At 45.1% G+C, this 288,358-nt stretch overlaps 2 protein-coding genes and 1 long non-coding RNA gene across 8 annotated transcripts; 1 reads left to right on the top strand and 2 right to left on the bottom strand.

The window, feature by feature from the left end:
- Positions 1-23,733: 23,733 nt before the first annotated feature.
- LOC147107440 (uncharacterized) lies at positions 23,734-102,835 on the top strand. 6 transcript variants are annotated; one of them, XR_015080801.1, is made up of 5 exons: positions 23,734-23,954; positions 26,071-26,148; positions 96,704-96,756; positions 97,311-97,398; positions 102,445-102,835. It is a non-coding gene; the product is annotated as an uncharacterized LOC147107440 (long non-coding RNA). The 6 variants fall into 6 exon arrangements; XR_015080802.1 differs by lacking the exon at positions 97,311-97,398; XR_015080805.1 differs by lacking the exons at positions 23,734-23,954; positions 26,071-26,148 and adding an exon at positions 92,058-96,274.
- Positions 38,023-68,880, bottom strand: LOC147107441 (E3 ubiquitin-protein ligase SIAH2-like). Its single transcript, XM_086006490.1, has 2 exons — positions 68,378-68,880; positions 38,023-40,829 (listed from the first exon to the last, which is right to left on the bottom strand). The coding sequence occupies exons 1-2, from the start codon at positions 68,510-68,512 to the stop codon at positions 40,281-40,283; spliced, it is 684 nt and encodes a 227-aa protein (XP_085862616.1). The 5' UTR covers positions 68,513-68,880; the 3' UTR covers positions 38,023-40,280.
- Positions 102,836-123,109: 20,274 nt separating the features above from the next.
- On the bottom strand, positions 123,110-286,570 carry zc3h13 (zinc finger CCCH-type containing 13). The gene is made up of 20 exons (XM_086006488.1): positions 286,416-286,570; positions 258,594-258,726; positions 252,968-253,077; positions 241,137-241,248; positions 240,413-240,521; positions 235,289-235,428; positions 234,091-234,242; positions 226,102-226,302; positions 224,495-224,680; positions 218,432-218,739; positions 199,775-200,587; positions 197,398-197,589; positions 195,454-195,949; positions 192,717-192,814; positions 187,363-188,367; positions 183,105-183,566; positions 176,046-176,195; positions 164,680-164,880; positions 139,964-140,127; positions 123,110-123,744 (listed from the first exon to the last, which is right to left on the bottom strand). The coding sequence occupies exons 2-20, from the start codon at positions 258,708-258,710 to the stop codon at positions 123,574-123,576; spliced, it is 5,187 nt and encodes a 1,728-aa protein (XP_085862614.1). The 5' UTR covers positions 258,711-258,726; positions 286,416-286,570; the 3' UTR covers positions 123,110-123,573.
- Between the last annotated feature and the right edge of the window lie 1,788 nt (positions 286,571-288,358).

Below are 288,358 nucleotides of genomic sequence, written 5' to 3'. Positions count from 1 at the left end.
CACTCTATTAGATTCACATCCAGAAGCTCTAGGACGCTCTCCTCATAAGGTGTCAAGGTTCACGTTTAGGCAGCTTAGGTGACCCTCTATCTCCATGCCTTGGCACCCATTATGTACGGCATTCCCTGTGAGCAGATAGAAAAAGGACATATGTTGGACTAAGGAATATGAAAGATGTGTTTCACCCAAAGGCCAAGACCAAGGGCTGAATTTTGCTGGCACTCAGAGTGCAGGTTTGGAGGCGGGTCCGCTGTCAAAATCAAAATGATTGACAGTGGGTTGGGAACCCACTGCGAACCCGCCTCCATGTAAGTTTCCAAAGTGCCGGGTCTGCGATTTCAGAACAGACCCGACACCAAGCAGCGGGGGAGGCATTTAAGATACTTAACTGCTTGTTAAGTGTTTGTTTACTACTATTTTGCCAGCCTATTTCTATTTTACCACATTTTTAACGGGGTTCATGTCATTCGGAGATCACGTCAGGTAAGTAGGTCGGATTCTCTATGTCTCTCCATTGCTGTGAATAGGTGACAGCTGCAAAAGTGGTATGAGAGCTATCATTTCACACTTTCCAATGCCAGAAGCTTGAGCCTTCAGGACTTAGAAGATTTTTGAGCTGTATGCAGTTTGGAAGGGTTTGGAGTAAACTCTCCATCCACTGTCACCTCCTTGGAGCAAGCTCTCTCACCACTGACAGATTGCTTCTGTCATCTCAACTTCAGCTGCCATGTATTCCAGCCCTTGAAAAACTCTCACCTTGGTCCTCTGAATCCCGCCACGATCAGCCCCAACACCAACATCACCAGGCACACCAACATCACCAACAATATCACCAACCTTCTCCGCAATCACCTGATGCTGCACAGGACACAGGACATCAGCACCCAACAATATTTCTGCCTGGGAGGCCAGCGATGGCATCACCATGGCCAGATTTACTTCACTTGACACTGTACACCCTTACTGCCACATGATGCGCCAGGTTAACACTACCCCACACCAACACCATAAAGCATTCCTACAATGCCCAAGCCATTCCTTTAACACTCATCACCATTGCAGGGGTACCGTTATGTCTCAGCATTCACTGCAACTCACTAAGACACTTCCAAAGGTGAGCACAGATCTGTACAAAAAGGCTAAGTGTTGAAAATAAAGATTTAAATGTTTGACAACACATTAACAGGAAATTTACATGAACATTGCATAAAACACCCAAGTCCCTACCCTTGTGTTGTTAGTTGATATGATTGCACTAGGATGAGGGTTAGTGTGAGGGGTGGCTAGTGAGATGAGGAAGTGATAATGTAGATAGAGAGGGATGGCTGGAGGTGCAAGGTAAGTTGGTGTAAGGATGTGCAGGAGTAGGGTAGGGAAGGCAGAATTATGGGGGTGTGATGAGTGGCACAGCAGGATGAGGTTGAGTGTGGCTTGGCAGTAACATTTCATGATCTACTGAGATCATTGAAAGGTTTGCGCCACTGCGGCCTGGTCCTCCTGACGACATCCCTGCTTGTGCCCTCCAGTGCAATGTGCAACCAGGCTGCGTTGGTCTCCTGGGGAGGTCTCTTCCGCCCTTGGAAGGGAAAAGAACCTCCCTGCGTGCTGTGACTCCCTCCATAAGCATATGGAGGGAGTCATGCGAGAGCCTGGGTGCAGCTGTGCACCTTAGTGCAGTGCTTGTCAGTGTTTGCAGCACCTCAATGCTGCAGAACACGGACAGCACAACTGTCAAAATGAATGCGGCCATGGTCCCTTTAAGGAAACTGGCTGATGACGTATCATCAAATTACATCCTCAGACCCGCTTCCTTTTAATTGGCCGGGAACCCCGTAGGGCGGGCCTAACAAGCCCTATTAACAGAAAATCCTTTTTACAGAGCGGCTGCAGCCGGGTGCGGGGCCGGAACCCGCCAACCCCCTCTCCCGCCGCGATCCCGCCTCCGCTGGCGAAATCGTGGCCCAAGAGACAGTTTATGTGAGCCCATTAATGTGCAGCATGCAGTACCTTGTGTGAGCAGCGTGCTTGGTGTTTGTAACATTTCATGGACCAGAGGGCAAATGTATTGTGATGCAGTATGCACCGGTAAAACATGAGCATGCCTGTACTTCATGGAAGTGGATGAACAGTTATCAGAGTGCTGGGAATTGTCCCTCTGTATGCTGCACCCAACTTACAGTGAATTGTGATTAAGGTGTCTGTCAGGCAGCATTGATAAAAAATGCAATGTGTGAGCACACTTACCTTGGCAAGCTCCCTTCATTTAGCAAATTTCTTCAGCCATGTCATCTGTGGCTCAGTGGGTAGCACTCTCACCTCTGAGTCAGAAGGTCATGGGCAATGTTCCTTCTTACTTTTTTTGGTGTGCGGCTCCTTTAAGGGGCTGCTTGGCCCATTCACAGTTTCGCGCACCTTAAAAAAGCCGATCCCAGGCTGCGTGGGACCGACAGTTATGTGCACGGCCGCACACCTTTTAGTGAACTTTGATTATGGGTTGAAGGCCCACTCTAGAGACTTGAGCACAAAATCTAGGCTGGCACTCAAGTGCAGTACTGAAGGAATGTTGCACAGTCCAGAGGTGCCGTCTTTTAGATGAGATGTTAAACCGTGGCCCTGTCTGCCCTCTCAGGTGGACAACTATCCACCCTTCTTTGTAGTGCTTCAAGCAGTAGCGCCTCCAAAGTAGCATGTTGGAAGTGTACTGATCTGCCTCCTCCCCTTGTGTGATGAAATATTCCATTCATCACTCATCAGTATTTCTCTGCCTGTGACTGTGGTTGGTTTCAGTTTCATTTCCATTGTATTGTACTGTGTGTAGGGCTCCGCCCATACCTGGCTCCTATGTAAGCTGGCCCAGCCTGCAGCACATCCAGTACGGCAGACCTCTGGATGGAAGATACATTCTCCTCTGTGTGTTACCTTCTAAGTCAATAAAAGCCTTGTTTTGTTTCGCTAACATCGAGTCTCGGATTTATTGAGGCACATCACCTTGCTTCTGCTGTTATTATACAGTTGCATCCAGCAGCCCTTTAAGAGCTGCTGGTGCAGGATATTCCACCCTGTGTCTATATGCTTACGCCACGTCACACGCTGTGAGCCAGGAGTGCCAAAAATGTATTTAAATAAGCTAACTTCAAGTCATCTCATTGCACTATTGGTGTGTGAGCGTTGAAGGATCACATTATTGGGACCAAAGCATGTAGGCCTAGAAATTCAGTTTGCACAGTTTTGGGGCGCTAAAGTCGGGCGTTCGGTAAATTTAGCGCCCGCCGGAAACTGCAGGCAACCGCGTCGAAATTCAGTGGATTTGGCCAAGAGTTTTGGCGAGCGCTGAAACCGGCGTTGCAATGCTCGGTTCCGGCGCTAAACCGGCGCTGCGGCCTGATAACGCCGATGCCGGGCGCAGCGCAGGTGCGGTCATGTGTTGCTTGACAGCAGACACCCTGACGCCGGCCTGCTCTTAAAGGGGGAAGGGTCAACTTTGACTGCTGCCACGCCCTGCACACTGGAGCCCTGCTGCTAGGCCTCAACAGTGCTGGTGGGACAAAATAGCGCCAGAACAGATGGAGATGGCCCGTGAAAGAGCCCAGCGCTTCTCAGACCATGCACTGAGGGTGCTGATTGATGCTGTCCAGGAGAGAAGACCCATCTTGTGCCCGGACAATGGCAGAAAGGCTCCCAGGAGAGAGTTCAGGAAAGCCTGGAGGAGCATCGCACGCAGGGTCTCCTCAAACTCAGATGTGCCCAGGACTGCGGACCAGTGCCGCAAAAAGTTCAATGACCTCTGTCGGCTGGTGAAGGTGAGTACCCTTTCCACTGTCCTCCTCATCCTTGCATGTGAGCCTCACACTATGGGCAAAGGGACCTCAAAGGCATAATGGGCAGCCCTCCTCACGCAGCAATGCCACTGGCATGATCATCAGCAGCACTTTCTGCACTGACCACACTGGCCAGGCTATTCCACCATGGGAGGCAGTACACACAGCAACAGGGCACCACACTGTACTTAGAGTCCGTCCTTTCTCTTGCAGGCCAAGCTGGCAAGAAATGCGCGCAGCCGGCTGGAGACCGGTGGTGGACGGCCCCACTACCAGGCTCTAAGTGCTCTGGAGGAGAGCGTCGCTGGACTCCTGCGTCCCCGGGTGACTGGCCCTGTAGCCATCGGGGATGCGGACCCTGTGCTGGAAGCCACTGGTAAGGAGATGACCGCTTGCAGCTCTCTCGTTGCCCTAGTGCTTCCGATCTAAATCCTTTCCCACTGACGGACAAATGCGCATAATGCCACCGCTCAGGCGTCCCTCGCTGACGCCCTGTCCTCACTTTAAAGCTACTCTTGTGCCTTCCTCCTTTCAGCTGCTGAGGAGGAGGTGGTCCCTGAGGCGCTGGGTGCCAGGCCCTTGGAGGAGGAGGACGTCCAGGACGAGGAGGAAGCCGGGCCATCGGGCGAGCCCTCAGCCGTGCCAGGGGATGGCAATGAAGGGGGGACGTCTGGCATGCAGGAGAGCCAGGGGGAGGTGTTGCAGGGGAGGGCAGATCCTGCTTGCAGTGGGGTCCAGGCAGGCAGCAGGGGTTGGCCAGCTCGGCCGGCTTCTCCCCAGCTGCAGAGTCCTCTCTCCAGTCCGGAGAGTGGCCTCGGCCAGGAGGTGCGCCTCCTGCAAGAGATCTCGGTGGCGTCTGACCGGCGCCACCATGAGTTCATGGGGGTTGTGCAGCAGATGCCGCACGCCATCGAGTCCCTGGCTCAGAGTGTGGCAGCATTCGGCCAATCACAGGCCAGGGGGGTGGAGCAACTGGCCGCAGTGCACGCCAGGGGGGTCGAACTACTCGCGGCACTGCAGGAGGAGAGTCGCCAGAGAGGTGGTTCCTTCGACACACTGTCACAGCAGCTGGAGGCACATACCCGGGCAGTGCGGTCACTGACTTCTGCCACACTCGCTTTGACGCAGAGGCGTCGCACCCGCACCCGCCGCCCTGCTGCAACACAGCGGGCTGGCCTCCAGCACATAGCTGCGCCAGCTGAACTGCCAGGCCGGACGACTGTCACTGTGTCTGCTGAGCCTCGCGCGCCTGGCAGCAGCCAGCTTGCCCCCCTTGGAGCATCCGACACTGCCACTCCCCCAGCCAGGGTGCGAGGAGCTGCTGCTGCCACTGATGCTGGCCAGCCACAGCCGAAGCAGTCAGCAGCCGGCCCCTCCCGGGAACTGCGTCGTGTTGGCCGACCCCCAAGGGCATCTGTCGCGACGCATGGGGGCCCTCATGAGCCTTCCCCCAGCCTTGAGGCCGCCACAGGGCCCACGTTGAGGCGGAGCAGCAGGCCGGGCAGGGGCCGGGGAAGGCTCTCTAAAGACTCGCCCTCTCGGCACAGCCGCTAGAGTGTGGTCTCTGCGGCATTGTATATATGGGGGGGATTGTGTTTTGGGGGCTGATTTTTGTGGATGGCCGAAATTGAAGGCATTTTTTGTTTTTATGGGGGTCTTTCTGTTGGCGAGGGGGGCCCTTTTTGTCACGGCCAATGTTGAAGGCCATGTGGATGGCCAACTTTTGTTAGTCCTCCCCAGGTTGGGGGAGTGACATATGTTTGTGACTGTTTTTTGGGTGTGTTCTGTGTTTTTGAGTTTCATGTGGGAAGGGGCCTCAGTTTGTTAAATAAAGGTTTTTATTTATTCAGCTTGTCCAGGTGTCATGTTTCAAGTGTTTGCTGCGTTAACCGGCTGACGGCTTCCGGAGCGGCTGCCTTCAGGTGCGCTCATTCCCACAGGCCATTCCCTCACAGCGGGCCTAGAAGTGTTGAGCAATAAGCCCCCGGCGTACGGCGGGCCTTCTGGCCCCCTCCTGGCCTGCTCCTCCTCCTCCTCCCCCTCCTCCTCCTGATGGTCCTCCTGCTCGTCCTCCTCAGGTGGTGGTGCAATGTCAGGTGGCAGTGCCTGCGTCCGGCGGATAGCCAGGTTGTGCAGCATGCAGCACACGACGACGAACTGGGACACTCTATCCGGCGAATACTGTAGAGAGCCGCCGGAGCGATCCAGGCAGCGGAAGCGTTGCTTGAGGACGCCTATGGTTTGCTCTATGACGTTCCTTGTTGCTTGATGGCTTTCGTTGTATGAGTCCTCCGCTGGGGTCCTGGGCGCGCGGAGCGGGGTCATGAGCCATGTGCACAAAGGGTAGCCCTTGTCCCCGATAAGCCATCCCCTTGGTGGAGGCTGTGCCTGGAACATGTCAGCCACAGTAGTCTGGCGCAGGATAAAAGCATCGTGGCTGCTTCCTGGGAAGCGGGCATTTACAGCTAGGATGCGCTGCCTGTGGTCACACACCAGCTGCACATTGAGGGAATGGTAGCCCTTGCGGTTGCGGTAAACCTCGGGATTGTCTATAGGTGCCCGCATAGCCACATGCGTGCAGTCAATGGCGCCCTGCACCATGGGGAAGCCCGCGATCCTGCCAAATCCCACTGCACGCTGCTGCTGCCTCTGTTGGGTCATGGGGAAGGAGATGAACTGGTGTCTCCTCGCGAACAGTGCATCGGTGACCTGCCGGATGCAGTGATGTACGGCGAACTGGGAGATGTTCGCGATGTCCCCAGCAGCGGCTTGGAACGAGCCGCTTGCATAAAAGCTGAGAGCCACCGTGACCTTCACTTCCACTGAGAGAGACGTCCTGGACATGAGCTGTGGCTGCAAATCTGCGTGAAGCAGCTGGCAGATCTCTCCAACCACCTCCCTTCTGAAGCGCAGCCTCTTTACACAAAGTGCCGCAGACATGGTGACATAGGACACCTGCTGCCGGTATTGCCTGGGTGCGTAAGGCCTACGTTGGCGACGCCTGATGGCCCTTCTGTGTCTACGCATGGCTGCCCGTCTCTCACAGCGTCTGCGAGCCCTCCGCACATAATGCTGCAACTCAATGTTGGCCCCCCATGCAGCCCCCATAATCAAGGTCGCAACAGTGAAATCAGCAAGAGTCAAATGTCAAAGCACTGGCCAGAAGCCAGAAAGACCTCTCCTATCTTGTCCCAAATCTGGAATCTCTGTCCCTTGGTCTCTGTGTAGAAATCCAAAGCAGTGAAGTCATTGCAGCAAAATGGCTGGGCTTTATAGGTCAGTGGAGGTGCCCTTTAATTTGCGCTCCCCGAGGCCCACAGGGCCTCTGCAACGTTCCATTTTACAATTCCTAATAGCGCCACGCCCACATTGGGCGGGCGCCACTCAATTTCCGGGTTGGGGCGCTAAAACAGCGTTGCGCAAGGATATGACGTCATAAGCTGCGCGCGCACCCGAGCGGGCGCTAACACTTTGCGCCGGCGCTAAATCTCAAATGAATTTGGGCGTCGGCGCAGATCGGTCTGCATTCCGGCGCTAAGGCTTTATCGACGGAAATATAGCCCTTTTTTGGCGTTAGCGCCTGGCGCAGCCAACTGAATTTCTAGGCCGTAGTCTTAGTGATACATTGTCCTCAGTGAAATTTTATCAGGAAAACAATAAGACACATTGCAAACACTTGAGACCTTCAAGTGAGAAGAATATTGTTTTACAGCATGACATCCCTGAAATTGTTTGTTCTGTGACGGAGAGAAGATACTGAACCGTGGTAGGATTACGGCGATAGTGCCTGCTATTGTGACCAAGCTATTACACCACAGCCCTTAGTATCCTCCAATCACTAACAACGTCTTATATTAACTTTAATTGCTTGTTTAAATGTACATCTGGAAAGCAGAAAAATATTTTGTCTCAACTTTCTCATCAGAGATGCGAGTGCAGTTGTTTCTGTGCTGTTGCTAATTGCTGTTTATTTAAGAAATAAAAATGTTCCTGTGCTGCAGATTGTATAAATTGAATGGCTGAACCAGCATTTGAAATTGAACAATTAACATTTAATTAGACAAACAGAACTGTTGGTTTAAAGCAGTCCCATGAGAGCTATCTTATTAGTTAATTCTAGTACTTTAAATTTTGTCACATATTTAGTAAAATTGCTTTTTGGATGCTAATGAAGTGCTAATCTAAAATGAATCTCCTGGGTTTACAAAAAAAGACAGCCTATACATAATGGGTGTGGGGAATAGTAAAACCACATCTCTGACAGACTATTTAAGAATAAAATGACTCCGCTCTGTATACATGCAGTGATCATTGTCATTATTCCCTTCCCCTCTATCCTCATCGTCATAAACCCTAAAGGATGGCACTTTATTTCAGATTAGCCTCTGGTCATACTCCAATTATTGCACTATTATTTTCAGATTAGGTTAATTTTCCTGATCTGGTTCAAGTAATATTCCATCCTTGTGTATCCCTACAGGAAACCTTATCTGTCCCATTCCCAGCTTCCTAAGTGCTGAGCTTTGGCAGCTTGTTATAATAAATTACCATAACTTCACTGGGGCCCCACTGCCCCTAGATTGTTCACATCAATGTTAGTGGGTATGATAATCGATCATTTCTGTACAATGTCCGACTTCCCTCTCATAATCCTTGAATATGTCAATATTCCTGTGTGCAGTTTTGACAGGCATGCCTTATTTCTGTGACCAGTTATCAAGGTACCATTTATTCAGCAGGAATACAAAGGTGTGATGTATCATAATCATTGAGACTGAAGATGTCTCAAATGCCAACAGGAACAAAGCATTCAGAAAGCCTCACATGTCACTGTGCCAATGTGATGTTCTGGTGAGACAGAACATATTCTAACCCCTGTGATTATCTCTACAGTAAGCTCCTGGTTTCAGCTGGGTCATTAAGGCAGACTCTGAGTGCGTTTCCATAGAGAGGGCTGTTATTGTGAGCCTCCAGCAGCCAGCGACAGATTGACATTGAGAGAGACCTGGGAGCCAGCTGGCCCCGGCCACAGAGGGAAGCGAATGACTAAACAATTGACGGAAACAATTGGACATCGACAGCTTACTGAACTTGGGGAGAGTCCCAATAGAAAAGGGGAGGGAGATTGCCCCCAGCATTAGCCTTAGGTGATAGGATGGAAGTTTTTAAGATTGCAAAGAGCATTGACCAAGTTGACCCAAGAAATTTGTTCATTGTGGCGAAGGCTTCAAACATCAGGGGTTGAATGTTAAAAAATAAGATATCAGAAGTAAACAGGGAAACACAGGAAGAACAAATTACATAGAATTACATAGAATGTACAGCACAGAAACAGGCCCAATAGGTCCATGCCGGTGTTTGTGCTCCACTCGAGCCTCCTCACACCCCTCTTCATCTGATCCTATCAGCATATCCTTATGATATTGACATAAAGGGTGATAGGCTCCTGTTATGTTCAGCGGTCCTCTGCATGAAATAATGAGATGAGAGAAGATGAGCTGTGCCCAGGACAACAGCCTCCTCATGTGGGTGTGAGTTAAGTAGGGAGTTCCAGGACTTTGACCCAGCGACGATGAAGGAACGGCGATATATTTCCGAGTCAGGATGGTGTGTGACTTGGAGGGGAACTTGGAGGTGGTGGTTTTCCCGTGCATCTGCTGCCCTCGTCCTTCTATGGAGTGTTTGAGACCTCCATTACAAAGTTAAGTGACTTTGATATTCTGGACCTCTTGCCTATATAAAATCCATTTTTTTATGGCCTTATCCATTTGAGATGCTGCTTTTAACTTCTTGTGAATTCAAACCCTCAAATCCCTCTGTTCTTCCACATCACCCAGCTATACCAACACCACCTCCACCCCCTCAAAGTACCACTTCACATTGACTAGCATTACAGCAATGGATAGCTACAGTCTGAGCTTATCGACAGAGGTCGTGTTTAACAAGTTAGTATCGTATATAGACTGTGAAGATCATTTATCATGCCAGGCTCTTTATATTGTATCTAGCTAGCTTTAAATTGCCTTGAGTACCGTCATTTTAATTGGAGTGTGGATCTTCATATGGTCCAGTCCATGTAGCCTCCTCAGTACCGCCTCCTGTACCAGTTCCAGGATGCAGGGCTGCCCCCTCAGTACCTTTTATACAACACACCTTTGTACAGCAGATATTGCACCTGCGGAGAGGTATTGCATCGCCTCCTTGTTTAAAACTACTTTTAAGGAAAAAAGGTAATGGCAGAAAAATCAAAATAGATATCGTGTTCTAAGTATTGTTAGAAATGCATTTATTATACAGATGTTCCTTTAATTTTAATAAAATCCATTCGGAACCCATCCTTAAGGTTAAGTGAAATAACAACAGAAGATGCTGGAAAAACTCAGCAGGCCAGGCAACATCCGTGGAGAGAAATTAGAGTCGACGTTTTGGGTCGAACCCTTTTTCAACTCTAATTTCTCTCCATGGATGTTGCCTGGCCTGCTGAGTTTTTCCAGCATTTTCTGTTGTTATTTCGGATTTCCAGCATCTGCAGTATTTTGCTATCGCTGAAAGTTAAGTGATTCGCTGCCGTCACCTCACTGCTTGACGCACTGGACTTTAATAAACATACACGAGCTTCCTAATGTCCCCGAGGATTCTCAAAACAATCCTTTGTGTTGGCCACTCAATAGCAATTGAATTATTCAACGTTTTTCCCTGTATTTTTATTCCACAAGTGAGGGTTGATTCATGAGCGGGATGTGAAATCATGCTCCAGAGTTGAGCATGTTTCACACAGCACGTTAAAGCGCGAGTGTTCACCGGCGGTGAGGGAGCACCGCAGATTCCCGGTATACGCTGAGGCTTCTCGTCACCAGCACCAGCTCAGAACCCCACCTCCCACCTTAACGTCATCTTGGAAATGTTTTTGTGCGTTTTACTAAAAAATAATTATACTGTAATGGGTATTATTACGAGCGTAGTCAATCATTTCAGATTCATAGGAATATAGGAACAGGAGTAGGTCATTCAGTCCTCCAGCCTGTTCCACCATTCAATTAGATCATGGCTTATCTGTATCTTAACTCCATTTATCCGCCTTGGTTCAGTAACCCTTACCTAACAAAAATTTTCAATTGACCTAGCCTCAATAGCTTTTTGGTGAGAGAGTTCCAGATTTCCAGTACCCTTTATGTGAAGAAGTACTCCCTGACATCTCCCCTGAACAGCGTAGCTCAAATTTTAAGGTCATGACACCTTGTTCTCGATTAAGATTAAAATTAAGATTCCCTTAAATCTCATTCCGGATGCCTCTCCCCTCCCTACAAGGAGGTGACTTGCAGCCCCCTTAGCACAGATTCCTGGGCAGCCCCCTTAGCACAGATTCCTGGGCAGCCCCCTTAGCACAGATTCCTGGGCAGCCCCCTTAGCACAGATTCCTGGGCAGCCCCCTCAGCACAGATTCCTGGGCAGCCCCCTTAGCACAGATTCCTGGGCAGCCCCCTTAGAACAGATTCCTGGGCAGCCCCCTTAGAACAGATTCCTGGGCAGCCCCCTTAGCACAGATTCCTGGGCAGCCCCCTTAGCACAGATTCCTGGGCAGCCCCCTTAGAACAGATTCCTGGGCAGCCCCCTTAGCACAGATTCCTGGGCAGCCCCCTTAGCACAGATTCCTGGGCAGCCCCCTTAGAACAGATTCCTGGGCAGCCCCCTTAGCACAGATTCCTGGGCAGCCCCCTTAGAACAGATTCCTGGGCAGCCCCCTTAGAACAGATTCCTGGGCAGCCCCCTTAGAACAGATTCCTGGGCAGCCCCCTTAGAACAGATTCCTGGGCAGCCCCCTTAGAACAGATTCCTGGGCAGCCCCCTTAGCACAGATTCCTGGGCAGCCCCCTTAGAACAGATTCCTGGGCAGCCCCCTTAGAACAGATTCCTGGGCAGCCCCCTTAGCACAGATTCCTGGGCAGCCCCCTTAGAACAGATTCCTGGGCAGCCCCCTTAGAACAGATTCCTGGGCAGCCCCCTTAGAACAGATTCCTGGGCAGCCCCCTTAGAACAGATTCCTGGGCAGCCCCCTTAGCACAGATTCCTGGGCAGCCCCCTTAGCACAGATTCCTGGGCAGCCCCCTTAGCACAGATTCCTGGGCAGCCCCCTTAGCACAGATTCCTGGGCAGCCCCCTTAGAACAGATTCCTGGGCAGCCCCCTTAGAACAGATTCCTGGGCAGCCCCCTTAGCACAGATTCCTGGGCAGCCCCCTTAGCACAGATTCCTGGGCAGCCCCCTTAGCACAGATTCCTGGGCAGCCCCCTTAGAACAGATTCCTGGGCAGCCCCCTTAGCACAGATTCCTGGGCAGCCCCCTTAGCACAGATTCCTGGGCAGCCCCCTCAGCACAGATTCCTGGGCAGCCCCCTTAGCACAGATTCCTGGGCAGCCCCCTTAGAACAGATTCCTGGGCAGCCCCCTTAGAACAGATTCCTGGGCAGCCCCCTTAGCACAGATTCCTGGGCAGCCCCCTTAGCACAGATTCCTGGGCAGCCCCCTTAGAACAGATTCCTGGGCAGCCCCCTTAGCACAGATTCCTGGGCAGCCCCCTTAGCACAGATTCCTGGGCAGCCCCCTTAGAACAGATTCCTGGGCAGCCCCCTTAGCACAGATTCCTGGGCAGCCCCCTTAGAACAGATTCCTGGGCAGCCCCCTTAGAACAGATTCCTGGGCAGCCCCCTTAGAACAGATTCCTGGGCAGCCCCCTTAGAACAGATTCCTGGGCAGCCCCCTTAGAACAGATTCCTGGGCAGCCCCCTTAGCACAGATTCCTGGGCAGCCCCCTTAGAACAGATTCCTGGGCAGCCCCCTTAGCACAGATTCCTGGGCAGCCCCCTTAGAACAGATTCCTGGGCAGCCCCCTTAGAACAGATTCCTGGGCAGCCCCCTTAGCACAGATTCCTGGGCAGCCCCCTTAGAACAGATTCCTGGGCAGCCCCCTTAGAACAGATTCCTGGGCAGCCCCCTTAGAACAGATTCCTGGGCAGCCCCCTTAGAACAGATTCCTGGGCAGCCCCCTTAGCACAGATTCCTGGGCAGCCCCCTTAGCACAGATTCCTGGGCAGCCCCCTTAGCACAGATTCCTGGGCAGCCCCCTTAGAACAGATTCCTGGGCAGCCCCCTTAGAACAGATTCCTGGGCAGCCCCCTTAGCACAGATTCCTGGGCAGCCCCCTTAGCACAGATTCCTGGGCAGCCCCCTTAGCACAGATTCCTGGGCAGCCCCCTTAGCACAGATTCCTGGGCAGCCCCCTTAGCACAGATTCCTGGGCAGCCCCCTTAGCACAGATTCCTGGGCAGCCCCCTTAGCACAGATTCCTGGGCAGCCCCCTTAGCACAGATTCCTGGGCAGCCCCCTTAGCACAGATTCCTGGGCAGCCCCCTTAGCACAGATTTCTGGGCAGCCCCCTTAGAACAGATTTCTGGGCAGCCCCCTTAGCACAGATTCCTGGGCAGCCCCCTTAGCACAGATTCCTGGGCAGCCCGGCCCCAACATACCACGACAGTGTTACACAGCCAGGTGTTGTGCAGTAGCAGGGCAGCTTATATACTGCAGTTCATCCAAAGGCTGATTTACTTATGGATCAAGTGTAGGATTTCCTACCTTTTTGGTTAGCACTTATAACAAGGGCAAGTCTATCGAAAATGAAGTACTTTTGGAGTAGTGTTCTATTCTGTCAATCATGGCTCAGTGGTAGCACTCTCACATTGGTAGCAATGTGATAATGACCAGCTAATCTGTTTTAGTGATGTTGGTTGAGGGATAAATATTGGCCAGGACACCAGACAGAACTCCCCTGCTCTTCTTCGAATAGTGCTATGGAATCTTTTACATGCACCTGAGAGGGAAGACGGGACCTCGGTTTAGCGTCTCATCCAAAAGACGGCACCGCCAACAGTGCAGCACTCCCTCAGTACTGCACTGGAGTGTCAGCATAGATTTTGTACTCGAGGCGATGGAGTGAGACTTGAACCCACGACCTTCTGACTCTGAGGGGCGTAGGGTTCCCAAACCTCATGGCATGACTGGGAGTTTCCTGGATTTGGGGTTCCTATCACGATCACTGCCTCCAGCAGCCCGGGAGATTAGCAATTTAAATTTCCCGCTGCAGTGCGGCCACATGAACAACAGACACTGATATGAGGCACTGCAATAATAATGACTAACTGTTAGCCTGGTGTCGGGAGTCAGAACCAACAACAACAACTTGTATTTATATAGCGCCTTTAACGTAATAAAATGTCCCAAGGCGCTTCACAAGGGTATTATAAGACAAAAAATTTGACACCAAGCCACATAAGGAGAAATTAGGGCCGGTGACCAAAAGCTTGGTCAAGGAGGTAGGTTTTAAGGAGCGACTTAAAGGAGGAAAGAGAGGTAACGAGGCAGAGAGGTTTAGGGAGGGAATTCAAGAGCTTAGGGCCTAGGCAACAGAAGGCATAGCCACCAATGGTTGAGCGATTATAATCAGGGATGCTCAAGAAGGCAGAATTAGAGGAGCGCAGATATCTCGAGGGGTTGTGGGGCTGAAAGAGATTACAGAGATAGGGAGGGGCGAGGCCATGGAGGAATTTGAAAACAAGGATCACCTCAAGTTTACGTAGGGTAGAATGTGGGAGGCCAGCCAGGAGTGTGTTGGAATAGTCACGTCTAGAGGTAACAAAGGCATGGATGAGGGTTTCAGCAGCGGATGAGGAGAGGCAAGGGTGGAGACGGGTGATGTTATGAAGGTGGAAATAGGCGTTCTTAGTTATGCTGTGGATATGTGGTCGGAAGCTCATTTCACGGTCAAATATGGCACCAAGGTTGCGAACAGTGTGGTTCAGCCTCAGACAGATGTTAGGAAGAGGGATAGAGTCATTGGCTAGGAAACTGAGTTTGTGGTGGGCACCGAAAACAATGGCTTCGGTCTTCCTAATATTTAATTGGAGAAAATTTCTGCTCATCCAGAACTGTATGGATACAAGCAGTCTGACAATTTAGAGACCGTGGAGGGGTTGAGAGAAGTGGTAGTGAGGTAGAGCTGGGTGTCATCAGCGTACATGTGGAAACTGGCGCTGTGTATTTGGATGATGTCGCCAAGGGGCAACATGTAGATGGGAAATAGGAGGGGGCCAAGGATAGATCCCTGGGGGACACCAGAGGTAACGATGCGGGAGCAGGAAGAGAAGCCGTTGCAGGTGGTTCTCTGGCTACGACTAGATAGATAAGAATGGAACCAGGCGAGTGCAGTTCCACCCAGCTGAACGACGATGGAGAGGCGTTGGTGAAGGATGGAGTGGTCAACTGTGTCAAAAGCTGCAGACAAGTCAAGAAAGACGAGGAGTGAGAGCTTACCTTGGTCACAGTCACAAAGGTTGTCAGGTTAAACCGCATTCATTTTAAACAGAATCCTTTTCCATGGAGTTCGGCAGCGGCTGCTGCTCAGTGCCAGCACTCGCAGAGAGCCGGGTGAGAGGGTCTGAAATTGGAGGAGGATCTGAAATCAGGGGGGCCCAAGATTGGGGTGTGGGAAGAAAGGGAGACTGGGAAATGAGGGCTCGGGGGAGAGGGAGAGTGGGGAATGGGATGGCCGTGGAGCCGAGCATTTCCCGCAGTGCCGGGAGCAGCAGCAAGGTGGTGAGTGAGAGCGGCCCTGAGAAAGGAGCAGCCAGTAAAGGGGAGAGTGAAACCCGGGGACAATACTGTGGGCAACCAGTGAAAGGCTGTTTCCACTGGTGGGCGACTGGGGAACAAGGAAATGGAGACTGAAAATTCTCATTGGAAGAAGGGGGCAAGGAAGATTCCTGAACTGTGGGGTTGGGGGTACAACTTGGGATGGAGTGTGGGGTGGGACTGGGGGTGGAGGCTGGGGATGGGGCTGGAACTGGGAGAGGGGGTGGGGGCTTGGGCTGGGGGTGGGGTTGGAGGGGGCTCGGCTGGAGCTGGGGCTGGGGGTACAGGTGGGGGAGGGGATTGGAGTGGGGGCATCCTATGCTGGGAGATCAGGCGGGCACTCAGGGTGCACCTGCACTGCATGGGAACCCACTGGCCCCTTGCTATTGAGGTGGCCTTCCCACTAACCTCGCATACTGCAGTGGGGTCAGCGCTAGAGGGCAGCAGTGAGCACAATCCCAGTGAAATGGCCGGGAACATGTCTCAGTGTCGGACATTTACCCCCAGTCGCCATTTTGTAAATGTAAAACTACGAGAACGAGTTAATCTTCCGTTAGCCAATGGGTAGTTATTGTTTTGTAGTGAAAGAGGCAAAGGATTCAGTCAATATTGTCAACATTTTCAGCAATGAGCGTGAGTAAAGAAAGGTGAATACCATACTCCAGCTAATAACAACAGAAAATGCTGGAAAAACTCAGCAGGCCAGGCAACATCCGTGGAGAGAAAATAGAGTCAACGTTTCGGGTGAAAACCCTTTGTCAAGACTAAAGAAGCACAGGAAATGAAATAGATTAAGAGGCCAGGCTGGGAGAGAACAAAAGAAAAGAGACATTAAGAGGTATTCAAAATGAGACGAGATGGTGATAGGACTAATGGAGACAAAAGACGGCTCTAGATTAGGTGTGAAATGCGCTGGCAGAATGGGAGACAGCTGCCATGTGGGAGAGAAAAAAAAAGGGGGGGGGGAAGGCCAAAACAAAGGTGTGGATCCTTTTGGTTTAACGTCTCATCCGAAAGTCAGCACTTCTGACAATGCAGCGCTCCCTCAATACTGCACTGCAATGTCAGCCTAGATTTTGTACTCAGGTCTACTGGAGTGGGACTTGAACCCTTGACCTTCATGACTCAGGCAAGAGTGGAACCAACTGAGCTGTGCAATAAGTAGTGCAGATTCAGAAATAGCAGCAGCACAGGCTCCTAACCAAAGTTAAGTGCAGTTCATTTGACTCATTGTGACAATCCTTGACTTTTCAAAGCCAGGGCAGATGTGAAATGGAGGGGAAAAAGCATTGGTTTGGTTCCTGGTCCTGAGAGGGTTTCAGGAAGGGGGTGGGCAGAATTTGGGGCGGGACTCCGTTCCGCTGGGAACTCTGCCGCTTTATTTTAGCCGTTGGAAAATTCCGCTTGGAGTAGGCAGGGTGCTTCTTTGTGTCCGCCTCCTTCCCTTTTGTGCTGATGTCAGAAGAGACGGGAATATTGGTAGGATAACTTCACCTGCCAGAACTGTTGCCAGCTCCATCTCCCTCACCACTCGCACCCACATGAGCTAGCTGCACCTGTGGCCTAGATTTTCAGTGTGCCGTGAGGCGGGCTTTTAGGCGGGGGGCAAAAATCCCGAATTCGGGGGTCCCGACACCATCCCGCCCAAAACCCGCCTCCACGTAAGTTTCAGAGGAGGCCGGTACCCGCCCCGCACTGGGACCCGCCAACCCGAGGCGGGAAGGGATTAGTGCCAATTAACTGCCTGTTAACAGGTAGTTAACAGGCAGTTTTTAGCCTAATCTCTATTTTGAGGGGTGTCGTGTGGGATTCCCGATGGCTCCAAACCACGCCAGGTTAGAGCAGGTGGGCCGTCGGGTTGAAGGACTTGCAGGGGTCGCGATGTCGGTGTTCAGGTGAGTGATGGGTGCATGAGTGCAAAGGTAAGTGTGTTTGGTGTGTCTAAAGTGTGTAAAGAAGTTTAAATTACCTGTACTTACCTTTACAGCCTTCCTTCCTCTAGGCTTCGGGAGTCCATCACTCAGCCGGCACTGAAAGCTGAATGGCTGCGATCTGTCAAAAGTGACAGCCTTCAGCTTTTAGTGCCGGTGAGAGTTCTAACTGAGTCTGTGTAGAAGGACTCAGGTTAGAAGTCAGACTGTCAGTGTTTGACAGCTTCAAACAGCTGTGAAACACTGATATTTCATCTGTCAATTTCAGTCTGTCACGTCACCTGTTGCCGGGTGGCCCTTAATTGGCCTGCTGAGCCTGCTAGGCAGGCTCAACAAGGTCAATCAAGGGAAAATCGCGTGGATTGGCCGGACGTCGATGTAGGCGGGACTAAAACCTGAAAGTTGCAGTCCCGCCTCTTTCCCGACAGCTTAATGAAAATCGACCCCTGTGTGTCAGTACAATATTCCTGGTGGAAGCGGGGGCCACTGACGATTGCCATTTGTAAAGCAGCAATTTGAGAGCAGAGCTTGTCTCCCACCTCTCCCCACCCCCACCCAGTGGTCTTCAGCCCTTCCCGATGGAAAGCTAAAGTTCTTCCCCGTCCGCCCCACCGTGCAGGGCAGATGCACGATGTGTAATATTTGCATATTGAATTATCATTGGCCCGCAGGCATCTGTAAGGAATACCTATTATATTCACATGTAATCACATGCTGAGTTTTCATTGGCCTGCAGGCATCTGTAAGGACTGCTATTGTTTTGGAAGACCCAGGCTGAGGGGTCCTAACTCCATCTTGCCCCCACTGTGCTGTATGATTGAGATCACAGACCTGATGCTTCATAAAAGAGTTTAAACTGTAATACTCCGTTGTCCTGCAATTTATTAGTTTTGTACAAGGTGTGCAAAACAAGACATGGTGTCAGAACAGCGATTTGAAATGGACATCGTTGGAGCTCCCTTACCTCGAATGAATTGGAAATCTTTGAACTTACATAGAGAATGGCGGAAGTTCAAGCAACACGTGCAGTTGATGTTTCGGGTCCACTGAAAAGCAAAGGGGAGGAAGAAAGATGCAGCTACCTACTCCTGTGGATCGGAGAAAAAGGGAGAGACATTTTTAACACATGGTCTCTCACCGCAGATGAAGCAAAGGTACTGAAAAGTAATTTTGACCGATTTGAAGCATATGTGATGCCCAAGACAAATACGATATTTGCTAGGTACAAGTTTCAGGAGAAAGTACAAGGAGCTAGTGAGTTGTTTGAACAGTTCGTGACTGAGTTAAAACTGCTGGTTAAAGACTGAATATGCAGAAGACAAAGATGAGATGGTCAGAGACCGCATCGTGTTTGGAATACATTCAGCTAAAGTGAGAGAGAAACTTTTGAATGTTGGGTCCGGGCTAAAGCTGGACAAAGATATGGACATAGCTAGATCGCACGAGATAGCCCAAGCACAGTTGAAAACCATAACCGGCGCCACGAGCAGCTCGTGTGAACAGACAGTGCACGCAGTTAATAGACACACACCAAAGAACACCACCCAGAGAGCGTGTTTCAGAACAGAAAGAACAGAGAGAGTTCTAAAAATGGGCGACACAGACACAAAATGCTTCAAAAACTGTGGATATTGTGGAAACCAGATGCATGGAGAAAAGGAGTACTGCCCTGCCAAAGGAAGGCAATGTGCTAAGTGTGGTAAACAGAACCACTTTGCTAAAGTTTGCAGGACTGCTTTTGGAACACCAGTACACACAGTGACAGCCAAATGCCAGATAGAGAGCCAAATGCAGAGGAACTGTTTATTGATTCTGTGTCACAGAAAAAACAGATTTCAGAGACTGAGCAAGCCTTTGCCGATATTCAGATAGGAAAACAGGGCACAGAGCTTAGGTTTAAATTAGACACTGGAGCTCAGGTTAATGTAATTCCTCTGAGTGAGTATCACAGCTTGAAGGATGAGTGTGAGCTGCAGCCCACCTCATGCAGACTGACCAGCTATGGGGGTGAGCAGCTCATTGTAAAAGGCACATGTGTGATGAAATGCAAGTATAAAGAAAGCGACATGATGTTGGACTTTTACATTGTTGACACTCAAGCACCTCCACTGCTAGGTCTAAAGGCATGTTTAGACATGGACCTCGTCAAGCTAGTGCTATCATTGACAGCACCAGTTGAGAAGCAGACAGTCATGGAGGAGTTTGCTGACGTTTTCAAAGGAATCGGACTATTCCCAGGTGAATGCACTATTCACCTTGACCCAGCAGCAACCCCTGTGGTTTGCCCACCGAGAAGGATACCCCTTGCTATATGTAGTTGACTGAAGGAGGAGCTGCAGAGCATGGAGAATACAGAAATCATCGTCCAGGAAACAGAACCGACAGAGTGGGTCAACGCGTTAGTAGTGGTTGAGAAACCACGTACAGGCAAGCTCAGAGTCTGTCTCGACCCCAGAGATTTGAACAAGGCTATCAAATGCCCTCACTACCCTCTACCAACGCTAGATGACATCATACCCAAGCTAGTGGGAGCACGTTACTTCAGTGTAATGGACGCACGATCAGGATACTGGACTATCAAGCTCACGGAAGAGTCATCTAAGCTAACAACGTTCAACACACCATTTGGACGCTACCAATTTCTGCATTTACCATTTGGTCTTATCTCAGCTCAGGATGAATTCCAGCGGAAGATTGACAAAACCTATGAAGGCCTCGATGGAGTAGTCGCAATCGTAGATGACATCCTCATCTATGGCAGGAATAGAGAGGAACATGACAGGAACCTCCGTGCGACGCTACAAAGATCATGGGAGAAAGGTATCTGGCTCAACCCCAAGAAAAGCATAATCGGATCCACCGAGATCAGTTATTTTGGGCATCGCCTCTCAACTGATGGCATTAAGCCGGATCCAGAGAAAATCTCCGCCATCAAGAAGATGGAGCCGCCAAAGAGCCGCGCAGAACTAGAGACAGCACTAGACATGGTTAACTACTTAGCCAAGTTTGCCCTGAGCCTCTCCGAAATCAACGCACCCATGCATCAGTTGCTCAAACAATCTAATGGGTTCCTGTGGGACAAACAACATGACACAGCATTTCAGAAAATGAAAGACCTAATCACCAGAGAACCAGGACCAGTTCTTGCCTACTTCGACCCCAACAAAGACCTCAGACTACAAGTGGACGCGTCAAAGTACGGACTAGGCGCAGTATTACTGCAAGAAGGAAAGCCCATCGGCTACGCTTCCAGATCTCTCTCAGTGAAATCAACTATGCTCAAATCGAGAAAGAGCTATATGCAATTCTGTTTGGATGTAAGCGTTTCCACCAGTACATCTATGGCCGACAAGTCATTGTGGAATCCGACCACAAGCCCCTTGAGTCAATCATGAGGAAACCACTAGCCGCAGCCCCACCAAGGCTACAGAGAATGATCCTTCAGCTACAGAAGTACGACTTCACAATCATTCACCGTTCAGGCAAAGACATTCCTGTCGCAGACACACTCTCCAGAAAGTCTCTTAGCTACCAGGACAGCAGCCTCAGTGAAGGCATGGATGTGCAGGTGCACATGGTGTACAACAGCTTACCTGTGAGTGACTCAAAACTGAAGGAGATCCGAGCAGGAACAAAGAAAGATGCACAACTCACACTGCTGAGCAAAGTCATACATGAAGGATGGCCTGAGGAAAGGAGGAAATGCCCTCAGAGCATATCTGAATTCTGGAACCACAGAGACGAACTGTCACAAATCAATGGAATCGTCTTCAAAGGGGAGAAAATCATCATTCCTACCAGTCTCAGAGAAGAGATGTTGACAAAAATTCATGCTGGCCTTATGGGCATGGAAAAGTGCAAACAAAGAGCACATGACATTATGTTTTGGCCCGGAATGTGTAAACACATTGAGGACATTGTCGGAAAATGTTCCATTTGTCTAGAACGCCGCCCATCAAATGTCAAAGAGCCCATGATACCTCACCGTATCCCAGACAGGCCCTGGCAGGTCGCGGCAACTGAGCTGTTCACATGGAACAACGAGGACTACATCGTGACTGTTGATTACTACAGCAGATTTTTTTGAATTGGACAAGCTTCACAGCACCACATCTGCAGCTGTGATCCACAAGCTAAAGGCAGCCTTTGCCAGGCATGGCATTGTAGAGACTTTAGTCTCAGACCATGGCCCCCAATACAAATCAAAAGAGTTCAAGTCGTTTGCCAAGGCATGGGATTTCACACATGTCACATCAAGCCCACATTATCCTCAATGTAACGGCCTTGCTGAAAAAACTGTCCAGATTGCAAAAACACTCATGGACAAAGCCAAAGCGGACAAAAGAGACCCCTACATCAGTCTCCTTGAGTACCGCAACACTCTGGTTGACAACTTCAAGTCACCAGCACAGCTGTTGATGAGCCGCAGACTTTGCTCAATCCTTCCAAGCACCAACCAGCAGCTGCAACCAGAGGTCGTGAGCATGCAAAACGTGTACAGAGACAGCAACACCAAAAGAGATACTACGACAGGTCAGCTAGACTACTGCCGCCGCTGCACAATGGAGAATACGTCAGAATCCAGGAGCATGACTACTGGAAGCCAGCAGTCGTCATCCAGCCAGCTGACACTGAGCGATCATATCACGTCCGCACCCCAGAAGGACAGGTGTACCGCCGCAATCGCAGGCACCTCCTGTACACCAAGGAACAACACTGTCATTCCGATGAGAGGATCAGTTCAACAGCGTGTGATGAACAGAGCAATACACAAAACACATCATACTTACCTGAACCTAAACCTGAACCTGATTTGTTGACCGATTCAGGAGCATGCTTAGTTCCATACCACACAAGGTCGGGACAAGAGGTCAAGCCTAGAGTTATCCTTGACTTGTGAACTGTCAAAGGGTGCAGGCGGATCACTGCCCTAAAAAAAAACTGTACATCGTTATTGAAACGTTGAGATGTTTTCAGCGCTAGTTAAATGCTGAGTTTACTTATATGTTTATGCTACCGAGAACATTATGTAGAAGAAAGGTTTAAAAGTAATGCATAACATTTTTCTTTTAAAAGGGGATGTAACATTTGCATATTGAATTATCATTGGCCCGCAGGCATCTGTAAGGAATACCTATTATATTCACATGTGATCACATGCTGAGTTGTCATTGGCCTGCAGGCATCTGTAAGGACTGCTATTGTTTTGGAAGACCCAGGCTGAGGGGTCCTAACTCCATCTTGTCCCCACTGTGCTGTATGATTGAGATCACAGACCTGATGCTTCAGAAAAGAGTTTAAACTGTAATACCCCGTTGTCCTGCATTTTATTATTTTTGTACAAGGTGTGCAAAACAAGACACGATGGGCACTCGAAATGCCGTCCGAACCCCTCTCTTATGCAGACCAGCCATCCCTGGGATTCGGGAGGTATGCGGGGCCGGAAAACCTCCGGGATTCCTGCCCTGCCGGGTGTCCGGTGCCGAAATGGGAATTCTGGGGCCCTATTGTAAAAACTGAACTGGGGGTTGGGAGGGGGGAAGAATACGTTTAGCTGCAAAATCAATGGGGGTAACTTTGACTTTGGGCGATAGTGTAAAACGGACGATATTAGATCGATGAAAATGGGGAGAGATGTATAACGGGCGGCTGATCCGATATCACCCATTTTACACTATCGGGCAACGTCAACATTACCCCCGCTGACTTCTTAATTCTCCTCTTGTGTTAAACCAATAAAACAAAAACATTAAACAAATACACCCAATCCAATAAACCCCGAAACAAAACTTAACCCCTTAAATTAAAGTCTGGTTGTTTAAACCAATTATGCACTCCAGTCCCCGCGGCGCCCACCGGTCACGAAAGAGCTCGAGCTCGCCGGCGGACACCGCGTGCTCCATCTCCAGGGCCACCCGGCCGCGAACGTGGCCGCGGAAGAGAGGGAGGCAATCCGGCCGGACGACCCCCTCGACCGCCCGCTGCCTGGACCAATTAATGGCTTTCTTGGCCAGGCCCAGGAGCAGGCCCACGAGGAGGTCCTCCGACCTGCCCGCTCCCCTCCGCACGGGGTGGACTTCTTAATTCTGATCCACAGTTCTTAACAAGTTACAATTAACTTGCAATCAGCAGTGTACTGTCATTGTGCTCTGTCTAGTTGGAAGTCTGTCGGTTTGGGCAATCGGGGCTGACCTTGACAATGGAACGCATTTCACATTCACACGGAGTAGAAGGGCTAAAGGCAGAAAACGTTTATCAAAACAGCTGGTTAACAGCGAGCAATAAGACTTGCCTGAGTGACTGCAATAATCTAAAAAGGGCTGCGCTGTTGTTCCCAGCAGGCATTGCCCTTCAGAGTCCTGTGCAGCAAAATAAAAAGGCTCCTCGTCAAGTGGCAAATGTAATTTTTCACGGGAGTATTGACCTTGTTCAGTTCCGTTTTATTCAGAAAACCTGATCAATGTCACCAAGAGGAACAAAATCTTCAGATGCGACACGGGCTCCTTCGAATGATTTACACCATAGGTAAATGTCAGAATCCATGGAAAATTAAAGCAGAAGCTGGTGTGGTTTTTAGGGCTAACTTAAAGTTAAGAAATGTAACATAACATCTAACTAATGTAATTGCATTATAAGACGCCTTGTGCTATGTATAATTGGTTATTATAATCGTTGTAAATATCAATAAGTGTTCTTGTGGTTACAAATCAGTTGCATCCCCGATTGTAATCGTTCCACCATTTGTTGCCTGGGCCCTAAGCTCTAAAATTCCCTCCCTATACCTCTCCTCCTCTCTTTCCTCCTTTAAGATGCTCCTTAAGACCTACCTCTTTGACCAAGCATTTGGTCACCTGTCCTAATACTGTATCTCTATGTTGCTCGGTGTCAAAAAGGTGCTATATAAATGCAAGTTGTTGTTGTTGTTTCCAATAGCTGTGGGATCTTATGGCCTTGTGTTCTGATAGTCTGGGAGTAATATTCCCTCTAATTTTTTATGGCGCAGCGCGGACCCTTTAAGGGCTGCACCGGCCATTCAAAATACCGTGCATACGCAGTTGTTGCATTGAAAAGCCGGCTGCACGGGTTCCCTGGAGTGGCCGCGCAGCTTAAAGGGAATATTGTCTGCGAGTGAGTTCAATTCATTGCATAACTCATGTTTATACACCTGACTAGTGCTGGAAACTCCGACCTAAGACTATATAAAACCGAAGTGTAGTCAGCCAAGGCTGAATTCAAACATTTGAGAAATCTTGAGGGTGTAAGCACCTTGCGGTTAAAATCCCACTGAGGCTATTTTCAGTGACCTGGTCCTCTATCCATTGCTTTAACTTGTTTGGACAGCAAGTTAACAACTTCTTGAACGCACATCACAATCTTACACAAGCAAATTGGCCAGTGCACAGAAAGCACTCAACGGAGTGTCATCCCCATGGCAAATATCCAACAAAACCTTGTTATCTAAGCTCTGTAGTTCAGTGTAGAAGTTACTCTTTCTCTGTGTGTCTCTCAAATAGAACCCAGAGTATTAAAATATTCAATCACAGTCTCTAGACAGAGAGAGTACATTCATTCTCAATAGGAGTCTTGCTTCCAGCTACGATTGAGGAAGCAAAACTAATATTGAAATGCTAATCTTCTTCACAAGTGATATTTCTCTTTGTAGATAACGATCTTGATTTCGGAATTGGACAAAAGCCTTGGTAAAGTACTTTCTTTGCAAGATCAGAATGATCTAGGCCAGGAAGGTTTACTGAAAAGGACGTTATTCCCACAAGCCAATTCTCCAGGAGATAAGACTTATCTCTTAAACGATAGAGGCTGTGGGCCTTACAATAGTTATTGGCTCTGGAAAGACAGACACGCCGGGGGTAGAAACTGCTGCGAGTGTGTTTCAGTGCGCAGAATGGGCGCCCAGCTCGGTGCCCGATCACTTGGCTGCGAAGATTCGCGCCCCTCCTTAGGTGCGCTGCCAGCGCCACTTGCGCTCTTTGTTGGCAGCTCGCTTAATAGGGCGATGTAAATTATGCACGTGGCTGATGCCATTTACAGGCAGCCTGCACCTCTTAAAGGGGAGGTGCGCTTTGGCTGCGGGCAACTGTCGCTGTAGATTCTGCACAATGGCCGCTGCAGCAGAAGATCTAAGGGACCCCCCCCATTTCCGGATGCTGCGCTGGGGGTTTAGGTGGAGGAGGTCAGCAGGAGGAGGAAGATATTCTAGCCACCAGCCGTATGGAAGAATTCCAGGCGAGCTTCACTGCACGAGTGGGCAGAGATAGCAGTGTGTGTGAATGCCAGAGGTATTGCCCCCTCGCAGGACATGGCTACAATGCCGATAAAAGTTTAATGACCTCACAAGGCTGGCTTAGGTAAGCCTCCTAACTCGTATCACTCATTACTCTCTGCTTAGCCTCCCATAACTGGTTGCCCCAGCACTCACAACCCTCCCCGATTACCAGCATTCTCCTTCATTCAGTGCAGTGCACATCACTCCGCCTCCTTCAGCTCTGACTGCAGCATTCTGCACCTCCTACTCCCCTCCCTATTACTTCCTTCACCCTTTAACACACTATTCTACCATGACTTGAACAGCATCAAAAGTCTCACTATTCTTAACATTGCCACATGTCCTTCTTTCTTGCAGGCCAAGTTCTCACACAGTAACAGGGAGCAAGCAGCCACAGGAGGAGGGCCACGCTTCATCCATGTGCTGTCCCAGCAGGTGACGTACATCATGGGCAGGGGGGTGAGGCTGGAGGACAAGTTCTGCAGGGTTTAAATCATCTCTTCCCTCCTTCCCTTCTCACTTAAATGTCATAATGCATCAGAAACTGCTGCTCATGGATTCAGCCATGGCTCTGTGGTAACACTCTGGCCTCGGAGTTAGGTCATGGGGTCAAGTCCCACTCCAGAGACTTGAGCACATAATCTTGGCTGACACTTCAGTGCAGTACTGAGGGAGTGCTGCATTGTCAAAGGTGCTGTTTTTCAGATGAGATGTTAAACCGAGGCCCCGTCTGCTCTCTCAGGTGGACGTAAAAGATTCCATGACACTATTTTGAGGAAGATCGGGGAGTTCTCTCCAGTGTCCTGGCCAATATTTATCCTTCAACCAAGATCACTAATACAGATTATTTGGTCATTACTACATTGCTGTTTGTGGGAGCTTGCTGTGTGCAAATTGGCTTCCACATTATAACAGTGACTACACTTCAAAAGTACTTCATTGGCTGTAAAATGCTTTGGGACATCCTGAAGTTGTGAAAGGTGTTATATAACGGGGGGGTGGCTTACCAGGGGAAGGCAGCAGCAGCCAACTTCCTGGCACCAGGGGTGGTTCTGCTGCACAGGACGGGAGGGAAAAGAGTGGGAGAGCTATAGTGATAGGGGATTCTATTGTAAGGGGAATAGATAGGTGTTTCTGTGGCCACAAACGAGACTCCAGGATGGTGTGTTGCCTCCCTGGTGCAAGGGTCAAGGATGTCTGAGCGCCTGCAGAACATTTTGGAAGGGGAGGGTGAACAGCCAGTTGTCTTGGTGCATATAGGTACCAACGATATAGGTAAAAACCGGGATGAGGTCCTAAAAGCTGAATACAGGGAGTTAGGAGGTAAATTTAAAAAATAGGACCTCAAAGGTAGTAATCTCAGGATTGCTACCAGTGCCACGTGCTAGTCAGAGTAGAAATAGAAGGATATTTCAGATGAATACATGGTAGAGGAATGGTGCAAGGGGGGAGGGATTCAAATTACTGGGACATTGGAACTGGTTCCGGGGGAGGTGGGACCAGTACAAAACAGATGGTTTCCACCTGGGCAGGGCCTGGACCGATGTTCTAGGGGGAGTGTTTGCTAGTGCTCTGGGGGAGGGTTTAAACAAAATGGCAGAGGGTTGGGAACCTGAGCGGGGAGACAGAGGAAAGGGAAACAAGGATAAAAGCAAAAGACAGGAAGGAGAAAAACAAAATGGCAGAGAAATCAAGGGTTTAAATCAAACATGGCCACAGTAAATAATAATTCTAAAAGCGTTAAAAAAAACAAGCCTGAAGGCTTTGTGTCTTAATGCGAAGAGCATTCGTAATAAGGTGGATGAATTAGCTGCGCAAATAGAGGTAAACGAATATATGATTGAGATTACGGAAACATGGCTCCAGGGTGGCCAAGGCTGGGAACTCAAAATCCAGGGGTATTCAATATTCAGGAAAGATAGGGAAAAAGGAAAAGGAGGTGGGGTAGCATTGCTGGTTAAAGAGGGGATTAACACAATTGTAAAGAAGGATATTAGCTCTGATGATGTGGAATCTGTATGGGTAGAACTGAGAAATACCAAGGGGCAAAAAACGTTAGTGGAAGTGGTATATAGACCTCCAAACAGTAATGCGGAGGTCGGGGATGGCATTAAAAGGGAAATTAGAGAAGCGTGCAATAAGGGCACAGCAGTTATCATGGGTGACTTTAATCTACATATAGATTGGGCTAACCAAATTAGCAACAATACTGTGGAGGAGGAATTCCTGGAGTGTATACGGGATGGTTTCCTGGACCAATATGTCGAGGAACCAAATAGAGATCAGGCCATCTTAGACTGGGTATTATGTAATGAGAAAGGATTAATTAGCAATCTTGTTGTGCGAGGCCCCCTGGGTCGGAGTGATCATAATATGATAGACTTCTTCATTAAGATGGAGAGTGAAGTAGTTGACTCAGAGACTAGGGTCCTGAATTTAAATAAAGGAAACTACGATGGTATGAGGCGCGAGTTGGGTAGGATTGATTGGGGAATGTCACTCAAAGTGTTGACAGTGGATAGGCAATGGCAAACATTCAAAGATCGTATGGATGAACTACAGAATTTATTCATCCCAGTTTAGCATAAAAATAAAACAAAAAAGGTGACTCAACCATGGCTAACAAGGGAAATTAGAGATAGCATAAGCTCCAAGGAGAGGACATATAAATTGGCCAGAAAAAGCAGTAAACCTGAGGATTGGGAGCAGTTTAGGATTCAACAAAGGAGGACAAAGGGATTAATTAAGAGGGGGGAAATAGAATATGAGAGTAAGCATGCAGGGAACATAAAAACTGTAAAAGCTTTTCTAGATATGTGAAGAGAAAAAGATTGGTGAAGTCAAGCGTAGGTCACTTGCAGTCAGAATCAGGGGAATTTATAATGGGGAACAAAGAAATGGCAGAACAATTAAATACATACTTTGGTTCTGTCTTCACAAAGGAGGACACAAATAACCTCGCAGAGATGTCGGGGAACATAGGGTCTAATGAAAGCGAGGAACTGATAGAAAGCAGTATTTGTAGGGAAATGGTGTTAGAGAAATTGACTGGATTGAAGGCCGATAAATCCCCAGGGCCTGATAATCTACATCCTAGGGTACTTACGGAATTGGCCCTAGAAATAGTAGATGCGTTGCTGGTCATCTTCCAAAATTCGATAGACTCTGGAACAGTACCCATAGATTGGCGGTAGCTAGTGTTACCCCACTGTTCAAAAAAGGTGGTAGAGAGAAAACGGGGAATTACAGAACGGTAAGCCTGACATCGGTATTGGGGAAAATGCTAGAGTCCATTATAAAAGATGTAATAGCAGAGCACTTGGAAAACAGTGACCGGATCGGACAAAGTCAACATGGATTTACAAAAGGTAAATCGTACTTGACTAATCTACTGGAATTTTGAGAGGATGTAACTGGTAAAATAGATAAGAGAACCAGTGGATGTGGTGTATTTGGACTTTCAGAAGGCTTTCAATAAGGTCCCGCATAAGAGATTAGCGTGTAAAGTTAAGGCACATGGGATTGGGAGCAAGGTATTGACTTGGATAGAGAACTGGTTGGCAGACAGAAAGCAAAGAGTTGGAATAAACTGCTCTTTTTCCAAGTGGCAGGCAGTGACTAGTGGGGTACCGCAGGGATCGGTCCTTGGACCCCAGCTATTCACAATATATATTAATGATCTGGATGAGGGAACTAGATGTAATATCTCCAAGTTTGCAGACAACACAAAGCTGGGTGGGCGCGTGTGCTGTGAGGAGGATGCCGAGAAACTCCAGTATGATTTGGACAGGTTGGGTGATTGGGCAGAAGCATAGCAGATGCAATATAATGTGGATAAATGCGAGGTTATCCACTTTGGTGCCAAAAACAAGGCGGCAGATTATTATCTGAATGGCAATAGATTGGGAGAAGGGGAAGTGCAACGAGACCTGGGCGTCCTTGTGCACCAGTCGCTGAAGGTAAGCATGCAGGTGCAGCAGGCAGTTAAGAAGGCAAATGGTATGTTGGCCTTTGTAGCGAGAGGGTTTGAGTACAGGAGCAAGGATGTCTTGCTGCAGTTGTACAGGGCCTTGGTGAGACCACACCTTGAGTATTGTGTGCAGTTTTGGTCGCCTTATCTGAGGAAGAATGTTCTTGCCATGGAAGGAGTGCAGCAAAGATTCACCAGGCTGATACCTGTGATGGCAGGAATGGCATATGAGGAGAGATTGGGTCGATTGGGCTTATACTCGCCAGAGTTTAGAAGAATGAGAGGGGATCTCATTGAAACTTATAAAATTCTAACAGGACTAGACAAACTAGATGCAGGAAGGATGTTCCCGATGGTCGGGGAGTCCAGAACCAGGGGTCACAGTCTAAGGATAAGGGGTAAGCCATTTAGGACAGAGATGAGGAGGAATTTCTTCACCCAGAGAGTGGTGAACCTGTGGAATTCTGTACCACAGAAGGCAGTTGAGGCCAATTCATTAAATATATTCAAGAAGGAATTAGATATATTTCTTGAGGCTAAAGGGATCAAGGGATATGGGGAGAAAGCAGGGACAGGGTACTGAATTTGGATGATCAGCCATGATCGCATTGAATGGCGGAGCAGACTCGAGTGGCCGAATGGCCTACTCCTATCTTCTTTGTTTCTATGTTTAAGTCTTTCTTTCTTTTGCTGCTGCTTGCAGAAGCCACCATCTCTCTCTCTGCTTTCCCATACCACTAAATGCTGACACTTGTCCCTTTCGTCCATTTCAGCTCCAGGCACTCCACTCAGCCATCAAGAGGTAGAAGACGACGAAGCAGGCAACACTGCACAGTACACTTTCAGACACCAGCTCAGAGACTAGTACCGCGTGTAGTTCAGGGGCAGGATAGAGGGGTCTGCACATCATAATTCACCCAGCACAAGTGCGCAGGTGCAAAGGCAGGGGGATAGGTCGGCCGAGGAAGCAGCTTACCGGAGGGAAAGCTCACATCCTAGCCCTGCTACACAGGGTACAGAGGAAGGCATCATACATAAGAAGACTGATGGCAATCCACACAGACATTGTAAGAGCAGTGAGCTGTCTGCCAGCGAGCTGGCGCGCAATGTCTGAGAACATGGAGGATTTCAACTCCAACTTGTGTGTTGTATTTGTGCATGGCATCAAGACCATGTTGTCAGCTCTATGAGCACTGCAGGAAGCCCCACAGCGATGGGGCCTCTAGTGATGGCTCCAACAGCTTCATCTTGGCTCTAGGGCCCAGCATCTCCTCAGGCTTCGAGCCTATAGGATAGCCTGGATAGGGACTTCGAGAGCCTCCCAGCATGCATGCACTCCGTTCTTTCACAGAGCAGTGGGAGTGCCGAGGCTCAGCCCCAAGAGTGGCATTAGCTCCATGTGGGAGGTACCTGCTGTCCTCTATCAGAATGACAGCCGCTTGCTCCCCCTCTAGCCTCTCAACCAGTGCTCGTGTTGGTGCCAGTTGGGCCAGATTGCCCCAGCCGAAACCAATTTGCAGCAATCTGCAGTCAGGTCCTCAATGGCCAGAGCTCCTGGAGGTCAGCCACCATGGCCATCTCAAGTGCCCTTACCAGAGGATTGGCAGCCAACCACCTCCCAAGCTATAGCCACTGGAGAACCACTTCATAGAAGCACTAGAAAAAGCAAACGGACACACAAGATGGGCACTTGGGCTTGGCACAGGGGTGATTCGTAGATACGTAGCAGTCATGTAACTATTTGTGAAATCAAGAATGGAGTCTGTTGGAAGTAAAATGGGGTCTATTGGAAGCATAATCTTAGTGCAGTAACAGGAACACACAAGTTGTACTGTTTGAGAGCATTGGCTATCAGGACTGGGTCAGATGGAAGGAGGGAGCGTTGGTGCTCTGGGAAGGGGAGATATTGTTCAGGAGAATTGTTTCTCTTTTTTTAACTATTCATCATATTTAAATGAGGCCTGGGCTTGTTGCAGGTGGCTGCCGTGGATGTCTATCGTGCGCCTGGACCAATATGGCGTCACGTGCACTTCCGCTGCTGTATTCGACACTGTCGCGCCTGTTTAGGACCCCAAAAACGCCAGAGGTGCATTGTGATTTCTCCCCCATTGAATTAGGTAGCCAAAAAATTTTTAAACAGTAAAACTCTCCTCGCAGCCTGTCGGGCTCTATGAAATAAGATAGCCTACATCAAAAAAAACAGAACCAGCTTCAGGGAAAAAAGGGCCATTTACTTAAGAAATGTAAAGTTGCATGTTAGCTTTGTAAAGAAATGTTGATTAAACCATTTTCTTTAATTAATTAGAGGCCAGAAATAAAAAGTAATAATCCTATAAAGGCCTTTCTATATTTCCAAATAAAGATAGCTACACGTCCTTTGTATACTGCACCCTCCTGGGTTTCATATGGTAAGTTTCCCAACATCTATGTGCAGGCATTTTTCACCTGTAGTCCTTTCTCTTAACTCTGAGTGCTGTACTGAGGATGGCACCTCTACAAACAGGACACATTGATGAAACACAACAGATAGTGTAGCAACCCTTTTATTCACTCGCGAATGAAAGACACTAGCTAGTTACAAAGAAATCCCTCTCAACTGGAATAAACCGACGATTCAGCTTTTCTCCAGCAACCATTCTGTTAACGCTCCAAATAAAAACATTTAGACGCACAAACTAGTTCATAAATCAAATGTCACAATGAATAGACATGTATTAATTGTGTTGAGTGTATCAAAAGATCCATAGATTTCAACTTCAACTCCATTATTAAATTATAATTCCAGCACTATGTGCCATAAGATTAAAAAATAGGGAACACTGGCATTTTAATATATTTTATTCAAGCAGAGTGAATAGAAAAAAGATTATCAGAAAAGATTAATCAGGAACAATAAAAGAACAATTTCTCGAACAGTACACGCCATGAATATTTTGAGATTTAGAAAATATTTCTAATTATCAGAAGTTTTTGCTTTCATGAGGCCAGCATAACCTAAAGAAAGAACTTGCGTTTATAAAGCACCTTTCACAACTTCAGGACATCTTAAAGCACTTTACAACAGTGACTACACTTCAAAAGTACTTCATTGGCTGTAATGTAGGAAACGCAGCAGCCAATTTGCACACAGCAAGCTCCCACAAACAGCAACGTCATAATGACCAGATCATGTTTTTAGTTATTAGTTGAGGGATATATATTGGCCAGGACACCAGGGAGAACTTCCCTGGACTTCTCTGAAATAGTGCCCTCACCCGGGAGGACAGACAATTTAACGTCTTGTCCAAAAGACAGTATCTCTGATAGTGCAGCACTCCCTCAGTACTGCACTGGAGTTTTAACCTAGATTATGTGCTCAAGTCTTTGGAGTGGCTCTTGAACCTACATACTTCTGAATCAGAGGCGCAAGTACTACCACTGAGCCATGGCCGACACCTAAATGATAGGACCTAGTGTAACACAGAACTAAAGGATGAACTGTAAGGGTAAATTAACTGTAGGACCAATACAAAACATAGAATTGAAAGTTATGGCAAATAAGGTCAATGAAGGACAGAACTATTGGACCTATAGGAGCCCAAGTAATATACAGCAGTGTAACAAAGAACACTGTGGTGAATGAACATGATATTCAGCCATTGTCAACTGAAACCATCATCCATTCCTTTGTCGTCTCCAGACTCGATTACTCCATTGCCCACTAGGACAGCCACTCCATAAGCTTCACCTTCCATAAGCTTGACCTCATCCAAAACTCTCCCATCTGTATCCTATCCGGCACCAAGTTCTGCTCGCCCATCACCTCCCATCCTCACTGACCTACATTGGTTCCTGATTCCCCCATCACCTAAATTTAAAATTCTTGTCCCTCTGTTTAAATCTCCGTTGTCCCATCCCTCCCTATCTCTGTAATCTTCTCCAGCCCTACAACCCCCTGAACTCTCCAGCCTCTTTTGCAGCACCTTCCCTTCACCCTGCCATTGGTGGCCATGCCTTCAGCAGTCTCCGTCCCAGTCTCTGAAATTCCCTCCCTCAGCCTCTCCACCTCTCACTTGCTCTTTAAGACCCTCCTTTAAATCCATCTCTTTGATCAAACCTTTGGTCGCCCCTCCTAATCTCTCCTTCTTTGGCTCAGTGTCTGTTTTCTTTGCAAAGCACCTTGGCATATTTTTCTATGTTAAAGCTGTTACATCAATACATCTTATCGATGATGATGGCATCACAGGGCCAATGTGGTGTACAACCACAAGGTTCAAAGCAGCGCTAATATATATAACCATGGAGCCATTTGTAACATAAAACCCTAGGTTAACTTAACACAGAGTAGGGAGGTCACTATTATGCAAGGGTAGACCAATAAAAGCTCGAGTCCTTCAAGGTAACTTGACAGAGTCAGAGGCACAGAAGGAGGCCATTCAGCCCATCGAGTTCCTGCCAGCTCTCCGTAGAGCAATCCAGTCAGTCCCATTCCCCCACTCTATCCCCGTAGCCCTGCAAGTTTATTTCCCTCAAGTGCCTATGCAGTCTCCCCTTGAAAACACTGATTGTCTCTGCTTCCACCACTTCCGTCAGCAGCGAGTTCCAGGTCCTCACCATTCGCTGCGTAAAAAAGTTTTTCCTCACGCCCCCCTGTATCTCTTGCCCAAAACCTTAAATCTGTGTCCCCTAGTTCTTGTACTATCAACTAGTGGGAACAGCCTTTCCCCGTCTAGCCTATCCAAACCCGTCATAATCTTGTACACCTCTATCAAATCACCCCTCAACCTCCTTTGCTCTAATGAAAACAAATCCAGCTTCTCCAACCTAAGATCCCCCATCCCCAGAACCATTCTAGTAAATCTCCTCTGCACCCTCTCAAGGGCCTTCACATCCTTCCTAAAGTGTGGTGACCAGAACTGGACGCAATACTCCAGTTGTGGCCTAACCAGCGCTTTATAAAGATTCAGCATAACTTCTCTACTTTTGTACTCAATACCTCTATCTATGAAACCCAAGATCCCATATGCTTTGCTAACCACTCTCTCAATATGTCCTGCCACCTTCAGGGACCTGTGCACATTAACTCCCAGGTCCCTCTGTCCATGCACACTCTTTAAAACTGTCTCTCCCTGTTCCTTCTGCCAAAATGCATCACCTCACACTTCTCTGTATTAAATTCCATCTGCCACTTGTCTGCCCATTCTGCTAGCCTTTCTATGTCCTGTTGCAGTCGATTGGTATCATCCTCACTGTTTGCCACATCCCCAAGTTTGGTGTCACTGGCAAATTTAGAAATTCTACTCTGTATTCCAATATCCAGGTCATGTATATATATCAAAAAAGCAGTGGCCCCAGCACTGACCCTTGGGGAACACCACTGTCTACAATCCTCCAGTCTGAAAAACAGCCATTTACCACAACTTGCTGTTTTCTATCCTTAAGCCAATTCCTTATCCAAGCTGCCACCGACCCACCCATTCCATGAGCCTCAATTTTGTTAACCAGCCTTCTATGTGGTACTTTGTCAAACACCTTCCTAAAATCCATGTAGACAACATCCACTGCATTCCCTTCATCAATCTTCCCTGTTACTTCATCAAAAAATTTAATTAGATTAGTCAAATATGATCTGCCTTTTACAAATCTGTGTTGGCTCTCCTTAATTAGCTTAAACCTCTCCAAGTGCCCGTTAATTTTTTCCTTCATTATTGTTTCTAAAACTTTACCCACCACTGATGTTAAACTGACCGGCCTGTAGTTACTAGGATTGTCCTTATGCCCTTTCTTGAACAACGGTGTCACATTTGCCACTTTCCAATCCTCGGGCACCTCCCCCGCATCTAGGGAAGATTGGAAAATTATGGCAAGCCCTTCCACTATCTCCTCCCCCAATTTCCTTAGAAACCTGGGATGCAAGCCATCTGGACTAGGCAATGTATCCACTCTAAGCATACCCAGCCTTTCTAGTACATCCTGTCTTATCAATTTTCACCCCTTCCATTGCTTCTACCTTTTCCACTTCTACCAATATACATAGGATCCCTTAACTAAAGCAACATAAAATTATGAGGCACATGAACTGCAAAGTTAATGTGACTTACAGCAATGGGACCAACATAACACAGAACCATGGCCTCACCTCCCACAAAGCCTCAGAGCCTATACAGGGAATCAGACCTGTGGGGCCAGTGTGAGACTGAATTTTCAAACCAATGCAGAGCCAATGGAAAGCAAAGAGCCAACACAGGAAAAGCAGAGTCAATGGGAGTCATTGCAACTTTGGGTGATGGTGTAAAATGGGCGATATTGAAATAGCCACTCGTTATACACCCCGTTCGATTGAAAGCCATAGAAGGGAGATTCGAGCTGGGTGTAAATTAAGCAGACAATTCAATATCACCCATTCTGCACCCGCGCCCATAGTTAAAATCACCACAAATATGACAAACTCTCGGGTCAGGTTAACATAGAACTAGACTGCCAACAGAGTTGAGGGTGGTGCAGAACAGCATAGCCTTGTGGCACAGAACTGCGAGCTCCATGGAGACAAGATGGCAATGAACTGGTGACCGCACACAGTCACAGAAACGGTGTACCATAGGAAGATGGAGTCATTGTTGCCCTGTACCACAGAGCCAATGCGATGGAAAATGGTGGGACTGACCTGACCTAGAACTAGAGACCGAACACAGATTGGGTGACCGCTTTGCGGAACACCTCCGTTCAGTCCGTAAGGGTGATCCCGAGCTTCCAGTCACCTGTCATTTTAATTCACCGCTCCATTCCCACTCGGACCTCACCATCCTTGGCCTCTTGTATTGTTCCACGGAAGCTCAACGTAAACTCAAGGAACAGCACCTCATCTTCCGATTAGGCACTCTGCAGCCTTCAATATCGAGTTCAACAATTTCAGATCATAACCTCGGCCCCTATTACACATTTTTTCTTGTAATTTTTCCACTCCTTTCCCCCCCCCCCCCCCCCTCTTTCCGTTTGTTTCTCTCTCACACCTGGCAGCTATCTCTTGCCCTGCCAGTACACTTTACACCTAATCTCAGCCTATTACCATCTCATCTAGCTCTTTTGTTTCTTTCACTTCTTTTGTCCGATCGCAGCCCTGCCTTCGATCTAATTTCTTTTCTTTCCAGTTTTGAAGAAGGGTTCGACCCGAAACGTCAACTCAAATTTCTCTTCACGGATGTTGCCTGACCTGCTGAGTTTTTCCAGCATTTTCTGTTGTTATTTTAGAACTAGAGGAACAAGGTAACATAGGACCATCAGATCCATTGATCAACATGATAGAACCAGCAAATCATTATAGATTTACGTCAATGTGGGGCACAGCAGTATAGCTAATGGAGCAGAGAATCTCTGTACTTCACGCCTTACATTCCGATTATAATAGTCTTATACTTAAGCCAATACAATAAGCTTGTGCAGAGCACCAGTTCTCAATATTCTGGGTTTTATTTTAACGACCACTTTTACTTGTGTTGAAAGTTTAAAACCTTAAGGTATTCAGCTGCTTTGTGATATCATAGGGAAACTGGCTGACATCATGAAAGAGTTGAGTTTCCTGCAGAATATACATTACAGCATTCAAAGAATGAAATGCAGGATTAGAGCTACAGTAATATGACTGTTGTTCCTTGCAATCCTACAAGTTGGTGTATGGAGATTGTACAGATACCTTTTCTGTTAAACAAGACTGAACAATTTCAGAAGGGGTGAGTTGGCATATGTTACATGCTGTGGAGGTACTGAATGTATTAAATATCCAACAAATGGTTGGCACAAGTAGTCCGGCAAAACCCAGCTCTACCTCTCCACCACTGCTCACCAACCATAATCACCTCCTTGCTGTCAGATTGCTTGTCTAACATCAAGTCTTAGATGACTCATTACTTCCTCCAACCGAACACTGGGAAGACTGAAGCCATTGTTTTCAGTCCTTGCTATAAATTCTTCCCCCTCGCCACCAATTCCATGCCCCCTCGCTGGCCACATTCTCATGCTGTACTTTAAACTTTAAACCTCACATCCTATCATCACCAAGACCACCTGTTTAGATGTGAGATTTGCCCCCATCAATGTTCCCTCTAAGCTATGCGGCCCCGCAGCAATACGGAACGTCTCGCACAGGCCGCTCACTGGCTTTTCCATTGTAAGAACCACGCACGTGCAGAAATTTAAAGGGACCATGCAGTAAAAGAAACAGGCCACGCACTACAAAGCGCAGTTTACAGGGAACATTGTCCCTCACATTGCCCCTCCATTACTTAAACCCTTATCCATGCATATGTTACCTCTAGAATTAACTACTCCAATAGCCTCCATCCTGGCCTCCAATGCTTTACCCTCCAACTTGTCCAAAGTACAGCTGACCATATCCAGTTCTGCTCTATATCCTGCTCACCCATCACCCCCACCTTTGCTGCCCTACACTTGCTTCCTGTCCCTCAGCACATTTAATTTAAACTCTTTGACCTCTTCTCCAAGTCCCTCTGTGGCCTTGCCCCACCCCTATGTCTGCAACCTCCTCCAGCTGTGTATTATTTCCCCACCTTTCAGTCCTCTGACTCTACCTTTTGTGTATCCATTCTTCCCTTTGGCCCATCAATGGTGGCAGAACCTTCAGCCCCCTTGGCTCCATTCTCCAGAACTCTTCCCCCCCCCCCAACCTAAACCACAGCTGCCTCTTCGCTTCTTGCTCTTCTGTTGAAAACCTTCCCAAAACCCATTCTCCTGTAGCCCCTCCTAAAGTCTCCCTCCCCGACTTGTCCACCTTCCCATTCTATCTCCGTTTATCAAGGGCCCTTCAACGGTTTCTTATATGAAGGGCATTTGATGATTGCTCCACTATGAAGGAAGATTTCTCCTAAGCACTAAACATAACAAAATTGTAAAGGCAATTCTAAAGAATTGTTTATGAAATCTTTACCCTATATTTATAATGTTGCTCAGTCACACGCTGAATATTCAATGGCCCAGATTTTGTAATGATGGTGAAACTCATTTATTCTGTGAAACTATCAGCAACTTCTGGCATCCGCACATGCGCAGTTTAACGTGGAAATCCAAAAGTTGTTGTCAGTGATTCCCTGCCGCTCCACAGGGTGCACTGTTGAAGACCTCGCAGACAGCAATCTTTAGAAATTACTGAACTGATGAGAACTTCCCCTTTTATGCTGTAATATCAGTTAAAACCCCCCAAAAAGTTAAGCCCTTTGAACGAGGTGTAACTGGGTTTTTAACGGCGTACCAAGTCATAATTACTGCTGAACAACCTCTGGTTTTGAAAAACTAATTTTATATTTGTAGAATGTCACATTTTTCCATTATGAAAAAAATTCCACAGGTTTTTAGATAATTTTTTTTTTATGTGTTTGCTATTTCAGCTTCTACCTTAATCCCATGTGTATGTTCCAATCTTTATTTCACTCTCTGTAAAAATTATAAAAAGTGAAGGATAATCAGTGCATTTTACTTCCTGGTTTGCTGTCTGAGAGAATTCTTCAATGTGATTGGCAGCTTAGCCTACTTGACGACATCACTGTTGCTGGACGCTGGAGATCCCCTAGACCTGGCACCAGAATCAAACTAATGTTGCTGAAAGGTGAAATCGATGCCACGGAGATTGCTTGATCTTTGTGGGCAACTTTCTTAGCGGTCAGCAGCGAGCATCATCACTTTGCCGCTGAGCGCAAAATCTATGTCATCGACTCATCATTCTTTATTTAGTTTATAATAAGCACCACCTGGGGTAGACCTTGACTTTGTGTGATAGTGTGAAACAGGTGATAGCGAATAAGCAATAACAGAAAATGCTGGAAACACTCAGCAGGCCTGGCAGCATCCGTGGAGAGAGAAACAGAGTCAACGTTTCAGGAACGGTTCAGGTCTGTGATCCTTCGTCAGAACCTGCTGAGTGTTTCCAGCAGTTTCTGTTGTTATTTCAGATTTCCAGCACCCCTAGTATTTTGCTATTGTGATAGCGAATCAGCAGCCCGCTTTACATCGCTCCTGACTTTAATAGAAATAAAAATCGGGAGAGATGTAAAATAGGCTGCCGACTCGCTATTACCTGTCATACATTATCGCACAAAGTCAAGGTCGACCACACAGTCACTCCCAGCGATCCAGTTGTACTGAAGCAGTTACTATGGTGCAATCTAGCTTTCCAAATTCCTTCCAGGCCATTTAACAAATCTTGAACCACTCTGATGGAGTGATTTGCTTTCCACACTTATTTAGTAAAAGTGGTATCTGAGGGAATAACGTTTAGCAGTTGGTATTTACAGTAAGTTTTATAAAGCAATTACTTTTTGAAATCATTACATTTTTCAAGAGACTTACAGAACGTGATTTCCAAACCTGGAACGTACAATCAGTGCCTGAAACTGTGGACTTACACAAAGAGTTGATAAATGTCAACAGTGTTGATGGGGTGACCCGGACAATCTAAACCATGCTTGCCTCGGTGGTATCGGGCAAACGATGCAAGATCAATCAGTCGTCCATAAAAAGGAGAGTTACTTCACGGGTGTTGCATAAAATGTCTCTGCTTGGAAAAAAACTGCTGGGAGAAGAACGACGAGACAGTCATTGCTGCCTGTTGTCAGCAGGTAGATATTGTGACATTAATGGCAAGGCTTCCGTTATCTGCAAACAGCCGGGCCATCATAGTGTCAAAGACCAGGCTGTCGGTGCTTGCGCCGGCCGAGCCCATCTCAGCAACGCCCCGCGGGGTTGCCTCCCAGGTCAGCCGCCGGCGGTGGCCGTTCAGCACCAGCCGGTAGGAGAAACCCTCCGCTTGCCGGGAGGTCCCGAGCAGCAGCACGAAGAGCAGGAATCGCTGGCGCCCCTCGCGTCGCTCCTGCTTCTCCAGCACCAGCACAAAGTGGTGGCCGAGGCAGGACTGCAGCGTCAGCCAGCCCGCCGCGCCCGGCAGGTGGATGTCGGTGACCAGGAACACGATGCTCTCCCCCCGGAGCGTGGCGATGCTGCGGTGACTGCCGGCCAGGTGCGGCAGGATGGCCTTCAGCGGCCCCTCCCACTTGCAGGAAGCTCCGGGACACGGGCAGGGCAGCAAGCCCCGCTCACCGACATCCTCACGATTGACCACCAGCCTTCGGTGCAGTGAGAGTGGGCATCTGGTCGGCAGGTGCTGAAGTTGGATTGGGAGGAGAAAGGGAAAGAAAACATGTAACACAGCTCGTTAATGTTTATCCATAATCATTGCTAGAAGCGCTCAACAACACCAGCTTACCAGCAACACTGGGTCATTTGGGGGTAAAATCCGACTTTGGCGGGGGTAAAAAAACAGGTGCTAGTGAATCGGCCGCCCATTATCCCATTTTCCTTTTTGCCAACTTCAATAGAAATGTAAACTGGGCACGTGTATGACAGGCAGACGATTCCAAACTGCTGGTTGAATTTTACCCCCAATATTTCTATTACGATAACGTTACGTGACACAAACATTCAAATTCACCATCGATGGGACTGGAAATTGTGGTCTTTTCAGTGAAGCGATGATTAAAATGAGAACATAACTGAGTTCAATCTATTAAACTTTGGGGTCGGTGCCAGTAAAGCTGTCATCCAAACCCAACTGGTTCGCCAATATCCATCAGGGAAAGGAGCCTGCCACCCTCGAGAAAGGAAAACCAAGAAACCTAAACTCCACTTAAGGGAAAATGGGAGATTAGCAGTGGACAGGTTGCGGAGGAATGCCCGGGACCTTGTTCTTGGAGATAGCCGCACTCTGTGCCACAGATTGGCAGGATGGAGGCTTGTGCTCACCAGCACCCACAGTGTCCAGCTCACCTGGGCACCAAAGGGCACAGCAAGGGGGCAGACCAGAGTTGGCACCTGTCAACAGCCAGTCACAGTGCTGCATTGGGCAGAGGTCTGGCAGTTGATTGTTCCTTCCTTACCCACCCACTCAATTGGGCATGGAGGGAATTAAACAAGGAACAGGCGTCATTCAAAAAAAGGGAGAATGGGAAGTACCTTTGTAACAAATGCACAGTAATACCTTTGAATAATGACAGTGTATAGGTTCAGGGCACGCAGCCTGAGATTATAAGGCTGTAAGAGCGGGAGAGCACCTTATCTGTCGTAAAATGATATGTAATAAGAGGATTCACATTTATCAGTGCTGTTCCTTTGAAATCCTAGTGCATGTTTGAAAATTTCAGGTTCATTACTATCAGGGACTGCAATTTACAATGAATATCAATTTCCACAGTTGGGAACTGATTTTATTCATGTTCCCATTATAGCTTTCACCGTTGAATTACAATGTAACCTGTCAGGCCTAAAGAGTAGCAGATGGATAACCACTAGCACAGGGCATCACTCATCTTCCTAAACCATTCACACACATCGTTACAAAGCCCTGGGATGTCGTCTCTACTTTCAAGCTGCAAAGATAATTTTAAATTTGGTAATTTTCTTTTCTTTTTGCACTTAATTTTGGAAAGCAAATATAAAGACCGAAAGTGCTAGCGATGTACACAGCAGGACAACTGAAAAGAGGGAAAAAAGGAAACAGGAGAATGATTAAAGGAGGTGAAGGGAGTTCCTTTGTAGGACTGAACAAAACAAAGTGGAGAGAGAGAAACAACATGAATAAAGGACAAGTGCTGAAGTGCCAGCTGCTATTTACAAAGAGGCAGCTCCCAGGATTCACAGCTGGTCAACTGGCTTAAAAGAGAAATATCAAAGAGATGGAAAATGCTGGCTTATGTTTGTATAAAAATATCAAAATGCTTGTATTCTCTTGAGTATAGAAGATTAAGGGGTGATCTAATTTAGGTGTTTAAGATGATTAAAGGATTTGATAGGATAGACAGAGAGAAATTATTTCCTCTGGTGGGGAAGTCCAGAACAAGGGGGTGTAACCTTAAAATTAGAGCTAGGCCGTTCAGGGGTAATGTCAGGAAGCAATTGACAACTCTCTCCCCCAAAAAGCTGTTGAGGCTGGGGGTCAATTGAAAATTTCAAAACTCAGATTGATAGATTTTTGTTAGGCAAGGGTATTAAGGGATATGGAACCAAGATGGGTAGAAGGGGTTAAGATACAGATTAGCTATAATCTAATTCAATGGTGGAACAGGCTCAAGGGGCTGAATGGCCCACTCCTGTTCCTATATTATACATCTCAGTCAGGCTGTGAAAAGGCATTAGAAAGACAATAGGGGAGTAAATCAGCCCCAAAATAAAAGGGGAGATCAAAGACAATTTTTTCCAGAGATGCTTATGCCCTGGAGATTAGTGTTTCATTCCTGGAGTGTTAGTAACCCTACCCTCATCCTTGGTATCATTCTAGTAAATCTCCTCTGCACCCTCACCTGGAGGAACACTAGGAAGAATAGCGGTTAAGTCTGCTTTTGATGGAGTTGAGAGAGGGAGAATGTTGGCCAGAACACACTGCTCTTCTTTGAATAGTGCCGTGGGATCTTTGACATCCTCCTGAACAGGCAGACAGGACCTCGGTTTAACGTCTCAGACCCACAGTGTATTCCCATCATTTTAGATTTCTAGTTTCACAGGTGTTTTCATTGCTATCTGTACTGGCAAAATGTAAAACTGTTTCAGGGGAAAAAAAACACAGCAAAATTAATTCAAATGTCCACTTTCTGTGAATTGATTAAAATCCGGAGAGGCAATTACAGTCAGTCACATTTTCCTTGATAATTAAGCTTGTATGCTGGATTTTACACGGATTTTCAGCTGAAATTGGACAGGGTTGAGGTGGAAAAGGGGGGGGGGGGGGGGAAGAAGCAGGTGGTAAGGCCTAGTGTTGCATTTCTGCACCGAGCTAAATTTCCCCCTCATGCATGTGCTTACTGTTGGAAAGTGTGAGGTTGTGCATTTTGGCAGAAAAAATCAAAGAGCAAGTTATTATCTAAATGGAGAGAAACTGCAAAGTGCTACAGTACAAAGGGATCTGGGGGTCCTGGTGCATGAAACACAAAAAGTTAGTATGCAGGTGCAGCAGGTGATCAGGAAGGCCAATGGAATCTTGGCTTTTATTGCAAGGGGGATGGAGTATAAAAACAGGGAAGTCTTGCTGCAGTTATACAAGGTATTGGTGAGGCCACACCTGGAATACTGCGTGCAGTTTTGGTTTCCATATTTAAGAAAAGATATACTTGCTCTCGAGGCGGTTCAGAGAAGGTTCACTCGGTTGATTCCGGAGATGAGGGGGTTGGCGTATGAGGAAAGGTTGAGTAGGTTGGGCCTCTACTCATTGGAGTTCAGAAGAATGAGAGGTGATCTTATCGAAACATATAAGATTGTGAGGGGGCTTGATCGGGTGGATGCGGTGAGGATGTTTCCACTGATGGGCGAGACTAGAACTAAGGGGCATAATCTTAGAATAAGGGGCTGCCCTTTCAAAACTGAGATGAGGAGACACTTCTTCACTCAGAGGGTAGTAAATCTATGGAATTTGCTACCCCAAAGAGCTGTGGAAGCTGCAACATTAAATAAATTTAAAATGGAGATAGACAGTTTCCTAGCAGATAAGGGAATTAGGGGTTACGGGGAGAGGGCAGGGAAGTGGACGTGAGTCTAGATTCGGATCAGCCATGATCCTATTGAATGGTGGAGCAGGCCCGAGGGGCCGTATGGCCTACTCCTGCTCCTACTTCTTATGTTCTTATACTCCGCCTGACGTATGCAAATTCTGGTGTGAGGGTGCGGGGCCCGGGTTCCCATCTCATTTTACTTTCTGTATGCCCTTCTTACCACCCCTCCCTGGGACTACCTAGTGGAAGGTCCAGGGTAGCGGCCCTGATATCTGCAACTGTAGGGAAAGGGGCTGGAAGCAGCCCCCCCTGTCTCAGACGTGGTGGTGGTGGTTAGGGCAGGTGTCCAAAAGAGTTCGATTTTAAGGAGCGTCTTGAAGAGAGAGAGAGCTAGAAAGGTGGAGAGGTTTAGGGAGGGAATTCCAGAACTTAGGGCCTAGGCAGCTGAAGGCACGGCCACCAATGGTGGGGCGAAGGAATTCAGAGAGGGCACATGAGGCCAGTGCAGAGGTTACAGAGATAGGGAGGGATTTGAACACAAGGATAAGAATACAGTTTATATTTGAAGCACAGATAGATTAGAAAAAAGAAATCAACAAAAAAAAGAGGCATTGGTAGAAGGAATAAATTGACAATCAAGGTCCTGCACACACACATCTCTACTGGTTGGGAGCAGGTCTCCAGACGATTTCCTTTGGTGAGGGAGAAAATAGTTTTATTCCAGGGCGTGCCAGGGGGCCTAAAGGCAGGAAAACTAAACAATGGACAGGAAATAAATATTAGCATTTTAAATATTTTTTTTGAAAAAGCCAACCTGTCCTCTTCTTCATTATCATGGAAGCCGAGTGTTTTATTAGAGTAATTTGCTGTCAGGTATTTCATTTCAGTCCAAAACACAAAGTAATACTTATGGGAACATTTGCCCATCCGCTTATCACTCAAGGACTGGCTGAACCTTTACCTTTACCAATTCCCATCGGTGAAGTAATGCTCGAAGGAAAGTCTGGCCTCGCAGTCTCTTACACACGACTCCTAGGGTTGCCAACTCTGGTTGTACATATTCCAGGAACTTTCATCACATGATGTCACCGGCTCAAACCGCCCCACCCAGTCAAACAGCCTCTTTCCTCCATCTCCAATATTTTAAAAACTAATAAACAAAGGTGTTCAAAGGAAATGAAAAACAAACTTTTTTTTTTAAATGCCCCAATGATTTTCCTCCTGGATTGCTCGTAGCAGTGTCCTGGAGATCAATCTTTAGTCCTGGAGACCTGAACTACTCCCTAGGGCCCTGTTTTACTGACGTGTACATCCAGCTGGGAAACCAGCACAATCGGGAGTTCACCAGCCCCCCACGCATTGGGCAAAGTGTGGCGGGAAGTGGGCCCACGGGTGGGTCTCCACCACGAGACAGGCACATTGATGGTATCAGCCCTCCTGGAGCGGAGCCCATGTAAGCCTCAGCAGTAAGTTCTCAAGCAGTCCTAGACTGCTCCATCAATATGAAGGTAGTGTTTCTCCTCACCTATTTTCTCCCCCTTCTCTCCTGGAAAAAAACTTTCATTTCTATAGCAACTTTCACAACCTCAGGATGTTCCAAAGCACTTTGCAGGCAATGAAGTACTTTTGAAGTGTAGTCACCGTTGTAATGTAGGAAATGCAGCAGCCAATTTGGACACAGCAAGCACCCAAAAACAACAATGAGATAAACGACCAGATAATCTGTTTTTTTTAGTGATGTTGGTTGAGGGATAAATATTGCCCCAGGACACCGGGGAGAACTCCCCTGCTCTTCAAGTTATTGCCATGGGATCTTTTATGTACAACTGAGAGGGCTGGTGGGACCCCGGTTTAACATCTGATCCGAAAGACAGTGCCACACTTACATATCAGCCTAGATTTTGTGCTCAAGTCTCTGGAGTGGGGCTTGAACTCCTGACCTTCTGTCTCAGAGGCCACTGAGCCACGGCTATAATTTTAATGGCGTTGGTTTGGAGCAGGGGCACAGCTGCCGGGCACCCTCAAGTGCCTTGCCCAAATAGCCAACATTCACATGTGTGAGCGTTTACAGTGATCTATTGAACTACACGGTGCATTGCATCCAAGTCCAATCATGTCCTGGAACAATACCAGCCGACGTGCGTTTCTAGCAGTTTTCAGGGAATCCTGCCTGATTTCCCCCCCTCCAGCTCCCCCATCACCACTTTGCCTGAGGTCTGCACAAACTGGGGAATCTAAAATTCGGACTCTCTTGGTTTGTGCTGTGCATTGGATAAACTTGCCAAGGGGGGGAAAGAGGGGGATATATTAAATTAGATTCACACTGCAATGTGCTCACATCTTAGTTGACTGTTGCCGATAAGTATCTTTTCACACAGGAGATGAGAGCACCGACTAATTCAGGAGTTCTACACAGGCTGACTTCAGGAAGGTACTGATCAAATAGTATCTCTTTCTGTACAGGACTTAACTAGCAGCTGACAAAACTGTTCTCGCTGTATGTAAAACCACTTCAGAAGCCTTTTGAAGTGAATGTTTCCACTTATTACTTCATCTCCTGAGACATTCTCTTACACCCTGGCTTTTCCGTGACTTTGATTGATGCCCTAATGTTTCGGTAAACGAATTATCTGTTTTGATTAGGATGGGGCACTGCTCTCAGTTTACCGAGCTGTGTAATCCCACCTTTGCTGCGTGACTGTCTCCGGGTGAGACATTCAGCCACTTATCTCACTTCACTGCAGCCACATGAGACGCGATAAATCACCAAAGTTAATCACAGAGACTACACGCAGGGCTAACAACACTTCAATTATATTGCTGATCAAAATAGATACCAATCCAAATTGTTTCCACACTAATAATGGAGCCATCTTTCGAATGAGGCGTTCACCCGAGGCCCTACGCCCAATTCCACTCACCCATCACTCCTGTCCTTACTGACCTGCATTGGTTCCCGGTCCCACAACGCCTCAAATTTTAAATTCTCATCCTTGTATTTAAATCCATCCACAGCCTCGCACCTCCCCATCTCTGCAACCTCCTCCAGCCTAGCAACCCCTCCCCCAAACGCTCTGCTCTACTGACTCTTGTGGATTGCCTCCCCCTCCACCTTTGCCAAATCTTTGGTGGCTGTGACCTTAAGTCACCTAGGCCCCACTCTCTGGAACTCCCTCCATAAAGCTCTCTGCCTCTCCCTCTTTGACACTCCTTAAAACCCACCTATTTACACAGAATTACATTGAATTTACAGCACAGAAACTGGCCATTTGGCCCAACAGATCCATGCTCCACACGAGCCTCTCCCACCCTACTTCATCTCACCCTATCAGCATATCCTTCTATTCCTTTCTCCCTCATGTACTTGTCTAGCTTCGCATTAAATGCATCTATGCTATTTGCCTCAACCACTTCTTGTGGTAGCAAGTTCCACATTCTCACCATTCTCTAAGTAAAGAAGTTTCTCGAGAATTCCCTATTGGATTTATTAGTGACTGTCTTATATTTATGGGCCCTGGTTTTGGTCTGCCCCACAAATGGAAACCTCTCCTATCAAGCCCACTTCATAATTTTAAAGACCTCTATTAGGTCACCCCTCAGTCTTCTCTTTTCCAGAGAAAAGAGCCCCAACCTGTTCAGAGTTTAGCCCAGGATGGATTGGTGTCTGTGTTTTTTCCCCTTCTGGGTAAAGTACTGAACCTGTTCTTGGCATCTTCCCCAAACGCTACTGCAGATATTGGACACAGAGACCATGCTGAGAATCGCAGGCGTGAACATTAGTTACCACTGCGTGGCACAGAGTATGAACACACCAACAAACCTGGGTTAATAACAACAGAAAATGCTGGAAAAACTCAGGTCAGGCAACATCCGTGGAGAGAAATTGAGTTGACGTTTCGGGTTGAACCCTTCTTCAAAACTGGAAAAGAAAAGAAAATAGATCGAAGGCAGGGCTGCGATTGGACAAAAGAAGTGAAAGGAGACAAAAGTAGTAGAAGAGACAATAAAAGGTGTTCGAAGCCAGACGAGATGGTAATAGGCTGAGATTAGGTGTGAAGTGTAACTGGCAGGGCAAGAGATAGCTGCCAGGTGGTGAGAGTGAAACAAAAGGAAAGGGGGGTGGGGGAAGGAGTGGAAAAATTACAGGTAAAAAAATTAATGGGGGGCCGAGGTTATGATCTGAAATTGTTGAACTCGATATTGAGTCCGGAAGGCTGCAAAGTGCCTAATCGGAAGATGAGGTGCTGTTCCTCGAGTTTACGTTGAGCTTCCATGGAACAATACAAGAGGTCAAGGACGGTGAGGTCCGAGTGGGAATGGGGCGGTGAATTAAAATGACAGGCGACCGGAAGCTCGGGGTCACTCTTACAGACTGAACGGAGGTGTTCCGCAAAGCGGTCACCCAATCTGCGTTTGGTCTCCCCAGTGTAGAGGAGACCGCATCGTGAGCAGCGAATACAGTATACTAGATTGCGAGAAGTACAAGTAAATCGCTGTTTCACCTGGAAGGGGTGTTTGGGACCCTGGACAGTGGGAAGGGGGGAGGTATAGGGGCAGGTGTTACATCTCCTCTGCTTGCACGGGAAGGTGCCAGGCGAAGGGAAAGGGCTGTTTGGGGTGATAGAGGAGTGGACTAGGGTGTCTCGGAGGGAGCGGTCCCTACGGAATGCTGAAAGGGGAGGGGAGGGGAAGATACGTTTGGTGGTGGGATCACTTTGGAGGTAGCGGAAATGCTGAAGGATGATCCATTGAATGTGGAGGCTGGTGGGGTGAAAGGTGAGGACAAGGGGAACCCTATCGTGGTTCCGGGAGGGAGGGGCAAGGGGGTGAGGGCAGAAGTGCGGGAGATAGAACTGACATGGTCGAGGGCAGTGTCAACCCACGGTAGAGGGGAATCCTCAGTTGTGGAAAAAGGAGGACATGTCTGAAGCACTGGTGTGGAAGGTGGCATCGTCGGAGCAGATGCGGCGGAGACGGAGAAACTGGAGAATGGAATAGAGTCCTTACAGGAGGCGGTGTGGGAGGAAGTGCAGTCCAGGTAGCTGTGGGAGTCAGTGGGCTTGTAGTGAATATTGGTCGATAACCTATCCCCAGAGATGAAGACGGAGAAGTCGAGGAAGGGAAGGGAAGAGTCAGAGATGGACCTTGTGAAGGTGAGAGAAGGGTGGAAATTGGAGGCAAAGTGAATGAAATTGTCTAGTTCGGGGCGAGAGCAGGAAACGGGCACCGATACAGTCATCAATGTATTGGAAAAAGAGGTGAGGGAGGGGACCCGAGTAGGACTGGAACAAAGATTGTTCCACATAGCCCACGAAAAGGCAGGCATAGCTAGGACCCATGCGGGTACCCATGGCAACACCTTTGATTTGGAGGAAATGAGTGGAGTTAAAGGAGAAGTTGTTCAATGTGAGAACAAGTTCAGCCAGGCGGAGGAGGGTGGTGGTGGTGGATGGGGACTGGTCGGGCCTCTGTTCAAGGAAGAAGTGGAGCACCCCTCAGGCCAATCCTGGTGGGGGATGGAGGTGTAGAGGGATTGTACGTCCATGGTGAAAAGGAAGCGGTTGGGGCCAGGAAACTGGAAACTGTTAAAGTGGCGGAGGGCGTCTGAAGAGTCGCAGATGTAGGTGGGAAGAGACTGGACAAGGGGAGAAAAGATAGAGTCAAGATAGGAAGAGATAAGTTCCATGGGGCAAGAACAGGCTGAAACGATGGGTCTACCAGGGCAGTCCCTGTTTGTGAATCTTGGGAAGGAAGGTAGAAGCAGGCTGTGCGGGGTTGGGGAACTATGAGGTTGGTGGCAGCGGGGGGAAGATCTCCAGAGGAGATGAGGTCAGTGACAGTCTTGGAAACGATGGTTTGATGTTCGGTTGGTGGGGTCATGGTCCAGGTGGCGGTAGGAGGTGTCGTCGGAGAGTTGGCGTTCAGCTTCCGCTAGGTAGAGGTCAGTTCGCCAAACAACAGCACCACCCTTGTCCTACTCGGGTCCCCTCCCTCACCTCTTTTTCCGATACATTGATGACTGTATCAGTGCCGTTTCCTGCTCTCGCCCCGAACTAGACAATTTCATTCACTTTGCCTCCAATTTCCACCCTTCCCTCACCTTCACATGGTCCATCTCTGACTCTTCCCTTCCTCGACTTCTCCGTCTCCATCTCTGGGGATAGGTTATCGACCAATATTCACTACAAGCCCACTGACTCCCACAGCTACCTGGACTGCACTTCCTCCCACACCGCCTCCTGTAAGGACTCTATTCCATTCTCCCAGTTTCTCCGTCTCCGCCGTATCTGCTCCGACGATGCCACCTTCCACACCAGTGCTTCAGACATGTCCTCCTTTTTCCACAACTGAGGATTCCCCTCTACCGTGGTTGACACTGCCCTCGACCATGTCAGTTCTATCTCCCGCACTTCTGCCCTCACCCCTGCCCCTCCCTCCCGGAACCACGATAGGGTTCCCCTTGTCCTCACCTTTCACCCCACCAGCCTCCACATTCAACGGATCATCCTCCGGCATTTCCGCTACCTCCAAAGTGATCCCACCACCAAATGTATCTTCCCCTCCCCTCCCCTTTCAGCATTCCGTAGGGACCGCTCCCTCTGAGACACCCTAGTCCACTCCTCTATCACCCCAAACAGCCCTTCCCCTTCGCCTGGCACCTTCCCGTGCAAGCGGAGGAGATGTAACACCTGCCCCTATATCTCCCCCCTTCCCACTGTCCAGGGCCCCAAACACCCCTTCCAGGTGAAACAGCGATTTACTTGTACTTCTCGCAATCTAGTATACTGTATTCGCTGCTCACGATGTGGTCTCCTCTACATTGGGGAGACCAAACGCAGATTGGGTGACCGCTTTGCGGAACACCTCCGTTCAGTCCGTAAGAGTGACCCCGAGCTTCCGGTCGCCTGTCATTTTAATTCACCGCCCCATTCCCACTCAGACCTCACCGTCCTTGGCCTCTTGTATTGTTCCATGGAAGCTCAACGTAAACTCGAGGGACAGCACCTCATCTTCCGATTAGGCACTTTGCAGCCTTCCGGACTCAATATCGAGTTCAACAATTTCAGATCATAACCTCGGCCCCCATTAATTTTTTACCTGTAATTTTCCCACTACTTCCCCCACCCCCCCTTTCCTTTTGTTTCACTCTCCCACCTGGCAGCTATCTCTTGCCCTGCCAGTACACTTCACACCTAATCTCAGCCTATTACCATCTCGTCTGGCTTCGAACACCTTTTATTGTCTCTTCTACTACTTTTGTCTCTTTCACTTCTTTTGTCCGATCGCAGCCCTGCCTTCGATCTATTTTCATTTCTTTCCAGTTTTGAAGAAGGGTTCGACCCGAAACGTCTACTCAAATTTCTCTCCACGGATGTTGCCTGACCTGCTGAGTTTTTCCAGCATTTTCTGTTGTTATTTCGGATTTCCAACATCTGCAGTATTTTGCTATCGAACAAACCTGGGTTGCTTCCCTTGTTTCATCTAGAATGCACTGCCTGAAAGGGTGGTGGAAACAGATTCAACAGTAACTTTCAAAAGGGAATTGGATAAATACTTGAAAAGGAAAAATTTGCAGGGCTATGGGGAAACAGCAGGGGAGTGGGACCAATTGGATGGCTCTTTCAGAAAACCAGCACAGGCACGAGGGGCTGAATTGCCTCCCTCTGTGCTATAAGATTCTATGATCTGTTGTTAGTCATAAATTTTGAATTGCTTGTTCAAATTTAATTCAAGAAGCTGAACGTTTGTCCATTGCAAATTTCTTGTTGCAATAGCTGCCAAACTCATTTGAAGGGAAACAAATGAACTGAGTGGAGCATCCCAGAGTAAAATGTATCTACCATGTGTATGTGAGGAACCGTGTCCTTCTCCACACTTGTATAACATACCATTGCATTCATTTTTATTACCAATTGCACAGATAAATGTGGTGCTAAGTTCTTCTGAAAAAAAAAACACTATTTCAAAAGAATAAAGAGGTTAAAAGCTCAATCCAACAGTTCAGAAGCTCCTCTGAAATTCTAGTGATTGAATCAGCGGAGGACACACTTTGAACTCTCTGCTGGAATGAAACGGCATGATTCAGTATTCTGGGAGCGAGAGCTTTGCCAGCAGTGGAACTGACTGAATTCACCGCATCGATGACCAGGGCTTTTTATATTCCAACCCATTACAGACTCATCCATATGCAGGCTTTATACTGTACTTCAGTATTTGATGAACACCTGTACTTTATTGGGAATGTTCAATGATCCGAGCTAAAGAGACTGGGACCACTGTATGAGCCTGAAATCCAACAGATTGATGAGCTGGCCTTACCGGATGCAGTAAGGTCAGCTCATGAATATAATTTCAATATGTTTCCTGCACAGTTTGTGTAGCAAAGGGGCCCACAGAATAATGCCGTTTTAAAGGACTGCTGCTCAAAATTAACAGCATGTGGCTACTTAAAGATAGGTGGTTGCATATAAGATTAACAAAATTGTTGGAACTTTTCTAAAGGCTCAAAAATGCTTCCAACAAGTTCTGTGTGTCAAGTTGATGGCCAATGATGGCATGACAATGTATTGCCTATTGAGCAGTTCTACATTTACTGCTAATTTATGCCAACATCTCACCTTATAGCTCTATCATTGCATCTTGCGCACAACCATACCTCAGCAGGACACTTGACTTGTATTCCCCTGACCAGCGTCAGTCATGGCTCAGTTGGTAGCACTCTCGCCTCCAAGTCAGAAGGTTGTGGGATCTTGGGCCATAATCTAGGCTGACACTCCAATGCAGTGCTGAGGGAGTGCTGCACTGTTGGAGGTGCCGTCTTTCAGATAAGACGTTAAACCAAGGCCCCGTCTGCTCTCAGGTGGATGTAAAAGATCCCATGGCACTATTTTGAAGAGGAGCAGGGGAGTTATCCCTGGTGTCCTGGACAATATTTATCCCTCAATCAACATAACAAAAAATAGATTATCTGGTCATTATCACATTGCTGTTTGTGGGAGCTTGCTGTGAGCAAATTGGCTGCCATGTTTCCCACATTACAACAGTGACTACAATCCAAAAGTACTTCGTTGGCTGTAAAGCGCTTTGAGATGTCCAGTGGTTGTGAAAGGCGCTATAGAAATTCAAGTCTTTCTTTAAAGATTGAGTGATCTAACAGAGGTGTTTCAAATTATAGATGGATTCAAAAAGGTAGGTACAGATAAAGTATTTCCTCTAGTGGGGGAATCCAGAACAAGAAGTCAATCTTAAAACTAGAGCTAGGAATGAAATCAAGAAACACTTCTTCACAAAGGGTAGTGGAAATCTGGAACTTTCTCTCCCAAAAGGCTGTGGATGCTGGGTCAATTGAAATTTACAAGACTGAGGTCTTAAGTGGTATGGAGCAAAGACGGGTAAATAGAATGGAGGTACCGAACAGCCATGATGTGATAGAATGGCGGAGTGGGCTTGAAGGGCTGAATGGCCTCCTCCTGTTCCTATGTAGGACATGGTGAAGGTGAAGCATATAGTGGAAAGCCTTGTCACACGTACATCTTCTATAGCCTTCAATTATCAAAGCATTGAAAGCTGGTTGCTTAGAGTGTCAGCTGTGGCTCAGTTGGTAGCACTCTTGCCTCAGGGTCAGAAGGTTGTGGGTTCAAGTCCCACTCCAGAGACTTGAGCACAAAAATCTAGGCTGACACTCCAATGCAGTACTGAGGAAGTGCTGCACTGTCAAAGATGTTGTCTTTCAGATGAGACATTACACTAAGGCCCTGACTGCTCTCTCAGGTAGAGACAAAAGGTCCCCATGGCATTATTTCAAAGAAAAGCATTAACATCACAAACAGATTGTCTGGTCATTATCACATTGCTGTTTGTGGGAGCTTGCTGTGTGCAAATTAGCTGCTGTGTTTCCTACATTACAACAGTGACTACACTTCAAAGGTAGAGTCATAGAGTTTTACAGCACAGAAAGAGGCCCTTCGGCCCATCGTGTCTGCGCCGTCCATCAATCCCTGTCCAGTCTAATCCCATTTTCCAGCATTTGGTCCATAGCCTTGTATGCAATGGCATTTCAAGTGCTCATCCAAATGCTTCTTGAATGTTGTGAGGGTTCCTGCCTCTACCACCCTTTCAGGCAGTGAGTTCCAGATTCCAACCACCCTCTGGGTGAAAAAGTTCCTCCTCAAGTCCCCTCTAAATCTCCTGCCCCTTACCCTGAATCTATGCCCCCTTGTTATTGACCCCCCTACTAAGGGGAAAAGTTCCTCTTTATCTACCCTATCTATGCCCCTCATCATTTTGTACACCTCAATCAGGTCCCCCCTCAGCCTTCTTTGCTCCAAGGAAAACAACCCCAGCCTGTCCAGCCTCTCTTCATAGCTGAGGCGCTCCATCCCAGGTAACATCCTGGTGAATCTTCTCTGCACCCTCTCCAAAGCAATCACATCCTTCCTATAGTGAGGCAACCAGAACTGCACACAGTACTCCAGCTGTGGCCTCACCAGCGTTTTGTACAGCTCCATCATAACCTCCCTGCTCTTATATTCTATGTCTCGGCTAATGAAGGCAAGTATCCCATATGCCTTTTTAACCACCTTATCTACCTGTTCCGCTGCCTTCAGGGATCTATGTACATGTACACCAAGGTCCCTCTGTACTTCCTAGGGTCCTACCACTCATTGTGTATTCCCTTGCCTTATTTGTCCGTCCAAAATGCATCACCTCGCACTTTTCAGGGTTAAATTCCATTTGCCACTTTTCCGCCCATCTGACCAACCCGTTTATATCGTCCTGTAGCCGGAGGCTTTCCTCCTCGCAATTTACCACCCCACCAATTTTCGTGTCATCTGCGAACTTACTGATCATACCTTTTACATTCTCATCCAAATCATTTATGTAGATCACAAACAAGGGACCCAGCACCGATCCCTGAGGTACCCCACTGGACACAGGCTTCCAGTCACAAAAGCAACCTTCGACCATCACCCTCTGCCTCCTGCCACTCAGCCAGTTTAGGATCCAACGCGCCAAGGCACCCTGGATCCCATGGGCTCTTACCTTCTTGACCAGTCTCCTATGCGGGACTTTGTCAAAAGCTTTACTGAAGTCCATGTAAACCACATCCACAGCATTTCCCTCATCCACCCCCCTAGTCACCCCCTCGAAAAATTCAATCAGATTTGTCAGACATGATTTACCCTTGACAAAGCCATGCTGACTATCCCCGATTAATCCTTGCCTCTCCAAGTGGAGACTAATTTTGTCCCTCAGAATTTTTTCCAATAATTTCCCTACCACAGATGTTAGGCTCACTGGCCTGTAATTCCCTGGTTTATCCCTGCTACCCTTCTTGAATAATGGTACTACGTTAGCTGTTCTCCAGTCCTCTGGTACATCCCCTGTGGCCAGAGAGGTTCTGAAAATTTGTGTCAGAGCCCCTGCAATCTCCTCCTTTGCCTCCCACAGCAGCCTGGGATACATCTCGTCCGGGCCTGGGGATTTATCCACTTTTTGGCCTGCTAAAACCGCTAGCACCTCCTCCCTCTCGATGCTAATATGTTCAAGTATGTCACAGTCCCCTTGCCCGATTTCTATGTCTGCATCGTCTTTCTCCATAGTGAACACAGATGCAAAAAATTCATTTAAAACCCCGCCTACCTCATCTGGCTCTACACACAGATTGCCACTTTGGTCCCTAATGGGCCCTACCCTTTCCCTGGTTATCCTCTTGCCCTTAATATACTTATAAAACATCTTAGGATTTTCCTTTATTTTGCTCGCCAGTGTTATTTCATGGCTCCTCCTCGCCCTCCTAATTTCTTTTTTAAGTACGCCCCTGCACTTTTTATACTCCTCTAGGGCTTCTTCCGTCTTTAGTCTTTTGTAACTGCCGAAAGGTACTTCATTGGCTGTAAAAGGTGCTATATAAATGCAAGTTTTTTTTTCTTTATTGATGCTCAGGATGGACCTCAGGTTGGGCACATGACAGTATTCAGTAACATCTCACCTGTACTTTCAGAATTGAAGCAGTATAATATTTGAGGGGCTTTAAAAATAAACTTAACTTAAGGTAGTAGCAAAAATAAGACCCTGACAATTCTTTGCAGAAAAATCTATATTAAAAATTTCAGAACTCTGGAAAAACTGTCTAAAAGAAACATAAGGTACTAAAAAGGTATTACAAAAAAAAAGTACAAGGGTGACTTAAGAACTCTTTTGCGCAATGGAGCTTCCCTCATTCCCATTCCAAATGGGCACACAAGAAAAAAGCTCAGCACCAACACAACAGAATTGCATCAGGTGAGCACTTTTGTATCAAGCCTGGGGTCTTAATGAGGCCAGTGCACAAAACAGGCCCAAGCTCTCCAGCTCCCTTTGGCAAAACAACATTAAATTGCAGCACAGAAAGAAATTGGCAGAGGCCCTTTTCTCCCAACTCACGCTCCCTCTGCACCAGTTACACACAACTCTTCCGGAAACAGGACTGCTGATTCATACCCTTATATCGCTGCTTAATTGTGAATAAACACATTCACAGTGAAACCTGGTCTAAGCTTAAATATTCCATCCTGAACTGAGTTTGGTAGCTTAGTATCAAACCAAGGTAAGTGCCGATTACCACAAGGTATGGGTATGGATCTCTAGAAACATAGAAGATAGGAGCAGAAGTAGGCCATTCGGCCCCTCGAGCCTGCTCCGACATTTAATGTGATCATGGCTGATCATCCAAATTCAGTACCCTGTCCCTGCTTTCTCCCTATACCCCTTGATCCCTTTAGCCATAAGAAATATATCTAACTCCTTCTTGAATATATTTAATGAATTGGCCTCTACTGCCTTCTGTGGTAGAGAATTCCACAGGTTCACCACTCTCTGGGTGAAAAAATTCTTCCTCATCTCTGTCCTAAATGGTTTACCCCTTATCCTTAGACTGTGACCCCTGGTTCTGGACTCCCCGGCCATCGGAAACATCCTTCCTGCATCTAGTCTGTCTAGTCCTGTCAGAATTTTATAAGTTTCAATGAGATCCCCTCTCATTCTTCTAAACTCCAGTGAGTATAAGCCCAATCGACCCAATCTCTCCTCATACGTCATTCCTGCCATACCAGGTATTAGCCTGGTGAATCATCGCTGCACTCCCTCCATGGCAAGAACATCCTTCCTTAGATAAGGCGACCAAAACTGCACACAATACTCAAGGTGTGGTCTCACCAAGGCCCTGTACAACTGCAGCAAGACATCCTTGTTCCTGTACTCGAACCCTCTCGCTACGAAGGCCAACATACCATTTGCCTTCTTAACCACCTGCTGCACTTGCATGCTTACCTTCAGCGACTGGTGCACAAGGACACCCGGGTCTCGTTGCACTTCCCCTTCTCCCAATCTATTGCCATTCAGATAATAATCTGCCTTCCTGTTTTTGCCACCAAAGTGGATAACCTCGCATTTATCCACATTATATTGCATCTGCCATGCTTCTGCCCAATCACCCAACCTGTCCAAATCATACTGCAGTTTCTCGGCATCCTCCTCACAGCACACACGCCCACCCAGCTTTGTGTCGTCTGCAAACTTTGAGATATTACATCTAGTTCCCTCGTCTAGATTAATATATATTGTGAATAGCTGGGGTCCTAGGACCGATCCCAGCGGTACGCCACTAGTCACTGCCTGCCACTCGGAGAAAGACACGTTTATTCCAACTCTTTGCTTTCTGTCTGCCAACCAGTTCTCTATCCAAGTTAATGCCTTGCGCCCAATCCCATGTGCCTTAACTTTACACGCTAATCTCTTACGCAGGACCTTATCGAAAGCCTTCTGAAAATCCAAATACACCACATCCACTGGTTCTCCCTCATCCATTTTACCAGTTACATCCTCAAAAAATTCCAGTAGATTGGTCAAGCATGATTTACCTTTTGTAAATCCATGTTGACTTTGTCCGATCCTGTCACTGTTTTCCAAGTGCTCTGCTATTACATCTTTTATAATGGACTCTAGCATTTTCCCCACTACCGATGTCAGGCTTACCGGTCTATAATTCCCCGTTTTCTCTCTACCACCTTTTTTGAATAGTGGGGTAACATTAGCTACCCTCCAATCCATGGGTACTGTTCCAGAGTCTATCAAATTCTGGAAGATGACCAGCAATACATCTACTATTTCTAGGGCCACTTCCTTAATACCCTAGGATGTAGATTATCAGGCCCTGGGGATTTATCGACCTTCAATCCCGTCAATTTCCCTAACACCATTTCCTTACAAATACTGATTTCTTTAGTTCCTCCCTCTCATTACACCCTATGTTCCCCGACATCTCTGGGAGGTTATTTGTGTCCTCCTTTGTGAAGACCGAACCAAAGTATGTATTTAATTGGTCTGCCATTTCTTCATCCCATTATAAATTCCCCTGATTCTGTCTGCAAGGGACCTACGCTTGACTTCACCAATCTTTTTCTCTTCACATATCTATAAAAGCTTTTACAGTCAGTTTCTATGTTCCCTGCAAGCTTACTCTGATACTCTATTTTCCCCCTCTTAATTAATCCCTTTGTCCTCCTTTGTTGAATCCTAAACTGCTCCCAATCCTCAGGTTTACTGCTTTTGCTGGCCAATTTATATGTCCTCTCCTTGGATCTTATGCTATCCCTAATTTCCCTGGTCAGCCACGGTTGAGTCACCTTTTTTGTTTTATTTTTATGCCAAACTGGGATGAACAAATTCTGTAGTTCATCCATGCGATCTTTGAATGTTTGCCATTGCCTATCCACCATCAACCCTTTGAGCGACATTCCCCAATCAATCCTACCCAACTCACGCCTCAAACCATCATAGTTTCCTTTATTTAAATTCAGGACCCTAGTCTCCGAGTCAATTTCTTCACTCTCCATCTTAATGAAGAATTCTATCGCATTATGATCGCTCCGACCCAAGGGGCCTCTCACAACAAGATTGCTAATTAATCCTTTTTCATTACATAATACCCAGTCTAAGATGGCCTGATCTCTAGTTGGTTCCTCGACATATTGGTCCAGGAAACCATCCCATATACACTCCAGGAATTCCTCCTCCACAGTATTGTTACTAATACAAGGATAGATTACAGAGCTGGCATGACTCCCTGCTTGCAGGCGACAACGTCCGATTACAGGAACTGCAGCAGACTCTTCAGTTTTATAAAAACCTGACAATATAACGGTTGGGGGGGGGGGGGGGGGGGGGGAGGGTCTTCTAAGTAATCATGCTAAATATTAGGTTGCATCACCAGGTGCCCGAGGATATTGCTTGTTCATTAATTCTCTGACCCAGTTCCAAGGTCTCGAATTAATTTGATTTTATTTTATTTTCATTTATCAACATGCTGAGAGGTAGCAGCAGCAGATTAGTGTTAGGTCAGCAAGCCGAGTTACATTTACAAGTTCCTGCTGTAACAGGCTTGAGCGGAAATAAACCTGTCTGTCAGTGAGAGCAGAGATAATTACACTGACCGCTCCTGAATACTACTGGAGGACACTTTGGTCTCCAACATCTTCTGCTCTTAGCTCTAACTCTCTTTTTATATATTTTTTCTTTCTCCTTCTGAAGGTGATGCCCCATCCTGTACTACAAATTGAACGGCAGCAGAAGCACTCCCCTACCTTCTCTGATAGGCCGTTCGACCGGTATAGTAGTGTAGTGGTTATGTTACTGGACTAGTAATCCAGCAAACTTGAGTTCAAATCCTATTATGACAGTTTGAGAATTGGAATTTCATTTAAACAAAAATCTGGAAATAAAGATAGTACCAGTAAAAGTGATCATGAAGCTGTCGCATTGTTGTAAAAACCCAACTGGTTCACTAATGTCCTTTAGAGAAGGAAACCTGCCATTCTTAATGTGACTCCAGTCCCACACCAAGATGTTTGATTCTAAACTGTCCTGTGAAGTGGCCGAGCAAGCTACTCAGTTATAGAAGGCCTACCACCACCTTCTCAGGGCAACTAGGGATGGGCAATAAATGGCGGCCTTGCCAGCGATGCCCACATCCTCAGAATGATTTTTTTTTAATATTGCTTTTGTTTATTCTGTTTCTGGGCTCCTGGCATATACCAGGTGAAGTTACACAGTACGAGCTCGTGACATTCTGTCAATGGGTGGGCAGTCGCGGGGTGCAAGTTCACCATTTTGCGATATGCGCTCTTGGCACGTGCCAGGAGCCCAGACATGGATGGCACTTTTACCCCGAGACCTGTTATTACAACCCTTCACCTGCTGTTAACTTTCTCCTCTCAGCCAGTGCCATGGTCATGCAAGTGCTTTATCCAAGCTCCTTCTTCCACTCTCAAAGGCCATCATCTATTTTAAATGGGTTAACACCTCCGTTACAATAGCAGGCAGAGGAACTTGATGAGAGTGTTTTAAGCATTTGCACAATCAGCTCACTAATGGTCGTTCCCACACTATTGTTACCATTTCAATCCCAGGGATAGGCGCGAACTAAACTCGTGCTGAACTGTACAACACCTGACCTACTTCATATTCTCACCCTGCGTCTGACCAACACCTAACAGGCTTGTGCTGGCTTTGAAAAGTTTTTGAAATCATTGCGAAATGCCAGCGCTGATTAGCATTCAGTAATATGGTGCTGAGAGAGACAATAACAGCATGTGAGCCATTTTATAGTTCATTTAAAAGTAAAATATTATATGAATTTCTGCAAAGGCCACTTCACTCAGATGTCCCTGTACTCAAGCACCATGGCATTTGCTACTGAAAGGGCTTTTTATTCAAGTGCACTTTCATTTGCAATTTGAATTAAATATCTGTCCCATATTAACCTCAAAGCAACAGATGAAAATTGAAACAGCTGTGGGGGGAATGCTGGTTGTTCAGGTTAGTTGGAATTAGGATTACCAACCCTCCAGGATTGGCCTGGAGTCTCCAGGAATTAAAGATTAATCTCCAGGAAACTGCTGCAGCAACCCTGGAGAAAAATGTGGGTTTTTTTCATTTTCTTTGAACACTTCTGTTTATTAGTTATAAAAATATTGGAGATGGGAAAAAAGGCTGTTTGACTGACAGTCAAGAATCATCTGATTGGGTAATGAAGAATCTGTTGACTTTCCAATTGGCGTGGGAAGGCGGTGCGCCATGATGATGGGCGTGTTGGGCGACCAATGGGAGGAGTGCGGGGCAGTTGGCGGCAGGAGATCATGTGATGAAACCGCCACGAATACGTCCAACCAGAGTTGGCAACCCTAGCTGGAACGCAGCACTGTTATGAAGAAGCCAGATGAGCAATGTGCACTCGCAACTCCCCCGCTACTTCATTTGCCTGCTGGGTAGGAAGGCTGGACCACTCTAGTTAGGTTTTCCTTCCTCACTGCCAGGAAACAACAGCAACAACTTGTATTTAATGCAGTAAAAGGTCCCACGGCGCTTCACTGGAGTGTAATCGGACAAAATTCGATACCGAGCCACATAAGGAGATATTAGGACATGTGATCAGAAACTTGGTCAAAGAGTTAGGTTTTAAGGAGGAAAGAGAGGTAGTGAGGCAGAGAGGCTTGGTTTGGGGGTGAGGGGGAGGGTGTGGAATTCCAGAGCTTAGGGCATTGGCAGCTGAAGGCACGACCGCCAAGGGTGGAGTAATTAAAATCGGGGATGCGCAAGTGGCCAGAATTGGAGGAGCACAGCGATCTTGGAGGGTTGTGGGGCTGGAGGAGGTTAGAGATAGGGGGGGGCGAGGCCATGGAGGGATTTGAAAACAAGGATGAATTTTAAAAATCAAGGTGATGGAGCCAATGTAGGTCAGCGAGGGGAAAATGTCCACACAGTGCAGCACAGATTGGGAGACAAGAGAGAGGATTGAAATTGCATCTTCCCACTCCAAAGCCTCAAGTGTTAATTCGCCAACACCCATATGCTCCAGTTCTTATTGCATTTTGCGTACTGTTATCCACAGACTGGCCAGTATTCAGAAGGGTGAAAAGGATATTCCACATGGTCCGCTTTGAAAGTTTGCTTCAACGTTCCACGAGCGTTGGTTGTAGCTCCGATTGAGGAGCATCAGAACCTTCCAATCCAAAAAGTTTTAAACTTTTACTAGGCCTTGCTACTAGCGTTCAAGAGCCTCATTATTACCCCCCATTATACTAATCTGTGTAAATTGTCCCATACCGAAGCCTGGGAATTTACTCAGGATACTCCTCCATTAGCACTGCTTGTCTATATATAATGGGCACGAGGAGTTTGATGGTCTGGTCTTTGAGAATTGGCTTCAGGCGCACTGGACTCATTACTATTGCCTGCAAACTTTTTGCTTATTTTATACCTTAAAATGCATTTGGAACATTGCAATATTTGCAGCAGTTGATCAGCCCTGATTTTTTGGATTGCATTTTCTTTTACCCATAACAGTCTGTCAGTCAGCTTCATATTTCACTTATGGAAAGCAAATTGGTAAGTGTAGGAATTCCTTTCGGGAGTCCAATGAGCCAATGGCCCTCCTACAACTAGACAAGAGATAGAAGTTTCTGTGGGGGCAAGAAAGACACTTGACACCCACTTCACCTCGTCCTGGGAGCCCCATGTACAGACCTAGCTTGGCACATCTACCTGGCTATGCCAGAAGAGACCTGGCTTTGCCACTGCCGCTTCACCGGGGGAATATGACGGTCACCAAGTTGTGGTGTCTCCTCAGTCTGGCCTTGAGACAACTTCTTCCACAGAGATTGTGGTTGTGTAGGTGACCATAGAATTACATTGCTTTGCCACCAGCTCCTTCCACGCCACCGCTGCAGACATTTCACAAGTCTTCCAGGAATTAAGGCATCAACCATGTAAAAGAACCCTTGTTTGCTAGGGGAAACCTTTTCCTTTCTTTCATCATGGAAAGAGCACAGCAATTTACCAGGTGGACAAGCTCCCAAAAGTCCAAGGCCTCACACGGCCAGTTGGGCAACATAACACCAACCCAGGGCCTCATTGAATAGAAAAGGCATCCAATCCATTAATATCTACATTATCTCACAACGCAGGGACCGAATCATAAAGTGAATGCCCAATACTGTGGCAGTGCCCACAGTGCCTTCATTTTGCGGCAGTCCACCATTATTTAAAGAGGGAGGGTGGAGAGTGGCCAGGTGGCTCCTCAGAAACAAAGGGTATTCTCCAGAGCCCTGGCTGTTAAACCCATGATCAGTGGTGGAGCAGAGAATTCCTCTGTCTAAACAGATTTTGGGGGAGGGTGTTGTATATAGCCCTGGCAAAGTCTCTGAGCTCATATCCGCCCACTGAACACTGCACAGTTTTGCCCTCCAAAGAGGAGTTGGAGTACAAGTAGAAGATAGAAGGAGGCTCAGCCCCAATGTGTGGCAGGGGAGATCGATGAGGAAGAGCAGGAAGAGATGGAAATGGTGACTTGAGGCCAGGAAGAAGTGCTCCAAGCACTGATTGACACTAAGTGACTAATCCAACCCTACTAGTCCTGTCCTATTGTTCACAACCTGTGATCCATTCAACACTACACCCTCCATTAGCATCCACAGCATGTCAATGGTCATCAACCCACCTACTGCTATCTTAATACAGCCCTTTTCAAATTAATTCTTGTGGCTATATTTAAACAAAGTGCTACCATTTAATTTCCACACCAGTGAACTGCTTGGCACTAAGGTGTGTCCCCTCGGTAATATGATGTGCATCTACTCAAACCTACTCTACTGCTCCTCCTGTGGAAGGAGGAAGTGTGATGCCAGGCTGCTGATCCACACCGAGAGTCCCAAGGGATGCAATTGACCTTGGACCTCTGAACTCTGAGTCTTACGGTGGCCATGCAACTACGGTCAGCAGTGCCCATGTTGTGCTGGCTGCTTGCTCCCACCTGCTAACTGTTACTTATTAATTCTTTTGAGAGGGCTAGCTAGGGTAGTGGGTTACATCATTGTCCGGAGAGGCAACTGCCTCATCTGTGCCATCTCCTGCTAGGCAGAGTGCACTGTCAGCCTTTGCAGAGGGTGCCCTGGAATGCCAAGCAGGGTAACCCACCATCAAAAGAGTTCATGTGCAGCAAACCCAATTCAATACCTCCACATTAGGGTTTTCATCCTCTGTTTTTGGCCCACACTACTACTTCCCTCCCCCCATACAGCTTTTGTTCTGGCTGACAAATACTTAAAATCAATTTGGAGCCATTATAAAAGCTGAAAAATGATTTACTCCCTGTATGCAGCCACTTACCATAAAATGTGAGCTGCAGTTCTTTAAGGGCATGCACCCACCAGCACCAACCCAGGAAAAATGGGTCAGATATGGAGCAGTGGGCGGATATGATGTGGTGGGCGGATACGGAGGGCTGGGCAGACATCCCTCCCTGCTAGAACTACACCCTGAAGAAAATTGCTGCCACCACCACAATCAAATTAGCTGCGACATATGAAATCCTCATCAGAGGGGCATCTCTGGAACATGCTCTGACTGCAATTGTAATCAAATACAGGATCATTTACTCCGAGCAGCTCTGCACATAGGGTTGGCAAATACTACACTCAACTTTCAGTCAGTGAGTTGAGTAGGAATCTGAAGACATAGGTGTGTTATCGTACTGGGGTTAGGAAGCTGGGTGACTGCGCGAGCAATCCAGATACTGCACAAGAATGAAACTCTGGACATTCTTACCGATCGTGCCATGAAATTTGGAATGGTTTGTTGTAGTTTTAATTAAAGAGGGCACTGTTAAATAGAATGGACCTATTTCCTGGATATAATCAACAGCAAGGGCCGAAGCCAGACTGGAGGGATTCGAACAGGGAGCTTCAGGAGAGATGGGCACAGAGCTGGATGGCAACAACACAATCAATGGCTTTAGAGAGGAAAGGGAGATTGATTGAGCATTTGTTTTGTAAGGGTGGGAGGTGGATGATGACGACGATGGTTTTGAAGGAGGGAGGGACGGTGCCAGAAAAGGGAGTTGAGTGGAGAGGCAATCGAGAGAGCAGGAGTTGGGTCTCATCAATGGCATGAGGTTTGAGATGGCAGGTGGAAGAGCTAGCTGAGAAAGTGCAGAAGGATGACAGTCCTGGACTAGGGTGGTTGGGAGACTGGGTGGGGGGGATATAGGGGATGATGGGTGGGAAGAAGGGGAGGAGGCAGCTGCACAGTTGGTCTCAATCTTGGCATAACGTAGAAATAAATTTGAAGAGAAAATAAATGGATACTTCATAATGTTAGCCATTTTCAGTTGCACAGAGAATCTGTTCATAACTAAACATTCACTCCCTCCACCATTGCGTACCGTGGCTGCAGTGTGTACCATCTACAAGATGCACTGCAGTAACTCGCCAAGGCTTCTTCGGCAGCACCTCCCAAACCCACGACCTCTACCACCTAGAAGGACAAGGGCAGTAGGCGCATGGGAACACCACCACCTCCAAGTCACACACCATCCTGACTTGGAAGTATATCGCCGATCCTTGAATCGCTGGTCAAAATCCTGGCACTCCCTCCCTAACAGCACTGTGGGAGTACCTTCACCACAAGGACTGCGGTTCAAGAAGGCGGCTCACCACCACCTTCTCAAGGGCAACTAGGGATGGGCAATAAATGATGGCCTTGCAAGCAATGCCCATATCCCATGAATGAATTTTTTAAAAATAACTGAAGTCTATAACAGCACCAATCTGTGAAGCTTATTGAAATAAATGTTCTTTAAAAAAAAACCTCAGTCTAAGTGCCATTAGTAACATCACTAGATCAATTAAGAAACGTAATTACTTTTCTGCCCAGACCAGCACTGTAATAGGAAAAGGGGCTGAAGTTAAACACTAATAAACCCCAAGGCTACAAATGATTGCTATATTTTCAAAGCTAAGTGCTGTCCTTTAAAAGTGCAGTTATTTTCCAAATAATATCACTTCATTTTAAGAGACAGTTCTGTTTAAATGTTGAATAAAATTAGAGTCTTTAAAAAAAAAAATCTATATTCCCTAAAGGAATGTACTTGTTAGCACCGTGTCAGATGAAAGGGGGAAGGGATGGAGCAGAGTAAAATAATCGTCATCATCAATACCAGGGCTTTTAAACCATGCAAGACTGTTAGTGTCACAATTCATTTATTGATTCATTTGTCATGTTTGTGCAGGATAAAATCGCCACACGTTATGTAACTTTCCTTTTGTTCAAGTTAATGGGGTGCTTCACGTCTGAACAAACCCAAATCGTACTTTATCAAAATGTTAATTCACCATTTTTCAAAATGGTTAAAAAAAACCTCTCTCGATACGGCGGGGAATGGGTGGGGGCGAGGAAAAGCGATTGGAATGTTAAATAATCCTGGCTGGCAACCCTGGGAATTCTCTGCCACTTTCATCTAATATTCACAAAACCGAGGCTGCGAGGAGGAAGATGGAAGAATGTTGACGTCACCCATAAGGGAACTAATAGTGAAGATCAGATTAGCTTCATTTCATTATATCATTGTGATGTGCAGACTCAGCATAAGAAGAACGAGTCTGTACTTAGAGCCAACGCAGTAGATTTTCAATTTACCACTCGGGCTTATAACTTGTGATACAGATCAGCTGCCCAGTAAAGTAACCGCACCATTTTCAGTTTCATTGATTTGAATGGAAATGAAACTCGGGCGGTTTCTGTAATGGGCAACTGATCCGTACGCCCGGGCAGAAAATCTACCTCAAGACGCTCACTTGTATTTATGTATCCTCCACTTTAAGTTGCCACTGATATAAACTATGCCCCAGTGAGGTGGAAGCCTGGAACTGTATTTGCTGATATTGCTTGTAGATGGTCACTACGATGGATGTGAATGCAGCCCTGGTTGCCTTACTCCACCTTTATTTTAGTATTTTAGCTCGCTGCCTGTTGAGAATCTGGCATTTTGCCAGCCTGACTGAGATAGGGAACTCACCATCTTTCAGATGAGACGTTAAATCAAGGCCCAAGTCTGCCCTCTCAGGTGGACATAAAAGATCCAATGGCACTATTTCGAAGAAGAGCAGGAGGTTTCTCCACGGTGTCCTGACCAATATTTAACCCTCAACTAACATCACTAACACTGATTATCTCGTCATTACTACATTGCTGTTTGTAGGATCTTGCTGTGCGCAAGTTATCTGCCGGGTTTCCTACATTACAACAGTGACTACACTTCAAAAATACTTAATTGACTGTGAAGCGCTTTGGGACGTCCCGAGGTTGTGAAAGGCGCTATAGAAATGCAAGTCTTTCTTTCATATGTCCAAACCGGTGTCTTAGCACACTGTGGCACTGTGTGAGTCTGCTAATGCACCCTATCCCCAGACACCCTGCAAATAACATTTAAAGTAAATACTGTATGTATAGCAGTTGAAAAGACCAGAGTCTTGACTCTCTAATATTCATAGATAAATTTCTAGGCATAGCACAGGTATACTTCCAAACCAATGTTGCTGCTTATCAACAAAATCACATTGTGCAAGCAAAATAAGAGGGGACAATCAGATTGTTCTGGAAGTAATGGAGTCCAAAAATCACAAATGTAATCACAATTTCTAGCAGTACATTTAGACAGAATATCATTTTCCTTTGGCTTCTCTGCCTGACAGCTCAGTATTAAAACTTGCACCTGGTACTGAATAGCAATTGTCGATTTAAATTCAAAAAGGGTTTCACTGTTTGTGGCCACTTTGAAAAACAGCTTAATCTGTCTGAATCCTTAAATAACCACCAAAGTAAAGATTATTGCATCCAATCGCTGCATTACTGAGCCTTTTTGTACTTTCTTCACTTTCATTTTACGTGGTGCCGTTTTTGCGTTTAAACCCGACAGTTATATACTGTAAAAGTAATATTTCAATGTGAAAGACAAAGTGGTTCCAGTATTAATGAACTCAGTTTGATTTTGTCAAACATAAAGCGATTGGATTTCCCGGTCTGTCAGACTGTGGTGAACTGGCTGCTGTTATAGCAGCAGCTTTCACTGTGCTCGTATATAGCCTCGTCAGTGTGACCTCTGTGTGCCCCTGTGCTACTCGAGGTTCCGGGGTCAGGCAGCAATGACAATTTTCCACAATTCCGAATAATCACGGATCGTGTGTCGAGATTAAAGTGTGCCCGTGGACACATCTCCCAGCAGAGCTGTTTCTACGATTGAACAGGAATGATCCCAAACAGTTTACAGAGCTTTCAGTGGTAACCCTTTGCTGGGACTTACCGTCAGGCTGCGTGTAGGTCGTACGACACACACCAGTTGGACAGCGGCCGAGAAAGCTGTTCTTGCCTTGCAGTACTGGTACCTGAAGTGAACAAAATCTAACACAAAGCCAAAGCAGTGCGTGAAGAAAAGCATTGCTACTTTTTGCTGGGTGCAAATATTAAAAGGAATGAACTCTCCAATCCACCAGACGCAGGCTGAGGAAAATCTCGAACGGGAGCAGAGTTTGTTGGAGCTTTGCAAGTTCTGATATTCCCTCTCAATATAAAATGCTTAGAGTTCGTGCAGCAATGCATCAGCCAATCAGAGGGACGGCAATGTTATCCTCAAGGGCCAGATATATCCAGTAACAAATAGCTCCTCTCCCTCTACCATCACACACACTAAGCCCCTCGTGGATAGTCCAGTGAAAAATACACTAATAAATATTCCTCAACACCAACATTCTGCTTGTAACTTGTAATCACAGTCAAACTGGAACATTGTGCTAAGGACCATGAACAGTGACGGTGCCGCTCAGTGACATGGATTTATTTCACCGGGAAAGTTTTTATTAGAAATTGAAGAAAAATAACAGCACGTCGATGATTTTCACCTGGCAGCAGTGCTTTGGCACAGTAATGTGTGTCTCGTAACCTTTGCTTAAACGTTTGAGAGGGTTAAACAGGAATTCAATACTTACGTGGCTGCTGCTGATCGACGCACGATGCAGAAATGTGACTGGCTGCTCCTGCTGAAGATTGAAGGGGTAACTGCATTAGAGTTAGAGTTAGGGTTCAGGTGAGAGTTCGGGATAGGGTTAGGGTTAGCGCCAGGTACAAATGTGGATTGGAGCTATAACAGTGGGGCTCTGATTCGCTGACCTACATTCACTATTAGTCAGGAGCAGAGACCTACAAGATTACCCATTAGAAAGTAATGAATTGCATATTCTAGCATTCACTAGATATGTCCCGTGGCATTGCTCATGGATAAAAGTAAAAAATTTAATAGTCAGAGTTGATGCACCTCTTCTATGTTTTTGGCTTACTGAGAACCAAATCTTGGTGTCTCTATTTGGCTCAGGGGGCTGCAGCCTTCACCCAGACCTGCAGCTCCCACATCCAACCCCGTCTCTAACCTGGTCATGCACAGTGACCACCACCCCCCCCCCCCCACCCCACACACACACTTGCTGACCATGCATGGTGGCTCTGTGAATATTTTTTTTAAAGATATAAATACATTCCCTCACCAACCCTCAAAAAGGGTCTCTCCCTCTCAACAAACTCTTTCTGTTTCTATATCTCTCTGTTCCCCCTTAACATGGTCCCTGATCTCCTCTGAACAAGCTGTCTGTTTATCCCTCTATGGGTTCTCTCTCTCTCTCTCACACAACAGGATCTCTCCCTCTCCATTTCATTCTCCCCATCTAGTAAACCCCTCACCTGCACTTTTTCCCCCCAAACAATGTCCCTCTCTCGCTCCCTCCAAAACAGGTCTCTCTCCCCCCTCCATGACAGATCTATCTCCTCTTCATGACAAGTCTCTTGCTCTCTCTCTCCCCTCCTTAATATGTGTGCCTCTTTCTCTCGCTCCTGGCTCTCTGGTAATTGTAGTGAAATGGGAGTGGGACAATCAGGAGAAATTTTCAGGAATGTGTTTACATAGTAGCTACATGGTGACCAAAGCAGTTTGTACCCCGCCACTGGTAGGCTGAGATACGGCTTCATCGCATGCTGCACGTGGACCAATCAGATTGGCAGAAGCTGACACCACTTAGTCGGCTGTACATTGGCCAAACAATTCAAACCACACATTTGTATCGCTTTGGGTTTGCAGCTGTTGCAGACATGCTCTTCAGTGCCCCATGGCTGCCTATTCAGAATCAATGAATGTAGCTTTAATTATGTAGGTCAAAATAGCACTGAAATTGTGAGGACAAAACCTTCTTCCCATTGCCTACATCATTTTCACACATGAACAGATCATTAGCTGAAACGCAGCTCACTGTCAAAGCTTTAACAACACAAAGGCTGTAATGTCCTAATGGAAACTAAATCACTGGAGCCCTGCTGTCTAGGACTGTCTACTTACAAGGAGCCAACCTTTCCAGTGAAACCGTTGATTTAGTTGAAAAGGAACACAACCAAAAAAATGCCATGTATTTAACATGAGTTACAAAATGTTTATGCACCAGGATGCGTGTCACTGACTCATCAAACAGAATGTAAAACTCATGGGCTTTTCTCAGCCACACAAGTTTCCTGTCATTGTACAACAGTGTAAATTAATCATTTCTTCTGCTAACAACTTTCTTTTCAGTAGCCAACAATGGGACAGTGATCAACAAAATTCAACAAGGTTTTATCTTGGGGGAAAAGATCTCGCTGAACCTTCCAGCTCTTGGTTAATGACTGGTTGATGAGGGGGAATCAGGATAAACAGCTACTGAGTTCGGTTAGCCGAGGCACTTTTGTCACTGAACCATGATAGGCAGTTCATCTCATTAATGGGCAAAATGTTGATGATTAACGTCACCATCAAGTAATAAGAGGTATCTCACCACAGGACACCCTGTTACTCAGCTTTACCAGTAGTGAGATGGGTAGAGTTGGAACCTATCACACTGTTGGAAATTAATGAGTAGGGAGGATGAAGAATAGTGTATCTGTTAAACAGAAATGATGGGCAGATCCTTACAACATTTCTACAGTAATGGAGAGCTGATTACTTATGCTCTTTCAGTGTTATAGAGCACGCTTGTGAACTCAAGGCTGCAAGGGCTTAGATCTCACCAGGGAGAGGAGCGATTAACAGTCCATCATGTAAGCTGCTTCCCGGCATGGATAGTGACCCTATGGAACACTGTCCCACTTGAAAAATGATCATAATAAACAGCAATTGGGCTCAATACCAGTTGAGAGTCAGAACTGCTCCTTGGTTTTGAGTTACTGCACACAGAAATCAGGTGGTAATGTTGAGTAATTTTTCAGATAACCTATTGTTGCTGTGCTGTCTGGCTTTCCTGCAAATAGCCTTGTTTAAAGGCAGTTAAGGTTACCTTGTGCTGATCGAAGCAACCACTCACTTCAACAGGAGCAGGAGAGCAGCAGCTAGGGAGATCGGGGTGCTACTTGCAGGAGCTGCCCTCTGCCCCAAGCACCAGTTGTACTATAGGAGACTGAGCTAGCTGAGAGTTACAGGGGAGCTCTATCCAAGGAGGCCGTCTCCCCCTAGGGAACTATCACACACATGTGGTCTCACTGCGCCAGACCTGGAAGTACAGCCCTCCATCAGCATTTAATTAATGGTGGCAGTGAAAGTCACCATGGCCCGGAATGTTTCACCGCACACTCATTCTACACCACTGCAGCAGACCAATCAATGAGAAGCCAGCTTGCCACTCCCCACTCCATCACACAGGTGACAGATGTCCTACTTCACAACATTGATGCACCCATCAACTGTAGCATGGAGCAGCAATGCTAGATGGAAAGACAGATACATTTCATTAGAAAACAGGCTAGTCCTTTAGTGTTCCATCAATGTACAAGTCATCTGCTATCACAGCAAGATGATTGTGCAGCTGAATGCACTCCCCAGGCAGCCTACTTGCCTCCTTCATCCTTCGTAATGCAAGAGGAACACAGGTAGTATGGTAGTTGTCTTGGAAACATTGGGTAAAAGGAGCAACTATGGCTCATGACACCTTTACTGCAACCCTTGGCAGAGCTACTGTGAGGCACATGGGAGTACCAGAGGGCGCAAGAAACAAACTGATTACAAATGTATAACTATTTAGAGGGAGACCTCTGGTAAGCTCCTGCCATTGTGATGTGCTACATGCTGGTAATGGACAGAAGGGAAATAGGTGGAGAGCCGCAGGGACCTGAGATTGAAGAGGAGCTCCCATCAGGAGGACAGCTGATGCTTGTTCACACATTGAACTGACTTTTCATTTATAGCTTCAAGGCCAGCCAACAGGGTCTACCTCACTCGGAGCCAACTGAGGGTCTACCTCACTCGGAGCCAACTGAGGGTCTACCTCACTCGGAGCCAACTGAGGGTCTACCTCACTCGGAGCCAACTGAGGGTCTACCTCACTCGGAGCCAACTGAGGGTCTACCTCACTCGGAGCCAACTGAGGGTCTACCTCACTCGGAGCCAACTGAGGGTCTACCTCACTCGGAGCCAACTGAGGGTCTACCTCACTCGGAGCCAACTGAGGGTCTACCTCACTCGGAGCCAACTGAGGGTCTACCTCACTCGGAGCCAACTGAGGGTCTACCTCACTCGGAGCCAACTGAGGGTCTACCTCACTCGGAGCCAACTGAGGGTCTACCTCACTCGGAGCCAACTGAGGGTCTACCTCACTCGGAGCCAACTGTGGGTCTACTTCACTCGGAGCCAACTGTGGGTCTACTTCACTCGGAGCCAACTGAGGGTCTACCTCACTCGGAGCCAACTGTGGGTCTACTTCACTCGGAGCCAACTGAGGGTCTACCTCACTCGGAGCCAACTGTGGGTCTACTTCACTCGGAGCCAACTGAGGGTCTACTTCACTCGGAGCCAACTGAGGGTCTACCTCACTCGGAGCCAACTGTGGGTCTACTTCACTCGGAGCCAACTGAGGGTCTACTTCACTCGGAGCCAACTGAAATTCTATTTCTCAGCTACAAATGCTGCATTTTCTCTCAATTTAAAGTCCACACTAGAAGTGGAGTGACCTTCACCTGTGATGTAGGGCCAGGCTTTCAGGGGTGTTGCCAGTGCAGAAGCACGAGACTGGCACTGATATGAAATCCTGTTCCTGTGCTGCCACATTCATGCCCCTGTTAGAAGCCGAATCCTCATGTAGACCACTAATGTGGTCAAAAACAGACTGTTGTGCTGCCATATGGTGTCTGAATCCTCAGCCATGGTTGTCTGTATTCTACCTTCAAGTGTATTGAAATCTGCCATTGCCAGGTCTTGGATTTTAGTCCCCGACCCCTCAGTAGGACTAATGGAAACATTTTTGGGGGGGAAAGAGAGAAAGTAAGAGAAAGAAAGAGGAAAAAAGAGAGAGCAAGAGAAAGAAAGAAAGGAGGAAACAAAAAAAGAGAAAGGGAGCGAGAGAGAGAAAGAGAGAAAGAGAGAGAGAGAGAGAGAGAGGAAGAAAGGCAGAGAGAGAGAGAGAGAGAGAGAAAGGCAGAGAGAGAGAAAGGCAGAGAGAGAGAGAGAGAAAGGAAGAAAGGCAGAGAGATTGAGAAAGGCAGAGAGAGAGAGAAAGACAGAGAGAGAGAAAGACAGAGAGAGAGAAAGACAGAGAGAGAGAAAGACAGAGAGAGAGAGAAAGACAGAGAGAGAGAGAGAGAGAGAGAGAGAGAGAGAGAGAGATAAAGAGCAAGAGAAAGGGGATAGAGAGATAGAAAGAGATAAAGAAAGAAAAAAGGAAAGAGAAAGAAAGAAAGTGAGAGAAAGAAAGTGAGAGAAAGAAAGATAGAGTGAAAGAAAGACTTGCATTTATATAGCGCAATTCATGGCCTCAGGCCAATGAAGTACTTTTGAAGTGTAGTCACTGTTGTAATGTAGGAAATACGGCAGCCAATTTGCACACAGCAAGCTGCCACAAACAGCACCTCTGACAATGCAGCACTCCTTCAATATTGCGCTGGATTGTCAGCTTAGATTTTGTGCTCAGGTCTCTGGAGTGGAACTTGAACCCACAACTTTCTGACTCAAACGCGAGAGTACTACCACTGAGCCACAGCTGACACTGAAAGTCCCATCGTTCCTTCTCTCTGAAGCAGTGAGGTGTATGTAGCAGTTGGCAAGCAGTCAATGGCAGAGTGCTGTGAAGACTACAATGTCATGGTATTAGCCATGCTCATGGTAGTTGCTAAAATGGATTCCCTCAGTGGGGTCAGACCACCTCACAACATGTTGCACACAGATCCACATGGTTAGCAAATGCTTTCACGTCGATGCACCATCCTTTTAAAAACTAGCCCTGTGAGGTATGATTCCTGACGGAAAGCAGAGCCTTTGAATTACCAACAGAGCTAAATTGACCAGACAGTCTGTCTTTGGTGGTGTTGGCTGAGGGAGGAATATTGACCAGGACACTGAAAACCCCTCTTCGAATAATGCCTGGGGATCTTTTACACCCACCTGAGGGGGCAGACAGGACCTCAGTTTAACATCTCATCCGAAAGACGGCACCTCTGACAGTGCAGTGCTCCCTCAGTACTGCACTGAATTATCAGCCTAGATTGTGTGCTCAAGTCCACAATCACCTGACTCAGTTGAGCATTTTGCCAACCAAGTCGAGCTGATATCTCTTCTGTAAAGATAACAGATTGTTAGTATTTGTTGACTGCTTCAGCTCTGCCTAAACAGGACGTAGCAGGCATAGCTGCTGTAACACTCTGTGGCTTCAGATGAACTACAAAATAATGTACTATGCTAACATAATGATACTAACCAGCAGCTTGGCACCAGCCTGCACTTGGACCTTCCCCACGCCCTGTATAGTTTTCCAGTGGAGGCAAATCCAATATTGCATCCTAGTGCAGACTAAGGTGACATTATTGATGGGGACCACCTCTGGTGCATATCATCTCTTGGTTATTAAAGGCCAGCTTCTCCTGCCTGGACAAAAAAAGTAAGTATTAGCGGTGACTGACCCATGATAGATGCTGCAGTATAATTCCCATATTTCAACTAGTGCCACAGCAATGCCTCTCTTCTTGGTGTGTTGTCAGCTCCTTATACATGTCTGTACCTTGTGCACTTTGCGGGTACTTCGATATATGGACAATGTAGCTAATGTTCATTGATCTTCATTGTGTGCCTGTTCACAATGTTCCATAAAGGCATCGCCACTGGTCCGAGTAACGCTAATTTGATACTTAATAATTCCTCACATAATAAAACATCTGAGAGGACTTATAAAAAATGGTAGAAAATGTGCATATTGAGCAGAAAAGGGGTGGGAAAAAAATGAGGGGCAGGAGATTGAAGGCACGGTCAAAGAAGGATGTTTGAAGATAAGGAGTGAAGTAACAAAGCACTGTGAGTGAAGGCAAGAGCTCCCTCTGATGGTGGCATGGAACAGTAGTCTGGCTTCAGCAGAGAAGGGTGTAGGTGGGGACAGACGGTTGGAGAAGATCACTCAGATGGAGTGAGGCTGTGGAGGGATTTGAAGACAAGGATGAGGATTGTGAAATCAATTCACTGGGGGACAGGGAGCCAGTAGGGCGTGACAAGGATCGGGCTGATGGGAGTTTGCGGGCTGCAGAATTCTGAATACATTGAAGTTTGTGAAGGATGGAGGCGGGGACCCCAGTGAGGAGGTTGGTGGAGAAGTCCATTCTCAGGGTGAAGAAATTGTGGTTAGGGGTTTCAGCAGTAAGAGCTTAAGCAGGCTGTGAACTACAGGTGAAAGAAGGTGGCTTGGCAGTGGACCAGATGTGAGGCAGGAAGGTCAGCTCCAGGTCAAACAGATGCAGAACTCCTGAGGGGCCAACCAGGGAAATTGATGGAGTCAAAATCACAGGCACGTAGCTACTGGCAGTAGACAAAGAGGTTGGCTTTGGTTTTACAGATGCTAAACTGAAGAAAATTTTAATTCATCCAGGACTGCATATAGGACAGGCAAATGGACAGAATGACAGCATCCTTCAGGCAGTGGTGAAGGTGAAAAGGTAAAATAGATTATTGTTGGTGTATGTGTGGCAACATACCCAATGATTGTGACCATATCCGGTCCACTGCCAGAATAAGGACCATGTATAACTAGTTCATCTTTCTCCAACTTCTCTGTTGAATCAGGGATTCACTCCAGTCCCCCTTTTTAGTACCTCAGCTAAATGTGTCAAATCTCTAATAAATACAGGAAATGTTGGAAACACTCAGCAGGTCAGGCAGCATCTGTGAAGAGAGAAACAGAAACCATTTTGGCGCTATGCTGCCTAATTTGGGGCAAACTGGGGGAGGAAAATCCACATGCCTGATGCAATATACAGCTAGGATGTTACACCGACTCTGCTTAGTACTGTATCCAGAACATCACACCTCTGCTGTAATGTGCTGCGGTGATGTCTTATGGGAAGAGTGACATTGGACATGAGAGAGGTAACCCATATTCAATATCATTTTTTTTTTTTTTTTTTTTTTTTTTTTTTTTTTTTAAAAGAGGTCTAGAAACTGATTGGAGACAGAAGTCGGTTTCACAGAATCACAGAAACCCCACAGGGCAGATAGAGGCCATTTCAGCCCATCGAGCCTGCACCGACACATATCCCACCCGATCCCCGTAACCCCTGCACGAACACATATCCAACCCTATCCCCGTAACCCCACGTATTTAATCCCCCTAACACTAAGGGTCAATTTATCATAGCCAATCAACCTAACCTGCACATCTTTGGACTGTGGGAGGAAACCGGAGCACCCGGAGGAAACCCACGCAAACACGGAGAGAATGTGCAAACTCCACACAGACAGTCACCCGAGGCCGGATTCGAACCCGGGTCCCTGGCGCTGTGAGGCAACAGTGCTAACCACTATGCCACCGTGCCGCCATAGTGTTTAGACAGAGAAAATCTGATTATTACAATGAAGTTCTAATGATTTGATTGCATTTACATGTTTCTTTACAAACTAATGCTAGCTGAAAACCTCCCTCCAGGAAAATTAATAAAACCAGTCCTGTCTCATGGCTTGATCATTATTTAGCTCATATCTCACGGATCAGTGATTCAATGACACTCAAGGCACTCATTAGTTTTAATGACACATAGCTAAATCTTGAATAAGAGAGGCTTCTTAGGTCAGATCTCTCTGGGACTCCCTTGATCACTGACTACCATTGGCAAATACTCAGCCAGTTGACAATCTGCTTTTCAGCTTCTTCTTGGGTCCTATGAGCTTTCAGCTTAGCCATGAATCTGGTAAGAGGGACCTCGTTAAGTTAATACTGGAGTTCAAGCTGGAGCATATCCATCACGTTATTCTCTCATCTACTTGAATAATTCCAATAAATAGATAAAGAATGACCTGACTTTGATAAATCCACCTCATCTTAAATTGATTGCCTTTATCCTTGCTGGATGCTCTTGAATTGCTTCCAGTATGTTTCTATGAAGTGAACAGGCCTGTTATTCCCAAGATCATGCTCCTGACCTTTTCCAAGGATTAGAATTATGTCAGCTATTTTCTAGTCCCCTGTGTACAATAAGGCTGCACCACCATTCCCTTTACTTCTAGACTCATTTATTTTAGTATTCTTGGATGCATTCCGTGAGATGACTGTCTTTTTCACCTTCAGAGACTCCCATTTTTGAATCACAGTTCCACACTTGGAGTACTGTGCACAGTTCTGGTCTCCATATTACAAAAGGATATAGAAGCACTGGAGAAAGTGCAAATTCTTTTACAAGAATGATACCAGAATTGAGAGGGTTCAACTGTCAGAAAGACTGAACAGGCTGGGGCTCTTTTCTCTGGAAAAGAGAAGACAGAGGGGTGACCTGATAGAGGCCTTTAAAATTATGAAGTGGTTTAATAGGGTAGACAGAGAGAGAACGTTTCCACTAGGGGCCAAAAATATAAGATAGTTATGAATAAATCCAATAAGGAATTCAGGAGAAACCTCTACTCAGAGTGGTGAGAATGTGGAACTTGCTACCACAGGGAGTGGTTGAGGCGAATAGTACAGATGCATTTAAGGGGAAACTAGACAAGCATATGAGGGAGAAAAGAATAGAAGGTTGTAGCGATAGGGTGAAATGAAGCAAGGTGAGAAGAGGCTCGTGTGGAGCATAAACACCGACATAGACTTGTTGGGCCGAATGGCCTGTTTCTATGTACTTCTATGATATTTTCTCTGTAAACAAGATCCACTTGCCTGGGAAGTGTAGTGAAAGCTGTTGTGTAAAAGTCATTTATCTTTATTTTTCTCTGTCCTTAAAAAACATTATCTGGTCATTATCACATTGCTGTTTGTGGGAGCTTGCTGTGCACAAATTTGCTGCTGCGTTTCCTACATTACAAGTGACTACACTTCAAAAAGTACTCCATTGCTGTAAAGCACGTTGGGACGTCCTGAGAAACATAGAAACATAGAAGATAGGAGCAGGAGTGGGCCATTCGGCCCCTTGAGCTTGCTCCGCCATTCAATGCGATCATGGCTGATCATCCAAATTCAGTACCCTGTCCCTGCTTTCTCCCCATATCCCTTGATCCCTTTAGCCTTAAGAAATATATATAACTCCTTCTTGAATATATATAATGAATTGGCCTCAACTGTCTTCTGTGGTAGAGAATTCCACAGGTTCACCACTCTCTGGGTGAAGAAATTCCTCATCTCAGTCCTAAATGGCTTACCCCTTATCCTTAGACTGTGACCCCTGGTTCTGGACTCCCCTGCCATCGGGAACAGCCTTCCTGCATCTAGTCTGTCTAGTCCTGTTAGAATTTTCTACATTTCAATGAGATCCCCTCTCATTCTTCTAAACTCTAACGAATATAAGCCTAATCGACCCAATCTCTCTTCATACGTCATTCCTGCCATCCCAGGTATCAGTCTGGTGAATCTTCGCTGCACTCCCTCCATGGCAAGAACATCCTTCCTCAGATAAGGCGACCAAAACTGCACACAATACTCAAGGTGTGGTCTCACCAAGGCCCTGTACAATGACAGCAAGACATCCTTGCTCCTGTACTCGAATCCTCTCGCTATGAAGGCCAGCATACCATTTGCCTTCTTAACCACCTGCTGCACCTGCATGCTTACCTTCAGCGACTGGTGCACAAGGTCACCCAGGTCTCGTTTCACTTCCCCTTTTCCCAATCTATTGCCGTTCAGATAATAATCTGCCTTCCTGTTTTTGCCACCAAAGTGGATAACCTCGCATTTATCCACATTATACTGCATCTGCCATGCATCTGCCCAATCGCCCAACCTGTCCAAATCATACTGGAGTTTCTCTGCATCCTCCTCACAGCACACATGCCCACCCAGCTTTGTGTCATCTGCAAACTTGGAGATATTACATCTAGTTCCCTTGTCTAGATCATTAATATATATTGTGAATAACTGGGGTCCTAGCACCGATCCCTGCGGTACCCCACTAGTCACTGCCTTCCACTTGAAAAAAGACCCATTTATTCCAACTCTTTGCTTCCTGTCTGCCAACCAGTTTTCTATCCAAGTCAGTACCTTACCCCCAATCCCATGTGCTTTAACTTTGCTCGCTAGTCTCTTATGCGGGACCTTATCGAAAGCCTTCTGAAAGTCCAAATACACCACATCCACTGGTTCTCCCTTATCTATTCTACCAGTTACATCCACAAAAAATTCCAGTAGATTAGTCAAGCATGATTTACCTTTTGTAAATCTATGTTGACTTTATCCGATTCTGTCACTGTTTTCCAACTGCTCTGCTAGTACATCTTTTATAATGGTCTCCAGCATTTTCCCCACTACCGATGTCAGGCTTACCGGTCTATAATTCCCCGTTTTCTCTCTACCACCTTTCTTAAATAGTGGGGTTACATTAGCTACCCTCCAATCCATGGGAACTGTTCCAGAGTCTACAGAATTTTGGAAGATGACCAGCAATGCATCTACTATTTCTAGGGCCACTTCCTTAAGTACCCTAGGATGTAGATTATCAGGCCCTGGGGATTTATCGGCCTTCAATCCAGTCAATTTCTCGAACACCATTTCCCTACAAATACTGATTTCATTCAGTTCCTCCCTATTATTAGACACTATGTTCCCCGACTTCTCTGGGAGTTTATTTGTGTCCTCCTTTGTGAAGACGCAGCACGGTGGCATAGTGGTTAGCACTGTTGCCTCACAGCGCCAGGGACCCGGGTTCGAATCCGGCCTCGGGCGACTGTCTGTGTGGAGTTTGCACATTCTCCCCGTGTTTGCGTGGGTTTCCTCCGGGTGCTCCGGTTTCCTCCCACAGTCCAAAGATGTGCGGGTTAGGTTGATTGGCTATAATAAAATTGACCCTTAGTGTTAGTTGGATTAAATACGTGGGGTTACGGGGATAGGGTGGGATATGTGTCGGTGCAGGCTCGATGGGCCGAAATGGCCTCTATCTGCACTGTGGGGTTCCTGTCCTGTGGAAAAAAAAGACAGAACCAAAGTATGTATTTAATTGGCCTGCCATGTCTTTGTTCCCCATATAAATTCCCCTGATTCTGACTGCAAGGGACCTACACTTGACTTTACCAATCTTTTTCTCTTCACATATCTATAGAAGCTTTTACAGTCAGGTTTTTATGTTCCCTGCAAGCTTACTCTCATACTCTATTTTCCTCCTCTTAATTAATCTCTTTGTCCTCAATTGCCGAATCCTAAACTGCTCCCAATCCTCAGGGTTGCTGCTTTTTCTGGCCAATTTATATGTCCTCTCCTTGGATCTTATGCTATCCCTAATTTCCCTTGTTAGCCAAGGTTGAGTCACATTTTTTGTTTTATTTTTATGCCAAACAGGGATGAACAAATTCTGTAGTTCATCCATGCGATCTTTAAATGTTTGCCATTGCCTATTCACCGTCAACCCTTTAAGTAACATTCCCCAATCCATCCTACCCAACTCGCGCCTCATACCATCGTAGTTTCCTTTATTTAAATTCAGTACCCAAGTCTCTGAATCAACTACTTCACTCTCCATCTTAATGAAGAATTCTATCATATTATGATCGCTCCTCTCCAAGGGGCCTCACACAACAAGATTGCTAATTAATCCTTTCTCATTACATAATACCCAGTCTAAGATGGCCTGATCTCTAGTTGGTTCCTCGACATATTGGTCCAAGAAACCATCCCGTATACACTCTAGGAATTCCACTTCCACAGTATTGTTACTAATTTGGTTAGACCAATCTATATGTAGATTAAAGTCACCTATGATAACTGCTGTGTCCTTATTGCACGCATCTCTAATTTCCCATTTAATGCCATCCCCAACCTCAGCATTACTGTTTGGGGGTCTGTATACAACTCCCACTAACGTTTTCTGCCCCTTGGTATTTCTCAGCTCTACCCACACAGAATCCACATCATCAGAGCTAATATCCTTCCTTAGTATTGTGTTAATCGCCTCTTTAACCAGCAATGCTACCCCACCATCTTTTCCTTTTTGCCTGTCCTTCCTGAATATTGAATACCCCTGGACGTTGAATTCCCAGCCTTGGTCACCCTGGAGCCATGTCTCCGTAATCCCAATTATATCATATCCGTTTACATCTATTTGCACAGCTAATTCATCCACCTTATTATGAATGCTCCTTGCATTAAGACACAAAGCCTTCAGGCTTGTTTTTTTAACACTCTTAGACCTTTTAGAATTATTGTTTACTGCGGCCATGTTTGATTTACACCCTTGATTTCTCTGACTTCCACTTTTGCTTTTCTTCTTCCTGTCTTTTGCTTCTATCCTTGCTTCCCTTTCCTCTGTCTCCCTGCACAGGTTTCCAACCCCCTGCCATTTTAGTTTAAACCCTCCCCAACAGCACTAGCAAACACTCCCCCTAGGACATCGGTCCCGGTCCTGCCCAGGTGCAAACCATCCAGTTTGTACTGGTCCCACCTCCCCCAGAACCGGTACCAATGTCCCAGGAATTTGAATCCCTCCCCCTTTCACCATTCTTCTAGTCACGTATTTTTTAATTTACCTCCTAACTCCCTATATTCAGCTTTTAGGACCTCATCCCGGTTTTTTACCTATATCGTTGGTACCTATATTCACCACGACAACTGGCTGTTCACCCTCCTGCTCCAGAATGCCCTGCAGCCACTCCGAGACATCCTTGACCCTTGCACCTGGGAGGCAACATACCATCCTGGAGTCTCATGTGCGGCTGCAGAAACGCCTATCTATTCCTCTTACAATAGAATCCCCTATCACTATAGCTCTCTCGCTCTTTTTCCTCCCGTCCCGTGCAGCAGAACCACCCATGGTGCCAGGAAGTTGGTTGCTGCTGCCTTCCCCAATAAGCCATCCTCCCCAACAATATCCAAAGCGATATATCTGTTTGAGAGGAGGATGGCCACGGCGACCCCTGCACTACCTGCCTGTGCCTACTGCTCTGCCTGGCGGTCACCCATTTGCTTCCTGGCTGTGCAGCCTTTACCTGCGGTGTGACCAACTGATTAAATGTGATATCCACGATGTCCTCAGCATCGCGAATGCTCCAGTATGTATCCATTCGCAACTCCAGCGCCACAAAGCGGTCTGCCAGTAGCTGCAGCTGGATACACTTCCTGCACACATGGTCGTCAGGGACACAGGAAGTGTCCCTGATTTCCCACATAGTGCAGGAGGAGCATGTCACAGGGCCGAGCTTTGCTGCCATGACTTACCATTTAATTAATTTAAATTAAGTCAATACTACCAATTATACAACAATTAAATGATATACTGAGGTCATAAAAGGCGCTATATAAATGCAAGTTCTCTCATTTTTCTTTTAAAGAGGAAGTCTCACCATCTGGGCTCCTTGAAAAAATCCACCAGATCCAGAGTTCTCACTAACTTTCATTTATTCTTACTTGTTTTCGGATTTTATTTATTATATACATGCACTTTTATTTTAGCCAGAACTTGTTTACAGTTTGAAACAGTTAATGAGTCTGTCAGCACAAACGGCTGAGTTATCAGTAGTCAGTCATTAGCATAATCCCCTTTTTTCCCCTCACAAAAACGGGTGAAATCCCATTTCCCTTGTTATTTATTACTCGCTAATGTATTTGTGGGAACACACAGTTTGAAAATGTGTTCTTCTTGTGAAATTAGTTACTGCTACACACAACTAACATCTTTTTTACATTCCCCGAATATCCATAGTGATTTGCCATTCCAATTTTTCTCCTTTTGCCCTGATCATAATTTTAGCATCTTTCAATTTGCTAAAATGTTTTATGAATACAACAACTTGCAATTATACAGCACCTTTAACATTAACATCCCAAGGCACTTCTCAGATAGGCGCAAGAAGAGGTGCTGAGGCAGCAAGGGAGAGGTTAGGAGGGGGGTAACCAAAAGCTTGGTTACAAAGGTGGGTTTTGAGAGGAGAGGGGTGTGGAGAGGTAGAATGGTTTAGGAAGGAAATTCCAGTGAGTAGAACCCAAGCATTTGAAGGATTTATGGGTGATGAAGTAGAAAGATGCAACAAACTGGAGTCAGAGGAGCAGAGTGTTTGAGAGGAAGATATAGAACTGGAGGAAGTTGCAGAGTTAAATTGAGGCAAGGCCACAGAGGGATTTAAAGATGTGGATCATGATTTTGCATTGATTGTGCTGGGGACAGCGGGCAAGTGTAGGTCGTCAAGGATGGACGAGCAGGCCTTCGTGCAGACAGGATAAGTATGGCAGAGTTTGCACAAGTTGAAATTTAGGGAGGATGGGAGGCCAGCAAGGAGAACATTGGAGCAGTCAGGTGACAAAGGAACATAGGAACAGGAGGAGGCCATTTAGCCCCTCGAGCCCGTTCCACCATTCAATGAGATCACGGCTGATCTGCAGCCTAACTCCAAATACCCACCTTTGCCCCATATCCCTTCATACCTTTGCTTAACAAAAAGATATCAATCTCCGATTTAAAATTAACAATTGATCTACCATCAATTGCCGTAGCGGAAGAGAGTTCCAAACTTCTACCACCCTTTGTGTGTAGAAGTGTTTTTTAATTTCAGTCCTGAAAGGTCTGGCTCTAATTTTTTGACCATGCCCCCTAGTCCTAGAATCCCCAACCAGCAAAAATAGTTTCTCTCTATCTACCCTATCTGTTTCCCCTAATATCTTGAAAACTTCGATCAGGATCACCCCTTAACCTTCTAAATTCTAGGGAATACAGCCCTAATTTGTGTAATCTCTCCTTGTAATTTAACTCTTGAAGTCCGGGTATCATTCTGGTAAACCTACACTGCATTCCCTCCAAGGTCAATATATTCTTCCTAAGTTGTGGTGCCCAGAACTGCTCACAGTACTCTAGGTGTGGTCTTATGCATTTCTCCACCTCACCTGACGAAGGAGCAGCGCTCCGAAAGCTTGTGATTTCAAACAAAGCTGTTGGACTATAACCTGGTGTTGTGTGACTTCTTACATTTGTCCACCCCAGTCCAACTCCGGCATCTCCACACCTAACCAGGGTATAACTTCTACCCCCTTGTATTCTAGTCCTCTAGATATAAAGGCTAGCATTCCATTAGCCTTTTTGATTATTTTCTGTACCTGTTCATGACATTTTAATGATCCATGTACCTGGACGACCACCCCCCCCCCCGCCGCCCAAGTTTCTTTGGACCGCCACTGGTTTTAGTTTTTCACCATTTAGAAAGTAATCTGTTTTATCCTTTTTAGGTCCAAGTGGATGACTTCACATTTGTCTATATTGAAATCCATTTGCCACAGTTTTGGCCATTCACTTATTCTATCAATATCCCTTTATAATTTTATGCTTTCATCTACAATGCCGCCTATCTTTGTCTCATTGGCAAATTTGGATATGTGGCTTTCTATCCCATCATCCAAGTCATTAATAAATATGGTGAATAGTCGAGGCCCCAACACAGATCCATGTGGGACACCACTGATCACATCCTGCCAATTTGAGTACCTGTCCATTATCCCTACTCTCTATCCTGCCACTCAGCCAATTTCCTAACCAGGTCAATAATTTGCCTTCAATTCCATGGGCTTCAACTTTAGCTTACAGATCCTATGAGGGATTTTATCAAATGCATTCTGGAAGTCCATATAAATAACATCCATAGGCATTCTCCTGTCCACTACTTTAGTCACCTCTTCAAAAAAATTCAATCAGGTTTGTCAGGCAGGACCTACCTTTTACAAATCCATGCTGGCTCTCTCTGATCAAAGTGTTCAGTCACCTTATCCTTAATTATAGATTCTAGTCATTTCCCCACAACAGATGTTAGGATCACTGGTCTATAATTCCATGGTTTCCCTCTCTCACCATTCTTAAATAGTGGAGAGACATGCGCAATTTTCCAATCTAAAGGAACGGTTTTAAGATTATAGTTAGGGCATTTGTAATGTGCTCACCTACTTCCTTTAAACCCTGGGATGGAAACCATCTGGTCCAGGTGATTTATCACCCTTTAGTACCATTATTTTGTTCATTACTGTTATTTTGCTTACGTTAGTTTTGTTGAGTCCCTGGTCCCTGATTTAATATTAGTTTCCTTGGGATTTCTGGCATGTTGTCCTCCTCTTCTACTGTAAACACTGATGCAAAGTAATTATTCAACATGTTCGCCATTTCCTTAATATTGACATCACCGTTAACAGTTTTCAAGAGGCCACATTGCTCCTGACCACCCTCTTTTTCCTAATATAATTGTAAAAAATGTTTGTGTTGTTTTTGATATCCCTTGCAAGTTTCTTTTCATACTCCCTTTTTGTAGCTCTTACTATCTGTTTTGTCACCCTTTGCTGTTCTTTGTATCTTTCCCATTTGCCAGGTTCTGTGCTATTTTTTTACATTTTTAAATGTTTTTCCTTTTAGTTTTATGCTGTCTCTTACCTCTTTAGTCGTCTATGGCTGTTTTTTTGGGCGAGTAGAGCGCTTGCCTCTTAGGGGTATAAACTGGCTCTGTATCACCTTAAATTATTTTTTTGAAGACCTCCCACTGATCTTCTGTCATTTTATTCATTAACAGACTTGCCCAGTTTACTGTGGACAGTCTCTGTCTCATCCCGTTGAAGTCAGCCTTACCTAAATCTAGAATCTTATTAGCTGTTTCACGATTCTCCCTTTCAAACAATACGTTGAACTCGATCAGGTTATGATCACCATTAGATAAATGTTCACGCATCGTTAGGCTGTTAACTAAATCTGGCTCATTACTCATTACTCAATCTAATATGGTATGGCCCCTTGTTGGTTCTTGGATATATTGTTGCAGAAAACTGTCCCAAACACACTCTAGAAATTCACTACCTTTCTGACATGTGCTAATCTGCTTATCCCAATCTAATTGAAAGTTAAAATCCCCCATTAAAACCACTCTGCCTTTGCTACAGGTTTGTCTAATCTCTGCAGTTATACAATCTAGCACTTCACAGCTGCTAGCAGGGGACTATACACAACTCCCACTACAGTCCTTTCCTATTTCTTAATTCTACCCATAAAGTCTCCACTGCCTGCTTACCTCTCGCTATATCCTCTCTTATCATTGAAGTGATTTCATCCATAATCACTAAGGCTACTCCTCCCCCTCTACCATGTTCCCCATCTTTCCTCTGGAGAGCCCTAAAGGGGCAGAATTTGAGATGGAGGTGGGCAGTGTTGCGTAGATGGAAGTATGCAGTCTTTGTGATGGAGAGGATATGGGGTTGGAAACTAAGGTTAGCATCAAGCAGGAAGCTGGGGAAGGGAAGGAATCAGTGGCTAAGGAGGATAGTTGTTGGTAGGGACTGCTCTATTGCTATAACTTTGGTGAATGTTTGGCAGAACCCCAGGTCACCTGCATAAATGGGGTTTATACCAAAGTTACGGCAGTGGATCAAGAGAAGCTCCAAGGAAAGTCCCCCCCAATGGCTTCAGCCTTTGCGATGTTGAGCTGGAGAAAGTTGTGACTCATCCAAGACTGGATGCCAGACAGTCAATCTCACAGCAGAGATAGTGAAGGGGTCAAGGGAGGTGGTAGACAGGTAGAGCTGGGCGTCATCAACATACGTGAAGGTTGATGCCATGCCTGCAATCGTGTAACTGATGGGTAGAATATAAATGAGGACAGGGAAGGGGGCCAAGGATAGATCTTTGGGGAATTCCTGAAATAACGGTGTAGAGGAGGGAAGACAAGCCAAGCTGTTGCTGGAGAGGCCTTCATTTGAATATAGAACTGACACAAAGCTGCATAACAGAGGAGAAGCATTAAAGGAGGCTGGCACAGCCAAATGTGTCAAACACTGCAGGAGTGCTTGGGGAAGACAAAAAGGGTAAAGCATCATCGTCACAGTCACATAGGATGCCATTCATGACTTTGGTTAGTGCTGTTTCAGTTCTTTAAGAAGGGAAGTAGCCAGATTGGTAGGATTAAAACAGTGATTTGTGGGAGAGATGACAACACCTGGAAGGTGACGACACCTTCAAAAGGTGTTGGAGAGGAAAGGGATGTTGGAGATGGGAATCATTGACAATGTCAGCTAGTATTGGGGCCAGGAAGGGGAACTCAGGTGGTCAGGAGGTGTGTGAGAAGAGGATTGAGGGAGCAGGCTCATAGACAAGTGAGGTTGCACAAGAGGGGAGATGGAGTTGAAGCTAGAGAGAAATGGAGGTTCAGAGCTAGACGATGCTAAATAGGGGAGGAAAGCTAAGGCCTGGGGGCAAGGGGAAGGGGAGAACACAGCAGAGGCAGCTGTATGGATAGTCTTGATCTTTTTGACAAAGAAATCCATGAGCTCCTCACACCATGGCCCTGATTTTCTGGCAGCCGTCAGGCGGCTTTTCATGCGGCCGGGGTCCGAAAATCGTGGAAAAAGCGGGTCGGGACCCCCCCCCACCTGATTCCCCGCCCCGTCCGACTTTCGGACCGCCGTTTCTCCGTCACCCGCTTCAGTCCCGGCCACCGCTGGCGGGACTGCTCGTCGGAGCACTAATCACCAATGATCACCTTGTTAAGGAAGATTTTCCGGGGCCGTTGCGACTTTGGGGCTTTCCCCACATGAAACGCGCCTGCAGAGAACCCCGCCGATGAGAGCTGGCGTGAAAACAGCTGGCTTGCTTGCTTGCAGCAGCAGGTCACTGAGGGCTGAAGAGATTTAAATAGGCAGCATTTGCAGGCTGCAGGATCTTGTTGATCAAGGCTAAGGGAACTTTTTGAAGCCTTAGGAGCAGCTGTAGAAAGTTGGAGCCTCATACACTTCTCCAGTGTGAGCTCCTGGGAAGCCCTTTTCACCACTCTAACTCAGCACCTCCTCAACGGAGGCATCTGCCAGAAGCATGGGAGGCCTTTGGTACCTTCCCTTCCTGGCATTAGAGGATCTTCAACAGCAGAGGCGGCAGCAGCAGAACCAGGAACAGCAGGATGAGCACCAGGCTGCTGCTCACTCACCTGAAGCTGCACAGGCCAGAAGGGACCAGCGCTTGGAAGTGGCTTGAGAGCACCTTGCTGCGCTTTAGGGGGCCAGTGGGACCCGTTTATGCACTGGCAGCCCTACTCAGAAGGACTTCCATGAAGATCTGGTTTCCCTGTTCAACAGATGGCCAATGCTCCTCAAGAGATGTCATTCTCTTATGAGCACTCACCATGTTTTCCGTACCCTGGTGAGTTATCTCCTGCATGGAGGTTGCCAACCTTTCCATGGTGATGCGTTCATGTGCCAATGACTCCACAAAGGCTCTGCTCATGGTCGCTATGGACTCTTCCATTCGCTCCACACTCGCAGCGACCCTGGAGCCAAAACCTGCCAGAGACTCCTGCATCTGTGCATGGAGATCCATCACCTCTTCTCTTGCGGATGGACCCAGAGGCAGAGGGTCGACATGCAGCGCAGCTGAGCTGAGCTGGCAGAGTCCTGCGCCCTCCGACGAGGACTCTCCACTGCTGGCCCTGTCTCCAGAATCTGCTGAGGCTCACTTGTGAGCTGTGAAACACCAGGTGACAACACTACTCTATGTCCCGAAGGTCCCCCCGAGGTGCGAGAATCTGCGCTGGTGCTGGGTGCGCTTACTTCTGCTGATGCTGCGCCCTCAGAGGTTGGAGCTTCCTCTGAGGAGTCTGGCTGCACAGCCTCTTCCTCCTCCACAGTGAGGACGGGGGCTCTGGATGGTACTGTGGGGGAGTAAAGGAAGGAGATAGAGATGTAATGCCAAGGTTCTTCTGGTGACTCCCAGCGAGTTGGCATCTGCTGACACCTGCATCCATGCAGTATTGGTCTCAGTGGGAGGCCTCTTCCTCCCTGACCTAGGGAAGAGGATCTCCCTGTGGGCCCTAACCCCATCCAATAATGCCTGCAGTGAAGCCTCGTCGAATTTGGAGGCAGCTCGGCGTCTGGCACTGGCCACAGCTGTTGCAGGCTCCTCTGCCATCCTGTGTGGTTCGTTTGGAAGCCTTCAGAGGATGCAGTGCTTGCTATGGACCTTGAAAGCACCACGAATGATGACATCATACTGTGGGGATTTCTGACTCGAATTGGACAATTTGCCAGGCTTCCCACACGCTGGGAATTAATTGGCCACTTGAGGGAAAATTGCGTGGAGCTGGCTGACACTTTTTTATGTGCGTCAGAAACCCCACATTCGGGGAAATCCGACCATTCCCCACACAAGCCGAAAATCGGGGCCCATGTGTTTGAGGTGATGGTGGAAGGACAGGAGTCATTAAGGACCATCAGACATCAGAAGTCATTAAGGACCATCAGCAACCTGGAGTCATTAAGGTTGGCAGGCATCAGGAGTCATTAAGGACCATCAGGCATTAGTTGGCAATTTTTGGCACAGCTCAACTGTGCAGAACATGATTCGAGATTTCCCCTTTCGCCCATTGGGTCTCTGTTTCCCATGGGTCATAGTAGCCAAAACAGAAGTTAGGCAGGCAACCTACTGCTAGACCTCTCTAAAGAGTTCTAAATTGTCATTGGCCATGAGAATGCTCCAGGACGTGTTTCATTCACTATGGTGACAGGCTTGGCCTCCACTTGAAGCTTACTCCAGTGACACAGCTGAGTTTGGCAACATGATGGAATTATTCAAGAAGGGTAGTAGGGATAAACCAGGAAATTACAAACCAGTGAGCCTAACATCAGTGGTAGGGAAATTATTGGAAAAAATTCTGAGGGACAGAATTAGTCTGCACTTGGAGAGGCAAGGATTAATCAAGGATAGTCAGCATGGCTTCGTCAGGGGGAGATCATGTCTAACCAATTTGATTGAATTTTGAGAGGGGGTGACTAGGTGTGTGGGTGAGGGTAGTGTAGTTGATGTAGTCTACATGGACTTCAGTAAGGCTTTTGACAAAGTCCCACATGGGAGACTGGTCAAGAAGGTAAGAGCCCATGGGATCCAGGGCAATTTGGCACATTGGATCCAAAATTGGCTTAGTGGCAGGAGGCAGAGGGTGATGGTCGAAGGTTGTTTTTGTAATTGGAAGCCTGTGTCCAGTGGTGTACCGCAGGGATCGGTGCTAGGTCCCTTGCTGTTTGTAGTATACATTAATGATTTAGATATGAATGTAGGAGGTATGATCAGTAAGTTCGCAGATGACACGAAAATTGGTGGAGTGGTAAATAGCGAGGAGGGAAGCTCAGGCTACAGGATGATATAGACGGGTTAGTCAGATGGGCAGAACAGTGGCAAATGGAATTCAACCCTGAAAAGTGCAAGGTGATGCATTTTGGGAGGACTAACAAGGCAAGGGAATACACAATGAATGGTAGGACCCTTGGAAGGACAGAGGATCAGAGGGACCTTGGTGTGCATGTACATAGATCCCTGAAGGCCGCAGGACAGGTAGATAAGGTGGTTAAGAAGGCATATGGGATACTTATATTCTATGCTTCAGCTAATGAAGGCAAGTGCAGGGAGGTTATGATGGAGCTGTACAAAACGCTAGTTAGGCCACAGCTGGAATACTGTGTGCAGTTCTGATCACATTGGAGAGGGTGCAGAGGAGATTCACCAGGATGTTACCTGGGCTGGAGCGTTTCAGCTATGAAGAGAGACTGGACAGGCTGGGGTTGTTTTCCTTAGAGCAGAGAAGGCCGAGGGGGGACCTGATTGAGGTGTACAGAATTGAGGGGCATAGATAGAAAGGAACTTTTCCCCTTAGTAGAGGGGTCAATAACCAGGGGGCATAGATTCAAGGTAAGGGGCAGGAGGTTTAGAGGGGATTTGAGGAAAAACTTTTTCACCCAGAGGGTGGTTGAAATCTGGAACTCACTGCCTGAAAGGGTGGTAGAGGCAGGAACCCTCACAACATTCAAGAAGCATTTAGATGAGCACTTGAAACGCCATAGCATACAAGGCTACGGACCAAGTGCTGGAAAATGGGATTAGAATAGATAGGGCTTGATGGCCGGCACAGACACGATGGGCCGAAGGTCCTCTTTCTGTGCTGTATAACTCTATGACTCTATGAAGTGTGACGGAAACACATGGACAAACTTGTTCAATGGCACTGAATCAGCACATTGCCTCTCATTAATCTTATTACGCCCTGCTCCAGGCCATACAACAAGGTTAAATCCAATAACGTTATGATTAAAGGCATTCAAACACTCCACAACCTCCAAATTCTCCTGCTTACTACTAAATACCAGACAGTGCAGCCGCAACCCCGGCACCCTTTCCAATGGACTGTATCCACAGCAGCTCTACATGTCCTCAAAGTTATAGGGATTGACTTTGGATTTTGGGCAGCCAACCAGCAGAGCGGGGAGCTGGCTGATCGTTCCTGTGGCAAAGAGGCCACTGCAATTTTGAGGCCAGCTGGATCGCAAGTCCTGGGAGAGGAATGGGATGAGGCTGAGTGGGTTCAAGCCCCAGGATGGTTAAAGCCTGCACAATGTTTGAGAGGCCCGGAGAAGCACTCCTGCTCCACAAAAATAAACATGGCCTTACCTGTGGAATCCTCTTCAGATGGACCTGTGTGCAAATTGGTTGCCGCGTTGCCAACATTACAATGTGACTACACTTCAAAAAAGTACTTCATTGGTTGTAAAGCGTTTTGGGACGTCCCGAGTTTGCGAAAGGCGCTATATAAATGAAAGTCCTTTCCTTTCCTATTTGACCACCAGCTGGAAGGATCATGCGCAGTACACACACTCCACCTAGTACTGTCCTAAAATAACCATCGGGGTCCAATGTATGTCATAGGACCTTGATTTACACTTTAAACGGGCCTATCACTTGACTCGGGAGAGCTCCGGCCGCCCAGTGGTAGGACTGGGTGAGGATTGCTGCGGCCATAGTAACAACGGAAATGGAGAGTGGTCATTCCCCAACATTTTCCGGGCGCTACTACCCAGTTTCCGACAGGTGGGAGGCCTCAACATCTACCCAATAGTCTCCTTTTAAGCCTCATCATTCCATTTAATTTCTAGGGAATTAAAATCATCTCTAATTAATTCTCAATTTTTTCCAACACTGACTGGCCTGTGATGGTACAGGTATCTTTTACAACTCGTTGCTCACCAATGTGATGTAGTTTCAGGATGTGTTAAGGCACTGTTCTCTCTCACTACAGTCTCAATGCGCTTCCTATGAGCGAGCCTTGCCATCTACAATAAACTAGAAGCTGCAGTTCTGTGCTTCCTGCCCATGCACAGATCTCGTGCACTTAAGCATTCACACAATCCTAGATTGGTTGTGCCCACTGCACCTTATTTCTCCCCAAGAGACTCTGGAAGATGGTTTTGGCAACACTCCCACTCGAGGTGGGCTCAGATTGCGAATGAAAAATAAAAAGAACTTGCATTTGTATAGCACCTTTCATGACCTCAGGACGTCTCAAAGCGCTTTACAGACAATGAAGTACGTTTTTGAATTATGATCACTGTTGTAATGTAGGAAACACGGCAGCCATTTGCACACAGCAAGACCCCACAAACAGCAATGTGATAATGACCAGATAATCTGTTTTAGCGATGTTGGTTGAGGGATAAATATTGGCCAGGACACCGGGGATAATAACATCCCTGCTCTTCTTCGAAATAGTGCCATGGGATCTTTTACACCCATCTGTGAGGGCAGACAGGCCTCGGTTTAACGTCTCATCCAAAAGACGTCACCTCCCACAGTGCAGCACTCCCTCACTACTGCACTGGAGTGTCAGCCTGGATTATGTGCTCAAGTCTCAAGAGTGGAGCTTGAACCCTCAACCTAGTGACCCAGATGCAAGAGTGCTACCACTGAGCCAAGGCTGACACCACTAGATTTATTTATAGGAATCAAACGAGTAGAATACACAGGACAACACGAGCTAATGTGCAATGACAGCAGTAAAACTGCACTCTGCTCCTGATAGCAGTGAATATAGCCAATCACTTTACCAACAGTTTGCAACAAACTCTGGGACTCTCTTTTGGCCCCCTTTCACCAAGGCCCATACCGGTTCCCAGTCTTTCCCTTTCTCTCAGGGCAAGGCCTTAAATGTTCCATTAGCCTTCGGAATACATGAGGGATGTTTTTAAACCCATCCTGCCCGGTGGAAACCAGAGCAGGCAGTCAAAGTCGCCTGTGGGGCTCACCCACCGAGGTCCCCTACCGATTCCGCAGGCTATGATTTTAAGCTGCTCCGCTGAGCAGGCGGGAGGGAGACCTGGCGGGTGCCTTCTTTGAATATGCAAATCAGGCTCTGAGATTAATCATGGGCCTAAGCGAGGAGCTTTTGATCTTCTCCCCCTTTATACAACACACAATCTCAGTTAGGGCAAATAAAAATACTCACACATAGCCAGCTTTGTATGTGCAGTACATGATTGGCTGCATGGATATTTAGATTGCTATTCAATAGTACAATTAGGAATTTACAAGTATCTGAAATAGACAGCATACACAGTAAAATCTATCTATAGTATATGCGTAGATTTTACTTAAAAAACATGTTTGCACTGTATATATTACATTATATATACCGTGTAGGTTTCATTGCATATACTTTATGCAGAGTTCACAATATATTGTTTTATAGTTTTCACTGTAAATTCTGTGTGCCATTTCATTGTATAAGAACATAAGAAATAGGAGCAGGAATAGGCCACTTGGCCCCTCGAGTCTGCTCCGCCATCTTGGGCTCAAAGCCACTTCCCCGCCCACTCCCCATAACCCTTCACTCCCTTATCTTGCAAAAATCTGTCTATCGTATTTAATGACCCAGCCTCCACAGCTCTCTGGGGCAGAGAATTCCACAGATTTACGACCCTCAGCGAAGAAATTCCTCCTCATCTCAGTTCTAAAAGGGCGACCTTTTATTCTAAAACTGTGCTCCAGCATTCTAGATTTTCCCACAAGGGGAAACAGCCTCTTTGCATCTACCTTGTCGAGCCCCCTCAGTATCTTATATGTTTCAATAAGATCACCTCTCATTCTTCTAAATTCCAATGAGTATAGGCCCAGCCTACTCAACCTTTCTTCATAAGTCAACCCCCTCATCTCTGGAATTAACCTAGTGAATCGTCTTTGAACTGCCTCTAATGCAAGTATATCTTATGTATACACAAAATTCTCATCTTGGTTTTCAAATCCCTCCATGGCCTCGCCCCTTCCTATCTCTAATCTCCTTCAGCACCAACCCCCCCCCACCCTCGAGATATCTGCGCTCCTCTAATTCTGCCCTCTTGAGCATCCCTGATTTTAATCGCTCAACCATTGGTGGCCGTGCCTTCTGTTGCCTAGGCCCTAAGCTCTGGAATTCCCTGCCTAAACCTGTCCGCCTCGCTACCTCTCTTTTCTCCTTTAAGACGCTCCTTAAAACCTACCTCTTTGACCAAACTTTTGGTCACCTGCCCTAATTTATCCTTATGTGGCTCGGTGTCAAATTTTATGTCTTAAAATACTCCTGTGAAGTGCCTTGGGATGTTTTACTATGTTAAAGGCGCTATATAAATACAAGTTGTTGTATTATTGAACATACCATGTGTAGATTTCACTGCATATAGATTTCACATTATATAGGATGATACAGCTCAACAGGAGGCCATTTGACCAATTGCGCCTGTGCCAGCTCGATGATATGGCTTGCGAATATTGATGTATATGAACTCCATGATGTTGCCCTGCTGCATTGTGTGTACTTGATATACTTGTGGTCGATGGTGATGATCAGTCTATTTGATGCACTGTCTATATGAATATCCTTCTAATTTGAGTCGTCCTTTGCCTTGTTCACTTTACTGCTAGGATCCAATCGTCTGTGATCATCACATTGTGATTGCCTGCAGCTTCGCCTGCCCTGAACAGGTCACTATCCAACTATTCACCTTGAGATGATATTCACAGCAACAAGATATGGGAATCAATTTGGGAAAAAACACAGGCTAATTTAAAAGAGGTTTCTAGAATGATTCGGATGAACAATCAATTTTTTAAATGAATATTTGACTATCATTGTGTTTTGAACATTCCTAATTTTTAGGATTGTTATATTAGAAATCTCTGCTTTAAAAACCAATGAGTGGGAGTGAATTTTCAAATCACCCAACTGTAGTATAAATGGAATATCAAAACAAAAACTAATATACTGGGACCTGGAGCAATTTCTATCTGGGCAATGCAGTCCCTAGTATAAACAGGAACAGTGTGGTGTGTTTATCTAGATTTGAGCTCATGTTTCATTTTGCTAGGAATAAGCATGTATCCAATAGCATTTACATTTAAAAAAATCACTAACTTACATTCACTCAGGAAAATAGCTGAGGAATTGCTTAAACTTGCAAAGTAACCTAGTTGCAAAGCAGTTGTTTTTTACCCAACCGATGCCAGACTAGTGTCGAACTTCTGATTCATTACTTCACTGAAATCTGATTGGTGAAGGAGGTTGCATTGAGGATAGCCGATAGTCATTCTATTACGATGTCACTGCAGATACAAGCACAGATGGCAGGGGTGACACTGGGCACAGACCAGATGTTGTACTATACAGAATAAGTACAGCCAGCCTTTCCAATACCTCCTCTTTATCAATTTTTATCCCATCCAGTATCTCAACTACCTGCTCTTTCTCTGTTACTTTGGCAGCATCATCTTCCTTGGTAAAGACAAATGCAAGGTACTCATTTAGTACCTCAGCCATACCCTCTGCCTGCATGCGTAGGTGTCCTTTTTGGTCCCTAATCGGCTCCACCCTTCCTCTTACTACCTGTTTACTATTTATATGCCGATAGAAGACTTTTGGATTTCCCAGTCGAGTGGGGATTGCTGGCTGACCAGGACGCTGCAGCAACAGGTAAGTGCTGGGTCCAAGTTTGGGGGTGGGGGGGGGGGTTCCACAGACCAGTTGTACTATACAGGGTTCAACTGTTTTTCTTAATTACTGGTTGATATCCTGGCCAGAGGCCATGTACAGGACTGGAATAGGATGTTTAGGCAGTGAGGTTGGGTGTAACAGGTGCAGGAAAAGGGTAAAGACTGGGCCCAAGGTTGCTTCTTGGTTGAAGGTCAGGGTTAGGAAATGGTACAGCAGGAACCCATGAAATGAGGCACCAGGACCAATGGCAGAGGGGATCTGGCAGTCATGCGATTCCCAGAGACCAATCAAATAACCAGAAACAGGTGGATAGACACAGATGGATCAACATTCTGCGTGTTTCTTAAGGATAGATTCACAAATTGATTGTGTTTATGATGATAGCTTGCAATATGCTTTATGTTGCAGCCTTCACTTGGACTGTTTGCTGCTGTCGTGCCCAAGTTGCAAATAAAACTCAGGTCAGTGGTTGTGCAGCAATTTTTTTTTTTTTTTTTTTTTTTTTTTTTTTTTTAAATGGTGGCTTATTCATTTGAAGCACAAAACAGCAAATGTAATCAGAAGTTAAAGCACACAAATCTACAAACAGTGCAGCACTTCATACACAAAATAAGAAAATAGCAGTAAATCTGAAACTGAAGTGTAACAATGTTTAAGGCGATTGAATATAATGAACTGCAACTTGAGAACAGGATGGAGAACTAATGAGTTCAGCCTCCTTCTCTGACAACTCAACCTCATCACAGGTTTTGCCAAATAGATTTAAGCAACAGTTACCTAGCAACTGCTCTCCAGGGTGACGTGCTTTCAGTGTGAATGGTAGAATTGGTGTAAAAATTACCGTTGGCTTTTGAGTCCAGACCAATATAGAGTTTTACTTGTTCTGTCAAAAAAGCTTTGATGGTATTCAGAGGCCAATCTTATTTTATTTAAGGGCCATATTCTACTTTGAAGAATGAGACCAGAGACATTTCTGGGAAATAAACTTTGATATTCTATTTCATTTCTCGAACAGTAGATTATTTTGGTCTCAAAAGCGAAGTATGGATGAAGTCAAATGCTGATAATTACAAGATGACATACTAGTCTCCCTGGAGGAAATGGTGAGGGGTTGAAAGTGCTCTTTTAACTTAAAAACAAAAGAATGTTTGCGTTTTCTCTGAAATTGTTGGTCGTTTAATGTAATCATATTCTCAGGAATTGTACACTTCAAAGCCAACACTGATCTGGTTTTCAGAGAAAAACTGGCACATTCCTATATTTTTGCTTCCACCACCCCCACAATCACCATTTGACTGCAACATAGGAACAGGATTAGGCCCTTCAGTCCCTTGAGCCTGTCTGCACCTCTACTCTATTTACCCCACATCCCTTAATACCCTTACCTAACAAAAATCTATCAATCGCAGTAACGAATTTCAATTGACCCAGCATCCAAATTTTGGGCGAGAGAATTCCAGATTTCCACTTTCCTGTGTGTTTTTGTTTCCTGATTTCACTCCGAAATGGCCCAAATCTAATTTTAAGATTATGCCACCCCTACTCTGGATTCCCCACCAGAGGAAATAGCTTCTCTGTATCTACCCTATCAAACATTGTCATTTTCAACACATCAATTAAATTACCTCTAAACCTTCTAAACTCAAGGGAATACACCAAGTTTATGCAACCTGTCCTCATACTTTAACCCTTTAATCCCCTGCATCATTCTGGTGAATCTGTGCTGTACTTCCTCCAAGCCCAATATATCTTGTCTGGGATTTGGTGTCCAAAACTGAGCACAGACTTTTGCAACCCTTGCGGGGATACCCAAGCGGTAATAACAAGCCAAGGTGGTTGCAATACTCAAACCACAAAGACTCCAACTCTGTAGAGTTATCACCCAATATCCTTACTTGGCTCAACCTACAAGCCACGAGTGGATGATAATGGGTAGAATAGCAGCAATAGTGGAAGGGCAGTGAGCTGATGACCAAACCGGTTTTTGCCCAGGGCATTTATGCTATGGGCGTTGTGAATCTAACTCAATACATCGAAGATGGCTTTGAAACCTGCAGAATTACAGAAGCTGTGTTTGCAGATCGATCCACTGCTTGTGACACAGTGAGCCATCGTGCACCTTTATTAAAACAGGCAAGAACTATGAGAAATAGAAAAATGGTCCTGGTCATCTCCTCCCTGCTCCAGAATCGACGTTTCTTTGTCAAGGTGGATGGTCAGACAAGTCACTGGCATACTCAGTGGAATGGATTGCTCCAAGGCTCAATGCTGGCACCCCTGCAGTTCAATGTCTACACAAATATCTAACCAGACATCCCCAACATTAACGATTCAGCTATGCAGATGATCACTGCACCCAATCAGAAAGATTTGAGGACATTCAATGCATCCTAATTGACTCCCTGGGTGTACTTGGAGAATACTATGGCGCGTATTACCTGAATATCAACCCTTGCAAAACACAAGTATGTGCCTTCCACTTGAAACACTGTCAAGCCACACAAGAACTCCTGATAACATGTGATGGTACAACCCTCGAGCACTAGGAGTATCCGATTTACCTAGGACACATTAGATTGAACGCTGACATTCAAAGAGCACATCAAGAAGCTGAAAAAAGAAAGTGAACGGTGCACTCCAGAAACTGGCCAACAGAAAATGAGCAACTGACCTGAAAACTCTTCCAGCAACCAGTCTCACCCTGACTCAGTTGTGGAGGACTATGCCCCAGTGTAGTCTCACTCGAGCCATGTACACAACATCGATACTGAACTCTATCAATCCTGTAGGATCATCACTGGAACTTTAAAACCAACTCCCACACTGTTGCTAAACCATCTCATAGGGGATTGCACATAATCAGTGAGATGAGATGCCCTCAGGAAAAAGGATACACAAAAACATGTGTATGATCCTTGACACCCACTGTATGTATACAATCCACCACCCAAGAGGCTGAACTACAGAAAGAGTTCTGGGTCTGAAAATTCCTTACCCCAAAAATCCCACTGTGGGAGGCTACCGAGCAACAAAATGATGGGAAATGCAGATGATCTTGGAGAACTTGATTCCTTCAGAATATCTCCCTCCAGGCACTGACCTCAAACAGAAACACTGGTGTACCCTCAATTGAGCAAGGACTGGGGTGGCAAAAACTGGTGACAATATGATCAAATGGAAGCTCAGAAACAGATGTAAATGTGGAGCGACGAGGCAAGCACTGAACACTGCTTGATGCAGCCCCCCTGCCAACATCCCAACTCCTGAGGAACTATTCGACATAAATGACACCAGATCCTGGCTGCAGTTTTAGAGCAACAAGGCCTGATTCTTAAATATTTATTGGAAAAATCACAACATGGTTTAAAAATGGTTATTTGAGTGATTTCAAAATTATTTCCAAGCATGTTTTTGAAACCTATGAAAACCAAGGAATGTCATCTTCACTGTTTTTGAAGTAGGATGTTTTGCTACTTAGCTTTGGCTTGCAGCGCCTCCTATCCCAACAGGCACTTTAAGATAGGCCACTGGAGTGAATTAACCTGGAATCAACCGCGACAACACTTCAAAAGTATTTCATTAGCTGTGACTTGCTTTGTGATGTTGAGAATGTTAAAAGCACTATATATTATATCTATGCAATTCCTTTCCTTTTAGTATAATATACATTTCGTCCAGTATAACATTTCTGAGGTAAAAGCTAAAAGCACATTCCCCATACCATCTCATTGTTTATAAGCATGTTCTAAGTTCAAATGGAAAAAAAGTACTTAAAGAAATTCAAGTTTAGCTTTCATAAGTGCAACAACTATCTGAAACTGAAAGGCGGAAACATAAAAATCTGGCAGTTTAAAAAAAAGTGTCTTTCAAGAAACAAAATGTTAAAGTAATCAATTTATCGTCTGCTGTACTGATTTGCAAGTAAATAGAAAAGAGACTGCAAGAAAATAATTGCTGAATCTTATCCAGGAAAAATATAGACTGGTACTTAAACTGACAGGATGATACTGGACTGGGAAAACCATTGAAATTTGGCATGGACTAGACAGCAAAGCTTTTGTGGGATATGATGGAGATTGACATCAGTTCCTCTGCACATTGCTGGTGCAGCAACAGCACTGACTGAATATCTGGGGAATGTGATGGGACTGACCTCTCATTGAAGGCGTTTAGCTTGGTGCAGAGGCTCTATGGGGGGAATTTTAACCTTAAAAAACAGGTGGGTTTGGAGTGTGGTGGTAGTTAAATTGTTAAAAATCGGATTTCTGACCTGAACCCGCCTCCAACCTGCCCACTTCTGGTTTTAACGGAGGTGGGATGGGAAGCAGGACGGGGGCGGGCAGCCCACCTGCTCCCTGGAGGCGGACGTCAATTTAAATATTATGAGGCTGGAGGCCTCTTTTTTTAACCTCCATTTTGTTTTTAACTGCATGTGGACGAATTTTACATAATTCGTAAAACCCGGCAGTTACAGCAAGGCGGGGACTGTTGGATCCAAGAGCCTTTATACCTACCTCCGGGATCCACGGTCCCTACCTAACCCACCCCCCGCAATTGGAGACCCCTCACGAGGCCTCCGATCACCTCCCCATGCCTCCCCCCCTCGGTGATATTGAGGCTAGCCATGTTCCTCTGGTGGCCAGCCATGATCTTCCCTTCACCCACCCACCTCCCCATCATCCGGAGGCCGGCCCCGATCTTCTTTCCCCCCCCTCCACCAAACCAATCCTCCGGTGGCCGGCCCCAATCCTCTCTCCGCAGCACCCCCACCCCCGGATCCTTTTAATGGCCCGGCCTGTGTCTCTATCGTCTGCCTGACCCTCCCCCATGGGCCAATCCTCTAAATGGCCCGGCCCCCACGTGAACCCTCTCTCCCCCCTCTGTGCGGCCTAGTGCTGCATGCCTACCCACCTGCAGGCAGCCAGCCTCTCAATCTGGGTGGCTGTGGGCGGGAAACTGAAGCCTCGCATGCAAATCAGGCCCTGCCGTTAAAGTCGGCGGGGCCTGCGGGGAACCCACCCTCCTCATTAAAATCCAGCCCTATGTTTCAGGTGCAATTAATAGACTATTTATAGTAGCAACACATCATTCAGCCCCTGCATGCTAAAAAAAATGGTGAAATTCTAAAAAACTCTTTGGAAGCCAGTGAGAAGGCCAGAACTTCACTCTCCACTACCATAAAACCACAGCCCTGTCCAGAATCTTCACCTTTTAATTCAAAACAGGCTACCTACTGAGATATTTTTCACTTGTAACAGTAAACAGAGCTCCAGCTGTTTAAATGGGTTTGCAGTGTATCTCAGTCATGTTGGTCATAAATCTCACTGCAAGCATGCTCCTGTTGCTGGCAGCTCTGACAAACATGGATGGCAAGTGAACAAGGCTGGTGCCAACCTGACTGGCTGAAGATATCCATCTCCCTGTGCACCCCCGCAACCATGAGTACTGTGGTAGACTTAGTCACATTGACCATTATGGGACCTCCCTAACTCTAGAATATGTTTTGATGATGGCGGGTGGTGGGGGAGTTTTAAGAGTTAAAGCTATGCAAGCTGCTCTGAACATATTGCCATATTTGTGCACGAGCCTCTTCTCTCTCAAAACATCTTTAATTTCACCAATTTTTTGATCAAAAAACAACTGCCTTCCTCCATTAGCCAAGATGACACCAGCTGCCCTCTTGAAGCCTTGAGAAGGTATGGCTTCCATTTTGTAAAAACAGAGTTACTTTTACTTTTAAACCCAAGGGTAAAAACCAAAGACATTAATTTTTGTCATCAGAAAGCAAAAGGGGACTATTCTTGGTGATCTCCTGGCAGCAAAGTCAACAGCAATGCTCAGTTGAGGACTGCCAGGGTATTAAAAAAAAAACATGAATTTCACCATCCAACAAAAATTGTTTAGGAATAAAACGTCCAGTTATTAAGAACTGATGTTTTTCTGGTGGCTTGAGCTACCAAGCAGCCATGATAGAGTGGTAGAGTTGACGTTAGTGGCCAAACAGAGAGATGAAGTTACATAAATGCTTAGACTTGCAGTAACCTATACTTAGTAGATAATTCTACCCTGTAAACTGTGTGCTTGTAATCAGTTTCTTCTATAGTCTGTTATATCCCTCAATTTCTACCATTTTCAATTGTCAATTTCAGGTGTTGGGAGATCTTCACGCTCTTGCTCGTATTGAGGACAAACGTGTCTGCAAGAACTAGATGGTACAGCACAACATTTCCCAAAAACATGCCAACTGCTGAAGAACTCGCTGAAGAAGCAAAATATCTGCGATCTTAAAGGGCTCACACGGTACAGAATTCAGATTTAAACCCAACAGAATTGTGGCTCGAGCTGACTGTCGATGCATGAAGCCAGCATCACTTCAGCATCTGGGACATGTGACGAGTGAAGGATAGTAACACCAAATATTGACTATCCAAATACCACAGTGAATGGTTGAACTTAAAAAAAACACAAATTTGCATCTCTAGTTAGTCACAACAGAAGTTTATTATCGATTTCCTAAGAATAAATGATGATGTACACAAAGGAGATTACAAGACTATAATTCTAGTATTAATATCCAATTACTTTTGGGACTTACTATGGTGCTGAAATTCTGCGATGGTTGTGCACGGAGGTGCAACTTCCTGGGTAGGAGCATAAATGTGTAGCATCCTGACTTGGACATATATCATTGCTCCTTTTTAGTTACTAAGTCAATATTCTGGCACAACTTGGGCACAGCATCACCACACAGACTGCAGCAGTCCAAAGAGAAGGCCCACCACTACCTTCTGAAGGCAACTAGGGATGGGCAATAAATGCCAGCCTTGCCAGTGCCACTCACATCCTGAGAAGAAATAAATAACCGCACAACTACTTAAAGCTGCACCAGCACTTCCTGTTGTGACAAAGTTTTAAATGAGCCATATTACACTATGTATTGTTGAGATGAGGCAGGAGTCTGCTGACATCTGTAGGGGGCAAGGAGAAGAGGCTAGATTAGGCAAAGTAGCTTGAATAGTAATGGGGTACTGGTAGAGTTGAAGCCAAACAAAAGGGAACAAATTGATCCAACCCAAAAAAACAAGCAAGTGTGTAATGCAAAGACACCAAATACTAAAAACAAGGACCAATCGACCCCCTGCCCCCAAAAAGGTCAGGATGGACAGTTTTAAATCTGCTTCTGGCATCTAAAGTAGTGGACAGAGAAATGTCTATGGATGTTATTTATATTGATTTCCAGAAGGCATTGGATAAAGTCCCTCATGAGACTTTTAGCTAAACTTGAAGCTCATGGAATTGAAGGCAAATTATTGACCTGGTTAGGAAATTGGAAGAACTTTCAGGAGTGAAGTTAGCAAACACTTCTACATGCAAAGGGTGGTAGAAATTTGGAACTCTTTTCTGCAAACGGCAATTGATGCTGGGTCAATTGTGTCTTGTTTTGCACACTTTGTACAAAAATAATAAATTGCAGGACAATGGAGTATTACAGTTTAAACTCTTTTATGAAGTATCAGGTCTGTGATCTCAATCATACAGCAGTGGGAACAAGATGGAGTTATGGCCCCTCACAGATGCCTGCAGGCCAATGACAACTCAGCATGTGATCACGTGAATATAATAGGTATTCCTTACAGATGCCTGCGGGCCAATGATAATTCAATATGCAAATGTTACATCCCCTTTCTTTTAAAAGAAAAATGTTATGCATTACTTTTAAACCTTTCTTCTACATAATGTTCTCGGTAGCATAAACATAAGTAAACTCAGCATTTAACTAGCGCTGAAAACATCTCAACGTTTCAATAACGATGTACAGTTTTTTTTAGGGCAGCGATCCGCCTACACCCTTTGACAGTTCACAAGTCAAGGATAACTCTAGGCTTGACCTCTTGTCCCGAACTTGTGGGGTATGGAACTAAGCATGCTCCCGAATCGGTCAACAATTCAGGTTCAGGTAAGTATGATGTGTTTTGTATATTGCTCTGTTCATCACACTCTGTTGAACTGATCCTCTCGTCGGAATGACGGTGTTGTTCCTTGGTGTTCAGGAGGTGCCTGCGATTGCGGCGGTACACCTGTCCTTCTGGGGTGTGGACGTGATATGATCGCGCAGTGCCAGCTGACTGGATGACGACTGCTGGCTTCCAGTAGTCATGCTCCTGGATTCTGACGGATTCTCCATTGTGCAGCGGCGGCAGTAGTCCAGCTGACCTGTCATAGTATCTCTTTTGGTGTTGCTGTCTCTGTACACATTTTGCATGCACTTGCTTGCAGCGGACGACCTCTGGCTGCAGCTGCTGGTTGGTGCTAGGAAAGATTGAGCGAAGTCTGCGACTCATGAACAGCTGTGCTGGTGACTTGAAGTTGTCAACCGGAGTGTTGCGGTACTAAAGGAGACTGATGTAGGGGTCTCTTTTGTCTGCTTTGGCTTTGTCCACGAGTGTTTTTGCAACCTGGACAGTTTTTTCAGCAAGGCCATTACTTTGAGGGTAATGTGGGCTTGATGTGACATGTGTGAAATCCCATGCCTTGGCAAACGACTTGAACTCTTTTGATTTGTATTGGGGGCCAATTGTCTGAGTCTAAAGTCTCTACAATGCCATGCCTGGCAAAGGCTGCCTTTAGCTTGTGGATCACAGCTGCAGATGTGGTGCTGTGAAGCTTGTCCAATTCAAAAAATCTGTAGTAATCAACAGTCACGATGTAGTCCTCATTGTTCCATGTGAACAGCTCAGTTGCCGCGACCTACCAGGGCCTGTCTGGGGTACGGTGAGGTATCATGGGCTCTTTGACATTTGATGGGCGGCGTTCTAGACAAATGGAACATTTTCCGACAATGTCCTCAATGTGTTTACACATTCCGGGCCAAAACATAATGTCACGTGCTCTTTGTTTGCATTTTTCCATGCCCATATGTCCAGCATGAATTTGTGTCAACATCTCTTCTCTGAGAATGGTAGGAATGATGATTTTCTCCCCTTTGAAGACGATTCCATTGATTTGTGACAGTTCGTCTCTGTGGTTCCAGAATTCAGATATGCTCTGAGGGCATTTCCTCCTTTCCTCAGGCCATCCTTCATGTATGACTTTGCTCAGCAGTGTGAGTTGTGCATCTTTCTCTGTTCCTGCTCGGATCTCCTTCAGTTTTGAGTCACTCACAGGTAAGCTGTTGTACACCATGTGCACCTGCACATCCATGCCTTCACTCAGGCTGCTGTCCTGGTAGCCAAGAGACTTTCTGGAGAGCGTGTCTGCGACAGGAATGTCTTTGCCTGGACGGTGAATGATTGTGAAGTCATACTTCTGTAGCTGAAGGATCATTCTCTGTAGCCTTGGTGGGGCTGCGGCTAGTGGTTTCCTCATGATTGACTCGAGGGGCTTGTGGTCGGATTCCACAATGACTTGTCGGCCATAGACGTACTGGTGGAAACGCTTACATCCAAACAGAATTGCATATAGCTTTCTCGATTTGAGCATAGTTGATTTCACTGTCAGAGAGATCTGGAAGCGTAGCCGATGGGCTGTCCTTCTTGCAGTAATACTGCGCCTAGTCCGTACTTTGACGCGTCCACTTGTTGTCTGAGCTCTTTGTTGGGGTCGAAGTAGGCAAGAACTGGTCCTGGTTCTCTGGTGATTAGGTCTTTCATTTTTTGAAATGCTGTGTCATGTTGTTTGTCCCACAGGAACTCATTGGATTGTTTGAGCAACTGACGCATGGGTGCGTTGATTTCGGAGAGGCTCGGGGCAAACTTGGCTAAGTAGTTAACCATGCCTAGTACTGTCTCTAGTTCTGCGCGGTTCTTCGGCGGCTCCATCTTCTTGATGGCGGAGATTTTCTCTGGATCCGGCTTAATGCCATCAGTTGAGAGGCGATGCCCGGAATAACTGATCTCGGTGGATCCGATTATGCTTTTCTCAGGGTTGAGCCGGATACCTTTCTCCAGTGATCTTTGTAGCATCACACGGAGGTTCCTGTCATGTTCCTCTCTATTCCTGCCATAGATGAGGATGTCGTCTACGATTAAGACTACTCCATCGAGGCCTTCATAGATTTTGTCGATCTTCCGCTGGAAATCATCCTGAGCTAAGACCAAATGGTCAACGCAGAAATCGGTAGCTTCCAAAATGGTGTGTTGAACGTTGTTAGCTTAGAAGACTCTTCCGTGAGCTTGAAAGTCCAGTATCCTGATCGTGCGTCCATTACACTGAAGTAACGTGCTCCCACTAGCTTGGGTGTGATGTCATCTAGCGTTGGTAGAGGGTAGTGAGGGCGTTTGATAGCCTTGTTCAAATCTCTGGGGTCGAGACAGACTCTGAGCTTGCCTGTACGTGGTTTCTTAAACACTACTAACGCGTTGACCCACTCTGTCGGTTCTGTTTCCCGGACGATGATTTCTGTATTCTCCATGCTCTGCAGCTCCTCCTTCAGACAACTACATAGAGCAAGGGGTATCCTTCTCGGTGGGCAAACCACAGGGGTTGCTGCTGGGCCAAGGTGAATAGTCCGATTCCTTTGAAAACGTCAGCAAACTCCTCCATGACTGTCTGCTTATCAACTGGTGCTGTCAATGATAGCACTAGCTTGACGAGGTCCATGTCTAAATATGCCTTTAGACCTAGCACTGGAGGTGCTCGAGTGTCAATAATGTAAAAATCCAACATCATGTCGCTTTCTTTGTACTTGCATTTCATCACGCATGTGCCTTTTACAATGAACTGCTCACCCCCATAGCTGGTCAGTCTGCGTGAGGTGGGCTGTAGCTCACACTCATCCTTCAAGCTGTGATACTCACTCAGAGGAATTACATTAACCTGAGCGCCAGTGTCTAGTTTAAACTTAAGCTCTTTGCCGTGTTTTCCTATCTCAATATCGGCAAAAGCTTGCTCAGTCTCTGAAATCTGTTTTTTCTGTGACACAGAATCAATAAACAGTTCCTCTGCATTTGGCTCTCTATCTGGCATTTGGCTGTCACTCACTGTGTGTACTGCTCTTCCTAAAACAGTCCTGCAAACTTTAGCAAAGTGGTTCAGTTTACCACATTTAGTACATTGCCTTCCTTTGGCAGGGCAATGCTCCTTTTCTCCATGCATCTGGTTTCCACAATATCCACAGGTTTTGAAGCATTTTATGTCTGTGTCACTCATTTTTAGAACTCTCTCTGTTCTGAAACATGCTCTCTGGGCGGTGTTCTTTGGTGTGTGTCTATTAACTGCGTGCACTGTCTGTTCACACCAGCTGCTCGTGGCGCCGGTTATGGTTTTCAACTGTGCTTGGGCTATCTCGTGCGATCTAGCTATGTCCATAGCTTTGTCCAGCGTTAGCCCAGACCCAACATACAAAAGTTTCTCTCTCACTTTAGCTGAGTGTATTCCAAACATGATGCGGTCTCTGACCATCTCATCCTCATCGGCATATTCACAGTCTTTTACCAGTAGTTTTAACTCAGTCATGAACTGTTCAAACGACTCACTAGCTCCTTGTACTTTCTCCTGAAACTTGTACCTAGCGAATATCGTATTTGTCTTGGGCATCACATATGCTTCAAAACGGTCAAAATAACTTTTCAGTACTTTTGCTTCATCCGCGGAGAGAGACCATGTGTTAAAAATGTCTCCCCCTTTTTCTCCGATCCACAGGAGTAGGTAGCTGCATCTTTCTTCCTCCCCTTTGCTTTTCAATGGACCCAAGAACATCAACTGCGTGTGTTGCTTGAACTTGCACAATTCTCTATGTAAGTTCAAAGATTTCCAATTCATTCGAGGTAAGCGAACTCCAACGATGTCCATTTCAAATCCCTGTTCTGACACCATGTCTTGTTTTGCACACTTTGTACCAAAATAATAAATTGCAGGACAACGGAGTATTACAGTTTAAATTCTTTTATGAAGCATCAGGTCTGTGATCTCAATCATACAGCACAGTGGGAACAAGATGGAGTTATGACCCCTTACAGATACCTGCAGGCCAATGACAACTCAGCATGTGATCACGTGAATATAATAGGTATTCCTTACAGATGCCTGCGGGCCAATGATAATTCAATATGCAATTGTTACAAATTGTGAATTTTAAATCTGAGATTGATAGATTTTTGTTCACCAAAGGTATTAAGGGATATGGGACAAAGGTGGGTATGTGGAGTTAGGTCATAGATCAGCCATGATCTCATTGAATGGCAGAAGAGTCTCAAGGGGCTAAATGGCCTACTCCTGTTCCTATGCTGTGAGCTTTGTTCTTGCATTTAAGGGTGCCCAACAGTGGTCCCGTGCCAATGGTGCAATCCATTGGAATTCCCAGTGTTGCAAGGACACCCCTCCCCGAATTAATGTGCTAACTGGCCTGATGTCACGGAGCAGCGCAAGCTTCCTGCTCAAGAGAGGAAAGATATCATTTTTTTTTTTTTTAAACAAAAGATGAGCCTTTTCTCCACTGTTAAGTTTTAAAAATAGTTGGCCATGGACCTAAAGGCCAAACTTCTTCAAACTGGCTGTTACTTTTTAGGAACAGAAACAGAAAAGGCTGGAAACACACAGGTCAATTAGAATCCATGGCAAGAACAGTCAATCTTAGCTGGATGATGGCTCGGCATCTGACTGCATGATCAGGAAAAGGTGTGTTTGTGGGGGGTGGGGCAATATATATATAAAATATATATATGAAGTTACTTTAAGACTTGGGTGCAAAAAGTGCCATTCACACAATTGAGAATGGAGAGTACTAGCTTTCACTTGAATAACTCCTTTCTGTACACACACGGGTGAATTCAGCGATTCTAAACTCCCAGCTGAAGGCTGTGCTCAAAGGGAGCATAGGTTAGAAAATTAAGGAGGTTAATGGTAAAAGTATGTGTGTGTTTGGTTAGGTCACAGTTAGAATATCGTGTCCAGTTGAGTGTCTTATTTTAGAAAGGATGTCAAGGTCAGGAAGAGATTCACTATATGATGTGAGAGATAAGAAACTTTAGTTACGAGGAGACATTAGAGAAACTGAGGCTCTTTTCATTAAAGCAGTGTAAGTTAAGAGACTTGATAGAGGTGTTCAAAATTATGAAGGGTTTTTAAGAAGGTAAAATATTTTAATTAGTTGGTAACTAGAGGGTATATCACCAAAAGAACAGAGGGGATATTTTTTCTATTTAGGCAGGGGGTTGCTAGGACAGGGAATGCCCTACCAGAAACAATGGCGGAAGCAGAATGAAAAATAGCTTTTAAAAGGGAAGTGGATAAATATTTGGAAGATATATTTTTATTGTTATGGGGAAAGCACAGAGGATTGGGACCAAGTGTATAGATCTTTTAGAGAAGCCCACACAGATGGGCTGAATGGCCTCCTTCTGTGCTATAAAATTTTATGATTAATACTGCCATGTTGCAAGCCCAATTTCCCTTCAAGCACGACGCCATGTCAGGACAGATTGATTCCTGGAATAAGAGGGCTATCCTCGAGAGATGAAGTAGAATGGGCCTATACTCTCTGGAGTTTAGAAGATTGAGAAGTGATCTCATTGAAACAAAATTCTTAAAGAGGGCTTGACAGGGTAGATGCTGAGTTGTTGTTTCCCCTGGCTGGAGAGTTTAGAACTGGAGGTCATAGTCTCAGGATAAGGGGTCAGCCATTTAAGACTGAGATGAGGAGGAATTTCTTCACTGAGAGGGTTGTGAATCTTTGGAATTCTCTGCCCCAGAGGGCAGTGGATGCTTAGTCGTCGAGTATATTCAAGGCTGAGATCGAGTGTGTTTTGGGCATTAAGGGAATCGAGGGATATGGAGATTGTATGGGAAAGTGGAGTTGATGTAGAAGTTCAGTCACGATCTTATTGAATGGCGGAGCAGGCTTGATGGACGGTATGGCCTACTCCTGCTATTTCTTATGTTCTTACGGCAGCGCAGGCACTGACTTTACCCTGAATTATATACTTCAGCAAATGGGCACAGCTAAATTATATGAGGAGTACAGTTATTTTTTATTTAAGAGTGCACAACTCATTTTTTATTCAAGAATCCAAAAGAATTGAGAGAAAACAAAGAGTGTCAGCTGTTGCTGAGGGGGCAGTTGGGTATCCTGCTTCCAGGCTACTGCCACTGTTGCTTTCACTTGGCTGTGAGGAAGTGCTCACGAGCTTCAATAACAAAATGGGGAAGTGTGAGGTCATCCGCTTTGGAGCTAAGAAAAATAGATCAGAGTATTTTCTAAATGGTATGAAGCTAGGAACTGTGGAGCAGCTGAGGTTTAGGGGTCCGAGTACAGAAATCACTAAAACCTAGTGTACAGGTACAAAAAATAATTAAAAAGGCTAATGGAATGTTGGCTTTTATCTCAAGAGGGCCGAGATACAAAGGGGTGGAAGTGATGTTACAGTTATATAAAGCTAGGGTTAGACCCCTGCGTTCAGTTCTGGGCACTGCACCTCAAAGGATATATTGACCTTGGAGGGGGTGCAGTGCATTTTCACCAGAATGATACCAGGGTTAAAAGGGTTAAACTATGCGGATAGATTGCATAAACTAGGCTTGCATTCCCTTGAAGATAGATGATTACGGGGTGATCTAATTGATGTGTTTATGATGATTAAAGGAGTTGATATGGGTAGATAAACTATTTCCTCTGGTGGGGGAAGTCAGGAAGCACTTCTTCACATAAAGGGTAGTGGAAATCTCTCCCAAAAAGATGTTGAGGTTAGGTCAATTGAAAATTTCGAAACTGAGATTAATAGATTTTTGTACGGCAAAGGTATTAAGGGTTAAGGAGCCAAGGCGGTTAGATGGCGTTAAGATACAGATCAGTCATGATCTAATTGAATGGTGGAACAGGCTTGAGGGGCTGAATGGCCTGCTACTGTTCCTAAATGGATGCTTTCAGTAGGTCATCAAGGACCACAATAGGAGAGCCCCATCTGAGAGTTCACCAGGGCATTTCCTGGCGAACGGAGCAGGAAGGTGTCTGACTCAAAGATATGCCAACAAAAACTAGAGGCGCATGATAAAATCTCCACTTCTACCTATATCTTTATTGGACGGCTCCAGGGAAACTAGTGAGGATGACAGACCTCCAAAGCTGGAAAATTTAGAGACATTTGCCTTCCCCTCAGTAAAGTGAAAAGAAAAAACAGGCTCTTGACCTACCTGTCGCATTAAAATTTATTTTCAAACTCAGAGAAACCAGTAATTCTGAACGAATGAACTTTCACTTATATAGCATCTTATTACATCACTCAGGGTGTCCCAATGTACTTCAGATCCAATGAACTACTTTTTGAAATGTATGCACTGTGGTTACGTAGGCAACCGTGGCAGCCATTTTGTGCACAGTAAGGTCTCAAATAGAAATGAGATGAATAAACAGTTAATATTTTTCTTTTGTGCCAATACTGGAGAAAGGAGGATAGTTGGCCCAGAGATCAGGAGCACTGCCTTCTCCTCTCCAAATAGTGCCACGGGATCTTTTACATTCCCTTGAACAGGTAGACTGGGCCTTGGGTTTAATATCTCGTCTAAATGACAACACTCCAGACAATGTCGTGCTTGCTCAGTACTGCAATAAAGTGTTAACCTAGATTGTAGGTTCAAGCCCCACTCCAGAACTTGAACACAATCCAGGCTGATACTTCAGTGCAATAATGAGGGAGTGTTGCACTGTTGGAGGTGCCATTTTCCAGATGAGACACTAAATCATCTGCATACTCAGGTGCCTACAAAACTGTGATTTACACTTTGAAAGTAATTCATTGGCTGTGAAGCACTTTGGGAAGATGTTACATAAATGTAAGACTTTCTATTCAGCATAAATAACATAAGAAATAGGAGCAGGAATAGGCCACTTGGCCCTTTGAGCCTGCTCCACCATTCAATAAGATAATGGCTGGGCTCAAAGCCACTTCCCAGCCCGCTCTCCATAACCCTTCACTCCCTTATCTTGCAAAAATTTGTCTATCTCCACTTTAAATGTATTTAATGACCCAGCCTCCACAGCTCTCTGGGGCAGAGAATTCCACAAATTTACGACCCTGAGAAGTTGTTCCTCCTCATCTCAGTTCTAAAAGGGCGACCCTTTATTCTGAGACTGTGCCCCCTAGTTCTAGATTTCCCCATGAGGGGAAACATCCTCTCTGCATCTACCCCATCGAGCCCCCTCAGTATCATATGTTTCGATAAAATCACCTCTCATTCTTCTAAATTCCAATGAGTATAGGCCCAGCCTCCTCAACCTTTCCTCATAAGTCAAACCCCTCATCTCTGAATTGCCTCCAATGCAAGTATATCCTTCCTTAAATAAGGAGACCAAAACTGTACGTAGTACTCAAGGTGTGGTCTCACCAATACCTTGTACAGTTGTAGCAGGACTTCCCTGCTTTTATACTCCAACCCCCTTGAAATAAAGGCCAACATTCCATTTGCCTTTTTGATTACTTGCTGTACCTGCATGCTAACTTTTTGTGTTTCATCCACAAGAACCTCCAGGTCCCTCTGAACTGTAGCATTTTGTAATCTCTCTCCATTTGAATAATAGTTTGCTTTTTTATTTTTCCTGCCAAAGTGGATAACCTCGCACTTTCCCACATTATACGCCATCTGCCAAATGTTTGTCCACCCACCTAGCCTGTCTATATCCCTTTGCAGATTCTTTGAGTCCTCTGCACAACTTGCTTTCCCACCCATCTTTGTATCATCTGCAAACTTGGCTACATTACCTTTTATGTGGCACCATATCAAATGCCTTCTGGAAATCCAAATACACATCCACTGGCTCACCCTTGTCCACCCTGCTTGTTACATTCTCAAAGAACTCCAGCAAATTTGTTAAACATGATTTCCCTTTCCTAAAACCATGCTGACTCTGTTTGACTGCAGTATGTTTTTCTAAATGCCCTGCTACTGCTTCCTTAATGAAGGACTCCAGCATTTTCCCAACGACAGATGTTAGACTAACTGGTCTATAGTTTCCTGCTTTCTGTCTCCCTCCTTTCTTAAATAGGGGTGTTACATTAACGGTTTTCCAATCTGCTGGGACCTCTCCAGAGTCCAGGGAATTTTGGTATTTGCAACCAATGCATCCACTGTCTCTACAGCCACTTCTTTTAAGACCCTGGGATGCAGGCCATCTGGTCCAGGGGACTTGTCTTTTAGTCCCATTATTTTACCGAGTACTATTTCCTTAGTGATAGTGATTATCTTTAGTTCCTCACTCCCTGTGGCCCCTTGACTATCCATTATTGGGATGTTGTTAGTGTCTTCTACAGTGAAGACAGATGCAAAATATTTGTTCAGAGTCTCTGCCATTTCCCCATTCTTCCAATGTTTACTTTAGCTACCTTCTTCCTTTTTATATACCTGTAGAAGCTCTTACTGTCTGTTTTAATGTTTCTTGCCAGCTTACTCTCATAATTCATCTCTCTCTCTCTATTATTTTTTTGGTCATCTTTTGCTGGTTTTTAAAAATTTCCCAATCCTCTGGTCTCTCACCAATCTTGGCAACATTGTATGCCTTCATTTTCAATTTGATACCATCCTTTACTTCCTTAGTTAGCCAATTCCTTAATAGCAGAGAAATATTTTAGCAGATGGCAGAATAGAAAATACTTGTAATTTGAAAACTGCAATGAACTATCAGTATTTAAAGGCCAAGAAAGAAAATAATTTTATAAATTGCTTTTTACTAGCTGAACCAATTGGAACTGTAAAGTCTAGCCATCAGATTTCACATTCCTTTGTGGAAATTACACGGCCAGCTACATGCAAAAGATCTTCTTCAAACAGGAGGATTCAGAATCTATAAGTAATGTACTACAGGCAAGCTGAACCAGAAACACAGCAAAACAGAATAGTCCAGAGTAATTCCGGAATAATGCTGTCAAGTAAGTGTGTAACTAGACATCATACCTGGCTGAAGAAATTATATCTTGATTTCTGTGTACTGTTTGAATTCAATCTCACCAAATGTTAAAAAGAGCAGACAGTGATGAAGGTGTGAGTGGGAATAAATTGAATCCAAAGTCAAGTTCACTGTTTTTCTGCTAACTCAAGTACAGAAGAGTTATTCAAATGCAGAATTTTGCACGTTCTCCAGCCTAGAGACACAGGTTATTATAATTATTCTGAATTTTGAAATATTTGTCAGCATCTGGGTAAGTTGATAACTGGCTGAAGCACAGGGATAGAATATAGTTTATTTCTTGGCTCCCTCACTCCTTAATCCTGTAGTCAGGGGTGTCTCTTGGGCCGATTTCAGCCCTCGAGCCCTGACAATCTGACCCACGAAGACTAGTCCTATTTGTGCTTCTATTTCACACACACTAGTTTGTCCTGTTTGAATTTTATGAGCCTGGAGGTTTGGAAAGGGCAGTTCTTAATGCTGTTGCCACGGTGGTGGATAAATCCATCATCAGAATACAAATATCTATTACGATCAGCAACTTGAGATATATGGGAATTAATGGAAACATCTTTATATGTGGTTCTCAAATCTCCATGATAATTAATTGAGAGATCCACAAGAACAAAATACTTGGAAACTCCTGCTGTAGACACCTCTCACAATGCTCGATACCGCCAGGAGCCTAGATTAGCATCACCTTTATTATCCTTTCACTTGCTTCATGTTGCCTCTACAACACCTATTAGGAAAAACTAAAAAGAAACGTTATTTATTAAAAAAAAAAAAAAATTCCTACTGCGGATGCTGGAAATCTGAGATAAAAACAGAAAATGCTGGAAATACTCAGCAGGTCAGACAGCATCTGTGGAGTGAGAAACAGTTAACGTTTCAGGTTGATTACCTTTCATTAGAACTTGGAAAAGTTAGAGATGTAACAGCAATAAACTAAAGAATAATTAGTCGCTGTTGAGTTTAAGGGATTAATTCAATCTTGGGATTTTTGCTGCTATTCAAAAGTCACTCAAGTTTCACCCTCACAGTTTATAGCACCATTAGAAGTGCGGGATTTCTGAACGCATCTTGTACCGAATGCTCTAAATCCTAGTGAACGAGTGTTCAATATAACAAATCAGCTTTGTTGATAACAAGGCTGATAACAACTCCTTCACAAACACCAAATTTGTATTTAGGTTTGAACAAACTACACTAAGATTGTTATTAACCACTTCACAGCTCCCACTGCGGCTCAGTGTTTAGCTGCACCGCAGGATAGCCATATTGACCAGGAAGGTCCCAGGTTTTGCGTCGATTGTGCTGAGTCAGCAGATCCGAGCCATGACGACGGTGGGATGCTATAATTACATAGAATGTACAGTACAAAATATGTTTGGTCCAATTGGTCTATGCCAGTGTTTATGCTCCACACAAGCCTCCTCCCACCCCTCTTCATCTAACCCCATCAGCATAAAACAGTTCTCCAGTTCTGCCCATGTCTGTACAACTGAAGCATCACTTTCTCACTTTTGAATTCCAAATCCCTTGAGATAAAGGGAGATAAAGCATAGCTTGATGAAACTTACTGTCTAGGCTTGTAGTGGAAGAATGGCCATTTTGGCAAGTTAACAAGAGAGCCACCAAAGACCATGGAATCATACCCCAGCAAAACCCACCAACTTCGAGAGAAGATGGGACAATAAAATAGAAAAAAAAGGTTTCACAGATAACTGGTTAGCCAAGTGTCCTTTCACCTAAAGGACCAGCTTTGAAATCAGTTTCAACTGACTGGGTGAACATTTGCTTTCTAAGAAGACTGTAGGGGGTCTAACATGGCAGTTTCAACCCATTTCCTTGTACAAAACTTCAAATTTGGCGCAAATTGGAAATTGCACCTAGAGGCACCTTAAAAAAGGGGGCAAAAGTTGGATGGAAGTTAACATTATACTTTTTAAATAGAAGTAAATGATAAATTTACCTTACATTTACTTGACCGTATTTTGAAAACTTCAACTTTCCTGATGGCATGGAAACCCTTGAGGATTAGTTCCTTCCCTGGGAGGCCGTCCACATTTTGGGATGCTGGTTACTGTCTTTACCGAAGCAGCCCGACAGGGGGAAGGAAAACTTCTTGAAGGATCTCCATGCCAGCAGGAAAATTTATGCTTTGGAAATTACATTAATTGAATTAAAGGTGAGGCCATTATCTTTCCTTTTAAAAAGAGGGAGCACTTTGAATAAGAAGTACCCCTGAATTTTCCTTCTCCTTTAAGAATGATCTCGTTTGAAAGGGTACTCCTTTCGGTTTGGGGTAAATGTGCATTATCAGGGACAACCTTTTAGCATTTTGCAAACTAAATGGATGGAATTTAATATCAATTTTAGAATTAAAAAAAAATCCAAATAATAAAACACATTTTTGAGGTAACATCCAGAACAGCTGGTGAAAAGGTCAACACATTCTCTGAACTTTAAGTAACTAAAAACTGAATTTTCCACAGAACACACACCAACATTTATTTCAAATAAACAGCAATATATTAAGGTGTCTTCTAATTTCAGGGCTTGTGGTTACAAACTCCTGCAATTTATATAATTTGAACCATCTATACACTTAGATGTCCAGGAATGCACTATCACCCGGTCTGTAATTCCCAAGCTTTTTTTCTTACTATGCATTCCATGTATAAAACATCTTAGGAAATTCACTATGGTTATCAAGTGAAAAACATGTGAATGAAAATAAGCTCTATTGCTGAAACGTTAACAATTTTATAAAAGAATGCTCCTTCAATCACAAGGTAGAGTTCGGTGTGCCAAAGGTTAATATGTTCTTGGCCATTGTACTTGTACGGGATACAACCAGTAAATAGTACATTGATTAAATGCCAGAGCACTTCATAATTTAAATAATATGCTGTAATGTAGGCCATTGATCGGTGTAGGGATTTTTATAGCTGTGGTTTCACTACATGGAAAACTGAGCATCAGCGAGGCTGTCTAACAAGACCACCAAGGCCATAATTATTACAGATCAATAATCTGTCCACAACACCAATGATGGGTCGGTTTGTTTATTCATTAATTCATTTTACATTTTACTTTACTGAGGATAATTCATCATACTGGTACCGCCCCCCCGCCACCCGAGAGCACATTTTGTCCAGCATCGGTATCAAGTCATTTAATTTCCTTTGTTCCTTGGTATCTCCCAGAGTATCACAAAGCAGAGCAGCATTTCAGGTATGAAGTGATGAATCACTAAACACACACACTGACCGAGAGAGGAATGTGCTGCATGGGGCTGGTTAGTGGCACTTGTGTACTGTCGTGATAGTTCTAGGGGGAAAAAATTCAGTTGGTAGCGCCACCCGTTAGCGCCTTAAGGCGGCGCAAACCAACTAGCGCCCTGGCGTGGCGATATCTGCGCCTCTCGCGAAATTGACCGGACATTTTGTGGCGGCGCTAAACAATACCGCCCGATCTCCTGCGCACGCAGATCTTGACGTCATTTGAGAGTGCAAAGCCCTTGGGGCGCCCCGGACCGGAAATTCAGTGGCGCCCCCCTCCTTTCCACCTGGCGCTACCAACGGCAGGTTAACTGGAACGCTTCCCAGTCGCTGTGGGGCTGGGGGGTCGCTATTTAAAGGGGGCCTCTTCCTGGCTTCTGTGTGGTAGCCATTTTTGCATCACTCGTTCTGAGAGAGAGAGAGAGACAAAGAGAGACTTCTGCACTGAGTCAACGCTGTCGGAGGTAGTTTTGGCTTCTGACCATAACTTTGCAGGTACTTTGCTTTTTGACCGTCATAACTTTGATTGGCCAGATACTATGGGGGCTGCAATGAATGGGAATGTCATCCTTCTCCATCACATTCGGAGGGCACAGAGACGCAGAGTGAGAGTGGCAATCATGGCCAGACGGAGGAGGGTTAACAGGCCTCGGTACAGGAGGCCTTACCCTCCCAGGGTTTTTCGCCAACAGTTCTCCTACATTAATATGTCTGAGGAGCAGTGTTTGCGAAGGCTGCAATTCAGCAAGGAGGTGGTCACTGAGCTGTGCCACCTGCTTCAGCCAGATCTGCAGCCTCAACTGAGGAGCAGGATGTCTCTGTCGGTGGCAGTGAAGATAACAGTGGCTCTCAACTTTTATGCCACTGGCTCATTTCAATCAGCTACTGGGGACATCGTCAATATCTCCCAGTTCGCGGTGCATTGCTGCATCAGTCAGGTAACAAATGCCCTCTTTAAAAGGAGACAAGAGTACATCTCTTTCCCCATGACCCCGGACAAGCAGCAAGAACGCGCAATGGGCTTTGCTAGGATAGCGGGCTTCCCCATGGGTCAGGGCGCCACTGACTGCACGCATGTGGCTTTGCGGGCGCCGCAAGAGAATGCCGAGGAGTTCCGCAACCGGAAGGGCTTCCATTCCTTAAACGTCCAGTTGGTCTGTGACCACAGACAGCTGATACTCGCGGTCAATGCCCACTTTCCAGGCAGCAGCCACGATGCCTTCATCCTGCGCCAGACTTCTGTGGCAGACCTTTTCCAGGCGCCGCATCACCCAGGAGGTTGGCTTCTCAGGGACAAGGGATATCCTCTGTGCACCTGGCTGATGACACCGCTCTGTTCACCCAGCACCCCTGCTGAGCTACGATAACGATGAGAGCCATCAAGCTACCAGGAACATCGTTGAGCACACAATCGGCGTGCTCGAGCAATGGTTCCGCTGTCTGGACCATTCTGGAGGAGCCCTGCAGTACTCACCTGAGCGAGTCTCCCACTTCGTTGTTGTGTGCTGCATGCTGCATAACCTGGCAATCCTCAGGACCCAGCCAATGCCAGCAGACATTGGAGCACCAGCAGAGGAGGAGGATGATCATCAGCAGCACCAAGGCAGGAGGGAGGCACAAAGTGGAAGGGCCGTCTGTCAAAGGCTCATAGCAAGTCACTTCTAGGCCCCCTCTGAGGGAATGGCTTCTGCCATTCAAACAACCTGAATGAAACCATCCCGCAGCCCCCAAGGCAACAATGAGTGCAAAGACCAAACATGCACATTTTGAATACAGACACTTCTTTATTTCACAAACTGTGTCTCATTTCCACATGACAAAGTAATAGAATGATACACAAAAAAAAGTCATTCACATAACTGGCTCTCACAACCTGGAGACAATGTCCAAAACAGTAACAAAAATTTGACCACGAACCTCAACCTTCAATAAAACAATGAAAGACATTTTGCCACACCTCCTACTTTTTGCCCTTCGAGGGTGATCTGCTTCCCTTGCGAAATTGCCCCCTTCCCACCCTGCAGCTCCTCCGTAATGGGACCCCAGTGGCTGGAGCAAGGCTGGGGGAAGGCTGCTGAGTGTCAGAAATTGAGACTGCAGATGCCCTTGAGGGACAGCCTGGACCAGCTCTGGGCCTGGACAGCCGAGCTGCTGACTGCTCCAACTCTGCATGGGCGGCAGCAGTCTGTCCTACAGGTGGTGGCAACTGCAGTGGAGAAGTGCCAGTGGTGGCAGCAGGAATGCTGTCATCTTGAGAGAGGACAGCAACTCCCTGCTCGACCGACACACTGGCACTCCCACGGGGCAGCACTTCAACATCCGGAGCAATCTGATGGAGCACAGATTGCTGGCCTGCTGCGGCGCGGTGAGAGCCCCGGGGAAATCTGCCCGATCCAGCAAGGGTGGCAGCAGTCAGTGCTCACGTGGCCTCAATCTGCATCTGCAGGAGACCAGTCAATGTCTGCATTGCAGCACTTAGCATTTGCGTGGCGCAGCCGCCTGTGATACAGCGAAGTGCTCCCCACTCCTTGCCAGTGATTCAATGGATTCGGGCATCCTTGCCACTGCAGCCATGAGCTCAGTGTGCCTTTGCTCCGCCTGGGCGCTCATTTCAGCGAGGACCCGCTCCTCGTCTGCGTCCAGTGCAGCAGGACTCGAGGCCATACTCTCCATCCGGAGAGAAGGCCCCCGAGCTTCCCTAACCTGGTGAATCACCATCTGAAAGCAGGGAGGTACAAGAGTGGCTTTAGCGTGAGGACAGGGTGGCAGCAAGGGAGGCATGAATGCAGCGATTTAGTGATTTGGATTGAAAGTGTCAAAGGCTGCTGTTGTGAGGAACAAGTGGAAGGAGAGAGGACAAGGTGGTGATGACCTTACCATTGCTGTCCAGAACGGGGTCGGCGTCTCCAGGACCAATCACCCGGCTTGCCACAATCCTGTGGACACGCTGCTCAAGATCGCTGAGGGCTTGAAGGTGAGGCCGCCCTCCACCGGTGGGGTTGCTGCTGTCTCCTATTATGAGGCAGCTTGGCCTGCAAGAAAAAGGACAGCATCTGAGTAAATATGCAGCCATGATCTTGCCTGAAATGCCTCCCATGGTTGAATAGCCCTTACTGTATGCAGCCATGATCTTGCCTGAAATGCCTCCCATGGTTGAATAGCCCTTACTGTATGCAAAGTGTGGAATGTGTGCGTGTGTTTCATGAAAGGGCCATAGGTGTTGGATGAGTGTTGGGCATTGGGGCTTTCAAGACACTCTGGCCATAAAGTGAGGTGGAGATGGAGTGATGAAGAGGTTTTGAAAAAAAGGCACTCACCCTGACGACACGAGGTCATTGAACTTTTTCCTACATTGCACATGGGTCCTAGGCACCATGCTGCTTGAGGACACTCGGCCACCTCCCTCCACACTTTCCTGTACTCGCTTGGCAAAGGCCTCCTGCCACTCTCTGGGTACAGAATGGATCTTCTGCGCGCCATCCCGCGAACCAGAGCCTCCAAAGCCCGCTCGCAGAAGCGCTGCGCTCGTTCCCTGGCCCTTTCCATAGTGTCTGGCGCGATACCGAATTTCTCCTTTAGTCGCTACGAGTGAAAGAACACCTGTCTGTGACTGGGTTTGCCCAAAAACAGTGGCTAAAACATATAACCCTGCAATCTGTTGTTTCTGTGTAGTTGACAGTTATTAAGCTAAATCAATTGGCTCCAGAGATGTTCTTTAATCATCTACTAAAATCAATTCCAACTCATCCCGCCCCCCACCCCTACGAGAACAATAGACACAAGGTCACTAGCTGAGGTAAGGACTTAACATGTAAATATGCTAAATCTGATGTTTACATCGCACATCAGTAACTCAACCACATAATTCACATCATTACATTTGTCCATCACAAGGATCGTCCCTGTGTGCCTGCAATTTGCACATCACCTCTGTAGAGCTATAGGTTAATATACAAGCACTTTATTACAGTTGTACCAGAATTTCCTGAGTATGTGATCAAGTTGTGCCTTCGCCTGAGCACAATACTTTCACATCATTTTAATTCCCATAAGGCTATTGTCCTGACAAAGCCTCTTTGATCAATGACTACTAGGCTGGCCATTGCCTGTACTCAAAGGGTAGATATGAAGAAACTATCTCCTTTGGCAGGGAATCAAGAGCAAGGGGACAATCTTAAAATGACAACTAGGGCATTCAGGAGTGAAGTCAGGCAGCACTTTTTCCACACACAGTAGTGGAAATCTGGAGATCTCCCTCAAAAGGCTGTGGTTGCTGGGACAATTTGAACTTTCCAGACTGAGATAGATAGATTTTTGTTAGGCAAGAATATCAGGGGATATGGAGCAAAGGTGGGAAGAGAGTGGAGATGCAGATCTGCCATGATCTAATTGAGTAACCCTTACCCTGAATAAACAGTTCTGTATAGTTACACAGCAAGTAACCCAGAGGGGCTGAATGGCCTACTCCTGTTCCTAATGTGCTATTAGTATTGCCTTTTCCTTAGGTTTATCTAATTTCATCTTTAAACAATCTCTGATCAGCAAGCAATACATCCCAGCACTGCCACCAATCACCACAATTCAGGTGTTTTCCAGAACTATTTTTTCTTTCAATAGCAGTGCCCATAAATGGATCTACACATCTACAATTGAGAAGTTGTAAGCTTATTAAGTCCTTATTTAATTGCATCACCTGAAGATGACCATACACAAAAAAACCTGCTTACTAAAGTTAAACGTAGGTCATGGTAGTCTACCACATCTACTTCAGAATGGCGAATATCAAACCGAGACCAGTTTTACAGGCTAAAACAACTAAAATATTTATTTACAATTAATAGTGATGTAAAGCATAAAAGTTCATTAAAAAATACGAACAGTGCAATATATAAACAGTAGGTGTGAAAAATGTCTGCTATGGGTCAATTACCCGTTGTACGTATTTCTGAAATGTAATAGTCTTATAAGTTTGGTAAGATAAAATCTTTGTTACCAGAGACGTGAATTCAACAGGTTTTGTCTTCTTGTGCCACATCTGTATTGATGTAACATGTGGTATCAAATCGATTCTTCCAATGAGTGAGTCTCCTGTGCAATCGGATACCAGAAAATGCAAGTGTGCCGTACGGTTTCACAGATCTGCATTAACATCTTAACTTATTTGAAGTCAGGTTTTCAGATGGCGATGGCCTCCTTCTGTGCTGCATCATAAGATGATTTTATGGTCTTGACAATATTAATAACATGTATGAAAATATTTAAATAAATACATTTATGCAAGTGCAGATCTCAACAAAATTCACACCCTGACAACAGGAACATCAAGTTTTGCCTGTGAAAATTCACCAGTTCACAACTTCCAATTCAAAGAGGTCCTTTAGCTGAAGTGTATCCAGACATTCACAATGGCAACACAATTGGTTCGTTTAGATTAAAGGAAATCCCTGTTATTTACATCAATAGGTCTGTTAGCAATTTAAAATTGGTGGACCAACCTGCCCTATGATCAAAGACAGCGTCTGGTTCTTTAATGAAAAATTAAATGGAATGATTTAAAATCTATTGTACATTTACTTATTAGTTGATGAGATTTCCTTCTTTCAAGGTTGCAAGTGGTTCTGGATGAAAAGAAGCATTCGACTGTGGCACTGAATATTTAGTATAAAGATTTAATACGCAAAACACTCACCTTTCTAAAAGTTACCAATGCTGTGATGCTGAAAAGCAATGGTCATTACACGCAATGGAAAGATATTAAATTGCAATTGCCTACAATTCCAATGGATCAGCTCCTTTTGCATACAGTTCTAAACAAGATAAAAACACTTAAACAAAAAAAAGCACAAAGCTGACAAGGTTTTATTAGACTTCAAATCTGTACTGCAAAAATGAAACATTCACTTGTCCAGTACATAGAACAGTATCTGACAAGGTAATCTGAACTCCTTAAACAAATACTCTTGAAAGCTGGAACATTATGTTTGACCATCACAGGCCCAGAGTCGGGTTTGTAAATAAGCAAGTGGTATCCTTCCAATTGTTCAGGTGTAGGGTCCAATTCTTTATATACAGATTCACCAATATCAAAGTCAAAATCAATCCGTGATGCTGCCAAAAGTTTATGTAACACAAACTTCCTGTTTAACTTTTGGTCGAGAAATCTTGGTGTCATCACTTTTTTCCTGTACAGGACCATGACATAGAGCCTTGCGTTTGAACAACCGAAGGCTTGATCTTAGAAGATCGTTGTCCACTACTGGTTGATTTGTATACATCTGTTTGGTTGTACCCTGATAAATACAAAACAAACAAAATGAATGTCTCAACATCAATACTTTAAATTTTCTCACTAAGTACAGATGTCAAAAAAGGTCTGATAAACCTCTCAAGTGATCAATTCAATTGTGAGAAGTCACACAACACCAGGTTATAGTCCAATAGCTTTATTTGAAATCACAAACTTTCGGAGCGCTGCTCCTTCGTCAGGTGAAGTGAAGAGATGCATATAGGCACAGCATATATAGTCAGAGAACACTGCCAGATGATTACAGGTAATCTTTCTAACTGCCCTTTATCACACCTCGGCAGAGAGATAATCACAGCAATCAGAGGTGTGAATGGTGTCCAAACAGGTCAGTCAGGAAAACATTACATCAAAGAGCAATGAGGTGGGGTCATAAGGAGTCAAATGTTACATATGCTGGGGTCTGTATGAAAAACAAAAAACAATAAAAAGCACTCTACACCAGTATCCCCCACGATGACGGCATCGCTGCGACAGCCTCAGTACTCAACACCAACAACAGCCAATCTCCAGACGCCATCCTACAACTCATCCGCTTCATCCTTGACCACAATGTCTTCACCTTCGACAACCAGTTCTTTACCCAAACACACAGAACAGCCATGGGGACCAAATTCGCACCCCAATATGCCAACATCTTCATGCACAAGTTCGAGCAAGACTTCTTCGCTGCACAGGACCTCCAACCAACGTTATACACCAGATACATCGACGACATTTTCTTCCTATGGACCCACGGCGAAGAATCACTGAAGACTACACGATAACATCAACAAGTTCCATCCCACCATCAAACTCACCATGGACTACTCCTCAGAATCGGTTTCATTCTTGGACACACGAATTTCCATCAAAGACGGACACCTCAGCACTTCACTCTACCGCAAGCCCACGGACAACCTCACGATGCTCCACTTCTCCAGCTTCCACCCTAACCACGTTAAAGAAGCCATCCCCTATGGACAAGCCCTGCGAATACACAGGATCTGCTCAGACGAGGAGGAACGCGATGGACACCTACAGACGCTGAAAGACGCACTCGTAAGAACGGGATATGACGCTCGACTCGTCGATCGACAGTTCCGACGGGCCACAGCGAAAAATCGCATAGACCTCCTCAGAAGACAAACACGGGACACAACCAACAGAGTACCCTTTGTCGTCCAGTACTTCCCCGGAGCGGAGAAACTACGCCATGTTCTTCGCAGCCTTCAACATGTCATCGATGACGACGAACACCTCGCTAAGGCCATCCCCACGCCTCCACTACTCGCCTTCAAACAGCTGCCTAACCTCAAACAGACCATCGTTCGCAGCAAATTACCCAGCTTCCAGGAGAACAGCGACCACGACACCACACAACCCTGCCACGGCAACCTCTGCAAGACATGCCAGATCAACACAGACACCATCATCACACGTGAGGACACCACCCACCAGGTACATACTCATGTGACTCTGCCAACATTGTCTACCTCATATGTTGCAGGAAAGGATGCCCCGGAGCATGGTACATCGGCGAGACCATACAGACACTGCGACAACGGATGAACGGACACCGCACAACAATCGCCAGGCAGGAGTGTTCCCTCCCAGTCGGGGAACACTTCAGCAGTCAAGGACATTCAGCCTCCAATCTTCGGGTAAGCATTCTCCAAGGCGGCCTTCGAGACACACGACAACGCAAAATCGTCGAGCAGAAACTGCTAGCCAAGTTCCGCACTCATGAGGACGGCCTCAACCGGGATCTTGGGTTCATGTCACGCTACATGTAACCCCTCCTGACGTAGAGTCATCCAGACTCGAGTCGTGGTTGGCTTGTTCGCTCTACACAGATGCGGACGGACCTGCTGTGATTGCCAGCAAAAATTTTTTTTCCCCCCTTTTTCATACAGACCCCAGCATATGTAACATTTGACCCCTTATGACCCCACCTCATTGTTCTTTGATGTAATGTTTTCCTGACTGACCTGTTTGGACAGCATTCACACCTCTGATTGCTGTGATTATCTCTCTGCCGAGGTGTGATAAAGGGCAGTTAGAAAGATTACCTGTAATCATCTGGCAGTGTTCTCTGACTATATATGCTGTGCCTATATGCATCTCTTCACTTCACCTGACGAAGGAGCAGCGCTCCGAAAGCTTGTGATTTCAAATAAAGCTGTTGGACTATAACCTGGTGTTGTGTGACTTCTCACATTTGTCCACCCCAGTCCAACACCGGCATCTCCACATCACGATCAATTCAATGTCAGAGACTTAGGACAAATTATCTGTCTGGCTTCTAGGTTGGGCGATGGTGTATAGAATTGCTTGGAAGGTACAGTGAGAATGAGGGGCGTACAGAGACACTGTGCAATGAAATACTAAATATAAACTAAAGTGGCACAAAAGTGCTTCACAGAGGCAGGAATCAAGCCAAAGGAAATTAGATGGAGGTGGTGGTGGGGGGGGGAGCAGTGGAGATGGGGGTAACCAAAAGCCTGACTAAAGAGAGGAGGATGGAAGTGAAGAGGCAGAGTGAATCCCATCCAGACAGTGGGAACTAGGCAACTGAAGTCTTCTGCAATGATGGCACGGTGTCTTTTGGAATTTAGGACATGGTGCTCTCAGGAATGTTAATATTTGTAGGGACCAAACAAGTCCCCGGCATCAGGTGATACTGCGCTGAAGCAGACCAGGGAGGAAATTTGTTGAACAATGCAGTCAACAAAAACTTGCATTTATATAGTGCCTTCAACATACAAAATATCCAAAAAACATTTTACAGAGAGGAACAGAACACTGAACAGAGAGTTTAGGAGGGGCGAGCGAAGGCTTGGGTATAAAGCTGGATTGATTTTTTTTTTATAAAAAGAGTTAGAGAACGAGGAGAGAGAATGAGGTCAGAAAAGCAGAAGCAAAGAGGGAGATGGGTTTAGGGAGGGAGTTCCAGAAAGCAGAGCCCAACTATTTGAAAGCTCTGCCACCAATTGTGGGCTGAAGGGAGATTCACAGGAGGCCAGAGTTGGAAGGTGTGTGTGTGTGTGTGTGTGTGTGTGTGTGTGTGTGTGTGTGTGTGTGTGAGAGAGAGAGAGAGAGAGAGAGAGAGTGAGGAGAGGAAGGAAGACTGAAGGAGATTGCAGAGGTACGGTAGAGCAAGGACATACAAGGATTTGAAGACAAAGACAAGAACTTTAGATTTATTGCATCAGGGGCAGGGAGCCACAGGTCTGTGAGAAAAGGGTGTGATGAATGAGCAGGACTTACTGTGGGATAGGACACAGACAGGTGTATTTTGAACAAGTTGGAGTTTATGGAGGGTGGATGAAGGAAGGCCTGCAAGAAGTGTTGGAACAAACTGAATTTGGAGGGGACAAAATCATGGATAAGAAACAGAGGGATTGATGAATAGATGGAGGCAGGCAAAGTTAGAGAGTTGGAGATAAGCAATGTTGGTGATGGAGAGGATGTTCGATGCTCAGAGTTGAAAAGGACAGCAAGGTTTTGCATGGTCCTGTTGAGCCTGAGCAAGTGGCTAGGGAGAGGGATGAAGACAGCATTAAAAGAAAAATATTTGAGGTGGACACATAAATGATAGCTTTGGTCTTTCTAATGTTGAGCTGAAGGAAGTTGTGGCTCAATCATAACAGTGGGCAGCCATGGGGTCAAGAGAAGAGGCAGAGCACTAGATTTGGGTGTCATCAGCATACCTATTGGGGGTGATGCCATTCAGGGGCGACATGCAGATGTGGAAAAGGAGGGGGCAAGGATATATCCATGGAGAACGCCGAAGCAGAGAAGGTTAATGATGGAATTGTTCAGAATTATCAAAGGGTTTGAGAAAGTAAATAACGAACCATTATTTTTTACTGGTCCATAAATTGAGCTTAAATTCAAGATTGGTACTAGATACATAAAAAGTGAGGTTAGGATTTTTTTTGCAAGCAATAGGTTATTAGGACATAGAATGCTTTACCACAAGTGCCTATTGAAACAGAATCAAGCACACTTCTAAGAAAATTAAACAGGAAAGAAAAAAAGATCAGGGAAAGTGGGATTTCAGAAGATAGCTCCAGTAAGGGAGCTTGCAGCAGCACAAGGATGGGCCAAATGGTTTCCTGTTGTACAGAAATTTCTAATGATTTTTTGAATCTATAAATGGAAATTAGTGAAAAGTAAATCTGAAATGACCACCAGGAAGAACATCTTTACTCACAGAATGATAAATGTTTGCAATACTCTGTCAGGCAAAGTACTGGTAGCAAAATGATGGCCGTGTTCAAGATACTCTTGGATGCTGTTATGGGAGTTATGGTGATGAACTTTGACTGGGTGAGCAGCCTTTTCTCATGCCTAGCTTTTCTTATCTTCTCACCAGATATTTACATAAATGCACTTTTCAACAGGGTCACTGCATGGTAATCAGGAGTCTGCATCTGGGGGTGATTTTTTTCCTTTTAGACCACAAGCGCTGCATCAAATTGCGGCTGCTTGCAACTACCAATGTTGATCCAGCTAACTCAGCGCAGGAATCAAGAACCTTGGATGCTTTTCAAACCTTTTAGACTGGGGGCTATGCCTGGTTGCAGCTCTCTGCTGCTACCCAAGTCAACGTCAACTAATTGAGCAGAGGATCAAACCTGGGACTTGTCTTTATGACTCAGTACAACACTAGGCCACCAGGGGATGCTTTGATGACTGCATTCCTTATCATTCATTCCCAGATTCTGTATTATGATGGTGAATGTCGGACATCGTGAAAGTTAAAAGTTCAACAGTCGACCTTCTTTGCACCTTACAACAACAGGTTTTCCAGGAAGTGTCGTAAAAGGAATGCAGTCAGGCTTTCTGATATAAACAAGATGACTTTGAAGTGTCGTGAGGAGAAGACATTGCTTGTTTTTTGATATTTAAAGTGCTTGTGTAAGGGAATAAGTGTTAGTAATGACATCACCCATGAATGGTTTAATTTTTAGGGTAATAAAACAGCGGTAGCGAGCCCTTTTGCTAAAGATAACAGTAGGTAAAGGAAGCCTTGTTTAAGGAAAATGGTTCCGAGGTAAACAATTGCAAACTGTTTATAGAGATATAATCTGTTTTCAGAGGATTTGGGAAATAGTAGCATCATTTTGGCATTTTCCTTTGATGTAGTCAAAATATGGTGTATAAAGGATCATGGTTTTCAATAGTATCGCAGAGTACTCGAAAGATACAGAAACTGGTAAAGTTACTCTCTGAATGCAGTTAAAGACTGATCACCTTTACTGTGCAACAATAAAGTTTGTTCCGTATACTCCACTACGAAGTCTCGTGCTTACTCGAAACGTGTTACACAACATAAGAAATAGGAGCAGGAGTAGGCCATTTGGCCCTTCGAGCCTGCTCCGCCATTCAATAAGATCATGGCTGATCTTGTACCACATTTCACTTTCCTGCACTATCCCCATATCCCTTGATTCCCTTAATATTCAAAAATCTATCAATCTCTGTCTTGAACATACTCAACGACTGAGCATCCACAGCCCTCTGCGGTAGAGAATTCCAAAGATTCACCACCCTCTGAGTGAAGAAATTTCTCATCTCAGTCCTACATGGCTGACCCCTTATTCTGAGACTGTAACCCCTGGTTCTAGACTTCCCAGCCAAGGGAAACATCGTTGCTGCATCTACCCCGTCAAGCCCTGTAAGAATCCTGTATGGTTCAATGAGATCACCTCTCATTCTTCTAAACTCTAGAGAATATAGGTCTAGTCTACTCAATCTCTCCTCATAGGACAATCCCCCCCATCCCAGGAAAGAGTCTGGTGAATCGTCATTGCACTCCCTCTATGGCAAATATATCCTTCCTTAGTTAAGGAGACCAAAACTGTACACAATACTCCAGGTGTGGTCTCACCAGGGCCCTATATAATACATCTTTAATCTTATACTCAAATCCTCTTGTAATAAAGCCAACATACCATTTGCTTTCCTAATTGCTTGCTGTACCTGCATGTTAACTTTCAGTGATTTGTGTACAAGGACTCCCAGGACCCTCTGAACACCAACATTTCCTAATTTCTCACCATTTAAAAAATACTCTGCTTTTCTATTTTTCCTACCAAACTGGCTAACTTCACATTTCTCCACATTATATTCCATTTGCCATGTTCTTGCCCACTCACTTAGCTTGTCTATACCCCCTTGAAGCCTCCTTGCACCCTCCTCGCAACTTACATTCCCACCCAGCTTTGTATCATCAGCAAACTTGGATATTACATTTGGTTCCCTCATCCAAGTCATTGATGTAGATTGTGAATAGCTGAGACCCAAGCACTGACTCCACTAGTTACAGCCTGCCAACCTGAAAATGACCCGTTTATTCCTACTCTGTTTTCTGTCTGTTAACCAATCCTCAATCCATGCTAGTATATTACCCCCAATCCCATGAGCCCTAATTTTGTTTAATAACCTCTTGTTTAATAACCTCACCTTATCAAATGCCTTCTGAAAATCCAAATACATAACATCCACTGGTTCCCCCTGATCTATTCTGCTAGTTACAACCTCAAAAAATTCAAACAAATTTGTCAAACACAATATCCCTTTCATAAATCAGTGTTGACTCTGCCCAATCCTATTATTATTTTCTAAGTGCTCTGTTACCACGTCCTTTATAATAGATTCTAGCATTTTCCCTACTACTGATGTCAGGCTAACTGGTCTGTAGTTCCCAGTTTTCTCTTTCCCTCCTTTCTTAAATAGTGGGGTTACATTTGCTACTTTCCAATCCACAGGAACTGTTCCAAAATCTATAGAATTTTGGAAAATGGCAACCAATGCAACCACTCTCTCTATAGCCATCTCTTTCAAAACCCTAGGATGCAGGTTATCAGGTCCAGGGGATTTATCAGCTTTCAGTCCCATTAATTTCTGCAGTACTATTTTTTTTACTAATACTAATTTCTTTCACTTCCTCATTCTCGCTAGACCCTTGGTTGTCCACTATTTCCGGGAACTTTTTTGTGTCTTCTTCTGTGAAGACAGATAGAATGTATTTGTTTCATTTCTCTGCCATTCCCTTATTCCCCACAGCGGCAGCGGACCTACGTGGAGCGAGGCAGCGGCGGAGTGACTACAAGAGGCGGCGGCGGCAGCAGGTAGGCCTCACAGTGGCAGACCTAAGTGGAGCGAGGCAGCAGCGGAGCGACTACAAGAGGCGGCGGCGGCACCAGGTAGGCCTCACAGCAGCAGCGGACCTAAGTGGAGCGAGGCAGCGGCGGAGCGACTACAAGAGGCGGCGGCAAGTAGGTTTACCAATCTCCGAGGGAGAGAGAGAAGTAAAAAGTCATCGAAGTGTGACGTCACCAGAAAGCAGGTAAGTTATTGGTTGCTCAGTATTTCTCTCTTTTTCCAAACATAAACTCTGTGGTCTATAGTTTAGAGGGTGTCTGTGGTGTAGCGGAGACTGTTGGTAAACCGGGGCCCTTAAGTATATCATTTAACTGTAGTGCAATTGGTGGGATTGATTTGATTTAATTTAATTTGAATTAATTAAAGGGTAAGTCATGGCAGGAGAGCTCGGCCCCGTGGTATGCTCCTCCTGCGCTACGTGGGAACTCAGGGACACTTCCTGTGTCCCTGACGACCATGTGTGCAGGAAGTGTATCCAGCTGCAGCTACTGGCAGACTGCATTGCAGCGCTGGAGCTGCGATTGGATACATACTGGACCATTTGCGATGGCGAGGACGTCGTGGATATCACGTTTAATCAGTTGGTCACGCCGCAGGTAAAGGTTGCACAGGCAGAAAGGGAATGGGTGACCACCAGGCAGAGTAGTAGGCGCAGGCAGGTAGTGTAGGGGTCCCCCGTGACCATCCCCCTCTCAAACAGATATACCACTTTGGATACTGTTGGGGGGGATGGCTTATCAGGGGAAAGCAGCAGCAGCCAACTTCCTGGGGTGGTTCTGCTGCACAGGACGGGAGGAAAAAGAGGGGCAGAGCTAGAGTAACAGGGGATTCTATTGTAAGGGGAATAGATAGGCGTTTCTGCGGCTGCAAACGAGACTCCAGGATGGTGTGTTGCCTCCCTGGTGCAAGGGTCAAGGATGTCGCAGAGCGGCTGCAGAACATTTTGGAAGGGGAGGGTGAACAGCCAGTTGTCGTGGTGCATATAGGTACCAACGATATAGGTAAAAATGGGATGAGGTCCTAAAAGCTGAATATAGGGAGTGAGGAGGTAAATTAAAAAATAGGACCTCAAAAGGTAGCAATCTCAGGATTGCTACCAGTGCCATCTCAGGATTGCTACCAGTGCCACATGCTAGTCAGAGTAGAAATCGAAGGATATTTCAGATGCATACGTGGCTAAAGGAATGATGCAAGGGGGAGGGAATCAAATTCCTGGGACATTGGAACCGGTTCTGGGGGAGGTGGGACCAGTACAAACCGATGGTTTCCACCTGGGCTGGGACCGATGTCCGAGGGGGAGTGTTTGCTAGTGCTCTGGGGGAGGGTTTAAACTAAAATGGCAGGGGGTTGGGAACCTGAGCAGGGAGACGGGAACCTGAGCAGGGAGACAGAGGAAAGGGAAACAAGGATAAAAGCAAAAGACAGGAAGGAGAAAAACAAAAGTGGCAGGCAGAGAAATCAACCGTTTAAATCAAACATGGCCAAGTAAATAATAATTCTAAAAGGTCTAAGTGCATTAAAAAAACAAGCCTGAAGGCTTTGTGTCTTAATGCGAGGAGCATTCGTAATAAGGTGGATGAATTAGCTGCGCAAATAGAGGTAAACGAATACGATATGATTGGGATTGCGGAAACATGGCTCCAGGGTGGCCAAGGCTGGGAATTCAACATCCAGGGGTATTCAATATTCAGGAAAGATAGGGAAAAAGGAAAAGGAGGTGGGGTAGCATTGCTGGTTAAAGAGGGGATTAACACAATTGTAAGGGAGGATATTAGCTCTGATGATGTGGAATCTGTATGGGTAGAACTGAGAAATACCAAGGGGCAGAAAACGTTAGTGGGAGTGGTATATAGACCTCCAAACAGTAATGCGGAGGTTGGGGATGGCATTAAAAGGGAAATTAGAGAAGCGTGCAATAAGGGCACAGCAGTTATCATGGGTGACTTTAATCTACATAAAGATTGGGCTAACTAAATTAGTAACAATACTGCGGAGGAGGAATTCCTGGAGTGTATACGGGATGGTTTCCTGGACCAATATGTCAAGCAATCAACTAGAGATCAGGCCATCTTAGACTAGGTATTATGTAATGAGAAAGGATTAATTAGCAATCTTGTTGTATGAGGCCCCTTGGGTCGGAGCGATCATAATATGATCGAATTCTTCATTAAGATGGAGAGTGAAGTAGTTGACTCAGAGACTAGGGTCCTGAATTTAAATAAAGGAAACTACGATGGTATGAGGCGCGAGTTGGGTAGGATTGATTGGGGAATGTCACTCAAAGGGTTGACGGTGGATAGGCAATGGCAAACATTCAAAGACCGCATGGATGAACTACAGAATTTGTTCATCCCACTTTAGCATAAAAATAAAACAAAAAAGGTGACTCAACCGTGGCTATCAAGGGAAATTAGGGATAGCATAAGATCCAAGGAGAGGACATATAAATTGGCCAGAAAACAGTAAACCTGAGGATTGGGAGCAGTTTAGGATTCCACAAAGGACGACAAAGGGATTAATTAAGAGGGGGAAAATAAAGTATGAGAGTAAGCTTGCAGAGAACATAAAAACTGACTGCAAGAGCTTTTATAGATATGTGAAGAGAAAAAGATTGGTGAAGTCAAGCGTAGGTCCCTTGCAGTCAGAATCAGAGGAATTTATAATGGGGAACAAAAAAATGGTCGACCAATTAAATACATATTTTGGTTCTGTCATCACAAAGGAGGGCACAAATAACCTCCCAGAGATGTCGGGGAACATAGGGTCTGATTAAAGGGAGGAACTGAAAGAAATCAGTATTTGTAGGGAAATAGTGTTAGGGAAATTGACGGGATTGAAAGCCGATAAATCCCCAGGGCCTGATAATCTACATCCTAGGGTACTTAAGGAAGTGGCCCTAGAAATAGTAGATGCATTGCTGGTCATCTTCCAACATTCGATAGACTCGAACAGTACCCATGCATTGGAGGGTAGCTAATGTTACCCCACTATTCAAAAAAGGTGGTAGAGAGAAAACAGGGAATTACAGATTGGTAAGCCTGACATCGGTAGTGGGGAAAATGCTAGAGTCCATTATAAAAGATGTAATAGCAGAGCACTTGGAAAACAGAGACAGGATCGGACAAAGTCAACATGGATTTACAAAAGGTAAATCATGCTTGACTAATCTACTGGAATTTTTTGAGGATGTAACTGGTAAAATAGATAAGGGAGAACCAGTGGATGTGTTGTATTTGGACTTTCAAAAGGCTTTCGATAAGGTCCCGTGTAAGAGATTAGCGTGTAAAGCAGCAGGCGGTTAAGGCGGCAAATGGCATGTTGGCCGTCGTAGCGAGAGGGTTTGAGTACAGGAACAAGGATGTCTTGCTGCAGTTGTACAGGGCCTTGCTGAGACCACACCTTGAGTATTGTGTGCCGTTTTGGTCGCCTTATCTGAGGAAGGATGTTCTTGCCATGGAGGGAGTGCAGTGAAGATTCACCAGGCTGATACCTGGGATGGCAGGAATGACGTATGAGGAGAGATTGGGTCGATTGGGCTTATACTCGCTGGAGTTCAGATGAGAGGGGGTCTCATTGAAACATATAAAATTCTAACAGGACTAGACAGACTAGATGCAGGAAGGATGTTCCCGATGGTCGGGGAGTCCAGAACCAGGGATCACAATCTAAGGATAAGGGGTAAGCCATTTAGGACAGAGATGAGGAGGAATTGCTTTACCCAGAGAGTGGTGAACCTGTGGAATTCTCTACCACAGAAGGCAGTAGAGGCCAATGCATTAAATATATTCAAGAAGGAGTTGGATATATGTCTTAAGGCTAAAGGGATATGGAGAGAAGGCAGGAACAGGGTACTGAATTTGGATGATCAGCCATGATCGCATTGAATGGTGGAGCAGGCTCGAGGGGCCGAATGGCCTACTTCTGCTCCTATCTTCTATGTTTCTGTAATTTCTCCTGTCTCAGCCTGCAAGGGACCCACATTTACTTTCGCTAATCTTTTCCTTTTTACATACCTATAGAAGCTTTTATAGTCTGTTTTTATGTCTCTTGCTAGTTTACTCTCATATTCTATTTTCCCTTTATCAGTTTCTTGGTCCTCCTTTGCTGAATTGTAAAATCCTCAGGCTTACTGCTCTTTTTGGCAACATTATAAGCCTCTTCCTTTGATCTAGTACTATGTTTAATTTCGCGTTAGCCGCGGTTGGACCACTTTTCTTGTGGGGTTTTCGTGTCTTAAAGGAATGTATATTTGTTGTAAATTATGTATTAATTCTTTAAATGCTAGCCATTGCTTGTCTACCGTCATACCTTTTAATATGGTTTCCCAATCTGCCGTAGCCAACTCGCCCCCCATACCTATGTAGTTTGCTTTGTTTAGGTTTAAGACCCTAGTTTTAGATTTAACTAAATCACTTTCAAACAATATAAAATTCTATTATATTATGGTCACTCTTCTCTAAAGGCCCCTTTACTACAAGGTTATTAATTAACCCTTTCTCGTTGCACAATACTAGATCTAAAATAGCCTGTTTCCTAGTTGATTCTGCAACATACTGATCTAGAAAACTATCTTGCATACATTCCATGAATTCGTCCGCCACACTATTACTGCAAATTTGGTTTGCACAGTCTATATACAGTAAACTCTTTCTTATCCGGCACCTACGGGACCTTTCTCCTCTTTCTTCGGCAGTCCCTCAGAACCGAAGATGATTGGTTCCACATTAAAAATGAGTTCTCAGGTGACTGATGAGTCCAATGCAGGACCTACAGTCTCCGTCACAGGTGGGGCAGACGGTGGTCGAAGGGGTGGGTGGGTGGGGTGCTTGGGTTGACGTGCGCTCCCCTTGCTCCCGGCGAAGAGACTCTAGGTATTCGGCGCCTTCCCGGATGCTTCTCCTCCACTTTGTACGGTCTTGGGCCAGGGATTCCCAGGTGTCGGTGGGGATGTTGCACCTTTTCAAGGAGGCTTTGAGAGTGTCCTTGAAGCGTTTCCTCTGCCCACCTGGGGCTCTCTTGCCGTGTCAGAGCTCCGAGTAGAGCGCTTGTTTTGGGAGTCTCGTATCGGGCATGCGGACGATGTGACCCGTCCAATGGAACTGATCGAGCGTGGTCAAAGCTTCGATGCTGGGGATGTTGGCCTGAGCGAGAACACTGATGTTGGTGCGCCTATCCTGCCAATGGATTTGCAGGATCTTGCGGAGGCAGCGTTGGTGGTACCTCTCCAGTGCTTTGAGGTGCCTGCTATACATGGTCCATGTCTCTGAGGCATACAGGAGGACAGGTATTACTACTGCTCTGCAGACCATGAGCTCCGTGCCAGGTTTGAGGTCCTGGTCTTCAAACACTCTCTTCCTCAGGCGACCGAAGGCTGCACTGGCACACTGAAGGCGGTGTTGGACTTAGTCATCGACAGCTGCCCTTGTTGACAGTAGGTGCCCGAGGTATGGAAAGTGGTCTACGTTGTCCAAGGCCTTGTCATGGATTTTGATAATCGGGGGCAGTACTGTGTGATGGGGGCAGGTTGGTAGAGGACCTTTGTCTTACGGATGTTTAGTGTAAGGCCCATGCTCTCGTACGCTTCGGTGAAGGTGTTAACGATGGTTTGGAGTTCGACCTCTGAGTGTGCGCAGACGCAAGCGTCGTCTGCATACTGTAATTCGACGACAGAGGAAGGGACGACCTTGGATCTGGACTGGAGGCGACGGAGGTTGAACAGTTTCCCGTTTGTTCTGTAAATTAGCTCCACTCCAGCGGGGAGCTTACTGAGGGCGAGATGGAGCATTGCCGCAAGGAAGATCGAGAAGAGCGTTGGTGTGATGACAGAGCCTTGCTTGACCCCGGTCTGTACATGAATCGGGTCTGTGGTGGAACCATTGGTCAGGATCACAGCATGCATGTCGTCATGAAGCAGGCGGAGAATGGTGACAAACTTTTGAGGGCAGCCGAATTTGAGGAGGACACTCCATAATCCCTCACGGTTGACAGTGTCGAAGGCCTTTGTGAGGTCAAAGAAGGCCATGTACAGCGGTTGGTGCTGTTCCCTGCATTTCTCTTGTAATTGACGTGCAGTGACCATCATGTCCATTGTGCCCTTTAGTGGGCAGAATCCGCATTGCGACTCTGGGAGGAGCTCTTCGGCCACTGGGAGAAGGCGATTGAGGATTCTTGTGATGACTTTCCTTGTGGCAGACAGCAGGGAAACTCCTCTGTAATTACCGCAATCAGACTAGTCACCTTTCTTGAAGATGGTCACAATTACGGCATCTCTGAGATCCCCTGGCATGCTCTCCTCCTTCCAGATAAGAGAAATGAGTTCATGAATTTGCACCAGTAGTGCTTCTCCGCCATGCTTCAGTGCCTTGGCGGGGATTCCATCTGTTCCTGAGGCCTTGTTCTTCAGTTGTCGGATAGCCTTTTCAACCTCATGCCGGGCTGGGGTTGTGCGGAGATGGTGGCAGGTAGCATGCTGTGGGATGGCGCCGGTTGATGAAAAATTCTGGATAACAGAGAGGTATACCTACCAAGGCAATTTTTAACATAAACAAAAATAAAAACCACTGACTAACTCGGCCACCGCGGGAGACTCGGACTCGGCAAAACGAGTGCTGGATGGATTCGGCAAGATTACCGGTTATCTATTTTGCCAGTTATTAAAGTATTCCAGATGATTAAGTGCCATTTAAACAAGAGTTTACTGTATTGATTAAAGTCCCCCATGATTACTGTATTACACTTGTTACATGCACCTCCAATTTCATGATTTATACTCTGCCCTACATTACAACTAGTGCTTTGGGGCCTATAAACAACTACCACCAATGTTTGCTGCCCCTTGCTGTTTTCTTAGCTCTACCCAAACGTATTCTACTTCTTGATTTTTGGGGCGAAGATCCTTTCTCTCTATTGTCTTTATCCCATCCTTTATTATCAGGGCCACCCCTCCACCTTTTCCATTTTGCCTATCCCTTCTAAAAGTTAAGTATCCTGGAATATTTAGTTCCCAACCTTGGCTACTGTTTCGGCTATTGATCAAACGTCTCTGTTACGGCTATTAGATCAAACCTGTTCATTTCTATCTGCGCTATTAATTCCTCTATTTTGTTGTGAATGCGTCGCACATTCAGATATAGTCTTGACTTATTTCTATTTTCCCTGATGTCACCGTAGTCACTGATGCCTTATTACCTTTGTTACTCTCTGTCACTTCCTGACCCACTCTGCTTAATTTTACCCAAAACTCTACTCTGCTCTAGAGCCTTGACATTTCGCTCGTTTCTTTTAAATTTCTTCTTTCCTGAATCCACCCACCCCCTCCTTCATTAGTTTAAAGCCCTGCCTACAGCCCTAGTTATTCGGTTTAACAGGACACTGATCCTAGCCCGGTTTAAGTGTAGCCCATCCCAACGGAACAGCTCCCTCTTTCCCCAGTACTGGTGCCCGTGCCCCATGAACTGAAACCCCTTCCTCCCACACCACTCTTTGAGCCACGCATTTAAACCTCTAATCGGTTTGTCCCTATGCCAACTTGCGCGTGGCTCAGTTAACAATCCCGAGATTATTACCTTTGAGGTTCTGCTTTTTAATTTGGATCCTAGCTCCTCAAACTTCCTCAGCAGAATCTCATTCCTAGTTCTAACTATGTCATTGGTTCCTACGTGAACGACAACTGGATCCTCCCCCTCCCACTCCAAGTTCTTCTCCAGCCGTGAGGAGATGTCTTTAACCCTGGCACTGGGAAGGCAATACAACCTCCGGAACTCTCGGTCGCGGTTGCAGAGAACAGTATCTATCCCCGACTATACTGTCCCCTACCACAACTACATTCCCTTTCACTCCGCCCACTTGAATGGCCTCCTGCATCATGGTGCCATGGTCAGCCTGCTCATCCTTCCTGCAGGCTTTTCCCTTATCCACACAGGCAGCAAGAACCTCATACCTGTTGGACAAGGGCAAAGGTTGAGGCTCCTCCAGCACTGCCCCTGGGGTCCCCTTACCTGCCTGAGTTGCAGTCACACCCTCCTGTCCCTGACCACGAACCAGACCTGTACCACTACCTAACCTAAGGGGTGTGACTGCCTCCTGGATCAAAGTGTCCAGGTAACTCTCCCACTCCCTGATGCCCCACAATGTGTTGTTGTGAACCAGAGGAGAAAGGAAGTTGCTTAACAGTGAACTGAATAGGAAGAGTTTACCAGATTCTGAAGCATTTGGACTCCAGCTATTTGAAAGCCATCTCTTACTGAGTAACACAGACCTAATCAGAGTCAGATTTTAATTTATTCTACATACATAAAATTCTCGCTTCGAATACAGACACAGTTAGTGAGATACAGGTTGAGCGCCCAAAATCCGGAGTTCCGGAATCCGGGACGATTGGTGGCAGAGTCGGCCGTAATCCGTAAAAGCTTCATGAATCCGGACACCCTGTTTCTGCTGCCAGCTGGGCCCAGGCATTTCCGGACTCGGAGCGTGTTTCTGATGTCCGAAGTCTGGAAATGCCAGAGCCCAGGTTGCGATATTTCTGGACTTCGAACATCAGAAACACGTTCCAAAGTCTGGAAAAACACAAAAACCGGCTCGGCCTCGGTCCCGAGGTTGCCGGATTCAGGACGCTCAACCTGTATAATAGAAAAGTAGATACTTACTTTTTCATTTCTTACTAACTGTTTGCGAATGGCAAGATCCCTCCGAGAGCAAAGTGCTTTACAGCAGGGTCCCAAGTTACTCAGCTACAGGTTGAGCGCCCAAAATCCGGAGTTCCGGAATCCGGGACGATTGGTGGCAGAGTCGGCCGTAATCCGTAAAAGCTTCATGAATCCGGACACCCTGTTTCTGCTGCCAGCTGGGCCCAGGCATTTCCGGACTCGGAGCGTGTTTCTGATGTCCGAAGTCTGGAAATGCCAGAGCCCAGGTTGCGATATTTCTGGACTTCGAACATCAGAAACACGTTCCAAAGTCTGGAAAAACACAAAAACCGGCTCGGCCTCGGTCCCGAGGTTGCCGGATTCAGGACGCTCAACCTGTATAATAGAAAAGTAGATACTTACTTTTTCATTTCTTACTAACTGTTTGCGAATGGCAAGATCCCTCCGAGAGCAAAGTGCTTTACAGCAGGGTCCCAAGTTACTCAGCAGACTCGCTCTTTCTTCCTTTCTCTGCATAGCAGCCATGTTGAGGGCTCCAAGCTCATGTTCAAAAAGGTTTTCTGCATCTTCAAGAAAAATAAATACAAGTAGAGTGAATAAAGATAGCATTTACATTAAGAATGTAAGAAACAGAAATATATTCATACTTGGGCAAGAAGACGACGAACAAGCTGAAACTATAGACTATTATTTATTATTAATATAAGTCTTTAAAATTATGACAGGTTTTGATAGAGGAGACACAGAGAAAGTGTTTCCACTTCTGGGGAACAGCAGAACTAGAACATCATAGAAACATAGAGATAGGAACAGGAGTAGGCCATTCGGCCCTTCGAGCCTGCTCCGCCATTCAATGAGATCATGGCTGATCTTCGTCTGAGATCATAGCTGATCTTACCAGTTCAGTACCCCGTCCCCGCCTTTTCTCCGTAACCCTTAATCCCCTTAGCCTTCAGAAATATATCCAATTCTCTCTTGAAAATATTTATTGAATTAGCCTTCACAGCCCTCTGTGGCAGGGAATTCCACAGGCTCACCACTCTTTGAGTGAAGAAATTCTTCCTCATCTCTGTTTTAAATGATTTGCCCGCTATTTTTAGACTGTGGCCCCTGGTTCTGTGCTCCCCGGCCATTGGAAACATTCTCTCTGAATTCAGCCTGTCCAGGCCTGCCATAATTCTATATGTTTCGATGAGATCCCCTCTCAATCTTCTAAACTCCAGTGAGTACAAGCCCAAACTATTTAATCTCTCTTCGTAGGTCATTCCCGCCATTCCAGGTATCAGCCTAGTGAATCGCCGTTGCACTCCTTCCATGGCAAGAACATCCTTCCGCAGATGGGGCGACCAAAACTGTACACAATACTCCAGATGCGGTCTCACCAGCACCTTGTACAGCTGTAGTAAGGTATCCCTATTCCTATACTCGAACCCCCTTGATATGAAGGCCAACATACCATTTGCCTTCTTAATCGCCTGTTGCACCTGCATGCTCTCCTTCAGTGACTGGTGCACAAGAACACCCAGGTCCCTCTGCACTTCCCCATCTCCCAATCTATTGCCATTTAGATAATAATCTACCCTCCTGTTTTTACCCCCAAAGTGGATAACCTCGCATTTATCCACATTATAGTGCATCTGCCACGTATCCGCCCATTCCCCCAACCTGTCCAAATCGCACTGTAGCCTCCTGACATCCTCATCAGAGCCCACCCCTCCTCCCAGTTTAGTGTCGTCAGCGAATTTGGAAATATTGCATCCAATTCCCTGAGTATAAGATAGTCACTAAGAAATCAAATAGGGAATTCAGAAGAAACTTCTTTACTCAGAGAGTGGCAAGAATGTGGAACTTGCTACCACAGGGAGTAGTTGAGGCGAATAGTATAGATGTATTTACGGGGAAGCTAGATAAGCATATGATGGAGTAGGGAAGAGGGTTATGCTGATAGAGTTCGATGAGGTAGGGTGGGAGGAGGCTCGGGTGGAGCATAAACACTGGCACGGACTGGTTGGACCGAATGGCCTGTTTCTGTGCTGAATATTCTGTGTAATTATCTGTGATCCTGTACGTCAACATTAGATTGCCTATCTTATAACCTTTCCTATTCTTTGAATGTACTTCACCCATCACAAATCAATAAATTGACTCAGCATCTAACCAAAAATCACAAGGGCTATACACCCAAATTCACTGGATCCCTTGCTTGAATGGCGAGCTGCACTCAAGTGAGCGCAGACCAGAGACAGGGCTTTAAACTGTAGCACCGATTTTCCAATAGGTGCTCCTGTTGAACATGGCTCCATGCTGGGTGAATAATTTGTCGCAAGATTCCTTTAGGAAGCAGCACAGTGGTAGCATCATATGACTAACAAACACCTAATATTCATTTTATATATACAGGCAGATAGCTCTAGCATTCCAAAACTGGGAAGGGCAGAGGGTAAAGGCAGCAACACTTGATAGAAGGAGAATAATTGCATTTAAAGATTGAAATATGCAAGTTATGTAATCTGATATTCTTCGTCCTTTGTTCAATCTCCATGTAGAAATGAATAATGTGGATAGCACAGAAAACTGATACGGGAGCTCCATGACTTGGTATCAAGACCAGCTGGCAGGTCTACCGGCACCTACATGCCTTTGACCTTGACTCCATTAACCTCCCCAGCTGTGGAACCTTGAGCGTGTTGCTCGACCCAAAGCTCAGCTTGCTTTCTCCACATCTGTTCTGATACCAAGATCACTTTCTTCCACCTCCATAATGATGCTCATCTCCACCCTACCTATTGTTGCAGAATCCTAGTCCTTACCTTCATCATCTAGTGGTTAGAATCGTACAGCACAGGAGGTCGTCATTTGGACCATCGTGCCTGTGCCAGCTCTTTGAAAGAACTTTCCAATTAGTCCCAATCCCCCTGCTCTTTCCCCATAACCCTTTCTCCTTTTCAAGTATTTATCCAATTCCTGTTTGAAAGTTACTATTACATCTGATTCCACCACCCTTTCAGGCAGTGCATTCCAGATCATAATTAATTGGCTGTGAAGTGGAGATGTCCCGAGCACATGAAAGGTGGTATATAAATCAAGTTCTTTCTTTACCAAAACACATTCAAATGGCACCAATTCTTAAAATGAGTGTTCAAAAACACTTTTTGTACTGGTGCTTGGGCTGTAGGAGAGCAGTGCTTAAGTGGAGACTTATACCTATTGAAGTATTGTAATCAATACTGCACACAAGTCCATTTATCTTTGCAACACTCTCCCTGTTTGTAGGCCTGATAGAAAGAGGTCTACATTTTCACTAACCCCATCTCCTCTCCCTGTTTGTAGGCCTGATAGAAAGAGGTCTACATTTTCAATACCCCCATCTCCTCCCCCTGTTTGTAGGCCTGATAGAAAGAGGTCTACATTTTCAATACCCCCATCTCCTGCTCTGTTGTCACAGGCAGAGTTATAATGTGTCCAGTGGTTCCTTGTAATTTGGATATTCTACTCATTTGTGGAGGTTGAATGAATGAAACATGCAAAGTATGCTCCGATATTCTTCTACAGGGTTGATCTTATGCACACTCTATAGGTTTCAAAATTATACTCGACCCACAAAACACTAGTTTCTGAAACTATCATATTGTAGGAACCTCTGTTCCTTACCAAAAGATGGAGTTCGACTCACGAAGTCAAAACAATAAACTTTAATGAGCAAACGAAGCAAGTTAACAACTACAGGATGAACTGGAAACGTGTCTGGTCTGCTTGGAAACTGTGGTAAACCACTGTTTGTATTCCACTGTGTACATGCCTGTACATGTCTCGGCTGGCTCCTCCCACGAGTCCAGGTATAAAGGTGACTGCTCCACAGTCCCTCTGTATTCTGGACCGGTCGACCACTCGAGGCACACCTTCATTCTCTTGTTAATAAAAGCCTGTTAATTACTCGCTTAATCTCAGTCTTTTGAGTTATTGATAGCGCATCAGAAACCTTTCACCAACTGCCAGGAACTGCTAGAAGGTTCCGAGCTATGACCCTCTCTCCAACTGTCTGGAACTGCTAGAGGGTTCCGAGCTCTGATGTCATGACGCAGAGTACAGGAATGAAGCCTGAGTGCAGTAGCAGATACATTTAAAAGGTACATCGTCAGACTATAACACAGCTGTAAAAAGGAATTATATACAATGTCCATAGCCCAATGGTAGCTCCGCCACATGCGCTCCCCCAGAATTGCTTTTAACGGCGAAGGTAAGGCGAGAAGGAGGTCTGACAAGCCTGTCCGAACGACTACGGTACTCTGGCGGCTGGAACGAAGAGGTAGAAGACGAAACAGCCGTAGTTTGAGGCTGGAATGACGTTGCCGAAGCAGAAGAAGAAGGTCGCAGGCGACTCGGTGCAATGGACCCTGGTGTCTTGGTGGTCAACTGTGGCTGTGGGGCACCGGCAGTCGAAGGAGGACGACCGCGACGAGGCGGCTGGGCAGTGACAACTGGTGCGCTGAGGTCAAGATGAGGTTTCAGCCGGTCCACAGCGATGTGGTCACTTTTACCGCCGATGTCGACTATGAAGGTCTTATCGCCCGAGGAGATGACACGAAAAGGACCGGTGTACGGTGGCTTGAGGGGGTCTTTGTGTGCATCCTGCCGGATGAACACGTACCCCACATTCTTGAGGTCCCCTGGAACGTAGGAACGTTGCCAGTCATGATGTGAAGTAGGAACCGGGATGAAGTTCTTGGCCGCTTCCTGATGGCTGATGAGTTGCTGAGCTGGAGACCAAGGTTCAGTGTGAGGAGGAAGAAAATCACCTGGAACCCTGAGCGGTTGCCCAAAGACTAGCTCCGCCGAGGAAGATTGCAGGTCATCCTTTGGCGCTGTGCAAAGACCTAGTAGCACCCAAGGAAGCTTGTCTATCCACCCCGGCCCGGTAAGACTGGCACGTAGTGCTGCTTTAAGAGACCTGTGAAACCTTTCACAGAGGCCGTTTGCCTGTGGATGGTAGGCGGTGGTACGATGAAGTTTGGCACTGAAACTTTGAGCAACGGCGTTCCAAAGCTCAGAGGTGACTGGAGGTCCTCGGTCCGAAGAGATGTCAGCCGGTACCCCAAAACGTGCCACCCATGACGAGATGAAAGCCCTGGAGATGTCCGCTGCCGTGGTTGCGACCAAAGGAATTGCCTCTGGCCATCTAGTAGTGCGGTCAATTATGGTGAGAAGATGAGTGTGCCTGCGAAAAGGAGGAAGAGGGCCAACAAGGTCCACGTGTACATGGTCGAAGCGGCGCTCCGGGACCGGAAAAGTGGAGAGCGGGGCTTTAACGTGGCGTTGTATTTTGGCTTTCTGGCAGGTCACGCAGGAATTTGTCCAGTCACGGACGTCGAGATGCATGCCCTTCCAAATGAATTTCTTCGCCATTAACCGCTGAGACGCTCTCATGCCGGGATGTGACAACCCGTGGATAGTATCGAAGATTATTTTGCGCCATTCAGCCAGGACAATTGGGCGTGGAACACCAATAGAAACGTCACACAGGAGTGTGGTCCCTGCAGACTGGAAAGGCACGTCAGCCACTTGCAAACTGGAAAGTGTGGTGCGGTACGCCTGCACGTCGGGATCCGCCCTCTGGTCTTCCGCCAATCTGACATAGTCGACACCAAGATGTACTGCGTGGAGCTTAGCGCGGGAGAGGCAATCCGCCACCATGTTATCCTTCCCGGAGACATGCTGGATGTCGGTGGTGAACTCAGAGATATATGTGAGATGGCGTTGCTGGCGCGCCAACCATGGTTCTGTTGTCTTAGCCATCGCGAAGGTCAGCGGCTTGTGATCAACAAAAGCCGTAAATGGCCGTCCTTCCAGGAGGAAGCGGAAATGGCGGATGGCCAGGAAGAGTGCCAACAGTTCTCTGTCGAAGGTGCTATACTTCTGTTCATTCTTCCTCAGCTGTCGGCTGAAGAAAGCCAGCGGTTGCCAAGCCCCATTGACCCACTGTTCTTGAACCGCCCCGATGGCGTAGTCGGAGGCGTCTGTAGTGAGGGCGATGGTTGCGCCTGGGAGGGGGTGAGCCAACATGGTTGCTGCAGCCAGGGCATTTTTGGTATCAACAAAGGCTTGGTTCATGTGAGGTGTCCACTCTATCTGATCTTTGCCTGCTCTGCCTCTGATGACCTCGTACAATGGTTGCATCAACAAGGCTGCCTTGGGAACAAATCTGTGATAAAAGTTGACCATTCCCAAGAATTCCTGGAGGGACTACACGGTCTTCGGCAGGGGAAAAGATGTGACGGCCTCCACCTTGGAGGCTAGAGGGACTGCACCATCTGCGGTGATTCTGTGGCCCAGGAAGTCAATAGTGCGCAGACCAAACTGGCACTTGGCCGGGTTGATGATTAGGCTATGCTGACTAAGGCGAGAGAACAGGGCACGCAGGTGCGTGATGTGCTCAGTGTGGCTGCTACTGGCGATGAGTATGTCGTCTAAGTAGACGAAGACGAATGTTAGGTCTCGAAAGACGGAATCCATAAGCCGTTGGAAAGCCTGTGCTGCATTTTTTAGCCCAAACGGCATACGGAGAAACTCAAAAAGCCCGAAGGGTGTGATGACGGCGGTTTTGGGGACGTCTTGAGGATTAACCGGCACTTGATGATAGCCGCATACGAGGTCTACTTTAGAGAAAATGCAATTCCCCACCAGGTGGGCCGAAAAGTCCTGTATATGAGGGATTGGATATCTGTCCGGGATAGTAGCCTCGTTCAGGTGCCTGTAGTCACCACATGGTCGCCATCTACCGCCTGGCTTAGGAACTATGTGCAGGGGCGAGGACCAAGGACTATTGGACCGTCGGATGATGCCTAGGCATTCCATTGTGTGAAACTCTGCCTTGGCCGCCGCAAGTTTGATGGGTTCCAACCTACGTGCTCTTGCGTAAATGGGGGGCCCTGTTGTAGTAATATGGTGCGTCACACCATGTCTTGCTACTGATGCAGAGAAGGTAGGCCTGGTGAGCTCGGGGAAATCTTTGAGAAGAGAGAAATCATTGGCGGCGGGGACTGCAAAAACCACAGACCAATGCGCTGCAGTGCTTCGGTGGCAGGGTACCGAACGAAAAGGCGAGGCGTTGATGAGCCGGCAGTGTCGAACGTCGACTAAGAAACCATTAGCGCAGAGGAAATCCGCCCCCAGGATGGCCTGCGAAACCCTTGCAGTGATGATCTCCCATCTAAAACGCTGGCCGCCGAAACTTAATTGGACCCAACGCTTTCCGAACGTGCGGATGGCTGCGCCGTTAGCTGCCTCGAGGGAGGGACCCTGGCCGCCGGACTGCAGGTCGAGCTTCGACGCCGGCAGGATACTGCACTGGGAGCCAGTGTCGCAGAGGAAGCAGCATCCTGAAAGGGAGTCAGTGATGTACAGGAATTTTCCTGCAGATCCCACAGCCATCGTGATCCCCGCGTGTGCAGCAGGATTAGAATGGTGTCTCGAACCCCGGTGACTTGAAAAAGGATTTTTTCTTTCCTGGAAGAAACTGCAGGGTGGACGGCAATTCCTGGCTTTCGCGCCAAAACGAGAATGGTAAATGCACCAACCCGTAGGAAGAGGAGACTGGTTTGCCCTCATGGGGGATGGGCGACTCGTGGTGGCGCAACATGGCTGCAGCTCGGGGTAAATTGGGTCAGTGTCGGCGGGGGGCTCCGGACTGCCTCGGCGTTTTGTGGCTGCGCAGGACTGTTGGGCAACCGAAAAGATGTTATCCGCCTCCGCGGCGAGTTCGGCACAATCCGTGATTGCGGAGTTGGCCAAGGCGGTCTGCACGGGCTCCGGTAGCTGGCAGAGGAAGAGCTCACGGAATAAAAAACACTGGGATTCCGAGCCGAGCAACATGAGCATCTGGCTCATGAGCTCTGAGGGTTTCGAGACCCCAAGACCGGGCATGGCGATTAGGCGTCGGGCACGTTCAGATTTGGACAGACCGAAAATTTGGAGAAGGCGTGTTTTTAATGCTTCATACTTGCCGTCGGTAGGCGGACTTTCGAGGAGGCTGACGACTCGCGAGGCCGTGGCACTGTTGAGGGCGGAAACCACGTAGTAATAACGGGTCGAATCCACTGTAATTCTCCGGATTTGGAATTGAGCTTCTGCCTGGCAAAACCACGCGGCTGGCTGCTGCTCCCAAAAGTGTGGTAGTTTGATCGTGACTGCGTTCGTGTCCATGTTGTTTTTTCAACGAATTCGTTCGAAGAAAAACGGGGTCACCAATGTAGGGACCTCTGTTCCTTACCAAAAGATGGAGTTCGACTCACGAAGTCAAAACAATAAACTTTAATGAGCAAACGAAGCAAGTTAACAACTACAGGATGAACTGGAAATGTGTCTGGTCTACTTGGAAACCTTTCACCAACTGCCAGGAACTGCTGGAAGGTTCCGAGCTATGGCCCTCTCTCCAACTGTCTGGAACTGCTAGAGGGTTCCGAGCTCTGACGTCATCACGCAGAGTACAGGAATGAAGCCTGAGTGCAGATACATTTAAAGGTACATCGTCAGACTATATAACAGAGCTGTAAAAAGGAATTATATACAATGTCCATAGCCCAATGGTGGCTCCGCCACAATATGGTATAAAATACTACCAATGTTAGAGACAAGTACGTAACCAGCTATTTCGCCAGTGGTTTGTTACTTAGCCCCGTTAATAAATCCCATAGTTTCAGAAGTCATCACACACACACAGCAGTTGGAGAGAAATAAAATATATAAGCAAAGTGGTACAATTTTTGTTCAGAGTACATTCAGACCTCCTCTTCAGGTCTACTAGAGCAAAAGAAAGGTTATTCGATTTGAAAGAAGATTACAGACTTGTGCAGAGACCGATCCATACTCTCCTAGCTATGGAAGTATTGAAATCAAGTCCATTTATCAAGACAGCATACAAGTCACATTGATTTTTTGATACAGCAATCAGCAGAAATTAGATGGCTGTTGCATCAGAGAATGCAGCAGCCATCTGTCATCTCTGCCGGTGAGATGCCGGAGTCTCTAGTTCCCCAGCTGTTGAAGCCTGCAGGAAGAAATAAAGGTAAGTAAACATTTTCTATGACTTTACACTCATCACATACTTACCTCTCCACACTTGCACCCATCTCTCACCTCCACAGCGCACTTTTCGACCCCTCCGACCCCCTGCTTGCCTTGCTAACCCTGGCGGGGTTTCCCGATGTCAGGAAGCCCGCACTTGCAGGGGTAAAATGGGGATAATCCTCTTAGCTGCCTGTTAACTAGCAGTTAAGTGGCTGTAATCCCCTTCCCACCTCAGGGAGGCAGCTCCCAGCGCGGGTCGGGTACCCGCCTCCTGGGATGATGGCACAGGGGTGGGATGGGCACCCACCCCCAGATTCTGTCAATTTCCCGGCAGACCCGACTCCCCAGGGCTGGCAAAATTCCCCCCTATGATTCTGGATTCCTTATATACTGTAGTAAATACTGCAGGCAAACAAAACCCTAACTATATTACGTACCATCTTTTTCTTATTTACTGGTACAACTTACAAAAGTTTTTGGTCAGGGAATTTCTTTTTACCCGTCTGAAATTTACTTCAGAAAGATGGAATACCAGCTTGGTAGGGTCTTTGCTTTATTTTAAGCAACGTGCATCCTCCACTCACCATGGGAATATAGCCTAGTTTGAGGGGTTCTGGGAAAACCCTGTGCTGAGAATGCACATGAAATCATCATAATGACATTGCCGATCAACAGTGCTGCATGGGGTCCCATATCATATACAGCTCCAAGACCTGAGCCATTATGCCAGCTCGTTTTGACCCGAAGCCAAACTGAAACTAAATAACTACTTAACCCCCAACCCACAAAAATATATCCTTTCAGGATCCGAGGACTGATGGGTGAAGTCTTGGCTTGAGGAGGATGCATACGATTCAAAGAATGAAAGAAAACCTACTGGTTAGGTAATCCATCTTTCTTCATCCGTCCCACATCGTAGGAGCACAGCAAAGTAGCTCAAATTCAGGATGGCAAGGCTTCTGTGTAGGAGCCATAATACCAGTTGTCAGGATCGATCTACCAGAGATGAGTATGTGTGCTGCAATTAAGTCTAGACAGTAATGATCAGTAAATGTGAGGATTGCTCCATATAGGTGCCATTAGAAGTTGATTCAGAGATGCCTAAAGAGAGCAGCCATGCAACAGTGGAAAGACCCTAGACTTACCCTGAGCTTCTTCCCTGTAAGATGGTAGCAGCATCCATTGTACTCAACCATCCATTTAAGTCCATCACCGTTTGCCTTCAGCCCTTACACCATGGAAAGCAAATAAATGTTTAGACTGCCTAAATTTCTCCGTTGCGAGAGACACAACCACCACCATCCTCCTCAAAAAAAAAATCACCCTGAACCGCTCTGTCCGTGCAAATTTCCACCCCACTTCCAAGTCCTTGTCGCCTCCCAAATTTGTGCCCACCTTTCCTGCAACTCCATTTGAATATTTTCAATCCGGCTTCTGCCCCTGTCACAGCAGTGAAATTGCCCTATTCAAAGTCACAAATGATATCTTCTGTGACCATGATCATGCTGCACTATCCCTGCTCAAACTCTGCAGCCTTTGACATGGTCGACAATACCATCCTTCTCCAACACCATTGCACTGTTAAGAACATAAGAAATAGGAGCAGGAGTAGGCCATTCGGCCCTTTGAGCCTGCTCTGCCATTCAATGAGATCATGGCTGATCTTCTGCCTCAACTCCATTCACCGGCCCTGTCGCCATATCCCTTGATGCCCTTACTAGTCAGAAATCTATCGACTTCTGTTTTGAATATACCCAATGACTGAGCCTCCACAGTCCTCTGGGGTAGAGAATTCCAAAGATTCACCACCCTCTGTGCAAAGAAATTTCTTCTCATCTCAGTCCTGAATAGCCTACCCTTTATCTTGAGGCTGTGGCCCCTGGTTCTGGACTCCCCAGCTAAGGGAAACATTCTCCCAGCATCTATCCCATCAAGCCCTGTAATAATTTTGTACGTTTCAATGAGATGCCCTTTCATTCTTCTGAAGTCAAGAGAATACAGGCCTAGTTTACTCAATTTCTTCTCATACGACAGTCCCACCATTCTAGGAGTCAATCTCCTGAACCTTCGTTGCACTCCCTCTATGGCAAGTATATCCTTCCTTAGGTAAGGAGACCAAAATTGTACACACTACTCCAGGTGTGGTCTCACCAAAGCCCTATATAATTGGAAGTAAGACTTCTTCACTCATGTACTCAAATCCTCTTGTAATGAAGGCCAGCATATCATTTGCCTTCCCAATGGCTTGTTGCACCTGCACATTCACTTTCAGTGACTCATGTACAAGGACACCCAGGTGCCTTTGAGCATCTGCATTCCCCAATCGTTCACCATTTAGGAAATATTCTGCCTTTCTGTTTTTTCTACCAAAGTGGATAACTTCACATTTATCCACATTATATTCCATCTGCCATGTTCTCGCCCACTCACTGAGCCTGTCGAGATCCCCTTGAAGTCTCTTCACATCTGACGCTACCACCTAGCTTTGTATCATCAGCAAATTTGGAAATGTTACATTTAGTCCCCTCATCCAAATCATTGATATAGATTGTGAATAGCTGGGGCCCAAGCACCGATCCTTGCGGTACCCCACTAGTCACAGCCTGCCATCCTGAAAAAGACCCGTTTATCCCTACTCTTTGTTTTCTGTCTGTTAACCAATTCTCAATCCATGCTAGTATATTACCCCCAGCTCACGAGGGCTGCCCTCGCTTGGCTCCACTCTTGCCTATCTAATTGCAACCAGAACATCTTGAGCAATGGCTGCTCTCAGCACCACCGCATTGTTACCTTCAGAGTCCCTTAAAGATCTGTCCTTGTCCCCCTCCTCATCGACATTATCCGCAGACAGGGAATCAGCTTCCACATATACACTGTCGACATCCAGCTCTATCGCTCCACCAGTGCCTCTGTGATATCACAAGAATTTCTTCTAGTTAAATATTGGGAAGTCAGAAGCATTACCTTCGGCTCCCACCACAAACTCCATTCTCTTGCCACCAATTCCATCTCCTGCCCTAACCACCTTCTCAGCCTGAACCAGATTGCTCACAACCTTGCTGTTCTATTTAAACTCAAGCTGTGTTTCCGACCCCATATCATCTCCATCACAATGGTTGCCTACTTCCACCTCTGTAACACTACCTGCCTTCACCTCAGCCAATCTGCTACTGAAACCCTCATCCATGCTCGTCACCTCCAGACTCGACTGTCCCAATGCTTTTCGGGCCAGCATCCCATCCTTAATAACCTTCAGCTGATGCCAAGTCCTGCTCACCCATCACCCCAGTCCTCGCTGACCTGCATTGGCTCCTGGTCCACAAAAGCCTCACTTTCAACATTCTCATCAGTGTTTAAATCGCTTCATGGTCTTGCCCCATCTCATCTCTGCAACATCCTCCAGACCTAAAATCACCCCACCCCCCCTTGAACTCTGTTTCTCTGATGCTGAGCTCTTTGTAGCCATGCACCATTGGAATTTTGAGGATGTAACTGGTAAAATAGATAAGGGAGAACCAGTAAATGTGGTGTATTTGGACTTTCAGAGGCTTTCGATAAGGTCCCGCATAAGAGATTAGCGTGTAAAGTTAAAGCACATGGGACTAGGGTCAAGGTACTGACTTGGATAGAGAACTGGCTGGTAGACAGAAAGCAAAGAGTTGGAATAAAAAGGTCTTTTTCTGAGTGGCAGGCAGTGACTAGTGGGGTACCGCAGGGATCGGTGCTAGGACCCCAGCTATTCACAATATATATTAATGATCTAGACAAGGGAACTAGATGCAATATCTCCAAGTTTGCAGATGACACAAAGCTGGGTGGGCGTGTGTGCTGTGAGGAGGATGCCGAGAAACTCCAGTATGATTTGGACAGGTTGGGTGATTGGGCAGATGCACTATAATGTGGATAAATACGAGGTTATCCACTTTGGTGGCAAAAACAGGAAGGCAGATTATTATCTGAATGGCAATAGATTGGGAGAAGGGGAAGTGCAACGAGACCTGGGTGTCCTTGTGCACCAGTCGCTGAAGGTAAGCATGCAGCTGCAGCAGGCGGTTAAGAAGGCAAATGGTATGTTGGCCTTCGTAGCGAGAGGATTCAAGTACAGGAACAAGGATGTCTTGCTGCAGTTGTACAGGGCCTTGGTGAGACCACACCTTGAGTATTGTGTGCAGTTTTGGTTGCCTTATCTGAGGAAAGATGTTCTTGCCATGGAGGGAGTGCAGCGAAGATTCACCAGACTGATTCCTGGGATGGCTGGAATGACGTATGAGGAGAGATTGGGTCGATTGGGCTTATACTCACTGGAGTTTAGAAGAGAGGGGATCTCATTGAAACTTATAAAATTCTAACAGGACTAGACAGACTAGAGGCAGGAAGTATATTCCCGATGGCGGGGGAGTCCAGAACTAGGGGTCACAGTCTAAGGGGTAAGCCATTTAGGACAGAGATGAGGAGGAATTTCTTCACCCAGAGAGTGGTGAACCTGTGGAATTCTCTACCAAAGAAGGCAGTTGAGGCCAATTCATTAAATATATTCAAGAAGGAGTTAGATATATTTCTTAAGGCTAAAGGGATCAAGGGATATGGGGAGAAGGCAGGGACAGGGTACTGAGTTTGGATGATCAGCCGTGATCTCATTGAATGGCGGAGCAGGCTCAAGGGGCCGAATGGCTTACTCCTGCTCCTATCGTCTGTTTCTATGTTTCATGCATTCAGCTGCCTGTGTACAATGTTCTGGAATCCCCTGCCTAAACCGCTCCCACCTCGCCACCTCCCTCCCCTCTAAGATGTTCCTTAAAATCCACCTCTATGTTCAAGGTTTTCTTCACCCATCACCCTAGTCCTCGCTGACCTACATATTCCCCATAAGCATCAAATTTAGTATCTTTGTCTTTGGCTTGGTGTCCATTTTTTTACACCTCTGAAGTGCCTTGGGACATTTTTCTATGCTAAAGATGTTATATAAAAGGCAATTAGTCATTATTGTGGTCGTTATTACTCCTTTAGAGTAAAGATGAGGAACAAAGGAAAAAGGGCAACATGCATTTTCTCCCCTCTACTGCACTGTGACCATCAGGAATGCTGGATGCATGTAAAATAAAAAGAAACTGCCTCAGCACTCTCATGCAACAAATGAACAATACCAACTTATTTCTTAGTTTCCTTTTAAAACACATCAAAGTCATTCAGAAACTCCCCCAAAGGCTCAGTGAATGGCTGAGCCATATTGCCCAGGAAGACCCCAGGTTCATTCCTCAGTCTCTGCTGTCAGGTGATCTCGGCCAAGATGGCAGTAGCACCTAGTGCATCTAGGTTAAGGAAGAGGAAATGATGTAGGGTTCTGGCTGCTGTCAAGAACGCTGCTAGAAATGAACTTTTGCACTTCTTGGGGGAGGAAAGGACTGTTTTTTGATTGTAAAGCCCCAGAGTTGAATAGTCTGCTAACACTCGCTGTCAGGGCTCACTCACAAATAATGGCCACCCGGAGGAGGCACCCCTGTAACCATTCCACAGTAAGGAGACATCAGCACCTTCAGGGAAATAGAGAAAAGTGCCATACTGGTGAGGGGGAAAGAAGTTATTTAGACCTTCCAAAAACTAGATGATGGATGAATACAAGAAATCAATGTTTTGCTTAATCCTTTTACTCCTAGAAATTGCATTGCTTTTGAAGGAAAATGATTTATCCATTTTAATCCAACTGTACCGTTCTGCCATTGGTAATATTGGTAATACGCTGAAGTGCACAAATCAGCAAAACCAAAATAATTAAGGCCAAGTAAGAATTTCAACCAATGCACAATAATCAAGCCTTGGGATAAATGACCAACTGTATAGGTGTAACCATCATGAATTTTTATAAGGAACTAAACAGTACAGTAATACGCACAGCGCATACAAAGGCTGATCCAAAATATATGCAGTGCAAATTGATTCAAAACTGATTATTTTAATGCTCCAATCTTTCTCCTCACAGTTATACTAACATTTACTCCTACTATGAGACATGTAAAGCATTTAGGCAAGTCATGCTGGTGTCCCACCCCGGTTCTGTTTTAGAATGAGATGCAAATCTTTCCTTGAAATGGGCATACATGCTCATATGTAACCTACAGCAAGAAAAAAATATGCAGATGCAACAGAGCATACACATCGGAAACCAGAGGCTTGGAAAAAACAGCACCGCTTGCTGCATGACACAAGATTTCATTTTACCATGCCACTTATTCTGCTTTATAAAGTTATACTTTGTATATTTTGTATGTTCAATTAATGTGGCTTGGTGGAATTTCATGGTCAATTTGTGAATGAGGTGCTTGATGACTTCTGGATAGTTATCCATAATTTATCATCACAGTTTACTGATGTTGTTCAATCTCAATGTTTATATATTCACAATGCAGGTTAAATACAGAAAGAAAGAAAAGGCTTGCATTTATATAGCGCTTTCACGACCACCGGACGTCTCAAAGCACTTTACAGCCAATGAAGTACTTTTGAAGTATAGTCAGTGTTGTAATGTAGGAAACGCGGCAGCCAATTTGCACACAGCAAGGTCCCACAAAGTGATAATAACCAGATAATCTGTTTTTGTTATGTTGGTTGAGGGATAAATATTGGCCAGGACACCGGGGATAACTCCCCTGCTCTTCTTCGAAATAGTGCCATGGGATCTTTTACGTCCACCTGAGAGAGCAGACAGGGCCTCGGTTTAGCGTGTCATCCGAAAGACAGCACCTCCGACAGAGCAGCACTGCCTCAACACTGCACTGGAGTGTCAGCCTAGCTTTATGTGCTCAAGTTCCTGGAGCGGGACTTGAACCCACAACCTTCTGACTCAAGAGACAAGTGTGCTACCAACTGAGTCACAGCTGACACTGTGGTCGTGAAAGGACGATTTCACAGATGGGCACTAATAAGCGGGCAGCTGTGCCTGCTGGCCATGCACATCAGGAAATTGTGGGTAGTGTCAATTCTCCAAACCCTGCTCTCACCCCCGTCAAGCACAGTTCCCTGCTGGGCTTGCGGGAACACTGATTTTAACCTGGTACTTTGAGAGAGTTCAGATATGACCAGTATAGCCACATTACATTAATTAGTACAAAAGCAAAATACTGCGGATGCTGCAAATCTGAAATAAAAACAGAAAATGCTGGAAATACTCGGCAGGTCAGGCAGCATCTGTGGAGAGAGAAACAGAGTTAACGTTTCAGGTCGATGACCCTTCGTCAGAAACGTTAACTCTTTCTCTCTCTGCAGATGCTGCCTGACCGGTTGAGTATTTCCAGCATTTTGTGTTTTTATTTTACATTAATTAGTGCTAGTGGATTAGGACTCTGCATTCTCCCATTACATAAAGTTTGTCCATTAAATCATCTGCAATACCTTCAGTAGTGTTATGCTGTGGCCTTTCTTTACCTATTGTTTGAATTTACATTCAAAGAAAGTCTTATCACCAGGGCCCCTTTTCATTGATACTCTAGTCACTGCAGCAACTTTTGTTCCACTGCAACTCTTTTTTAAACTTTAACTCCGTGGTTTATAGTTACTAAGGTCTCTCGGGTGTAGCGGGGACTGTTGGTAAACCATTTAACTGTAGTGTAATTAGTGGGATTGATTGATTTAATTTAAATTCAATTAATTAAAGGGTAAATCATGGCAGGACAGCCCGGCCACATGGTATGCTCCTCCTGCGCTATGTGGGAACTCAGGGACACTTCCTATGTCCCTGACAACTACATGTGCAGGAAGTGAATCCAGCTGCAGCTACTGACAGACCGCATTGCAGCACTGGAGCTGCGATTGGATGCATACTGGAGCGTTCGCGATGCTCAGGACATCGTGAATAGCACGTTTACGGAGTTGGACACACCGCAGGTAGAGGTTGGACAGGAAGAAAGGGAATGGGTGACCAACAGGCGGAGTACTAGGCGCAGGCAGGTAGTGCAGGGGTCCCCTGTGGACATCCCCCTCTCAAACAGATACACTACTTTGAGTGCTGTTGGGGGGGATGGCTTATCAGAGGAAAGCAGCAGCAGCCAACTTCCTGGCACCAGGGGTGGCTCTGCTGCACAGCATGGGAGGAAAAAGAGTGGGAGAGCTATAGTAATAGGGGATTCTATTGTAAGGGGAATAGATGGGCGTTTCTGCATCCGCAAACGAGACTCCAGGATGGTGTGTTGCCTCCCTGGTGCGTTGCCTCCCTGGTGCAAGGGTCAAGGATGTCTCAGAGCGGCTGCAGAACATCTTGAAAGGGGAGGGTGAACAGCCAGTTGTCGTGGTGCATATAGGCACCAACAATATAGGTAAAAAGCGGGATGAGGTCCTAAAAGCGGAATATAGGGAGTTAGGAGGTAAGTTAAAAAAATAGGACCTCAAAGGTAGTAATCTCAGGATTACTACCAGTGCCACGTGCTAGTCAGAGTAGAAATAGAAGGGTATTTCAGATGAATACGTGGCTAGAGGAATGGTGCAAGGGGGAGGGATTCAAGTTCCTGGGACATTGGAACCGGTTCTGGGGGAGGTGGGACCAGTTCAAACCTGACGGTCTGCACCTGGGCAGGGCTGGAACCGATGTCCTAGGGGAAGCGTGTGCTAGTGCTCTGGGGGAGGGTTTAAACTAAAATGGCAGGGGGTTGGGAACCTGAGCAGGGAGACAGAGGAAATGGAAACAAGGATAAAAGCAAAAGATAGGAAGGAGAAAAACAAAAGTGGCAGTCAGAGAAATCAACGGTTTAAATCAAACGTGGCAACAGTAAATAATAATTCTAATAGGTCTAAGAGCGTTAAAAAAACAAGCCTGAAGGCTTTGTGTCTTAATGCGAGAAGCATTCGTAATAAGGTGGATGAATTGGCTGCGCAAATAGAGGTAAACGAATATGATTTGGTTGGGATTATGGAAACGTGGCTCAAGGATGGCCAAGGCTGGGAACTCAACATCCAGGGGTATTCGATATTCAGGAAAGATAGGCAAAAAGGAAAGGGAGGTGGGGTAGCATTACTGGTTAAAGAAGGGATTAACACAATTGTAATGAAGGATATTAGCTCTGATGATGTGGAATCTGTATGGGTAGAATTGAGAAATACTAAGGGGAAGAAAACGTTAGTGGGAGTGGTATATAGACCTCCAAACAGTAAGGCGGAGGTTGGGGATGGCATTAAAAAGGGAAATTAAAGAAGCGTGCAATAAGGGCACAGCAGTCATCATGGGTGACTTTAATCTACATATAGATTGGGCTAACCAAATTAGTAACAATACTGTGGAGGAGGAATTCCTGGAGTGTTTACGGGATGGTTTCCTGGACCAATATGTCGAGGAACCAACCAGAGACCAGGCCATCTTAGACTGGGTATTATGTAACGAGAAAGGGTTAATTAGCAATCTTGTTGTACGAGGCCCCTTGGGTCGGAGCGATCATAATATGATCGAATTCTTCATTAAGATGGAGAATGAAGTAGTTGACTCAGACTAGGGTCCTCAATTTAAATAAAGGAAACTACGATGGTCTGAGGAGCGAGTTGGGTAGGATTGATTGGGGAATGTCACAAAGGGTTGACGGTGGATAGGCAATGGCAAACATTCAAAGACCGAATGGATGAAATACAGAATTTGTTCATCACAGTTCGGAATAAAAATAAAACAAAAAACGTGACTCAACCGTGGCTAACAAGGGAAATTAGGGATAGCATAAGATCCAAGGAGAGGACATATAAATTGGCCAGAAAAAGCAATAATCCTGAGGATTGGGAGCAGTTTAGGATTCAACAAAGGAGGACAAAGGGATTAATTAAGAAAGGGAAAATAGATTGAGAGTAAGCTTGCAGGGAACATAAAAACTGACTGTAAAAGCTTTTATAGATATGTGAAGAGAAAAAAATTAGTGAAGTCAAGCGTAGGTCCCTTGCAGTCAGAATCAGGGGAATTTATAATGGGGAACAAAGAAATGGCAGACCAACTAAATACATATTTTGGTTCTGTCTTCACAAAGGAGGACACAAATAACCTCACAGAGATGCCAGGGAACATAGGGTCTAATGAAAGGGTGGAACTGAAAGAAATCAGTATTTGTAGGGAAATGGTGTTAGGAAAATTGATGGGACTGAAGGCCGATAAATCCCCAGGGCCTGATAATCTACATCCTAGGGTATTAAGGAAGTGGCCCTAGAAATAGTAGATGCATTGCTGGTCATCTTCCAGAACTCGATAGACTCTGGAACAGTACCCATGGATTGGAGGGTAGCTAATGTAACCCCACTATTCAAAAAAGGTGGTAGAGAAAAAGCAGGGAATTATAGACTGGTAAACCTAACATCGTTAGTGGGGAAAATGCTAGAGTCCATCATAAAGGATGTAATAGCAGAGCACTTGGAAAACAGTGACAGGATCGGACAAAGTCAACATGGATTTACAAAAGGTAAATCATGCTCAACTAATCTACTGGAATTTTTTGGGGATGTAACTGGTAAAATAGATAAGGGAGAACCAGTGGATGTGTTGTATTTGGACTTTCAGAAGGCTTTCGATAAGGTCCCGCATAAGAGACTAGCGTGCAAAGTTAAAACACATGGGATTGGGGGGAAGGTACTGACTTGGATAGAAAACTGGTTGCCAGACAGGAAGCAAAGTTGGAATATACGGGTCTTTTTCCGAGTGGCAGGCAGTGACTAGTGGAGTACGGCAGGGATTGGTGCTTGGACCCCAGTTATTCACAATATATATTAATGATCTAGACGAGGGAACTAGATGTAATATCTCCAAGTTTGCAGATGACACAAAGCTGGGTGGGTATGTGTGCTGTGAGGAGGATGCAGAGAAACCCCAGTATGATTTGGACAGGTTGGGCGATTGGGCAGATGCATGGCAGATGCAGTATAATGTGGATAAATGCGAGGTTATCCACTTTGGTGGCAAAAACAGGAAGGCAGATTATCTGAACGGCAATAGATTGGGAAAAGGGGAAGTGCAACGAGACCTGGGTGTCCTTGTGCACCAGTCGCTGAAGGTAAACATGCAGGTGCAGCAGGCGGTTAAGGCAGCAAATGGTATGCTGGCCTTCATAGCGAGAGGATTAGAGTACAGGAGCAAGGATGTCTTGCTGCAGTTGTACAGGGCCTTGGTGAGACCACACCTTCAGTATTGTGTGCAGTTTTGGTCACCTTATCTGAGGAAGGATGTTCTTGCCATGGAGGGAGTGCAGCGAAGATTCACCAGACTGATACCTGGGATGGCAGGAATGACGTATGGAGAGAGATTGGGTCGATTAGGCTTATATTCGCGAGAGTTTAGAAGAATGAGGGGATCTCATTGAAACTTAGAAAATTCTAACAGGACTAGACAGACTAGATGCAGGAAAGCTGTTCCCGATGACGGGGGAGTCCAGAACCAGGGGTCACAGTCTAAGGATAAGGGGTAAGCCATTTAGGACTGAGATGAGGAGGAATTTCTTCACCGAGAGAGTGGTGAACCTGTGGAATTCTCTACCACAGAAGACAGTTGAGGCCAATTCATTAAATATATTCAAGAAGAAGTTAGATATATTCAAGAAGAAGTTAGATATATTTGTTAAGGCTAAAGGGATCAAGGGATATGGGGAGAAAGCAGGGACAGGGTACTGAATTTGGATGATTAGCCATGATCGCATTGAATGGTGGAGCAGGCTCGAGGGGCCGAATGGTCTACTCCTGTCCTATCTTCTATGTTTCTAAGTATCCCCTCGAAGGCCAATATATCTTTCCTGCGGTGCAATGCCCAAAAGTGAATGCAATATTACAGATGGGATCAGACCATGGCTCTGTACAACAGAAGCATAACTTTCTCACTTTTGTATTCCAACCCCTTGAGATAAAGGCCAACGTTCCATTATAGAGGGAAGGAGCGGGGGAAGGAGAGAGAGCGAGCGGGGGAAGGAGAGAGGGCGAGCGGGGGAAGGAGAGAGAGCGCGAGCGGGGGAAGGAGAGAGAGCGCGAGCGGGGGAAGGAGAGAGAGCGCGAGCGGGGGAAGGAGAGAGAGCGCGAGCGGGGGAAGGAGAGAGAGCGCGAGCGGGGGAAGGAGAGAGAGCGCGAGCGGGGGAAGGAGAGAGAGCGCGAGCGGGGGAAGGAGAGAGAGCGCGAGCGGGGGAAGGAGAGAGAGCGCGAGCGGGGGAAGGAGAGAGAGCGCGAGCGGGGGAAGGAGAGAGCGCGAGCGGGGGAAGGAGAGAGCGCGAGCGGGGGAAGGAGAGAGCGCGAGCGGGGGAAGGAGAGAGCGCGAGCGGGGGAAGGAGAGAGCGCGAGCGGGGGAAGGAGAGCGCGCGAGCGGGGGAAGGAGAGAGCGCGAGCGGGGGAAGGAGAGAGCGCGAGCGGGGGAAGGAGAGAGCGCGAGCGGGGGAAGGAGAGAGCGCGAGCGGGGGAAGGAGAGAGCGCGAGCGGGGGAAGGAGAGAGCGCGAGCGGGGGAAGGAGAGAGCGCGAGCGGGGGAAGGAGAGAGCGCGAGCGGGGGAAGGAGAGAGCGCGAGCGGGGGAAGGAGAGCGCGCGAGCGGGGGAAGGAGAGCGCGCGAGCGGGGGAAGGAGAGCGCGCGAGCGGGGGAAGGAGAGAGCGCGAGCGGGGGAAGGAGAGAGCGCGAGCGGGGGAAGGAGAGAGCGCGAGCGGGGGAAGGAGAGAGCGCGAGCGGGGGAAGGAGAGAGCGCGAGCGGGGGAAGGAGAGAGCGCGAGCGGGGGAAGGAGAGCGCGCGAGCGGGGGAAGGAGAGCGCGCGAGCGGGGGAAGGAGAGAGAGCGAGCGGGGGAAGGAGAGAGAGCGAGCGGGGGAAGGAGAGCGCGCGAGCGGGGGAAGGAGAGCGCGCGAGCGGGGGAAGGAGAGAGCGCGAGCGGGGGAAGGAGAGAGAGCGAGCGGGGGAAGGAGAGAGAGCGAGCGGGGGAAGGAGAGAGAGCGAGCGGGGGAAGGAGAGAGAGCGAGCGGGGGAAGGAGAGAGAGCGAGCGGGGGAAGGAGAGAGAGCGAGCGGGGGAAGGAGAGAGCGCGAGCGGGGGAAGGAGAGCGCGCGAGCGGGGGAAGGAGAGAGCGCGAGCGGGGGAAGGAGAGAGCGCGAGCGGGGGAAGGAGAGAGCGCGAGCGGGGGAAGGAGAGAGCGCGAGCGGGGGAAGGAGAGAGCGCGAGCGGGGGAAGGAGAGAGCGCGAGCGGGGGAAGGAGAGAGAGCGAGCGGGGGAAGGAGAGCGAGCGAGCGGGGGAAGGAGAGCGAGCGAGCGGGGGAAGGAGAGCGAGCGAGCGGGGGAAGGAGAGCGAGCGAGCGGGGGAAGGAGAGCGAGCGAGCGGGGGAAGGAGAGCGAGCGAGCGGGGGAAGGAGAGCGAGCGAGCGGGGGAAGGAGAGCGAGCGAGCGGGGGAAGGAGAGCGAGCGAGCGGGGGAAGGAGAGCGAGCGAGCGGGGGAAGGAGAGCGAGCGAGCGGGGGAAGGAGAGCGAGCGAGCGGGGGAAGGAGAGCGGGGGAAGGAGAGCGAGCGAGCGGGGGAAGGAGAGCGGGGGAAGGAGAGCGAGCGAGCGGGGGAAGGAGAGAGAGAGAGAGAGAGAGAGAGGGGGAAGGAGAGAGGGAGAGAGAGAGGGAAGGAGAGAGAGAGAGAGAGCGGGAAGGGAGAGAGAGAGAGGGAAGGGGAGAGAGAGAGAGAGAGAGAGCGGGAAGGGAGAGAGAGAGAGGGAAGGGGAGAGAGAGAGAGAGGGGGAAGGGGAGAGAGAGAGAGAGGGAAGGGGAGAGAGAGAGAGAGAGGGAAGGGGGAGAGAGAGGGGGAAGGGGAGAGAGAGAGAGGGGGAAGGGGAGAGAGAGAGAGAGAGGGAAGGGGAGAGAGAGGGGGAAGGGGAGAGAGAGGGGGAAGGGGAGAGAGAAGGGGAAGGGGAGAGAGAGGGGGAAGGGGAGAGAGAGGGGGGAAGGGGAGAGAGGGGGGGAAGGGGGAAGGGGAGAGAGGGGGGGAAGGGGAGAGAGGGGGAAGGGGGAGAGAGAGGGAAGGGGAGAGAGAGAGGGAAGGGGAGAGAGAGAGGGAAGGGGAGGAGAGAGAGAGAGAGAGAGGGAAGGGGAGGAGAGAGAGGGAGAGAGAGAGAGAGAGAGAGAGGGAAGGGGAGAGAGGGAGGGAAGGGGAGAGAGGGAGGGAAGGGGAGAGAGAGAGGGAAGGGGAGGAGAGAGAGAGAGGGAAGGAGAGAGAGAGAGAGAGAGGGAAGGAGAGAAAGGGGTGGGGGAAAGTCACAAGTCATCCAACCTTCTCCCCTCCCCCCATTCGGATCACTCCTGGGAGAGAAAGAGGGAGTTTTTTAATGTAAACGATTAGAATGAGACACAAGTGGAGAGGCAATTACAGGGAGAGTGAGAGACACACACACACACACACACACACACACACACACAAATTTGCTGTTTTTTCCCCCCTTGAGCAATGTCTTGAGAGATTAACTAATATTGTAAGAAAAGTTCTGTAAACTACTGGGCTGTACTGTGCATCTTCTGCCTCCTTTCAGTACTCATTCCTAATTGAAGTTATCCGATTTATATATGTATCCATTTTGTATCAAAGACAAAAGTCATATCTCACTCTAAGAACATAACTGGGGAATCCATCAGGTCAGTATGACTTGCATTTCTATTTATTTTTTCCCTTGCGCAGAGAAAATACATTACCAATTGAGGTACTTTTTAATTACCAATTACAAAGAAACAATAGTTGTAACTTTTGTTTTGCTTTGTTCATTTTGGTCATGTTTTGAAGTTGATTCTCATTGCTTTAGATGAATGAAATGGACACATTGATCATAATTTACTTTCACTGTGAAAGAGTCTAATTGTGCACTGCGTTCAATTATTTTTTGCTGATGGAGGATGAATCAGCAGTGTTTGAGAAACGTTTTGCCTTTTTTTTTTATAAACACACACGATCTGTCCAGACAGAACTGTCAAAAGTATGAATGGGGGTCACATTTAAAAACACATTAAAACATTAAATATTTGTTTTTAAACACATCATAAAAATTCTATTTCATTAAATATTTTTTTTAATTTTTTGAAAAAAAATAAAAAATTTTATGGGGCTAAAAATAAACTTACCTTTTTGAAGAGTATTTTTCATTTATAAATGTGTTATCAAATTACATTTTTCTATTTTTCAACACTCTTAATTAAGCTGGTAAAAGCAGGCCATACGCCTGCTTTTTACCAGGCGTAAGAATTCTACGGCCTTTCAGCAGGTGGAAGTTGTGCAAAAAGTGCAACTCTCCACCCGCAGAGGCACTTTTCCCGGGCAGGCAGATGATCTGTCAAGAGAAAGTGCCGGTTTTCAGCGCATGCGCTTCGCATGCCTCATACACACCTTGTTCGCACCCGTGGGCGTTGGAAAATCCAGCCCAATATATTAAAATCTTTGAATTGGTAACGGCATCATGCCAGAGTATACTGAAATTAATGGGCAATGCTGTAATAACAATGCCTGCGACTCTTGCTTTCTCCACGGCTGGTACTTATTCATTAGTTTACTTTTTTAAAAAATCAACTGTAGTTGGCATAAAAGGCAATTGAAGGTTCAATATCAAGTTGGTCCCGATATCCTTTGTTTAGTGTCTATCTGCTGTAGCTCTTCTGTGTAAAGTATTGGAAGGACCCCAGTCAAATGGACATTAGATTTAAAATGACTCTTCTAGCTTGTAGGGAGATGGAGAGAAAATGCACATCAATCAGCAGCAGTTGCAGAATATATCTGGCAGGAATCCACAGGGCATATGGACTTTTCATGCTCCTCTTTCTAAACAGTACAGCAGAAATGCAAAGGATGGACTTCATTTCTGTTGATATGCTGAACAGAACTAATGACTACAACAACCCATCAATCACAATTTGCTATCCTTGTGGGGGAAAAAAAAGATACTGCAGCAAAATTTAAAATAATACAAATTCATAGTTTCTCACAAGGCCATGAAGGTCAACTCATTCTCAGTATGGAATGTTAATAAAACACATGTAATATTTGGTCTTCCACTACCCAGATAACGTTATTCGCCAGGACTATATTACAGCACCTCAAAAGTGATAATTCGGGTGAGACATTATCCATACCTTTAGTGTTGTTGATAGCCGCCCGACAAGTTTCATTGACCTTTGCAAACAATTCTGCACCGGCCAAGCGCTTGGATATTCCAGCTCGTAGCAGGATTGCACCAGGTGTGAACTTTAACAGAGCAGCTCCAGGCTCCCTGGGCTCTTTGGGCTGCTTGGGCAACAGGCTTGACCAATCGACATCAATCACATCCATGGGATCTACAAGACAAGTTTTTTCTTCAGTTGACGGTGTAAAACACACTTCTGAATCACATGACAAAACAACACCAGCACATATACACCCCAAAAAGCGCACACATTGTTGTTCAAGGGGAAAATGAGGATCTTCACTCAACAGACTTGGCCATGCCTCAGAAAGCACCTTAACCTGCATTTGAAGTTTTTACAGGATTACAGAAAGATTTGGAATCATCAGTTCAAACACATACAGAGCCCCTGTGGCATCTCTAGGAATCTCAATTCACACATATATAGCTTGTATCTGCATCTTAAGTAGGTCTTCCTAATAGTTAACACAGTTTGTACTGGTTTGTACTTAAAATACTCCCTTTCCATCTGGGGAACTGCAACCATGTACATTTATAACAAGACAATTACTTCCTACCCTAATTCACAATCATGAAGGCTCCTTTTAACATTAATGTTACAATAGACAATTTGCATGATTACTCTCTTTCTATTTTCACTGACATCCTCCATGTATCACTGAAACTGTAACTGCAGAGGAGTGAACTTTTGGGGAATTCTAAACTGGTCTAAACAATGTTTAGTAAAATATGAGGATTGCTTCACATGCCAGCTTTACAGATATTTGTGTTCCAGCATTATTGAGGTTAGCACAAGAAATAGCAATGAATTGCATTAAATAATCCTTTATCTTCAAAGAGTTATTTCCTGCTAACTGATAACAATGGGCAGATTTAATCATTTAGTGATGGAAAAATGTCTCCAAATTCCATTAGAAATGAAAAAATGAACAGATACAATAGGAAGCTAAACTCAAAAACAAAGCTGAGCTTGCACAGGTCACACAAGATAAACCAGGAACCAAGTATGGCGAAATGTGAGGTTAAGCTACATGGCACACTAGTATGCTGGTATGATTTTCTCTATTTAACGTCTATGAGTCCACCTCTACTCTTGAAGGTGATGGCTCTCGATTGTTCCCACACACTAGCAACCCCCTGGTACCTTGCCCGCATGGATGTTGGCAGGCTGTCTGACTATAGAGGGTGTGGTAAACCACTGTTATACCTGCCTGTGTGGGTGTTTGTATTCCACTGTGTACATGTCTGTACATGCCTCGGCTGACTCCTCCCACGAGTCCAGGTATAAAGGTGACTGCTCCACAGTCCCTCTGCATTCTGGACTAGTCGACCACTCGAGGCACACCTTCATTCTCTTGTTAATAAAAGCCTGTTAGTTACTCGCTTAACCTCAGTCTTTTGAGTAATTGATAGCGCATCAATTTTATTAACAAGATTTTTTTATAATGGAGAAGATCCTCACACCAGCATGCCTGGACTTAGACCGTCGGGAGGCGGACGCATCCACCAAGTTTGCTCACTGGCTTAGGTGCTTTGAAAGATTCCTGATCGCCTCCACTGCAACGGTCAAATCGGATAGGACAAACTGGATGTCCTGACCTCCAAAGTGAACCACCGAGCGTACTCGGTCATCCAGGTCGCGACCTCGTACACGGCTGCTCTCAAGCTCCTCAAGGACCAGTACATGCGCCCAGTGAACGAGGTGTACGCCAGGCACCTCCTGGGGAGTCGTAAACAACAACCTGGGGAATCGACCGAGGAATACCTTCAGGCACTGTCTGTGCTTGGCCAGGCCTGCGGAGGAGGTAAAGGCCGCCGTGTACACAGAGGAACTTATCCGGGACGCTTTTGTAGCGGGCCACAGGTCCAATTACACCCGACAGCGACTGTTGGAGCAGAGTGACCTCGACCTCAACAAGGCCTCTGAACTCGCACTATCATTGGACGCAGCCTACCGGGGCATGGATGCCTACTCCTCTGCACTGTGGACGCCGCGGGGAACGACAGCCTGGGACACGGTAGGACCGTCTCATAGCGCCGTGCCACCCCAGCCACATCCCAGCAATGGCCCAACTACTGCAGCAGTCTCCCAAGGCCAGAAATGCTACTTCTGTGGCCAGGCCAAACACCCCAGAGCGCGCTGCCCGGCAAAAAATGCGATCTGCTCGGGCTGCGGGAAGAAGGGACACTACGCCAGCATCTGCAGGGCCAAAGCCACCCCGAACCCCAGCAGCGCCGCGTGTGGGCCGCCATCTTGGGCCTCCCCAGCCATGTGCGAACCACTGGAACAGCAGCCATTTTGGACGCCTCCAGCCACATGGGGATCATGGACGCCGCCATCTTGGACGCCAGCCGAGACGCAGCAGGCCCCCAACACCGCCTCATCTGATACCCGCAGCGACACACCGACCCCTACGCTGGCCTCCGTTACGCTGGACCAAGCGAGACCGCACCAACTGGCCCGGTCCACAATGGACATTAAGGTAAATGGTCACGAAACAACCTGCCTTTTTGACTCTGGGAGCACGGAGAGCTTCATCCACCACGACACGGTGCGGCGTTGCTCTCTCCCAGTCCTGCCTGCGCATCAGCGGATTTCTATGGCCTCCGAGTCCCAGTCGGCGGACATTGGCGGCTACTGCGTGGTGACACTCTTAGTAGACGGGACTGTGTACGATAATTTTAAACTTCTGGTCCTGCCCCACCTCTGCGCTGCTGTTCTACTGGGGTTAGATTTTCAGTGCCACCTTAAAAGTGTTACGATGGCGTACGGTGGACCTCTCCCCCCACTCACAGTCCGCAGCCAGCAGCTTCCAAACTGCCCGCCGCGCACCAGGTGCAACCTCTCCACACTCAGTCACCCACCCCCCCTCCACTGTTTGCTAACCTCACCCCCGACTGTAAGCCCATCGCCACAAAGAGCAGGCGATACAGTGCCGGGGGCAGGGTTTTCATTAAAACTGAAGTGGAGCGGCTCCTGAAGGAGGGGATTATTGAGGACAGCACCAGCCCCTGGCGAGCCCAGGTTGTGGTCGTTAAGACCGGCGAGAAGCAGCGCCTGGTCATCGACTACAGCCAGACAATAAATCGCTACACCCTGCTGGACGCTTACCCACTCCCCCGCATAGCTGATATGGTCAACCAGATCGCGCAGTACCACGTCTTCTCAACCATTGACCTGAAATCAGCGTACCACCAGCTCCCTATCCGCCCTGAGGACTGCCAGTATACTGCCTTTGAGGCAAACGGCCGCCTCTATCACTTCCTTAGGGTTCCCTTTGGCGTCACCAACGGGGTCTCCGTCTTCCAAAGGGAGATGGACCGGATGGTCGATCAAAATGCGTTGCAGGCCACTTTCCCATATCTGGACAATGTGACCATCTGCGGCCATGACTTGCAGGACCATGACGCAAACCTCGAAAAATTCCTCTGCACCGCCCAACTCCTGAACCTGACGTATAACAAGGAGAAGTGCATATTCCGCACAACCCGCCTCGCCATCCTTGGCTGTATTGTGGAACACGGAGTCATCGGTCCCGACCCCGACCGGATGCGTCCCCTTATGGAACTCCCACTGCCTCAAGGCCCTGAAGAGGTGCCTAGGGTTTTTCTCCTATTACGCCCAGTGGGTCCCCTACTATGCGGACAAGGCCCGTCCGCTGATCAAGTCCACCTCTTTTCCCTTGACGGCAGAGGCCCGCTTAGGCTTCCACCGTATCAAGGAAGACATTGCCAAAGCCACCATGCACGCAGTGGACGAATCCATCCCCTTCCAGGTGGAAAGCGACGCGTCCGACTTTGCCCTGGCCACTACCCTTAATCAGACGGGGAGACCCGTGGCCTTCTTTTCACGAACCCTCCAGGGCCCGGAGACCAGACACTCCGCTGTTGAGAAGGAGGCCCAGGCTATTGTGGAGGCTGTGCGTCATTGGAGGCACTACCTGGCCGGAAAACGATTTACCCTTCTCACTGACCAGCGTTCAGTTGCTTTTATGTTTAACAACAAGCAGAGGGGCAAAATCAAAAACGACAAGATCTTGAGGTGGAGAATCGAACTTTCCACCTACAATTATGAGATCTTGTACCGGCCCGGGAAGCTCAATGAACCCCCGGATGCTCTATCACGTGGCACCTGCGCCAGCGCGCAGATCGATAGACTGCGGGCCCTCCACAATGGCCTCTGCCACCCGGGGGTCACCAGGTTCTTCCACTTCATCAAGGCCCGCAACCTGCCTTACTCCATTGAGGAGGTCAGGACCATGACCAGGAACTGCCAAGTCTGCGCTGAATGCAAACCGCACTTTTATAGACCAGACAGGGCTCACCTGATAAAAGCCACTCGCCCCTTCGAGCGCCTGAGCGTTGATTTTAAAGGGCCTCTCCCTTCCTCCGACCGCAATGTGTACTTCCTCAACATTATTGATGAGTACTCCCGTTTCCCGTTCGCCATCCCCTGCCCGGACATGACCAGTGCCACGGTCATTAAATGTCTGAACGACCTCTTCACCCTGTTCGGTTTCCCCAGCTATATCCATAGCGACCGGGGCTCATCGTTTATGAGCGACGAACTCCGCCAGTACCTGCTCGCTAGGGGTATTGCCACAAGCAGGACCACCAGTTACAACCCCCGGGGGAACGGACAGGTGGAAAGAGAGAATGCGACAGTTTGGAAGGCCGCCCTGCTAGCCTTAAAGTCTAGGGGCCTTCCGACCTCCCGCTGGCAGGATGTGCTCCCCTCTATTCGGTCACTGCTCTGCACTGCCACTAACGCCACCCCTCATGAGAAAAGGTTTGTCTTCCCAAGGAAGTCCACATCGGGGACATCGCTACCGCCATGGCTGACGTCCCCAGGGCCGGTCCTACTGAGAAGACACGTGAGGACCCATAAAACGGACCCCCTGGTCGAGAGGGTCGACCTCCTCCACGCCAACCCCCAGTATGCTTACATTGCGTACCCGGACGGGCGGGAGGACACAGTCTCCATACGAGACCTTGCACCCTCGGGGGCCCCAGTAACCCACTACCCCGCCCCCCACGATCCAATATTCAACCCCAGCAGACGGCACGCCTGGGCCCCGCGACCCGCTCGACACCCACGAGGACTACACACCAGTGCCCCAGCCTACGCGGGACTCGACGCTGGAAGCTTCACTACCCCTGCCGTCGCCACGTCGATCACAGCGGCAGACAAGACCTCCGGAGAGACTCCAATACACAAACTTTTAATACACTTCACCCCACCGGACTCATTTTTAAACAAGGGGTGAATGTGGTAAACCACTGTTATACCTGCCTGTGTGGGTGTTTGTATTCCACTGTGTACATGTCTGTACATGCCTCGGCTGACTCCTCCCACGAGTCCAGGTATAAAGGTGACTGCTCCACAGTCCCTCTGTATTCTGGACTGGTCGACCACTCGAGGCACACCTTCATTCTCTTGTTAATAAAAGCCTGTTAGTTACTCGCTTAACCTCAGTCTTTTGAGTAATTGATAGCGCATCAGAGGGAAAGCCCAATCCTATTCTAACCTAATGCTTAGAGAAACTTACTTTCCAGCGGAGGTTACTGGATATTGATCAGGAATCGTAAAACATGTTTATTAGTCCATACAGCTCTCCTGCAGTCAACACTGGAACTACTACTGCATACTGACTTACGAGTGGCCTTACTTTTCCTAGTGGCTCCCTATGTAAGGAATAACATAATTGAAGATATTCAACAAGCCAGGCAGACACATTTTCCAGTGTTCTGTTACTAAAGGAAAAAAGAGATGCCTTGTGCATACCCCCTTGGACATAGTTTAAATAAAGTATCACTTTTATTGATCTATGTGGTGACAGACACATTTTGGTACCATAATTTCCTGAGATATTGAAACTCAGACATTTAAGATTAACTTCGAGATTTGGTCTAATGACGACACTAAAGAAGAATTCTGGGAAATTAGACTATTAACATGTCCTGCAAAGGATCATGTATTTTATGACTTACTGGCAGGATGCAGTTTTGCTGAGACTATGGGCCGGATATTTCGATCCCTATGTGTGGGTCCGCGCTGTGTACCCACCCGTAGGGACATCAGAAATGCCAGTTTCAGGCATGCGCTGGAAACCGGCATTTCCGATCGGTCAAGAAGCACTTAACAGATCCGCCGGCTGCCCGGGAGAAGGGCCTCTGTGGGCAGATAGTTCCGCTTTTTGGAGACCCTCCGCCCGCAGAAAACCCTTACAATTCTTGCACCTGGTAAAAGCAGATGCAAGAGTTGAAAAAAAGTAAAAAAATTTTTTTAACCGATTTATCATTTAAATTTTTTTTATAAAGCCCCGTAAAAAAACTTTATTTTTTCAAAAATTAAAATTTTTGTTTAAAATAGTTAAGTTATTGTAATTTCACGTCATTTAAAAAATATGATAAAAAAAAAATTATTTAAAGTTATACTATGTTTTGGGGGTGATCTCCATTCATATATTTGACAGGCCTTCCTATCAAATGTATGAAGGGAGATTCCCTTCTGTGATTGGCTCCCCATGGCCCACGTGATCCCAGGGATGCTGCGAACTACATGCGCCTCTGGGATACGTGGGCTCTGCGCAGCTGCAGTTTGGTGAGGTCCAGCATCGGAATTGTGCGCATCCCGGGAGCCCTCAGGTAAGGGCGCAGATTCTTCCAGATTGCAGTCCTCCACCCGTGGGAGGCCTGCGATCGGAATATCTGGGCCAATAAGTAGGATGTCACAGACTGGTTTTGCCCACTTTCAGCAGTTTTGCAATGGTTAAATTGAACAATTAGAGGAAGAATGCATGTGGCCAAGAGATAAACACTGCATAAACAATAGGGTAAGGTATATGATGTTTATATACATTATTATCCCATTGTTTGTGAGTGCTTATATAAACACTCAGAAGAAGCACAAGATTGCTCACAAGAAAACTCTGACACTTGTTGACTACCAGAGAACGGCTCCCAAGACCAGGACTTGATCACCCCGAGGTCTTGAGCTCCGCTCCCCAGATAAAGTTGCACAATTGCTTTGTCTAGTAAACGGTCAATAAAATTGTTAAGCAAAGATTATTTTAAAATAATGCCTGACTGGTCACTAACCAACAGGTTGTATCTAAAAATCTAAAATCCTGCACACCAGAATATCACCAGCATATTGTTCCTCATTACTCAAATAGATCATTCTGTCTGAAAGGAACTTCAAGTAATCTGATCTGCAAGTCGAAGGGGCTATTCTGATATTCTCAGCCAGGCATAGAAGGAAAGTTTGGGCTGGGCTTCCCACACCTCCTTCTTCTTAGGCAGTCCCTCAGAACTACGGATGACTTGCTTCCACATTAAAAATAAGTTTGCAGGTGACTGATGAGTCCAATGCGAGACCTACAGTCTCTGTTACAGGTGGGGCAGACAGTAGTTGAAGGGGCGGGTGGGTGGGGTGCTTGGGTTGACGTGTGCTCCTTGCGCTGCCTACGCTTGGCTTCCGCTTGCTCCCGGCGAAGAGGATTGAGGTGTTCGGCGCCTTCCCGGATGCTTCTCCTCCACTTTGTGCGGTCTTGGGCCAGGGATTCCCAAGTGTCGGTGGGGATGTTACACTTTTTCAAGGAGGCTTTGAGGGTGTCCTTGAAGTGTTTCCTCTGCCCACCTGAGGCTCTCTTGCCGTGCTGGAGCTCCGGGTAGAGCGCTTGTTTTGGGAGTCTCGTATCGGGCATGCGGACGACGTGGCCCGTCCATCGGAGCTGATCAAGCGTGGTCAAAGCTTCGATGCTGGCCTGAGCGAGAACACCGACGTTGGTGCGCCTATCCTGACAATAGATTTGCAGGATCTTGTGGAGGCAGCGTTGGTGGCACCTCTCCAGTGCTTTGAGGCACCTGCTGTACATGGTCCATGTCTCTGAGGCATACAGCAGGGCGGGCATCACTGCTGCTCTGTAGACCATGAGCTTAGTGCCGGGTTTGAGGTCCTGGTCTTCAAACACATGCTTCCTCAGGCGACCAAAGGCTGCACTGGCACACTGAAGGTGGTGTTGGACTTAGTCATCGATGTCTGCCCTTGTTGACAGTAGGCTCCCGAGCTATGGAAAGTGGTCCACGTTGTCCAAGGCCTTGTCGTGGATTTTGATAATCGGGGGGCAGTAGTGTGTGGCGGGGGCAGGTTGGTAGATGACCTTTGTCTTACGGATGTTTAGTGCAAGGCCTATGCTCTTGTACGCTTCGGTGAAGGTGCCGATGATGGTTTGGAGTTCGACCTCAGAGCGAGCGCAGACGCAAGCGTCGTCTGCATACTGTAATTCGACGACAGAGCAGATGGAATCCCCGCCGAGACACTAAAGCATTGCGGAGAAGCACTACTGGCGCAAATTCATTAACTCATTTCTTTGATCTGGAAGGAGGAGAGTATGCCAGGGGATCTCGAGACGCCGTAATTGTGACCATCTTCAAGAAAGGAGACAAGTTCGATTGCGGTAATTACAGGAGTTTCCCTGTCTGCCACAGGGAAAGTCATCGCAAGAATCCTCCTCAATCGCCTTCTCCCAGTGGCCGAAGAGCTCCTCCCAGAGTCGCAATGCGGATTCCGCCCACTAAGGGGCACAATGGATATGATCTTCACTGCACATCAATTACAAGAGAAATGCAGGGAACAGCACCTGGCCTCTTTTGATCTCACAAAGGCCTTCGACACTGTCAACCATGAGGGATTATGGAGTGTCCTCCTCAAAGTCAGCTGCCCTCAAAAGTTTGTCACCATCCTCCGCCTGCTTCATGACGACATGCAAGCCGTGATCCTGATCAACGGTTCCACCACAGACTCAATTCATGTACGAACCAGGGTCAAGCAAGGCTGTGTCATCGCACCAATGCTCTTCTCGATCTTCCTTGCTGCAATGCTCCATCTCACCCTCAGTAAGCTCCCCACTGGAGTGGAGCTAATTTACAGAACAAACGGGAAACTGTTCAACCTCCATCCCCTCCAGTCCAGATCCAAGGTTGTTCCATCCCACACCTTATTCCAAAGTTAGACGACTGATGCCAAGAATTGTGAAACAAAGTGAAGCAAACTTGCAAAGACCGAGTGAATTACTAAACTGACACAATTAAACACCAACAGCGTAACCGCTAACTGAGGATTATTTTCTTGCCAATGTTAACCACAACTGCTCAGGACAAGATAAAAACAAAACTGAAGGAGTCTAGAGTGAATCCCTATGTACTGCATGGGCCAGGGAAATATTATGGATTGTAAGTCTGCTGTGAGGAGACCGATCTTAAAACGGACAATATAGTAAATGGTAATACTCTTCTACAAAGAAAGGAAATAATGGAATACTCTTAAGCATGGCCAGGTTTAAATCATTAGCAATTTTGCATTTCGAGACAAGTTGTGCATTACAAAAGGGAATATTCAATTTAGATTGTTTCAAATGTAGACATAGCATTTTTATTTCTTAACCATGTGCAATTATTAATTGATTAAAAATTATAATAAAACCTATTGCACAAGCGTAGGTTCCTTGCAGTCAGAATCAGGGGAATTTATAATGGGGAACAAAGAAATGGCAGACCAATTAAATACATATTTTGGTTCTGTCTTCACAAAGGAGGACACAAATAACCCCCTAGAGATGTCGGGGAACATAGGGTCTGATGAAAGGGAGGAACTGAAAGAAATCAGTATTTTTAGGGAAATGGTGTTAGGGAAATTGACGGGATTGAAGGCCGATAAATCCCCAGGATCTAATGCTCTACATCCTAAGGTACTTAAGGAAGTGGCCCTAGAAATAGTAGATGCATTGCTGGTCATCTTCCAACATTCGATGGAATCTGGAACAGTTCCCATGGATTGGAGGGTAGCTAATGTTACCCCACTATTCAAAAAAGGTGGTAGAGAGAAAACGGGGAATTACAGACCGGTAAGCCTGACATCGGTAGTGGGGAAAATGCTAGAGTCCATTATAAAAGATGTAATAGCAGAGCACTTGGAAAACAGTGACAGGATCGGACAAAGTCAACATGGATTTACAAAAGGTAAATCATGCTTGAGTAATCTACTGGAATTTTTTGAGGATGTAACTAGTAAAATAGATAAGGGAGAACCAGTGGATGTGGTGTATTTGGACTTTCAAAAGGCTTTCGATAAGGTCCCGCATAAGAGATTAGCGTGTAAAGTTAAGGCACATGGGATTGGGGGCAAGGTATTGACTTGGATAGAGAACTGGTTGGCAGACAGGAAGCAAAGAGTTGGAATAAACGGGTCTTTTTCTGACGGGCAGGCAGTGACTAGTGGGGTACCGCAGGGATCGGTCCTTGGACCTCAGCTATTCACAATATATATTAATGATCTAGACAAGGGAACTAGATGTAATATCTCCAAATTTGCAGACGACACAAAGCTGGGTGGGCGTGTGTGCTGTGAGGAGGATGCCGAGAAACTCCAGGATGATTTGGACAGGTTGGGTGATTGGGCAGAAGCATGGCAGATGCACTATAATGTGGATAAATGCAAGGTTATCCACTCTGGTGTCAAAAACAGGAAGGCAGATCATCTGAATGGCAATAGATTGGGAGAAGGGGAAGTGCAACGAGACCTGGGTGTCATTGTGCACCAGTCACTGAAGGTAAGCATGCAGGTGTAGCAGGCGGTTAAGAAGGCAAATGGTATGTTGGTCTTCGTAGCAAGAGGGTTCGAGTACAGGAACAAAGATGTCTTGCTGCAGTTGTACAGGGCCTTGGTGAGACCACACCTTGAGTATTGTGTGCAGTTTTGGTCGCCTTATCTGAGGAAGGATGTTCTTGCCATGGAGGGAGTTCAGCGAAGATTCACCAGGCTGATACCTGGGATGGCAGGAAAGACGTATGAGGAGAGATTGGGTTGATTGGGCTTATACTCACTGGAGTTTAGAAGAATCAGAGGGGATCTCATTGAAACTTATAAAATTCTGACAGGACTGGACAGACTAGATGCAGGATGGTCAGGGAGTCCAGAACCAGGGGTCACAGTCTAAGGATAAGGGGTAAGCCATTTAGGACAGAAATGAGGAGGAATTTCTTCACCTAGAGAGTGGTGAACCTGTGGAATTCTCGCCCACAGAAGGCAGTAGAGGTCAATTCATTAAATATATTCAAGAAGGAGTTGGATATATTTCTTAAGGCTAAAGGGATCAAGGGATATGGGGAGAAAGCAGGGACAGGGTACTGAATTTGGATGATCAGCCATGATCGCATTGAATGGCGGAGCAGGCTCGAGGGGCCGAATGGCCTACTCCTGCTCTTATCTTCTATGTTTCTATGTTAAAACAAGGTAGGTTTTTAAAGGGCTACCTGATATTTTCTCTTCATCCTGGTTCTCTTCTCTTTTTCCTGCATCATCTGCCAGTATTTCATCAAGCTCATCATCACTGATTGGCTCATATTCTTCACAAGCCCCTGACACAGAGGACTGTGCATCATCTACTTTCCCATCTTGCTCACCTGCAAATGCAAAAAACAAAACATGCTGGTAGTTGAACTGATGGAATGAACAAACAGGAAACTTCAGATACTCGCTCTCCTTACGACTACCCCCAAAATAATTTAAATGAAACAGACCATGTTGGTAGTGTCCATTACTTCTTAGGGTGCATTTATACTATAGCTACTTATCTCAGATTAATAGCTACAATGTCCATTTGCAGCTGGTAGTACTTTCAAGAGACCTATGAGCACATGTCTTTAATATATGTGCAGTGGCGCACCCTGCTGTTGCCTTTTTAATTTAAGAACGTGGACACTAATGTCCACATTCTCCATTCAGTTAAACAAGCTCTGGGTAAACTTATCAAATGCCCAGGAGGTCCATCGGATCCTCTCCATACTTTGTATGTCTGGTTTGTCACCTCACTGGAGCTATACTCCATGCTGGCTGAAACTCAAACGGCTGAGACAGTCTCCTAGCATGCTCCTCTGGAGTCTGGATGGGATCTGACTTGAGTTACACTGCAACTTTAGTACTGCTGTGAAGAAAGAAAAAAAAATTGCCATATGGCAACACTAACAGTGTAGTATAGATGCACCCTCTCTCAGGTGATGTAGCTTTCCTACCTAAAAATAAATTCTCACTCTCTTTCTCATGCTGTATTGTGTCACTTCATTGTGGTTCTTAATGGACAGCAATCCTGCTCAGGGTCTCTAAAGCTCCATTAAAACTTAGAGATGCAATCAATTCGGCTCATAAGGAACATGACCTTATTCTTCCTCCCACATTGCACCCCTCCCCCCCAACAGTGATGACACTTCAAAAGGTAACTAATTGACTGCAAAGCGCTTTAGGACATACTGAGGACACAAAAGGCACTATATAAATGCAAGTCATTCATTTTCTTTTAACAGCTACTCCAAAGTCAGCTTAATGGGCAGGGAGTAGTGTAGCTGCACAATGCACAAGTTGAACATCTATATGTCTATAGTAAAAATCTTGCATCTATAGGCAGTTCCTGTCAACTTTTTCCAAAATAAAAGGGGTGGGGTGTGCTTGGTGATAGTATCGTGCTGGAGGTGCTGGAAATGGCAGAGGTTGTGTCAAATGTGGAGGCTGGTGGGGTGGAAGGCGAGGACAAAGGGGTCCCCAGCATGGTTTGGGAGGTAGGAGACGGGTTGAGGGCGGAATTGTGAGAAATGGGACGGACACTGTCGAGGGCCCTGTCTACCACAGTGGAAGGGAATTTTCAGCCGAGGATACAGTCCAATGTTCCAGGGACAAAGTGGTCTGTGTTTTGCTCGATTTTCCAGGCAGCCCCTTCCCTCTGGTATTCTGCTGTAAACATTCACACATCCTGAGCACATCTTTGGTTTCTCTAATTTTTCTCATCACCTTTTGTCTTAGCTCAGTCATCAGCGCCATCATTTAATCATCTCCTATCCTCCACCTAATGACAGAACCCTCCCTATTTTTCTTTCACCACCTCCCTTTCCCTGGCTCTGTTCCTACTTATAAACCTCATCGGTTACATTTTCCAGTTCTGATGAAGTGTCATCTTCCTAAAACGTTAACCCAGGTTTCACTCTCCATAGAGATTGCCTGATCTCAAGGAAATTAAGAAGAAATAGAAGTTTTTAAATTCCAAAATATAATTTTGTCAAGCAACTCCTTAAAGCTTATACTTTCCCCTGCTGTGACTATGCTACAAATTTACAATACATTTAGAAATGCAGTATCAAGAGTAATTTTTAAAGCTCATTTAGTTTAGAGCCTAAGATTAAATGATGGCTTGGAAGCAGCTAATTAACAGATCTGTACTTTCTGCAAAATACCGTGGATGCTGCTGAAAGCCCATCAACCTGAAACGTTTATTGTTTCTCAAACTACGGATGCTGCCTTACCTGCTGAATGTTTCCAGCGGTTTCTGGTTTTATTTTTGTGCTTTCTACAATTTTTATTAACCTAGCTCCAGGGTGTGGAATTACATTGCCTTTAATAAGTCTCTTTAATGTGTCTCCACTAGAAGTAGAGAAGATGTTTTCACTTGCAGGAGAGACCAAAACTAGGGGTCATAAATATAAGATAGTTACCAATAAATCCAATAAGGAATTCAGGAGAAACTGATTTAACCAGATAGTGCTGAGAATGTGGAACTCACTACCACATGGAGAAATTAGATGCATTTAAGGAGAAGCTAGATAAACACATGAGGGAGAAAGGAATAGAAGGCTATGCTGATAGGGTTCGATGAAGAGGGCTGGGAGGAGGCCCGTGTGGAACATAAACTCAGACATGGATCAGTTAGCCCAAATAGCTGTACATTCTATGTAAAGAAATACTCCAGAATAACTATGTGCAACATGAATGTCAAAATTTAACTTAAAAAGTTATACTTGTAAAAAAATTATTTTAATATATGCATTTGGCCTGATCAGAAATGTTTCATAAGGATGGTGCTTCTTTAAAAGACATTACAGGCATTATAAAAATCCAAAGATAGAATTTATCAATGTCACACTGCATTGTGTTTGATAGTGATGTAACAAAATGATGTCCAGGATTCTTCCAATTTTTTTTTCTCCTATTGAAGATTAGCATCCAGAAATAATACTGTTTATAGGTAACTAAGAAACTGATGAAACATCTGTGTCTCCTGTACTCCTGGAATTAGGTGTCAATAGTGCTATATTTAAAATTTCTGTCTCAGCAAATAAAAAGTTATGTAAAACAGCCATCACTAAATGCTTAAGGAATCAGAATTAAAATACAATTACACAAAATTAAGTTATTGCAAATCCATTTGTTGGATTAATTTGGTGTCCATTTGCATCTGTACTTTTTTGTTCAGTGAGTATTTTGCTGCACTGGCTATTGAGAGAATGTTTAACAAGGGCTGGCCAGATGTCCCAGTTAGACTGGAAAGAATTCCAATTTCCATATGGAGTTTTGGACCCTTTTACTACTTCTTCTTCCCAGGGCAGTTCAGTGGCCTTTTATTTTTGCAGTTTCCTTTCTTTTGGTTTGCATCCCCCAACCGCCCCCCCCCCCCGGCTATGGATAGGGAACCGTCTGTAATTATTTTTATAAACAGGATACCAGTGATAAATCAATGGCAGGTGAAGTGTGCAGGGACTCCTCAGTTGCCACATGGAATCCATACCATTTATTTGCTCTGGCTAGTACAGAGGAGAACTGAACCAAAGTATCTTGAGTTGTTTAATGGTTGTTTCAGATGAGAAGTACAAGAAAACCAGAGGATGGGAGAGGCACACACTTAAATTCCAATTTGAACTAGAGTGTCTGTTGCTTGTGTTTCAAGTGTAAACTGGACTCTGAGATGATTAAAATCCTCAACACTAGAAACATTCTCAAGTGTTAAGTGTTCAGCAATAAACCTTCAAAATCTTGAAAAAGGACATGTTTTGCAAGAAAGTATGTTGTATGGGAAGGCAGCAGAGCCTCTGCATGGATCCATTTCTGCTCCCCCCAGGATCCATTCTTAGCCCACATCTCTTTCTGATTTACATGCTGCTCCTTGGTGTCATCACTCACAAGCACAATCAGCTTCTACAAGTATGCTGACAATCCCTGCTTTACCTCTCCACCATTTCCCTTGGCCCCAGGACTGCCTGCATAACACAATCATGGATGAACCAAAATTTCCTCCAATTGAACATCGATAAGACTGAAGCCATAATTTTTGGTTGCTGGCAAAATATTTGAACCTTGCCACCAACAATGAGAGGGGATCTCATTGAAACATATAAAATTCTGACAGGGCTAGACAGACTGGCTGCAGGGAGAATGTTTCCCCTGGCTGGGGGATCTAGAACGAGGGGTCACGGTCTCAGGATATGGGGTAGGACATTTAGGACTGAGATGAGGAGAAATTTCTTCACTCAGAGGGTGGTGAACCTGTGGAATTCTCTACCACAGAAGGCTGTGGAGGCCATATCACTGAATATATTTAAGAAGGAGATAGATTTCTAGACACAAAAGGCATCAAGGGGTATGGGGAGAGAGCGGGAATGTGGTATTCAGATAGAGGATCAGCCATGATCATATTGAATGGCAGAGCAGGCTCGAAGGGCCGAATGGCCTACTCCTGCTCCTATTTTTCTATGTTTCGAACTCCACTCTCTCCTCGGCTGCTTGTTCCGGCCGAATTCAACCTCAGCATTTTAACGGCACTAAGACAGCTTACTTCCACCTTCATAACACTGCCATCCTCTGCACCTACCTCAGCTCCTGAAACCCTTATCCACGCTGATATCACCTCCTGACTTGATTTCTCCAATGCTATCCTCATCAGTCTCTTGACCTCCAGCCTCCACAAACATTGCTACTTGCATCCTGTTCTGTACGAAGCTACACGCTCCCATCACCTTATCCTCAGTGATCAGGAGCACAAACTGTGGCCTATTTTCTTCTTCTTAACACAATGCTACTAAGGCCAATCGTAGGGCTGCTACCAGTGCCCTGGCTGAGATGCTCACTCAGCATAGGCTGAATGGTGATTGAGCATTGGACCTTCCTGATTTAACAAACTAATCTATTAAAGGAGCTCTTCTAAACACTCTCTCTAACCCTGGGCAGGAAACAAGAGAACATCATCTTCAGGCAGTCCTTTCACTTTTGGCCACCAACCTTTCTCGGTTGTAACCTCAGAATTAGATCAATATTAATATCGTCAGTAATAACAACAGAAAATGCTGGAAAAACTCAGCAGGCCAGGCAACATCCGTGGAGAGAAAAGTGTCAATGTTTCGCGTCAAACCCTTAGTCTCGACAAAGGGTTTGACTCGAAACGTCGACTCTATTTTCTCTCCACGGATGTTGCCTGGCCTGCTGAGTTTTTCCAGCATTTTCTGTTGTTATTTCGGATTTCCAGCATCCGCAGTATTTTGCTATCGTATTAATATTGTCAGTACTCTTCCGAATTTTTCAATCTTGCAAATAATTGTGACACACCTTATGCTTCCTTACTGCCTCTGCTGTGTTGAAATCAAGACTCGATACATTGTCGCTTAACTTATGCTTATTCTTTTCAACAATTTCAAAACAGAGGGACTCCTCATCATCCCCAGTCTTCCCTTCCTTTTAAAATTAAAGACTGCTGTTCCTTATTTACTACTCAATTTACCTTGTCTGCTCTTCTGCTTTTTGCAGCTTTGGTGGTATCCTGCAATATAGGCCTGAACACAACCCATACTTGAGAGAATGGTCTTTGGTGATGCATTCAAGAAGGGGATCAAAACTCTCTATTCGTCCATCATGACAACAGTGCACACCAATAAAGGAAAAGAAAGGACATGCGTTTATGTAGCACCTTTCATGACCCTGGGACGCCTCAAAGCGCTTTACAGCCAATGAAGTACTTTTGAAGTGCAATCATGATTATAATATAGGGAAACGGAGAAGGTAATTTGCACATAGCAAGATCCCACAAACAGCAATAAGATACATGACCAGATCATTTGTTTTTAGTGATGATGGTTGAGGGATAAATATTGGCCAGGACACTGGGAGAACTCCCCTGCTTTTCTTTGAATAGTGCTGTGGGATCTTTTACGTCCACCCAAGAGGGCAGACGGAGACTTGGTTTAACGTCTCATCCGAAAGACAGCAACTCAGACAGTACAGTACTCCCTCAGTACTGCACTGGAGTGTCAGCTTCGATTATGTGCTCAAGTGGGGCTTGAACCCACAACCTTCTGACTCAAGAGTGCGACCACTGAGCTAAGGCAGACACCTAATGGCCAACAAGAAACTAGACAGGACTGTCCTCGCTCTCTCCTCTTTGCTCAGACTATAGATATAATGACAATGAGAAGTACAAATCCAGGTGACATATTACATGTGACCAATATCACTACTGGTTATCTTTTGAAATATCAAGGACTTCAACCTGCCACAAAAATTCGACCTTCACGTCTGGAATCTGTGTGCATTCAGAAACATATTTAGGTGCAATAACAACATTTACACTATTGACTATAAAAGGAATTCCTTCCCTGCCATCCCCTCCAAACTCCTGGAGCTGCCAGCCTATAGATTCTTCTTTACCTATTCCAAACACTACTAGTTACCAACAGAAAATGCTGGAAACACTCAGCAGGCCAGGTAGCATCCCTGGAGAGAGAAACAGAGTTAACGTTTCAGGTCTGGGACCCTTCATCAAAACTGGAGAAGGCTAGAGATGTAACAGATTTTAAGCAGGTGCAGAGGCAGGGAAAGGGGGGAGGGGAGGCGAGGAAAGAACATTTTGTGCTATCGCCAAACATCCACTACAAACCCACTGACTCCCACAGCTACCTGGACTACACTTCCTCCCACTCCGCTTCCTGTAAGGACTCTATTCCATTCCTCCAGTTTCTCCGTCTCCGCCGCATCTGTTCCGACGATGCCACCTTCCATACCAGTGCTTCTGATATGTCTTTCTTTTTTCTGCCCATTGTACCTGTGCCGGCTCTTTGAAAGAGCTATTCAATTAGTCCCATTCCCCTGCTCTTTCCACAGCCCTGCAACTTTCTCCTTTTCAAGTTTTTATCTCTAATTCCCTTTTGAAAGTTACTATTGAATTTGTTTCCACCACCCTTTCAGGCAGTTCCTTTCAGATCATAACTCGCTGTGCAAAAAAAATTCTCACCTCACCTCTGGCTCTTTTGCCAATTATCTTAAATCTGTGTCCTCTGGTTACCGACCCTTCTACCACTGGAAACAGTTTCTCCCTATTTACTCTATCAAAATCCTTCAATGTCACTCTATAACCAGCCACTAGAAGGTGCACAGAACAAGAGGCTGGATAACTCTCCAATGATTTTCTCACTTATATAAATAGATATGCATCTTCGATTAATGCTTGGTTCAATTTAGAGTTTTACACAAATTTTCTCTTCTGTAAGTAATTCTTCAAACACTACCTTCAATGCTATCAATGGGTTCATCAGCTTGGATCTCTTCATTCTCTGGCTCTTTCACCAGCTCCTTTACATCTCTTTCACAGCTTATTACAGCTGCAGTTTCAACTTGCTCAAATTGTTTCTCAGGTTCTCTTCCTGGTCTCGGTTCTACTCGGGGTTGTTCTAATATGGAAGGAGCTTCCAGAGTTCGGTCTTTGTCTTTATCAGGCACTTCTGCTGGTGGTTTATCTCTCTCCTTGATGACCTCTCTTCGTCGGTCTCGATTTCTGTCCCTGGTCTTAACCCAGTCCCGGTGTTCCCCATCCCGCTCCCATTCTCTTCTCTCTCGTCTTTCTCGATCTCGGTCATGTTCACTCTCCTGAAGCTTTTCTCTGCTCTCAAAGGATCCAGCCCTGGAACGCCCTTGTCGATCAGATTCAGGGGAACTTCGTCTAGAACTGTGACTCCTTGAATCTTGACGATCTGTAAAACACATTAAGATCATATTACTGTACTCACTCACCAAATGAAAGTAAACTTCTGGAAGTTTTTTTTTCCTCCATGAATAAATAGACGTTATTATTTATCAACGGGATGGCACTAGCTTCTTTGGCCAGCTGCATGACAACACCATCTGCTGTCTTTCCGCAATCAATAGCTACAGTCATAGTTACACAAATAGTATATTCAGCAATGAATCCATCAGACAAAACAGGTCCTTAAATAAAAAACAGAATAGCAGAATCAATAATTAAATTTAGAAAACAAATGGCATTCCTACCAAGAGTTTAATGTACTATGTTTTCAACTCCAGAATGCTGTTTCTGTGATGCAAAGCCCTTTTAATTTAACTGGTGCATCACAACATGATACTGTGAAGATTTGTGCACTATCACGCTCAGGGTTATGTGGATAGGGGTCTGCCATACCATCATTTCCTACAGATGGCATGTCATCCTTTGGCATCTCTGAACACCAAAAAAAACCAGACAGGTCAACTTTCTAAATGGACTGTACCAAAGGAAGTCAATAATGTTCCAGTGGTAGGGCACGTCAGTGGTGGGATCATCCCTCTAGTGTTGGAATGCAGTGCCTACAACAGGTGCTCCAACTTCAGAAAAAGCATGGGCCCGATGAGGAGTTAAACTCGCTATCCACTGCCCACAAGGTTACATCCACAATTCCAGAAATATACCCCCTACTGCACCATATAAATTTTTCTATTTTCCGCACGGGCAACCCTAATTCAGCATAACTGGCACTAAATTGGCAATCTCACTCTGAGAAGGCAGGTGTAGGAAATTGAAAAATGTCATACTGGCACAGTAAGGGATGTTCTTCTGAGGTATGAGCTGAGACATATTGTAAAACAAAGTAAAGGGAATTTTTAAACCATGTCCTGATCTGGGAATGCTTGATGTGTGAAACCGAAATTGTTCTATTCCCCAACACAAACATCCTTAATTTTGATGAGAAAAAAAAACTTCTCAAAAACTTTTCATATGTTTCTTGAGGCTGAAGGGATCAAGGGATATGGGGAAAAGGCAGGGACAGGGTACTGAATTTGGATGATCAGCCATGATCACATTGAATGGCGGAGCAGGCTCGAAGGGCCGAATGGCCTACTCCTGCTCCTATCTTCTATGTAAGTCATTGAAAAAAATCAATATCGGATTTGAGAAATTCTGTTCAAACCATTGCCTGTTAAAGATGCAAGTTGTCCTGGAAACATAATGTAGACATTTCTAATTTCCAGATGAGCCAATGTCAAAAAGAGCCAAAGGGTTGCTGAAGGAAGATTCTTCATGAAGTTTGGTGAAAACCATTTTCTGCTGGCAAATCAGTCTGTGAGACTGAGCTGTAATGGCTCTCAATCAATTAATAAAAAAAAGACTTGTTCCCGGATTCAAAAAAAATTCCACATCTTTTGGAACCTTGCAATAAATCTAAGCACTCTCATTTTCAAGAGGAATCCAATATACGATGAAGGAGAACACTTTGATACAAGTTAAGTTTTAACCCAACTTCCATTTTTTCCCCCTTTGCCAATTTTTTCCTGAAGGCATTGACTCCTTACTGGGATACATGCAGTTCCACAGGCAACCTTTGATACCTCGTGCAAGTGGCCTTTATTTATGTGTCAGCCTTCACAGTGAGCAGAAGCAGGCTACTCAATCTTGGGATGGCATCAAAATCTTCTAGGCATGCAATGGAAGGGTTTCCTTTAACCCACGTGCCAGATCCAGGAACAAGCAATGAGATGCATTTATGGCAAAAAGGGCCAGAGGGTTCTGGCCTACACTAATTTGTCACTGATGGAGAGGGAGTCAGTCTCACCGGACAGGTCTCTTTCCCAAACCCCTGCATATAAAACTTGCAGTTAGTACTGAGTAAGCCTGGTATGTGGCATTGGAACTGGACACCCAGAGCACTAAGGTGGCTGGCATGTCACAATCTGTTCTGCAAGGGTCCTTCCACCATGCTGAAAGTAAATCATCATGTAGTTGATGAGGAAATTCAAACCTGGGATAATAGCTGCTACAAGGTACTGTATTACCTGGAGGGTAGATGAGAGAACACATGCTATGAATGGTCTCCAGAGAGGCAAGCAAGCTGCTACAGCTGAAGCTTAAACTGATGGAATCAGCATTCAATGCATTATGATGTGTGCCCATGCTGGGGTTAGGAGGGGTGATAGTTCACTCATTCTACAGCAAATTGTGCTGTACTCCGAGCCACTTGTGAAGAGATCCTAGTTTCTGTTGTTCGCCTAGCAAGGACTTAAACCTACACTTCTTAGTTGCCTAATGAGGAATTAATGATTATCCTTCTTGGGGAGGGGAGCAGTGAGGCAAGTTATAAATTTTTACAGTTGAGATGATATCTAATAATGGAAGATTGGAATTGAGTCAACCCTTTGTGGTAGATCCCATAGTCCAATGTCGGAGAAAGGTCCAGAGTACTCTCAGGCATGGTGATGATTGACCAGTCAGCCTGACTCACGAACAGGACCTTAAAGGAATAGCCCTGTCACTAGCTACTGGAATTCTTCCTATTGACCTCCAGCTAACTTTGGAAGCCAAAGCCCTAATGGATAGGGTAATCCTGGCTGGACAAACAGCAGAAACCCTATTCACACTCTATATTGGTAGGATGTGTGGTGTTAGTTGGTTGAAGTCTAGTAGTACCACCTGAACACACCTGGGGCCCCTAAGGCTTGGCTCTTGTCAACGTACTCCCAAACTCTTTGGACTTATATTTGTAAGATGTGTCCCTATGGTGTGAGGAGAGTGAGCACTCCATGTTAGGCAAGCATAAGCTCTGCCTGTGTGGACTTCTCAGCAGCTTGGTTTGGAAATTCTCAAGCATGGTGATGGGTTTGTCTGCACATCAGACATCCAGCTGAATAACAATCCTCATCAGATATTCACATATACATCTCCAGCAAGATGTCACTAGATAGCAATCAGGAGCAGGGGAAATGTAGCTCATTTTCAGCTGGGGTGCTGAAGCCAAGTCTAGTTTCCTTATGGAGATCAGCTGGCAACACTGGGGATGAAACTTGGGATCTTCCTGCTCTGTGTGGCTCAGCTACTCACTGGTTTAACTAAGCTACTGAGATGACAGTTAGTGTTCAAACAGACGATTAAAATATCACCTATCCATTTTTAATTCTACCTGCAGTATTCTATGTAGTACAGCGGAACTTCCTTTATAATGGATAATCAAGAATATCCATATATTTGGTCTTACACTTATGGTGCAGCAAAACCCTAGGGCATGGGAATGAAGACAAGTACAATACAGATGACATTAAATGGTTATAATCTCGACAGGATTGTCAGCTTGGATTTATATAAATCATAAGGAGATTGGTATGTGTGTGCCATAAGGCGATATCTCACACAAAGCTTTGCACCAGGAAAAATTCTGGTAGATAATCATAAAGGACAATTGGAATGTGAATAAGGGAAATTTCGTTGTACAATAGAATTATTAATACTTTTAATAAATAATACTAACATCTGTGTTGTAATAATGGAATCAATCCTTTCCGGTGCCCTCACGTATAATCATTGTATAGATTTACTCAGGATCCTGGCAATAATAGACCACTAGTTCATTAATGGCAAAGCTATCCCTAGTTTTGTGCAGGTTTCTTTACATACAATTTTTTCACACTGTCGCAACTATTGGGTGTAAAAGGATACCAGTATACTTTGGTATATTTCAACACCGTGCATGCTAACACATCAAGAGAAGGTCAAAATCTCACTACCTGAGGAGGTGCTGCGGCTGGGTTCCCCACGTTTGAGTTGATCTATTCGGGATTTCCGTTCACCAGACTCCACACCTCTATACTTCTGTCCATCTCTCGAAGTTCCGTGCTGCAGTCTCCTTCCACCACTCTGGTCATCTCCACTACGATGTGTAGACTCATTGGATGGTGATCGTAAACGACTTGAAGTCCGGCTTCGATTGCTGCCAAGGCTGCTACTTCGTTTGTGCTCGTCGGATTTACGTGGACGATCGTCTGCCACAGCAGGAGGCTCTATTTTCTCCACCTTGCTTCTATGACCTTTCCTTCGAGATTCGTCAAAGCTCTTGTCAGAAATGATACTTTCCTCGCGATCTGGCACATCTCCATCTGACCAGTCACTGAAAACCACATCACCTCCTCCCTGGGTATTTCCTTCAGCACTCTTCTCAGACACTTCTTCTACAGATTCTTCCTTCAGTGTTACAGGTGGAGTCCTGGGACCCTTCCACTTTTTGGCTTGTGGGACCACTTCCTCATCAGAAGGCTCTGAATCACCTTTAGAGCGTTTTCGTTTTTTATCGACATTTTTCTTCTTTGGAGGTTTCCTGGGCGACAAAACTAAAGTTTCCTCTACTACAGGCTCTGGAATATATTTTTCAGGTGCATAGTCTTCATCCCTTTTGTTTTTCTTTTGAGACTTGCGCTGTCCTTTAGCCTTTTTCTTACCATATTCATGTAGTCCTACAGGTACTTCCCTATCCTCAACTGCATGGTGGGCAGTGCTGTCTGACTCTCTGCCTCGTGAGCTCTCAACAGTATCTGCAATGTGCTCCCTTTGCTTGTCCCCTGAAGCAACCCTTTCTCTCATCGTATGGTCTTCGCGCCTCCTTGTGCTTTCCTTTTTCTCTGACTTTCTGTCATCCTCTTTCCAGCTGCTTGTCCTGTCTTCAATGACGCGTAGCGGACTGAGAGAGCGAGAATCTTGTGGGCGTACAACTTGACTTAACAACCGGTGCTTTTCACCTGAAACAAAAAAAAAATTCTTTCAGAAACTGCCGGGACATTAAAACATTAATTCTACAGCTGCACCATCCACTTACGCTGCATTTACACATTGCTCTCACAGAATCTTGATGTATAAAATTTAATTTTAGTTATCCTTTTACCACCATGCTTCTTGTCTTGCAGGTCCATAGACACCTTGTATTTCAATAGAAAGCATGATTCAATTTATTAAATTAACTTATTTTATCATTTTAGTGCATTTACACGCGGAGAGCCAGCGGCACCCTAAAGCATGTCCAGTTGAATTCAGAGAGCTTTTTAAAAAGACTTAACGATTGATTCCAGAGTTGGACAGTGCTAGCATAAATCAGAATTCATAGTGAGTGCTCCATGGGAAATCACTGGCAGACAGCGCCTGATTAATTTAAGCGGGCTAAAAATCAGGCACTGCGGGTTTGCAATTTCCAGTGACTCTTACCAACTGCCTGCACAAGCTGTTCTGCCTAATCACTAATAAAATCAATAAAGAATTTAGAAGAAACTTCTTAACCTAGAGAATGGTTAGAAAGTGGAGCTTGCTGCCACATGGAATGGTTGAGGCTAATAGCAAAGATGCCTTTGAGGGGAAGCTAGATAAGTACATGAGGGAGAAAGGAATAGAAGGATATGCAGATAAGGTTAGATGAAGTAGGGTGGGAGGAGGCTCGCATGGAGCATAAACGCAGGCATAGACCAGCTGGGTCAAATGGCCTATTTCTGCGCTGTAAATTCTATGCGATCCGGAGAGAGATGGTGGTCCTACAGGACCTAAAAGAGGCAACCATCATCAAAACATACAAAGACAAAGAGAAGTCAGACTGCAGTAAGGGTCAGGGCATCTCACTTCTATCTACAGCTGGCAAGATTCGGAGTTGGATTCTTCTCAATCGCCTGCTCCTGAATATAGTGGAAAGGAGGCTTCTGGAATGGCACTGCAGCTTCAGGACTAACCCAGGAATTTCTGTTGCTCGCCAAATTCGCAAGTGCAGGGAGCAAAATTAAGACTTTTATATAGGCATTAGTTGACTTGAAAGCTTTCGACATCAATCATGCCGGATGCGAGATTTATGAAGAAATGTTGTCTGGAGAAGCTCTTGTCGATTCCAAAACAGCTCCATGATGGAATATGTGGTAGTGTGTGCGCTGACTCTACTCTGTCCAAATTGTTCTCGGTTGGATGGTGTGAAGCAAGAATATGTACTGGGGATGGCTCTATATGCACTTTTTTGTTTTGTTTTGCAGCCACGCTGGATGTGCAGCTAGGAGTTTGGATATGAATCCGTACAACGGGGAAACTCTTCAATCTATCACGATTGTGAGCGTCAACTAAGTTTGATATTTGAGAAACAGGGTTTCTTCTCTAAACAATACCATGGGAGATCAACTAGCTTACAATTAAATAGTGCAATTTTAAACGTGAAAAAATTGCTATTAAATTTAATAGAAGTTGTTCACTCTTAAAAAGCCTCCTGCGTGACTAAATCATTTGAACCCTTTCTAAGTCAATTCTCCCCAGCTGTCACATAGATACGACGCAGTGGACAAATTCAGTAACACTGCCATATGGCCAATTATTTTCAGTCACCTGCCAAATAGCAGTTTAAACATTTTTACCCCTGGCTGTGCTTAGTGTACCCTCGCCTCTCCACGACAACAGCTTTCCATACCTGTGAAGTCACAGGAATGTGTTGGTCAGGGCAGCAGAATGAATATGCAGGCAAGCGGCTCTGCTGATACTGACCAACATGAAAGATTATGCTGCATTCAGCTATCTGAGGACAAGGTTTCGGGAGCAAATTTAAAGGCAGGGAAATAGCCCATTATTAAAAATCACCCGAGCTATGAGACAAGGGGATTACTCCAGTGTTGTGTATTGCATACAACCTTGCAAAGCAAAAATCAGTCCCGATGAGGTGTAATAGATCGACACGAGCCAAATTTCAGTCTCCGATTCCCCACTCGTGGATTATACAACCTCAGGGAGGCACCAAACTCAACGGGTGCTTTCCCACAGGGTGGGAAGGAAGAGTGCAGGGTTAGGTTACCTATGGACATTCCTGCCCTTGCAGTGGCAAGGTTAGTATTGAAAGAGCCCTTACAGCAGATCTCTAGCGTGTCTGTGTAGGTGGATAAGATGAAAAGCTTTAGTAGAGTGATGAAAACTGCGGAATAAATTTAAAAAACCAAAGCGGACTTTTTGCCATCAGGACAGAAACTTACAAAATCTAAATATAACCAAATCAGTTTTATTTTGGATCATAAAATGTGATGAGTATGTATCAATAATAAAATTACTCATCTGCTATCGGAGGACAAGGTTTCGGGAGTAAATTTAAAGGCAGGGAAATAGCCCATTATTAAAAATCACCCGAGCTATGAGACAAGAGGATTACTCCAGTGTTGGAGGCTGTGGAGAGCTGGGCTTGGTTCCCCAGTCGAGACAATCCAGTACAGTGGGCTGGCAGCAGGTACGGCGCAGACCCTTCCTGGACGGCAACGGCTGGAGCCGATCGACGGCATTTCTGTAAAATGCTTCCATTCTTTTCTGCAGTTTCACAGAAACCCCACAGTGCAGATAGAGGCCATTTCGGCCCATTGAGCCTGCACCGACACATCCCACCCGATCCCCGTAACCCCTACACCAACACATATCCCCGTAACCCCACGTATTTAATCCCCCTAATACTAAGGGTCAATTTATCATAGCCAATCAACCTAACCCGCACATCTTTGGACTGTGGGAGGAAACCGGAGCACCCGGAGAAAACCCACGGAAACACGGGGAGAATGTGCAAACTCCACAGACAGTCACCCGAGGCCGGATTCGAACCCGGGTCCCTGGCGCTGTGAGGCAACAGTGCTAACCACTATGCCACCGTGCTGCCCACTGCTTTGCATGCCTACAAAGGTTAATTTGTTTAATCCTACTTAGTAAATGATAAATTTCAAAATTCACCGACTACAAAACCCCAGCATATACACATTCTGAGCAGTGCACAGCTATGTCATTTGCAATACTATGATTTCTCATGGAAGATAAATGAATAAGAGTAGATTTTTATGAACAATCACCCACAAATTAACTTTTACAAAACCTCCTGCAATTTCATGTCAAGTACTGAAGAGGTACAGCCTTTCGCAGAACAGTGGTAGGAAAAATAATGGAATCCCTACTAAAGGAGAAAATAGAAGAACATCTAGGAAACCAAAAATATAATAATGAATAGTCAGCATGGAGTTCAAAAAGGGAAAGTCTTGCTTGACCAACCTTATTGAATTTTTTGAAGAGATAACAAAGAGAGTAGACAATGGTAATGCGGTAGATGTAATTTATCTGGATTTTCAAAAGGCCTTCGATAAGGTACCCCATAATAGACTGACAAACAAGGTCAGAGAATGCAGAGTCAGGGGACAAGTAGCAGAATGGATTGCTAGCTGGCTTCAGGACAGAAAGCAGAGAGTAGGAGTAAAGAGTAGCTATTCACAGTGGCAGAAGGTGGGTAGTGGTGTTCCACAAGGATCAGTACTGGCACCACTGCTGTTCACAACTTCCATTAACGATTTAGACTTTGGAATCAAAAACACAATTTCTAAATTTGCGGATGACACCAAACTGGGGGGATAGTCAATAGAATTGAAAAGATGGGAGGTTATGCTAAACCGGCATCGAACCTTGGTTAGACCACACTTGGAGTACTGTGCACAGTTCTGGTTGCCACATTATAAAAAGGATATAGAGGCACTGGAGAGGGTGCAGAGAAGATTTACAAGGATGATACCAGAAATGTGAGGGTATACATATCAAGAAAGGATGAACAGGCTGGGTCTCTTTTCTCTTGAAAAAAGGCTGAGGGGTGACCTAATAGAGGTCTATAAAATTATGGAAAATTTTGATAGAGTGGTTAGAGAGAGAGAGAATGTTTCCACTTGTGGGGAAAAGCATAACTAGAGGCCATCAATATAAGGTAGTCACAAAGAAATCCAATAGGGAATTCAGAAGAAACTTCTTTACCCAAAGAGTGGTGAGAATGTGGAACTCACTACCAGAGAGAGTGGTTGAAGGGAATAGTATAGATGCATTTAAGGGGAGGCTAGACAAGCATATGAGGGAGAAGGGAAACAGAGGGTTATACTGATAGATTTAGATGAGGAAAGACAGGAGGAGGCTCGTGTGGAGCATAAACGCCGGCATGGACTGGTTGGGCCGAAAGGATATACAGCACAGAAACTGGACCTATGTAAGTGTACAGAATAGAGCTGATTGGTTAGTCGCCACTCTATAACTTGAAAAGGCTAGGTTATAGTAAATGATTACATGCTAGACTTACTTTTTTCATCACTACTGTTGTAGGTATCGCTATCAGGAGATTCTTCACGGGCACGCTTTGCCGACGGACTAAGGCTGCTTTCAGTTCGAGGTCGTTTTCTGGTAGAAAGAAAATCAGAATAAATTCAGCATTATGGACACGCTGGATGCACAGCAACTTGTAAGGTCCAGTTGTACAGCCACTTTTGAGTCAATGAGATGCAGTTTCGGGTACATGTTGGCACAAAAGCGACTCAGGAGTCAGGTACTGATCCCAACTCCCTGACACGCTAAAGCCAGGAGGTGGAAGACCACTTCAAGAGGCTGCATCACACCCGTTTGAGCTACAGAAAATTATTGCTGATGTTATTTACAAAAGATGTAAAGACTTGGAGCTTAAAACATTTAAATCGAAGCCGAGGTTGCAATTTGTATTTATAAGTTGCGCTTTTTGATCCTCTGACTTTCTTCTTCTAGTTCTTAAGATATAACTCACGCTGGGGTATGGCTCCAAGGTCACTTGCCACCTTTTGGCACTCTGCCCAAGTTGCTGTTGTTCAGTAATGAACATAGATAGTGACAGTCAGTGGGCTCTGCAGGGATCATCACAGAAATGATCCTGTCCTCATCCACTGGCCTACAGACATACACAGGTCACCAGGAAGCATTCGAGAGCAGGAAAATGGGCTGATTTTTCCCATTCCTAGTCTGAGGATGTTGAGGCCCACTGTAGTACCCCAAATGCACAATGATTAAGATCAACCAACTTGGTGCACAGATTTTTCGGGAAAAAACTTAAATATGAAGAAAACATTACATAACAAAACTTTTTTCCGTTTTAACTAAATGTGATGGGCTATTTTTCAAATCAAATCAAATCAACTTTTATTGTCATTGTTAGTGCACAAGTGCAGTACAACGAAATGTAGGCTTGCGGCTCCCGAGTGTGTACAATTTGGATTAGGACACTTAAACATTTCAACATACATTTGTACATATATATTAGCATAAATATGACCATAATAAAGTGTATCGGCAGATGTGCAGGCTTTAGTGTTTATTTGTGGAGTTCAGTAGGATGACAGCCCTGGGAAAGAAGCTGTTCCTAAATCTGGTCGTATGGGTGCGAATGCATCTGTAGCGTCTTCCAGATGGTAGGAGGGCGAACAGACTGTGGCTGGGGTGGGTAGGGTCTTTGATGATGGACCGTGCCCTCCGTAGGCAGCGTTTCTGATATATATGTTCTATGGTTTTTACTTTGGTTGTGCAATGTAATAATATTTGTTGTGAAAATGGGCCCTTTATATCCTCAGCTTAAGTTTGTCTCAGTTTATACTTAAATAAACTTTGAATGTATATGTTTGAGCATCAATCCATGATTCATTTAAGGCATTACTGCAACAATTTTAACTCACAATAAACAACCATTTTTGTAATCAATAATCTTGTGCATGATCCACAGTTAAAGGTTTTTCATAACCAGTTGCAAGACACCCTCACCCCTCCATGACAGATTTCACTATACACTAGCCCGTTCATGTACAAATTTAGTAAGTCACATTAGCACACTCAACATTAAAGGTAACTGACTTTGGCCAATTTATACCACGTGTTATTTCTATCATGCTTGAAGCACCATAGACAAAATCCATAATGCAGATAGGATAAGCACGTTTTTAACCAAGTTCTAATTTGCTCTTGACCTGATGCAGTACCAGTGATTCATAAAGATTAATTAGTACCACAGAAAATGGCAAATGTCAGTGGAAATTGATCTTTATAGGATTTTGCTCCAATAATTAAAACAAAAGTAGCTACAGACAACTATTACTGAAGTAGCAATGCATACTGCATCCTAATCGTGCAGCAGCATCACTAGGTTGATAAGGTATGCAAACTGGTCGCACACGGTGTTAAAGTTTAAATGGAAGGCAAGAACACGTTCAGTACCCAATGTCTGCCATACAACTGTGAAGTGGCAAGTCAAAGTCAGTTTCTTCTGAGAATGGGAACAAATTGGAGTCATCCCAATTAGCTCTTGCTCAGCTCCCAGGGTCATGCTCCAGAGCAGCACTCCATCAATTGCCTGCCTTCTTGGCTAAGGGTGGTTTATGGCATAGGGAGACCCGAGCAAGAAAATAGGATAACATACCTAAAAAAGTGGATGTCTCATGAAAAAAAGGGGTGCCCAACCTCAGCGAAGTAGATACATTTTAAATATTTAGCAATTCGTAAGAATTTCATATTTAATGCTTTTCTTGGTTCATTCCCAAATAGAAATTATAGAAAGATTCTTAGTCTGGTGTAAAATTCTGATTGTGCCCCAGGGGTATGAATGCACTAATGTTTAGGATACTGAAAAAATCTACAGAAATTAAAAAGAGTACTTCAACTCCGCCCCCCCCCCCCCCACCATTGAATTACTACGTGAAAAGAATCAGGATAACCAGAGGTTCGTTATACATTAGCAAGGTACATTTTGTTTTGCTAAAAATAACTTATAGGTGCTGATAATTGATTCGTAGCCACGGTTCACAAGATTAGCTAAGTTGTGAATGTTATGAGGAGGGGGGGAGCAAATTGATTAGCGATCTTTCTGCCTGCATCAGACTTTTGGACTAATTTTTCTGTTAATCCCAGAATATCACTCCCATGCATTCGTCAATTTGGTCTTAAAATAGGTTCAAGCAATGAGACTTAATATTTGTTCTGTTATAGCCTATGGACTACATTTGCAAATGTATTTAGAATGAATATACCTTGTCTTTCTTTCTCCATGACTTTCTCGCAAATCTCGATCCTCTCGCTGATCGTCCTTTTTATCTTTGCGTTCATCTCTTCCTTTATCTTTCTCATCCCAGTCTTTTTGCTTCTCCCTCTCCCTATCTTTAACCCTCTCCCTCTCTCTCTCCTTTTCTCTGTCCCTTTCTCTCTCTCTGTCTCTCTCCCTGTCCCTTTCCCGCTCTCGCTCTCTCTCCTTTCCCCTGTCCCGCTCGCGTTCTTTTTCTCGTTCTTTTTCTCGATCTCGTTCACGGACTCTTTCTCGTTCTCGCTCCCGCTCCCGATCTAATTCCCTTTCCTTTTCTCGTTCTCTGTCCCTATCTCGATCTTTGTCACGATCCCTTTCGCGTTCTCTTTCCCTTAGCCTATCATCCCGTCTCTCTTCTCGATCTGATCTCCGCTCATCTTTTCTTTCATCATGGTCATGATCATCAGTCCGCCCTGGATGTCGTGTAGCAGAACCAGCTGTGTGGTCTGTAAAATAAAAAACAGTACCTGGATCAGTAAAGAACAAGTTACATAGAATCATGGAATCTTACAGCACAGAAGGAGGCCATTCGGCCCATCGTGTCTGCACTCGCTTTTTGAAGCACCTATCCAATTAGTCCTACTCCTTCACTCTTCTCACCATAGTCCTGCAAGTTTTCCTTTTCAAGTATATATCCAATTCCCTTTTGAAAGTTACTATTGTGAAATTTTACATCTATTCTTACCCATTTTACAGTCCAAAAGTGCTGCATCAAAGTCATCTTGAAGATAATATGCAGTTATTTTTGGCAGTTTTCAAGTCTTTTACATGTTTCATGAGGGGGGAAAAAAGTTAATTATCTTCAGGACAGAACCTAATGTGGAATTTTGGGGAATAACTGGAAATTTTGAGGGCTGAAAACTAAATTTAGGCATAGCCTGATTTATATAGATCTATTGTTTCTAGAACTACATTATCAAAATCTTAATGTTTAGATTACAGACACAAACAGCGCATTATAGCATTAGAAAGACGCTCTACGATTTTAATATTTTTCTTGTTGAGCATTGCTGGACTGCCGCTAATTTTGGATGTTAGTTGCCAATCTCCACTCTCACTATATTGTTGTAGGCTTATCATTTTAGCCAGTATTCTCGATAGCAGGTTTTCCAGACCGTCATTCTGTATTGTGTGGATTATGAAGGATGAGAGAGTCATTTTCAATGCATTTTTCACCCACCCATAGACTGACCATTATTTCAGAGGCTGTCCACGGGAAAGCGGTGATAAACATCAGTTGCTCCAACTCATCTTGAGGGAACCAGAACCAGTTGGATTAGACTTTAAAACAAATCACCTTCCAGAGAGATGATACTACAATAGGTCTTAAAACTTTAAACAGATCCCAAAATGCTCGACGAAATCATGCCAGGTTCCACGTGTATGCTGACAACACCCAAATCTAACTCGCCACCACCTCTCTCGACCTTTACACTGCCTCCGATTTGTCACGCTGCTTGTCCGACATACAGTACTGGATGAGCAGAAATTTTCTCCAATTAAACACTGGGAAGCACAAAGCCATTGTCCCCCACCAAAAACTCCATTCCCTAGCCACCAATTCCTTCCCTCTCCCTGGCTACTCAGGCTGAACCAGACTGTTCACAACCTCAGCGTATTATTTAGCTCTGAACTGAGCTTACAATCCCACATCCTCCATATCACGAAGACCACCTACTTTCCATCCCTGCTTCAGCCCTCCTGGATTGCTTTTAAGTCCAGAATACAAGAACAAAAATTTAAAATTTACTTTCAGCATTGAAAATAGCCCTTCCTTATTCAAATGGTAGGACGTTGAGAACTTTCAAAGAAAACATTTACAGATCTGAACCCAGGTATGGGAAGACTGATTTGCCTTCAACATACCACTATCACCATCAATTGCTGCCCATACCTCTTTCTCGATCTCTGTTTTCACGCCTATCCCTTTCTGTATGGCCACGCCTGTCAAAGGAAGCATCTCTGCTTTGGTCTCGATCGTATCGATCTCTTTCTGTGTATCCACTTCTTGTATCCCAGTTTTCATGGTAACTGCTGCTTGTGCTGTGCGTGTCAAATTGAGAGCCTCTAGTTGTTCCACGGCTCCCTGAGAGATCAGAGATTTGTTTATTTTGTGGTACAAAATGAGCACTTCACCAGAAACACAGCAGAATCTCTTTATAATGCAGTCTTTGAGTCGATCACTGCAAGAGTTTGAGGCTGTATTATACAGAATCTCTATTAATGAAAAAAAAAAGACTTCCAGAATTTAAGGTTAGCTACAAAAAATGACCTTAGTCTCCTGGAGTTGCAAAAATCAGAGTTGCACGATTCCTTGCCATAGGTGAAACATTTCTTACTACTAAAGAATAGTTTTATGTATGATAAAAGGATATGTGGTATGATAATCAGAATGGCGGAAATTATTACTCGTTTTCCTTTATATAGGCAAACCGACTATACCCATCTGACAGACTACAGAAAGCACAGGTAGCAACATGGATTAGAAGAGGTAAAGTGAAGATCTGAAGGGAATGTAATAGGTCAATTTGACCAGAATAGCAGAAAGATAGTGTAAAGAGGAAAATTAACTTTAACTTTTCCTGGTGCATCACAACTTGTTAAAGATCAGGGGGTAAAGTTCTACTTCCTGGCTGGCCAAACATTGTTTAATAATAGATTACCTGAAGATTATATCAAACACAACTTCCTAGTTTAGCAAAGGTACTCAATTTGAACAACAAGGGCCACTAGAAAAAAAAACTCTTTTATATAGCTCCTTCCACATCCTCAGGACTTTACAAATGATACACAGCCAATTAATTACTTTTGAAGTAATTTGCACATAGCAAGCTCCCATAAACAGTATTGAGATACAATACCAGTTAATGTTTTGGTGGTGGTTGAGGGGCGAATGTTAGCCTCCCATCACTGCACTGAAGTGTCAGCCTAAATTACGTGCTTAACTCCTGGAGTGAGGGTTGAACCCAAGACCTCAGACTCCGATGCGAATGACACCACTGAGCCAATTCTTGGGTTTTAATTCCTTCCTGCTCAGATTGACATCATCCACCTTCTTTTGTCAAGATCAGACAATCTCATTCAGAGCAGGACAGATGCAATGTTTCCAGTTTTTAACCAGCCATCCACAGCTGCTCTGGATCCTGTGAAATAATTGATGAGTGTGTCAAGGACATAAGTGCCTTCATTTTAAGGTACCCGCTGCTCATGGGAATGGTGTTACTCCAAATTAATGTACAAGTAAATCACCCAAATTGTAGACCCGTACTCCCAATTCCAAGCACAGGGCACTCTCACTCCCAGTAGTTTTTTTCTACACAGAAATATTCAACCTTTTGGTAATTTAAGAGAAATCAACCTTTACTTCCACAATTCCACATATTCAATCTATTAAATCAAGCTCCTCTTGCTCTTTGGCACTGGGACGACAAGGAAATATCAGCAAGGGAAGAAAAGGCAAACCAGGCTGGAGGCCAACAGCTAGGAAGCGAAAGTTAGGAGGCGGGACACTTTAGCACATGCCATTTGTGGTTAGGTATCCGAAAGAACTATTAGGGGACAGATGCTGAAAAGATGCCAGTTCAGGTCTTGTTTTGGCAGAGCAGTGCATCAGACAAAAGCTGAGCAAGGCCAGGACTTGAGCTTACAGCTGCATCCAAGGAGAAGGAAAGATTCAGGTCAGGCAGAACAAACAGGCCAAGCGAGTTAGGACCCAAACACTAAAGCACAGATTTTTGGAATGATGACTTAACTCATGAGCCATGATGCGGGGAGATACCAAATTAATGCAATGAAATGTTGTGTTCCACCCAGCAGTGTGAGATTTACTTTAGAACAAACATTTGTTGCATTCTTTTTGGCAACAACCTTTTATTCAATCAAGAAGTTAAAATTTTTAAATGACACATTGGCAAAATGCAACTCATCCATGTAGATGACTTATAAATTAAAACTTGCTTACAGATTTCTCACTCTAATTATGCCATTCATCGCCCACCTTGAGTAAATCATAACATGAGATGATTTTCCGTTGTTCACCATTGCTAGCAGAATTGTAAATGTTCTTTATACACGCATTTAGGATTTCACTATTGTGACCGGCAGTAATCTTCCACCAAACTATCTCATCTAGAATTTATTTTGGGTTTTGTTATGCTGGCAACATTGCACCAGACATGATTTGAAAGTTTCCCTCAGGAATTGGGTGCAATAGTGGTACAGTAGTAAACCTGAGAATTCATAAGATTAAAATAAAAACATTTAAATCTCACCCTTTTCGGTTAACTCTGGTCCTCTCCCTCTCCCCCTGGCTGTCCTTTCATTCCTGGTCTCACTTCTGGTTTCATTCCTAGTCTCACTTCTGGTCTCACTCCTGGCGTCATTCCTGACGTCACTTCTAGCATCATTCCTGGTCTCACTTCTGGTTTCATTCCTAGTCTCACTTCTGGTCTCACTCCTGGCGTCATTCCTGGCGTCACTTCTGGCATCATTCCTAGTCTCACTTCTGGCTTCATTCCTAGTCTCACTTCTGGTCTCACTCCTGGCGTCATTCCTGGCGTCACTTCTGGCATCATTCCTAGTCTCACTTCTGGCTTCATTCCTAGTCTCACTTCTGGTTTCATTCCTGGTCTCACTTCTGGTTTCATTCCTAGTCTCACTTCTGGTTTCATTCCTGGCATCACTCCTGGCATCACTCCTGATGTCAGTTCGGGAATTTTCATCTCTGCCATGGCTTCGGCTGTAATTGCGGTCCTCATGATACTGTTCGTCTTTCCGATGGGAATCTCTGCTTTCTCTATAGTCATGAGCATCTCGGCCAGAACGTGGCTCTCTCAGATCTCGAGAGTCTTTGCTGTCCCTGTAATCTCGAGTGTCTCTCGTATCACGAGCCTCACGAGATTCCCTGGGCTCTTTGCGCTCACTGTTGTCTTTCGCTTCTTTGCGATCTCGACTGTCTCTAGTATCGCGGCTTTCCCTGTGCATTCGCTCATCCCTATCTTGGAGCGTACTCTGATCCAGTTCATAATCTCGCTGGTCACGACCATCTTTGCTCTCCTTTTCTCGATCCCGTTTTCCTCTGCTTTCTAAAGAGAAAATCTGTATTAGTGTTGGAACAAAATAAGCTTTATTAGTTAGTTGAGACAAAGCGTATTCTGTGCAAATAAAACATCCAGATGATTTCAAGTGCTGAGAACTTGAACCACTCTGGATGGCTGAGTGTTCTGTACCTGTAACAGGAAAACCATACAGTAAATAACCATTATTAAGAAAGGTTGTTGTAAGCGATAATGAATCATTCCTCAGTAATTTGACACATGAAGTGTGACTATCATTTAATGACCAGATACAATGCAGACAAACAAATCCTCATTACAACAATTTATGCATTTAATGAAAGATTTAACTGTGATTTCAGAAAGATATTAAAATCTGTTAATTAAGTTTTCTTAATTAGATTATAGGGTACAATCAATTCTCCACATATAACACATATACTTTTTAGAACAATGGAACAAGTAGAAAACGTAACCAATGGTAGCTAGTTTACAGAGCGTTCCTAAAGGGATGACATAAGAACCGGTCTGTGCAACAGTTCAAGGAGTTCATCATTAGTATCTCTTTTAAAGTTAAATGGTCACAAAGAATTCAATTAGTGTTCCTGGTACACATTAGGGGAACAAGTTGGAAGGAGTAACAGCCATCTGAGAGAGTGGCCCAATATCCACATTTGAAATGACACGATGCAGCTTGGGGAGCTGCTATGCAAAAATTAGTCAAGTGCATTCTGACATGGAAGAAACTAGTGTCACATGAAAGGAGCAATACAAGACAATGGAGAATTAACTTAAAATTTCATGCTGGTATCAAGGATTGAATAATTTCCTATGCTTCGCTGGTGAACCCTGACACAAGGGTATGATTAGCAGGTTACTCGTCCACTGAGAGACAGTACATCAAAACAATCACTGATTGATATCTGATAAAATTAAGCAAGAATGCGAGACCAAATTACAGATGAAGATTGTTTTAGCTTAAGGTGTAAAAGTGACTACCCAACATCATAAAACTTCATATTACAGCCTCTTAGAGCAGAAGGGATTAGGAACATAGGAGTTGCTCGACAAAAAAAAGACCAAGGTCCATCTAGTTCTGTTGTGTCTGTGTGTTGATAGAGACACTGAAGACAGGAGTTGGTTTGATAGGTGTTTACTAAACAAAGTCTGGAGGGGAACTAACGGATACAACACAATACTCAGGCTTATATAGCCCAAGTGGCCATTACCAGCATTACAGTACACATGGGGCTCTTAAAGGCACATACACCACAATTCCTCCCCTTTTAGCTAACCAGTACATCATATTTTAAGTAATTATTAATTACATGTTACAAGAAAAATAATCTATACATTGCTGCAGTTAATTAATTATAAGTCAGTCTCTTTGGAGGCTTCCTGACTCGGTCCGGATAACGCCTCGGTGGTGTAGTAGTTTCTGGTGGTGTAGTAGGTTCTTTTGGCAAGGCTGATTCGGCTTGAATGCCAGTGTCGGGTTCATCGGGTTCCAGTATCACCGGATCGGAGGTAGATATAGGTATCTCTACTTCATCGTTAGGCGTGTAGGTTGTCCCTTTTCGGATGACTATGATTTGGTCAGCATGGCGCCTTATTATGCTTTCTCCGATGTCCACGGTATACATCAGCGGTCCTAGTCGTGTGCAGATAGTTCCAGGCTGCCATTTCTCGGTACGGTAGTCCCGGGCCAAAACTTGTTGACCTATCTGGAAGGTTCTAGCTGGCCTTTCATTCATGCCTTGAAATTGCCGGTTCTCCACGTCCCTTCTGATGTTGGGCTTGATCAAATCCAGCCGGCATCTTAGGCTTCTATTGAAGAACATCATGGCGGGAGTTTGGTTTGTAACCATATGTGTTGCATTCCTGTATGCGAACAAGAAGTTATCCACCTTGTGCTGAAGTTTTGTCTTCATTACCCATGGCCTTTATGGCCTTCTTGAAGGTCTGGACAAACCTTTCAGCCAATCCATTGGCGGCGGGATGGTATGGGGCGGATGTGTAGTGCTTAACCCCATTGTTTTTTTAAGAACTTCCTGAATTCTTTGGACACAAATCGCGGTCCATTATCAGAACAGATCTGTTCCGGCAGCCCATTCCTGGCAAATATGGTCCTTAATACTGTGATGGTTTTTTCCGTGGTGGTGGAGGACATCTTGATTACCTCCGGCCACTTGGTGTGTGCATCAACCGCGATTAAGAACATTGAGTCCATAAATGGACCAGCAAAGTTGATGTGTACCCTTTGCCAGGGAGATGAGGGCCACTCCCATGGATGTAGAGGGGCTTGGAGTGGAGCGTTTTGGACCTTCTGGCATCCTAGGCAGCTCTTGGTCATTTCTTCGATGTCTCCATCGATACCTGGCCACCATACAAACGCTCTGGCTAGGTTCTTCATTTTCACTCCACCCAGATGCCCCTCGTGAAGCTCCTTTAGCACTTTATCCTGGAGTTTGGGTGGAATCACCACTCTGGATCCACACATCAAGGTTCCTCGGCACACTGACAGCTGTTCTCTTCTTTGCGAGAATGCTGGCAACAGTGGTTCGCCATGTGCTGGCCATCCCTTCACCGTTAAGTCGTAAACTCGTGAGAGAGTCGGGTCATTTCTCGTTTCCTTTTCAATGGCAGAATTTGTTACTGGTAGACATTCCACTATGGTTGAGTGGAACATCTCCACTGGGTCTACTGTAGGTGCCTCTTCTACCGTTGGCAACAGTAGGCGCGATAAACCGTCAGCATTCCCATGCTGTTTTGATCCTTTGTATTCTATGTTGTATTGGTGTGCCCCTACAAAAAGGGACCACCTCTGTAGCCTTTGCACTGTCATAATGGGAACACCCTTTTTAGGGTTGAATATGGAGATGAGGGGTTGATGGTCAGGCAACAAGGTAAATTTTTGTCCGTGTAGGTAATGGTTGAATTTCTTCACTCCCCATACCAGGCTGAGTGCTTCCCTGTCGATTTGGGCATAGTTACGCTCAGCTGAGTTCAATGAGCGTGACGCAAAAGCCATCAGCCGTTCCGAGCCATCAGGGAATTTATGCGATAATACTGCTCCTATGCCGCAAGGGGATGCATCGCACGCCAGTCTGATTGGCAGTGGTGGGTTGTAATGAGCCAAAACTTCTTTGGACGCGATTAAGTCTTTGCATTTATGGAAGGCACGTTTACAGTCTTCGCTCCATTTCCAAATTACTCCTGTTTGTAGCAGTTCATTAAGAGGGTGTAGAAGAGTTGATAAGTTCGGTAAAAATTTATGATAGTAATTTATTAATCCCAGGAACGACCTTAATTGTGAAACATTTTCAGGTGCTGGGGCTTTTATGACCGCTTCAATTTTTTCAGGTGACTTATGCAACCCTTCCTTATTAATTATGTGGCCACAATATGATATTTGATTTTGGAAAAATTCGCACTTGGGGCGATTTGCTCGTAGGCCCCGTTCTCTCAGCCTAGTGAGCACCTGCTCCAAATTGGCAAGGTGCTCGTTGTCGTTTTCTCCTGTTACAAGGATGTCGTCTAGGTAGCATTGAGTCCCCGGAATCCCTTGGAGGACTTGCTCCATAGCTCTTTGCCAGATAGCTGGAGCGGATGCTACTCCGAAAACCAGTCAATTGTACTGGTACAGACCTTTGTGTGTATTTATCGTGAGATATTTTTTTAGAGGCCTCTTCAACCTCCATCTGTAGATATGCCTGTGCCAAGTCAATTTTGGTGAAACGTTTCCCTCCGGATAGTGAGGCGAAAATATCTTCTATCCTCGGAAGAGGATACTGTACCGTGTGAAGGACCGGGTTTACAGTCACCTTGAAGTCTCCACAGATGCGAATTTTTCTCTGTTCTTCAGATTTATCATTCTTCAATGCTTTCTTCATGACTGGGACGATGGGTGTTACCCACTCGCTCCAATCTATTTTAGATAATATGCCTGCCTTTTCCAAATTCTCCAGCTCTGCCTCGACTGCTGGACGAATTGCGTATGGCACCGGTCTTGCCGTAAAAAACTTGGGAATTGCTGCATCTCCCACTTTTAGAGGCGGTGATGCCTTTCAAGGTTCCTAGTTTCTCTTGAAACACTTCCTTGGCGTTGGCCAAGATGTCTTTTAATCGTTCAGGTATGACATCATCATTTTTTTCCTTACTGGTTACCGTCTGTGCCTGAATGGAGTGCCAGTCTAAACGTATTTTCCTGATCCATTCACGTCCCAACAGCGGTGGACCACCATCTTGTGGAACGTATAAATACAACTTCTGTATTTCCTTGCCGTTGTATACAACAGGCACCCTTATTTTTCCTTTGGGGTATACTTTCTGCCCGTATATGTTTTCAAGATAATGGATGTGTCTTTTAAAGGTATATGCGGAAATAGTCGCTCGTAATCCCGTCAATTTATGACGGTCAGAGCTGATCCTGTATCTAGCTCCATTTTAACTGGGGACCCTGCTATTGTGAGGGTAACCCAAATGGTCTGGTAATCTTCTTTGGCAATTACATTATGTAATTTGAGAGAGCTTAGTCTCTTGTTCCTGGAGTCGCTATCGCTCTTCTGGTCTTCGGAGCTACTGTCCGTCATCATTTGTACCTTTCTGTGCTTTTCCTTATTGATTTTTTTTCTGTTAGTGGATTTTTTGTTTCCAGATCGGCATACACGTGTAATGTGTCCCATCTTTCCGCATTGCCTGCATGCTTTGTCCTTGAACCAGCAGTCCCTCTGGTCATGGGTGGATCTGCCGCAGCGATAACATCTCTCGAAACCCCGTGTCATTTCATGGGTGCCGAAGTCCTGTGGCTTTTGCTGTATCTCTGCAGCTCCTCTTGCACTGAAAGCCTTGTCCAGTGTTAAATCTTTCTCAGAAAATAGCCTTTTTTGTGTTCCTACACTTAGGAGACCGCAGACGAATTTGTCTCAGAGAATCTGCCAGTCCTGCCTCGAATTGGCAGTGTAGGGTATCAACAATCTCCTTAAAATTCTTGTCCATCGGTTCAGCTGGAGTGATTAAGTTTCGTAACAGCTTGTATGTCTTTGCGCCCATTAGATTTAGAAGTACTGAAGCTTTTTTTTCATCTTCTTTTCCATTTGCGGTGCAATATACCTCCACTCTTTCCACATATGTGGTCCAATCCTCTATCTCGTTATCAAAAGCATCAATATTGCCAGAATTAGGCATCTTAGAAAAGATATGGCGCTTCCCGCGCTTTTCTTTAGAAAAGATATGGCGCTTCCCGCACTTCCCGCTGCTGCTGCCGATGACAACGCTGTTTCCCGCGGTTTCCGTTTTTTATTTATTTATTTATTTACAGTTGGAGACTCGTTCCCGCCGGACTCTCTCTCTAGGTCTGAACACCGACCTGCTGCAGCGCCGGCCGTCTCCCGAGTGCTCCCTCCCCATCTGTTACTGCTTGCCTCCGCTTTCGTGCTTGGCCCAGCTGTAGAGCCAGCCGCTGGAGCCCCAGCCTGACGCCCAGGAAGGATTACCGCAGTACCTGCCACCAGCTTGGCAAGCTGGTGAAACAACAGCTTCTTTCACTTCTTGATTCTTCTGGACGCCAGAGGAATCGATGTCCCCGATCCCATCCTCGTTGCCACTGTTGTGTCTGTGTGTTGATAGAGACACTGAAGACAGCAGTTGGTTTGATAGGTGTTTACTAAACAAAGTCTGGAGGGGAACTAACGGATACAACACAATACTCGGGCTTATATAGCCCGAGTGGCCATTACCGGCATTACAGTACACATGGGGCTCTTAAAGGCACATACACTACAAGTTCGCCTTCTACTATCCTGGTAGTCAAATGATACAATGATAATGGAGTTATTGACGAATCATGGCAATCAATCTCTATCAATTAGTCTAAAACAGACCCAGACATGACGCAAGGATAGTTTTAGGAACCATAGGTCCAAAGTCACCTGTTCCTCCCAAGCTGGCTGCACTTACCATATTTCATATATTGTATACTCTTAGACTGCATCCCATATTGTTTTCTGTAAGAAATCTACCTAATTTGCATTTGAATGAATCAATACTAACTGCTTTCACCGTCTCCCTAGGGAGCTTGTTCCATAGATTTACCACTCGCTCATTGAAATAATGATTCCACAGCTTAGTTTTAAAATTACCCCTTTGAAGCACAGGCTGTCTCTTCTGGTTCCACCATGCTGGACAAGGTGAAACAGCTCCAGTCCCTTAAGAATCCTAAAAACAGCAATTATCCCACCTCTCAACCTTTCTTTACCAGCGAGAACATGCCCAATTTATATAATTAAAAAAAAATGTTTGTGGCATGTGGGCGTCGCTGGCACAGTCAGCATTTATTGGCCATCCCTAATTGCCCTAGAGAAAGTGGTGGTGAGCCGCCTTCTTGAACCGCTGCAGTCCGTGTGGTGAAGGTACTCCCAGTGTTGTTAGGGAGTGTGTTCCAGGATTTTGGCTCAGCGACGAGAAAGGATTGGCGATATACTAAGTCAGGATGGTGTGTGACTTGGCGGGGAACTTGGAGGTGGTGGTGTTCCCATGCGCCTGCTGCCCTTGTCCTTCTAGGTGGAAGAGGTCGCGGGTTTGGGAGGTGCTGCCGAAGAAGCATTGGCGAGTTGCTGCACTGCATCTTGCAGATGGTACACACTGTAGCCACGGTACGCCGGTGGTGGAGGGAGTGAATGTTTAAGGTGGTCGATGGGGTGCCAATCAATCAGGCTGCTTTGTCCTGGATGGTGTCGAGCTTCTTGAGTGTTGTCGGAGCTGCACTCATCCAGACAAGTGGAGAGTATTCCATCACACTCCTTACTTGGGCCTTGTAGATGGGGGAAAGGCTTTGGGGAGTCAGGAGGGGAGACACTCACCGCAGAATACCCAGCCTCTGACCTGCTCTTGTTGCCACAGTATTTATGCGGCTGGTCCAGTTAAGTTTCTGGTCAATGGTGACTCCCAAGATGTTGATCATAATCATAATCAACTTTATTGTCATTGTTAGTGCACAAGTGCAGTACAACGAAATGTAGGCTTGTGGCTCCAGAGAGTGTACATTTAGATTAAGACATTTAAACATTCAACATACATTTGGCTTGTAATACATTAACATAAACATAACCATAATAAAGTGCATTTAGAGTTTATTTGTGGAGTTCAGTAGGATGACAGCCCTGGGAAAGAAGCTGTTCCTAAATCTGGTCGTACGGGTGCGAATGCATCTATAGCGTCTCCCAGATGGCAGGAGGGTGAACAGACTGTGGCTGGGGTGGGTAGGGTCTTTGATGATCGACCGTGACCTCCGTAAACAGCGTTTCTGGTATATGTGCTCTATGGTCAGTAGCCGGGTGCCGGTAATGCGTTGGGCAGTTTTGACTACCCGCTGCAGGGCTTTCCGGTCATAGTAGCTACAGCTGCCATACCATACTGTGATACAGTTCGTCAGGATGCTCTCTATTGTGCAGCGGTAAAAGTTAGAGAGGATCAGGGGTGACAGGTTACATCCCTTCAGCCTCCTTAGGAAACATAGGCGCTGCTGGGCCTTCTTCACCAGAGAGGAGGTATTGAGGGACCAGGAGAGGTCTTCCGTGATGGTGGGGGATTTGGCGATGGTAATGCTGTTGAATGTCATGGGGAGGTGGTTAGACTCTCGCTTGTTGGAGATAGTCATTGCCTGGCACTTCTGTGGCACAAATGTTACCTGCCACTTAGCACCCCAAGCCTGAACGTCGTCCAGGTCTTGTTGCATGCGGGCAAGGACTGTTCCATTATCTGAGGAGTTGTGAATGGCGCTGAACACTGTGCAGTCATCAGCGAACATCCCCATTTCTGACCTTATGTTGGAGGGAAGGTCATTGATGAAGCAGCTGAAGATGGTTGGGCCTAGGACACCGCCCTGAGGAACTCGTGCAGCTATGTCCTGGGGCTATGATTGACCTTCAACCACCACAACCATCTTCCTTTGCACTGATGATCGAGAGTAGACTGATGGGGCAGTAATTGGCCGGGTTGGATTTGTCCTGCTTTTTGTGGACAGGGCATACCTGGGCAGATTTCCACATTGTCGGATAGATGCCAGTGTTGTAGCTGTACTGGAACAGCTTTGATAGAGGCGCGGCTAGTTCTGGAGCACAATTCTTCAGCACGATAGCCGGGATGTTGTCAGGGCCCATAGCCTTTGCTGTATCCAGTGCGCTTTGCCGTTTCTTGATGTCACATGGACTGAATCGAATTGGCTGAAGACTGGCTTCTGTGATGGTGGGGACCTCAGGAATAGGCCGATATGAATCATCCACTCGGCACTTCTGGCTGAAGATGGTTGCAAACCCTTCAGTCTTGTCTTTTGCACTCACGTGCTGGGCTCCACCATCATTGAGGATGGGGATATTCATGGAGCTGCCGCCTCCCATTCGTTGTTTAATGGTCCACCATCATTCACAACTGGATGTGGCAGGATTGCAGAGCTTTGATCTATAGCATGCTGCTTCTGCTTTTTAGCATGCATGTAGTCCTGTGTTGCAGCTCCCCCAGGTTATTCCTCATAATCGAACCCCTCAATTGCTCTCTTCTGTATCCTTTCAATACCTGCAATATCCTTTTTATACTGTGGTAACCAGAACTGTACACAGTATTCAAAGTGTGGTCATACCAATAATTTATAAAGTGACAGGATTACCTCACTATTTTGGTTCAATATGGACCATTTAATACATCCCAACATCTGATTTGCTTTACTCACTGACACTTAGCATTCTGCAGATACTAATCAAGAGGTCCCAAAAAAAAGACCCCTGTGGGAACCCACGGGTAACATTCTCCCAGGCTGATGACAATCCCTGTATCACCACCCTATGGGTTCTACTGGTCAACTAATTACCTATCTATTGTAAAAGATTTCCACTGATTCCACTTTCTCTATTTGCAGTACCAGCCTTTCCAGAGGAACGCCAAAGGCATTACCAAAATTCAAGTACACCACATCCACTGCCGTACCCCGATCGAACATCTTTGTTACACCCTCAAAGAAGTCAAATTGACAAAACCTCACCTTCATCTACTCATATTGGCTATCTTTTAGATGCTCCATAATCTTAACTTTAATAAGGGTTTCCATAATTTTATGGACAATGGACATCAAACTCACTGGTCTGTAATTTCCTGGGTCACTTTTGCTACCTTTTTAAAAAAAAAAAAAAAAAAAAAAAAATAGGGATGATCATCTACCTTTCTCCAGCCACCAGGCACCTCTCCAGTATTCAGTAATTTCTGGAAGATTGTGCCAGAGTTCCTGCGATTTTCTCCCTTATTTCGTTCAGGATCCTCGGATGCACCTTATCCAGCCCGAGATTTATTTACCTTCAGGTTGCACAGCTGTTTGGCAACCATGCTGGTAGTATTGTGAATAGTGTCACACGTGCAACACCCTCTCGTTTCCCTTTCCAGATAAAATAATTACCCATCTCCTCCTTGGTAAAAACTGAGGCAAAAAACTTATTTGACACTTATGCAGCCTGTGTAGTATAAGTTATCATGCCTGTAAGCATCAGAGCAGGCCCCAAGGATTTGTATGATTGTTACTGCTGTGTGACCAGCAGTCGGTTTGGCTCAGTGGTAGGGTTTGGTGCAGTTGGACCTAGAAGCACAGACACACCTGCGAGTTTCAATTTAACTTTGGACAGTGGGACTTTGTGTTTTAATGGGTTTCGATGGATCTTCAATTGGATAAGACAACGATGCCAGTTTCGCTGGAACAATGGACTTCCTGGCCTCAATGATAAACACTTCAACCTTGGGCAAAACACATCAGCAGTAAGACTAAATCACATAAAATATGTACCACAGGGAGGGGGAGACAAGATAAGGAATTGTCTTCCATCCCCCAGCCCTGTACATGTCCTGTGGTTTGGATTAGTGTGTGTATTGGAATACAAGAGTTGTATTGGAATACAAGGCCCAGACTCGAAAAGGTGGGAACCAGACAAAGAAGGGTGATTTAAAAGACATCACTGCAATACACAAACCTTAATGAACTTTTACGGTATACAGAGAAGGCAGCTTTGGGCATTCTCTCTCTCTCTCGCTTGCTACCAAGAACCAAGCACTCCGCCCGAGACGGAGAGAAGAAACCACCACGAGCGACAAGACCCTTGCCTTGCTTTTCAACTGTAGGAACGAACCTCGAAACTGGGACTTGGAGACTGCATTGGCGATACGGAACCAGGAGACACGTTCTACAGAGGGAAGCAGCGAGCAAGAAAACGGACAATCGAGGTGAGCATTGTCCAAGCCCACGCATCCTTAAGATTGTGTGAGGGGGTGTTGTGTGTCCTAACCAATCCAGAGGGGTTTAGTGGGGAGGTTGTGTGTGTATTATATAGTGTATGTTCTGTGGGACAAGTCCATGTTATACCAACACAGTGTGATTTTAGGCGTCTTAATACGAGACAGGGGCCTTTTCGACAGGCCAAGTTGTATTGTTGTACTGTTTGTTTTACGCCACCAGGCATTTTACGTACTGGAGGCGAGTGTGTGCGTTAACTTTATTAAACACCGTTGAGTCCGAAAAGCTTGTCCGTGTTCCAATCCTGTTCACCGTAATTCCTGTCGTATAGAACTAAGTAGGAGGGGTGATTCGAACCGCCAAGGCAAACTACCTGCATGCCCTCATCTGATCCCAGTGGCCCCCAATCTAGTCTCAAGTCTCACTTCCTGCTTAGGGCTCATTGCTTCTTTGGTAAGTACTTTGAGATATTCTTTGATGTAGGAACATAGGAACATGAGTAGGCCATTGAGCCCATCAAGCCTGTTCCACTAGTCAATGAGATCATGGCTGATCTGCGAGCTAACTCCATATACCCATCTTTGGCCAAAATCCCTTAATACCTTTGGTTAACAAAAAGCTATCAATCTCCGATTTAAAATTAACTTATTGCGGAAGAGAGTTCAAACTTCTACCACCCTTTTTGTGTAGAATTGTTTCCTAATTTCACTCCTGAAAGGTCTGGCTCTAATTTTTAGACTATGCCCCCTAATCTTATAATCCCCAATCAGTAGAAATAGTTTCTCTCTATCTATCCTATCTGTTCCCCTTAACATCTTGAAAAATTCGATCAGATCACCTTCTAATTTCTAGGGAATACAACCCCAATTTGTGTAATCTCTCTGCGTAACTTAACCCTTGAAGTCCAGGTATCATTCTGGTAAACCTACGCTGCACTCCCTCCAAGACCAATATATCCTTCCTACCGTGTGCTACCCAGAACTGCTCACAGTACTCCAGGTGTGGTCTAACCAGGGCTTTGTATAGCTGCAGCATTATTCTACCCCCCTTGTATTCTAGTCCTCTAGATATAAAGGTCAGCATTCCATTAGCCTTTTTGATTATTTTCTCTACCTGCTCATGACATTTTAATGATCTATGTACAGTACCTGGACCCCCAAGTCTCTTTGGACCTCCACTGTTTTTAAGTTTTTCACCATTTATAAAGTACCCTGTTCTATCCATTTTAGGGCCAAAGTGGATGACCTCACATTTGCCTACATTGAAATCCATTTGCAAATTCACTTAATCTATCCAATATCCCTTTGTAATTTTATGCTTTCATCTACATTGCCGTCTATCTTTGGGACATTGGCTTTTTATGCCATCATCCAAGTCGTTAATAAATACTGTGAATAGTTGAGGCCCCAACACAGATCCCTGTGGGACACCACTGGTCACATCCTGCCAATTTGAGTACCTACCCATTATTCCTACTGCCTTCCTCCTACCGCTCAGCCAATTTCTTAACCAGGTCAGTAATTTGCCCTCAATTCTGTGGGTTTGTACCTTAGTTAACAGTCTCTTATGTGGGACGTTATCAAATGTCTTTGCTTTTCTATTCTTCCTACCAAAGTGGGTAACCTCACATTTTCCCACATTATACTCCATCTGCCAAATTTTTGCCCACTCATTTAACCTATCTATATCCCTTTGCAGACTCTTTTCACAACTTGTTTTCCCACCTATCTTTGTATCGTCAGCAAATTTGGCTACAGTACACTCTGTCCCTTCATCCAAGTCATTAATATGGATTGTAAATACAATAGCAAAATACTGAGGATGCTGGAAATCTGAAACAACAGAAAATGCTGGAAACACTCAGCAGGTCAGGCAGCATTGAGGAGAGAGAAAGAGTCAATGTTTCGGAACAAACCCTTCATCAGAATCCTTAATAATGGATTCCAGCATTTTCCCAATGACAGATGTTAGGTTAACTGGCCTATAGTTTCCTGCTTTCCGTCTCCCACCTTTCTTGAATATGGGCATTACATTTGCAGTTTCCCAAAGTCTATGGAATTTTGGAAGATTACAACCACCATCTCTGCAGCCACTTCTTTTAAGACCCTAGGATACAGTCCATCAGGTCCAGGGGACTTGTCAGCTGCCTTTAGTCCCATTAATTTGTCTAGTACTTTTTCTCTAGTGATAGTTTTAAGTTGCTCCCTTCCTTTGGCCGCTTGATTTTCCACTATTATTGGGATGCTTTTAGTATCTTCTACCGTGAAGACAGATACAAAATATTTGTTCAAAGTCTCTGCCATTTCCTGGTTTCCCATTATTAATTCCCCAGTCTCATCCTCTAAGGGACCAATGTTTACTTTAGCTGTTCTCTTTTTTACTGTCCGTTTATATATTTCTTGCTAGTTTACTCTCAATCTATTTTCTCCCTGTATTATTTTTTTAGTCATCCTTTGCAAGTTTCTAAAAATTTCCCAATCTTCTTGCCACTAATCTTAGCAACATTGTATGCCTTTTCTTCATCATTGATACCATCCTTAACTTCCTTAGTAAGCCACAGATGGTTCATCCTTCTTGTAGAGTTTTTCTTTCTCACTGGAATACATCCTTGTTGAGTTATGAAATATCTCCTTAAAAGTCTGCCACTGCTTATCTACTAACTTACCTTTTAATCTATTTTTCCGGTCCAATTTAGCCAACTCTGTCTTCATAAACTTAAACAAAGGCAATTACAAGGGTAAGACACTAGTTTCAGACCCAGGTTTCTCACCCTCAAACTGAATGTGAAATTCTGATCACTCTTCCCTAGAGTATCCTTTACTATGAGATCATTAATTAATCCTGTCTCATTACACATTACCAGGTCTAAAATAGCCTGTCCCCTGGTTGGTTCCACAACATATTGTTCTAAGAAACTGTTCTGAATACACTCTATGAACTCGTCCTCAAGGCTACCTTTGCCAATTTGATTTGTCCAATCTATATGAAGATTAAAATTGCCTACGGTTATTGCAGTGCCTTTTTTTACAAGCCCCCATTATTTCTTGATTTATACTCTGTCCCAGTGCAGCGACTGTTAGGGGGCCTATAGACTACTGCCACCAGTGACTTCATTCCCTTATTTCTTATCTCCACCTAAACTGATTCTACATCTTGATCTTCTGAGCCAAGATCATTTCTCACTACTGTACTGATCTCATCCTTTATTAACAGAGCTACCCCACCTCCTTTTCCTTTCTGCCTATCCTTCCGAAATGTCAATACTCCTGAATATTCAGTTCTTGGTCACCTTGCAGCCACGTCTGTAATGGATATCAGATCATACCCATTTATTTCTATTTGTGCCATCAATTCATCTATCTTGTTATGAATGCTGCATGCATTCAGATAAAGAGCATTTAATTTTGTCTTTTACCATTTTTCCCTACTCTGACCCTATTTGCTGGTGCAATCTTATGCTTGTACACTCTGTCCCTTCCTGTCACACTCTGGTTATCATTACCCCCATCACTACCCTGCACTATTGCCTTGTCCTTTCTTTATAACTTTCCCCCTCATCTGAACCCCCCCCCCTCCCCCCCAGTATTTAGTTTAAAGCCCTATCTATTCGATTTGTCAGGACACGGGTCCCAGCACGGTTCAAGTGAAGCCTGTCCCAATGGAACGGCTCCCTCTTTCCCCAGTGCCCCATGAATCGAAACCCATTTCACCCACATCAATCCTATTCCGAGACTGTGACCCCTGGTTCTAGTTATTCAACATGTCCGCCATTTCCTCATCATTGACAATATCTCCGCTTTCAGTTTTTAAGGGGGCCAACATTGCTCTAACTACCCTCTTTTTTCTAATATAGTTGTAAAAATTCTGCATGTTACAGAAACATAGAAGATAGGAGCCAGAGTAGGCCATTCGGCCCCTTGAGCCTGCTCTGCCATTTAATGAGACCATGGCTGATCATCCAAATTCAGTACCCTGTCCCTGCTTTCTCCCCATATCCCTTGATCCCTTTAGCCTCAAGAAATATATCTAACTCCTTCTTGAATATATTTAATGAATTGGCCTCAACTGCCTTCTGTGGTAGAGAATTCCACAGGTTCACCACTCTCTGCGTGAAGAAATTCTTCCTCATCTCAGTCCTAAATGGCTTACCCCTTATCCTTAGACTGTGACCCCTGGTTCTGGACTCCCCTGCCATCGAGAACATCCTTCCTGCATCTAGTCTGTCTAATCCTGTTAGAATTTTATAAGTTTCAATGAGATCCCCTCTCATTCTTCTAAACTCTAGGGAATACAAGACCAATCGACCCAATCTCTCTTCAGGCGTCATTCCTGCCATCCCAGGTACCAGTCTGGTGAATCTTCGCTGCACTCCCTCCATGGTAAGAACATCCTTCCTCAGATAAGGCGACCAAAACTGCACACAATACTCAAGGTGTGGTCTCACCAAAGCCCTGTACAACTGCAGCAAGACATCCTTGCTCCTGTACTCGAATCCTCTCACTATGAAGGCCAACATACCATTTGCCTTCTTAACCGCCTGCTGCACCTGCATGCTTACCTTCAGCGACTGGTGCACAAGGTCACCCAGGTCTCGTTGCACTTCCCCTTTTCCCAATCTATTGCCGTTCAGATAATAATCTGCCTTCCTGTTTTTGCCACCAAAGTGGATAACCTCGCATTTATCCACATTATACTGCATCTGCCCAATCACCCAACCTGTCCAAATCATACTGGAGTTTCTCTGCACCATCCTCACAGCATACATGCCCACCCAGCTTTGTGTCGTCTGCAAACTTGGAGATATTACATCTAGTTCCCTCGTCTAGATCATTAATATATATTGTGAATAGCTGGGGTCCTAGCACCGATCCCTGCGGTACCCCACTAGTCACTGCCTTCCACTCGGAAAAAGACCCATTTATTGCAATTCTTTGCTTCCTGTCTGCCAACCAGTTCTCTATCCAAGTCAGTACCTTACCCCCAATCCCATGTGCTTTAACTTTGCACGCTAATCTCTTATGCGAGACCTTATCGAAAGCCTTCTGAAAGTCCAAATACACCACATCCACTGGTTCTCCCTTATCTATTCTACCAGTTACATCCACAAAAAATTCCAGTAGATTAGTCAAGCACGATTTACCTTTTCTAAATCCATGTTGACTTTGTCCGATCCTGTCACTGTTTTCCAAGTGCTCTGCTATTATATCTTTTATAATGGACTCTAGCATTTTCTCCACTACCGATGTCAGGTTTACCAGTCTATAATTCCCCGTTTTCTCTCTACCACCTTTTTTGAATAGTGGGGTTACATTAGCTACCCTCCAATCCATGGGAACGGTTCCAGACTCTATAGAATTTTGGAAGACGACCATCAATGCATCTACTTTTTCTAGGGCCACTTCCTTAATACCCTAGGATGTAGATTATCAGGCCCTGGGGATTTATCGGCCTTCAATCCCATCAATTGCCCCAACACCATTTCCCTACAAATACTGATTTCATTCAGTTCCTCCCTCTCATTAGACCCTATGTTGCCCAACATCCCTGGGAGGTTATTTGTGTCCTCCTTTGTGAAGACAGAACCAAAGTATGTATTTAATTGGTCAGCCATTGATGCACTATCAATTGCTACAAAAGACTGGAGATTGAGAAAGTAATAAACAGGCTTTTATTACCAAAGAACAGAGCATGCCTCTTGTGGTTGCCTGGTATCCAAAAGGGCCGGAGGCTGCCGAGCAGCGACCTTTATACCCAGCCATGAGGGTGGAGCCAGGGGCGGAGTCAGCTGAGGCATGCACAGACAAGTACAACAATATGCAAGAGTGAACAGTACTAACAACAGTGGTGAACAACAATACTAACAACAGTGGTTTACCACAGCCATTTCTTTGTTCCCCATTATAAATTCCCCTGATTCTGACTGCAATGGACCTACACTTGACTTCATCAATCTTTTTCTCTTCACATATCTATAGAAGCTTTTACAGTCAGTTTTTATGTTCCCTGAAAGCTTACTCTCATACTCTATTTTCCCCTTCTTAATTAATCCCGTTGTCCTCCTTTGCGGAATCCTAAACTGCTTCCAATCCTCAGGTTTGCTGCTTTTTCTGGCCAATTTATATGTCCTCTCCTTGGATCTTATGCTATCCCTAATTTCCCTCGTTAGCCACAGTTGAGCCAACTTTTTTGTTTAATTTTATGCCAGACGGGGATGAACAAATTCTGTAGTTCATCCATGCGATCTCTAAATGTTTACCATTGCCTATCCACCATCAACCCTTTAAGTAACGTTCCCCAATCCATCCTAGCCAACTCGCACCTCATACCATCGTAGTTTCCTTTATTTAAATTCAGGACCCTAGCCTGAGTCAACTACTTCACTCTCCATCTTAATGAAGAATTTTTTTTATTATGAACGCTCCTCCCCAAGGGGCCTCGCACAACAAGATTGCTAATTAATCCTTTCTCATTACATAATACCCAGTCTAAGATGGCCTGATCTCTAGTTGGTTCCTCGACATATTGATTTTGATATTCCTTGCAAGTTTCTTTTCATACTCCCTTTTTGTAGCTCTTATGTTTTGTGATCCTTTGCTGTTCTTTGTATCTTTCCCATTCGCCAGGAGCTGTGCTACTTTTGTATGCTTTGCAAAAGGACTAGACAAGTAAAAGTTGTTGTTCTAGGGCAGACAATCATCTTGCCAGACCCTCCCTATTTGTCAGCAAGACTTTGTACGAGAACTGGAAATGCACTCCCAAGTACTTAAAGCGGCAGAAAAGGCTGAGCGAAGTGCATATCCAGCAGGGAAGTATAGAATGAGAGAATACAAAACAAATAGTATGGCTTTCAGTAAGTGCCCAACATCAACATAGGATTGGAAAACTTTTGGTGCTCCCCATAGCCAGAATGTTTTGACATTGTGATGAACATCAGAGTCCAGTTGTCACCCAAAGAGAAAAAAAACCCTACACTAATAAAAAGGCACAAAAGGAGAGAAAAAAGTGATAATTTCTCCATGTCTGCTTTTTAAAAAAAAAATGCATCCTGTCTGAGGAAACTCCCGCACTAGACACTACTTCCACTGATAAGGCAGGCACGTGTCATGCTTCAAGGCTGCTGTTGTTACTCTAACCGGTTTCTAAAAAGTACACAAGGGTGCAATATATTGAATAATGTACCAATTTTCTATCCCATTTGTGGGACAGTATCTTTCATCCATTTGGAGGATCTTTTTCTCCCATCTACCCACTCCAACTACCTTGGGGAGAATAGAGCTCACTATGTGGGGAAATGCAAGTGTGAACAAGTGTCTTACTTTGTACAGTAGCATGGTGCTTGTACCAATACATAAAAAATGGAAGTTCATAGCTATGATGATCTCTATTGTACAGCAACAATCATCGACATTCATAGAATCATAGAATAGTACAGCACAGGAGGCGGCCATTGAGTCTGTGCCAGCTCTTTCAAAGTGCAATCCCGTTAGTCCTGCTCCCCCGCTCTAAAGTACCTTGGATCTGATGCAATGAATTGGAACATATTTTTTTAAAAATAAGGTGTACTTGAACTCAGCTTAATCTTTCTCAAAAGCCACTTGTTTTTTTACCTTCCCTTTTCTCTTGACGTCGCTCTTGTACTGGCGATTTTTCCTGTTCATGTTTGCCTTTTTCTCTGCCAGAGGACCTGTGTCTTACTGGACTCTGCTTTCTCTGTGGAGATGAAGAACGTGGAGCATATGGTGAAGGGGAACGTCTTCGAGAAGGAGATGCAGCACGCTGGTAGGATGGCGAAGTGGATCGTTTCTGGTGAGGGGAATGCGATCGTCTCATTCCAGGTGAACCTGACCGGGATGATGGGGAGTGCTGTCTAGATACTGTGGGAGTTTGATGTTGTCTCTGGGAAGAAGGTGATCTGCTAGAAGGGTAACATTTTAAAAGGTAACTCAAATACTTGAAGCATTTTATTAAAAACAGTCTCCAAATATCAGAATAGACTGTGCAACTTATATTCCTTTGTAATTTATATCCATGTTCAAATTTAGCATTTAAGTTTTTAAAAAAGTTTTAAAATGGAAGGCTCCATTCAAGCAGACATCTCTCTATATACTAGGTTTTCTCCCATAACAAGCATTTTCAAGCCTGCCTGTGTCCTTGGTATTGGTGAAAAGAAGACGCAAGAAACCAGTGTTTCACCTGCTTCACAGTTAAGTTTAGTTTTCTCATTCCGAGTTATAATTGTATTTATAAGAGGTAGTGTGAGGTTTCACTCCCAGTACAAAGCTTCATTAATGGTGGAATAAACACAGAAAATACTCAGCAAGTCAGGCAGCATCTGTGGAGAGAGAAACGGAGTTAACATTTCAGGTCGATGACCTTTCGTCGGAACTGGAAAAAGTTAGAGATGTAACAGATTTTAAGTAAGTGCAGGGGCAGGGAGGGGGAAAGAGAGGGGTGGAAAGAACAGAAGGGACGTTCTGTGATAGGGTGGAAGGCAGGAGAGATTAAATGACAAAAGGTACGATTGTGCAAAGCAAAAGGAGATGGTAATGGAACAAGTAAAGAAACAAACGATGGGTCTAGAAGAGGTGTAAAATGGGTACAGCAGAATCATCAACAGCTGCCATCTGAAAAAATAGGGGCAGAGGTTAAAGTCTGAAATTGTGGAACTCAATGTTGAGTCCAGAAGGCTATAAAGTGCCTAATAGAAAGTTGAGGTGTTGTTCTTCGAGCTTATGTTGAGCTTTGTAGGAACAGTGTAAGAGGCCGAGGACAGAGAGGTCAGAGTGGAAGTGGAGCGGAGAATTGAAGTGACAGGCAACTGGAAGCTCGGGGCCATGCTGGCAGACTGAATGGAGGTGTTCTGCAAAGCGGTCACCCAATCTGCGTTTGGTTTCCCAATGTAGAGGAGACCGCACCGTGAGCAGCGAATACTGCATACAAAATTGAAAGTACAACAAGCAAATCGCTGTTGCACCTGGAAGTAGTGTTTGGGGCCCTGGACCGTGGGAAGGGAGGAAGTAAAAGGGCAGGTGTTGCATCTCCTGCGCTTGCACGAGAAGGTGCCGTGGGAAGGGGAGGGGTGTTGGGGGTGATTGAGGAGCGGACCATGGTGTCACAGAGGGAGCGGTCCCTTCGGAATGCTGAAAGGGGAGGGGAAGGTGTGTTTAGTGGTGGGATCATGCTGGAAGTGGCGGGAATGACGGAGGATGATCCTTTGAATGTGGAGGCTGATGGGGTGAAAGGTAAGGACAAGGGGAACCCTATCGTGGTTCTGGGAGGGAGGGGAAGGGGTGAGAGCAGAGGTGCAGGAAATGGTCGAGGGCCATGTCAACCACGGTAATGGGGAATCCTCAGTTGAGGCAAAAGGAAGACATATTGGAAGCACAAGTATGGAAGGTGGCATCGTCAGAACAGATGCGACGAAGGCGGAGAAACTGGGAGAATGGAAGAGAGTCGTTACAGGAAGCCGGGTGGGAGGAAGTGTAGTCTAGATAGTTGTGGGAGTCAGTGGGCTTATAGTGGATGTTTGTGAAGGTGAAAGAAGGGTGGAAATTGGAAGCAAAGGGAATGAAATTTTCCAGTTCAGGGCGAGAGCAGGAAACGGCACCAATACAGTCATCAGTGTACCAGGAAAAGAGGTGAGGGAGGGGACCCGAGTAGGACTGGAACAAAGAACGTTCCACATATCCCACGAAAAGACAGGCATAGCTAGGACCCATGCATGTTCCCATAGCCACACCTTTTATTTGGAGGAAGTGAGTGGAGTCAAAGAAGAAGTTGTTTAATGTGTGAACAAGTTGAGCCAGGTGGAGGAGGGTGGTGGTGGATGGGGACTGGTTGGGCCACTGGTCAAGGTAGAAGCGGAGCGCCCTCAGGCCGTCCTGGTGAGGGATGGAGGTGTAGAGGAATTGGACGTCCATGGTGAAAAGGAGACAATTGGGGCCAGGAAACTGGAAACTGTTAAAGTCGCGGAGGGCGTCGGAAGAGTCGCGGATCTAGGTGGGAAGAGACTGGACAAGGGGAGAGAAAAAAAAAAGTTGAGATAGGAAGAAATTAGTTCTGCTCTCAGCCCTTCCCCTCCCTCCCAGAACCACGATAGGGTGGTTCTCGTCTTCACTTTTCACCCCACCAGCCTCCACATTCAATGGATCATCCTCCGCCATTTCTGCCACCTCCAGCGTGATCCCACCACCAAACACATCTTCCCTTCCCCGCCCCTTTCAGCATTTTGAGGGGACCGCTCCCTCCGCGACACCCTGGTCCATTCCAATCACCCCCAACACCCCGTCCCCTTCCCAGGGCACGTTCCCGTGCAAGTGCAGAAAATGCAACACCTGCCCTTTTACCTCCTCCCTTCCCACCGTCCAGGGCCCCAAACACTCCTTCGAGGTGAAACAGCGATTTACTTGCAGTTCATGCAGTTTAGTATACTGTATTCGATGCGGTCTCCTCTACATGGGGAGACCAAACACAGATTGGGTGACCACTTTGCGGAACACCTCCGTTCAGTCCGCAAGCATGACCCCAAGCTTCCAGTTGCCTGTCACTTTAATTCTCTGCTCCACTCCCACTCTGACCTCTCTGTTCTTGATCCCTTACACTGTTCCAATGAAGCTCAAGGAACAGCACCTCATCTATTAAGCACTTTACAGCCTTCTGGACTCAACATCGAGTTCAACAATTTCAGACAATAACCTCTGACCCTATTTATTCAGATGGCAGCTGATGATTCTGCTATACCCATTTACACCTCTTCTAGACCCATTTTTTGTTTCTTTACGTGCTCCATTACCATCTCCTTTTGCTTTGTACAATCATACCTTTTGTCATTTAATCACTCCCGTCTTCCACCCCATCACAGACCGTCCCTTCTGTTGTTTCCTCCCCTCCCCTTTCCCTGGCCCTGCTTAAAATCTGTTACATCTCTAACTTTTTCCAGTTCTGACAAAAGGCCATCAACCTGAAACGTTAACTCGGTTTCTCTCGCCACGATTGCTGCCTTGGAGTATTTCCAGCATTTTCTGTTTTTAATTTCAGATTTCCAGCATCCGCAGTATTTTGCTTTTGTTTTTCATTAATGGTGGGTAGGCAGCGAAGATAGAACTACAACATTCTGACCCACATTCGCTGCTAGCAATACTCCATGCTGGGAGTGGAGCCATGTAAAACTACCCCTTGTAGTCTGTTGGGCTGCTTTGCCAAGTTTAGAGTATAATACATATACTCTTGTATGTGGTGAACATTTAAAAAAAAACAATGCAGTACACAGATATGAGGGCAGAAATCGTGAGGGTCTGTCTCTGCTGAGGGGCCTGGTGACCACAGGTCACGGAATCTATTTAGACTTCCTCTTAAATTAGTCTGGGGATGATGAGCAGTTGTAAATTTCTGAACAACCATGATAACTATTCATTTCTAATTAAATTGTCTACACTGATAAAACATCAAAAAATGTGAGCGCCATTTGTAATGATATTTGCTGACAGTTATCCAGCAACAGGTTGACCACTTGCATCTGGAAAAACCAGATAGCTAGCCAACGGGCTACCATGGTACCAACTGCATTAACTTTAATTTTTCAAAAATAGTTGATAGGAAAGAGGTGGTGTTGACTAACCCTCTCGGGAGTTATCCGTGCATTAAAGCACCATTCATTATGTAATATCAACTTCCTAAACAGTTTTCTTGCCTTCTAAAACCTGGCAGTTTTGGGAATGTTCCTCTTGTAACCTACAATCTTATCCATGAGATAAATTGGAAGGGAACAAGTGGCTATAACGGAGACCTTGTTCTACATCTGAAGGTGCATGAGACAATGGATCTAGCAATTTAATATGGGTGCCTTTTCTATATTCCACTGGGCTAAAGTCCAATCAAAACTTGCATATGTTTTACCAATTGTTAACTTGAACATTAAATTATGGTCTGTGATCATTGTAAAATGTTGACCCTCCTTCAAGTGGTCACTAGTTTTCTAATCCACACAACTGCCAAATACTTAAATAATAAAAACAGAAAATGCTGGAAACACTCAGGTGGTCAGGTAGCATCTGTGGAGAGAGAAACAGAGTTAATGTTTCAGCACTGACCTGAAATATTAACTGTTTCTCACTCCACAGATGCTGCCTGACCTGCTTAGTATTGCCAGCATTTTGTTTTTATTTCAGATTTCCAGCATCCGCAGTATTTTGCTTTTGCCAAATACTTCATCTGAATTTAGACCTAAATGCTCCTTCCTCAGATAAAGGAAAAAAATAACCCCTTAGAGAACAATGTAAATAATTTGATACCTGGATTCTCATCTCAGAAATGTTAAAAACAATTTCATCAACAGTTTCATTATCAGCATTTCTTAATCATTTTCAGAAAGGAGAAAACAAAATTGTAGAACAAAAAGATCACTAATCTGTTATTATTGCTTCATTAACTGCCTTATCATTGATATAACTATATGCAAAGTTCCCACTGTTAGGTCCCTAAATTTAAAGCTCCTAAAGAATTATTCATGGACTTATTACATCAAATCAAAGAATATTCCCCCAAACTATTGATAATTCCCTGCTTAATCAACCACCAAAATAAGTTTCCACAACAAAATATTAGACCATTAAAGAATGCAGTCATGCATAATGGTTCCTTAGTTTCTAGATCTTCCAACAAACCCTTTCAACTGATCACTGATCTACAGGACCTCATCTTCCTGCAAAATGTGGCACCTGCATAATTGCAGCTTCCTTCAAGAATGGTAGCCAGGAAAAATCCCACTACTGTATTACCAAGGAAGAAATTGTAACAATGGGCAGCAATGTCCCAGCTAATTCACTCCTAGAGCGACTTATGCCAGACGTATTAGTTTCACTATTATTAACATCGGAGAGGACCAACACACAGTATCACGGAGCACGTGGACACAGGCCCAATTCTGCTCTCAACCACATGGCAATATATTGGACAGAGGCCAGAAAAATCTCTACAAAGAGAAGGGAAACTCGATGGACTGTCCGTGATGAACTGCTGACATTCACCTCCTGGCTTCTTGGACACACAGACGTGTTCCAGGGAAGGGCCTTCTAAAGAAGGCATGCAAATTTTTTTTTTTTTTTTTTTTTTTTAAAAAAGGTCCATCTCCTTCATCTGAAGTTAATTACCATAGCCAAAAACAAAATGCAGGCATATTTTCTTCAAAATTAAAATATTCTTATTTTTCTTTCAACTTTACAGAGTTAAATTATGCCTAGGTTTTTATTATAAACACTTGGGAGGTTTTTCACATCAATATGAAAAAATCTATCCATCACTTGCTACATCTGGAGAAAGCATTCCTTCTTCCAGCAAAAAGCTCTTGCCTTGTACAACCAGTCCCAATTAGGATCTGCTTTGGCTGTTGTATCCAAATACACCAAACATCTCCCACTAATTAGAGTAAACTGCAACCCAGCTTTAAATCCTAACCTGCTCAATCACATTATACTACTGTATACATAATGAATGCATGTATACACAATGTATGCATTTATACACTATAGTCATCTACTTAAAAACTGTTCTGCTACTTACAAGTAATAGAGTATATGTATGCATTATACCCTTTTAATATATCTAAAGATATTCTATTTCCCTGTAGCCATCATCTCCACTTGCTTCTTGTCACAATTTTGAGTATTCTATACCTGTGACGTGGGGAGAAAGAATGCTTCCGAGAAGAGGAAGATGAAGTTGACTTAGGTGGAGCTGGAGAGGCTGATTTTCTCCTTGCTGCCGGTGGGGAATATTCTCTGGAACGAGAAGAGGTGCTGCCAGACTGTTCCTCGGGGCTTATAGACCTCTTCTGTCTATGTAGGCTATCAGAGTGATCCCTGAAAGTTGAACAAGACAGAGACCTAACCTGCAATGGTCTATTGTATCATTTCTTCACTCTATCTGCGAAGTGTGACAGAAGCCGCCCATAATCTAAAATATTCAGAATTTGCAAGTTTGTTCCATATGGGGTAGAGCGAAAACACAAATAAATGGTATTTAAAAAAAAAACTATTTAATTGACGACTTTCCTAGGAAGAATATTCTTGCATAACATCACAATTGGACTTGATGAACACATGGAAATATATTCAACTTTTTTGTTTTATCCTCATCCAGTTAATGGATGACTTTAATTGGGGAAATAGAAAATGGTTTCACTTTCAGTGGGAGTACCAAGCACTCCTTGGTACATCACACTGATTTAAGGGGAGAAAAAAAGTACCCCGACCTGCACTCCTGTGACACTTTACTTGACATGCTAGCCCTTTGAAACTTATGCTTAATTTTGACTACGTTTTTTGTGGCGTAGACATGTCAATTTTGCAGTGTTGCGAGTTTCTTGCACATTTCACTTAGTACTCTATCCAACCATTAGAAAGACCAGATTGCTATTTCACCTGTCTGGGCTACTTGAATGTAGACCAACAGTATAATGTTAAAGTTATAAATTCCTATGAGACCCATCAAACAGCTAAATAGAAGATTAATTACTATGCAACATGGTCCCAAAATTCATAATTTGTAACAATTGTCTGACTATTATTATAATCTTGCATTTTGCTCTGAGCGGGAGTCATAAACTGTTAATATTTAAAATTAAAAAAAAAAAACACATTTGGAAATGAAATTGGCTTCAAAAATGTAGTATTAGATCAATGCATTGATGCTTAATTTTTTAAAAATATTTATATATATAGGTTTTTAACAACTCAAAATGTGTCAGTGGTGTTCTGAACCAAAAAGCTTAGGATGGATGAAGTTACTCAATTTAAGTCCTCATTAAATATCTGAAAAGTGCACCAAGAGATACTCAACTGCCATTTAATTGCGGGTGCACAGAGCACACCTAATTCAAATCAAGGGCCAAACGTAATTCGGAAGACTGTTTGTTTTGTGATAGTATATGAATCCTTTGAAAAATATCACAGTATTCATAAAGATATATGCTAAATATAAAATACTTTTTCTGGGAAAAGAACCTTCATGCTTATGAGCAAAAGGCTTCATTATGATCCTTTAAGCCCTACTTTTTGTTGGCCCATCATGGTTTATGGTATCTATATAAATAACACTAAATAGTGCACTGGAGTTAAGCTATAACAAGCCTGTGACAGTAATTACAAATAAGATACCATCCCTAATATATCCTGTTCTGTATGGTCATACACAGTAGCTATGACAGATGGTTACGTATTTTGTAAGGAAGGGAAATAATACAAAATAAGATAAAACTGTATCAAGGCACAGTACCACTCACCTATGCTTTTCTTTTTTATCTTTATGCCTTTCTACATCCCTTCCTCTTTCTCTACTCTCTCGAGTTTTTTCTTCAGTTCTCTCTTTTGCCCTTGGCTTTTCTTTATGCTTTTTAGTTACTGGAATCTCTTCATGAATAGGGGGTGGTGGGCTGGGAGTACGAGGCCCTTTCTTTTTACCCTGCTGCACTTTTGAAGATCTTCTGGAAAGGAAGATAATGTATTGTTTACAACAAAGGCCTCTATTTAGTTAAGTAATAGAAGTACATCTGGCTTATTAGCAAGCTGCCAGCTTCAAAAGATAAAAACAGCACTTCAGCAAGAACAAATGCACTTTAATGGAAGTGCATGTACTTTAAAAAATGTTTGTCCGAATGCACTTTGTAATAGCTATTTGTTTAGTGAAGGAAAAAAGCCCTACACGGTTGAAACATCACAAATCCAGTCGTCTCCAGTATTAAAGCAATGGTTTCAAAATCAAACTCATTTTGACGAGGAATCTCACTTGTTTACTTTCTGGATTTTTCTTGGCCATTTATAAAGCATAGTTTTTGCTTATGAGACACAAGAAAAACCAATTTTAATTTCAGTTCAGTTATAGTTGATTATTCAGTCCATAGGCATAGAATTCCATAGGCAATTCCATCTGTTCATAATTATGGGGAGGAAGTAGAGTGTTGGGGATTAGTGGAGGCTGGGGAGGAGATGAACAAAGGGAAGCATAGTGTGATGAGGATCAAGAGTGCTGTGGAGAGGGCAGATTGCTAAATATCATATAAAAAAAGGGTTCAATGAAGGAATGATTGCGCAGGGGCTGATGGGGGTTGTAGAGGACATCTCACTAACGGGTCCCTCCAGTTGAGCAGTGATATGGTGCTGTTGTAAAAGCCAAAACTGCAATGATGCCTGGCAACGCCTGATAAGCTGCATGGTGGTGGAAGCAGCTGTTCGTTGTTTGTATCAACACAAGCTGTGCATGTGGCACACAAAGTGGTTTCGACTTCACATAGACAAATTGTTTACTGTAATTTGCTGTGAAGTCTCTCAAAATGCAGGAGGTAGTCTCTCAATGCTTTGGCTTCACACCCATTGCAGTATAGCAAAATTTAAAATGTTCCTATGAGGTCCGTGGGAAGTTGACTATCTACCAGCTTTCAGATGCAGGGGAGAGAAGTGTCGTTTTCCCTAGTCAAAAAGCAATGTGGGAGGCAACCATGTAAATTGGGTCTGCTGGTCCACATCGCTCCATAAAGGCACAAGTCCCAGACCAGCATCTATAGCAACACCCCAAACATCAGGGAATTGTATACTCAATGGTACGATTACAGGAAAATATTAGTGTGGTGTATGTGCCTTTAAGAGCCCCAGGTGTGCGTAATGCTGGTAATTGCCACTTGGGCTATATAAGCCTGTGCATATCCTTTAGAAACCCCCCCCCCCAACCCACCTGGGAGGGAGCACTCGGGAGACGGCTGGCGCGGCAAGCAGGTCAGCGTTCAGACCTCCGGCGGGAACGAGTCTCCAACAGTAAATTTTAAAAAACATAGAGAACGGGAACCGCAGTAAACAGCGTTGTTATCGGCAGCAGCAGCGGGAAAGCGCCCTTTCTTTTCTGAAATGCCTAAGTCTGGCAATATTGATGCTTTTGATAGCGAAACAGAGCCTAATTTTGGCAATATTGATGTTTTTGATAACAAGATAGAGGATTGGACCACATATGTGGAAAGAGTGGAGGTATATTGCACCGCAAATGGAATAGAAGATGAAAAAAAAGCTTCAGTGCTTCTGGATCTAATGGGCGCAAAGACATACAAGCTGTTACGAAACTTAATCACTCCAGCCGAACCGATGGACAAGAATTTTGAGGAGATTGTTGATACCCTCCGCTGTCAATTCGAGGCAGGACTGGCAGATTCTCTGCGAGACAAATTCATCTGCGGTCCCCTAAGTGTAGAAACAACAAAAAAAGTTATCTTCTGAAAAAGATTTAACACTGGACAAGGCTTTCAGTGCAATAGGAGCTGCAAAGATACAGAAAAGGCCACAGGACTTCGGCACCCATGAAATGACACGGGGTTTCGAGAGATGTTATCGCTGCGGCAGATCCACCCATGACCAGAGGGACTGCTGGTTCAAGGAAAAAGCATGCAGGCGATGCGGAAAGATGGGACACATTCCACGTGTGTGCCGATCTGAAAATAAAAAATCCACTAACGGGAAAATAATCAATAAGGAAAAGCACAGAAAGGTACAAATGATGACGGACAGTAGCTCCGAAGACCAGAAGAGCGATAGCAACTCCGGGAACAAGAGACTAGGCTCTCTCAAATTACATAATGTAATTGCCAAAGAAGATTACCAGACCATTTGGGTTACCCTCACAATAGCAGGGTCCCCAGTTAAAATGGAGCTAGATACAGGATCAGCTCTGACCGTCATAAATCGACGGGATTACGAGCGGCTATTTCCGCATATACCTTTAAAAGATACATCCATTATCTTGAAAACATATACAGGGCAGAAAGTATACCCCAAAGGAAAAATAAGGGTGCCTGTTGTATACAACGGCAAGGAAATACAGAAGTTGTATTTATACGTTCCACAAGATGGTGGTCCACCGCTGTTGGGACGTGAATGGATCAGAAAAATACGTTTAGACTGGCACTCCATTCAGGCACTGACGGTGACCAGTAAGGAAAAAAATGATGATGACGTCATACCTGAACGATTGAAAGACATCTTGGCCAACGCCAAGGAAGTATTTCAAGAGAAACGAGGAACCTTGAAAGGCATCACCGTCTCAATAAAAGTGGAAGATGCAGCAATTCCCAAGTTTTTTAAGGCAAGACCGGTGCCATACCCAATTCGTCCAGCAGTCGAGGCAGAGCTGGAGAATTTGGAAAAGGCAGGCGTATTATCTAAAATAGATTGGAGCGAGTGGGCAACACCCATCGTCCCAGTCATGAAGAAAGCATTGAAGGGTGATGGATCTGAAGAACAGAGAAAAATTCGCATCTGTGGAGACTTCAAGGTGACTGTAAACCCGGTCCTTCACACGGTACAGTATCCTCTTCCGAGGATAGAAGATATTTTCGCCTCACTATCCGGAGGGAAACGTTTCACCAAAATTGACTTGGCACAGGCATATCTACAGATGGAGGTTGAAGAGGCCTCTAAAAAATATCTCACGATAAATACACACAAAGGTCTGTACCAGTACAATCGACTGGTTTTCGGAGTAGCATCCGCTCCAGCTATCTGGCAAAGAGCTATGGAGCAAGTCCTCCAAGGGATTCCGGGGACTCAATGCTACCTAGACGACATCCTTGTAACAGGAGAAAACGACAACGAGCACCTTGCCAATTTAGAGCAGGTGCTCACTAGGCTGAGAGAACGGGGCCTACGAGCAAATTGCCCCAAGTGCGAATTTTTCCGAAATCAAATATCATATTGTGGCCACATTATAAATAAGGAAGGGTTGCATAAGTCACCTGAAAAAATTGAGGCGGTCATAAAAGCCCCAGCACCTGAAAATGTTTCACAATTAAGGTTGTTCCTGGGATTAATAAATTACTATCATAAATTTTTACCGAACTTATCAACTCTTCTACACCCTCTTAATGAACTGCTACAAACAGGAGTAATTTGGAAATGGAACGAAGACTGCAAAAATGCCTTCCATAAATGCAAAGACTTAATCACATCCAAAGAAGTTTTGGCTCATTACAACCCATCACTGCCAATCAGACTGGTGTGCGATGCATCCCCTTACGGCATAGGAGCAGTATTATCCCATAAATTCCCTGATGGCTCGGAACGGCCGATAGCTTTTGCGTCACGCTCATTGAACTCAGCTGAGCGTAACTATGCCCAAATCGACAAGGAAGCACTCAGCCTGGTATGGGGAGTAAAGAAATTCAACCATTACCTACACGGACAAAAATTTACCTTGTTGACTGACCATCAACCCCTCATCTCCATATTCAACCCTAAAAAGGGTGTTCCCATTATGACAGCACAAAGGCTACAGCGGTGGTCACTTTTTCTAGGGGCACACCAATACAACATAGAATACAAAGGTTCAAAACAGCATGGGAATGCTGACGGTTTATCGCGCCTACCGTTGCCAACGGTAGAAGCACCTACAGTAGACCCAATGGAGATGTTCCACTCTACCATAGTGGAACGTCTACCAGTAACAAATTCTGCCATTGAAAGGGAAACGAGAAATGACCCGACTCTTTCACGGGTCTACGATTTAACAGTGAAGGGATGGCCAGCACATGGCGAACCACTGTTGCCAGCATTCTCGCAAAGAAGAGAACAGCTGTCAGTGTGCCGAGGAACCTTGATGTGTGGATCCAGAGTGGTGATTCCACCCAAACTCCAGGATAAAGTGCTAAAGGAGCTTCACGAGGGGCATCGGTGGAGTGAAAATGAAGAACCTAGCCAGGGCGTTTGTATGGTGGCCAGGTATCGATGGAGACATCGAAGAAATGACCAAGAGCTGCCTAGGATGCCAGAAGGTCCAAAACGCTCCACCACAAGCCCCTCTACATCCATGGGAGTGGCCCTCATCTCCCTGGCAAAGGGTACACATCGACTTTGCTGGTCCATTTATGGACTCAATGTTCTTAATCGCGGTTGATGCACACTCCAAGTGGCCGGCGGTAATAAAGATGTCCTCCACCACCACGGAAAAAACCATCACAGTATTAAGGACCATATTTGCCAGGAATGGGCTGCTGGAACAAATCCGTTCTGATAATGGACCGCAATTTGTGTCCGAAGAATTCAGAAAGTTCTTAAAAAACAATGGGGTTAAGCACTACACGTCCACCCCATACCATCCCGCCACCAATGGATTGGCTGAAAGGTTTGTCCAGACCTTCAAGAAGGCCATAAAGGCCATGGGTAATGAAGACATAAAACTTCAGCACAAGGTGGATAACTTCTTATTCGCATACAGGAATGCAACACATATGGTTACCAACCAAACTCCCACCATGATGTTCTTCAATAGAAACCTAAGATGCCGGCTGGATTTGGTCAAGCCGAACATCAGAAGGGACGTGGAGAACCGGCAGTTTCAAGGCATGAATGAAAGGCCAACTAGAACCTTCCAGATAGGTCAACAAGTTTTGGCCCGGGACTACCGTACCGAGAAATGGCAGCCTGGAACTATCTGCACACGACTAGGACCACTGATGTATACCGTGGACATCGGAGAAAGCATAATAAGGCGCCATGCTGACCAAATCATAAAGTCATCCGAAAAGGGACAACCTACACCACCACTCTACATCTAACGATGAAGTAGAGATACCCATATCTACCTCCGATCCGGTGATACTGGAACCCGATGAACCCGACACTGGCATTCAAGCCGAATCAGCCTTGCCAGAAGAACCTACTACACCACCAGAAACTACTACACCCGAGGCGTTATCCGGACCGAGTCAGGAAGCCTCCTGAGAGACTAACTTATAATTAATTAATTACAGCAATGTATATTATTTTGCATATAACATGTAATTAATAATTACTTAAAATATGATGTACTGGTTAGCTAAAAGGGGAGGAATTGTGGTGTATGTGCCTTTAAGAGCCCCAGGTGTGCGTAATGCCGGTAATTGCCACTTGGGCTATATAAGCCTGTGTATTGTGTATAGTAAATACCTATGAACCAACTCCTGTCTTCAGTGTCTTTATCAACACACGGACACTACAATTAGGAAACAGGAAACAGAAAACAGGAAATTTCCAGTTAATAGCATGATTTGCAAGGGCAACCTCCGCTATTTTTTTTAATGTAAGTATATCGAATTTTAGAAGACTATATTAAAAAAAGCATGGTAGAGGGGTTGTGCTTCACCACAATCAGTTCTGCCACTGGGGTGTAGCGATAAACTGGTTTTCAGCTACACAATGTGATACATCAGTGGTTGTCAGGAACCATGGAAGGGAATGTAATTTGTGTGTGTTAAAATTCAGTTTTACTTATTAATATAGCGCCACTTCTTGCAGGTATGTGAATGAGATACAGGAGGGTTCAGAGTTGGTCCAGTTTGCAAAAATAATGTGATGTCTGAGAAAAGTTAACTTTTGGGAACCCATTGTGACACAGTTACTTGAAACCATAATTAAAGAAAGGGTAGGGCATATTAGAGATCATGAGGGCAATGTGTGTGGGGAGGCAGGAGACGTCGGTAGGTTTCTTAATGAATACTTTGCGTCTCTTTTCACAAAGGAGAGGGGCGAAGCAGACATTGCTACTGCGGGGGGGGGGGGGGGTGGAAGTGTGAAATATTAGATGAAATAAACTGAGAGAGGACGTTTTATGGTGTTTAGCAGCTTTAAAAGTGGATAAATCTCCAGGCCTGGATGAAATGTATCCCAGGCTGTTAAGCGAAGCAAAAGAGGAAATAGCAGAGGCCCTGACCATCATTTTTCAATCCTTTCTGGCTTCAGGTGTGGTGCCGGAAGACTGCTAATGTGGTACCCTTGTTTAAAAAGGGAGAAAAGGATAGACCGAGTAATTACAGGCCGATCAGCCTAACCTCGGTGGCGGGAAAATTATTGGAAAGAATTCTGAAGGACAGGATACATCTGCATTTAGAAAGACACGGATTAATCAAGGATAGTCAGCACGGATTTGTTAAGGGAAGGTCGTGTCTGACAAACTTGATTGAATTTTTTGAGGAGTTAACAAGGAGGGTAGATGAGGTTAGTGTGTTTGATGTAGTCTATATGGACTTTAGCAAGGCTTTTTATAAGGTTCCACATGGCAGATTGGTCACGAAGTTAAAAGCCCATGGGGATCCAAGACAAAAAGTGTCAAGTTGGATTCAAAACTGGTTCGGAGACATGAAGCAGAGGGTAATGGTTGATGGGTGTTTTTGTGACTGAAAGGCTGATTCCAGTGGGGTTCCGCAGGGCTCAGTACTAGGTCCCTTGCTTTTTGTGGTATATATCAACGATCTTGACTTGAATATAAGGGGTATGATTAAGAAATTTGCAGATGATACTAAAATCGGCTGTGTGGTTGATACTGAAGAAGGAAGCTGTAGACTGCAGAAAGATATCAATAAATTGGTCAGGTGGGCAGAACAGTGGCAAATGGAATTCAATCCGGGGATGTGTGAGGTAATGCATTTGGGGAGGGCTAACAAGGAAAGGGAATACACATTAAATGGTAGGGCACTGAGTAGTGTAGAGGAGCAAAGGGACCTTGGAGTGCATGTACACAGATCCCTGAAGGTAGCAGGCCAAGCAGATAAGGTGGTTAAGAAGGCATACGGAATGCTTGCCTTTATTAGCCGTGGCATAGAATACAAGAGCAGGGGGGGTTATGCTTCAACTATATAAAACACTAGTTAGGCCTCAGCTAGAATACTGCATGCAGTTCTGGTCACCACATTACAGGAAAGATGTGATCGCACTAGACAGGGTACAGAGGAGATTTACAAGGATGTTGCCAGGAGTAGAGAATCTTAGCTATGAGGATAGGCTGGGTCTGTTTCAGCTGGATAGGCTGGGTCTGTTTTCCTTGGAACAGAGGAGGCTGAGGGGAGACCTTATTGAGGTGTATAAAATTATGAGAAAGGACCTATTTCCCTTGGCAGAGGGGGCACAGATTTAAAGTAATTGGGGGGAAGGTTTAGAGGGGATTTGAGGGGAAATTTCTTCACCCAGAGGGTTGTGGGGGTCTTGAACTCACTGCCTGAAAGGGTGGCAGAGGCAGGAACCCTAACCACATTTAAAAAGTACTTGGATGGGATGCTCTAGCCTGCAGGGCTACGGACCAAGAGCTGGGAAGTGGGATTAGGCTGGATAGCTTTGTTGGCCGGCGCAGACACGATGGGCCGAAATGGCCTCCTTCCGTGTTGTAACTTTCTATGATTCTTTCTATGATAACATTCCTCCCCTCCTCACTTGCAGTAGTTAGGGAGTACTGATATTTAAATACATTTTAAAACCACCTCACTAACCTTTGTTGGTCTCCTACAGGAGATGACAATCTTGATCCTTTCTTCTCCTTCTTACCAGATGAAGATAACTTTGGACTTGTTTTACGCTTGGGAGATTTGCTTGCCTTTCTTGGAGATGGGGAGTGCTTACTTCTCACTGGTTCTGGAGAAATCTATAAAATAGAAAATCTTTTTATCTGGTCTGGGACATTAAAATTTGTGACAAAATGAAGCTGTCCCTTTAAAATATGCACAACACATAGGCATTTACAATACCTGTACTCCCCAACCTATAACATTACCTACATAGCAAAGTTAGTTTGCCATTACTGCCTCCCTGGTAACAGGCTTCAGAGGAAGTCAAACACACACTTTCAAATATAAATAAACTTTGTGACTGGGAACTCGAGTTATAGATATGCTAGCCTTTAAAAAAAAAAGCAACGAGATTTATAAGACAACAGTTTAGCAAACAGATCACAACCTTTCACTACTTTCCCTTTTGAGGAGACAGTTGAGAGAATTTCTACTGTATCTATGCACATTGTATATTGTTACAAATTTACTTATTCAGTGTTTGTTTAATAAATTTGCTTAATGGTTTAAAATTAGAATGAGGTGTGATGTGATGTTCTATTGCTTAGAGGATTGGAGAGAGATCCTGTGGAGGCATAGGAATAAGTCCAATAGCTTGAAAATAACCATGGATCAATTTCCTGTTTTGTAATCTTGGGTCTTTACCCAACATTTACCTAGATTGCACGACTAGTGAAGATACTATCAAGGACATAGGGATTTGGAACTCACCTTGGAGAGTGATCTAAGATACGAGAACCAAAAAAAAATCTAGAGTAAAAAGACCCAAAAACATAATAATACTGTTCCTAAAAGTTAAAAATGTCAAACTGTCCAGCTGCGTTAGTTTAACTGGATGATTGTACACTCTGGCTCAATTAATCCAGAAACACACCCTGCTCAAAAGATGGATGGTCCACCTATTATTACATCACTACAAATACAAAACAAAAAGTTTAAACTCTGTACAAATTGTTCTAATTTTTAGCACATATGTTCAAATCAGGTTGTGCTCTGAAGAGTTATTCAGTTTTACATTGAAAAACATGTCACACTATCAATTGTTAGTTATGCTTTGTCCCACTACGATGCTTAGATCTTGCCACTTCAAAATTACAGATAAGAAGTTTCCTTGCACACAAACCTCCTTCTTGATGACTATTTCCTCTCTCTTTTCCATATTCTCCTGTTCAAGTTTCATCAGTTCCCGTTGTATTTTCTGCCGCTTCATTTCAAGGGACAGCTCATGATCATAATCGTAGTTAACATCCCCATTATCAGAATCTGTAAATACATATTACCATGAAAGAAAAACAGCCACACTTGTGAAAATGAAAATACTTGGTAAATACTATCTAATTTCTCCCCTCCTCCCCCAGGGATCAGCATTACAGAAATTATGAAGCCATAAAAAAACATTTCAAATACCCCTAAGAGTTTTTAAAGTTTCCCATTTGTGACAGGGTAAGTGTGTTCCATTTACATGCAAAAAAAAATAAGGTACCGGTTAAATGCCCTGACTCATTTCTAAATGTTTAACAGCTCAAAATAAGAACTGAATTGTTTTCAAAGAATAATCAGTTACAGCTTAAGTAGGAATTCCTCAGACTCATATTCTACTGTGTTGCTGATATAATGCAGCATTCCACTTGCTCTGCTGATTGCTGTTCTACAGTGACTTGAAATGCTAAGTGGCAAGTGTACTAATATTTATACCAAGGTCTGTAATTTTTTTTTGGGTACATTTTATGCATACTTCTTCACATTAAAATTCATCAGCCTTTCCTTGTCTGTCTTACTTATTTTACATAACTCACTTTGTAGATCAATGGCTGACTCTTCAGATTCAACTCCCCTTCCCACCACCCAAAGTTTGGTATTATCTACAAATAGAACTAGTTTGCTCTAAGTTTTTGAATCTAAAGTTGTTTTTATATTGCAGGCCAGGGCTCAGGGCAGCATGAGAACAATATAAAAGCAACACAAGTTGTTAATCAAAATTAGAAACAGTAAGGGTGCCTACGCAATCCCGAAGGCATGCTGCTCTCTACTCCACTTGCCACCACTAATACCATTCAACTAATTTCTTATCCCTTCCCAAGTTTTACTTTGAATCTCCACCATTTTAAGCTGAAGTAGCAGCTATTTGGGTGGAACTTTGGTAAAGACCTTTTCAGAAGTTTAGATTTGCCATGCTGTAGGCCTTTCTACAGTACAATTGGGATGTCACTCCTCAAAAAAGTCAACCAGGTTGGTCAGGAACAACTTTCTCCTTCTGAATGCAAGTTGGTGGTTATTTAATTTAATCATACAGGAGAGCTCAAGTTTATCTTTGACAATCTATTCCATTATTTTATCTGATATTGATAAGACCGATGGGTTTGTAGTTGCCTGGCTTGGTCTGGTTATATTTTAAAATGGATACTATGTTAGCTCATTTGGAATCCAGAGAATCCCACAGTATTCAATTGACATCCTCATTGTTGGCACTTCAAAAAGTCACCTTTCAGTGCCCCAGAATGAATGTCATCCTTTCCTTAGAATCTGTGGCCCCAAAAATACACAGAGGTTCTGTCAGACTCCCACCATAACTCCACAGGAGACCAGCAGAGCACGCTGGAAAAGGGCAGGGACCTGGTTGTGCTGGGTCTTCACCATTTCTGGGATTTTGTTCCACCCACTCCATACAAGGCAAATTCTGTCAGAGGGGTGGGACTCCCTACACCTGGGGTTCACACTTCTCTGCCTTTTTTTTTTAATTCATTGATGGGATGTGGGCGTCGCTGGCTAGGCCTGCATTTAGTGCCCATCCCTAATTGCCCTTGAGAAGATGGTGGTGAGCCGCCTTCTTGAACCACTGCAGTCCATATGGTGTAGGTACACCCACAATGCTGTTAGGAAGGGAGTTCCAGGATTTTGGCCCAGCGACAGTGAAGGAACGACGATACAGGTCCAAGTCAGGATGGTGTGTGGCTTGGAGGGGAACTTGTAGGTGGTGATGTTCCCAAGCATCTGCTGCCCTTGTCCTTCTAAGTGGTAGAGGTCGCGGGTTTGAAGGTGCTGTTGAAGGAGCTTTGGCGAGTTGCTGCAGTGCATCTTGTAGATGGTACACACTGTAGCCACAGTGCGCCGGTGGTGGAGGGAGTGAATGTTGAAGGTGGTGGATGGAGTGCCAATCAAGCGGGCTGCTTTATCCTGAATGGTGTCGAGCTTCTTGAGTGTTGTTGGAGCTGCGCTCATCCAGGCAAGTGGAGAGTATTCCATCACACTCCTGACTTGTGCCTTGTAGATGGTGGAAAGGCTTTGGGGAGTCAGGAGGTGAGACACTCGCCGCAGAATTCCCAGCCTCTGGCCTGCTCTTGTAGCCACAGTATTTATATGGCTGGTCCAGTTCAGTTTCTGATCAATGGTAACCCCCAGGATGTTGATAGTGGGAGATTCAGCGATGGTAATGCCATTGAATGTCAAGGGGAGATGGTTAGAGTCTCGCTTGTTGGAGATGGTCATTGCCTGGCACTTGTGTGGTGCGATTGTTACTTGCCACTTGTCAGCCCAAGTCTGAATGTTGTCCAGGTCTTGCTGCATATGGACACGGACTGCGTCAGTATCTGACGAGTCTCGAATGGTGAACAGTGTGCAATCATCAGCGAACATCCCCACTTCTGACCTTATGATGGAGGGGAGGTCATTGATGAAACAGCTGAAGATGGTTGGGCCTAGGACACTTCCCTGAGGAACTCCTGCAGTGATGTCATGTGATTGAGATGAATGACCTCCAACAACCACAGCCAACTTCCTTTGTGCTAAGTATGATTCCAACCAATGGAGAGTTTTCCCCTTGATTCCCATTGACTTCAGTTTTGCTAGGGCTCCTTGATGCCACACTCGATCAAATGCTGCCTTGATGTCAAGGGCAGTCACTCTCACCTCACCTCTGGAATTCAGCTCTTTTGTCCATGTTTGGACCAAGGCTGTAATGAGGTCAGGAGCCAAGTGGCCCTGGCGGAACCCAAACTGGGCGTCAGTTAGCAGGTTATTGCTGAGTAAGTGCCGCTTGATAGCACTGTCAACGACACCTTCCATCACTTTGCTGAGAGTAGACTAATGGGACGGTAATTGGCCAGGTCGGATTTGTCCTGCTTTTTGTAGACAGGACATACTTGGGCAATTTTCCACATTGCCGGGTAGATGCCAGTGTTGTAGCTGTACTGGAACAGCTTGGCAAGGGGCGCAGCTAGTTCTGGAGCACAAGTCTTCAGTACTATTGCCAGAATGTTGTCAGGGCCCATAGCCTTTGCAGTATCCAGTGTCTTCAGCCGTTTCTTGACATCACGTGGAGTGAATTTAATGGGCTGAAGACTGGCATCTGTGATGCTGGGGACCTCAGGAGGAGGCCGAGATGGATCATCCACTCGGCACTTCTGGCTGAAGATAGTTGCAAATGCTTCAGCCTTGTCTTTTGCACTCACGTGCTGGGCTCAATAGCGACCTGGCATAGTACTGGAAGCCAGTACGCTGAGCGAGATGGAGCGTGCCAGCCTCCAGACGGACAGAAGTGGGCCCTGCCTGGGGGAGTCCAGGCAAAGCAGACTGAACCCCTAAGAAAGCGAAGATATATTTTATTTTAAAATCTTTATTCAGTTCCAAAGAGGACATAGGAAACACAGCGATGGAGGGTACCAGCGGGCGCAATCCCAGCATAACCACCAGGATCGCACCTCAAGAATTTTCAGGGCTTGTGCTACTGAGCTCTTTTAGTACCTCCATTTTATTTACATTGAAGTTGTTAATCTTACTAGAATTATCAATAGTTATGGAGGGCATGTTACTTGTACCTTTCCTGGTATTTTGATGAAGTAATCATTTAGCTATGTATTCTTGTTCCTCCTCAGTTTTGGACTTGTTGACATCCTTTAGGATTGTCAGCTATTCTCACTGTTATAGTACTGGGAAATCTTTCATATTATGTTAAGAACCTGCACTGGATTCACTCCCAGATTCCTCTTTGCCCCTCTGGCCACCTTTTTAAAAATGTTTCTGAAATTTCTTCTCTTCATCCCAGTGGTCCCCCACCCACCTTTCTTTTTGCAGGATTTGTGAAATGCATTTTCTTCCTTATTTCACTTATGACTCTTTGTTGATCTGCATCATACTTGTCCTAGGTTATGGGTTAAGACAATTAAAACCATTGTTTTGTTTCCCAACAGATGGCAGCATTAGACCATCACAGGAGCCCTGTGGGCGAGCAGCAGAATTTTTACCCCTCTAGTTAGCAAAATAACATCACAATTTTAAAAAAAGGTGACTTCCTCCAACAGGAATTATTTCCAAGTATAAAACATTTGTAAAATTAAATACCACTCTTCCCCCTTGGTCTCACCCTGCATACACAGGCCTTTATGCAAGGGGGTTGGAGTACAAGAGTAAGGAAGTCTTGCTACAATTGTACAGGGCTTTGGTGAGACCACACCTGGAGTACTGTGCACAGTTTTAGTCTCCTTATCCAAGGAAGGATATACTTGCCTTAGAGGCGGTGCAATGAAAGTTCACTAGATTGATTCCTGGGATGAGAGGGTTGTCCTATGAGAAGAGATTGAGTAGATTGGGCCTATACTCTCTGGAGTTTAGAAAAATGAGAGGTGATCTCATTGAAGCATACAAGATTCTGAGGGGGATTGACAGGATAGATGCCGAGAGATTGTTTTTCCTGTCTGGAGTCTAGAACTAGGGGGGGGGGGCATCGTCTCAGGATAAAGGGTCAACATTTAAAACTGAGATCAGGAGGAATATCTTCCCTCAGAGGGTTGTGAATCTTTGGAATCTCTGCCTCAAAGGGCTGTGGATGCTGAGTCATTGAGTATATTCAAGGCCAAGATAGATATTTGGACTCTAGGGGAAATCAAGGGATATGGGGATCAGGCGGAAAAGTGGAGTTGAGGTCGAAGATCAGCCATGATCTTATTGAATGGTGGAGCAGGCTTAAGGGGCTGAATGGCCTACTCATGCTCCTATTTCTTATGTTCTTTAGTGTTCCGGTGGGGAACAGACAAGTGCCAAACATTTGGAGAGAAATTATTAAAATACTTAAAAGGAACTTGGTTTTCTGTTTTTTTCATTTTGAACGGTCTAATTGTTTGGACTGTCTAACACGATTTGCTAAATTTACCGATATAGTTAAGTTCATAATCTCAATCTCACATTGAAAGATTTAAAAGTGCTATGTTCATGTGCAAATGTTTTTTGTTTATAGAACTAGAATCTAATTTACCATCCCTGCCTGCTTCCCATTCAGCCGGTTCTTCCTCACTTTCTGGGGTGCGCTCCTTTGTAATTTTCAGATTAGCGTCTTTTTCTCGTCTGCTCCTTGAAGTATCCCTCTAAATAAAACGAGGATTTTTTCATTGCAACGCAAAAAACAAATAATGCATATATTGCAAGTTATTTCCTTTGGATTACTTGTTCACAATTTAAGCTCGCGCATATAAATTGATACAAGGAGGTCGTAATAAATTTACAAGCACAAAATTCTAGTACACCATTTCCTTCCCAATCATAAATTTTTAGGCCAATAATTACTATTCAACCATCTCATATTTTAACATCTAGAAACAAATGGAATTGCTTTGGCTATATAAGCTTCCATAGATTCCAAAGTCCAAGATTCCAATGCAATTAAATCTAGCTTGCATTGAAACAAAATAGGAAATCATGTTATTCTACTTGAAATCTTATTGAAAAGATTAAGCATCATTTTGTATTACCAACCTTCACGTTAGCTATAATGGGCACTGACGAAAATATTTACGGTTACAGCCCAAAATGTTCCACTACCAGACGCTCCTTGGTTCTTGATAACCTACAATACTCAACAACTTGATTCAAATTTTTATTTCAAAACAAAAATTAGTCCCTAAACCCAAGACAAAAGGGTCAACTTCACTGGAATATCTGTCAATTAACTTCATAAATTCTGAAACAGGATTCTCTCTCACCCTCGTTGGAGATGAAGACTCATCCTGGGCTCTCTTCTGTGGCTCAGATTCTACATCTTGCCTTTTGTTCTTCATTCTCTCTCGTAAATCACCAGTTGGCCTTTCTGGAGATCTGTATACCCACAAAATAAAGTAACATACTTTTCTCTGTTGACACAAAGCAGAAATTCCCCCAACAGCTTCCTGCTTCTATTCTTTAGGTAAAACACACAGACGGGAGAGCATACACGACATTAGTGACATGCAGAAGATATATTTATAGATGGTTACACAGCCCATGCAATTACTACCTGTTTAATTTCATTTTACAAAGCACAATGTAGATAACAGCTGACAAAACTAGGCTCAACTTTAACTTGGCATTTAGAATGTCAACACATCCAAACACAATTAGCCACTGGGCCACAATTAAGTACTGAATACTACTGTATTCCTTAAAATTTAGTGTACAGCATAAAATTACAGGTAAAAATAAAGAATCCCATAAATTCAAAAACATTTACAGTTCTATACAAATCTTTTCATAAATCACCATTACCAACATACAGAAAAATTATTTTCTTGACGTTAGACAAAGTATGGATATATGGAAAGCAGAACTGTCAAAAGCTTTTTGAGAAACTTTGAATACATCTATAAACAGATCTTCAAAGCTGCAGTAGCTATTAGTGCCACCAGATCACTCAGCGTGTATGCAACATTTGTTTTGTGCGGTTGCTTGATATCAATGAAGTGTTTTACTAACAGTTCTACAGCAGCTTTAGCAGCATTTCATGTGTTTTAAACCAAGTGCTAGGTTATCTAAATTAACATTAATGTTGATTATTTAGCAGTTTATCGATAGCACACAGGCTTTTAACTTGACGAAGCTTCAAAATTTTGCTTCCGCTTTAGTTGGAAAAACAAAGGCAATTCTGTACTTAAAAAAAAACTTAACAACTCCCTGGCCAAAAGAATCTTATCACCGTTAATTAACTATGCAAGATATTCCAGGCTGTGGGCTTCTATTTGGGCTCATCCAGATTGGATAGCCTTCACCTAAATGATAATATCCTGACTGTGGCCTGGCAGGGAGACACTGGGACTGTAATTTGGAACTAGTCACACAACATTTCACAGCTGACCATTTTAAGTTTCAATGCATGAAAGTTAAACTGTTGCACCCACAACATACATCATAGCCCTAATATTATTTTAAAAGCTGCATATTTACAAATTTAAAAATATTTATATTGTACATAACTACTATTAGCCTGATGTGTATGTGATATGAAAAAAAAAGCCAACATTGCAAGCCTACAACTCATTTGGACCTGTGGCACTGGCGAGGTGTTCAGTCGCCCTCACGGATGGGGAAAAAAAATTAAGTTCCTTTCACATGTGGGACAGGCTCTGCATTCAAGGACTTAGTTATATTTTCTCTGTGGACAGTGAAATTTATGACTATGAGATCATAATAACTATTCTGAAGTCACAGCAACTTCACCATGACATCATAAAGTACATCGTAAAGTATTTTCAAAAAATTTTGTTAATCCTGTCATTTCTTTCTATAAAAGATGAGCGTGGAAACATAGTGAGTTGTTGCTACAAAGAAGAACCAGTATTTATATATCATGTCTTGTCACATCTCTCAGAAATGTCCCAAAGTGCTTCCCATATAATGCACTGTTTTGGAACGTAGTTAGTTACTGATGTTCTGTAGGCCAACCACGTAGCCAGACGGCAATGTCCCATGAAGAGGATGGAGACGAATGACCATTTCATGAGTTCAGGCCCACAATTTCCCAAACAACAGGTTCTGATCTTAGCCGTACATTCAATACAATTGCTGGGTTGAAGAGGCTAGCTACTTCTCCACTCAGGGATGGACAAAGTAGGATTGAGAAGACGTATATGGTATAAAAACAAACCACAAAGGGCAAGCATGCTTGATTGGTGAGGATGATCTATACAACTCACTCACAACTCCACAATTCAAAAGTAGGGTCATATCCATCGTGCAGATCACTGTCTGTTTGGATTGTCTTATTTGCCCACTTAGTTCCTTTTTTTCATGTTATTCTCTGCAATTTATTTTTTAAAAAGTCTCCCTTTCTTTAGGGCCCCAACAGAACAGCCTATTTCCAGCCAAGAGGATGAGCAAGCAACATTTTAAATGCCTCTTCCAATTTGGCTAGATGTAAAAGAATGTCGCGAGTGACTCACAAGAACATAAGAAACAGGAGAAGGAGTAGGTCAATCGGCCCCTCGAGCTCCGCCATTCAATATCATGGCTGATCCAATCTTGGCCTTAACCCCACTTTCCCACACTTTCCCCATACTCCTTGACTCCCTTGTAGTTCAAATATCTGTCAATCTCCGCCTTGAATATATTCAATGACTCCGCCTCCACAGCTCTCTGTGGTAGAGAATTCCAAAGATTCACGACCCTCAGAAGAAATTCCTCCTCATCGCCATCTTAAATGGGCGACCCCTTATTCTGAAACTATGCCCACTACTTCTAGATACCCCCACCAGGGGAAACATCCTCTCAGCATCCACCCTGTCAATCCCCTCAGAATCTTATGTTTCGATGAGATCACTTCTCATTCTTCTAAACTCCAATGAGTATAGGCCCAACCTGCTCAATTTTTCGTCATACATCAACCCCTTCATCCCAGGAATCAACCTAGAATCAACCTTCTCTGTACTGCCTCCAATGCAAGTATATCCTTCCTTAAATATGGTGACGACAGCTGTACACAGTACTCCAGGTGCAGTCTCACCAGTGCCGTGTAAAGTTGCATCAAAACTTCCCTGCTTTTATACCGCATACCCCTTGCAATAAAGGCCAACATTCCATTTGCCTTCCTAATTCCTTGCTGTACCTGCATGCTAACTTTTTGTGTTTCATGTACTAGGACCCCCAGATCCCTTTGTACCGCAGCATTTTGTAGTTTCACTCCATTTAAATAATAATTTGCTTTTTCTTTCATCCTTCCAAAGTGGATAACCTCACATTTTCCCACATTATACTCCACCTGCCAAATTTTTGCCCATATCCCTTTGCAGACTCTGTGTCCTCCTCACAACTTGCTAACTGAAATGAAGAGTAGATTGCCTTTCTAAAGCTAGGCTTTATTAACCTTAAAAACCAGCAGCACATCTTAAGCACCCAGTCTCAACCAAAGCTGTGGAGAACTGAATTTAAGATGGCCACCACAGATCACATGACATCAACTACCAATGAGTTTACAGCATATATCTCAAGGCAGGAAAACAGGCAACCAATTACAATGCTTCTTATAAAACAAGAATAATCACCACATTCACCCCTCCTTTTAAAATATACTTCAACCTTTTGCTATAATGGAACGATATCTTCAACCGGAACGATTTAATGCTGACCCTAATTCTGCAGAAGTGGATGATAAATGGAAACATTGGTATCGTACATTTAAAAACTTTTTGGGTGTGTTGGATCAGCAATCTCTAAAGTTGGATATACTAATCAACTACATTGCTCCGGATGTGTACAAGTATATTTTGGACTGTGAAACTTATGAACTGGCTATTGCTACGTTGGAAATTTTTTTTGTTAAACCCAAGAATGAGGTATTTGCACGTCACCTTTTATCTGCCCGTAGGCAGCAGGCGGGAGAATCCTTGGATGCTTATTTACAAGCACTCCGGCGTCTTGGTGCTAACTGTAATTATAAGGCTGTGTCTGCAGAAGAATATAAGGAAGAGTCGGTACGGGATGCATTTATTAATGGATTACTGTCTAGATCAATTCGTCAGCGGTTATTAGAAAATAAAACCTTGGATCTCAAGAGTGCTTTTGAGCAAGCCTCTACATTGGATTTGGCTCAGAGAAGTTCGGATTCTTATGCTCTTTTTGATCAGCCTGTGACCGTAGTTTCGGCAGTTCCGGATGAAAAGGAATTATGTGGACTTAATAGGAGTGGTTTACCAGATTCCGAAACAGTTTCTACTTCGGCAGCTGTTGCCTCTAGGATTCAGAAGTGTTATTTTTGCGGGAACGCCCAGCACCCGCCGTCTGAAGTGCCCTGCCCGGGAGGCTGTGTGTAGTAAATGCGGCAAGGAAGGTCATTACGCACATGTTTGCAAATCGGTTGCCTCCTCTGCGACTATTCAGCCTTTAGATAGGGCGTTTATTGCATCAGTTTCTGCCGCCTTTTCTCATGGCCTAAACAAAGCTATAGTTATGGCCCAAGTTAATGGGTTAGAAGTGAAGGCCCTTATAGATACGGGCAGTACTGAGAGCTTTATAAGTCTTCAGTTTGTGAGGGAGAAGCGTTTGAAAATTTCACCTGTTACTTATCAGGTGTGTATGGCTCAGACGACTCTCACCTCACAAGTAGCTGGTTGTTGCCTTGTGAAATTAATTCTCCTAGGTAATACATATACTGATATACGCCTATCTGTTCTGCCTAATCTCTGTGCGGATATTTTGATTGGTCATGATGTGCTTCAATTACATGAGTCTCTCAGTCTTTCTTTTGGAGGAACTAAGCCACCTTTGTCTATTTGTGGATTAACTTCTTTATCCATTTCTCCATTATAACTTTTTTCCAATTTGATGCCGGATTGTAAGCCAATTGCTACCAATTCAAGAAGGTATAGCAGTCAGGATAAAGAATTTATTAATTCTGAAGTTCAACGTCTTTTATCGGAAGGAATCATTGAACCTAGTTTCTCGCCCTGGCGGGCACAGGTAGTTGTCACCACTAATGAGAGACATAAGAAGCGAATGGTGATAGACTACTCTCAAACTATTAACAGGTATACTCAATTAGATGCGTACCCCCTGCCTAAGATTGATGAGCTTATCAATAAAGTATCTCAATATAAGGTTTTTAGCACTATTGACCTAAAGAGTGCTTATCATCAGATTCCTATCGTTAAGAGGGACCAACCATATACGGCCTTTGAGGCTGGCGGAAAGCTGCATCAGTTTTGCCGAGTACCATTTGGTGTTACTAACGGTGTCGCCTGTTTTCAACGGGCAATGGATGCTTTTATAAGTGATAACTCTCTTTCGGACACTTTTTCATATTTAGATGACATCACAGTGTGTGGCAAATCAAGGGTGGAGCATGATTTTAATTTAGAAAGATTCCTTCAAGCTGCGGAAAAAGTTGGCTTAACTTTTAATAAAGAGAAGTGTATCTTTTCGACCACCGAGGTAAATTTACTGGGGTATATTATCTCGGGAAACAAGATTAAACCAGATCCAGAACGGCTGTGACCACTGATTGATTTACCTTGTCCTACTAATTCTAAGGCTTTGCAACGAGTTGTTGGACTGTTTTCTTATTATTCTAATTGGATTGCAAACTTCTCGCAGAAGATCCGGCCCCTTATTCGGGTTACGACATATCCTCTATCATGGGAGGCCAGGATGTGTTTTGATAATCTTAAAAAGGATATCCTTGGAGCAGTTGTGCATTCTATTGATGAGCAGGTTCCCTTTGTGATTGAGACGGACGCTTCCGATTTTGCAATTGGGGCTACTCTGAACCAAAATGGAAGACCTGTGGCCTTTTTCTCACGTACTCTGAACAATAGTGAGAAGAGACATTCATCAATAGAGAAAGAGGCGTACGCAATAGTAGAAGCACTGCGTAAATGGAGACATTATTTATCTGGGCGACATTTTACGTTAGTAACTGACCAAAAATCTGTGTCCTTCATGTTTGATGTCAAACATTTTGGAAAGATTAAGAATGATAAAATAATGAGGTGGAGGATTGAGTTGGCATGCTACCATTTTGATATAGTCTATCGTCCGGGGAAGGATAATGTTGCCGCTGATGCGCTGTCGAGGGCTTATTGTTCTGTGATTCACGGAGATACGCTTATTAATCTTCATAATGCTTTGTGCCATCCTGGTGTTAAGAGGATGATACACTTCGTACGCAGTAAGAATTTGCCCTTTTCAGTTGAAGACGTCAAGCGGATGACTTCGTCATGCCCTGTCTGTGCTCGGTGTAAACCGAATTTCTTTAAGCCTCAACGAGCTCATCTTATAAAGGCTACTTCTCCCTTTGAACGTCTGAGCGTTGATTTTAAGGGGCCTCTTCCTTCAACGACTCAGAATCGATATATATTTACTGTTGTGGATGAGTTTTCAAGGTTTCCTTTTGCTTTTCCTTGTGCAGATGTATCAGCTGCTACAGTTATCAAATGTCTGACTCAACTTTTTGTCATCTTTGGGATGCCTGCGTATATCCATTCGGATCAGGGAAGTTCTTTTATATCTTCCCAGTTGAAGGAATACCTCCAGAGTCGGGGAATTTCTACTAGCAGAACTACCCCGTATAATCCCCAGGGTAATGGACAGTGCGAACGATACAATGGGGTGATCTGGAAGGCAGTTATGTTGGCTTTGACATCCCGGAACCTTAAGAATACACAGTGGGAAATGGTATTGCCTGATGCCCTGCATTCCATTAGATCATTGCTTTCAACGGCTACTAATGTGACTCCCCATGAAAGGCTCTTCAACTATCCGCGGAGATCCACTACGGGATATTCGGTACCTTCATGGCTTACTATGCAGGGACCTGTGCTGCTCCGACGCCATGTTAGACTGTCAAAGTATGATCCTTTCGTGGAGGAGGTGGAGCTATTGGAGGCAAATTCCCAATATGCTCACATTCGATTTCAAGATGTGAAAGAAAGTACGGTTTCAGTTAAAGACTTAGCTCCTTGTGGTGGCCAGCCCTCTTTTGAGGATATTAACAATAGCCATAATTCAGATAATGTTGATGTCATCACAGATACTACGAATGTTTCCAATCCTATTGCAGACACTTACAATTCTCTTAGTCTGCCCCCGATGGATGTTCATGATCCTCCCAGTTTACCTTCTAATGGGACTTCCAATCCGGAAACCGTTGATAATCGGGATATTGATAGCCTCCCTGCAGAAGATATTTCTGTGTCTCCTGGTGTGGGAGGGCAAGGAACTTCACCAAGGTTAAGAAGGTCGACACGAACAAGATATCCGGTTGACCAATTAAAAATGGACTTTTAAAATAATTTGATAGTAAAATTTTAAAATTGTTGAAACATTATATATGTATTGTTTTAGTCATAAATAACTAATTGTAAATTGTAAAGGCTACCTAGGTTGAAGTATATTTTAAAAGGAGGGGTGAATGTGGTGATTATTCTTGTTTTATAAGAAGCATTGTAATTGGTTGCCTGTTTTCCTGCCTTGAGATATATGCTGTAAACTCATTGGTAGTTGATGTCATGTGATCTGTGGTGGCCATCTTAAATTCAGTTCTCCACAGCTTTGGTTGAGACTGGGTGCTTAAGATGTGCTGCTGGTTTTTAAGGTTAATAAATTGAAATGAAGAGTAGATTGCCTTTCTAAAGCTAGGCTTTATTAACCTTAAAAACAAGCAGCACATCTTAAGCACCCAGTCTCAACCAAAGCTGTGGAGAACTGAATTTAAGATGCCCACCACAGATCACATGACATCAACTACCAATGAGTTTACAGCATATATCTCAAGGCAGGAAAACAGGCAACCAATTACAATGCTTCTTATAAAACAAGAATAATCACCACACTAACCCACCTATCTTTGTATCAGCAAATTTGGCTACAGTACACTCGGTCCCTTCATCCAAGTCATTAATATAGATCGTAAATAGTTGAGGCCCCAGCACTGATTCCTGTGGCACCCCACTAGTTACTGATTGCCAACTGGAAAATGACCCATTTACCCCGACTCTCTGTTCTCTGTTAGATAGCCAATCCGATATCCATGCCAAAATATTACCCCCGGCATCCCATTTCCCTTGCCTTCCACTCTCGGCCCTTCCCTTTGAAGGAAGCTTTCTCGCTTCCACCCTTTGTAAAGTGCTGTGGCACATTTTTCTACGTTAAAGGTCCTATATAAATGCAAGTTGTTGTTGAATGCCAAGGCAACACTGGGAATTTCTCAGAGCACTGTATTTACTTTTCACTCTCTGGTCATTCGCTCCGTTCTCTTCTTTCCATCTGGTTTCTTAAAAAATTTTCGGCGCATCAGTTATCTCACTTGCTTTTCATCTCCAACTGCTTTTCCCTTCACTTATTTTCTATTCTCAACCAAATTTAACATCTTTTTCAACTTGACTTTCTGTTTCTCAAAATCTGGTATAATCCAATCACAAGTACTAGTTTTCTTCATTTTATTGGGGCAGAGTGGAAAAGGTTTCCATTCCTGTTACGAACACATTCATGTTGTACAAAGCCACACCCTAAAATCAGTACATCATTCGGCAAAGGCGAAGAGAATATGGACGCTTGCCATGAATTTCAGATTGATTAGATTCAGCACTTTGTGATAAAAGCTGCTCGTTTTAATGCGCCATTAAACCTATTACACTCCCACCACTTAAATCTTGCAGTGATAACCATTTTAGTTTTGCATTAACTTCAATTCCAAAGTTGCCGGTTATAGCGTCTCAAGTATTCGGTTTATTTCGGGCAGAAACAGCTGTGTTTCCTCACCAGTGTGCACTTCGTTAAGGTACACTGAATGCAAGAACAGACATAAGTAAATAACATATCGGAAAAGTGCACTTTTGATGCAGACTTCACTTCTCTTGGGCTTCCATTTCTTCTACAATTTAAAATATTCTTTTCAATCTTTAGTGTTCACCGGGCTTTCTCAAGTAGGAAAAAAAAACCGAGAGATAGGAAAGACTGAGGCAGCTGACCTAGTCTTAGAAAGCAGAACTGATACTTTAAACTATCCTCTCTCTGGCAGTCTTTAAAACTGCAAAATACAAATTCTACTCAGCAGCCACTCAAGGCTGACTAACTGGAATTAAAATGATTTTTAACTTCATTAATGCTACAACAACAACTTGCATTTACACAGCAACTTTAATGTAGTAAAACCTCCCACGGTGCTTCATAGAAGCAATTGTCAAATAAAATTTGACACCGAGCCACTTCGAGATATTAGGACAGGTGACCAAAAGCTTAGTAAAAGAGGTAGGTTTTAGGAGCATCTTAAGAGATAGAGAGGTAGAGGCGCGGAGGGGTTTAGGGACGGAATTTCAGAGGTTAGAGCCCAGGCAGCTGAAGGCACGGCCGCCAATGGTGGAGCGAATAAAATCGAGGATGTGCAAGAGGCCAGAATTGGTGGAGCAGAGAGATCTCGGAGGGTTGTAGGGCTGAAGAGGTTAGAGAGATAGGGAGAGGCGAGGCCATGGAGGGATTTAAACACAAGGATGGGAATTTTAAAATCAAAGCGTTGCCAGACTGGGAGCCAATGTAGGTCAGCGAGCACAGGGGTCATGGATGAACGGGGATGTGGTATACAACATTATACCGCATAAAGCAGGTAAATTGCATTTGCACCCACTATAAGCGGTAGGAACTGTACATCTAAATTTACTCAATTTAGAGAAAATAAGCGTTCACAGAAACAAGTTGCATCTTCCCTCCATCCTCAACATCATTGCAGGGTCTGTGGTGCTAAGAATTTATGAGTCAGAACCTACTTTCAGGACAAATGAGATTAATTTTATAATAATAAGCAAAACATTGTGTGGAAATAATCTCTCATATTCTGAACTTTATCAAAGCGGGGAAAAAGCAGACAGGGCAGGGGGAGGGTTACTTGTTTTGGAAAATTACAGCTATGAGGCAGTTAGTAAGTCTTGCCCTTTCCCCTCCCCACCACAAAAAAAGCAGCAAGAGGATTTTGTCCAATAATTACAAGCAGGGATAAATTATTTATCCTTAATGATGTTAAAAATACTCTTGATAAGACAAGAAAAACTTTCATTACAGTGCTGGCAGGCATTTCTACCTACTTCCCAGTATCAAACCTTCATTATCTTATATGGATTATTAACTTTGCAACAGAAGGAACTGGGATTTTACACTTGATTCTAACATCAACCCATTCTCTATAGTTCTGTTATCACTGCCCCTTAGTGGATGTCTAGCCATATTGCAATTGCCCTTTCCAAGCCTAAAAGCATAGTGGCAAGAAACAAGGCACAATTGAAAAAAATGCAGCAAGTACCCACGTATGGATATAGGTCACTATGAACTTTCTTGCAACATTATGTTGGATAATTTATTTTTGGACAAGTTTGTTCCTGTGGAAAATTTATTGAACACAGCTAAAAGCTTGGATTAACCAGGACTTTAAAACACGAATCTCAAAGCCCCAATGAATTTTTTAAATCAACTGATCGCAAACCTAATAAGCATTCTAGGAACAGAGTAAATATATTAAAAAATTGCGTTGTAGTTCCTTTTATAACAAAATCAGAGACCCAAGAAGAGCTGATGCTTTGGCATTGTAGAATGGATGATTTTGCAAAAAAACTAAAATGCACTTGCCGAAAAAATAAAATAATAGATCACGCTTAAATAAAACAGCACCTCTAATACCATCTGAAAACACAAGACTGCTTAATGTTCTGACAAGGAATAGCCACCTAGGGAACTAAAATGGCATTTTCATGCCATTGCTTTTGACGCAAGTAAAATATGCTGCATTCCTCCAATTCTGGCCTCTTGTCCATCCCCACTTCCTTCACTCACGTACTGTCTAGACCCGAAGCTCTGGCATTCCCTAGCTAAACCTCTCCGCCTCTCTCTCCTCCTTTAAGACCCTCCTTAAAACCTACCTCTTTGACCAAGCTTATGGTCACCCATCCTAATGTCTCCTTTGGCTCGGTGTCAATTTTTGGCGGATAATGCTCCTGAAGCACCTCGGGATGTTTTACTACGTTAAAAGCGCTATATAAATGCAAATTGTTGTTGTACATGTCTAAAAATGGTTACTGTATATACTTGTGCAGAAGATTAGAAATTCAAGTCACTGTTTGGGGATTGAAAGTTTGGTGACAGTATTGTACTCAACTCACTGGGGTAGAGAATACCTTCTAAATCTAGGAGCACACCCACCCGGCCCCGGTCCCACTCTCCTGGCTCACCCCTCTCTCGGGCTATTGGTTTCCTGCTTACTCTCCCAGATCTCCTATTTATTCCTTGTCAATGTGCAAAGATGGCAACACTTGAACCAGTCTGTTGCATTGACTGATGGGTGCTTTTGTGGCTGGCTAGTAGGAAGGTCTTCTTAGATTGGAGTAAATTTAATATTTCATATGGTCCAGTCCTTCCTTTGTCGACAGCAATTTGGTTTAAGTACTGTAGTAGCTTCATAGTCCGTGCCTTACTTCAGTATATTCAGTCATGTTGCCAAGCACATGGCCACACAGTCTAATCAGTACTTGTTAATTACCAGAAACCTCCATGCCGAGGGTAGAATTTAAATAGATGTGTTTCGAACAGGAGTTGGGCAATTTTACGAGCAAGATGAAAGTTTTTTGCATGTTATGTTACAAATTGTTTTTTTAACCTTTGTATTGTTGGCTGGCTGAGGATAGAGTCCAAAAAATTTCAAAACTATTTTAAGCATCTAATTGGTATTTGCTGCTGATCACCCCATTTTAAAACATTTTTTAATTCAAGATTGATGGTTTTTGATTGCTGCTTAATTATTTGTTGATTGGTATGATGTCTCCCTGATTTGTGGATATGAAATTTGGACAAAATTAGGTGGATGGGAGACAGACAAAATGACCTCCAGAGGCACGTTTTTTTACAAATATATAAATACAGCATAGTGTTGCTCAGGGTGATTTGGAGCATATGTTGTTTTATAGTAGAATAAATATATATCATATATATTTTAGTTATAGTGGGTGATCTTAAAGAAATCATGCAACCACATTCTACAAAAAGGTTATTCAAATCATTTTCTTTAAGTTTTTAAAAACTAGTTATGTTTTACCTTCTGTATGTGGCACTATATCCTTTACCTCTGGGGGAGGATCCATGCGTAAACCTACAAGTATTCCCATATGGGCAGTGGCCAGTTTTCATCCAATTACGGCATTGTGTCTAGATAAAAATATAGGGAATTTGTAATTATACAATTGTTAAGAACAACTTTAAAAAATATATCTACCCAATACAATAAACATGTATTGTCCTTTTTATAACTTTTATGTAAAACCTGTTACCGGAAGGAGGTGGTGAGACACTTTTGTTCACAGAAAACTGACTTTCATTACAGATACAAACATTTAGCCCCTGCAGTGCTCAAGGCTAATGTTTACAAAATGGATTACTGTGCCTTTTGGTACAACATAACATCCAACAAAGAACCGAATACATTCAGTGGAGTACTCAACTCACATGAAAACATTCGTAGAAAGTCAAGATATACAGTAACATTTCTGGACCAACCTACTGCATATGATTTTATAAATACATTTCTAACACTGGTGCTAAATGATAATGCAAGTTGTAACAAGATTTAGAAAATTATGAACTAAAATTTTATAAAGGCATACGATTATAGAAAATTCATAGTCAGTACAGCACACATCAATTTCATCAATCTCCCCATCCCCTTTTTTGATTTTCCAAAATGGCTTCCCAGCTTTAACAGAATTCACAGTAAAGTCCTAAGCCATCAAAAACTGCCAATTGTCACTAACCAAAACAATGAAAATAAAGTTGAAATTGCTACCTCCTGAATTATAAAACTTCTAAAGTAAATAAAACAAACTTTTAGAAGTTGTCTGCAGCCACTTTGGAACACAATTAATTATGTCCATTAGAGGTTTGACTATTGTTAATTACCAGTTCTGGACAAGCCTGGTGTGAAGCTGACTGTTATAAATTGTTTCAGTCCATTTATAACAATGACCAATTTTTCTTTTGGTCCAGCTGAGCAATGCTACTGATGTTAGAAGCTAGATACAGTTCACCTGGGATTTTGAAAACTAGACAGACATGTGCCTCCCTCTTGCTCTTGGATCAAGGCTATTTTTCTTGGTTGCTGCCAAATCTAGCTCAAAACAGTATTTTAAAATTGTTAATTTTAGTCGTGTAGTGCTCATTGCGCAATAAAAAAAATCCCTGATGTGAGCAAATTAACATAATATTAGTGTTTGCTTCAATGTCATTCTGTGCAAGCTAAAAACCTAAAGCTTTAACAAAATAGTCAACCCATGGAGACTAGAAGTTCTCAGGACCTGTTGATAGTCTAAGGGTTAAAATACTCTGATCAGTAGCTTCTTATATTTGGATTAATATGCATTTTTTGACACTAAGCTACATTACTAAACTCAGAGGGCAAATTTACCCATTAAGTATCCTGGTACTGCAGATTTTTTAGTGTTTCGTGGGCATGTTTTTAGTTCAACAACTTAAGATTTAAAAACTTGGTTTTACAGGCATATAGTCCATCAATCCTCACATCTCCTTAATTTAATTAAAGCAACCCGCACCTTTTCTTTGTTTTGAACATAAAATGAATTTGATTCGGAGTGCTGCATCATCCAGGAAAATTAATTTTCATGACTTCTGTCACGTTTGGAAACTAAGAAGTAAGGTCCGTTTCCAAACTCAGCTCCTCTTTTTCATCTGTGCAGGTAAGAATTACAACACTTCAAACCACTGAAGCAAGCCACAGAAATCAAGTCATTTTGTTAATATAGTTATAAAAAGGTACAATATTTCAATCCTGACTATTTAATGTAGTTATGAACCAAGAACATTATGGGTCTCAAAACTGATCACGAAAACCTTCGTAACTACAATAAAAAAATGTACATCATGATGGATTAGAGCATCTTTCATATATCAAAATACTGTAATTTGGATATCTCTGCTGTTGAACATCATGTAATGCACAGGCTGTTTCAAAAATGTGAGTAAAAAGCAAAATACTGCAGTTGCTGGAAATCTGAAACAAAACCAGAAAATGCTGGGCACACTCAGGTCAGTCAGCATCTGCGGAGAGAACAGACAAGTGTACATTTCTTCAGAAGTGTCTGCTCATAAAAAGGTAAACTTGGCTGTTTACTCCACAGATGTTTAAAAATGTGTTAATTTTCTAACAGATGTAACACTGTAGCCCGATGTTCTGAATTTATCTAGTTTTTTCTGGGGTTTTTGCTCAGTATATAGAGAGAGAGAGCAGGTTTCTATGCAACACATACTGTGTCTATTTTGGTTCCCAACGATAGTGAATAAATGCTTTATAGATATATGGCAATTATTTCCTTTTATTTAATGAAAATGTTACATAAGTGGTCATCAACAAGACAATTCTATTTTAAGTGAAAATATTTGGTACACTAAACAAGCATTCCAGCCAACAGTGTTTATCCTAACTAGTGCAGAGCAAGTTGAGAGGACAACTGTCATCTAATTACAAAATCCAATATGCTTACCAATAGTGGAAGTCAGTTAGAGAAACCTACAATGATGGCTGCAGACAGGGCAAAGTGGTAAAATCAACAGATGCTGCTACCTCACCATATGACTAGATTACCTTTTCCCCTTGTTCAAGTAGATTACTCCACTTAGCAGCCTGGCTAGAAACATCCCAAGTGTGACTACTGGCAGCTGAGACTCAAACCCGTTACTCTCACTCTATCAATGACAATGATTGATGAAAGATGTTTTATGAGTAATGCGTTTGATGTGCATTAACACGTGACCTGTATGGCCAAGATTTTTAGTTAGCCTTGTGTCTCAAATAAATCTTACAATTATTATACCATAAATGTGCACCCATGCATTTATTCGGCAATGCTATTACAAATTTTACAAGAACTTTTTTAACCTATTATAAAATTATGGCAAAGTCAAAATACCTTCAGGGGAAAACGTGCAATACAAGCACAGGATCACAAAATGATCTTTGAAATGAAACTGATGATGATACAGGTGATTTCTAACAAGTCATACTGTACTGACGAAGAAATGAACCCCGGGAGCTATAAAATATAATGCGGGAGTTGCAACTCGTGTTTTCCGAACATACACAGAAGCAGTATTTTACAAACTTGTATGTTCCCATGCATTACATCAGAGTAACCGTGAAATACAAGTACAGATAGACTATCCTTTATCCGAAAACCTCGGGACCAGCCGTGTTTCGGTTTTCGGAAAATTTCGGATTTCGGAAGGTGGGTCGGCGGGGGTCCGCGGGCGTCCGCAGTCGTGGCTTGTCCGTCGCTGCTAGCCTGGAATGCAATGAAGTTCCGCATTTCCACCAACAGGTCTGCTCAGCGTAAGTCGGCGGGGGTCGGGGTCGGCGGGGGGGTCGTGCGCCACTCTGGTCATGTCATGCGCACGACTTACGCTGACCGAAAAAACCTTCGGTTTTTAGAGGGTTTCGGTTTTCGGAAGTTCGGATAAAGGGTAGTCTACCTGTATGACTTTACACTGAATTTTTACAATTTTTACATTAAAATTTTTTCAGACACTTCATGCTGCTTCAGGTTACAAACTTGAAACCTTCCTCCCCCCACCCCCAAAAAAATGACCTACTGTACTAAGTCAGTGGAGTATCCCCACCTCTCATCAAATTAACCCTCTTTTGTTTCATTTTTTGGAGGGAGACATTTATCTGAAACAACAGAAGTAAAAAGGGAGATAGACCGCATTTTATGTTGATCATCTAATAAGGCCTGTTGAGTATATCATGCAGTGGGAATTGCTGTGCAATATTTTTTATATTATGATTTTGAAGAGAGAGAATTGGCAACAGGTGACACAAAATGAGAACTGCAGAGCGCACCACAGCACAGTAATGAACCAGTATCATCAGTCTAACACTTGATGCCACAGTGTGACTTCTGTGCTTCATTTCTGGATACCACAGCCTCATGTCTGATCAAAGTGCAATGTAAAAATACACATTGTATTCAAAACCATTTAACACACAAAATGTTCATGAATACATCTCTCCATTGTACCTTAAAAGTTGTACTCCAGGGAACCAGAAACACATTAGGTCTAATTTAATATTTTTAATGAATTCAGTCATCAAGATGACACTGTTAATACTAGGAATTGGAACCGTTCACCAATTTTGGCACTTAGTGTCATCAAGTACTTCCAGATCTGGTACATCCCAGAATGAATCTCTGGTCTGCTCTAAAAATGTACCTGAACCCCATCCTCAGAAAATTATCCTCTACATCAGTGGAATATGTGTATTTCCTTCACCAGCCATTCTTGTATTCTCTCTGAACAAGGCTGCCAATTCTGTACCAAATTATGGACAGCTTCGTACTATGAATTCGATTGAGGCTATCCATGTGCATTTCACTTAAAGCCCAAAGAGTCAGTAGAGATGGGAGTTAAGGTGGGATTCAGTCATATCTCAAAGGTGAAAGGATAGAGTTCCTATACACTGCACCACCCAGTTCCCAGATCACTACTCAAGTCACTGTTGCTAAGCACATTTATATTTTCAAAACATGGCCCCTAAATATTGACGTTGATGCGATTTTATTCCACTCCTTAAGTTGCCCAGGGCACGGTCATAAATATCTTTTCAGAACAATGACTCTCTTATGGAAGGCTGTAGGTTTCTAGTCCATTGAAGTACAGAAGCAAAAGAAACCTGTAAATTGTTGTACTATACCTGCAAATGATCAAGATAATACATACCAAACTAACTAGCTACAGGTATATGGTTGGTGTCAGGGCATACAGGAAAAAACTAAATAAAAAGGACTGATATATATCACAAGAAAATAATAAATATTCTAAAAATACTATGCTAATTAAAACTTGACGATGTTTAAATTACAATCAACTTTAGTATCTGATAAACACATCATATGCAATAGCCGGATGTTTGAGGAGTTCCTACCGGGTCTATTTACAGTCTGCATTAATATTTTGGTTTAGTGTAAATTACTCTGCTATCCAAGTGTTTACTTGAAGGTTTAGGAGGTATTTATCACACACTAAAACTCACCCAACCTCCTTCACAAGCTTTATCTTGCATCTGAATTTAGCAAATCACTGAATCCTCCCTACCCTACCCTCTCAGCACTCCACTTAAAAAAAAACCCTATCCTCTTTGATCAGTTCTGATCAATGATCATTTGCATATATAGTTCAGCCGTCCTCTGGTTACAGGTATTTGTTTTGTGTTGTTTCAGGGCAAAAAGGAAAAATCACAAGATATTAAAAATGCAAAGGAGCCATTGTTCTGGAATATTGTGGAGGTAAATATATAGAAGTGTCACAGTGGTTATCAATTTTTTTTAAATTAGTGGTGCTTGACACAGTGGCACACGTATTGGAAACTGGGTTAGAGCATGCCCACCCCTCAGCTCGAGAATAGTATACAGGGAAAGTGGACAAATAAATCTCAAAATAGACCAAAAAAATCTCAATTTGTTCTCAGAATATGCATCTGAAAATATAAGTCGAATTCCAAGGTACAGTATTAGATTAACAGCACTGCAGTAATTAAATGCAATTGTACCATTTGTTATATTACGGTATTTGTTTCTGTTTGTCTAGAGTATCCTTTTAAGAAAATATTTAGTAGAAATGCTGGAAAGTAGAAGCTGTCCCCATTGTAAAATACTGACCTCAGCACTTGACCCTGTGCTAGGCCCAAGCCTTTCAAACACACTGGGTCTACGAGACGTGCTCTCAGAAATGGTCTTTGAATTTTCAACAGTAACCTTCCGTCTCACTTTTGACATTCTGATTCATTGGAAGCTAAAAATAAAAAGACAACCATATGAAAGTGTACAGGACAACATCTAGCTTCTTCATTTGCACTTTTAGCTTTAACCGTGATAAATGGAAAACTAAAATGCTAAATATAGCTCTGAATTAAGTAGATTATACAACAAAAGACTGTTTCCTTGGGAACATGAATTTGCAAATTAAAACACCAGGTTTTTAAAAATAGGCTTCCCAAGTTTGAAACAGATGCAGTTTTGGGGTCTGGCTCATTACCCTGGTTAGGATTATCTGGCAATAAATCATTGGATGTGTTTATGCAGTGATCTATTTCCTTAAAACTTCACAGCCATATTTTTTCAGAAGGTCACAAAAACACAAGATAAATATGGATAAGTTCAGCCCACCTTAGCTCATCCATTCAGGGAAGCCTACAGTCCCCCATCACTGCAACCAGCTACCCAGAAGTTCATTCCATACATTAATTACTCTTAGTGAAGAACTTCCTGACATCAGTGCTAAATTTGTCCTGCCTTACTTTTTACTGGTCATTGTGAGGAAGATTTCCTCTGTTATATTTGTAAGAAAATTTAAAAACACAAGTATCATAGGGATAATTTTGCAAGGCTTCGCTACCAGAGTAAAGCTTGATTAGCAGCGAGTGCAAGTCAGAGAATGGGGTTATTGAGTCATAATCGTGTCTAGCAAAGCTCTGTGCCGACAGCAAAATCTTGTGATATCGCCAGTCTAGTCTGTGTAGAAGATGCCAGTCAGTAAGCTGTGCAATATAGAATTAACATGAGAGGGGGAACCGAATAACTGTCCCATAGACGTGAATACAGCTCTGTATATATAGGAAAGTCAATATAGGAACATAGAAACAGGAGTAGGCAATTCAGCCCCTCAAGCTTATTCTGCCATTCTATTAGACCACAGATGATCTGTACCTCAACTTCATATTTTGTCTTTTCTCCAAACCCCTTAATACCCTTACCTAACAAAAATCGATCAGTATTAACCTTGAACATTTCAATTGACCCAGCATCCACAGCCTTTTGGAGACAGTGTTCCAGATTTCCACTGCCCTTTGTGTGAAAAAATGCTTTCACACCTAACTGGCCTAGCTCTAATTTTAAGATCATGGCCCCTTGTTCTGGATTCTACCACTAGAGGATACACAGCAGTGCATCTGTCTCTACCCTGTCGAATCCCTTTATCATTTTAATAAAGATCTTAATTAGATCACCTCTCAACCTTGCAAGGGAACACAAACCAAGTTTATGCAACCTGTCCTCATAATTTAACCCTTTAAGCCATGGTATCTTTCTGGTGAAGCTGCGCTGTATCCCCATCAAGGTCAATACGTATATCTTTCCTAAGGTATGGTGCCCAAAACTGAACGCAGTTCTCCAGATGGAGTCTGATCGTTGCTCTGTACAACTGAAACATAACTTATTCATTTTTGAATTCCAAAGCCCCTTGAGATAATAGCCAACATTCCAGTAGCCTTTCCGATGACTTTTTGTACCTGGGCACTAGCTTTTAGTGGTTGGTGTACACAGACATCAAAATCCCATAGCTCTTCCACAACTCCTTGTCTCTCACCATTAAGAAAATATTCCAATTTGTCTCGCAGATCCAAAGTGGACGACATCACACTTCATGTTGAACTCCATCTGCCAGCTTTTCCCCACTCACTTAGTCTGTGTGTCCCTTTATAAATTTCTGCTCCCATCAACACAATTTACTGTCTCTGAACTTAGTGTTAACTGCAAATCTGAATATATAACTCTCCATTCCTTTATTCAAGTCATCATTAATATATATGGTGAAAAGCTGTGGCCCCGGTAGCAATCCCTAGGGAACACGTCACATCCTGCCAATCAGAGAATAAACACTTTTTCCAGACACTCTGTCTCCTACCTCTCAAACAATTATTAACCCATGTCACACGGTTATCTCCACTCTGTACGCTTTCATTTCTGCCAATAATCTTGTGTAAACTTTATCAAATATCTTCTGGAAGTCCATATAGACAACATCTATAGACACGCCCCTTTCCACTAAGCTAGTGAACTCCTCAAAAAATTCAACTTAATGAGTCAGGCATGACCTACCCATCACAAATCCATGCTGGCTCTTTTTAATCAGCTCATACTTGACCAAGTGCTCAGTCACTCTGTCCCTGATGGTAGTTTCTAATAATTTCCCCACAACAGTAAGATACTTTGCCCCCATCATGTCACATGATGGGATCATACATGTCTCTCAAGGTCATGTTACATGTAAAAAGAATGCAGAGAGACACCAGGCTGAGGGAATGTCTTCATATATGCAAGATAATAGGATGGTGGCCATTGTGGCTATGGTACTCTGTAAATGGAGTTCTGCTGTAGAAACACGTAGTGAGATGAATGAGGATGAGAAACATCTTGAGTGCTGGTGGTGAAGTTGAACAGTTAACATTTTGTGGGAAAGATATATTAAATAAGATTTTTAGTGATGGAGGGGATGTGAAAGCAAACAAAATCACATATAAGCCAAGATGTTTTAATGTTACCAGATATGCTTCCTACGTGACACTCTGATTTCATCACCAAAATTACTTGCAACGTTAGTGTCAGACCTGCAAGTACTAATACTTCACCCTGGTGTTATATAGCTAAAGATGGCCAATGCACATATAACTCAAATATGGGAAGAAAAAAATTACAATTTCCCCCCATCCCTCCACTGTTCAAGGGGACATAGTATGAAAATTTCACACCCTCCATTATGCTTCACTGAAATTATAATACTGCAGCGGTCACTAATCAATTCTGCCCACAGTATGACTATCATACACGTAAACATTCTCATTCAGTAGTGTTCTAATGGGAGCTTGAAATTGTAATACTATGTTCGCGAACTGAAAAATGGGCATCAGTACAAGTGCCGATTTTGGACAGTAAAACTTAATTGCATCTTGACATAGAGCATTTTGAGCTATAGAAGACTAAGGCAAAGCACTGGTAGTTAAAGATTTGCTAAGAGTGGCAATAGTCGTCGGAACAATTTGAGATGATTTAAGAAACTCACACATGAAGCATACTACAATTGCATTAACGTACATTGGTTCAGCTTCCCCGAAGGCAGAATGTAACTGAGCTAGTCAGGCTGGAATGATCCAGGCTCGATTCCTGACCTGTGCTGAGTTTGCTGATCTGAACCTGGGCAGCAGTTGGATTTCTGTAATTTTTTTTAAAATTTGCTTATGGGGTCTGGGAGTCGCTGGCAAAGCCAGCATTTATTGCCAATCCCTAACTGCCCTAGAGAAAGTGGTGGTGAGCCGCCTTTTTGAACCGCTGCAGTCCGTGTGGTGAAGGTACTCCCAGTGTTGTTAGGGAGAGTGTTCCAGGATTTTGACCCAGCGACGATGAAGGATCAGCGATATACTTTAAAGTCAGGATGGTGTGTGACTTGGAGGGGAACTTGGAGGTGGTGGTGTTCCCATACGCCTACTACCCTTGTCCTTCTAGGTGGAAGAGGTCATGGGTTTGGGAGGTGCTGCCAAAGAAGCCTTGGCAAGTTGCTGCAGTGCATCTTGTAGTTGGTACACGCTGCAGCCACAGTACGCCGGTGGGGGATGGAGTGAATGTTTAAGGTGGTGGATGGGGTGCCAATCAAGCGGGCTGCTTTGTCCTGGATCATGTTGAGATTCTTGAGTGTTGTTGCAGTTGCACTCATCCAGGCAAGTGGAGAGTATTCCATCACACTCCTTACTTGAGCCTTGTAGATGGTGGAAAGGCTTTGGGGAGTCAGAAGGCGAGACACTCACCCGCAGAATACCTAGTCTCTGACCTGCTCTTGTTGCCACAGTATGTGTGTGGCTGGTCCAGTTACGTTTCTGGTCAATGGCGACCCCCAGGATGTTGATGGTGGGGGATTCGGCGATGGTAATGCCGTTGAATGTCAAAGGGAGGTGGTTAGACTCTCACTTGTTGGAGATAGTTATTGCCTGGCAATTCTGTGGCGTGAATGTTACCTGCCACTTATCAGCCCAAGCCTGAACGTCGTCCAGGTCTTGTTGCATGCGGGCAACGACTGCTTCATTATCTGAGGAGTTGCGAATGCCGCTGAACACTGTGCAGTCATCAGCGAACATCCCCATTTCTGACCTTATGTTGGAGGGAAGGTCATTGATGAAACAGCTGAAGATGGTTGGGCCTAGGACACTGCCCTGAGGAACTCCTGCAGCGATGTCCTGGGGCTGTGATGATTGACCTTCAATTACCACAACCATCTTCCTTTGTGCTAGGTATGACTCTAGCCAGTGAAGCATTTTCCCCGATTCCCATTGACTTCAGTTTTACTAGGGTTCCTTGATGCCACACTTGGTCAAATGCTGCCTTGATGTCAAGGGCAGTCACTCTCACCTCACCTCTGGAATTCAGCTCCTTTGTCCACGTTTGGACCAAGACTGTAATGAGGTCGGGAGCAGAGTGGTCTTGGCGGAACCCAAACTGGGCATCAGTGAGCAAGTTATTGGTGAGTAAGTGCCGCTTGATAGCACTGGTCGACAACACCTTCCATCACTTTGCTGATGATTGAGAGCAGACTGATGGGGCGGTAATTGCTCGGGTTGGATTTGTCCTGCTTTCTGTGGACAGGACATACCTGGGCAGTTTTCCACATTGTCGGATAGATGCCAGTGTTGTAGCTGTACTGGAACAGCTTGGCTAGAGGCGCGGTTAGTTCTGGAGCACAATTCTTCAGTACGATAGCCGGGATGTTGTCGGGGCCCATATGCGCTCAGCCATTTCTTGATATCATGTGGAGTGAATCGAATTGGCTGAAGACTGGCTTCAGTGATGGTGGGGACCTCAGGAGTAGGCCGATATGGATCATCCACTTGGCACTTCTGGCTGAAGATGGTTGCAAACGCTTCAGCCTTGTCTTTTGCACTCATGTGCTGGGCTGCACCATCATTGAGGATGGGGATATTCATGGGGCCTCCTCCTCCCATTAGTTGTTTAATGGTCCACCACCATTCATGACTGGATGTGGCAGGACTGCAGAGCTTTGATCTGATCCATTGATAGTGGGATCACTTAGCCCTGTCTATAGCATGCTGCTTCCCCAGTTTGGCACCTGGTGCTGCTCCCGCCATGCTCTTCTACACTCCTTATTGAACCAGGGTTGGTCCCCTGGCTTGGTGGTAATGGTAGAGTGACAGATATGCCAGGCCATGAGGTTACAGATTGTGGTGGCATACAATTCTGCTGCTGCTGATGACCCACAACGCCTCATGGTTTTGAGCTGCTAGATCTGTTCTGAATCTATCCCATTTAGCACGGTGGTAGTGCCACACAACATGACAGAGGGTGTCCTCAGTGTGAAGACAGGACTTCGTCTCCGCAATGACTGTGCGGTGGTCACTGCTACCAATGCTGTCATGGACAGATGCATCTGCGACAGGTAGATTGGTGAGGACGAGGTCAAGTAGGTTGTTCCCTCGTGTTGGTTCTCTCACCACCTGTCGCAGGCCCAAACTGGCAGTTATGTCCTTCAGGACTCGGCCAGCTCAGTCAGTAGTGGTGCTACCGAGCCACTCTTGGTAATGGACATTGAAGTCCCCCACCCAGAATACATTCTGTGCCCTTGCTACTCTGTGCTTCTTCCAAGTGGTGTTCAACATAACCTCCGCACCCTTGAACCATGGAGAACAGGTGGGGGCCAGTCAGAATTTTTACTTGATCAGCATCCAGTGATCTCTGCAGAGAAGTGAACGTGCTTACATTGAGGGAGGACAGGATTGAGCTTGGTCATGATGTTGCCTACAGGGCAACTGCCTACCAATAGTCAGTGTCCAAGCTCACACCTGAAGAATAGGCATTTAAGCAAGGCACTAGATAGCAACCACAGCTGTGGAAACAGAACCCAGGAGTTAATGCCGAGTGAAGTGAAGAAAGTTGGCAAAAGAAATTCGGTGGGAGGGTGGGTCTGAAAGCATTTTGGTTTAAGTTCAATTTTCCTTTAGCTTATTGCTAACAATGTGCTAAATAGACCATGCAGCAAAACTGTTAATGTGACATTGCACAGCAAAACTCAGCCAGAACAAATACATCAGTGCCCATAATTCAAAATACAAACTGAAGGGGAAAATCTGATAGGAGAAACTCACCTGGAGGAAAAAGAACTGCATTTAAAAGAATGGCTGGGCATCCAGCAGACTAACAGAACTTTCTCACATGAACTAAAATTTCACTCATCTTATTTATGCTATTCTGAACGAATATCAAAGTGCACACGGTGGTGTGGGGATGACTCGCACTCCCTCCGACTGTGGGGAGGAACTTGGAGTGGCTGAGCGAACGGGATCCTCCCAATCTAAGATCCATGCACATACTCGAAATGTGCAGGTGTTATGACAGCACTGCAAGGTGTTTTTTGCATCATGGCCCAAAAATAAAAGTCTTCTACTTCCTCCTCTCCAATTTTAGCAGCGCTGAGTGCTCACATTCACTACTGAAAGAGCTCACAGATATTAGCATGCATGCAGCATGTCAATTACCAGTAGTAGTCAATAAATGTACTGTTGTTTGTAGCCTGGATTAAGCATGCTTATGGCTAGATTGTCAACAACTGGGTGGAAAACACAGCCCTTTATTTTCACTATGTCACTATTTCCATGATTACCTCATGCTCTTCCTCATTCATTCATTCTCCACATACAAATATATCGGCTGTCATCCAAACTTGGGGATTGGAGGTGGTACCTACTGCAATGTTCGAGCATTTGGAACCTCATGCGAGGTCTCACTGTAGTATCATACTGCTTTTCTTCTTTCCACTGAACAGCAGTCATTCTATTGCTTCACACACACAAAAATTCTTCAACACTCTAAATTCAGACCATGTATGACTAATTTGAATTTGATCAGCTTATGGTCCCTTTAAAACTCCAAACTTTTTATATTGTTGCTGTTTAGTTTAAGAACATCTATTATTTCTCACGAGAAGTTCTTTACTCAAATATGTGCTTCAGTGAAAGGCTCCTTTGGTCAATCTGATGGTTTCAGCTGACAGCGCCACCCAGATTAAGAAATTGTATATATTTCAGTAAACCCTTTCAAGGAGGTACCCAGAAATGGTGTCGACATCCCCACACCAACACTACACAAGTATAAGCGCAGTTTGCTCGGGTTGTCAACAGGGCTCGCTGTGATCACCTGAAATGGAATATCGAATGACATCATTCAATACTTTGCATACAGCAAGTGCGTGAAATCTAGCTCCTTTATCAAACTGAAGAGCAAGCTCTGCAACTCACAGTAAACTGCGTGTAGAACACCAAGACAGTTCTCAAGATTATTTCATCAAACTACTAGCCAAGTCATGCTCCTTGTTGACACACGTCAGGGTCCTCTGGGAGTCTCAATGAGTTCCTGATTTTGCTCTGAATATTAATACCATAACATAGCCCACTTCATTGTATTCAGGTCAATCTTCATCCAAGAGTCTCAAAGACTGTAGTAACATTGGCTATCTCTGTCAATAAAGACCAAAGTCTCAACAACCAGAAAAATACAAACGCATTCTGTTTCTTGCTTTTAGAACAATCGTCATCCTTCTCTGGTTGCCAGGTATCCTTTCCCAACACTAGGCTTTATTTGTAATGATTTTAAAAGCACAGAATTCCAATCTCTACCAAGGTCCTTGAGGGAAAGAGTCTACTCCACCACAGCTGAATGATACCTTGCAAGTCAATTCCAATTCTGGCCTCTTGAGTATCGCCAATTTTAAATCATAGAAACATAAAAACATAGATGATAGGAGCAGGAGTAGGCCATTCGGCCCCTCGAGCCTGCTCCGCCATTCAATGAGATCATGGCTGATCATCCACACTCAGTACCCTGTCCCTGCCTTCTCCCCATATCCCTTGATCCCTTTAGCCTTAAGAAATATATCTAACTCCTTCTTGAATATATTTAATGAATTGGCCTCAACTGCCTTCTGTGGTAGAGAATTCCACAGGTTCACCACTCTCTGGGTGAAGAAATTCTTCCTCATCTCTGTCCTAAATGGCTTACCCCTTATCCTTAGACTGTGACCCCTGGTTCTGGACTCCCCTGCCATCGGGAACATCCTTCCTGCATCTAGTCTGTCTAATCCTGTTAGAATTTTATAAGTTTCAATGAGATCCCCTCTCATTCTTCGAAACTCCAGCGAGTATAAGCCCTATCGACCCAATCTCTCCTCATACGTCATTCCTGCCAACCCAGGTATCAGTCTGGTGAATCTTCGCTGCACTCCCTCCATGGCAAGAACATCCTTCCTCAGATAAGGTGACCAAAACTGCACACAATACTCAAGGTGTGGTCTCACCAAGGCCCTGTACAACTGCAGCAACACATCCTTGTTCCTGTACTCGAACCCTCTCGCTACGAAGGCCAACCTACCATTTGCCTTCTTAACCGCCTGCTGCACCTGCATGCTTACCTTCAGCGACTGGTGCACAAGGACACCCAGGTCTCGTTGCACTTCCCCTTCCCCCAATCTATTGCCGTTCAGATAATAATCTGCCTTCCTGTTTTTGCCACCAAAGTGGATAACCTCACATTTATCCACATTATACTGCATCTGCCATATCGCCCAACCTGTCCAAATCATACTGGAGTTTCCTCGGCATCCTCCTCACAGCACACACGCCCACCCAGCTTTGTGTCGTCTGCAAACTTGGAGATATTACATCTAGTTCCCTCATCTAGATCATTAATATATATTGTGAATAGCTGGGGCCCTAGCACCGATCCCTGCGGTACCCCACTAGTCACTGCCTGCCACTCTGAAAAAAAGTTTATTCCAACTCTGCTTCCTGCCTGCCAACCAGTTCTCCATCCAAGTCAGTACCTTGCCCCCAATCCCATGTGCCTTAACTTTACACGCTAATCTCTTATGCGGGACCTTATCGAAAGCCTTCTGAAAGTCCAAATACACCACATCCACTGGTACTCCCTTATCTATTCTCAAAAAAATACCAGATTAGTCAAGCACGGTTTACTTTTTGTAAATCCATGTTGACTTTGTCCGATCCTGTCACTGTTTTCCAAGTGCTCTGCTATTACATCTTTTATAATGGACTCTAGCATTTTCCCCACTACCGATGTCGGGCTTACCGGTCTATAATTCCCCGTTTTCTCTCTACCACCTTTTTTGAATAGTGGGGTAACATTAGCTACCCTCCAATCCATGGGAACTGTTCCAGAATCTGTAGAATTTTGGAAGACGACCAGCAATGCATCTACAATTTCTAGGGCCACTTCCTTAAGTACCCTAGGATGTAGATTATCAGGCCCTGGGGATTTATCGGCCTTCATCCCGTCAATTTGCCTAACACCATTTCCCTACAAATATTGATTTCATTCAGTTCCTCCCTCTCATTAGACACTATGTTCCCCAACATCTCTGGGAGGTTATTTGTGTCCTCCTTTGTGAAGAAAGAACCAAAGTATGTATTTAATTGGTCTGCCATTTCTTTGTTCCCCACTATAAATTCCCGATTCTGACTGCAAGGGACCTACGCTTGACTTCACCAATCTTTTCCTCTTCACATATCTATAGAAGCTTTTACAGTCAGTTTTTATGTTCCCTGCAAGCTTACTCTCATACTCTATTTTCCCAATCTTAATTAATCCCTTTGTCCTCCTTTGCTGAATCCGAAATTGCTCCCAATCCTTAGGTTTACTGCTTTTTCTGGCCAATTTATATGTCCTCTCCTTGGATCTTATGCTATCCCTAATTTCCCTTGTTAGCCACGGTTGAGTCACCTTTTGTGTTATATTTTTATGCCAAACAGGGATGAACAAATTCTGTAGTTCATCCATGCGATCTTTAAATGTTTGCCATTGCCTATCCACTGTCAACCCTTTGAGTAACATTCCCCAATCAATCCTACCCAACTCACGCCTCATACCATCGTACAGGAAACTCTCGATTTACCGGCACCCAAACAACCGGAAATCTCGGTTAACCGGCAAAAATTCAGGAGTAGGTTCAGTTAAGTTTTTCTTCATATTAGTGGCCGTTTCTTGATTCTTGGCTGTGTAATCGGGGTTTTCTGCACTTGTTGCTAAGCAACCGGGACGCTTGGTCTGTGGCCGGGGTTCTTGCAACTGTTGCTAAGCAACAGGGTTGGATTTGTTGCTGTGTACGGAGCTCTCGTACCTTTTAACTATAACTCTCTGTAATCCGGACTTTTTGATAAACCGGCACCACGCCGGTCCTGTCAGTGCCGGATAAAAAAGAGTTTCCTGTAGTTTCCTTTATTTAAATTCAGGACCCTAGTCTCCGAGTCAAATACTTCACTCTCCATCTCAATTTAGAATTCTATCATAGTATCATCGCTCCGCCCCAAGGGGCCTCGCACAAGATTGCTAATTATTCCTTTCTCATTACATAATACCCAGTCTAAGATGCCCTGATCTCTAGTTGGTTCCTCTACATATTGGTCCAGGAAACCATCCCGTATATACTCCAGGAATTCCTCCTCCACAGTATTGTTACTAATTTGGTTAGCCCAATCTATATGTAGATTAAAGTCACCCATGATAACTGCTGTGTCCTTATTGCACGCGTCTCTAATTTCCCTTTTAATGCCACCCCCAACCTCCGCATTACTGTTTGGGGGTCTGTATACAACTCCCACTAACGTTTTCTGCCCCATGGTATTTCTCAGCTCTACCCATACAGATTCCACATCATCAGAGCTAATATCCTTCCTTACTATTGTGTTAATCTCTTTACCCAGCAATGCTACCCCACCTCCTTTTCCTTTTTGCCGGTCTTTCCTGAATATTGAATACCCCTGGATGTTGAGTTCCCAGTCTTGGTCACCCTGGAGCCACGTTTCCATAATCCCAATCATATCATATCCGTTTACATCTATTTGCGCAGCTAATTTATCCACCTTATTACGAATGCTCCTCGCATTAAGACACAAAAGCCTTCAGGCTTGTTTTGTTTAACACTTAGACCTTTTAGAATTATTATTTACTGTGGCCATGTTTGATTTAAACCCTTGATTTCTCTGACTGCCACTTTTGCTTTTCTCCTTCCTGTCTTTTGCTTCTATCCTTGTTTCCCCTTCCTCTGTCTCCCTGCACAGGTTCCCAACCCCCTGCCATTTTAGTTTAAACCCTCCCCATCATTGGCAGCTGTGCCTTTAGCTATCAAGGCCCGAAGCTCTGGAATTCCCTCCCTAAACCTCTCCACCTCTCTTTCCTCCTTTAAGACGCTCCTTAAAACCTACCTATTTGACCAAGCTTTTGGTCATCTACCCTACTATTTCGTTATGTGGCTCGGTGTCAAATTTTGTTTGATAATGCTTCTGTGAAGTGCCTTGGGATGTTTTACTATGTTAAAGGCGCTATATAAATAAAAGATGTTGTTGCTGTCAAAACATAGGGGTCTAGCCTCTGGATCAGTAGGAAATGAGATGTCTATCTATGGAACCATCACTGGCTTTGCACCATTACCAGTTAAAAATAAATTAGTCAATGTAGCTCAACATTATAAGACAATCAGTTGTCAAGTAAGACCTTGGGTCATCTGATTCAAAAGAGGAATGTCATACAATATCTCCTTTAACAATAATGCCTGCACTTTCTAAATTGGGCCTTATGCTCCAACCAATGCTGCTACTGAACGCAGCGGACTCCATACACCCAAACTCAATGGCTTAAGTTCATCCAGCCAAGTGGTGCAGATTGCAGTAATGGCTGGTAAGGCACTCCAGACAAGGAGCAATTAGGGCAATGGTGGGGAAAAACACACCAAATAACTGGTGACTCCTGCAATGTTGGGTGAAGCACCAGATGGCACGAGTGATAACTCCCTTGCTGACATAGAAACACACTGATCACAAAACGTTTCCAACAATCGGCAACTAATGCCTTTTACGCGAGATGCAGGTGCAATCCAGACTTCTGTTTAGCGGCTATGGCTAGATGAGAATTTTGAATTTTACATTATATCTGTGGGCAAAACTCTTGGAAATTGTATTTACAGAGAAATATTTATTTAAGGAACAAGCAGAGGTGAAACAGAACTTCAAGAAACATCAGAACGTCAAAGCAATCCTAAGCATGTTTTTTTAAGTGGATTAACCTACCACCCAGTTAGGCACTCATCTATTCATCTACACCAGGGTTTCTCCACCTTTTTGCTTCCGAGGCCCCCCCTCCCATGTTATAAAAATTCCATAGACCCCCTGTAACACAAGTATTTTTTCTGAATATAAAGTAGTTATACAATTAAACATATATTTATTAATTTTGTTTTACTTACTTAATGTGGCTAGAAGATTGATCACATAATCTCAGTGCAGTACTAAGGGAGTGTTGCATTGAGAGAGGTTGGAAACTGGAGGCAAGAGGTGAATTGGGAGCTTTTGTGTCCTGCCAACAGAATGAAGGGGGTCTTAAAAAAGCCTTCCTTAATATGCACCGTTGGACACAATGGGGTTATAGAATTAAGAGATGCTCCTCTTTACAGATACTCAGTTTGGTGGATTTCAATGCGCTGCTCTTTAGGGCCTGATTAACTTAAGGTAGCAGGCAATTCAGGAAACAATCCTGAGATAATGCAGCAGTGTTGGGGCATTAAACAAGTTCTTTCATGAGTGTGAAGTCGTCAAAATCTTGGGGGAAAGCAAGAAGTCTATACATTGGGCAAGGGGAAAGGAAGAGAAATTCCAATCATATATTACCACCCCCTTTAAATCGATAACTGGAAATTAGATGCAATTTTATTTTTCCACTACTGTCAAGTCAGAGACAAACTAACACAGGATATGACCTGAACCAGGCCCTAAACCCCAGCATTACTGGCACCCACTGCAGTGAGTGGGTGTGAAGAAGCTCTTCTTTGGTGACTCTATTGTTACTGCTGGTTATTTATTATTCACTGGCTGCAGCTCCTTACCGAATGAATTAAGGAAATCCGCTATCTTTTTGATGCTGCTGGTGATAACCTCAATGTAATCCCTTTTGGTCCAGTCCTGGTGTATCTTTGCACCGGATCTTTCTGCCCCGCCATGTTTGAAGCACAACATACCCCGACCCAACCCCACTTATAATCGCTGCACTGATTGGCTTTGGATGGGCGATGCAAAGCGCCGAATAAACCGAACAACCAGATTGGCCACATCTAACCCAGAAGTGCGAGTTAGGCAAAGATTATTGGTCACGAGGGCGGCAGATGAAACCAGAGTTTCTATTGGTTATTTTTGGCGGACCCCTTGAAAACTTCTCTCGGACCCCTAGGGTGCCGCAGGCTCCTGGTCGAGAACCCCTGATCTATATTCTTCTTGGTAAATAGAACAGGTTTCAGCCTGAAGCAATTGGCTAGCCTGGTTATTATTCAAAGGATGAGTCTGTGAGAAATCAACGAGACAGGCAAGACAATTTCATGTTGTGCTATGTATGAACAAGCAAGGGGGGGGCTCATTCCGACCCCCATGCAGAGACACAAGGGTTTGATAGCAGCACTACCAGAATATCTTTTTGCTTTTTCCAACCTGTGGGAAGGCAGAGTGTCATGAAAATGCCTTTATGGGAGCAAAGGTTGAACAGAACATTTCAATGCACTGTATATGATCTAGGATGGATGGAAATATTTTTCAATAAATTGCATAATAACCTTTCAGACTATTTTTGATTTAAGAGTCAGTAATGTCACTATCTATCATGCCTCAAACTCCTGGTAAGGAAAATTTCTGTATGGCCTCTTCCCCCCACCCTCCCCATTTCCTTTTATTCCAACAATTCAAACAGTGTATCTCTGCATAATGGCCATGCAACCCATCCATTGAGAAAGAACTACAACCTGCAGCCTGCACCCCTCCCCCGATCACAACATCCACCTTCATTCATTGCATGTTCCAGGTCTAAAAGGATAAGAAGCAATGCTAGAACTGGTTCTGGATATGGAGGGGGGACAAGTAAATGACCTGAAGATAGGAGAACACTTGGGAGAAATAGTATCAATAACCTAATTAGGCTCATGCTGAAAAGAAAAAGACAACTAGAAATTAGCTAATTTCAGTGGGATGAAAGGGGACCTAGCCTAGATTAATTGTTGGAAAAATCTGGCAGATCAAACAGTAGATCAGCAATTTAAATCTAAGAATAGGCACAGATTAATGTCCTGACTAGGAGTAAAGCAGGTATGTCAAAGGCTAGGATTCTAAGGATAAATGGAGAAGTTTGAGCAAAAGTGAGATTTAAAAGAGGCTAATAATAAAGACAGCAAGAAATATTAAACATATAGACGAGAAGCAAAAAGGAAGACTGCAAAAGGGACTGTAGGAGTATCCGAGGAGGACGTTGAAGAGCCAGTGCTGCAGATAGATAATAAACAGGAAACAGTATGAAAAAAGTTAATGGGAGACCAGAACTTGAACACTAGGCAGACATTTCAGTGCTGCACTAAGGGAGTGCTGCATTGTCAGACGTGCAGTCATCCAGATGAGACAGTAAAGCAAGGCACTGTCTGCCTGTCCAGGTGGATGTAAAAGATCCCACGGCACTTTCCAAAGCCCACTGTGCTGTCCTGGCCAAAATTCATCCTTCAACCAACACTGTTGAAAAGATTAACGGGTCATTTATCTCAATTGTTGTTTGTCAGACCATGCTGTGGTGTTGCCTTCAAAACAACAGTGACTACACTTCAAAGGCAATTCACTGGCTGTGAAGCACTTTGGACATTCATAAAGAAATGAAAGGAACTATATATAAATGAAAGTTGTTATCCAAAAATAAAAACGCACCAGCTCAGGTGGTATACATCCCAGAATAACAATGTGGTAGGGGAGGAGATGGCATAACTATAATTTCCTAAAAAACTTAAAACAGGAATTGTGCCAAGTACTAGAGACTGGAAAATGTTACATATTTGTTCAAGAAGCAGTAGAAGATAAGCCAGGAAATTACAGGTCAATTATTCTTACGAGGTATTAAGGGATATGGAACCAAAGGCAGGCAAATGGAGTTAAGATACAGATCAGCCAAGATCTAATTGAATGGCGGAACAGGCTCAAGGGGCTGAATGACCTACTCCTGTTCTTATGTTTCTCAGTTGTGGGTAAACTCAGAATCCATAACACAAGGTGAAATTAATGAACACTTAGAAAGTCATGAGCTAATTAGGGACAGTCACCATGAAAATGTAACGGACAGTTTGTGCTTTATTAATTTAATTGAATTTTTCAGGAATATCACAGTATGTATAAAGGGACCGGGGTAGATGTTGTAGATGGATTTTCCGAAGGCATTTGATAAGATGCCACATGAAGGCTGAGAATAAGGGGAATATAGCGGCATAATTAGAGGGATGGGTGGGAGGGGGGAAAAACAGAGGAGTAAATGGATGTTTTGAAGTTGGCAGGATGTGATTAGCGGCATGTGCCAAGGAACTAGGTTGAGACTTCTTTCATTTTCCATTTTTATAAATAATCGGACATAGTCATAAGAAGAATGATATCAAAGTTCACTGATGATACCAAATATGGGGACATTGCAAACTGTGGAAACAAATGCAGGAGATTGCAAGACATGGAGAGGGTAGATAGACAGCAGGTGTAGTCCAATATACAGAAATCTGGAAAGGAAGTATACCCTAAACAACACGGAGAGAGAGAGAAATTCAGGGGTGCACATACCATAGATCTTTAAAGATGGGTTCTGGATTTCATACGCAGGGATATTAGATACAAAAGCAAGGAAGTAATGTTGATTTTTTGTAGAATATTGGTTAGGACACACCTGCAAACTCTGCCCACTGGGCGGGTAACTGCTGACTTAAGAGGGAGTTTGGCTAGTTGGCTGCAATTTTCAATGGAAGTCCTCAGCAATGGGGTGGGAGTGTGTCTCAGGCAAGAGAGACCCTCCAGTAGGTTACATTCATTAATGAAACCTCCTCCTACACATGATCTGATTTAATAATGTTTAAAAGGCTGAAGTCATGGCAGAGCTTTTAAATAGGTTCTACTGAAACTCAAAAACAAAGAAAATTTAGGCAGACAAATTTGAATTGAAAACTCAGTCTCCTTATTAAACAGTGCAAGTTGGTATCTCTGTTGATATCTGCCTAGAATATGATCAGGCTTTGTAGACACGAGCTGTAATTAAGAATTCTTAACGTAGTTATGAGTCGAGCGTTAGCCTACAGGAAATCTTGTAGTTGATTTTTTTGTTTTTGTACATTAATATCCTTTTGATTTTGACATGTGCACAGATTAATCATGTTTTTTCTTCTGTGATAACAGCATAAGTAATATTACAACAATTCTCCCTAATGGCTTAGCCGGTTAAAGTAATGAACCACAATGACCAGGAAGGCTTCAGGTTTAATCCCCGGTCTGTGCCAAGGTTGTTGATCTCTGCCGTACCAACAGTGGGGGACACTGCAACTTGTCTCAATATATCGAGGTGGGGAACAATTGAACAGGTTTGCTTTTATATAGCGCCTTTAACATAGAAAAATGTCCCACGGCAACACAGAGGCAATAGATGCTGAGCCAAATAAGAAGTGATGAGGAATAGTGATCAAAAGCTTGGTCATAGAGATAGGTTTTGAGAGGGTTTTTAAAGGAGGAGAGGGAGATGAAGAGGTTAGGGAGGAATTCCAGAGAGTGGAGCTTAGGTACTGAAGGTATGGCTGTCAATGGTGGCACGATGGAAATGAAGGATGCACAAGAGGTCAGAATCAGGAGAGTACAGGGGGAGGGGAGAGTTTTGTAGGGCTGGATGAGGTCAGAGAGATTGGAAAGGGCGAAGCCATGAAGGGATTTAAACACAAGGATGAGAATTTAATATTCGAGATGTTGCGGGACCGGGAGCCAATGTGATTACCAAATTTCCCTGCGACAATGAGCATGATGGGTGATGCGCTATCAATTACTCATAAAAGACAGAGTTAAGAGAGTAACTAAAGACTTTTATTAACAAAAGAATGAAGGTCTGCCTCGAGTGGTCGACCGGTCCAGAAATACAAAGGGCTGGGGAGCAGTCACCTTTATACTAGGACTTGTGGGAGGAGTCAGCCGAGGCATGTCCAGGCATGTACACAGTGGAATACAAACAGTGGTTTACCACATTCACCCCTTGTTTAAAATTGAGTCCGGCGGGGTGAAGTGTATTAAAAGTTAGTGTATTGGAGTCTCTCCGGAGGTCTTGTCTGCCGCTGTGATTGGCGTGGCGACGGCAGGGGTAGTGGAGCTTCCGGCGTCGAGTCCTGCGTAGGCTGTGGCACAGGCGTGTCGTCCTCGTAGATGTCGAGCGGGTCACGGGGCCCAGGCCTGCCGTCTGCTGGGGCTGGATATCGGATCGTGGGGGGGGGGGGGGGGGGGGGGGGTGGTAGTGAGTTACTGCGGCCCCCGAGGGTGCAAGGTCTCTTATGGAGACTGTGTCCTCCCGCCCGTCCGGGTATGCAATGTAAGCATACTGGGGGTTGGCGTGGAGGAGGTCGACCCTCTCGACCAGGGGGTCCGTTTTATGGGTCCTCACGTGTCTTCTCAGTAGGACCGGCCCTGGGGACGTCAGCCATGGCGGTAGCGATGTCCCCGATGTGGACTTCCTTGGGAAGACAAACATTTTCTCATGAGGGGTGGCTTTAGTGGCAGTGCAGAGCAGTGACCAAATAGAGTGGAGCGCATCGGGGAGCACATCCTGCCAGCGGGAGGTTGGAAGGCCCCTAGACTTTAAGGCTAGCAGGGCGGCCTTCCAAACTGTCGCATTTTCTCTTTCCACCTGTCCGTTCCCCCAGGGGTTGTAACTGGTGGTCCTGCTTGTGGCAATACCCCTAGTTAGCAGGTACTGACGGAGTTCGTCGCTCATAAACGATGAGCCCCGGTCGCTATGGATATAGCTGGGGAAACCGAACAGGGTGAAGAGGTCGTTCAGACATTTAATGACCGTGGCGCTGGTCATGTCCGGGCAGGGGATGGCGAACGGGAAACGGGAGTACTCATCAATAATATTGAGGAAGTACACATTGCGGTCGGAGGAGGGGAGAGGCCCTTTAAAATCAACGCTCAGGCGCTCGAAGGGGCGAGTGGCTTTTATCAGGTGGGCCCTGTCTGGTCTATAAAAGTGCGGTTTGCACTCAGCGCAGACTTGGCAGTTCCTGGTCATGGTCCTGACCTCCTCAATAGAGTAAGGCAGGTTGCGGGCCTTGATGAAGTGGAAGAACCTGGTGACCCCCAGGTGGCAGAGGTCATTGTGGAGGGCCCGCAGTCTATCGATCTGCGCGCTGGCGCAGGTGCCACGCGATAGCGCATCCGGGGGTTCATTGAGCTTCCCGGGCCGGTACAAGATCTCGTAATTGTAGGTGGAAAGTTCGATTCTCCACCTCAAGATCTTGTCATTTTTGATTTTGCCCCTCTGCTTGTTGTTAAACATGAAAGCAACTGAACGCTGGTCAGTGAGCAGGGTAAATCGTTTTCCGGCCAGGTAGTGCCTCCAATGACGCACAGCCTCCACAATCGCCTGGGCCTCCTTCTCAACAGCGGAGTGTCTGGTCTCCGGGCCTTGGAGGGTTCATGAAAAGAAGGCCACGGGTCTCCCCGCCTGATTGAGGGTAGCGGCCAGGGCAAAGTCGGACGCGTCGCTTTCCACCTGGAAGGGGATGGATTCGTCCACTGCGTGCATGGTGGCTTTGGCAATGTCCTCCTTGATACGGTGGAAGGCTAAGCGGGCCTCTGCCGTCAAGGGAAAAGAGGTGGACTTGATCAGCGGACGGGCCTTGTCCGCATAGTAGGGGACCCACTGGGCGTAATAGGAGAAAAACCCTAGGCACCTCTTCAGGGCCTTGAGGCAGTGGGGCAGTGGGAGTTCCATAAGGGGACGCATCCGGTCGGGGTCGGGGCCGATGACTCCGTGTTCCACAACACAGCCAAGGATGGCGAGGCGGTTTGTGCGGAATATGCACTTCTCCTTGTTATATGTCAGGTTCAGGAGTTGGGCGGTGCGGAGGAATTTTTCGAGGTTTGCGTCATGGTCCTGCAAGTCACGGCCGCAGATGGTCACATTGTCCAGATATGGGAAAGTGGCCTGCAACGCATTTTGATCTACCATCCGGTCCATCTCCCTTTGGAAGACGGAGACCCCGTTGGTGACGCCAAAGGGAACCCTAAGGAAGTGATAGAGGCGGCCGTTTGCCTCAAAGGCAGTATACTGGCGGTCCTCAGGGCAGATAGGGAGCTGGTGGTACGCTGATTTCAGGTCAATGGTCGAGAAGACGCGGTACTGCGCGATCTGGTTGACCATATCAGCTATGCGGGGGAGTGGGTAGGCGTCCAGCAGGGTGTAGCGATTTATTGTCTGGCTGTAGTCGATGACCAGGCGCTGCTTCTCGCCGGTCTTAACGACCACAACCTGGGCTCGCCAGGGGCTGGTGCTGCCCTCAATAACCCCTTCCTTCAGGAGCCGCTCCACTTCGGTTTTAATGAAAACCCTGTCCCCGGCACTGTATCGCCTGCTCTTTGTGGCGATGGGCTTACAGTCAGGGGTGAGGTTAGCAAACAGTGGGGGGGGGGGGGTGGGTGACTGAGTGTGGAGAGGTTGCACCTGGTGCGCGGCGGGCAATTTGGAAGCTGCTGGCTGCGGACTGTGAGTGGGGGGAGGGGTCCACCGTACGCCATCGTAACACTTTTAAGGTGGCACTGAAAATCTAACCCCAGCAGGACGGCAGCGCAGAGGTCGGGCAGGACCAGAAGTTTAAAATGATCGTACACAGTCCCGTCTACTAAGAGTGTCACCACGCAGTAGCCGCCGACGTCCGCCGACTGGGACTCGGAGGCCATAGAAATCCGCTGGTGCGCAGGCAGGACTGGGAGAGAGCAACGCCGCACCGTGTCGGGGTGGATGAAGCTCTCCGTGCTCCCAGAGTCAAAAAGACAGATTGTATCGTGACCATTTACCTTAATGTCCATTGTGGAACTGGCCAGCTGGTGCGGTCTCGCTTGGTCCAGTGTAACGGATGCCAGCGTAGGGGTCGGTGTGTCGCTGCGGGTATCAGATGAGGCGGTGTTGGGGGCCTGCTGCGTTCCGGCTGTCGTCCAAGATGGTGGCGTCCATGATCCCCATGTGGCTGGAGGCGTCCAAAATGGCTGCTGTACCGGTGGTTCGCACATGGCCGGGGAGGCCCAAGATGGCGGCCCGCATGGCCCACACGCAGCGCTGCTGGGGTTCGGGGTGGCTTTGGCCCTGCAGACGCTAGCGTAGTGTCCCTTCTTCCCGCAGCCCGAGCAGATCGCGTTTTTCGCTGGGCAGCGCGCTCTGGGGTGTTTTGCCTGGCCACAGAAGTAGCATTTCTGGCCTTGGGGCACTGCTGTCTGGCCTTGGGACACTGCTGCGGTAGTTGGGCCGTTGCTGGGGTGTGGCTGGGGTGGCACGGCGCTATGAGGCGGTCCTACCGTGTCCCAGGCTGTCATTCCCCGCGGCGTCCACGGTGCAGAGGAGTAGGCATCCATGCCCCGGTAGGCTGCATCCAATGATAGTGCGAGTTCAGAGGCCGTGTTGAGGTCGAGGTCACTCTGCTCCAACAGTCGCTGTCGGGTGTAATTGGATCTGTGGCCCGCTACAAAAGCGTCCCGGATAAGTTCCTCTGTGTACACGGCGGCCTTTACATCCTTACAACCACAGGCCCGGCCAAGCACAGACAGTGCCTGAAGGTATTCCACGGTCGATTCCCCAGGTTGTTGTTTACGACTCCCCAGAAGGTGCCTGGCGTACACTTCGTTCACTGGGCGTGTGTACTGGTCCTTGAGGAGCTTGATAGCGTCCGCGTACGAGGTCGCGTCTTGGATGACCGAGTACACTCGGTGGTTCACTTTGGAGGTCAGGACATCCAGTTTGTCCTCGTCCGATTTGATTGCTGCGGAGGCGGTCAGGAATTTTTCGAAACACTTAAGCCAGTGAGTAAACTTGGTGGATGAGTCCGCCTCCCGATGATCTAAGTCCAGGCATGCTGGTGTGAGGATCTTCTCCATTATAAAAATTTTGTTAATAAAATTGATGCGCTATCAATTACTCATAAAAGACTGAGAGTTAAGAGAGTAACTAAAGGCTTTTATTAACAAAAGAATGAAGGTCTGCCTCGAGTGGTCGACCGGTCCAGAAATACAAAGGGCTGGGGAGCAGTCACCTTTATACTAGGACTTGTGGGAGGAGTCAGCCGAGGCATGTCCAGGCATGTACACAGTGGAATACAAACAGTGGTTTACCACAATGGGCAAGCACAATTTTGTGAGGGATAGAATATGAGCAATAGCGTTTTGGATGAACTGAAGTTTAGAGAGGGTGCAGGATGAGAAGCCCTGGCGAACACTGGCGCAATCAAGTCTGAAGGTAACAAAGGTACGAGTGAGAGTTTCAGCAGCAATGAGGTGAGGTCGGATGTCAGTGGGTGTTGTTGTGGAGCTGGAAGCAGGCAGTCTTTGTGATGGAGGATATCATGTTGGAAGCCTAACTCAGGGCAAACAGGATGCCAAGGTTGTAAACAATATGCATTCTCACATCTCATCTCTGTCCAGTGACCTCTGCGGAAAGTGCACGCGCAGACGCCAGACGAGGACAGGATCGAGTTTGGCTGGAATGACTTTCATAGTCAATTAGCTTACTTAAACTCACCATCTTGGCTCACAAAATGGCCACTCGATCCAAGCATCAAAGAATGGCCATCACCTGTGGAATTGTGCCCCAACACGAGTCCAAGCGTCCTGGAGAGGAGGGGAGGAAGGGAGCAAATTGTGGGTAGAGTGGGGGATGTCAAGGGGGAAAAAGTTCTAATTATTCTTCCCACTTAAATCCCTAATGCTACCTCCTCCGGGCAGAGAATTTGGCAGATGAATACTGGAGGTCCACCCACCTCCCAGAAAGTGCATTTCTGCAGGGGTGGGGGAGAAATCTGGTAATCTTTTCTCTTCTGTCCTTGCTCTCTATTTCCTATTCCTCCTCCACCTAATAGAACATGCTGTTTTAGGGGCCCAACAGAGAACCAGGCAAAAATTCAAACACTTGACTCTGACCCCAGCTTTTTGAATTATTAGTTCTCCTATCACAAGAACTGCTGGGACTCCTCTCAAATTTTAATTCTTAATGCAGTGAAATTTTATTTAGCACTTATCCCAAACAGTGATTCAGAATTTAACTGATTGACCATCTGAGAAGTTGGAAGGCAGTCAAGGAAGACAGCCATTTCAAATTCTGTTAACAGAATTGTGTTACAATCAATCCTGAGAAAGTTTCCTAGAGCTGAGCTTAAAAAGTGCTTTAGCAAAACATAAATAAAAGAGTTTTAAACAGTGGGCAGGCAAATCATCAGGCGGGCTTTTTAAAAAATTCCCAATTTTGTCTCACCTAGCCACAACTTGAACATGGGAGTGGCAGCAGCTCTCTAACACCTCACCGAATCACATGTCAGCAGGTCACACATGAGCACATTACAAATGAGCCCGTCCTGTGTCACTCAACATTCAAACATAAACACACTTACAGGATCACTAGATACTGATCAGGAACAGGAGCCCTGGCCAATCCTTCCGCTCCTCAGTCCAGGGACACTGAGGCAAACTGTAACATCACCCCAGCTAAGACCAGCCAATCTAGCACAAACCAAACCAAGGAATCCATCTGACTGTATGGCTCAGTTTCACATTAGGTAATGCATTTACCCAGAGCCACTGGAGAAGCTTTTCCTTCTGGATATGAGATTAATTGTCTGTTTAAAATAAATTTCACAGTATATACATGCATTATACAAAGATACCAGATAAGAGTGTGAATGGACAGAAAAAACTAAAACCAGAACACGACTTCAAACTAAACCATGACAGTAAGGCAACAGGGTACAAGTTTAAACTACTGAAAGGCAAATTTAAGACTGATATCTGGAAGTTCTTCACATAAAGCTTTTCAGGTAAAGTAACGGGCAAAACCTTCACAGAAATCACAGAAACCCCACAGTGCAGATAGAGGCCATTTCGGCCCATCGAGCCTGCACCGACACATATCCCACCCAATCCCCGTAACCCCTACACCAACACATATCCCACCCTATCCCTGTAACCCCATGTATTTAATCCCCCTAACACTAAGGGTCAATTTATCATAGCCAATCAACCTAACCCGCACATCTTTGGACTGTGGGAGGAAACCAGAGCACCCGGAGAAAACCCACGCAAACACGGGGAGAATGTGCAAACTCCACACAGACAGTCGCCCGAGGCCGGATTCGAACCCGGGTCTCTGGCGCTGTGAGGCAACAGTGCTAACCACTATGCCACCGTGCCACCTTGAGAGTCATTAAAACAGCCGGGTGCTTTGATTTGTGGGGGGGGGGGGGGGTGTTCGGCGGTGGGAAGAGAAACTATAGGTTCCTTCTGGATGAATGAGCCTCGAATGGCCTTCCTCATCCATTTTATCTTGTGATTGCCACACACATGGTACCCTTCTCTATAACCATAGTTAATTTCTCCAATCTGGCATTTGGAAATTTTTTACCCTCCTTTTCCCACTGGTTTTCTCCCTGATGAAAGGATCAACTCCTTGTTGAGGTACAGTTCCACATCAGTTGTCCTCCAATGCCTTGTCCAGTTAGTCTTGTCCACTTGAGAGTTCAGACAGTGTCAGTAGAGGCTATTTGACCACATAGCATAATAGTCAAGCCCGATTCTGCCTTCACATCACATGCTCATCTATGTACTTAGGGTTGCAAAATTCTGGGAATTTTTAAAAGAGGAAACTTTCCATGGGAATTTTCGGGAATTGAGTTTTTTTGCACACTGATGGTTTTTGTCTCTGACCCTTATATTATCTTTGTCGTCAAAATAGACATACTGTTCCATACAAATAAAAGCAGGCTTTCAAAACTTTATTTAGGTTATAATTTTGAACTTTATTGAACCCCCACAAAAAAGACCCATCTAAAATAAAATAAAAAGAGCGTCAGCTTATTTAGCCTGTAATTTGTCCTTATTTTGTCCCTTTGAGTCTTCTACTCATGAGTCTTCTGAGTCTTCTACTCCTCATTGCTCCTCCTGATTCTCTGACTCTGACGTGTCCATTTCCTCCTCTGTGTCAGTGTCTAGCTGTGTGGTGGACACTTCTGTATCTGGCTCAATAAGTTGTAGGTTCACCCGGATAGCCACCAGTTTCTCCACTCTCTTGTTAGTCAGCCTGTTGCGCACCTTTGTATGCGTATTCCCAAAAAGTGACCAGTTTCGTTCAGAGGCCGCTGATGAAGGTGGGATTTGGAGTATCACCGATGCAATAGGTGACAGGGCCTCAGATGCACAAAGTCCCTTCCACCAGGTATGTGCACTGATATGCTTGCATGATTCCTATATCCCATCCCCATTCCAAAGACCTTGCTTGGTACAGAACTTTGCCAGATGTCCTTGAGGAGCAGGTTAAGCCCATGAGCTGCGCACCCGATAGACATAATAATGAGGGTAGGCCTCCTCCACTTGAGCCCAAGCAGCCTTCATATTCGCAGCAGTCAGTAACTACTGCAAAGACCTTTTGTGATCCAAGATCGTTGATGACCGCTTTCAGCTCATCAGCAATGTATGTGCCTGTGTGTCTGTTGTCCTTCGTGTCTGTGCTCTTGAAGAACACTGGGAGAGGAGTGGAGACGATGTAGTTTATGATGCCATGCCTTCCCCTCGTACATTTGACCACCCATCTGAGGTAACTGCAACACAATCTGCCATCGCTATCGTTTCTTTGAGCTTTCCTTGGACTCTGTTATACTCAGCCTCCAGCAAATAGGTAGACAAAGCATGTCTGGTGGGAGGACAGTATGCAGGGCGAACAACATTGAAAAATCTCTTCCAGTACACATTGGCTGTGAGCATGAGGGGTGAGCCTGTTGCATATACAGCTCGAGCAAGGCACTCATCTGCATTCTTCTGGCTATGGTTATCCATTGTATCAAAGAACCTTCCAAGTGGGCCAGGAGTTGCTGATGATAAGCAGCCTGATGCTGAATGAGAACCATCATCTTCTTGAATGGAAGCAGAGGAACTCTGGGCTGACTGCTGTGAGCTTTGAGTGAAGTTGTTGCATTTGGATAAATGCTGCTGCATCTTTGTGGCATTCTTTACATATGGCTTTCTACAGTGTTTGCACATGTACACAGTCTTTCCATCTTTAATGCCTGGGGTAAAATCCTTCCACACATCCGACGGTAAACGTGGCATTGTTCTATGCAGAGAAATAAAGGGCATTCATCTCTGTGTCAAACTGCAGTCGATCAGCACGATTGCAACAGGGTGAGTACATTTTTGCTGATGCTCCATGTGATGGAAGCATGACCTGTACACACACGACGCTACATCACCAATAGTGTATTATTTTGTATATTTTAAATTGAAGGACAACAGAGTTCAACAAGTAACTGGTTTATTTGGTATAAAGTCTGATTTACTTACTGCATCATCACAACATCAGCAGAAAACAAAATGACTTACCTCAGGACCCCTAACCTGGATCTTAAAAAAAACTATAGCAGTCTTACAGATGCCTGCAGGCCAATCACAATTTGATATGCAAATATTACAAATAGAGGCAGCTAATCGCTCATCCAACCAATCAGGACACATTTGTTCACAGTCACACACAAAACTTGTAAGTATTAAAACAAGCCAAGTAAGAAGATAAACATATATTGATTAAGAAATTCCTTAATAATTAAGATTCCATCTCTGTTAGTAATTTTAAGAGAGGACCTGTGGAAAAAAAAAGAAAGCAATACAAAAAAAACAATATTATGCTAGCATGTGCTTTTTTGGGCAAAATTCCCAAAATTCCCAAGCTAAACTTCCCGTGGAAAATTTCCGGAAATTTCCCGGAAACTTTCCACCCCTTTGCAACCCTATATGTACTTCAAGCAGAGGTTGCTGGATAGCGATTAACTTAGCCTGTTTTCCCTTCCTTAACCCAGGATGCCAAACCCAATTGTTGCACCCATATCACCTCACCACTATGGCTGAAATCAGCTAGAACCTGGTCTGTGTAGCAAAGCTGTTCATTGCCATCACCAGTTTTTTTTATGTGCCTTATCTTTTCAAAGAACTGAAGTGCAGAATTGGAACAAGCCATTGTGCAGCAGTGCTTTAGGGAACAATCACTCCTCAAATGGCTATGTGGCATCAAACTCTTAAAACGAGCAGTGTGTCAGCATTTTTCCTTCTATTATTTGGAAAATACCCTGTTCATTTTTACATAGATCTTTTGAATATAGTTCAACCTCCTATCAGAGGATCATAGTAAATCTCACATTCTTGATTCACAGGCACAATAGGCCAAATTACCTTGTTCTGTGCTGTAAGATTCTATGATTCTGAAAAGAAATCCAACAGCTTTCTCCTTTAAAACTGCAAAAGTTACATGAACCTGGAAAAGCACAACACCAGATATACAAGCAGATATACATGCAGCCTTCCTCGCACGCCAAACAGATGGCTGCGATGGCAAGCGTGCCAGAAGTTAAACAGGAACCAAAGTCTTGGGGAATACTGTTCGTTCAATTGCCCGCATGGAAACCCTTGAGTGGGCTAAATCATTCCATGATGTCAATGGTGGGAAGCTCTATTGAAAACAGGGGTTGCAATTTCAGATGGGACCTGCAAGCCAATCTGGAATCACGGGGCCTCAAGAAAGTCCTCTGCTTCCCCGACTGGCAATTTGATTTGACAGCCCTGCCTTCGATCTATTTTATTTCCTTTCCAGTTTTGAAAAAGGGTTCACCCGAAACGTCGACTCTTAATTTCTCTCCACGGATGTTGCCTGGCCTGCTGAGTTTTTCCAGCATTTTCTGTTATTTTGGCAATTTGATTTCTTAGGATCAGATGCCACTGGATCGGCTTTTGGGCCAGTTCAAAGTCATGGCCCCCAAAGTTTCCAATTGAGTGATTCCAAGGCACATAGGAGCACATGGGGGTAGAAATTCATCTTCCCGCAGTAGCGGATCGGCTGCCCGTCACACATTGTGATTTCACTGGAACTGAAAATCAGGCTGGGACGTAGAACAGGCGGCAGATGTGCTACTGCCTGTTTTATGATTAATTTCTCCCCAAAAATACTTACAGATGAGGAAGGCCATTCAGTCCATCTTAACACATCCTTCCAGTACAACTTTCCAGATGGAGCTGCCAAGCAAGGAGTGGCCTGCATGAATATAATTCTTGTAACTTTGCCCTTTTGAATGTGTATGGAGGAGGGAGGGGGGGAATACTTGGAATAAAAAGCAACCACCCAGACTTGAGTTCCCCTTTAACGCGCACCGATAGCTGGCTATGCTAACAAAACATCCTGGATTTTAAAAGCCAACATAAAATTGGGCCCGAAATGCTGCACCCCAGGCAACCTGGCCGCCCCCTTTTGTTCCTACTGCCCTGTTACTGGGAGGAGGGGGGGGGGGGGGGGGTGTAGCCTCCAGCCGCCCCGTTTCGGGGGAAGGGTCGCGGGCGGGGTATTGCCCTGGGTGGGCTCTCCTGTCATAGTCACTCCGCGCCTGTTAACCCGCTAACAGATCGTCCTTGTCGCATCCGCGCGGTCGGCGAGCGCCTGGACTCGAGGCCCAGGCTCACCCGTCAGGCCTAGAGCGGGTACTGCCTCGCCTCCCGGCAAGACAGCCAGGAGCTTCTGTGCAGTCGCGAGGCCGGTAACTGTGGGTACCTGTAGCGGTTGAGGATGTCGCTGACTGACTGGCCGCTGGGGTGGGCTGAGGGTCGTGTCGCTGAGGGTCCGCACTGCCGCCGCCGCCTCCGGCTCGCGCTCTCGAGCCCGCGTTGCCGCTCGCGCTCGCGCTCGCTCAGACGGCCCATCTGCGTCATCACTCCGTGACGGTCGCCTGTCACAATGGGAAGACTTATGTGAAGGCCTTGAGAAGAGAACCTGTGCTCACCTCTGAAGTGAGTGAAGCCGGTAAGGCAGATTAAAATGAGCTCCATACATCGCAAACAAACGGCTTTTGTTTCAGTAACAACTCTTTTCAACATCAGGATCCCCCACTGAAATAAGTAAAGCTTTTTTCACTCTCAGACACATGGAATTGAAAAAAGTTCTGTTTGTTTCACAGAAAAGGCAAAACTCATCTCATAATCATAATAATCATCATAATCAACTTTATTGTCATTGTTAGTGCACAAGTGCAGTACAACGAAATGTAGGCTTGCGAGCCGGCTCCCGAGAGTGTACATTTAGATTAAGACATTTAAACATTCAACATTCATTTGGCTTGTAATACATTAACATAAACATAACCATAATAAAGTGCATTGGCAGATGTGCAGGCTTTAGAGTTTATTTGTGGAGTTCAGTAGGATGACAGCCCTGGGAAAGAAGCTGTTCCTAAATCTGGTCGTTCGGGTGCGAATGCATCTGTAGTGTCTCCCAGATGGCAGGAGGGCGAACAGACTGGCTGGGGTGGGTAGGGTCTTTGATGATGGTCCGTGACCTCCGTAAACAGCGTTTCTGGTATATGTGCTCTATGGTCGGTAGCCGGGTGCCGGTAATGCGTTGGGCAGTTTTGACTACCCGCTGCAGGGCTTTCCGGTCATAGTAGCTACAGCTGCCATACCATACTGTGATACAGTTCGTCAGGATGCTCTCTATTGTGCAGCGGTAAAAGTTAGAGAGGATCAGGGGTGACAGGTTACATCCCTTCAGCCTCCTTAGGAAATATAGGCGCTGCTGGGCCTTCTTCACCAGAGAGGAGGTATTGAGGGACCAGGAGAGGTCTTCCGTGATGTGGACTCCGAGGAACTTAAAGCTGTCCACCCTTTCCACCACAGCCCCATGGATGTGGATGGGGGTGTGACTTCCGCCTTTAGACTATCTATCTATCCACAATCAAACGTTATAGAGCATACCTACACATATGTTGTATCAAAAGAAAGCTTATCATTAGGCGACTCTCATAGGTGTATTTACTTTTTGGTCAGACAAAAATACTATACAAAAAACGTTCAAAAATCCACTCATTAGCGGTTGACCAATCCTACCTCTCATTAGCGTTGAGTGACGTGCTGCTTGACTAATCCTACAGTTCAGTGACCTGATGGTTGACCAATCGGTGCGTCACGGGCGGGACCTAATCCTCCAGTCTCCCTAAACTTCGCCGCCATTTTTTTCATCCCCACAGGGACAGCACCGGCCAAACAAACCCCCACATTGCGACTCCGGGAGCGGCAGATAAGTTTACACGCAGCGGGCGGGTCATTGGCAGCTGCCGGCCGTCAACCGCGCGATCCCCTGGGGAGCTCAGCTCGGGTCTGTCTCGGCCCGACATCCCGGCCGGCCCTCAACCGCTAGGCCCCGCACAGCCACTATCACAACGGCACCGGGCCTGAGGCGCTATGCAGGGAGAGGGGAGGGAGGGACAGAGAGAGGGGGAGAGACGGGAGGGAGGGACAGAGAGAGGGGGAGAGACGGGAGGGAGGGACAGGAGAAGAGAGGGGGAGAGGGAGGGAGAGAGCGAGGGGACAGACAGGGGCAGGGAGACCGCGCGGCCCAAAATTGCCCTGGCAATGCTGGGCACCCCCTGCTAGTCTCTATATCTATCTATCTATCTATATCTATATTCTTCTATCTATCTATCTATCTATATTCTTCTATCT

Source organism: Somniosus microcephalus, chromosome 14 (genome assembly GCF_052327205.1).
Source record: "Somniosus microcephalus isolate GS21.2 chromosome 14, FLI_Smic_1.0, whole genome shotgun sequence".
In the NCBI taxonomy this organism is placed as follows: domain Eukaryota; kingdom Metazoa; phylum Chordata; class Chondrichthyes; order Squaliformes; family Somniosidae; genus Somniosus; species Somniosus microcephalus.
Note: the sequence above shows the minus strand (reverse complement) of the source record. Positions and strands in the feature narration are given on the sequence as shown.

Bases quoted from the DNA above. Each gene is read 5' to 3' on its own strand.
- LOC147107441 (XM_086006490.1), bottom strand. From the start codon at position 68,512: ATGCTTTTCTTCACGCACTGCTTTGGCTTTGTGTTAGATTTTGTTCAC. The intron at 40,830-68,377 runs GTAAGTCCCAGC...ATCCAACTTCAG, and splicing joins GACCTACACGCAGCCTGACG to CACCTGCCGACCAGATGCCC.
- zc3h13 (XM_086006488.1), bottom strand. From the start codon at position 258,710: ATGTCAAAAGTGAGACGGAAGGTTACTGTTGAAAATTCAAAGACCATT. The intron at 253,078-258,593 runs GTCAGTATTTTA...ATTTTTATCTAG, and splicing joins GCACAGGGTCAAGTGCTGAG to ACACAATGCCGTAATTGGAT. The intron at 183,567-187,362 runs GTAGTGAGATTT...TGTGTTTTACAG, and splicing joins CAGCCGCAGCACCTCCTCAG to ATCGTCAAGATTCAAGGAGT.